This window comes from Abramis brama (genome assembly GCF_963993115.1).
Source record: "Abramis brama genome assembly, chromosome: 9".
In the NCBI taxonomy this organism is placed as follows: Eukaryota; Metazoa; Chordata; class Actinopteri; order Cypriniformes; family Leuciscidae; genus Abramis; species Abramis brama.
In genome coordinates, this window is record NC_139971.1 from 42,195,452 (window position 1) to 42,483,809 (window position 288,358).

General features: G+C 39.6%; 4 protein-coding genes across 5 annotated transcripts in view; all 4 read left to right on the top strand.

Moving 5' to 3' along the window:
- LOC311089879 (uncharacterized protein) overlaps positions 1-60,046 on the top strand; it is an 832,216-nt gene extending 772,170 nt beyond the window's left edge. The window contains exons 95-113 of the mRNA XM_084124910.1: positions 1-107; positions 389-562; positions 1,739-1,912; positions 2,077-2,247; positions 2,335-2,502; positions 8,246-8,419; positions 22,406-22,579; positions 33,391-33,561; positions 34,863-35,036; positions 35,965-36,138; positions 38,249-38,422; positions 39,525-39,698; positions 39,847-40,020; positions 44,361-44,534; positions 44,624-44,797; positions 51,246-51,422; positions 53,407-53,568; positions 55,288-55,439; positions 55,780-60,046. The exon at positions 1-107 is cut by the window's left edge and continues 67 nt beyond it. Coding sequence (XP_083981036.1) covers positions 1-107; positions 389-562; positions 1,739-1,912; positions 2,077-2,247; positions 2,335-2,502; positions 8,246-8,419; positions 22,406-22,579; positions 33,391-33,561; positions 34,863-35,036; positions 35,965-36,138; positions 38,249-38,422; positions 39,525-39,698; positions 39,847-40,020; positions 44,361-44,534; positions 44,624-44,797; positions 51,246-51,422; positions 53,407-53,568; positions 55,288-55,439; positions 55,780-59,342 — 6,585 coding nt within the window. The 3' untranslated portion in view covers positions 59,343-60,046. The remainder of the gene's footprint in view (positions 108-388; positions 563-1,738; positions 1,913-2,076; positions 2,248-2,334; positions 2,503-8,245; positions 8,420-22,405; positions 22,580-33,390; positions 33,562-34,862; positions 35,037-35,964; positions 36,139-38,248; positions 38,423-39,524; positions 39,699-39,846; positions 40,021-44,360; positions 44,535-44,623; positions 44,798-51,245; positions 51,423-53,406; positions 53,569-55,287; positions 55,440-55,779) is intronic.
- Positions 60,047-69,435: 9,389 nt separating this feature from the next.
- Positions 69,436-93,401, top strand: LOC311089882 (protein NLRC3-like; the record flags this gene model as incomplete). 2 transcript variants are annotated; one of them, XM_084124913.1, is made up of 8 exons in its annotated part: positions 69,436-69,575; positions 78,105-78,230; positions 82,779-82,892; positions 88,979-89,080; positions 89,261-89,377; positions 90,581-90,659; positions 91,283-91,478; positions 91,570-93,401. In XM_084124913.1, exons 2-8 carry the CDS (start codon positions 78,172-78,174, stop codon positions 93,399-93,401), a joined length of 2,499 nt encoding a protein of 832 aa, XP_083981039.1. In that variant the 5' UTR covers positions 69,436-69,575; positions 78,105-78,171. The 2 variants fall into 2 exon arrangements, with proteins under 2 accessions (XP_083981039.1, XP_083981040.1); XM_084124914.1 differs by having other exon boundaries at positions 69,453-69,575; positions 78,105-78,293.
- A 4,925-nt stretch (positions 93,402-98,326) lies between these two features.
- Positions 98,327-187,335, top strand: LOC311089541 (uncharacterized protein; the record flags this gene model as incomplete). Its single annotated transcript, XM_084124264.1, has 29 exons — positions 98,327-98,418; positions 98,518-98,688; positions 100,436-100,609; positions 100,759-100,929; positions 105,892-106,065; positions 106,233-106,403; positions 107,480-107,650; positions 119,093-119,266; positions 119,349-119,519; positions 122,043-122,216; positions 122,829-122,999; positions 153,536-153,706; positions 155,005-155,178; positions 155,329-155,499; positions 155,972-156,145; positions 156,308-156,481; positions 159,700-159,870; positions 161,946-161,974; positions 162,062-162,119; positions 163,237-163,388; positions 165,074-165,455; positions 175,192-175,362; positions 177,315-177,488; positions 179,676-179,849; positions 179,936-180,109; positions 182,160-182,333; positions 183,061-183,222; positions 186,171-186,304; positions 186,639-187,335. The coding sequence occupies 28 exons, from the start codon at positions 98,327-98,329 to the stop codon at positions 186,271-186,273; spliced, it is 4,602 nt and encodes a 1,533-aa protein (XP_083980390.1). The 3' UTR covers positions 186,274-186,304; positions 186,639-187,335.
- Positions 187,336-207,050: 19,715 nt separating this feature from the next.
- Positions 207,051-214,038, top strand: LOC311089889 (uncharacterized protein). The gene is made up of 2 exons (XM_084124924.1): positions 207,051-207,252; positions 211,696-214,038. Exon 2 carries the CDS (start codon positions 213,056-213,058, stop codon positions 213,566-213,568), a length of 513 nt encoding a protein of 170 aa, XP_083981050.1. The 5' UTR covers positions 207,051-207,252; positions 211,696-213,055; the 3' UTR covers positions 213,569-214,038.
- The last annotated feature ends 74,320 nt before the right edge of the window (positions 214,039-288,358 follow it).

A 288,358-nucleotide genomic window follows, 5' to 3' on the forward strand; every position in this document is an offset into this window, starting at 1 on the left:
TCAAACCTGATAGAGCTGGATCTGAGTGAGAATAAACTAGGAAACTCTGGAATAAAGAAGATCTGTCCTCTGTTGGAAAATCCTGAATGCAGATTGGAGAAACTGAAGTGTGTATATTTAAATCTACATTTTTTTATTTTAATATACATTTGTTAATATCCTATTTGATTAGATGAACTTAAAAAAGACTATATAGGCTGAAATTTCAATTTCAGTACATGCATCAATATTTAGTTTACTATATACTGTAACTGACTGTAAAGTATTATGTAAATGAGAATTAAATCATGTTGATTTGAGTGGTTTATCAGATGTTATTATAAAGCCTAGGACTAGTATGATAATCTGTGTTCTAACAAATAATAAACAAACTTTTTTTTTTAAATAGACTTTCAGACTGCAGTATCACAGAAGAAGGTTATAAAGCTCTGGCTTCAGCTCTGAGATCAAACTTTTCACACCTGATAGAGCTGGATCTCAGAGGAAATGATCCTGGACAATCAGGAGTGAAGGAGCTCGATGATTTACTACAGGATGAACGCTGTACATTAAAGACCATGAGGTGATTTAGAAACTTTACTTTGTAAAATTAACAGCTCTCCAACAATGCTGCAATGTCAATAATCAATAAAACATCATATATATGGCCCTATCTTGCACCCAGCGCAATTGGCTTTGTACACCGACGCATGTATCATTCCTATTTTGCACCCTCGCAAAGCGCGCTTTTCCCACCACAGAAGCATGTCGCTAAACCAGGGAATGAACTTGCGCTCCCCGGGGCGGTTCAGCGCAAAAAAGGAGGCGTGTTCCGGCGCAAACATTCCTTCATGCTATTTTGCAGGTTTAGAAAACAATTGCGCCACTAACCAGGAAAAAATAGTTTAAAGTCAGTGGCGCGTTGCGCATGTTATTCATATGCTATTTTAAGGGCGCATGCTTGGCCATAATCAATGTAGCGTGTGCACAACGCGCATACACTTTGATTCTCTCATCTTCACAGAAGCAGCAGTTTTCATTTTTGCAAATCATACATTATTACGATAGATAGATAGATAGATAGATAGATAGATAGATAGATAGATAGATAGATAGATAGACAATTTATTATAAAAGCATACATCTAGCTTACACATTTATACAAATTATCATACGCCTTTTTAACCGAAGTTAATTTGGGTGTGTTTCTCTATCCCCAACGTCCCTGACGAGAGCGTTACTCTCCTTGGCTGTGAACCGCTCCTGGCGCGCGCCTGGCAAATCCGCCGTTATAATAGGAATCCGCTTTAGAACAAAACACGCCTGCTCTTAAAGGGAATGTGAGATGACGCTCTGATTGGTTTATTTCACGTTACGCCCAAACCACACCTATGAATAATGAAGCTACTTCAGACCAACCCCTTTTCATATTTGCGCCTGGCGCAAGAGTCATTTATCCCGCTGGGAAAATAGCAACAGCGCCAAGACCCACCCACAAAGTTACTTGCGCTTTGCGCTTTGACACTTGCATTTCAGATCGTTAAAATAGGGCCCATAATGTGCTAGATCAACACATAAATGTATTGTATTAACAGCATTTCAAACAATTGGGAATACATGTACCGCACAAAACCTTTAAATTGTTTTTTTTTCTTTAAACAGTAACACTATCTGTTCCAAAAAAAATATGTGTGTGGATCAACAGCATATTCACAATTGTAAAATTAATCAATCTAAAATTCTCTTTTACTTCCTGTAGGTTTTTGAAAAGTGCTGCTGCACAGGAAGCGTGTGTGTATCTCACTAAAGTTCTGCGTAAAAGTCCATTAATACTGACAGAACTGGATCTGAGTAAAGTTAAATTAGGAGATCTGGATGGAGAGAAGCTCTCTGCTCTTTTGATGGACACTCATAGCAAAGTGGAGAAAATCAAGTGAGTCAATGTGATTTATACATTATAACTTCTGTTTGTTCTGTATTATAAAAGACTGTCAGGCACTTGTGTGAGCAGATATGAAGAGCTGTTGATCTGATGTGTGTTGAATATGTGCTGAATAATAATAATAATAATAATAATTATGGTGTTTCTGTGTTCAGGCTGAATAATTGTGATCTGAGAGAGAAAAGCTGTTCAGTTCTAGCTACTGTTCTCTCCTCTAAAACCATCCTAAAAGAGCTGAACCTGAACAACAGCCGTCTGCTGGACTCTGGAGTCAAAGAGATCTGTGAGGGACTGAATAATCCTGTGTGTGAGCTGAAGATACTTGAGTGAGTTAATTTCACCATCAGCTACTTTCAACACCACAGAAATCACAGGAATATGATGCATTTGATAACATTTTGTATTATTTGTAGGCTCAGTAAGTGTGATCTAACAGAGGAAAGCTGTTCAGCTCTGGCTTCAGTTATTTCTTCAGATAGCAACCTGAAGGATCTTGACCTGAGCAATAATAATCTGCAGGATTCAGGAGTGAAGCTGCTCTCTGATGGACTGAAAGAGAATTGTAAACTGGAGAGACTCAGGTTACTAATATGTTAAAAGTCTTTGTGCCTGTTGTTTGCTTCCATATTTAGCTATCCTTTTTTAATGGATTAATATTGTTCAGGACATTTGAGGAGTAACTGATTATTCTGTTGTAGACTTTCAGACTGCAGTATCACAGAAGAAGGTTATAAAGCTCTGGCTTCAGCTCTGAGATCAAACCCTTCACACCTGATAGAGCTGGATCTCAGAGGAAATGATCCTGGACAATCAGGAGTGAAGGAGCTCAGTGATTTACTTCAGGATCAGAAGTGTCAACTCAAGACACTGAGGTGAGACGTGATGGAATAACACAAAAAAATTATATGCAGGCGATTTATTTTTATAAACATTATTTATAATTTTCACTAATACAAAATTAACCATTTCACACACATATTCATATGTTATTTTTTCTTAGATCAAGTTTAAGAATGTATTTGAATTCTTCATCTTCTTGTCTGCAGGTTTTTGGGTCCTGCTGCAGATGAAGCCTGTCAGTATGTGAGAGGAATTGTGGGTAAAAACCCGTTACTCCTGAGAGAACTGAATCTGAATGAACGTGAACTAGGAGACACAGGAGTGAATCAGATCGCTGCTCTACTGAAGGATAAACACTGTAAACTCAACACACTGATGTAAGTATTGTTTTATACTTTACAAAAGGATAATTACATTACATTTTTAAAGTCTAATAAAATACCGTCATTGCTCTTTAAACTTTTTGAGGATTGAGATTAGCTGATCTATCAAATAAATGTATCCTTCTGTTACTGTATTGTGAATTGTGGCTGAAATAAACTGAAGAATGTTTCCTGTCTTTCTTTTCTCTTCTCTTCAGTCTGAATAATAACAGTATTACAGCAGAAGGTTGTGCTGCTCTGACTTCAGCGTTTAATTCAAACCCTTCAAACCTGATAGAGCTGGATCTGAGTGAGAATAAACTCGGAAACTCTGGAATAAAGAAGATCTGTCCTCTGTTGGAAAATACACAATGCAGATTAGAGAAATTTAAGTGTGTATTAACATTCATCTACATTTCTGCATGTTTATGTACATTTATTAAGGTTTATTTAATTAGATGAACTGAAAAAAAAGGTTTACTACTTTTTAAATGTACACTATGACTGAGGCTAAAATTCTGTTTAAACATCTCTTTTTGTGTTTAGTGAAGAAAATAAATGTTTAAACAACATGTGGACAAAATCCCAAAATTATGGAATTTCATTTTTTGGTGAACTATTAATTTAATAATATTAGGTTATTAAAGTTATTTAATTTAATAAGGTTTTGGTTAATGCATATATTGTATTTATATCTAAGGGAGATTTTGCCAATATTAAAATAAAAATCATATTGGCATATGTTTTTGCACACTCTATATGGCAATCATTTGTTCATAATTTGTCTAATTTGTCAGAAGCCATTCATAAATCCCATTAGTGATGTGATAATCTGTGTCTCCAAAAAGAATAACAACAACTGTTTGTTTTTTCTTCTGTTTTTCTGTAGACTTTCAGACTGCAGTATCACAGAAGAAGGTTATAAAGCTCTGGCTTCAGCTCTGAGATCAAACCCTTCACACCTGATAGAGCTGGATCTCAGAGGAAATGATCCTGGACAATCAGGAGTGAAGGAGCTCAGTGATTTACTACAGGATGAACAATGTAAATTAAAGACGAGGTGAATAAAACCTTGAAATATTTAATAAAATTGTACTTTTAAAATTACCTGGAACCATGCTGCAACAAAACAATAATCAGTTGATTTTCATGTCTTTTATTGATCCATTGTTTATTAATCACATCACATAATATGGAGGATTAAAATTAGCAAGATCATGAATTTGTTTTCATAAGCAATAAACTTCTGGTATAAACAGAATATTAACAGCACTATCAGTTACTACACTTCTGTTGAGTTGATGAAAACGGTGCAGATTTTATATTTCTTTAAACAGTAAAACTTGCATATTTTGTGAATAAACTAAGCTATTTATTTCCACAATTGCAATAAACATTAAAACATCACAAAATATCCAGTAAACATTACAATTTTGTAGTGATTGCTGCTTATCTCCAATTTTAGAATTTCTAGTTCATTTATCACACACCAAAAAAATTATTACATTTAATAATATCAAGTTCTCTTTCACCAACACAAACTGAAAAAAAATATTTGACATCTATAAACAATTATTCATTGAAGAAAACATTCTATACAAGTCCTTATTTGGTTGTCACACACACACACACACACACACACACACACACACACACACACATACACAAAAATTATTTGCAGCCTTATGTAAGCGTTAGTTTATGGTTATAAAGCTAAAACTTAAAAGGAATGCTTTAGAAACACATTCCAAACTCTAGGAACAACCAAAAACCAAATGAAACATCACACTAGAGTTGGTAATTAGAATTTTTAGATGATGAAGATCAGGTTCAAAAAGGCTTTAATAATCCATACGAGCAAACAATCCAAAAGGCAGGCAGGCGAGCAAACACAACTTTGACCAGACAAATTAGAACTGAAAACACAGGAACTTAAATACACAGGTAAAAACGAGGTAATCAACGACGACACATTTGAAAATGATGGCAAATCATATTAGTTACCATGAAAACAAAGGAGAAGCGGGAAAACTGAACAAAGGAAAACAGGAACTGAAGAATGCAAATTAAAAGTCCATGAAAACGAAACTAAACATATATAACAGAATAACTGTTACAATATCATTCACAGTCTTTTTTCCAAAATGTTCCATTAACTTGTACAAGGAACTTTTGCCTATGGTTTTAACAAAAATACCACAGCAAAAACAGCTATTCTAACTAATATAAATTTCAGCCATTATTAAATACAATAAATACTCAGCTATTAAATAAGAACAAATAAACACATAAGAAATAACACAAATAAATACAACTAAAATATACAAATGTTTAAGATTTTCAGATGTTCAGGTACAGAAACTGAAATCAAATGTAAGATATGCATTACAAATTCAGTTACAAAAGTACTTCAGTCAGCTTAAATGGTTTAAAATCACATAAAAATCCACAGAAAGGAATTGATAAGAAGAATTTAAATTCTTACAATTATCCGATTCCTAACCTGAATTGGAATTGATTTTCCCACATCACACTCATACACTAACTATGATGAAACATGCTATTGGGAATGATCTATATTTTTTTCTGTATTTGATTCAGAACTCCACTCATAAGCAGGATGGGAGCAGCAAAAGTTATAAAATTATAACAAATTATCTCATCTAAAATTCTCTTCTACTTCCTGTAGGTTTTTGAAAAGTGTTGCTGCACAGGAAGCGTGTGAGTGTCTCACTAAAGTTCTGGGTAAAAGTCCATTAATAATGAAAGAGTTGGATCTGAGTGAAGATAAATTAGGAGATCTGGATTGGGAGAAGCTCTCTGCTCTTTTGATGGACTCTCATAGCAAAGTGGAGAAAATCAAGTGAGTCAACATGATTTATACATTATAACTTCTCTGTTAATTGATTGTAAAAGACTGTCAGGCACTTGTGTCAGTAGATATGAAGAGCTGTTGGTATGGTGTGTGTTGAATATGTGCGGAATAATAAATAATGTTGTTTCTGTGTTCAGGCTGAATAATTGTGATCAGACAGAGAAAAGCTGTTCAGTTCTAGCTACTGTTCTCTCCTCTAAAACCATCCTGAAAGAGCTGAACCTGAACAACAGCCGTCTGCTGGACTCTGGAGTCAAAGAGATCTGTGAGGGACTGAAGAATCCTGTGTGTGAACTAGAGATACTCAAGTGAGTACATTTCACCATAAACTGCTGTTCATTCAGACTGACGTGATTTTTTTTTCTTTTACGGAGAGCTGTTATTTTTTTTCCATTGCACTATAAAGAAAACTGATCAACCAATAAGATTCACACTTTGTCAATATGCCCAGAGCTATTGCCGTTATAAATAACACACTGCCTTGGTGGCTCACTGACTCTTTTGCTAATGACATTGAATACCAGGGGAATAATCTGGAACAGGGTTTGGAGATTGATATTGAGCAGCTCTGGTTTTGTTTGCTAAATTTAATTCAATGAGAAAAAAAATTCTGAATAGTATTGGTTAAATAGGATGAACAGCTCATGTGCTTATTGAGCGTTTGAAAAGAGGTCCACTAGTGGGCACACTTTAAATGCGTCTTTTTGTGCTCACGGACAAAGGAGTTTACTTTGAAAGGGAGCAGATTGCGGAAAGTATTGGAGGGTTGGACTTAAGCTTTGAATGTTTAAATATAGCCTAAGTGGAGCAAATTCTGACACTTCAAATACACAATTACTATCTTTCATTATTCCATTTATTTTGTCTTTTATATCACAAAATTCAATTTTGTAGCAGATTGTAACCAAATACCTGTTGTTTTTGTTTTTATCATCCCTGCTAGAATATGACTAATGAAAGAGTGCATTCTATTTACTGCTTAGTTTGTAATACACTATAGGAGGACTGTACCAACTAACTCAGGGGGACTAAATGCTGCCAGGCAGAACAAACGTCTCTGTTACGCATGTAACCCTAGTTCACTGAAGAGAAGAAAGCAAGATAATGGCTTTATTGCATTTCGTCTGCATGCTCTGAGGCGCAAGTAATTTATTATAGGCTTATTTGAAAATTATTATATACAGTAGCTTTTCCTGCTTTTCTTAGAGAATATTTAGCGCCAGTTTATCAGAAAGTGACAATTTTGTTCTCTTAGACTCACTGGATGGAAACGCTGCTCTATTCACAAATGTTTTATGTGATATTGCAGTTTTGCACACAAGTTTAATTGACAACTTTGGATGGAAACATGGCTAATAACACGCTTCATAACATATAATGGTATAATCACACTATTTATTATTTTGTTTATTATTTTATTTAAAAAAGTAACTAAATAAAGTGCAATAATAATATTGGTAATTGTTTTATTTTTATAGTTATATTTAATGGGTCACACTATGTGCAGTGTGAGCTCCAGACCGAATCTCCAGGTGCTCTCATGAGAACCAGACTGAAAAACTTATGTGCACCCCTGTTTATAAAGCACATATTATTATTCTACATCCCTTAATCCTCCCACATATCTAAACTTAACAATTACCTAACTAATTATTAATAAGCAGTAATTAGGGGTTTATTGAGGCAAAGTTGTAGTGAATAGTGAGAATTGGATCCTAAACTAAAGTGTGACCATTTTTCCTATTGTACCAAACTCGTATCGAACCGTGACCCCAAAACCGAGGTACTAACCGAACTGTGACTTCTGTGTACTGTTACACCCCTAAAAATTAGTTATTTTAATTTGGGGTTGGGCTTTTTCCATTTATTTTATTTTTTCATTGGTGCAGACTACTTTTTCTTTTCTTTTTTTGAGGAATATTTGTCTTTGCGTGAGCAGGCCTTTATAATAACTTTACAGCGTCATCTGTATCCCTAAGTAAATACAATATTAATGAAAACTAATTAATACATGTATAGGCTAACTATAATAACCTACATTTAAGATAAAATTTAGAACAAACTCACCCAAATGTAACAATAACAGATTCCTGGTGATCATTAAATAATTAATCTTGCACATTAATAGCAGAATAAAACGGTGGCATATCTGATTCAGTTAAGAAGTTAAGATGTAGTGTGATTTAGTCATATTTATTGATATTACAGTGCAATGTTAATTAAAATTTGTGTTTGTATTTTCTGTAGACTTTCAGACTGCAGTATCACAGAAGGAGGTTATAAAGCTCTGGCTTCAGCTCTGAGATCAAACCCTTCACACCTGATAGAGCTGGATCTCAGAGGAAATGATCCTGGACAATCAGGAGTGGAACACCTCATTAACGTACAAAATAATTGTTGCCGTTCACTGAAAACACTGAGGTAAGTGCTATTAGAATAATAATGTTCAATAGTCCTAAAAGCATTTTAGGTGGAGGAGAATTTTATTGTCAAAAAACAATTATAAAAGCTTTGAAATGACTGAAGTCTTTTTCACAACATTGTGAGCATATATCACCATAGCAGGTTAGTTAGGGATGTGCGCTTCGACTAATTTGACAGTCATTTAAATGGAAGTTTTTTAACCGACTCGACTAGTCTAAAGTAAGACTTGTGCGTACATCCATTTTTTGAAACAATGAATCAAACAGTCGAATCCCATAATTAATGCTGCTAAAAAAGGTCATAAATATGCAGTACGCTTGCCTTGCGTTATGACTTTTCGGAAGCCTTCTCCCTCAGCAAAACTGAGTGGGAACATGTCTGTTGCTGTCGTCACAGAGATAAGAAATTTTTTCAGAGTTGAAGTGAATGACACGATGGGCATTTGATTGCTTTGGCTATCACACCTACGTGCATGTGTTGAATATGTTTACGCATGGCTCCAGTGGAATTATGCCAGTTTGACGTGTCACAGCTTTCATAAATCTTTTTTTTTCCCCGTAAAACTTTTTTTTTTTATTCAAAATTCTCCCGCACCTTGCTTGTCTTTCAAGCGGCCATTTCTGAGCTCGCTGCGACTGACAGGAAGAAAATGCATGGGAGATCTGAGGTAAAATTAAAAGGGTCTATCTAATCTTAAGGTATTATTTTCCCCAGTGTTTTATTTTAATGTGTTATTTAAAATGCCTTTAAATATAAATGTAACAAAGTTCAGGGTTCAGGGAAGAAGGGGGACCCGGCGAACTTTAAACATAAGTTTTATTGATCAAATAAACAAAACGAAAGTAAACTTCAGGTGCATCATGGCCGACTGCTGCACATATATGAACAACATGCAACTTAAATGTCCCAGGCCTGGTCCTCTCTCGCCCTACACTGTCGTTACTCCTTTTATCCTTCCAGAGCTCCTGGGATGCGAGCTCAGTTTTCACTGCTCGTCACAGAAACATTAAAACAACAGTAATTTGAACGATAAAATCTTGTTTATTTTCTTTTTCTTTGTGTAATCGACTATTGTTTTCAGTGTCGACTAGTAGCAGCTGTACCGTTTAGTCGACTAGTCTTGCACATCATTAGTAGAAGGTAATGTCAGCATACTTCTCCTTTGTCCAGGTTGTTACAGAGCCCTGATGCAGATGAAGCCTGTAAATATCTGACTAAAATTCTTCACAATAAAAACCCGTTACTCCAGAGAGAACTGAATCTGAGTGAACGTGACCTAGGAGACACACGAGTGAATCAGATCGCTTCTCTACTGCAGGATAAACACTGTAAACTCAACACACTGATGTGAGTATTGTGTTCATATGTTATTGTAGATTTAAAGCATTTTAAAGACATTTGGTGACAAAAACATGTTGGCATCAAGTACTTTGTGTTTGTAAATTCTCCCTCTTCTGTTCATCATTTTAGGCTGCGTAAGTGTGGTCTAACAGAGGAAAGCTGTTCAGCTCTCGCTACAGTCCTGAGATCAAACTCCAGTCTGAAAGAGCTTGACATCAGCAACAATAATCTACAGGATTCAGGAGTGAAGAAACTCCAGAACGGATTAGAAAAAACAAACTGTACGCTGAAGAAACTCAGGTGAGATTGTTTGTTTAAATAACATTTCTTTTGTTCAAAGTTAAAGGGGCTGTGAACTGAGAATATTTTTTTTCTTGATCTATTGAGAGTAATGTCGCAACATACAAGTGTGAATAACAATGTTTGTGTCACTATTGCTTTGCCTGTTTCAGAAGGTTTGATATGTTCTGGGTATTTTTGTAGCACTGCAGTCAACCTGCGCAGTCAAACATTATACAATTAAAAAATGCTGTAAAATAATACTGTAGTGGAGTCTTTTTTGCAGTGATATTAATTGTAAAATAAATCCTATTATAATTAAATGTCCTTTCTGTAGACTTTCAGACTGCAGTATCACAGAAGAAGGTTATAAAGCTCTGGCTTCAGCTCTGAGATCAAACCCTTCACACCTGATAGAGCTGGATCTCAGAGGAAATGATCCTGGACAATCAGGAGTGAAGGAGCTCAGTGATTTACTACAGGATCAGAAGTGTTCACTGAAAACACTGAGGTGAGACGTGATGAAATAATATAACAAATTATATGCGTGTGAATTATTCATAGAAACATTATTTCACTAACTTTTATCTAACAACAAATTGTGCAGGTTATTATATTAAAATTATTTAAAGGTAAATGAAACAAACTGATTACACTAAGTTTAGTTGATTTTAAACCTGCTTCATCTTCCCTTCTGCAGGTTTTTGGGTCATGATGCAGATGAAGCCTTTCAGTATGTGAGAAGAATAGTGGATGATAACCCGTTACTCTTGAGAGAACTGAATCTGAGTGAACGTAAACTAGGAGACACACGAGTGAATCAGATTGCTGCTCTACTGCAGGATAAACACTGTAAACTCAACACACTGATGTGAGTAATTTACACAAGTTTCAAAGTTATACTTTGCATTGAAGTATCCCACATTATATTAAGTGTCATCAGCAAATATGTACTGAAATTTAAATTCATCATCTGATACAGTGCTCTTATTGCAGGAGTGGAGCTTGGCCACCCCGCTCACAGTTGATGTTTCTGTCTCATTTTTCTTGACAAGAATATTGTTTATTTAGAAGTAGATCTGTCTCTACTGGTCTCAAACTCAGTTCCTAGAGGGCCACAGCTCTGCACAGTTTTACTCCAACCCTAATCAAACACACCTGATCCAGCTAATCAAGCTCTTCAGCATTACTAGAAGCTTCCAAGCAGATAACAGTTGGAGCTGGTTGTAGCTTAACTGTGCAAGGCTGTGGCCCTCCAGGAACTGAGTTTGAGACCATGACAACAACACATGGAAGACATTTCAGAAGTGCCTCAGGAAAGTTCGGTTAGGACAGAAGTGTTAAGTGATCATCGGTTCGGTTAGGACAGAAGTGTTAACTGCCAGGAGAACTCCGGTCATTTTTTTGTAAATTTGGAGATCTGCTGCAGTCAGATTTACCCGTGTTCACTCTGAAGGAATCACTCACATTAGCTGTGCACTTGTAATAACACATCAAGGATGTTAAGAGGCTAAAAGCTGGTTTAAAACTTGCCCCATTGAAGTCAACAGGGTGCAAATTTTAAAAAGAGGATAACATGGTGTAGGCAACACCGATTTTTGTCGTTGTTCTCTGTACTGACAGCACTCCAAATTTACAAAAAAATGAGCTCAATGTTAAAATTGACCGGAGTTCTCCTTTAAGTGATCATCGGTTCGGTTAGGACAGAAGTGTTAAATGCGGTTCGGTTAGGACAGAAGTGTTAAATGCGGTTCGGTTAGGACAGAAGTGTTAAATGCGGTTCGGTTAGGACAGAAGTGTTAAATAGGGTTCGGTTAGGACAGAAGTGTTAAATAGGGTTCGGTTAGGACAGAAGTGTTAAGTGCGGTTCGGTTAGGACAGAAGTGTTAAATAGGGTTCGGTTAGGACAGAAGTGTTAAATAGGGTTCGGTTAGGACAGAAGTGTTAAGTGCGGTTCGGTTAGTACAGAAGTGTTAAGTGCGGTTCGGTTAGGTTAGGACAGAAGTGTTAAATGCGGTTCGGTTAGTGCAGAAGTGTTAAGTGATCATCGGTTCGGTTTGGACAGAAGTGTTAAGTGATCATCGGTTCAGTTAGGACAGAAGTGTTTAGTGCGGTTCGGTTAGTACAGAAGTGTTAAATGCGGTTCGGTTAGGACAGAAGGGGTTACATCAGCAGTTCATTGATGGTGAAGTTGCAATTCTATGAATCAAACGGAGAGAAGTGCTTTTTATGGGCTTTATCTATATTTCCTTCCTACACCTGAATAGTCTCTGAAGTCCATTAGACTGGCTAATGTCAGCAGGAGAAGAAAAGTAGATATCGGTGCTAGAGCAGACATCTTGGAGCCTGCTTGGACCTTTGTTGGTGTCACAGTGTCTGGTTGTTTTCCACGTGTATCCACTAGATGTCCTCCTTTTCCCCACGGTGTCATGCACATGAACTTCATCTCCCACAATTCCTGTCTGTGTATCACACCCAGGTGTTTGTAATTGTAATCACCAGCTGTCTCTCGTTTTCCCCTCGTCATGCATGTATTTAATGCCCTGTTTGTCTTGTGTTCTTTGTGGATCAATGTTGTATGTCACGCCGCTTCTGTTCTCGTGTTTTCCTGCCTTGCCTGTTTATTGTTTTGTATTGATTTCCTGGATATTGAACCCTGCCTGTCTTGACTTCGTTTTTGGATTACCCTATTAAAACTCATCTTGCTGCATTTTGGATCCCGTCTGCTTTCATCCTTGTGCGGTTCGTGACAGATTGATCCACCAAGAAGATCCAAGCAGTATGAGTTCCCGTCGCCATTTCCCCACTGCAAGAGGTGAGCGGAGACAACCACCACCAGAACCGTCTTTCAGTGAGTCCCAACCCAGGATGAACATTTTTGAGGGTTTTGCTCTGTGGGCTCGGAAAACAGACGAAAGGTTCATCGTCAAACCCCCTGAGCCTCAGCCCACAGAGAGTTTTGTGTAGGACCACGCCCCCCGCCATGAAGAGTCCTTCAAGGGGACCCGCTTGGCCAAGTTCCGTGGAACTCGGGGAGGTCGTAGAGGAGGCGGGGAGGTTCGGGAGGAGGTCCAGTCCCATCACTCGGTCTGGCCACCTTTCGATGCCGAAATTCCTCCGCCATGGGCTCCACCCAGTCAAGAGTCGTCCACTCGCCATCAGAGACGGCAGAGGAGGAGGAAGTTTCCCGGTCCTGACCTCGATCCCGAGACAGTGTCCGTGATCCTGAAGCCCGTGCAACCAGACAAGGTCCCAAAGCCCGTGCACGTGCAGCCGGCTGTCATCCCGAAGCCCGTGCAGCCGGCTGTCATCCCAAAGCCCGTGCACGTGCAGCCGGCTGTCATCCCGAAGCCCATTCAGCCGGCGGTCATCCCAAAGCCCGTGCAACCAGCCAAGGTTCCGAAGCCCGTGCACGTGCAGCCGGCTGTCATCCCAAAGCCCGTGCACGTGCAGCCGGCTGTCATCCCAAAGCCCGTGCAGCCAGCTGTCCCTAAAGACATCCTGGAACGGCCCGTCATCTCTGCAGTTATGGTGAGGAAGGCTGTATGTCTTTATTATGGGATAAAGGTAGTGCAGGCATGGAGGAGGCACGCTAGTTCAGAGAAAGCTTCATCGCTGCCCAGTTCAGAGAAAGCTTCATCGCTGCCCAGTTCAGAGAAAGCTTCATCGCTGCCCAGTTCAAAGAAAACCTCATCGCTGCCCAGCCCAGAGCGTGCACCGCCGAGCCCAGAGCGTGCACCGCCGCTGCCCAGCCCAATGCGTGCACCGCCGCTGCCCAGCCCAGAGCGTGCACCGCCGCTGCCCAGCCCAGAGCGTGCACCGCCCAGCCCAGAGCGTGCACCGCCGCTGCCCAGCCCAAAGCGTGCACCGCCGCTGCCCAGCCCAGAGCGTACACCGCCGCTGCCCAGACCAGACACCGCTCAAGCTCCAGAACCCAGCTCAGAGCCTGCACCTCACCGTCGTAGGCGACAGAGGAGGAGGAGTAATGTCCCCGATTTCCCCAATGTCCCTGAAGTCGCCGCTGCTGCGGAGGAGGAGTCTGTTCTTGAGACCGCTGCTGCTGCTGCGGAGGAAGCTGTCCCTAAGGCCGCTACGGAGGAGGAAGCTGTCCCTGGGACTGCTGCCTGGGAGGAAGCTGTCCCTGAGGTCTGCCCAGCTGATCCTGAGCCGGAGCCAGAGACCTGCCCAGCTGATCCAGAGTCGGAGCCAGAGACCTGCCCAGCTGATCCAGAGCCGGAATCAGAGACCTGCCCAGCTGATCCAGAGCCGGAGCCAGAGACCTGCCCAGCTGATCCAGAGCCGGAATCAGAGACCTGCCCAGCTGATCCAGAGCCGGAGCCAGAGACCTGCCCAGCTGATCCAGAGTCGGAGCCAGAGACCTGCCCAGCTGATCCAGAGCCGGAATCAGAGACCTGCCCAGCTGATCCAGAGCCGGAGCCAGAGACCTGCCCAGCTGATCCAGAGCCGGAATCAGAGACCTGCCCAGCTGATCCAGAGCCGGAGCCAGTCGCCTGCCCAGCTGATCCAGAGCTGGAGCCAGAGACCTGCCCAGCTGATCCAGAGCTGGAGCCAGAGACCTGCCCAGCTGATCCAGAGCTGGAGCCAGAGACCTGCCCAGCTGATCCAGTTCCAGTTCCAGTACCTGAGCCGGTGGTGCCAGTTCCAGTGCCAGTTCCAGTGCCTGAGCCGTTGGTGCCAGTTCCAGTGCCGGAGCCGTTGGTGCCAGTTCCTGTGCCTGAGCCGGTGGTGCCAGTTCCTGTGCCTGAGCCGGTGGTGCCAGTTCCTGTGCCTGAGCCGGTGGTGTCTGTTCCAGTTCCTGAGCCGGTGTCTGTTTCTGTGCCCTGGCCGCCCGAGGGGTCGTCTCCGCCTTGGCCGCCCGAGGGAAAGTCTCCGCCCTGGTCGCCCGAGGGAGAGTCTCTGCCCTGGCCGCCCGAGGGAAAGTCTCCGCCCTGGCCGACGAGGGAAAGTCTCCGCCCTGGCCGCCCGAGGGAAAGTCTCCGCCCTGGCCGCCCGAGGGGTCCGTCCTGGCCGCCCGAGGGAAAGTCTCCGCCCTGGCCGCCAGATGAACTTTTCGCGTTGCCCCGGCCACCCGATGGTCCGTTCCCCTTGCCCCGACCGCCTGATGAACTGTTCCCCTTGCCTCGACCGCCTGATGAACTGTTCCCCTTGCCTCGACCGCCTGATGAACTATTTGTTTTCCCCTGTTTCCCCGTTCTACTGTCCATGTTTCCCTGGTCCTCATGGAGTCTGTTGCCCCTTGTGTCTGTTTCCCCGCACGGACCTGGCCCCCCATCCCTCCCCCTGGTCCTCCACCGGGCCACCTCCCTCCTGAGCTTTTGTTTTGTTCCTTGTCCTGTCTTGTAGTGTCTGGGAGCCACTCCGTTGAAGGGGGGTAATGTCACAGTGTCTGGTTGTGTTCCACGTGTATCCACTAGATGTCCTCCTTTTCCCCACGGTGTCATGCACATGAACTTCATCTCCCACAATTCCTGTCTGTGTATCACACCCAGGTGTTAGTAATTGTAATCACCAGCTGTCTCTCGTTTTCCCCTCGTCATGCATGTATTTAATGCCCTGTTTGTCTTGTGTTCTTTGTGGATCAATGTTGTATGTCACGCCGCTTCTGTTCTCGTGTTTTCCTGCCTTGCCTGTTTATTGTTTTGTATTGATTTCCTGGATATTGAACCCTGCCTGTCTTGACTTCGTTTTTGGATTACCCTATTAAAACTCATCTTGCTGCATTTTGGATCCCGTCTGCTTTCATCCTTGTGCGGTTCGTGACAGTTGGTTTTGTAAAGTTGTATAGTAGTTTGCCAAGTTGTCTTAGGTAAATGGTAACATTTCTTAAAGGAGAACTCCGGTCAATTTTAACATTGAGCTCATTTTTTTGTACATTTGGAGTGCTGTCAATACAGAGAACAACGACAAAAATCGTTGTTGCCTACACCGAGTTATTCTATTTTTAAAATTTGCACCCTATTGACTTCAATGGGGCAAGTAGTAAGCCTGCTTTTTAGCCTCTTAACATCCTTTAAGTGTCATTACAAGTGCACAAAAAATTTGAGTGATTCCTTCCGAGTGAACACGGGTGAATCTGACTGCAGTAGATGTTAGAGATATTAATAAAAATGAAGTTAATTCAGCCAGCGCTCATACCTGTGTTTACATCCTGTTTTCGGTGGAAGGCCATAGTAATCGATTCTCGAGTTCACGCGCATAGGTTTAGTGCCTATGATCACGCGCGTGAACTCGACAATCGATTACTATGGCCTTCCACCGAAAACAGGATGTAAACACAGGTATGAGCGCTGGCTGAATTAACTTCATTTTTATTAATATCTCTAACATCTACTGCAGTCAGATTCACCCGTGTTCACTCGGAAGGAATCACTCACATTTTTTGTGCACTTGTAATGACACTTAAAGGATGTTAAGAGGCTAAAAAGCAGGCTTACTACTTGCCCCATTGAAGTCAATAGGGTGCAAATTTTAAAAATAGAATAACTCGGTGTAGGCAACACCGATTTTTGTCGTTGTTCTCTATATTGACAGCACTCCAAATGTACAAAAAAATGAGCTCAATGTTAAAATTGACCGGAGTTCTCCTTTAAAGAGGTTGTTCCACATTATTAAGCAGTCCTCATGCAATATGCAGAGGAAGAAAGATGTTTCTGAAGATGAAAAGCATGAAATAATGCATTGTCTTACAAAAGGCATGAAAACTATAATTTGGTGAAAACTAAATAGAGATTGTCAAACTGTCAAAAGATTTGAGAATTTGTGAGCACAGAAGAACTCGGTCAGACAAAGGCTTATTAAGGAATACTTCTGTAAAACAAATTAATTGTATTAAAAGGCCAGCTATAAAAAAATCCACTGTTGAGCAGCAAACAGGTGTTTGAAGCTACTGGAGTCTCTGGAGTCTACTCACCCTGCAGGCAGTGTTGCCAGATTGGGACAGTGATTTCCAGCCCAAAAGCTCACCAAAACCCGCCCACTACAAGAAAAAAACGCCCAAAATTTTACTGCTAAAATAATATGATATAATTTCATTACCATGTCATTCAAGGTTGATAAGCACAATTTGTATCTCCTTAAAACAAAATAACAATGATAAAATAAAAAATAAAAAAAAATTCCAGGAAAACAGATCAAAACAGGGCAATAATTAAGGAGAATTAGCCAATATGACTAAAATGTCCAGATGGACACTGTCAAAACGGCAATCAAGAAATGAACCGATGACTTTAACCCTCGGAAGTACACACTGCAGAACATAACGCAGAATTTAGCAGTAAAAACGGATTCATCGATTCAAACCTTTTTCAGCAGCTGTCAGGGTATAGTGCAGTCTGGACGGTGTAAAAGTTGCCGATGTCTGGTAAGGTTAGGTTAGTGTGCACATGACCATGGACAGGAGTCGTCCCATATTTGATTTAATTTCAAGTCATTCAACTGTGCTCTCTCCTCTCAGAGTTATAGTCACCATCGATATCTCCCACCACATGTACGTTTTTAGAGTTGCTCACTATCTCACTCTTTACTGTGCACTGCAGATACAACTTACTGTTTAGTAGGCTATAACACTTTGGCATTAGCGATCACTTGAATATACGGAATATACAGCTACAACTTATCGCGCTCATTCGCATCTGCCTGCTGATCGCTGATTGGCTAAAAGTGCGTGCTCGTCGGTGATGTCAACACCAACGCCAGCTGACTCTGCATGGGCGTGTGTACAGTAATGTCATGATCAGGCGCGTCGTTAGACATGGGCATCCGGGGCTTCAGCCCCGAATGTTTTTTTTATAGCCCCGGATCTCAAAAAATTGAATTTATTGATAATTATTATTAGGCAAAGTGGCAAGCAGCACGAGTCCACGAGCCGTGAGAGCAGGGCGTGGCCAGTACCGCGAGTGTCACCTGAATTCAAGTTCAAGCACCGGTTTCAAGTTTCTCACGGATGAACTTCGGGGGCGCGCGCGCCGCACCGGTTTAAAAAAAATAACGCAGTCAGCACCGCCGCACAGTCTTCAGTATATGTCAGTAAACTCAGAAAAACTAACTTACTTACGTTGTGCCAGCCGTTTGCTCGCGGCGCGCACTCTTCAATCACGCACACGCGGCGTGCCCTGTACATAAACTAGCATGTAACGTTGTGTTCTGTCGTCAATTAAGTATTGAAATAACCAAAAGGGAGATTAAAGCTGCGTCAAAACTCTATGTCGGGGCTTTTGTATTCCTTTGTAGGCTACATAAATGTTACACATTTGGCGTAGCCCTACTCAATTTTCATTATTAGGCTAATATTCTAACATTTGATCAATATTGCAAAGTCTGACTAAAACTGACTAAATATTTTGTGACCAAAAATTTGAAAAATAGGCCTACATGATCGTTCATGCCATTCTTTTAACTATAAGCAACCCAATTTGTCTAGATCTGTATTAGCATATTTCCTTTGTATTAAATATTGCTGCGCAGTCGTGTGATTTAGTCTGCTTGATTAACATTATTACAATGTATTACTATTTAACTCTGGTATGTAGCATATATATAAGGTCCTCGAATGTGTTCGAATATTTCACCAGCATCAGCCTTTTCACCGTTTCTATCACTCCACTTGTCTGTGTTTGCACAACTTCCATCATTAGGCCAGTAATGGTGACAAGTGACTTTATGAGTGAACAATTGAAATTTAATTGAACTGATTTAATAGTGCCAAAAACATTGATTGACTCAAGAAAGAAACAAGTTGCTGAAACCAATCTTTAATGCTAAAAAGTTTACATCTATGCAAAATAATCCTTGAAAGATTTCTCATTTAAGGCCATTCCTGTTTGGAATATGTGATTGTGTATTGTCAACAATAAGCAGAAACATTTTGCATTTCCATTTTCTAGTGTGGATCGTTCATTTGAACATTTATCCTCATTCTCATTTTTAAGAATCTGTTATCTTGACAAATAATTTATGCTACTGCCCACTGACATGCTTATAAAGCTATTGTTATCAAAAAATGTTGGCCTTCAAACACCTTAAAATGCACATATGTAAGTCTGAGAAATCAAAATTTTCTCGGGGGAGCATGCCCCCGAACCCCCCTAACTACCTCACATTTAAATGTGTGTCTGTGTGGTAATGTGTGCTGCTGTGGCTACAGTGACAGGACTGAATTTAACCAGTCTGTCCCCTGCATATAGGCCTAAAATATACATTTTTCTCTGTATCGAATCATGTTATCTTGTTACCCAGCCCCTGATGTTTTGGGCTCAGCCCCTGATGTTTTTAAAACCTAGAAACGCCCCTGGTCATGATGACTGGTTTTATGGACTACATGCACACTTTAGTTTTTTAACCAATTAGACTTTAAAATGTAGATGTTTGAAAACCGCCGAACTGACCCCAAACCATCCCAAATTTTGTCCACCCGCCCAAACCCGTTTTTACCCGCACAATCAAATTCAAAACCCGCCCAATCTGGCAACACTGCCTGCAGGCTGGCCTTTTAGTCTATAGTGTTTCATCGCCATCTAGTGGCCTGGCAGCAGAATACAGCGTTTTCTGTCAGTTTCGCGGATCTGTGGGAAAGGGGATCGTTTTGATAATGGTGTCGTCTGGACGCGGAAAACTTGATGGAAACACTCGTTTTAAGCATATTGGTGTAAGCGTACCCTAAGACTGTCATTGCTGTTCATTAAAAAAAGGTTTTGAAATGGAAATAAACTGAAGAATGTTTCCTGTCTTTGTTTTGTTTCTCTTCAGGCTGAATAATAACAGTATTACAGCAGAAGGTTGTGCTGCTCTGACTTCAGCGTTTAATTCAAACCCTTCAAACCTGATAGAGCTGGATCTGAGTGAGAATAAACTAGGAAACTCAGGAATAAAGAAGATCTGTCCTCTGTTGGAAAATCCTGAATGCATATTGGAGAAAATTAAGTGTGTATTTTCATTTATCTACATTTCTGCATGATAATGTACTTTTTGTGTGTGTAAATGTCCATTTAATTGAAATTACCATTTTTGTACATTGCTATAATTTGATGAAATTGAAATATTCAAATTAGGCAGATGTTATATTAAGACATCTGTGGCTTATCTGTGGGGTCAGATTTTTGCTAATATTAAAAAAAAGTTTTGGTAAATTTTAACACCAAATTTTCTAATTGCCAAGCATTTGGCAATGCTTTTTGTAATAATTATTAAAATGATTAGGTTTTTTTTATGATTTAAATAATCATCTCTATTTATACACGTGTTTTGCTTAGTGTAGATCATTAAGTGCTTAACAGCTTCTTTCATACACAGACTTTCAGACTGCAGTATCACAGAAGAAGGTTATAAAGCTCTGGCTTCAGCTCTGAGATCAAACCCTTCACACCTGATAGAGCTGGATCTCAGAGGAAATGATCCTGGACAATCAGGAGTGAAGGAGCTCAGTGATTTACTAAAGGATGAACGCTATACATTAAAGACCATCAGGTGATAAACGAGACAATTATCATAACTATGATTTTAACCAGATATTACACAACACTATACATTAATACTACACCGGACTAGAGGTGCAAAATATATCAGTGCCCGAGATATAATTGGCTGATCACTGGGACAATAGAATTTCCACTATTATTTCCATTAATAAGTAGTTTTGTTATATTTGTGTTCAACATATAATTTCTGATAATGATTCAGTGTATTTGTCTGGCAGTGTCATGTGTGTTTGGACAAATTATCATATCACATTATCATTTTCTGTTAGTATTAGTTTTGGGCATTTTTTAGTTTTGATCAGCTACTTTAATTATAGATATTCTGTTTAATGTGTTCTGTTTAATGTGTAAAGAAGTGAAAACAATGAAAATACATTTCTGTATTTTCTCTTACTGGTGTTTGCTTATACATGAAAATGGCATATTGTTTGTTTGCGTTCTGTATGTTTATGTATACTTTATGGTTATTACATCCTGTAAATTTCATTTTGGTTTAATTCATTGATACAAATGCTTGTAGTAAATCATTCTACTCTGTTTAGTGATTTATTCAGGATGAAGCTGCAAAAGGCATAAAATAGGAATATTATCTGATTTGAAATTCTACTTCCTGTAGGTTTTTGAAAAGTGCTGCTGCACGGGAAGCGTGTGAGTGTCTCACTAAAGTTCTGGGTAAAAGTCCATTATTACTGACAGAACTGGATCTGAGTGAAGATAAATTAGGAGATCTGGATGGAGAGAAGCTCTCTGCTCTTTTGATGGACTCTCATAGCAAAGTGGAGAAAATCAAGTGAGTCAACATGATTTATACATTATAATTTCTCTGTTAATTGATTATAAAAGACTGTCAGTCACAGTGTGAGCAGATACTAAGAGTTGTTAATCTGATGTGTGTTAAATATGTACTGAATAATAAATTATGGTGTTTCTGTGTTCAGGCTGAATAATTGTGAGCTGAGAGAGAAAAGCTGTTCAGTTCTAGCTACTGTTCTCTCCTCTAAAACCATCCTGAAAGAGCTGAACCTGAACAACAGCCGTCTGCTGGACTCTGGAGTCAAAGAGATCTGTGAGGGACTGAAGAATCCTGTGTGTGAACTGAAGATACTCAAGTGAGTACATTTCACCATCAGCTACATTTAACAACACTTGCTTATCATTTATATCTGAGTCCACTCACCTTCAGAAGTGAGGAAAATTTTTGTTTTGTAGTAATAAAATAGGAACAAATAGCAAACGGTGGCACAATACAATAGAATGAAAAGACAAGTGAAACAAAAACGGCTTTATGTTTTTCAGGTGCTAATGCTTACAACTAAAGTTACAAAAGTTATTGAGTCGAGCAGTGAGGGGTTTTTCTCTTTGTCTTTTGTTCTTTGATTAAAATGATGGCAGCAGGTTTATTAGGCTGGTGTCACTTAAGACTGAATACTAATCCAATATACTGTTACACAACATGCCTTATCTCAACTATTTACAGTTCAAAACTGACTGTATTTACAGCAGTGTTCATTTTAGTTCTAGTGTTCATTCTAAGTTTTCATGTTTTCTAGACTTTCAGACTGCAGTATCAGAGAAGAAGGTTATAAAGCTCTGGCTTCAGCTCTGAGATCAAACCCTTCACACCTGATAGAGCTGGATCTCAGAGGAAATGATCCTGGACAGTCAGGAGTGGAACACCTCATTAATGTACAAAAGAATAGTTGCCATTCACTGAAAACACTGAGGTGAGTGTTTTCTACAAATTAAGATTTTATCTGAAAGTGAATTAAACCATCAAACTATATTTCTGCACTTACTTGTATCAATATTCTTTTACCACATCTGTGCCGTGCACATTTGTGAAATATCAATGTTCTGTCTTTGTTTCTAGGATATTACAAAGTCCTGCTGCAGATGAAGCCTGTCAGTTTGTGAGAGACATTTTGGGTAAAAATCCGTTACTCCTGAGAGAACTGAATCTGAGTGGACATGAACTAGGAGACACACGAGTGAATCAGATCGCTGCTCTACTGCAGGATAAACACTGTGAAATCAACACACTGATGTGAGTATTGTGTTCACTTGTTATTGTACATTTAAAGTGTCTAAAACATCAGGTGACCAAAACACTGTAAGGCAGGGGTGTCAAACATACGGCCGTGGGCTGAATACGGCCTACAGGTTTGTCTAATCCGGCCAGCGGGATGATTTGAACAATGATAAAAATAGAGATGCACTGCTCCACTGACCATAAATCTAAACTTTTTTTATTTATTTTTATTTTGTCCGATCTCTATTCCGGATCTGCAAAAAACAGCTTGTGTAAAACACACACAATTTGTATGCGTTAACACAGGCAGACGCTGAATACAGACGGATAGAAATTGTAGTTTGTATGGTTAATATTAACCCTCTGAGGTCGACAAACGCGCTGACGCGTTTTGCTGGATTTTTTTCACATAGCAGCAACATAAACTTAAAAAAAATCCGTAATTTGTGGTCATAAAAATAAAATAAATACATGATTATAAACTATAGAGTGTCTTCTTTTTTTTGTGTACACTCACATTAACATCAAAATCTTGTTTTTATTTTTAAATAAATAAAATAAACAGGGTGCGCTTTCAGCTCACTCTGTCTCCGCAAAAATCTTTCTGAAACAAGTCTGGAAAATGAACTGAAACTCAGCTAATACTTATCACACAACCATAAAACATGCGTCTAAAGAAAGCTTTAAATTTCTACTTTTAAATAAAACAATTCACATTCAAAACAAATATTCTCCTGCAATGTAATCTGTATGAAACTAAATAGAAGTACAGTTTCTCCCGTCTCATCTAATTATCGATAATGAGTTCACACCCACTCGCAGAGCGCGCTATTCATAAGATAATGTACTGAGGTGATCTATGCAAAAATAAGGTAAACGCCCCCTGAAATGCCTTCAAACCTCTATGCTTCAAACCAGCAAGTTTCATTCATTCACATTCCTGCGCTGTTGGAATATGACACGAGTTAAAATTTTGCTCAGAAGAAGAGCAGGACTCTGACGAGTCGACGAACATTTGTATTTTGAGCAACGAACATTGAGCGACTTGATCCAGCCGTGGATAATATTTCGGGTGAGTAAGTCTTTTAAATTTACTTGCATTAGTTGACACGTGTTCGCATTTATGAGGAAAAAACAATATTACGTGACAGTTCTCCATTATGGACGCGAGCGCTTTGAAAGCAGCAGACTTTCAAACTTTCACAGAGACCTCAAAACAGAAAGCACAAATCCTTTCTTTAAAACGAATTTAGTTTTGTATTAATTGTATCTTAATTTTAATATTATTTTCATTAACAAATTTAATACATAAAAAGCAATCATTCAGTCTTGCAATATTTTACATATTCATAATCATTACTTTTGATGGATCTTTGAGGCAGCTTTTTAGGTTTATGGCGTTTTGGAAAAGAGCTTCACGTACAAACAACGTTTCACCAAGGCACAGCGGCCCTTCAGCACATAAGAAAAAAAAGAGAGAAAAAGCACGGACTTACTCTTTACGAAACTTTGATGTGGTTGAACAGGTGAAACAGTCACAAATTCCTCTGCAACTCAAACTTTCTCAGTACAAGTTATGAAGAAAGAGAACAGCATTACAGTTTTCAGTGCGTCCTCCTCTGATTGCTGTGTTCTGACTGAAAAAGTGCGTGAAGGAGCACATGCGCAAAACGTAGGTTTGTAAAATGTGCTTTTTAAAAAAATGGGGAATAGTATTAAAAATCGTATTAAAAGAACATTATGTTCCTCCACATATAGGAATTACAATGCACTGAAAAACAAAACCTCCTCTACTTCTTTTTTCAGGCTGTGATGGGCCATTTAGTCATTGGGGGGGTGTCTCTCTTCTGACAAAAAAACTGTTTTACAACGTTTAAATCAATGTATTGTTTTATGAAAACGATTAGGCAGGATGATTTTCACATCATTTTGAAGAAAAAACACTAGGGAACAAGATCCATTAGTCAAAAGTCTTGTGGACACATATTTACTATATGTTTTGTGGTGTTATTTCAGCAACTTTCATTTTTATTTTTTCAAATAACCACGCATAAACATTATTTTCTTAAAAACACAAAGATTTACAAGCATGTTGATCAGATATGATGGTAGCCCTGTTGGTGCTTTATAGAGTGAATTTACACCTTTGCCATTAACATGTTTATGAATAACTGAAAAAAGCACAAATGTCCGAGCATGTCAGAACACCTCCAGGGCCCAGAAAACAGCTCAGACTCCAGAGGGTTAATGTAATTGTCAGCGCACTAAGGTTTAAAAAAAAAGTAATTCTGCCCTTCTGGCCCTTAACCTAAAATTAGTTTGAAACCCTTCTTTAAGGGCTTTTGCACCGGGTAGTTATAGGAACTCAGTTATAGGAACTAGTCACCAGGGCGGTCCCCTGAGAATAAATATTCCCCTGAGGTAATTTTCCTGTTGGCATGCACACCGCCAGTTGGAACTCAGTGATTTAAGCTTGCCGTAAGTATATGTAAACTGTATATGTGTTTACACATCTTTTCAAAATATTGAGTGTCTGTGTTTCTCATGTATTCAGCCAGTCAGTGTACACTTACGTCACTATAGTACCAATAGTGCTGGTTTAGACCCTACTCTGAAGTAGAGCTAATTTAGTTCCCCTTAAAAGGGGTTCCTATAACTAAAATCATTCCTAGTTCCTGCAATGCAAACACATCAAAAAGCAAGTACTTCTGCCAATCCACCTTTTTCCTGAATTGTAACTTTCTTAAAAAATTTTCTAGTCAAATTAGCGTACTTTCCGAGCTGATAATGTAACATTAAACCCTATTAAATTTGTTTTAAAAAAGCACATGGCTCCATGGCGCCATCATTTTACAGTGTCGCAATGACCCTCTTTTGTCAGCACCTCACCCGTCAAAGTTTAATGAGTGTATAAATGACACCAAGCTGCCGAAGTTAGCTTCATTGAAAACAGATGGCCACTCATAGAATGGGTTCCTATTGTAAGACTTGAGAAATTAGAAAATGCCGGGCAGTCTGTGTGAGGAACAACCACTCCCTGAGAAGACAAAGGACCTTTCTGGAAATTAACATTTGAACTCTCTCTTGTGAAATTAGCATCACCATTCGAGACGCAAGTCTCAACTAGGCATCATCCTAATCTACATCTCTTTCCCTTGACCCCCCATTCCCCCATTCCTTTTCTCTCTCATGCTGACATCACCTGAAATTCACCCAAAAATCTATATGGTTTAATGTGAACAATTATCATTAATTGTTCATAACAGTCTTGGACATAACAGTCATCATTTACTCCCGTTGTTACTCGAGGATGGATCATTACCAACTGTTCATGATCCATCTTACAGTCTCCGGAGTGATAGGCCTAATGTACTGATCACGGCAGTAATGGAAGGGAGAGCGTGCACTTTATGTTTTCACTTTATGTTATAAAGTTTACCAGTTTATTAAGCACCCACTGAAAAGGTGTATATATTTGTTTACTGTTAGCTGGAACAAGTGTTTTGTGTACTTTGCTGTGTTTCTTGATGATAATGAAACGTCTCTGGTTACTTACGTAACCTATGTTCTCTGAATAGGGAACGAGACGCTGCGGATAGCGCAGTGGGATATTCTCTGAATGTGCCGATTGTCTGAAGCCCTATAGAATCACGCCAATTCATTGGCTGATGGCGCCCGCGCAATCTGGCTCCGCCCCGACGCTCTTACGTCGCATCATTACATATTCGCGCGCGCCATCTGCTCCTCAGATTTCTCTGCCGAAAAGAAAAACTGTCAGCAGCGCGAGGAGCTTGGCAGCTAACGCAGCGTCTCGTTCCCTATTCAGAGAACATAGGTTACGTAAGTAACCAGAGACGTTCTCTTTCATAGGTTCACTCAACGCTGCGGATAGCGCAGTGGGAACGGACTACCAAACTCGCCAAGCTAGAGCGCTTTCAATGACTGGTACATAAAGAGACAACGACCAAGATGAGTTCAAACAGAAAGAACCTGGGAACCCGGGGTCATGTCAAGATCCAAATTATAGAACCTTACAAAAGTGTGCGGAGAGGACCAGCCTGCCGCAACACAAATGTCCTCCAAAAGTGCTCCTCTAAAAAGAGCTTGAGAAGATGCCACACTTCTGGTGGAATGTGCTCTAATGCTAAGAGGTGAAGGCAAGCCACGCACCTCGTAAGCCAACGAGATAGCTTCTGTGACCCAGTGAGAAATCCTCTGCTTTGATGCAGCAAGCCCACGGCGGTCAGCACCGAAACAAACCAGAAGCTGGTTAGATTTCCTCCAACCGCCTGAGCGGTCTACATATATCTTAAGAGAACGAACTGGGCAGAGCAAGTTAAGCTTCCTATCTTCCTCAGAAGAAAATGGAGGAGGGTGGAAAGCGTTAAGGTTAACCACCTGCGAGCGGAAAGTTGTGGAAAGAACTTTAGGGACATACCCTGGTCTCGGCCTCAAGGAAACCTTGACCAAGCCAGGAGCAAAGTCCAAGCAAGACTCGCTAACAGAAAGAGCTTGTAAGTCTCCTACCCGCTTTAATGAGGACAAAGCCAACAAAAGAGAAACCTTGAGAGTCAGAATCCGCTCCGGAGCTGACTCCAAGGGCTCAAATGGGGCCTTCGTCAAACCCTCTAGGACAATAGAAAGGTCCCATGAGGGAACTCTAGGGGAGCGAGCCGGTTTCAGGCGCTTAACCCCACGCATGAAGGCCGAAACTAACCTTAGTTTCCCCAGGGGAATCTCGTCCGATTCCCTATGTGCTGCAATAGCTGCGACATAAACTCTGAGAGTGGTAGCAGCTGCTCCAGAAGCAAACTTCTCCTGCAGGAATTCCAGTACTGAACCAACAGGGCAGTTAACTGGACTCCAATCATGTGCTAAGCACCATGCCTCAAAAACCTTCCATTTGGAAGAATATAGCCTCCTTGTAGAAGGGGCTCTAGCACTCGCAATGGTCTCCTGAACGTCAGTTGGGAGATCAGAACTTAATGCTAATGGCCTCTGATTGGCCAAACATACAGCTTCCACATGTCTGGGCGAGGATGCCATATCCTGCCCTGCAGCTGGGACAGCAGGTCCTCCCAGACCGGGATCTTCCAGGGGGAAGATTCCAGCAGAGGAATTAGCTCCGAAAACCATGGCTGAGACGGCCAGAACGGAGCTACCAGGAGGAGGCTGACTCCGCTCTCTCTCACTCTGGCCAAGACCGCCTGGATCAGTTTGATGGGCGGGAAGGCATAGAGTTTCTGCATTGGCCAAGGGTGAGCGAACGCATCTATCCCTAATGGAGCCGGGGGACTCAGGGAGAACCACAGCGGGCATTGGGACGACTCTTGAGATGCAAAGAGGTCCACTTCCGCCTCTCCGAAAACCTCCCAGATCAGGGCCACTGTCTGGCGGTTCAACATCCATTCTCCCGATCTGAGTTTCTGCCTCGACAGAAAGTCTGCTGCGAGGTTCAGAACCCCTGGGACATGGACTGCTCTCAGAGATAGGAATCTGCTCTGAGACCACAGGAGAAGGTGACGCGCATGCCTGTCCAGGGTGCGCGACCGAGAACCCCCCTGCCGGTTCACATGAGACACCACTGCCATGTTGTCTGTTCTGACAATTACATGGTGTCCCTCCAGAAGAGGGAGAAAATGATGCAGAGCCAGAAAAACGGCTCTTAACTCCAGGCAGTTTATGTGCCAAGAGAGAGTCTCGCCAGTCCAGACCCCACACGCTGGTCTGCCCTCGAAAACTGCTCCCCAGCCGGTGAGAGAGGCATCCGTCGTAATCATCTGGCGACGAAATACCGCACCCATGCTGACCCCTTTCCGAAGAAAAAGAGGGTCCCGCCAAACTGACAGGGCTCGAAAGCAACTGCGTGATACCTTCAGTAGGCGAAAGGTTGGCCCGGAGGGCCGAACCCCTGAGAGCTTCATCCACCACATGAAGGGTCTCATGTGGAGGAGGCCCAGCGGCAGCACGGAGGAGGCCGCGGCCATCAGGCCCAGCATCCTGCGGCAAGTGCCCACAGACACATGATGGCCTAGCGAAAAACGGGCCAAGCATGACGTCAGACTGGAAATCCGTGCAGGAGCCAAGCGGGCCTGCATGAGAACGGAATCCATGTTCACCCCCAAGAAAACGGTGCTTTGAGCCGGAGCAAGAACACTGTTCTCCGAGTTCAACCTCAAACCGAGAGACTGGATATGACTCAGGACGATGTCTCTGTGGTGGGTCACTAGCTCCCTGGACTGGGCTAAAATGAGCCAATCGTCCAGGTAATTTAGAATACGGATGCCCTGGAGCCGCAAAGGGGCCAGAGCTGCATCCATACACTTCGTGAATGTCCTCGGGGCCAGAGCGAGGCCGAAGGGAAGGACCCTGTACTGGAACGCTCTTTCTCCAAAGGCGAACCTGAGGAACTGCCTGTGTCGCCGTACAACCTGGATGTGAAAGTAAGCATCCTTTAGGTCTACTGTCACGAACCAATCCCCTGGCCGAATCTGAGATATGATAGCTTTCAGCGTCAACATCTTGAATTTCCCTTTGTAAAGGGCGAAGTTCAGTCGGCGGAGGTCCAGTATGGGACGCAAACTGCCGCCCTTCTTCGGGACCAGGAAATAACGGCTGTAAAAGCCCCGTTCGGTTTCCCCTGAAGGAACCTCTTCTATTGCTCCTTTGAGAAGGAGGGATGAAATTTCCTGCTGAAGTACAGAAGCCTGAGTGGCGCTGTCTACTACGGTAGGAAAGACTCCGTTGAAACAAGGGGGATTGCGGCAAAACTGAAGAGTGTAGCCGAACCGAACTGTGCGAAGAACCCAAGACGATACCCCTGGTAAGCGCTCCCATTCTTGAAAGAAATGTGAAAGAGGAAGAGGGATGTTGTAATGCAGACGACATACCTGAGTGAGGGTGCCGTGTTGACGTGTGTGAGGTAGAGAAGTTGACTGAGCAGGAGAGTCCTTGGCGTCCTGACACGTGATAGGAGGCATCGATGCTGGGGTCATGGTGACCAGGTCCGCCCGCTCCGGAGGAAAGCGAAAAGTGCCTCCGAGGATGCAACCGGCAGTTATAGAGAGTGTCGGGGGTGAGGGGAGAAAGCAAAAAGCGTCTCCTTCCTCCCGCGCCGGGCTGAGTAGAGATGGTGAAAAATGGCCTGCACTTCGAGACACTCTGAGTGGCGAAGGTGACAGGGCAAGGAAAGGAGAGCTGGGAGGTGGGCAGAAACGCTTGCACGGTCTGTCCCAACCTTGAGGAAGCAGAGGAGCTCTCTTTTTTCCGACCGGAGGGTCAGGAACGGCTCTGGGCCGCCGGAGCGGTCGGTTTGTCGGACCGCTTCATCTGGAGGCGCTTGTGAGGCCGTTGACGGGGAAACGGGCGACCGCGTGCTCCCCAAACCGTGGAAGGTGGGGGATGCACCGGTTCGCTCCTCCTAGAAGAGAACTCCGGTCTAAAAGAGGGACGTTCTCTGGGTCGAACAGGGGAGGGAGCAGAAGGTTCCCTAGCCCTCCTGGGCATGAACTGTCTGAACGCGGCCGATTGTGATTTGGAGGAGCGGAATTTCTCAACCACCGTGTTGACCGCCTCACCAAATAACCCTGTTTGAGAAATGGGGGCGTCCAGGAGGAAAACCTTCTCCTTGTCACGGATCTCCGTGAGATTAAGCCACAAGTGGCGTTCCACCGCAACGGAACCAGCCATAGAGCGACCTATAGCGCGTGCAGTATGCTTGGTGGCTCTTAAGGCTAAATCCGTAGCCTTACGAAGCTCCTTGACCGCTTCAGGGGTCACGCCGTCGCCCTCGTCCATTTCCTTCAGGACGTCCGCTTGGTAGGCCTGAAGAATGGCCATAGTGTGCAGGGTCATGCCTGCCTGCCCAGCCGCCATGTAGGATTTTCCAATGAGAGAGGAAGTAGTCCTACATGCTTTAGAGGGGAGGAGAGGACGCGACTTCCAGGACGGTGCAGACGACGGAGCAAGATGGTCGGCTAAAGTTTCCTCAATCGCCGGAATGGCGGAGTAGCCCTGTTCCACAGAACCTACTAGGTTGGTGAAATCAGCAGCTGCCGCATTAGTGAGGCGCGCAGAGAAAGGCTGCTTCCAGGATCTGGAAATCTCGTGATGCAGATCACTGAAAAATGGCAGCTTTCTCCGTTGAGGCCTAGAATTAGGGCCACTGAGAAGTCTCTCGTCGAGTTTCGACGACTGAGATTCGCGGGGCTCGTCGGGCCAATCAATAGCAAGCTTCTCCGTAGCGCGTGAAAGTACGTCAACGAGCTCCGCGTAGGCCGCAGTAGGCCGCGCTTCCTGGCCGCTCGGCGGGATAACCTCGTCGGCGAGAGTAGGCCCGAAATCCTCGGAGTCGGAAGCCTCGGTAAAAAGTACATCCTCCAGCCCGAAAGAAACCGCGTTGCGTGCTCCCGGGCTGGGGCGCAAATAATCGTGTGAAAATTCGACTGGCATGCCTCGCGCGTGCCGAGGGGAGGGAGGGAGAGAAAGAGCGGGGCTCGTCTGCTCGAACTCCACATCCTCAAGCTCTACATCCGAACCCCAAGTCGCGGATCCTCGAGAGGCCTCGGGAGCGCGACAGGGGGAGACGAATGATTCCCTCTCAAAAACCGCGAGCCGCGATTTGAGGGTCTTGAGCAACAAATTTTCACAGAATTTGCATTTAGACGATCCTATGACTGCCTCGCGCGCATGTGAAAAACCCAAACATTTAACACACTTACTGTGTGGGTCGTCGTTAGCGATGTAACGAGCACATGGCGGAGTACAGCATCGGTATTCCATGGCAACTTCACCGTAAGGAGAAACAGAGTTCCGCTTGAACAGTCGCAGAAGCGCCGAGAATAATCCAGAAGTCGTTTGAGCTCAGAAAAATCACGAGCGAAGGGCAACGTGACCGCTTCGTTCTGAAGGCAGAGAAATCTGAGGAGCAGATGGCGCGCGCGAATATGTAATGATGCGACGTAAGAGCGTCGGGGCGGAGCCAGATTGCGCGGGCGCCATCAGCCAATGAATTGGCGTGATTCTATAGGGCTTCAGACAATCGGCACATTCAGAGAATATCCCACTGCGCTATCCGCAGCGTTGAGTGAACCTATGAAAGAGAACGGAGAGAGAGAGAGTTTAAGACTTTAACGCACACTTCTTATACTGTGTTCATTCAGCTCTTACAGTGATTTTCTGGAGTAAAACTGTGGTCCGCTACAACAGGCTTGTATTAATAGCGAATAAAAGCAGATGACAAATACATTATAACCGTAATTAAAGGGGGGGTGAAACACTAATTTTCAGTCAATCTCATGTTAATCTTGAGTACCTATAGAGTAGTATTGCATCCTTCATATCTCCAAAAAGTCTTTATTATATTTTATATAGTCTTTATTATAAATTATAAGTCTTTATTATTATAAGTCTTTATTATATTTTTTTATAGTTTTTATTATAGTTTTATTACATTTATAAAAGAAAGATAGGCTGTACCGAGTATTTCCGGAAAAAAACGAGCGGCTGGAGGCGTGCCGTGTGGGCGGTGCTAATGCGCCTATAGCTAACAACACACAGACATTTGAAGCAGTTTTACTCACCGCATGCAGTTCCAACGCACGACCGTAAACCTTTATCGTTGGGACTGTTAAATCCGGCGTTGAACTGGGCCTTGTTTATAAAACAATCATCGTCGAAATGCAGGGAACAAAGAAAGTCCTGTGACTGCAGCGAGCGCAGCGCTTAGATGAGCGTACTGCTTTCGCTCTCTCGCTCTGGTCTACGGGTGAGCCCGCGCCCTTCCGGGAGAAGTGCCCTTAGGACCGTGTAAGGAAATTCCGCCCCATCTGATGTCACACATGCCCATACTCGAAAAAAACTTTCCGAAACTTGTGACAAATCAGAAGGAGTATTATTGGTACAGAAATACTCCATCAAACGTACAACTTAATTTTTTAAACTTTGTCCATGTTTAGCATGGGAATCCAACTCTTTAACAGTGTAAAAAACTCAGTATGCATGAAATAGAATTTCACCCCCCCTTTAAACTAAACTATACCTGTTCTATATCCATTCAGCATATATTTTCTGGCTGTGTGGGCATGATTGTCCGACTCCGGGTCGAAATGAACAGCGTTACTGAGTTTCTGTTTTGATATTATATCATGATATTGTCCTGACTGAACGTGAGCTCTTGAAGCTCCGCCCTCTTTGCCGGCAACAGCAGGTCATTTGCATTTAAAGGGACACACACAAAAACAACGTGTATTTCTGAGCCCCAAATGTGACAATTTAAAATGCTGTAAAAAATGATCTGTTGGGTATTTTGAGCTAAAACTTCTCATACACACTCTGGGGAAATCAGAGACTTATTTTTTTCATCTTGTGATAAGGGGAATAATAGGTGCCCTTTGAGATGTTTTGTGAATACGGCCCCAGATCTCTCTTATTGAAAATGTATGGCTCATCATGAAAATAAGAATCAGAGAATATCAAAAAAGTCTTGTATCAAAAAAGATTAGGCAAAAATTCCACTTGCAAAACTGTAATTCCCAAACAGTTAAAAAGTTTATTTAAAAGGAAAGATGATGTTACACAGTGGTAAACATGCCTCAGTCCCAACTCTTTTAGAGTGAGATGCAGCCGTCACATTTTTTATTTCAAAACACAATTAAGTTGGTCAGTGAAAACATTGGAAATCTTTTCTGTGTACTGAAAGGTCAGTTAAATAAAGGTTAAAGAAAAGTAACAAATCACAGACTGTTGATTTTATTGCATTTTACAAAATGTACCAACTTCTCTGGAAATGTGTTTGTAAAGTCTCCCTCTTCTGTTCATCATTTTAGGCTGCGTAAGTGTGGTCTAACAGAGGAAAGCTGTTCAGCTCTCGCTACAGTCCTGAGATCAAACTCCAGTCTGAAAGAGCTTGACATCAGCAACAATAATCTGCAGGATTCAGGAGTGAAGAAACTCCAGAACGGATTAGAAAATACAAACTGCACACTGGAGAAACTCAGGTGAGTTCAATGAACTATTGTTTGATTCCACTTAACTTGAATGTTTTTTTTTTTACATAGTACAGTTTATGTTTTAACATCAGTGTTGGGGAAGCTACTCTGAATCTGTAGTTTGACAAGCTACAAGCTGCTCAAAAGTTAAAGTAAAGTTACATTCAAGCTTGTAGCTACTCTACAAGTTTATATTAAAAAGTAGCTACATTGAACCTTTTTTTACAATGACATTGTTACAAATAACTGAATATTTGTTAATGAAGAATGTTATAAGTAAAATATTTGGGGGGTTTAAAACAACATGTTGTAATACAATTATGGTTTCAAGGATTGGTGTGAATTCAGGTTGACTGGGACAAATTTTTGAATTTTTTTTTAAATCCCACCGCAACCATCCTTGGCCAAGTAATAAGCACACTACTATATTGCAATTTTATTTCAGTTCGATTAGTGATCTTTCAGGTTCATTTTAAAGTCTGCGTGAATCGGAAGTTGCAAACGACTTTTCTCCAGTGTTGTGACGTATTTCCCAGTGAAAAGGAATATTGAACAGAGGGCAGGATTTTACTCCAACACTCCTCCTCTCCATTTCCGCTTATAGCAGACTAGCGGTTTGAGGAGTGGTTAAGCATTTCCCAAACCAAGCAGTCAAACCTAAGTCATCGGAGAAGGAACACCATTCCAGACCGGAAGTAACTTTTCAGACTTTGATTAAAGATTACGACGGCAAATTTTTTTTTCTGTGTATGAAATTGCACGGATTAATTGTTCACCACAAGACTAGTAATATGCGCTAACAAAGTAAATAGGGTCAATTTTAATTTTTAGTTGGACTTTAATCTTTGGTTTGCATAAATTACAGTCGATTCACATGAAATATCCATTCCTGTTCATCCTTTTTATAATCATCAGACAATCTCTTGTTTGACTGTAAAGTCGCAAAATGCATGACGTAACAACAGATGGTGGTAATGAACAAATGTAGTTTGTTATCTAATAAGAATAAGACTCTGTTGCTTCAATGCATTACAGGCTCATGATTCATCAGAATGCAAAATGGAGTGTAGTTTTCAGTCGTGCTACACGGCTACTTGGAAAAATAGCTAGCTACTGGAAAAGCAACAATGTTTTAAAAGTAGCTGAGCTACTGTCCAGATACTAAAAAATATAGTTATGTTAGTGGTGTCGTTACTTGTACTGTAGCTAGCTACTCCCCAACACTGTTTAACAATATGGAATATGTTTAATTATATTAATCATAAAATAACAACAACTTGATGAATTTTAAAAATTCCCTTTTTTTCTAGACTTTCAGACTGCAGTATCACAGAAGAAGGTTATAAAGCTCTGGCTTCAGCTCTGAGATCAAACCCTTCACACCTGATAGAGCTGGATCTCAGAGGAAATGATCCTGGACAATCAGGAGTGAAGGAGCTCGATGATCTACTACAGGATCAGAAGTGTAAACTCAAGACACTGAGGTGAGACATGATGAAATAACACAAAATAAATATGCATGCTAAATATTCATACAAAATATTCTTTCAGTAATACAATAAGCTCCACAAGTTTTGTAGTGGGGGTTACTGAGTTTTGTTTAGATACAATTGCAACCGTCTACGCACACCTTGGCAATAGAATCGCCATTGGCTTGTACATTTTTTAGTTTACTCACCAGACTGATATAATAAAAAATATAAATATATATATATATATGATACCATCAAATCTACTTGTCTTTATAAAATGCCACAGCTTTTTAAATATCTGAACGGACACTCTTAACATCAGTCAATCAAGCTTTATATTATGATAATCAAGCACTATTTAATGATAGAACTTTAGTAATTATAACTAAAACTTGGTAACCATGTATGAATGCATATTTGTCATTTTAACTGAAATTAGGGCTGGTGGTGCTCATGTGGACAATCCTTATGCTGGCTGCGCATCCATTGAGCTGAATTGAAATAGCACAGATGGAGAGCGAAACTCTGAAGCGCTCAGATATATTTTCAAACACTCTGACTATTCCAAACTCATACTTTGCCTCTAACACACACACTGGCGAGTAAAATCTAAGAGTTGATTAGCCAATGGCTTGTGATAGACATTATTTAGTGCCCAGAGTGGAAATTTAGTCGCAGATGCGAGTGATTTACTCGCATTGTAGAGGGTTGAATTGTACTGATGGTATTCAGTAGTATGGTATTAAATGTTTCTGAAACTGTAGTTTAATGCCATCAAGCCCAGGTTCACTGTATCACTGTATCTCTCTACAGCAGTTCTTTGAGTCTCCAGATGTTCACAAACATGCAGTTTCACAAGCCAGTTTTCTCTGTGTGCTGATGTTTCTCACATATTGCTTAAAGCCATAAAGACATTTAAATTTCATCTTCCCTTCTGCAGGATTTTGAGAAGTCCTGCTGCAGAGGAAGCCTGTACATATTTGACAGAACTTGTGGGTAAAAACCCGTTACTCCAGAGCGAACTGAACCTGAGTGGACACAAACTAGGAGACCCAGGAGTGAATCAGATATCTGCTCTACTGCAGGATAAACACTGTAAACTCAACACACTGATGTGAGTAATTTGTTTTAGTGACATAAATGTTACATTACATTTAATATTATTTTTACTGTAGTGGATAATACCATTTCCTCATTTGTTTGAGTCAGAGCAGTTTTTCTCTTGGCAGACAATAATGTTATATATTAAAATGAAGTAAAAAATTAAAAACATACACATTTAGATAAAAATTACTTTCACAGATTGTATTTAATTTAAATTGAGTACACATACTGTATATGCTTTAATTCCAAAAGCTTATATTTTATATCTACAGAGTTTTTACTTTAAAGTATGTTGATGTGTGCAAATATTTGGTTGGGGATAGAGACCTGCAATCCCGTGGGATCTCACCCAACGCAACAGAGTGCGGCACGGGACAAGATTTGATGATCAAGTGCAGGTTGCGGGAGAATAAAATGATTGGTGGGACATAAAATACTGTATCTAAAAACAAAGAAATTATTATTCATCTATTGCACAAAAGCAACAAGAATATCTAAAATAAAATAAACATTTATTTGCAAATGCAAGATTATGCAGAGTTTTTGATTCAGAGTTTTCAGACTGTTGATTTATTTTACGCAGTGACCAATCAGATGTATTTAAGTTAATCCACTCACTGCTCAAAACGCCATATAGTTTTTGTTCAGTGCTGGATTTTGTTCACAATCTCATGAGTCCTCTCAAAATCACAAACATAGTGTAGACATTCTAAAATATTTTTTGTGCAGTCAACTTTACTGATTATAACTTTATATAAGTTTTGTGAGATGTCAGCTTTTTAGTGATTATAAAGGGAGCGCTTTTTGCATACATTCTGCCATGCCAAACCATGCACACCGTAGCCTATGACTGCTTTTCTGTTCAATTAACAGTGGTTTGTGAATGTTGATGTTTTAATAACAAATATTTTATTCAGAGCGTGGCAGTGTTGTGGCAAGGCGACACGTAACTTGAAATTATTTAATGGAAATTTTATGAACGTTGTGATCTATGTATGCTTTTATGCGTGAATGTTGTTTTTTTTTCTGTTTTTTTTAAAGCTGAAAAAAAATTAAGTGCCTGTTCCAGAACAAGGCAAATTCAATTGTGATGTACCAATTGTTCAGCCACCGAACTTTATCATCTGATATTTATCTTAATCCCACCCTCTTTTGATTGACAGGATATAATCAGCCCTGATTGTCAGCTCTTTTTAAACAATCAGCTGATGGCCGATAGCATTGAAAATTGCTTTTATCTGCCAATACCAATTACAAAAAACTAAAAAAAAAAAAATATTTTTTTCCCATGCCTGGAGAAGTATAAAAATTTAAGCTGCATTTGATTTGACAGAAAATATGAATGGAAACTTAAATGCAGATGTCATCAACATTATTGATCCGATTTGGTGGTAGAGAGAGAGTAAAAATGTAGCACCCAAATGATGACATTGACACGGAAGAACCCCTTTCGAAGTTGATCTGAAATTGTGTAAACTTTTTTGCATTTTGAAAAAACATATTTCTTTAACTCTGTGTTTTTTTTGGTCACGCCCCCCTTTAAACTGTTTAAAAAATCTTGTGCCTAACCCCCCCAAAAAACTTTTTTAAAATTAAAATAAAAATGGAAAGATTTTTTACATTCAAAACCTGCAATGAAAAACACCTGCAATAGTTTCACTTTGTAATGTCATATAACAGTAAGAGAGAAAAATAGATCAGAACATAACTTTTAATTTAAATAAACAAAAACATTAAAATATTTCAGTGATGCTTTGGATGAACGATATACAATATTTTGGGCCCATTCAAATCCCCAATATTTAACAGCTTTTGACAGCACCTCTCAAGCTCAGCTATTCGTCTCACCAGAACACGCACAGCAGCGGAGTGGCGCGTTCACAATCGCAGCCTGTGATTCGGTCCGCTGAAGAGGTGCTTTTCTGTGGCGAGCAACTTCTATGTTAGGCTTGTTCCAACGTTGATAAGTCAACGGTCTGAAGAAGAACGATTCAGTGTAGTTGCCATTCGATTGACATTTCTGAAATGGAAAATGCTGATAGAGAGAATTACAAATATTTACAGATCTTAGTTTGATCATCATAGCTCTGATTCATTGTCTTTTCTCTTTGTGTCTTCAGTCTGCGTGGATGCAGTATTACAGAGAATCAGTTTCACACCCTGACTTCGGCTCTACTTCCAAACCTTTCACACTGGAGAGAGCTGGACCTCAGTGGGAATCAACTAAAAAAGTCAGGAGCAAAGCACTTATCTGGTGTACTGAGAGATTCACGCTGTGAGCTGGAGAGATTGAGGTGAGGAACATTCACATTCAAGAATCAAACTGCTTAAAATTGCTTGAACGCTAAGCTATATACTTGTAAAAAATATTCTCTTTAGTATTTAGTGATCTGGTGAAATAAATGACAGGGATGTACATAAACCTTATTTTAGCATACAAAAATTGCTTATAATCAAATAAATAAAATAATGAATTTGATTATCGATTAGTCATGTCTGCGCACGGTGCACAAAAATGTATGTTACAGTAGGGAATAACCCATTTATTTTGATAAAACGCATATGGAAAACTGCAGCTGCTGTGCGAAAGCTGCATGAGTCACAACCCAACTGAAACATGAGAATGCTTTATGTCAAGCGCTCTTGGATGAGGATTTACTGGATCTTGTCTTGTGCAGGGGGATGCTTGGAAGAACATGGCACTGATGAAGGGTTGAACTCGAAAACATTTTGCTGCACATTGTACTTTTAGTTTTCTGACTAAATAAAAGCTCTAGAGTAATGCAAGTGAAGAAATTAAAAAAGTTTGGTAATTTCCCTAGTGTAAAGTAGAAAATATATATTTACTTAAGAAATATACATTTTCATTTATTTTACAATGCATTTGATTGACTTTATATTAGCTATTAGCCTACTGTCATATGAATAATTATTATTATTAAATAAATACATAATAAATAATAATAATGATGATACAACCCCTTGTCCAGAAAAGTTGTCATATTTTGTAAAATGTGATAAAATCAAGAATCTGTGATTCAACTCTCTTTAACCTTTATTTAACTAACAAAAGAACAAAGGATTTTTTATATTTTATTCAAACTTAATTAAACTTAATTTTTATTATTGTATTTAATTGTATTTTGTATATATATACAAATTTTGATTTTGATGGCTGCAACACACTCAAAAAAAGCAGGGACAGAGGAGGATATTAGGAAGGTAGTTATAATCTTTTTTTCAGTGTACATGTTGCAGTGTACAGCCCTGAATGATGATCTCTCTTCCTCTGAATGTCTGTTTTGTTTTGTTTGTTTACGAAGAGGATGTGACTTTACAGAATAAGTTATCTTCTTTTCTTCTGTCTTATTTTCTTGCTACATTCTCATAATGTAGGTTAAGAGGCTGTGATATGACAGATCAAGGCTGTTCTGCAGTGACTTCAGCTCTGAACTCAAACCCATCACACCTGAGAGAGCTGGACCTCAGTGAGAATAAACTAGGAGACTCAGGAGTGAAAAACCTCAGTGATCTACTGAAGAACCCACAATGCAAACTGGAAAATCTACAGTTAGTATCATTATACTTTACAGCAGTTACAGTGTGATTAAAGTTTACTGTTTAGTTAAAGACAACAGGGGACAAATAGTGGGGAAAGAGAATAAGATGACATCATAGATCATTGTTCTTTGTGTGTTTTTCCCCCCTTTATCTTCAGATTGTGTAAATGCAGTATTAAAGAGAAGCAGTGTAAAATCCTGACTTCAGCTCTGAACTCAAACCCATCACACCTGAGAGAGCTGGACCTCAGTGAGAATGAACCTGGAGACTCTGGATTTAAAAACCTAGGAGATCTACTGAAGAACCCACAATGCAAACTGGAAAATCTACAGTTAGTATCATTATACTTTACAACAGATACAGTGTGATTAAAGTGTGGAACTATACTGTTACATTTCCAGTTTGTTTATAGTTTTCATGTCCTGTTTTCTGTTTTAGTCTTCTGGTCAGTTTTCTAGTTTGGTAATTTGCTCTGCATTTTTTCATTCCCTGCCTATAGTGTCCTAGGTTACAGATTAAGTTCAGGTGTGTTCCCTTGTTAGGGGCCGTTCACATGTCACGTCTTTTGCGATCTCAAGTTAGTTATTTCAAGTGTAGACGCGCCACAAGAATAATAGAAGCGCACTCGTTTTTTCCAGGCGCATCGAGTTGAAAAATTCTCAACTTTTCAGAATAACTCAAGCGCACTGCAGGTCATGTGACAAGAACCAAACGATCAGCCTCGGCCTTTCCGTAACAACATCGAAAGCTCAGCCGAACAGCTGATCATAGCTGTACAGGGCGGGTTTTTATTTCTCATCATGAATACATCTAGTAGTAGAGCTAATGCAAGGGCTAAAAATCTATTTATCCTGACCTTTGGAAAGAAGGATGTAAACTCTAAATGGCACTGGGGGGCAAAAGTCCACTGAAGATCACTTTAATCCACAAATAGAGAAGCGAAATAACACAAGGAAACGCAGTAGCAAAAGAACTGTACACAACTAACACCAGACAACCAGGGATTACCAAACTGAAAGTATAATTAGGGAGACAATTAAAGGAGCTGTATGTAAGAAATCTATTTCAATTAATCATAAAATGGCCCTGATGTGTCACTAGACATTAAGAAATCATGTTAATTTCAAATACTTATATCACTGACAACAGTAGTATGGCTAGGATATTGTCATTTAAAAAGTGGACTTGCAGCCCTCAACTGATGTTGATGTTGTCATTTTGTGTTTTGGCCTGACGCGCCTCCCTCCCCCTATCTACCAATCACGAAGTCAGTAGTGTTTCGGGATCCGGGTTGCCAGCTTTGCTCTAACCTACCCTAGCTCTAGTCGGATAAAAATGTCTAACGTTACTAAATCAAAAAGACCTCGTTATAATTCAGAAATTCGTTGTGACAAAGTCCGAAATAAAACCAGAATTTGTATTGGAGATGCTTTTGAAAGATGGAGACAGCTGAAAACGGAGAAGATTTTGAACACAGACGCCAACGTAGCTAATTTTCTCCTGGACAGGTAAGATCCATCTATGCTTGGCTAACTTGTACTTGATGTCAATGCACATATCATATATTCATGACAGTCGAACAAAGTTATGCAAAGTAACGTAACGTTAGCTCACATGGACGTATGCTAACATTAGCAATGCATAGGAGCCCGTTTCTCTGTCATTGAGACGCTGAGGAAAACAACATTAGCACGCCCATTATGGCAATTTGAAACGTAATTGAGACAGAAGCCTAACTTTACCTCAGAAAAAATGATTCGACATTCGTTCTTCACGTATATCGTGGACTAAGTTACACATGCTGCAAGTTGACCTGTATTTCACATCACATATTTTAGCGTGTTATGGACGCGTGCTGCAGGGTAAGTAAAAAAATACAGCTGGTCACTTTCACTTATAGCATCAGCTAAATGAATAGCTGTATTACACATAGTGAGGCTTGTGCTTGTACTTACATTAATGACAGATACATAACGTTACAAGTTAGACTTGCAGCTACCGTTCTGTCTGTCACATACGAGCATAACGTTACATCTTTACGATTATACTGTCACATACGAGCATAAATCTTTACGATTATATTTAACTAATGACAATTAGTACATTTTTTAAATACATAATTACTTATCAAAATATCTCTCATGATGCATAAACATAATTAACAGAAAAAAACTTACTGTGTACGTCTCGTCGGAAGCTCATTGAAGCAGCCTACGTTTCTGCTGAATTCAGCTTATCTGGCAACCTCGAATCAGGGGGGAGGGGGAGGGGATACACCGCTCTATAGTATTTTTAAAGTGATTGCAGTACCAGTTTTGGCCACAATCCTACATACAGTTCCTTTAAATCATACTTTCAGTTTGGTAATCTCTGGTGTTAAAGTGATCTTCTGTGAACTTTTGCCCCCTGTGCCATTTTTGACTGAGTTTTGACCAAGAACTGTGACATAAACTGCTTTTCCACCATCCGGCCGAACAATTCTAAGAACAGTAATCAATCAACTTTATTCAAGACAAAGAGGTCCATAGAGACAACACAGTACAGATATATATAAATATAAATATAAAACAATACAAAACATTTAAGAATGATGCAGATGAGGCATCATTAAAACATATACAGGCTTCGGGTCCAATGTTTCCAAAAGCAAGATGTGTACCTTGTGTCACTCTTAGAAACATCAGCTATGGACACAATGATCATATTGTTAGACCCTGTCAGTCTGCACATGAATCTATACATAAAATTTCTTAAAACAGCATTAAAAATTGTAAGTAAGAACAGTTACAGTTGTATTTCCACTTGAGCCTGGTAAAGCACCTGGTAAACCGTTCTCGGCCCGGAATTATCAGCTCGGTTAGCTTTACCGTGCTGGTAGAATGTGTGTAGTGACGTCGCCACTCTATGGGGTTAGAATTGTTGCATTATTCCAAATAAATAGATTGAGATTCACAAACAAATGTAAAGAGATTCACAAAAATGTATCAAATTCACAAATAAATAGATTAAGATCCACAAATAAATGTAAAGAGTTTCACAGAAATGTCTTAAACTCACAAATAAATAAAATGAGATTTACCACAAAAAATGTATGTGATGTGCAGACAAATCCACAAATAAGTGGACTCCACCCACCGTTTCCTCAAGCCAATCAGATAACGGCCACATTTAGCTGACCAATCGTAGCACGTTCTCTCTACAACCAATCACTATGACTTTACACTTGGGGCGGGAACTGAATCTGATTCATTTTGAAGATATTTTTCAAAATCCACAAATGCCTGAGGGGATTTACAAATGCACAAGAAGCAATTCACAAATGCGTGCAGCGATTTACAAATGCACAGAAACCGGTTCACAAATAAATGCCAGGCAGAGTTGTGTTTGTGACAAATCTCATTTTATTTATTTGTGAGTTTTATAATTTTTTGTGAAACTCTTTACATTTGTTTGTGAATCTCAATCAATTTATTTGGAATAATGCAACAATTCTAACCCCATATCACTCAGGATCAGTCACTTGTCTGCTGCTTTGCCTGGCTGCCAGTTTCTCCGTAGCTTGCTAAGTGCGCTATTTTGAGCGATGTAAACAAAAACTAATAAAAAATTAAAAGAAATATCAGATCATCCTCCATAACGCACCCGCTATTTTTATCTCATTATCATCTGTAAACTCTTGTGTTACCGAGGCAACGAATTGTGATCCCCGCAGTGGAAAACAAACCATATCCGTACTAGCTGGCCCGGGTCGGCACAGAATGGAATGGTTAAGCAAAGAGAACCGTTCGGCCCAATGGTGGAAAAGGTGGAAAACCATTCAGCCCAACGGCTACACAATCTATGACAGACTAAACGCCTGCTGTATCTATTTAGCTCTTTACTGTCAGCATTTTTGATCTTTTTCACAAAAGTTTCATAGCCCCCAGAATATTTTGTTGGATGAATATCTGATCATACCAGTGTTTTTCCTAGCTCAAAACGAAGTAGCGGTGGTAAAATCCTGATCATGTGCACAGATGCAAGTGTACTGCGTCTTGAACTGGCTGAAGAAAATTATTTTTATTTTGAGAACACTATCATACAGTGTTTCCCATTGGATATTATGAGACTGTGGGGGGGGACCTCGGTCCGTCTAGGGTGGTCCAGGCCGGGGTCATTAATGTGTGATTTTAATAGTCCACCCACGACCCACGCGCAGTTATTAAAATTGGAATGTTAATTTTATTTATTTATCGCCCGACCCGCACTCTCAGAATGACTCGAGCCCCAGCTGAATTTTGTCGACAGTTGGAGGTGGGGAGAAATTTCATGGAGGCGTCCGCTTTGTAATTCTCTATGCAGGAAAACCCCTGCATACAATAGGCTATATCAAAATAAAGAACAGACCCTCTGCTTTTAAGGGGAAAAAATCATTTCATATAGCTTCATGCATTCTTATTTTAAATGCTGATTAATGTTTGATGATCATGTTAGTTTGTTTATATATGTGGTAAAAACATCAATCACTTGTTTCTGCTGCTTGTTTTGTACTAGAGATTCTGTGCTCTTCCTTTCTGTAAACTGTGAAGACATGGATTGCTGGAAAATTCTGGGGAACAATAGTGGGGAAAGAGAATATAAGATGACATCATAAATCTAAGTCATTGTCTTTGTGTTTTTTTTAATCTTCAGATTGTGTAAATGCAGTATTCAAGAGAAGCAGTGTGGCTTCCTCACTTCAGCTCTGAAATCAAACCCATCACACCTGAGAGAGCTGGACCTCAGTGGAAATCAACTAAAACACAAAAGAGTGAAGCATTTTGTTGAGCTACTGAAGGATTCGCGCTGTAAACTGAAGAGTTTGAGGTCAGTATATTCACTTACAGCAAAGAAAATAGTGCTTTGGTGTTTAAATAAAACAGAATGAAAAGTTGTTCTCATTTCTCCCATTGCAGGTTAAGAGGCTGTGATATAAAAGCTGAAAATTGTTCTGCTGTGACTTCAGCTCTGAACTCAAACCCATCGCACCTGAGAGAGCTGGACCTTAGTGGGAATGAACTAGGAAACTCTGGAGTTGATAATCTTGGTGCTCTGCTGGGCAGTAAACAGTGCAAGCTGGAAAGTCTACAGTTAGTATCATTATACTTTACAGCAGTTACAGTGTGATTTAAAGTTCACTATTTAGTTATTTTAGGACAACAGGACCAGTCACATTGTTTATAGCAACTTTTGGTGTTTTTCTTTAAAGAAAATAAGAACTGAGCTAATGGACTGATGTTCAACATGTCTATCAGTAGAAAGTTTTAAATACTGTAATCTGACAAACTTCAAAGTGAGAACAGACTAAAAACTGATAATAGATTATTCTGACGGAGTTAAATGTTTTTTACAGCCCTTATGGTACTTTTTACTATTCTACTTTTATAAAAGTGGTCATGAAATGTATTTTATGAAATGTTTTAAGAGATCTTATGTTTCTGGATGTTAGCAGTTTTTTTATACAAAAAAAAAAAATCAAATATTAGTAGTTAGAATAAAAAATTACATAAAAATACATTTCAAGTGGCTTTATCTCTTCCAGACATCACGTAAATGTTCACTGTTGTGACTGGAGGAAAGCGTGGATACGGTGTGAAGCTTGCCACACACACTATGCATGCAATTAATGAAGACATTTAAGACTAATCAACTGGAAAAGCAACAAAAACATAAACACAAATCTACATATGGATTGCTTACTTAAAAGACAGTGATAGTACAACACTGGCGGCTATTTATTGTATCAAAAATGTATAACACAGGGTGAGGGTTTGTATGGTCATGAAAAACCTATAAAGGTTTTGGAAAATAAATAAGCCAAGAAAGCTCAAAATATTGATATAATAGAATATATGTTTAAGTGATAATATTGGTTAAACAAATTAGATAAAACTTAACGTTGATTCGTTTAGCAGCGTTGAGCATTATAACCAATCGCACACGTGTCCGTTGAGCTTATGAGTGTGATGGCCAATCAGAGGCATTCAGATCATCGCTGAAACGAAGAGTTCTGTTCAGTGTGCGTGCTCTCTGACTAAATTCTGACTGAAACTTGCGAATTATCCCATAATAAGAAACAAAGTTCAGAATCGATGTAAGAGATTCATGTCGCAGTGTCGTCAGCTTCCCTGATTTAATGGTAGTGATGGTGAGAGTGCTTAAACTCGGGCTAGACCCAATACAGCCTCACGATCGCTCCTGGCACTGCGAAGCCTATCTGTGGCGTGTTCTTTCTACGCAAAAGGTTTCTTTTACATGTATCTGGTACGCAAAATATACCCATTATATATTTAAATATATTATATGATAAAATATATTTCGTAACATATACACGCAAAAAGTAATTATCATATGCACGCTAAAAAGTATTGGATGAATGTAAAAGGTAATTTATGCGTATAAAGAGTATGCAAAATTAAAGCATGAGCTCATGCTATAGATACGCAGTACCAGGAGACTGGGCTCGATTTATATGTAGTCTTCATTTTCTAATGCGTGAAAAGCATTAAAATAATTTATAAGTAGTTCTTATAGTGTTGTATCTGTGTAGCCAGAATATGACATGCACTTTCCTTAAATATATAATCTCATATAATGGTGTCAATGCAGACAGATCAATAATATTGTTGAATATTAAATTAAATGTCCCCAGCTAAGCAAGCCAAAAGCCAAAGGCGAGTTATTAGGGTGTAGAGTTACATTCAACTGATTTTAAGGCTTAAATAAATAATTTTCATAGGACAAAAAATGTTTCAGTATGTCATGTTGATTATCAAAGATGGGATTTAAGGCATAAAATTATTGGCTACAAGGGGACTTAATATGCTGACTTGATGTTTATTACAAACATATGGGGCGCCGTTTGTAAAGCGGTTCACGCTGAAAATAACAGCAACATTTTGTCACATTTAACTTCAAACAATATTTAAAAAACTGGTATGAATTTTTGATGGTCACTTTTTAGCACATTTACAACAATATTTGTCAACTTAGAGATATTTTAAATAGTTAAATCTAAATATTAAATGTTACACCTAAATGTTAAATCTAAATGCTAAATCTAAATCTAAATGTTAAATCTAAATATAAATGTTAAATATTAAATGTTACACCTAAATGTTAAATGTTAAATCTAAATCTAAATCTTAATGTTAAATCTAAATATTAATGTTAAATCTAAATCTAAATCTTAATGTTAAATCTAAATGTTAAATCTAAATCTAATTGTTAAATCTAAATCTAAATATAAATGTTAAATATAAATGTTAAATCTAAATCTAAATGTTAAATCTAAATATTAAATCTAAATCTAAATGTTAAATCTAAATCTAAATGTTGAATCTAAATGTTAATTCTAAATCTAAATCTAAATGTTGAATCTAAATGTTTTGGGTGAAACTAAATATTTAACTAATATGCAAATTTAAAATGCCGGTAACCGGATTTAGATTCAACATTTAGATTTAGATTTAGATTTAACATTTAGATTTAGATTTAGATTTAACATTTAGATTTAACATTTAGATTTAGATTTAACATTTAGATTTAACATTTAGATTTAGATTTAACATTTAGATTTAACATTTAGATTTAGATTTAACATTTAGATTTAGATTTAATATTTAGATTTAACATTTAGATTTATATTTAGATTTAACATTTAGATTTAATATTTAGATTTAACATTTAGATTTAGATTTAACATTTAGATTTTAGATTTAGATTTAACATTTAGATTTAGATTTAACATTTAGATTTAACATTTAGATTTAGATTTAACATTTAGATTTAGATTTAATATTTAGATTTAACATTTATATTTATATTTAGATTTAACATTTAGATTTAATATTTAGATTTAACATTTAGATTTAGATTTAACATTTAGATTTAACATTTAGATTTAGATTTAACATTTAGATTTAACATTTAGATTTAACATTTAGATTTAGATTTAATATTTAGATTTAACATTTAGATTTAGATTTAACATTTAGATTTAAGATTTAGATTTAACATTTAGATTTAGATTTAGCATTTAGATTTAACATTTAACATTTAGATTTAACTAAGTTGACAAATATTGTTGTAAATGTGCTAAAAAGTGACCGTCAAAAATTCATACCAGTGTTTTAAACATTGTTTGAAGCTAAATATGACAAAATGTTGCTGTTATTTTCAGTGTGAGCTGCTTTACAAACGGCGCCCCATACAAACACACTTAAAGATTGTAAATAAATGTAGATTAAATGTCAACATTTAATGTCAGAAGTCAGAAACAGCTTTACTGCTAAGTATGTTTGCTTTGGTGACAGAGGAAGCTTCCAGTTCACAGAGGCAACAGCAGTGCACAAATAGTAAAATACAAGATAAATAATTAAGATATGTGAAAGACACAGACACACACACACACACACACACACACACACACACACACACATATATATATATATATATATATATATATATATATATATATATAGGGGAGAGCGGGGCACAACCTAACGCTTTTTGACTTTCTCAGTTTGTGTAAATCTACTTATGGTTCAGAGTATTTTTTTTTTCCCACATTAATTTCCCACATGTCTAGTACAATTATGTGTTTTTGTTTTATTAATACAGTATATACTTTTTTCTTGATATACCCCGAAAGAATGGAAGTGAAATGTGACAACATGCCCCATAGGTGGGGTACATTGTAACATGTCGTGGGGTACATTGTAACATAACATATGGCAGCTTAAAATGTTATCTGATCTAATAAAAAAAATATACAAAACAAACTAAAATATTTTCTAAATAAAATACAATTAAAACATTTTCCATCATATAAAATAATGGCAATTTTTAATAATTAAATATAAACTCATTTTTGAGTTTTGACTATGAACACATGAAAACACAGCTAAACAACATAGTTCAAAACAAATAAATAATTAGTAATTTCTGAACATTGACACTCAGTCTTTATTCACCTTTTTCTCACGTTTTCTCAATAAAATTAATAAATGTATAGAATATGATAGCATATTTCTAATAGGGGCACATTGTAACGCAGTGTTACAACATGCCCCCGCCTGCACAACTGGGATTTAAACCCGGATAGGGTCTTCTGCTAGTTAGCAGAAGTTACAGAACTATCTCAACTGTTAAATAACATCTTGGAGATTAAAATAATATCAGATTTGTCTTATTTCAAATAAACACAAAAAATAGAGATGAAACATTAACTTAAGTAAGAAATTTACTTTTGCTATGGTTTAATAAATGTCTATGGATATCTTCCAAAAAAAAGTAATTTTGGCGGATTTTTTTTTTCTATATAGTGTTGATATGGCAACTAGGAAATAAACAAAGTTTCGTCATCCAAGCATGTGCGGAAGTATTTAAAACAAGCGTGTTACAACCAACCCCGCGTTAGGTTGTGCCCCGCGCTCCCCTATATATATATATATATATATATATATATATATATATATATATATATATATATATATATATATATATATATACACATATACCAGGGAACGACAACTGGCGGCCAGCAATATTTTCTGGCCCGCCGGATTATTTTGGAAGTCCTAAATGCTGCACAAAACTCTTCCAATACTTGAGAAAAGCCGTAGTCGCGCGGCGATTTCACCGCCATGCGGCGCGGGATTACATTTTAAAGTAGGCTATAACTGTGCGTTCACACCGGCCGCGAATAGCGCGTCAAATTCGCGCCTGCCGCGTCTAGTTATATGCTTGACCACTTTGTGTGCATTCGCGCGTCAAAAGACGGTAGCGGTCAGAAGTCTGGTGTACTTTGGACGGAGCGGGCGGTCTGACTGACAATAGCCCACTTCCAACATCTTTTGACAGTGTATCCGCGCTTAATTCTTGACCACCTGTAGGCTACACCTCTGAGGAGCTGTCAGTCAACAACATTCATTTTTTGCAAGGATGTTTGAAATAGTTCGGCAGAAAATAGCCTACTTCATTTCTCAGTAGGGCAATATGATTTTCGTTTATGTTGCTTTGAAATTTGAGTGGGCTTTGTCCTATTCAATTTATGTTATTTATATTTCATACATTTTTCCTGTGGCATTTTTTTTCTCTGCTGACAGTAGGCTACAATGTTAAAATAATATTTTATGTTGACACGAACACAATTTTTGTATAGCCATTTATAATTGTTATAGGCTACTTAATCTCTCTCTTTCCGTTAGAGACATTTGAATGTGAGATTATGGAAACGAGATCTAAATTTTGCGGACCGTCAGGTCGGGAAATAAAGCGGGTGAACACCGAGTGTATTTTAAGCGGTTGCTGAATAGAACCTTGTGGGAGCGGGACGGAAAAAACAGTCCTCCTCTCCTTAATACAGTGCAGTCACCCTGTTCCATGTGCAGAAAAACACCCCCAAAGCATGATGCTACCACCCCCATGCTTCACAGTAGGGATGGTGTTCTTGGGATGGTACTCATCATTCTTCTTCCTCCAAACACGGTTAGTGGAATTATGACCCAAAAGTTCTATTTTGGTCTCATCTGACCACATGACTTTCTCCCATGACTCCTCTGGATCATCCAAATGGTCATTGGCAAACTTAAGACGGGCCTTGACATGTGCTGGTTTAAGCAGGGGAACCTTCCGTGCCATGCATGATTTCAAACCATGACGTCTTAGTGTATTACCAACAGTAACCTTGGAAACGGTGGTCCCAGCTCTTTTCAGGTATTTGACCAGCTCCTCCCGTGTAGTTCTGGGCTGATTTCTCACCTTTCTTTGGATCATTGAGACCCCACGAGGTGAGAATTTGCATGGAGCCCCAGTCCGAGGGAGATTGACAGTCATGTTTAGCTTCTTCCATTTTCTAATGATTGCTCCAACAGTGGACCTTTTTTCACCAAGCTGCTTGGCAATTTCCCCGTAGCCCTTTCCAGCCTTGTGGAGGTGTACAATTTTATCTCTAGTGTCTTTGGACAGCTCTTTGGTCTTGGCCATGTTAGTAGTTGGATTCTTACTGATTGTATGGGGTGGACAGGTGTCTTTATGCAGCTAACGACCTCAAACAGGTGCATCTAATTTAGGATAATAAATGGAGTGGAGGTGGACATTTTAAAGGCAGACTAACAGGTCTTTGAGGGTCAGAATTCTAGCTGATAGACAGGTGTTCAAAAACTTATTTTGCAGCTGTATCATACAAATAAATAGTTAAAAAATCATATATTGTGATTTCTTCATTTTTCTCACATTAAAAATCAGAAATAGTCTATTTATTATATTTATATTAAATGTGTTGATTCAATTTTATGTTTTATGTTGAACCTGTCTTAATGTACATTTATAACTCACAGACATTTTAAAGATGTTTTAATCATTACCTGAGTTATATAGTTTTCTTCTTGTTATACTCCTAATGGTTTATGGTTTTATAATTAAGTTTACATGTTGTTGTTGTATTATATTGTATGACACCTATTATATTTTTCTCCACTTACTCATGGTGAATATGCATGTATTTGAGCCATTGTTGTTTCTCTTTGTCCTCAGTCTGTGTGGATGCAGTATTACAGCGAAACAGTGCTATCTCCTGACTCAAGCAATGTGTACTTCAAATCTTTCACATCTGAGAGAGCTGGACTTCAGTGGGAATCAAATAGAAAACAAAGGACTGGAGAACTTGTGTGACGTACTGAAGCATTCACAGTGTAAACTGGAGATATTGAGGTCAGTAATGTTTACATACATTAATCGATATGCTTAAAATCATTTCTACATAAAACAATTTAACCAAATCACTTTCACTCAATATCTCATGAAGAGCCTGAGTTTACATTATTTTTTAATAAAATGTATTATTTGTATTTTATTATTTTGTGATCTGATGAAAGCAGGGTCTTAAATTGACACCCACCAAGTGCCAAGCGCAGGTCAGTTTTGGCCATAGTGAAAGGCCGGTGATGATATCATAATCCATTAGCTTTATACTGTATGTGCACTGTGGCACAAGGACCCTCTGTCAGTCAGTAACTTCACAGTCTTGAAAAATGCACAAGTATGATGAGATGATTTCAGCCACAGAGTAAACAGCAGTGGGATAATTGCATGGCTAAGTTGCCTAGATCACATGCATCAAACAGTCTCAACAGCTACAAAGCATAAAGGTGCTGTATGTAACTTTTCTTCTAAAATGAATCCTTTGTTGATTGCCTGTGTGTGAAGGGGTTGTAATCTCACAATAAAATGATCCACTTTGCGGGTTTTGCTATTACCTCGGAAAAGAAGTATTCTTATTTTTATGTGAAGGTGCCGGGTCAGATTTACCGCAAAATCCAGTGACTGAGACCTGCACGCGCGCTCCCGAGCCTCTCGCCTCGTCTACTGACTTTGCACTCAACAGCGACGACACTGCAACTTATGACATGGAATTATGACTTATGCAACTTATGACATGTCTGATAACACTAAGAAATGACCTGCTCCCAGCACAACACAGACTCCAACACTTTTTCTGCTGAAGCTCGTAAGGCCAGACGTGAATCGCATGAACTTCGGGTGAAAAAACACGGCTCAACATCGGCAGGGCATTTGAATCATGGAGAAACCTTATCTACAAACCTAGAATGTAGCCTAAGTGCTTGCAAGTGGTGCTTGCAGTGGCAAAATTCGGCACGGTTGCTAGGGTTTCATACTTATGGTAACGTTACGAGCATGGAGCATTAGTTCAACGTCAGGCTGATAAAAGTAGCCTATTATTGTAACGTTGCAGTGGGAGTTTACCTCAGTTTTCAGCATGTTGTGTGATCCTTTCTCTGGTGTGTTTCGTGACGCGTCTCAGTCTGGCCGGTACCCACAGTGCTCGCTCAGAAATTCTTTTTCCATCACAAGATGGAACGTGCTTGTAAACTTATTGGTTGCAATCTGAAACATCACCACTAGAGGTCGCTGAAAACTACATACAGCACCTTTAAAGCCACACCGCGGACTTTGTGACCTAAAGAGTTGACGCATACGAGTTATTTTAAATGATTCCTCAGGCCAATATACAGCGTTTGACACTATTAATGCTCCGAGCGGGGCTGCCCTCTTGAAATACCGCCTATGTAAGTTTGGAGAAGACGGACCGTCGTTGGCCAGGTCATGTGACCTGGAGAACGTATCGCTTTATGGCCATCACGTGACCATAGGCTCTGATATACTCATGGAGCAGACTTTTGCGACAGTGCTGCGGTGCTTGTGGCCTCTAGGGGCGCTAGACGTGAAAGTTACAGGTCTAGCGCCCCTAGCGCCCGCAAAAGTTATGCGGTGTGGCTTTAAGTAAGGAGTGCAATGTGTTGTTTTGTTTGTTTTTTCAATAATGTGTAATTTAATTAGCTGATATTAGTAATTAAATATTAGTAGACCAGATGTGAAGCAGGTGTGAAACATTTTCCAATCAGCTTCTTTATTCTGGGCTGAGTAGACAGTAAATGATAGTAGGCCAATTAAATGATAGCCTTGAATAGTTAGTGTAGCTTTGATGAGCAAATCAAGCAATTGTGAATTTTCCTGTCAGATTTGTTATTGATGTAAAATTCATGTAGGTGAATTTCTCTGCCACTGGAAGTCTCTCATCACATGGATTCTATTGAGATGAATGATGTTTCCTGCAAAATTGTTTAAAAAAAGTTTTAAAAAAGTTTAATTCTTCTGTCTGTTTGTCTCTTTCTAGTCTAAACTACTGTGGCATTACAGATGTTTCTTCTTTAACTCGGTCTTTGACAAACACAAAAGCACTCCAGTTTTTAAAAGAGCTTGATCTGAGTAAAAATACCATCAAATCCTCCAAGCAGAAGCTCATTGACATGATGCAAGACTCAAGCTGTAACCTGAGGTGAGTAAACATCCTTTAGTTGCAGTAACACTAACAAACGTAGGAATGCACATTTAGATGTATTATATTTAAAATACAAATACAGGGTTTTGTCTGAACTAAAAATAGATGGGCTTCCACCTAAATAAATGTTTGTCCCACCAAGGCTTTATTTGGTCATCTAATGTGATATCTGAAATAACTGATGCACTTGTGACAATGACATGGAGCATTTTATTTATAAGCTTAAGATGATTAAAACAGTGTGAATAAAAATGCCTGATTTCTTTGATCAAATATCTAACTTCACATTCTTTCCATTTGTATCAAATGCTCTTTCAAAGAAACACTCCAGTGATCTTAGTTGGATTATCAGTTGCATAAGGGCTAGCATGTTATCTTAGCATACCGTCACATTAATATCTTTAATAACTAATAACATTAATATCATGTTTCTTTCAATATCCCTTCTGTGATCTGATGTGACATCTTATTACAGAATGATGGGGAAAATACATTCATTTAGAGTATTTTATAAAGTAATAAAGTCTATACTGTCTTTTCCTGTGTCCTCATAAATCAAATGGCTAAAACTAAATATACTAAACTGTTTGTTTTTTAGGAGCAATTTTGGAGTATCTAACTGTATTCCTCTAGCGCCACCACCTGTCCAATGGACTCACGTTTATGCTAATAACAAACAATTTTTTTTTTTGTCATGAAAATGTTTCCGCCATTTTGATTTTCCTAAAAAAACTACTTTTTCGAACTCCTCCTAGGCCGTTGCTCCGATTTTCACAAAAATTAAACCAGATCATCTGCAGATGGCGACAAAAAGATAACTCGCAAAGAATTTTACGGAGCACGTGTGAAAATAGACATAAGGCTGCATCTCCACAAGCTTTATCGTATTCAGACCCAACTTGGTACATGTCATCACAAGCATGACCTGAGGTTACATGCTGCGTTTTGGCACAGCGCCACCTACTGGTGCAGAGATACGAAAAATGGCTATTTTAGCTTATAACTTCTGAACGGTTTTGGTCTCAAATTGGTCTCGTTAGATTCGGGACGGCATGCTGAGTCAAATGATATCCACTTTTCCCATATCGGCCATTTTGGGCATCGGCCATTTTGAATTTTGTACTAAGGGTTTGTGTAGGGGGGATGGAATACAGTAAGAAAAAAAGAAAGAAAAAAAAAAAGTTTTATGCTTAAGGAGAATCCTTGTGTGTGTGTTTGTTCAGGTAAACCCCACGATATTGGGAAAACAAATTACCCATAGATAGAAATAATTTTTGTTCCCCATGAGGAAACATAAATAAAGGTCATAAATCATATTTGAAAACCAAAAATGCTAAATAAATTGTGTGATGGTAGGGTTAGTGTAAGGGGAGAGAATATACAGTTGTTGTTTTTTTACAGAATAAAAACAATTATGCCAATAGAATGTTCCCATAAAACATGGAATCCCAATGTGTGTGTGTGTGTGTGTGGAATGTCCGTGTTCATTAGCCACCACAGAAGACCATTGAAATATTGTTTAGAAATGTTTGTATTAAGTTTTGCTTAGGTGAAAGTGTGTATGCCAAATAATATAAAATCAGTAACTAATCTTCTTTCAGGAATTTAATGTTAGTTTCAGTCTATTACACTTTGTACTTAATTGAAATATAATAATTAATTTGCAACTTGTTCCACTCAACACTGATTATTTTCTCTTCTAATTCCTCCTCACAGCCTAGAGAAAGAAGGCTGGACTGTCTGGAAAACTGGTGTAAACATCAACAGTAGCATCAGTGGCATTGGTGGATGGTTTGCTTCATCCCCGGATGAACCTGAGAAATCAACAGCACAAGAAAAGCCACCATCGGATGAAGGATCCTCAGAAGGTTCTTGCTATAATACTGTAATAAATGAATACTGTGTGTATGATGGTGATTTTAGCGAGATGCAGCTAAAAAGCAAATCATAAATAGTATCACTGCAAAACCCACAGCTATTACGAATTCAAGCTTTTCATACCTGTATTGTATAGCACAATTAAACCGCTTTAAATAGCATTGCTTTAACAAATGTACAGTTTATTATACTAGCTCTGTATTTTAAAAAGGATCAGGCTTAGAAATTAAATAATGCAGCATTAATAGAAACATACATACACATTGTGAGTTATGTTGACTGGTTATTTGATGATTTAGTGTTCATACAAGATGTTTTGCTTTTTTACAGGTAAAATGGAGGGAGAAAAGCCTGACCTCAGCTCAGAGGGAGAAAAGCCTGACCTCAGCTCAGAGGGAGAAAAGCCTGACCTCGGCTCAGAGGGACAAAAGCCTGACCTCGGCTCAGAGGGACAAAAGCCTGACCTCGGCTCAGAGGGAGAAAAGCCTGACCTCAGCTCAGAGGGACAAAAGCCTGACCTCAGCTCAGAGGGACAAAAGCCTGACCTCAGCTCAGAGGAACAAAAGCCTGACCTCGGCTCAGAGGGACAAAAGCCTGACCTCGGCTCAGAGGGACAAAAGTCTGACCTCAGCTCAGAGGGACAAAAGCCTGACCTCAGCTCAGAGGGACAAAAGCCTGATCTCAGCTCAGAGGGACAAAAGCCTGACCTCAGCTCAGAGGGACAAAAGCCTGACCTCAGCTCAGAGGGACAAAAGCCTGACCTCAGCTCAGAGGGACAAAAACCTGACCTCAGCTCAGAGGGACAAAAGCCTGACCTCAGCTCAGAGGTGGTTAAGCCTGATCTCAGCTCAGAGGGACAAAAGCCTGACCTCGGCTCAGAGGGACAAAAGCCTGACCTCGGCTCAGGGGGACAAAAGCCTGACCTCGGCTCAGAGGGACAAAAGCCTGACCTCGGCTCAGAGGGACAAAAGCCTGACCTCAGCTCAGAGGTGGTTAAGCCTGATCTCAGCTCAGAGGGACAAAAGCCTGACCTCGGCTCAGAGGGACAAAAGCCTGACCTCGGCTCAGAGGGACAAAAGCCTGACCTCGGCTCAGAGGGACAAAAGCCTGACCTCGGCTCAGAGGGACAAAAGCCTGACCTCGGCTCAGAGGTGGTTAAGCCTGACCTCGGCTCAGAGGGACAAAAGCCTGACCTCGGCTCAGAGGGACAAAAGCCTGACCTCGGCTCAGAGGGACAAAAGCCTGACCTCGGCTCAGAGGGACAAAAGCCTGACCTCGGCTCAGAGGGACAAAAGCCTGACCTCGGCTCAGAGGGACAAAAGCCTGACCTCGGCTCAGAGGGACAAAAGCCTGACCTCAGCTCAGAGGGACAAAAGCCTGACCTCAGCTCAGAGGGACAAAAGCCTGACCTCAGCTCAGAGGTGGTTAAGCCTGATCTCAGCTCAGAGGGACAAAAGCCTGACCTCAGCTCAGAGGGACAAAAGCCTGACTTCAGCTCAGAGGGACAAAAGCCTGACCTCAGCTCAGAGGGACAAAAGCCTGACCTCGGCTCAGAGGGACAAAAGCCTGACCTCGGCTCAGAGGGACAAAAGCCTGACCTCAGCTCAGAGGTGGTTAAGCCTGATCTCAGCTCAGAGGGACAAAAGCCTGACCTCAGCTCAGAGGGACAAAAGCCTGACCTCAGCTCAGATGTGGTTAAGCCTGATCTCAGCTCAGAGGGACAAAAGCCTGATCTCAGCTCAGAGGGACAAAAGCCTGACCTCAGCTCAGAGGGACAAAAGCCTGACCTCAGCTCAGAGGGACAAAAGCCTGACCTCAGCTCAGAGGGACAAAAGCCTGACCTCAGCTCAGAGGGACAAAAACCTGACCTCAGCTCAGAGGGACAAAAGCCTGACCTCAGCTCAGAGGGACAAAAGCCTGACCTCAGCTCAGAGGGACAAAAGCCTGACCTCAGCTCAGAGGGACAAAAACCTGACCTCAGCTCAGAGGGACAAAAGCCTGACCTCAGCTCAGAGGGACAAAAGCCTGACCTCAGCTCAGAGGTGGTTAAGCCTGACCTCGGCTCAGAGGTGGTTAAGCCTGACCTCGGCTCAGAGGGACAAAAGCCTGACCTCGGCTCAGAGGGACAAAAGCCTGACCTCGGCTCAGAGGGACAAAAGCCTGACCTCGGCTCAGAGGGACAAAAGCCTGACCTCAGCTCAGAGGTGGTTAAGCCTGACCTCGGCTCAGAGGGACAAAAGCCTGACCTCGGCTCAGAGGGACAAAAGCCTGACCTCGGCTCAGAGGGACAAAAGCCTGACCTCGGCTCAGAGGGACAAAAGCCTGACCTCAGCTCAGAGGTGGTTAAGCCTGATCTCAGCTCAGAGGGACAAAAGCCTGACCTCGGCTCAGAGGGACAAAAGCCTGACCTCAGCTCAGAGGTGGTTAAGCCTGACCTCGGCTCAGAGGGACAAAAGCATGACCTCGGCTCAGAGGGACAAAAGCCTGACCTCGGCTCAGAGGGACAAAAGCCTGACCTCGGCTCAGAGGGACAAAAGCCTGACCTCAGCTCAGAGGTGGTTAAGCCTGATCTCAGCTCAGAGGGACAAAAGCCTGACCTCGGCTCAGAGGGACAAAAGCCTGACCTCGGCTCAGAGGGACAAAAGCCTGACCTCGGCTCAGAGGGACAAAAGCCTGACCTCGGCTCAGAGGTGGTTAAGCCTGATCTCGGCTCAGAGGGACAAAAGCCTGACCTCGGCTCAGAGGGACAAAAGCCTGACCTCGGCTCAGAGGAACAAAAGCCTGACCTCGGCTCAGAGGGACAAAAGCCTGACCTCGGCTCAGAGGGACAAAAGCCTGACCTCGGCTCAGAGGTGGTTAAGCCTGACCTCAGCTCAGAGGAACAAAAGCCTGACCTCGGCTCAGAGGGACAAAAGCCTGACCTCGGCTCAGAGGGACAAAAGCCTGACCTCGGCTCAGAGGGACAAAAGCCTGACCTCGGCTCAGAGGGACAAAAGCCTGACCTCGGCTCAGAGGGACAAAAGCCTGACCTCGGCTCAGAGGGACAAAAGCCTGACCTCAGCTCAGAGGGACAAAAACCTGACCTCAGCTCAGAGGGACAAAAGCCTGACCTCAGCTCAGAGGGACAAAAGCCTGACCTCAGCTCAGAGGTGGTTAAGCCTGATCTCAGCTCAGAGGGACAAAAGCCTGACCTCAGCTCAGAGGGACAAAAGCCTGACCTCAGCTCAGAGGTGGTTATGCTTGATCTCAGCTCAGAGGGACAAAAGCCTGATCTCAGCTCAGAGGGACAAAAGCCTGACCTCAGCTCAGAGGGACAAAAGCCTGACCTCAGCTCAGAGGGACAAAAGCCTGACCTCAGCTCAGAGGGACAAAAGCCTGACCTCGGCTCAGAGGTGGTTAAGCTTGACCTCAGCTCAGAGGGACAAAAGCCTGACCTCAGCTCAGAGGAACAAAAGCCTGACCTCAGCTCAGAGGGACAAAAACCTGACCTCAGCTCAGAGGGACAAAAGCCTGACCTCAGCTCAGAGGTGGTTAAGCCTGACCTCGGCTCAGAGGTGGTTAAGCCTGACCTCGGCTCAGAGGGACAAAAGCCTGACCTCGGCTCAGAGGGACAAAAGCCTGACCTCGGCTCAGAGGGACAAAAGCCTGACCTCGGCTCAAAGGGACAAAAGCCTGACCTCGGCTCAGAGGGACAAAAGCCTGACCTCGGCTCAGAGGGACAAAAGCCTGACCTCGGCTCAGAGGGACAAAAGCCTGACCTCGGCTCAGAGGGACAAAAGCCTGACCTCGGCTCAGAGGGACAAGAGGGACAAAAGCCTGACCTCAGCTCTGAGGGACAAAAGCATGACCTCAGCTCAGAGTTGGATTATCATAAATATGGGTCTTCAGTATAAGACCTTCATCATAATGTTGGGATTAAACTCCTCAATAATGAAGCAATTAAAACATTGCTTATTGTAATTGTCAAATTTAGCAATTAAATATATTAAATGATATAAACAAAGTATACAATTAAAATGACATTGTGTGGTACATATGCAAAGATTTTAATCTGTCAAATCTGTCATATGTATCTTTATATTATTTACTTAACTTTGATCAGTTTTACAATTATATGTCGCTTAAATTTTATAAACAGAATATTTATTTTTATTGATACATTTTTATTTTGTATTGTATGAAACTCTCTCTGCTTTGACTGACATAAGGATAATGCCTGTTATTTTATAATTTTCTCATTTGCCATTGTATTGTATAATTACACAATATGTTAGCATAATAAAATGCAATTTGTTATAGAATATGCAATTATTCTATTATAATTATGCCTTTTTGTGTATGAAGCACTTATGTATTGTAGTCAACCATAATTATAACCTTATATACGGTAATTGAAGTGTTATATCAAGAAAGACACTTGTAATACCGGTAATCATTGTAACCATATATGAAGAAAAACACTGTAAATTGTTGTTGTAAAGTGATTTATTAAGAAAATGGTTTATAAAGAAAAACACTGCAATTGTTTTTGTAAAATGGTTTATTGAGAAAGTGGTTTATAAAGACAAACTTACCAGACTTAATGTTTTCAGCATTTATTAAGAAGCATAGTGAGAAACAAAACCTGCATTAGAAAGTACATTAAAATGTATTATTTTGAAAAGTGAATTAGTTCAGTTCCCTTAATTGGAGTGTAACTGGTATTAAGATGCAACAGCAGATGCAGAGAGGTTATGCCATGTCTCGAGCTCACCACTAGAGGTCAACACTATATCATGTGAAGAATAAGTTTTATATAATAAAACATCAAAATTTGCCTACAAATAGAAATAGCACCAATCTTTTTTGTAGTTTTTGGTAGTGAACATTCATCAACAAGTATTGGAGAAATGTTCTACTCCTTTATGAAAGACATAAATTAACTAATTGTGATATATTTTGTATAGGGAAAGTACAGTTAAGACTTATAGACTAAGGATTTCAATCAATCGAAGAAATTTGTTCAAGAGCAGAAGTCAGCTCAACTCTTTATGGCAAAAGAGATTAGCCTACATTTGCAAACACACACTCAAGTTTCTTTCAGCAAGTCTGCCTTTTCCCAAAACAGTAGAGAGACAAAAAAGAATTTAACACAAGTAGAAGTTTGATTTTTTTATCATTCTTGGTAAATATCAATTAAAGCTACACTGTGTGTTTTTTACCCCCATCTAGCGGTGAAATTGTATATGACTACCCAGTGAATATTAGTTTCTGTTCCTCTCAATTCTGAGGGCGTTTTAACTCCTATGGTGGCCGTATTATTTCAAGATTAACATGGCTTCCAGTTATCGACTTCGTCCATGACAATAATAAACAATACGTCTAAAATGAATAAAACTACAGGACAGATGTCAGGAGGTAAACGTCACCCTTGGAATCGGCTATCCCAGCATAATCAGATTAGTACGTTACAATGTGTACAAAGTAAAAGCAATTAAAAATAACTAAAATTTACAATGTCCTTTTTTTATATAGCTTAAAAAATTATGCCTTTAAAACTATTCATTACCTGTGTCCCATCGCAGCACAGATTTATGTTACAAGGTAAACAATACTTTTTCACCATTGACGCGAGGATGAAGTTATACTAGAGGTCGTTCTGGCGTTATGCACAACCATGCTATGGTTAGACAAGCAACTATAAAACTTTGAATTTACACAAATGAATTACAACAGGCTGAATTACCTGTCGATAAGAAAGCAGGCAACCTCGGCGTCCGTTTTAAAATCTTTTCTCCTCATGAGCTCTTTCCATCTGGGAAAAGTTACTCCAATATTGACTATGGTCTTGCTGATTTGTCTGTCGCGTTGACGCTTTATTTCTCTCTTTCAAATGTGAGTACACACACACACACCACACTATCTTTCAAATCTGCCGGCACTCGCGAGCTCGCAAGTAATCTCCCCCTCACATTCGTCACGGTGTCACTGAGTGAAAAACGCAAAAGGCAAAGCTTGAATTTACAGGTATGTCCCTCTTTGGCTAATGTAGTTTCAAGATGGAGGGGCAACATGGTGACCGGTGTGGTATAGTATTCAGTCACTATAGTAATGGGTCCGGGCTGAGGACCCTTACTATAGAGTGACCGAATACTATAGAGTGATTGGCTGAGGACCCAATTAGTATGCCAGTAGTATGCCTGATCTAAATCTGTTCTCGCGATACGGTAAGGCAGTATCAGTGCAGTAATATCAGGTAAAGCTCATAGCACGATCATCGGATAACGTTAGCTGTATGCTATGCTACTATCTAAGCTAACTAAAAAACACACTAACAACGAGAAATGTTTAATTTCACAATCTATAGCTTTGGTTAAATACTAGTATATGAAACGTATAATGTAAAATACATTAAATACATTGATGACTCGTTATAACGTAGTACAAACATCTTCTATAATAAAGTGATTTTGTATGATTTATAACCAGGCACTAAAGCGATTACCCATAAAACGTGCTTTGAACCAATCGGATTGCTTGGGTCCTCAGCCCGGACCCATTACTATACGGTTACAGAATACTATACCACACCGGCACTGCAATCAGTGGCGGATTTAGCAAATGGGGGGCCCAAGGCGAAGGTAGGTAGGCAATGGGCCCCTCCCCATCCAATCTTTAAAAGAGAACGAAAAAAATATGTACCGACTGAATGGTGGATATACAGGTCCTTCTCAATAAATTAGCATATTGTGATAAAGTTCATTATTTTCCATAATGTAATGATAAAAATTAAACTTTCATATATTTTAGATTCATTGCACACCAACTGAAATATTTCAGGTCTTTTATTGTTTTAATACTGATGATTTTGGCATACAGCTCATGAAAACCCAAAATTCCTATCTCAATAAATTAGCATATTTCATCCGACCAATAAAAGAAAAGTGTTTTTAATACAAAAAAAGTCAACCTTCAAAAAATTATGTTCAGTTTTGCACTCAATACTTGGTCGGGAATCCTTTTGCAGAAATGACTGCTTCAATGCGGCGTGGCATGGAGGCAATCAGCCTGTGGCACTGCTGAGGTGTTATGGAGGCCCAGGATGCTTCGATAGCGGCCTTAAGCTCATCCAGAGTGTTGGGTCTTGCGTCTCTCAACTTTCTCTTCACAATATCCCACAGATTCTCTATGGGGTTCAGGTCAGGAGAGTTGGCAGGCCAATTGAGCACAGTAATACCATGGTCAGTAAACCATTTACCAGTGGTTTTGGCACTGTGAGCAGGTGCCAGGTCGTGCTGAAAAATGAAATCTTCATCTCCATAAAGCTTTTCAGCAGATGGAAGCATGAAGTGCTCCAAAATCTCCTGATAGCTAGCTGCATTGACCCTGCCCTTGATAAAACACAGTGGACCAACACCAGCAGCTGACATGGCACCCCAGACCATCACTGACTGTGGGTACTTGACACTGGACTTCAGGCATTTTGGCATTTCCTTCTCCCCAGTCTTCCTCCAGACTCTGGCACCTTGATTTCCGAATGACATGCAAAATTTGTCCAAAAGTCCAGTGCTGCTTCTCTGTAGCCCAGGTCAGGCGCTTCTGCCGCTGTTTCTGGTTCAAAAGTGGCTTGACCTGGGGAATGCGGCACCTGTAGCCCATTTCCTGCACACGCCTGTGCACGGTGGCTCTGGATGTTTCTACTCCAGACTCAGTCCACTGCTTCCGCAGGTCCCCCAAGGTCTGGAATCGGTCCTTCTCCACAATCTTCCTCAGGGTCCGGTCACCTCTTCTCGTTGTGCAGCGTTTTTTGCCACACTTTTTCCTTCCCACAGACTTCCCACTGAGGTGCCTTGATACAGCACTCTGGGAACAGCCTATTCGTTCAGAAATTTCTTTCTGTGTCTTACCCTCTTGCTTGAGGGTGTCAATGATGGCCTTCTGGTCAGCAGTCTTACCCATGATTGCGGTTTTGAGATATGAACCAGGCTGGAAGTTTTTAAAAGCCTCAGGAATCTTTTGCAGGTGTTTAGAGTTAATTAGTTGATTCAGATGATTAGGTTAATAGCTCGTTTAGAGAACTTTTTCATGATATGCTAATTTATTGAGATAGGAATTTTGGGTTTTCATGAGCTGTATGCCAAAATCATCAGTATTAAAACAATAAAAGACCTGAAATATTTCAGTTGGTGTGCAATGAATCTAAAATATATGAAAGTTTAATTTTTATCATTACATTATGGAAAATAATGAACTTTATCACAATATGCTAATTTATTGAGAAGGACCTGTATAGGCAGGTAAAGCTAATCTACGGGGAAGTAAAAGTTAGAGAGGAGAAAAAACGTCCCCTTTAAACCCTGCATACACTTCTTTACTCCTAAACAGAAACTTGTTACAATGTTTACATGGTACAATTTCTGGTAAGCTATGTTTTTTTTTTTTTTTTTTTTGCTTGACAAATTTCACCATTTCGATTCAATTCTTGTGATTTGATTCAATATTGACTCATTTGGATAGATATTAGGTAACGTTTCACAATTTAGGCACTTTGTCCTCAAGAAAAAAAAGCCCTATCAGCTGGTATAATTTAAGGTTAAAATAAATAATATAGTAGCCTACACATATTTAGCCAAATACTCTATAGTTCTTTTTTTAGCCATGGCTTTCACGAGGTAAATGTTATGTGATGATTGTTCTCCAGCTGTTTTACCTCTTTCCACGGTTGAAAAACACTTATTGATCGATATTATGAATGAGGAATATACATTTCGGTAAGTTATACTGGATCTTTCAACATAGTTAATTCGTGTTTATTTAGATGATCAGTTCACGTGCCGCTATAGGAATCTGTCACGTCACATTAAAATGGTAAAACGGACTTTATTGTTTAAATTTCGTAATAGAATTAACAGAATCTGAGAGCTGAGATTTTTTTAAATATCATGATTCATAAGTAAACTGCTCAGTTTTGTCTGTCGATCTCCGTGTCCTCTGCTTCACGATTTTTCTGTGCGTTGGACGTTGTTGTTCCTGATCTGTATCCCCAACAGTAGCCGTAAAAATTTTGTCATCTTTGGCAGCGTTCCCAAATACTTATCAGAGTCTTTTCACTTTTTCTTTTATTTGAGCCGCTTGGGTAACTTCGAAACTTTACATTTTCGCGTTTAGACTCGTCGTGCTCTGTTTGTGTATTTCCCAGTCCTCCTGTTACTGTGTGTTGTTTATCTTTCGCGCTGCGCACCTTTACGGACTTTCCTCCCGCTTCTTCCTTTTTTAAGCACCGCTTGGGTAGCTAGCTTCGCTTCATTTTTACTCTGTCTACTACTCTGTACACTCTGTCTGTCAATCATTTATTTTTCTCCGTCAGTTTTTTGGCACATTCTTGTCATTTTCGCAGATGCGCAGTTAGTGAGATAATGGAATAGTCCAATGTAGTGAGGCGGGGGCCCCCTCCTGTCTGCGACACTAATGATTTGATGCCATTTTTCGCAAATGGAGTTTTAGAAATATATAATAAAAAAAACTTAAGCATAAGTTAATAGGGCATTTTGGGGGCCCCAAGGTAGCTTGTGCAGCGATTGGTGGAAACAAATATACCTCTAATAGTATTTAGCCATAAGCTGAAGTGCCATCCAATAATTTCCTCAGTGCATAACTTACATTTCACGGACATATTCTCCATCTGTAAATGTTAGAAAGTCCAGTTTTCTGTCATGAGTGAACGCGCTTTCTGCAAGCTAAACTTCCGTGAACGAGCGCCGCCGCGTGCATGCGCGCCGAACAGACGGAGCGCAATAGAGAGCCTAAGTCCCGCCCCTACGCTTCCGGCTCATGGGACCTTATTTCTGAAAAAATATGTATGGAAGTCAATGACGAGAGATAACTTATCTTTTTATTCCGTCTGAACTGTGCCCTGAACTACACATATGATGTTTGTCAATTTAAAAGGTAATTATGAAAGTCAAGAAAGTCGCAGTTTGTCATAAAACAGAAGAGTAACGTTTAGTTTTATGTGAAAATCGCTCAATGAACTACATCTCTCGTCTCGCACTATGTACGTCACAAGATCCGTTGCTGGTATGTGTGTATTCTGGCTCAAAACACTCAGGCATGACGGCTTTACGTTACGATTATAATGTAAGACTATAGAAAAAACGACAGACGTTAGCTTCAGTAAAGTTAGCTTCATTCATTGAGAGAAAAGGTATGACGTCGCATGTGCGTCTTTTGGGTTTGTAGTCTTTGTAATTACCTATTTTCACAGTCTTTAAAGGCCCTTTCACACCGGATGCGTAACGAAAAAGCGAATAGTTCGTGTGCGAATAGTTCGCGTCAAAACCCATCACATGAGCCGCGTAAACACGTCTATCTCTATCTTTGACGATTAGCTTTCTATCCCAAATGTAGTTTAGCCTGCTAGCCTACACAGCACAGGACTATACAACAACTAAAACTATCACACAACATACTCACAGTCGTGATGACTGAGTTGGTTGGCAATGTTACGCCACACAATCATTGTCCTTGTAGTATGCAATTGGCTGAAGCCTTTTCTGTCGTGTCACGTTACGCTAAATAGAACCCAAGCGCAGACAGTAACTTGCACAAAACACGGTTTATTTACAACCAGAAACAAAAGACCCACGATGGGGCAAACAAACAATAACTAGACTTGACAATAAAACAGAACTGGAACTTTCACAGACAGACCACAATACTCACAGAACCGAATGTTAACAAGACGAACCAGCACTGAGGAACAAACACCGGGAGCTTACATAGAACACATAATTACAAAGGTACAGGTGACACTGATGAACATCAATACTAACGAGGGAACAAGGGACGTGGTAAGAACACATGATCACAATCACAGGTGACACTAATACAACATTAACAATATGGAAACAAGGCAAAACACAAGACAATGCAAACACCTAGTCAAACAACCGACCATGTGTTTGCACACAAAACAAGAGACAAATACATGACATGTCGCCGCAAAAGAAAAAAAAAATCGACATCGAAACGAAAAAAATAAAAGTCGTTTTTTCGCCGCAGCACATTCGCGTTCGGTGTGAAAGCACTCATTACACAAACAGCTGATCAAAAAATAAAACCATCGCGCGAATTATTCGTGCGTCCAAATCGCGTCCAGTGTGAAAGGGCCTTTATACCTCAGCAGTTTTACATCAAGCTGCGACTTTCTTGACTTTAAAATGTATCTTTTAAATTGACAAACATCATATGTGTAAATCAGGGCACAATTCAAACGAGATCAAAATATTTGTTGTCTCTCGCCATTGACTACCATACAATATTTTTCCGAAATAAGGTCCCATGGTGGTTGACCTGAAGGGGAGAGACTTAGGCTCTCTATAGAATAGGAGCGCAATTATTCTGACTAAAATATACATTAGCACTAAATTATAAATATATTTAGCTAAAACATTTGTTGTTGAATATTTGTTGTTGTTGGTGAACATAAATGTGCTAGAGAATTTCAAACCTGCATGTGTATTTTTTATGATATTAGCTTTTTTATAATTTATTTTTTTTTAGTAAATTTAACTACTTCTTTAAAAAGCATTATTTTGTTTTTAGATTGTAATGTTGCAATGTTAGAATGTAATGTGATTTGACCCCTTTTTTGGATAGACTGCAGATAGACAACAAGGTTACACTATGTTTGTTTTTATAACCTTCAATATGAACATTGTTTGTAGGACAATATTGATCAGGATATTAAACTTTAAATTTTAAAATACAGTTTTTTTTTTATTCAAATAGAAAAATAATAATTAAATACTCAGATTATACCATACATCGCCATTTAGCCCAAAAATTCAGATTTATTTGGCAATTGGCTATTTCCTAACCATACCGGCTGAAGTTTTAGCTAAACTTTAGGCTAATGATAGCACATTATTATCACTGTTAAATTGTTATTTAACAATAAGCCTACATTCAGTCCTGAATTAAAAATTCAGTTTGTTTTATTATAAAAATAATAAAAATAATTATTTTTCATCTCCATGAATATATCTAGTAGTAAAGCTAATGCAAGGGCTAGAAATCAATTAATCTTTTGCTGATACTTCCTTGTCATCATGGAGAGCGCAGTTCATGGTTGCATAGCAACGACAGACGCCACGGGACAGCAAGCGCGAAAGGAGACAGCGGCGTGCCCGCGCTTTCCACTTGTTTTTACACATCTAAGGTGCGTTCCATTCGACAGGGTCCATACGCAGTGTTCACTGCTCCCCTACTCCCTGAGCACGGTATATCAGTTGAAGTGGACTTCACTGACAATAACCGCTCATTTGAAACGCCCTGCAAACGTCATCAAAGAAAGTCAACGACGGGGTCACGCAGATTATGATATAACATAAATATATATAGGCAGGGCCGGTTCTAGACATTAGGAGGCCCTAGGCAAAATTCATGTTGGAGGCCCCCCACCCACAATAAAAAACACTTGAAACAAATATGATTACTAACCTTTTTATTTATACAAAATTTAATTTTAAATTTAGTATATTTTTACTTACACAGTATACATAAGTTTGGACACATTATTATTTTTAATGTTTTTGAAAGAAGTCTCATATGCTCATAAAGCCTGGATTTATTTGATCAAAAATACAGAAAAATAATATAGTGAAATATTATTAAAATTTAAAATTGACTATTTTCTAAGGTTTTCTATTTTACTATACTTTAAAATTGATTTCTGTGATGCAAAGCTGAATTTAGTATCACGTGATCCTTCAGAAAACTTTATAATATTCTGATTTATTATCAATTGTTAGAAATGGTGCTTAATATTTATTTTATAACCTTTTTTCAGGATTTTTTAATTATTAAAAAGTTGTTTTAAAAAAGTCTTCACTATCCCTTTATATATATTTAACACATCCTTGCTGAATATTCCTGTTATTTTCTGTATTTTTGATCAAATAAATGCAGGCTTGTGGAGCATAATAAGAAACTTCTTTCAAAAAACATTACAAATAGTAATGGGTCCAGACTTTTTACAGGCACTGTATGTACATATTAATCAAACTTTATCTAAAGTAATCTCTTTTTTGTTTAATTAAGATGTTATTGTTGTTGTTGTTATTTTGCTGTTTTATTTAATTCATTCACAGTTCCAGAATACCACTTCAGTAGATGAACATAAGTGCTTTTATCATTTTTTTCATAGCTGCAGTATGGGCAGGATTTTTACCTCCCATTTAATCAATATTGACTGCAGATATTGTCATATTATTAATATCAGTAATATGATATGATGTATTGCATTGTTACCTTAAATATGCTATACACAAATCAAGTGGAAGAGAAAGAAACGATCGCTACTGAGCAGAAAAAACTAATTCTAAACTGATATTATTGGCGTAAAGCTGTGATGTCAGGGCATAATCTAATCATCAGCAGAATTTAGAAGATAAACCCATAGATATGAGATCCTTTATTTGAAACATTTCAAAATGTTGTAGGCTAGTGTGTTGGCTTTTTAACTTTGAATACAAACGTCTTGTCTTTTACTTTTGTAGCTTTGTCTGGGCACGTTAATGACGCTCACGCTCTTTTAAACTCGCAATAAAGCGGTGAATGATTTTTCCAGAAATGACACTGATCTACAGTACAAGTTTATATTTAGAAAACATTGCAATCACTCCAAAATAGATGACGACAACTCACACACCTGGATTACGAGCTGTGCTTCTTTGGGTGCCTATTTAGGCTTTTGCTTTGCAGCACCTGATGGATGCGATCGTTACACAAACTTTCAGAAGCCGGCACCCGCTTTGAAACGGAAACATTAATTGGTTTAACTACGGTACTGATGAGTGACAATTCAACAATATCCAATGAACAATGAGGCTAGTATTTCTGCCCGTCTTGACTGGTATATATATAGTGGATGTTACGGTTATGGAGGCCCCTCCTCAAAGCCCGAGGCCCTAGGCAATCGCCTGCTCTGCCTATAGCAGTTAATCGTTAACAAAGTTTATAAACAGGCGAGAAATCTCTTCCACCAGACACTGGACTTTGCTTTGGACTCGTAGCCTACCATGTGACAAGCGAACACTGTGAAGGACAGAGAAGAAATCTAAGTCTAAATTCTCTTCAGACTTCAAGTAAGTTTTAGCTTTCTTATTATATTATTTAGTTATTTGGGGAAATATAGTATTGATTTTATACTGTTTATCACCATAATTTAAATTTCGAAGTTAAAGTAGGCCTGTTTTATTCCGGAAGTATTATAAGCCTGTTACTCCAAACAGACGTAGATGCTGCTAGAAATGAACGAATAAATATTTTGAAGATGATGAAAGTTAACACATGAAGTTTATTCGGAAAGGGTTATTGTAAACGAATAATACGTTTTAGAAGGGTTTTCCTTTTTCTTTTCGGGCGGTTGTTTTGTGATAATGCGACATCGAAAGTATTTTAAAATAGACCTTCAGAGATAAGACAGATAAACCTCAAAGTGAATGTGGGTTTATGTCAAATATATTTAATAGTAATAATAATCTGCTGAATGTAATATTTTGGTTCACACAGATATTAATTATGTTCGATGTATATACATTTTTTCTCAATGTGCACATTAATTTAGGAGCATTTTAAAAATAATAAAATAGATTGTGAACTTGGGGCAATAATCAAATAAAAAATGAAAAGAAAAAATATAATTTGGTAAAGAAATAAACAGTTTTGGAAATAAATGAGTGTATAAAAAAAATTGCTCATCTGCAATATGTCTCTAAGACGTTTCCTGTCAGATGTGAAAATAGACATTTAATAATAATTTTTAAGATTAAGCAGTTTACGATTTAGAATGTGTAAAAATTGTATTTATCTGATGTTTCCACATTAAGCGTTCTTTAACAGGCATCTTAGACATACCTGTGCAATCTGGGTTAGACGTGTTGTGAGAAGTTTTAAGCCAGCAATGATAGCAACGCTTCCCTCTGACTTATTAATAAAGATGCTTTGCTACTGAATGGCTACATTATTACTCTCTAATGCTTATAATATATATATATATATATATATATATATATATATAGTGCAATGCATAAGTGAATACACCCATGCTAAAGTTGACTAAAAAGAGGAATAAAAAAAATCATATTTTGGAAATTGAACATAATGCCTTAATTTAAAAAATTAGGAAAAATCCAACCTTTAAGGACACCAATTTTCTTTGTGAATGAATAATGTATCGTAAATAAATAAATGTTCTTCCTTAAAATACATGGTGCATAAGTGAGTACACCCCTATGTTAAATTCCCATAGAGGCAGGCAGATTTTTATTTTTAAGTATTTTTTTAAAAAAAAATTTAGGATACTATGCATCCTGATAAAGTTCCCTTGGCCTTTGGAATTAAAATAGCCCCACATCATCACATAGCCTTCACCATACCTAGAGATTGGCATGGTTTTATTTCAGTTAGCCTAAAAGCTAGTTTGATTTTGTCACGGGACACTGAACGAGAGACGAGGATTCAAGTGCAGAGAAGATTTAATAAACAAACATGGACAAAATACAAAAACTCAGAACTCAGATACCAACAGCACAGGAACATCAAATACAGGTAACACGGACAACGAACCAGCACAGGACTACAAACACCAGGAAGCTAAATAGGGGAACAAACAAAGGAGGGTAATGAGACTAACAGGTGGGATAAATTAACCAATAATCAAATAACAAGCTGGGAGGGGCTAGACAATAGACACGAGCACATGGCCCAACATAACAAACACCCATGTGCAGCACAGGACAGGACAGGCATGTGACATTACCCCCTCCCTACGGAGCGGCTACCAGACGCTCCAAGACCAGGGCGGGACGGGAGGGACAGACCAGGGCGGGACGGACAGACCAGGGCGGGACAGGGGAAACAAAATGTCTGGGACACCAGAGTGAGTGGTCCACAGGGTTCAGGAGACCAGGACGGGGCAGGCTGTGCAAACGGCCAGGGTGGAGACTTTCCTTCAGGCGGCCAGGGCGGAGCGGGAAATTCATCAGGCGGCCAGGGCGGAGACTTTCCCTCGGGCGGCCAGGGCGGAGACTTTCCCTCGGGCGGCCAGGGCGGAGACTCTCCCTCGGGCGGCCAGGGCGGAGACGGCAGTTCATCGGGCGGCCAGGGCGGAGGCGGCAGTTCATCGGGCGGCCAGGGCGGAGACTTTCCCTCGGGCGGCCAGGGCGGAGACTCTCCCTCGGGCGGCCAGGGCGGAGACTGTCCCTCGGGCGGCCAGGGAGGAGACTGTCCCTCGGGCGGCCACGGCGGTGAAGACCTCTCGGGCGGCCACGGCGGTGAAGACCTCTCGGGCGGCCACGGCGGTGAAGATCCCTCGGGCGGCCACGGCGGTGAAGACCCCTCGGGCGGCCACGGTGCAGGAACTGGAACAGACACCAACGGCTCAGGCACTGGAACTGGCACCACCGGAACTGGCACTGGAACTGGCACCACCGGCTCAGGCACTGGAACTGGCACCACTGGAACTGGCACTGGAACTGGTACCACCGGCTCAGGCACTGGAACTGGAACCACCGGCTCAGGCACTGGAACTGCCACTACTGGAACTGGCACTGGAACTGGCACCACCGGCTCAGGAACTGGAACTGGCACCACCGGCTCGGGCACTGGAACTGGCCCCTCCGGCTCGGGAACTGGAACCACTGGAACTGGCACTGGAACTGGTACCACCGGCTCAGGCACTGGAACTGGAACCACCGGCTCAGGCACTGGAACTGCCACTACTGGAACTGGCACTGGAACTGGCACCACCGGCTCGGGAACTGGAACTGGCACCACCGGCTCGGGCACTGGAACTGGCCCCTCCGGCTCGGGAACTGGAACTGGCACTGGAACTGGTACCACCGGCTCGGGCACTGGAACTGGAACCACCGGCTCGGGAACTGGAACTGGCACCACCGGCTCGGGCACTGGAACTGGCCCCTCCGGCTCAGGAACAGACACTGGCTCCGGCTCAGGAACAGACACAGACACAGGCTCAGGAACAGACACAGGCTCAGGAACAGACACAGGCTCAGGAACAGACACAGGCTCAGGAACAGACACAGGCTCAGGAACAGACACAGGCTCAGGAACAGACACAGGCTCAGGAACAGACACAGGCTCCGGCTCAGGAACAGACACTGGCTCCGGCTCAGGAACAGACACTGGCTCCGGCTCAGGAACAGACACTGGCTCCGGCTCAGGAACAGACACTGGCTCCGGCTCAGGAACAGACACTGGCTCCGGCTCAGGAACAGACACTGGCTCCGGCTCAGGAACAGACACTGGCTCCGGCTCAGGAACAGACACTGGCTCCGGCTCAGGAACAGACACTGGCTCCGGCTCAGGAACAGACACTGGCTCCGGCTCAGGAACAGACACTGGCTCCGGCTCAGGAACAGACACTGGCTCCGGCTCAGGAACAGACACTGGCTCCGGCTCAGGAACAGACACTGGCTCCGGCTCAGGAACAGACACTGGCTCCGGCTCAGGAACAGACACTGGCTCCGGCTCAGGAACAGACACTGGCTCCGGCTCAGGAACAGACACTGGCTCCGGCTCAGGAACAGACACTGGCTCCGGCTCAGGAACAGACACTGGCTCCGGCTCAGGAACAGACACTGGCTCCGGCTCAGGAACAGACACTGGCTCCGGCTCAGGAACAGACACTGGCTCCGGCTCAGGAACAGACACTGGCTCCGGCTCAGGAACAGACACTGGCTCCGGCTCAGGAACAGACACTGGCTCCGGCTCAGGAACAGACACTGGCTCCGGCTCAGGAACAGACACTGGCTCCGGCTCAGGAACAGACACTGGCTCCGGCTCAGGAACAGACACTGGCTCCGGCTCAGGAACAGACACTGGCTCCGGCTCAGGAACAGACACTGGCTCCGGCTCAGGAACAGACACTGGCTCCGGCTCAGGAACAGACACTGGCTCCGGCTCAGGAACAGACACTGGCTCCGGCTCAGGAACAGACACTGGCTCCGGCTCAGGAACAGACACTGGCTCCGGCTCAGGAACAGACACTGGCTCCGGCTCAGGAACAGACACTGGCTCCGGCTCAGGAACAGACACTGGCTCCGGCTCAGGAACAGACACTGGCTCCGGCTCAGGAACAGACACTGGCTCCGGCTCAGGAACAGACACTGGCTCCGGCTCAGGAACAGACACTGGCTCCGGCTCAGGAACAGACACTGGCTCCGGCTCAGGAACAGACACTGGCTCCGGCTCAGGAACAGACACTGGCTCCGGCTCAGGAACAGACACTGGCTCCGGCTCAGGAACAGACACTGGCTCCGGCTCAGGAACAGACACTGGCTCCGGCTCAGGAACAGACACTGGCTCCGGCTCAGGAACAGACACTGGCTCCGGCTCAGGAACAGACACTGGCTCCGGCTCAGGAACAGACACGGGCTCCGGCTCAGGAACAGACACGGGCTCCGGCTCAGGAACAGACACGGGCTCCGGCTCAGGAACAGACACGGGCTCCGGCTCAGGGACAGACACGGGCTCCGGCTCAGGGACAGACACTGGCTCCGGCTCAGGAACAGGAACAGACATCACCGGCTCAGGAACAGACCCTACCGGCTCAGGAACAGACACCACCGGCTCAAGTGTGTGTGTAGCCCACACACACCACATGGCTGTGGCCATAATGGCCAGTGTCGCGGTCACTGAGGGCTCAGGCTCAGGAACAGACACCACCGGCCCAGACACAGGCTCGACGGCGGCCATCTTGTCCGAAGACCCAGTCTTGGTAGTGACCTTCTTGTCCGAAGACACAGGCTTGACAGGCGTAACGTGAACAGGTTCAGCGGTGGCCATCTTGTCCGAAGACACAGGCTCAGCAGATGTGATGGGAACACCCTCGGCGGCGGCCATCCTGTCCGAAGACACCGGCTCGGCAGACTTGACATGAACAGTCTCTGACTGGGCAGACGTGACGTGAACAGTCTCTGGCTGGGCAGACGTGACGTGAACAGTCTCTGGCTGGGCAGACGTGACGTGAACGGTTTCTGGATGGGCAGATGTGACGTGACGTTGAAGTGGCGCCTTTCTCCTCCTCCTCCGTCTCCTGACCACCGGCTCCGAAACCACCGAACCACCTCCTCCGATCTGATCACCGTCAGACATGGTGCTCTCCTCCTCCAAAGTTCTCTGAGCACACCTGGAAAAATATTCAAACAGGGAAATGGAGTTTCCCTTGTTCTCCCCCGGAGGAAAAATCTCGCTCTGCTGAATCCACATATTTGGCTGGTTCGTTCTGTCACGGGACACTGAACGAGAGACGAGGATTCAAGTGCAGAGAAGATTTAATAAACAAACATGGACAAAATACAAAAACTCAGAACTCAGATACCAACAGCACAGGAACATCAAATACAGGTAACACGGACAACGAACCAGCACAGGACTACAAACACCAGGAAGCTAAATAGGGGAACAAACAAAGGAGGGTAATGAGACTAACAGGTGGGATAAATTAACCAATAATCAAATAACAAGCTGGGAGGGGCTAGACAATAGACACGAGCACATGGCCCAACATAACAAACACCCATGTGCAGCACAGGGGTCCGTTCTTCGTACGTCGCTAACTCACTTAGCTGGATTTGATTGTTGGCGATTTGGCATGATCTTGGATTGTTTCGTTCTTCAACGCTCATCCTGGACTTGCTGTCATAGCAACAGGTGCGCAATCTTAAACCTGCTCGGGAGCAGGCTTATTTCATGTTAACAGGATTAGATCCCGGCTTCATAAGCGGAGCTGATACGGGAAGTCCAGCGCAGCGCGATAGTGCACTTTCTGAGATATATATTTTTTCTCGTGACTCGTGAGATTGTCGTTTTTTGTCGCTTTTAGGTTTAAAAAACAGTTTTAGTTTTTTTTGTGGCATTTCCAAGCCACGTAAGACCCAATGTTGTAAAGCAATTTTTTTTTTTTTTAGGCTATCATAATTTTTTATGAAGATCATACAATCATGACCATGCCGATTACAGATATGTCACTCAGGCTTCACTAACGTGATTGGTACCATAGACTGCCATCAAGGCCTCAATGAAGGGAATTATGTGAACAGAAAGGGGGATTATGTGAACAGAAAGGGGGTTCACAATGTAATGTGCAGCCCAGTTACTATTGTGATTCTTAATATTCCAGATTAGTAATATTATATCAAATAAAAAAAAAGGCAGTTGACTAACATCTTCCATATCACAAATGTGAAAGCAAAATGGCCAGGATCTGTGCATGACTTAAGAATGTTCAGAGATTCACATTTATGCACATTATTTGAAAGTGGTAAGAAAAGTTCCACAATTAAATATCAAGCTCACTGTATTACATACACTTATGCTGATCCTAACAGAACTGCATTTTTTCATAGGTGATTATGACATGTTCCTGCCTGCAGACAGGTGTTTTATGACCCCATTCCCTGACCCAAACCAGTTACAATGCAGCTCTAGCCAGGACAAGGGCACACAATGAAATGAACTTTGGCTAAAGGGAAGATTTCAGTGTCTGAAAAGTCTGAGGGTTGCACACCTGACAGGGCCTGTGACATTGTTGCATGTGCCATATTACACAACATCGCCAAAAAAACAAACACTTTTCATTAAATGTTTAATAAAAGACAAATATGCTTAGTTCCTTGAGTTTTATTTCAATTGTTCTTTGTAAAGAAAAGCCAGTGGTCAAGTGCCTGCAACAAGAGATATTAGACACATGCCTCATGCAACAAATAAAAAGGAAAAGTTGGCTATACACTGCCCACCTGTAGGCCTATGTCTCCTCTGTCTGTGCAGACTCTTCTGTAGGACTTTGTAGATGTGGAATCCTGCAACTTATATTGCAGCCATAAAGCATACAAGTATAAATTAAGTAAAGTTATTTATGCACTTGCAGGTAGGCTAGTTCCTCCATATGACAGTTATCTGAGAGGGTTTATTCACTGTACAGTGCAATGGAAACAAATGGACATTACAAAGTCTTATACTTTCTTTCCTTTGGAAAGTTAGAAAATGTCCACTTACTGCACATATTTCAGCCACTACTTTCTTGTGAACAGATACAAGTGTTGGTGTATTATGTAAAAGTGCACAAAAGAGGAAAACACAATGTCATTACAATGAACTACACTCGGGAAAAATGTGATCAATAACTCATGGCAAAATATTTTTACATTAACATAAGTTTATCAGTTTTCACTTTCACAAGTCAAAGCAATTCATCATTACTCAAGATTTAACAGTTGAAATGACTATACGGCCTTAATTTAATGCAGCAAAAATTATTTTACAGTGTAGGCTACTAAGATCTTTTCTATTTTTTTCTCAGCCTTTTTCTTGGTTGCTTTTATAAACAGAACACCATTTATTTAACAGTGCCTTTTATAAAAGAGACTATAATATAACTAAAAATTACCATTATGTAGAATATTTTTGTACTTCACTTTTATTTGTTCCCATGTTCTAGTGTGGTGACTGACATTACAATGCACAAAGTAATATGCAATTATTAAAATACAAATATATAGGCTAATAAGTGATAAAAACATCTAACATGGCCACTTCTAACGGATTTAAATTGTCTGCTACTTTTTGCCAGCCCTCTCTCCTGGCTTTTGCAGACTTTGAGGTGTTCCCTGGCGTTTTGATTCAACATTAAAATTCCGAATAAACTTCGACTATTAGTTCTTGCTCTGCTGAGGAGAAAAACTGAGCGCGCTCTTTGGCCACGCTGAACAGCCAATAGCAGCGTTGCTGATCAATGTTTCTACTATCGATACATATCCCCTTTTAACCAGCGCATGAACGCGCAATTATCTCAGATAACTCAATCCAGCGATACTAATCATATCCAGCAAGTGTGTTCGAAGAACCGAGGTAGCCGGATCATGATTCGCACGATGATATCATCTTGGATGTGTCATTTGATCTCGGATGTAATAAGCAACGTACGAAGAACGGGCCCCAGGACAGGACAGGCATGTGACAGATTTGCATTGAGAGATGATCTTATGGAAAGTACCCCATGCCAATCTCTAGGTATGGTGAAGGCTATGTGATGATGTGGGACTATTTTAATTCCAAAGGCCAAGGGAACTTTATCAGGATGCATAGTATCCTAATTTTTTTTTTTTTTAAATACTTAAAAATAAAAATCTGCCTGCCTCTATGGGAATTTAACATAGGGGTGTACTAACTTATGCACCATGTATTTTAAGGAAGAACATTTATTTATTTACGATACATTATTCATTCACAAAGAAAATTGGTGTCCTTAAAGGTTGGATTTTTCCTAATTTTTTAAATTAAGGCATTACGTTCAATTTCCAAAATATGATTTTTTATTCCTCTTTTTAGTCAACTTTAGCATGGGTGTATTCACTTATGCATTGCACTGTATATATATATAATAGAGCTAGCTGTGCATGGAACAATTTGAATGCACTCTGCTTTATGTCATGTGGTTCTTTGCCTCCATGTTGTGCTTTAAACTTGTTTAATTTACAGCTGGTCATGGATTATCCCTTAATTAATGATCTGAAGTATTAAAACGCCATTTTGTTGCACTACAAGGCAGTATATTTGTTTGTAACATCTCATTAACATATTGTCATCTCCAGGTCATGTTGAGCTGACTGTTTTACAAACCAGTGCTGATCTGTTTGCACTGGTTGATTAGCTGCAGTAATGTCAGAGGAGCGAGGAAAGGACTCTCTCTCTAAGATAAGTCTTTCAAAGAAACAGAGGTAATACTGCAGCTGTTTTCACACTATTGTTGTGCGCAAAACTTTAGTTTAGAACTTCCTAATGTTTTACACAATTTACACTAATTCTAGAACAACCAGCTTGTTTGCATCCAATCGAATCTCTGTGGAGTGAAAAAAAAACTTTTGGCAAATCAAATGTTAAACACAGCAAAAGATTACTAGTGTGTTTAAAGTTAATGTCTGCGGTTAAGATAGAAATAATAATTCATATAGTTTTCGTTAAACTGTACCTAAAACTGTTAAACTGTATAATTACCATTTGGAACATCAAATGTCTTGTTCTGCTCTTTGTCATTAGTGAAAGATCAGACTCTGTGACTGTTCAAAAGGTGGTGATAACTCTCTTAATCTTAATTATTAGCAAGCAAGTAAAGATTTTTATCTGAAGCCGGGCTGAACGAATAAACACTGTTATTGCACTCCTGATATTAAATCAGACCCTCAGTCAACATAGTAAAAACAAGAAATAGTATAGATGTTCAGAATGGAAAAAACGTATCTTAACTCAATAAGTTTTGCTGTAACTTCCGCTGGTCGTGTCATCATCAAATTTCTTTGGTTTTGGATATGCATCATTAAATTGATCCTCATAATTACACATTTGAAGCATTTGGTATGAAACTGTACTTTTCACCATTATCTCCACTAAAGCTGAAATACATAGTATTACACATGGCAGGTACACTAACACCAAAACTATCACTATACTAAAATTGTTATAATTTAAACAAGAACTTTCACATTTTCATAATCCCGTTATAACTTCATAAAACTCCCGGTTTGATGTCGTGCAGTGGGGTATCAGCTGCCTTTCCGTGAGCTGCTTTTATCTAAACATAAATGTTAGATAGAAAAGAAGACAATTCTTTACAACATGTGATTTTCACACAACTCATTTGATGGCACTCGTAGTTTAACCCCTTCCATTCCCATAAATGGGGTCTTCCAAACAATATCAAAAGCAAACATCTTTTTTTTTTCCTTTTTTTTTCAAAACAACCCCCCCCCCCCCCCTTCTGATGCATGTTCCAACCCGTGCATCAATTTGAATTGAATTTGAATTTGAATTTATTTCAGGATAACCCCTTGAGATGTATCATCTCATTTTCAAGGGGGTCCTGCACCAATGTACAGACACAATAGTTAATCACACACTAAAAAAGACACAGATACAAACATATAAACAAAACAAAACCTCGCTCACCTGCCCTTACCCACAACTAACATAGCACACATATTAATGGATATTTAACAAGTAATCAGCCTACACTAATCGGTCAATTATCAATATGCCTTATAACAAAATGTAACATACAGGATAAGTCACATCTCACATAGAAAAGTAAAAGAGAATCAAGTTAAAGAAAAAATGACAAAGAAAGTCATAATTGTACACAAATTAATAAAAATTATTTTACATGAATCATTTATATGTAATAACATTGGTGTCCCTAATTACAAGAACATGTAGTAATTTAGCATATTGGTTGAAGAAATGTTCTGGGAAACAAAGTTTACCATCAACACTAAACCAAACTCCGTCTTTAAAGGGGAACTGAAATGAAATGGGAAGTAAAGGTAAAATAACAGATGTGTTATTATTGTTATTTGTGGTAGGACACTTAAAACTGCTGAAGTAGTTACAAGGGGGGAAAACAGAGATGTTAGTTTGTTGTTTTGTTACTAGGGCACAGCCATCTTGAGCTTCAATGGTCTGTGATGTCCCTGGCATGATAGGCTACCTTGACAGCTCCAGCAAAATGGCATCTCAAGAGCATAACAGATCGAGAGGGGGGTCTTATTGCATTGCAAAAATTCTAATTGTGATCTGTCCAACAAGCGAATATAACACCTCCGATGCCATCAAGGACTGAATAACCTGTTTGCAAAATGACTGTGGCATAAATGTGACCATGGCGGGTCCTGTAAACAAGTTCCACTCACCCCTTAGTTGTTATCGTGATGTTCACCTTCACCATAGATCACCTTGCTAAATTAATCCGACATCGAGGATGCTATCCAATATAAGCAATATCCATCGATGACACACACAAGATACTTGTTACTGTGATTTCAGATGCTTTCAAACTGTGTATAAGAGACGCGGTGTGCCTTGCCAGTTTAAATTTGATGAGCGCACACGTCTAAACGCAATGCACAGACAGCAGCTGTCACAGCGCGTGCACTAAACAAAATTCTCTTCATCGTCTTATTGCATTTAAAGTGTCAAAAACACAAGGTTCTTTGTGTATCAGTATTCTAGATCCCTGCATTGCTGTAGTTCTTAAAGGGGTGATAGAATGCAAAAGTTTACCTTGGCATAGTTGAATAACAGCAGCTCGGTGGGTAAAATGGCCATACACAGAATCTCAAAATCTTATGTCACCTCCTTAAAGGGATGGTTCTGAGTAAAATCAACCTAGGGTCCTTTACACCATGACCTCGAGCCAAACACCAGAAGCCTGCCTTCATTAATAATTCGTTACACAGAACTTTATCATATTAAATATTAACTGATTCACACCTTCACAAAATCCAAACATTCAGTGTAAGAGTAAAAAAATGTCATAACATTATTTATAATATATTTATTTGATTCACAGCTTATTTAGTGTTTTGACCTCGACAACCCAACTGCATTTACCACAAACAGTCAGAGGTGGGTAAAGTATCCAAAAACTGTACTCAAGTAAAAGTACAAGTACTTAAAGAAATATTTACTCAAAGTAAAAGTAATAATTTTAATAGTTACTTGAGTAAGAGTAAAAAGTATCCAATGAAAAAACTACTCAAGTAGCTAGTTACTTCGGATCACATATATACATATATATGTATAACATGATATTATTTTGATATTTTTAATTTAAATGACTATTATTATCATAATTAGATAGGCTATCTTTGCAACAAAAACAGAAGAGACAAGCATTATTTCTGCCATCTGTAGCCCGAAAATCATTGCCTGTCCTTTGGTTTGTATAATAGTAACTTACACAATTAAATTTGGATTATTAGACAATGTCGAAATAAAGTGACTCTGCAGAGTTTTGCATTCACATTACTGCACACACATTACCACGGGATGGCGGGTGTTCATTTCATAAACTGTGGACAATGGTTGCTTAGTTAATGTATAAATTGATGTATATGTCCAAAAAATATGTCATACTTTGTAGTAGTGCTATCATGGCGTAATAATCTGTTTGGTTGTAAAATGTATTACCTGAATGAAATTAAATCGAATGTATCGTCCTGTGGAGTCATTCATTCACAGACAGCTTATGAAGATGTTCTACTAATAAAGTATTTTTAGATCTTCTCTAGATCTTCATCGCTGGCAAAAATATGATGCATTTGCAGATTTGCTTTCACTGACTAAACTGTAGGTCCACGGCCATTTCATCCAACGTGCTTGATGTCCTTAAATCTTCCTGTTACGACTCCGAGTCGAGTGTGAATTGAAAGCGCTTCAGACGATTCAGTGCAGGAAACTGATCAGATCATTCAAACTGATTCGTGAACCATTTTAGACAGATCTGCCAACTTGTTTGATGAAATCTGAAGGTCTGAGTGTCGCTTCCGGAAAAAGGGGCTTCGAAACTCGCGCCCCCGGGTTTTTCCCTTTTCCTGGTAATGGAGCCAGCAAGAAAGAGGAAATCCTCCCCTGTCTGGGCTCAACAGAAGCATCAGTATCCTCATGTATACCAGCTGGCACTGACATTTTTATGTTCCTCTGCATCCTCTGTTCCTTGTGAAAGGATCTTTTCCAAGGCAGGAGAGATTTTGTCCGAGATGAGGAATCATCTAAAACCCCAACACACTTGAAATAATTCTGTTTCTCAATAAAAATCTATTGTAATCCTTCCTTCACCCACCCCAAACTGCAGTGTTGCTCCTCTATATCCCCAGTCCAATAAGCACAACACTGCACTAAAACTAGTAACAGTTCACTGCACAATAACCCCCAGAAACAATTTTTACCACCCCAGACTATTCTGTTGCAGTTTACTTTACACTGGTTCAGAATTAATTTGTCTGCTGTTTCTTTGCACAGTAGCTAGGTGTCACTAGTGAGCAATGCTGAATGAAGCTTCAAGTAATGAACTTTTGGCTGAAGCAATGAGCTGCGAGGTCTCAGTGGTTCAGGAAGCCTCATTTTGCCATCACTAGTTTTAACCATTCATTAAATGGAATTGGTTCAAAGGAGTCATTAGTTCGCGAATAGGACGTGTCATTAGCGGACTTGTACCCGTCGTGTGATTATCCTGGCAGATTATGACATCACACAAGATTTGTGTCAACACAGAAAACATTTCTTCACTGGATTGTTTTTTAGTTTTTTTTTTGTTTATTGAAAGTGTTTGGGTCATGGTGCATTGGACCCTAGGTTGATTTTACTCCAAACCATCCCTTTAGCTTAAAAAAGCAGTAGCAACGTAAGCTAACAGAACTGTATAGCAGATGTAGATATCAGTTACAGTGGGACCTCCTGCAATAAATCGATTCTGTTTGCTCTTTGTGTATTAGGGAAAGATCCGGCTCACCTGAGTCCAGCTCAGTGTCTATGAGGAGTGACCGTTCAAAAGATGGTCGACCGCCAAGCTTCAGTGAGAAAACAACTACCACACAATCTACCAAAAGGTATTTCTTGTTTCTTTTTGGTCACATATTTACTGTGTTAGAAAGTATTTCAGTGAGTATCATGAAACTTTATTTACATTAAAACCTTTTTCTGAAATGATCAGTGTTGGATAGAGGTAATCTGCTGGTTTGATAATTGTTTGACCAAATTATAAAGACATCTGTGAATCTTTTAGTTTACATGTGATTTGTTGTTTTGTGTGATTTAGTTACAAAGGACAAAAGACCACAGTAAATATTGGTGCACGGTGGGAAAGTGTAAAGGTTCAAAAGGGAATGAAAAGTGATATTTTGGAAGATATTTCGTTCTTGCAGTTAATGTTGTCGCAAAGGCAAATTTAGGCAAAGGACACAGCGGACTGATGAAACTATTCACACGATTTCTAAAGAGGGATTACATCCAGACCCTGATAATGTAGTTGCTGTCGTGCACGCACCTGCTCCTCATGACACAGCCTCACTGCGCTCATTCCTGGCCCTTACGTCTTGGTATAGTAAATTTCTACCTGACTACGCAACAGTGGTTGAACCCCTGCGTGAAGTTTTGAGAACCTCCACTGACATGAACTTTCTCTGGACTGATAAGGCTGATCAAAGTTTTACCACCCTGAAGACACTCTTATCAAAGAGCCCCATTCTAGCTCTATTCGATCCCCGACTGCCAACTTGCGTGAGTACTGATGCTTCTGATTACGGTGTGGGAGGAGTCCTTTCTCAGCTACACGCTGATGGTACTGAGCGCATAGTGGCATTTGCCTCCCGAACTCTTTCGTCAGCTCAAAGAAAGTACTCGACTGTGGAGAGGGAAGCACTGGCTTGTGTGTGGAGTATTGAAAAATGGAGACAAGTGAACCAACAGATGAACCAGAAATGGTCGCCACTGTTTCTCACTTACTTGCTTTGTTAGTCTCTGAGTTCTCTTCTGCATCGGAGAACTGCCTACAGTTAGCCTAACTTTGTGCACAGATCAAGAATGGCTTGCCTAAAAACAAGAAGTCAGTGAATCAAGAACTAGATCCTTACTTTCACAACAGACATGAGTTTTCTGTGGAAGGTCCGCTAATTATGCGAGGGGATCACTGCCTATTAGTTCCATTGTCTCTGCGTACAAGACTAGTGAATTTAGCTCACGAAGGACACCAAGGCAATGAACGGACAAAACAAATGCTTCGCGAGCTCTACTGGTGGCCGAAAATGGGCAGAAGTGTAGAAACTCTGATTGCCTCATGTTTGACATGTCAGCTGAACGACAAAACAGCCTGCACCTGCACCGGCTCCTCTCATACCTGTGGAACTACCAAACGGTCCATGGCAAAAGGTTGTAGCAACATTGGCTATGAATCATGGCTCATTGAATCAGAACACAAACGCACATTCCTTCTTGCTGTCCCACTCTGAACCCCCGAAGGTAAATCAGTTGTGTTGGCTCCAGCTAGTCGGCAACAAATGGTCTTTCGCGACACTTTATTGCACCTTGGAGGATAAGTTCTGCATTCCAAACCCCCTTCCCCTCTCTGGACCACAGAGAGATAACAAAACTTTCTATGTGACACACACACACACACACACACACACACATACACACACACACACACACACACACACACACACACACAAACATCCTCTGTGTGTTATTCAGGATAGAAATATAGTTTTAATGTATGTAACTCAGATTTTGGTTTGACCTTCCTGTATGCATGTTTTATTAATTTGTTTGATCATATAATTATGATTTTCTAATGTTGAGCTCTGAAATGTATTTGTGAAGAATGTTTCTCCAGGGGAATTGCCTTCCCCCCACCCACTTTGTTTTATTGCCTAACGGAATGTCAAGCAACGGAGCTTTTAGGAGTGGAGCAGAATTAAAGTGTTAATCTTTCCTCCTACTTAAATCCTACATTTTCTATATGTATAACCACTAAAGAAATGTAAACATGGATGTAATTTCCCATCTCATAATTTTTCTTTTACGTGGTGTAGTTTGTGTATCCTGGTAAACTTTGGTAATAAGGTTAGACAAATCAGGTGTGTACCGTGTTTAGTTCCTTAAGTTTCATTTCCCTTTGTAGCCTAGTTTACAACACATTTTGGGTAAACCTTATTTCTAGCCATGTAACTTTAAAATGTTTGTAATTACGCATATCTTATGTAACTTGGTGTTCCTACAATCTTCCTATGACAAGTTTCATATCTCTGAAATTCTCTCAATCTAACGGAGTCGAATTCCGATAGCAGAATGAAGCAATACGCATTATTTTACACTTTTTCATATTTTGGGAGCCGAACAGCTCAAAGCCCATCTCCTCATGACTCATTCGAGTGGGCGTTGCCCCAGAGACAAAGAACCTTTTCCCGCTACTGATCTTTGGACGTTCATTGGTTGTTCGCGCGAACAGAGGCGTCAACCCATATTTTCCATAAAGACCGACTCAGGAAATCTCCGATGAGCACTTCTTACGAACCGTCTTCATCAGGAAGATCATCCACATGGCTCCCTTTTAAGGGAGCATTCACCATTCTCTCGTTTATCTTTTCTTTACGTCTTTTCTTTATTTTCGTCTTCGGACTCAACGAAGCAAACGCAGCAGACAACTTCAACTCAAAGAGAAAGACTCTTTTGAAAATCCCGCTACCGCGCTCACCAGAAGACACGAGAGCGCGAGCCCTGCTTTCTTAAAGAAACACACGCACGCTGGTCTTAGGACACACGCATAAACTCGGCGTTCTTCAGCAACAAAGAGAACCATTTTGCAAGATAAGTTTATTGAACTTTTAATGTGATTTGATTCCTTGCTGTCTCTCAAAAGGTTACATTGCCTGTGATTTTGCCATGCAGAGATCATCTCGGTGATCTCTCTCATCCTGAACTTTAGTTTCACTTTCTCCCTTTCATCCTCTCCCTCTCTCATCTGTTATCCGTTTTGTCTTGTAATGTTTTCATCCGTATGTTTCTGTTGTAAATATGTATTTACTCTGTGTATACTCGTAGTTTCGATGTAGTATTAGTCTAATTATTAAATTCCATATGTCCTTGACTGACTCTGTTTTAATTGCCCATGTTACTTAGTCCCTGAAATGTTCGATCTTAGCTATATGCTTTATCTTGTACGATTTAAGTAAGCTAATTTTACAAACATAGAAAGTTGTCTTTTCAAGGCCTGGAAAAGATACTCTTTCTCGTGTTTGTAAGAAGGATAATTTTCCTTGAGAATTAAGTTAATCTTACGTTCAATGTTTGCTGGACAAACAGATTGTTTGATAACTAAATTAATTCCATTAAAGTTATCCCATTACTTCGAGCTGAAATAAGACTATTTGATGTATTAATGACGAACCATAACCCGTTATGGTAATCATTCATATATCAATCTAGTTCAGCTGCGATAAATTAATTTAACTGTAACATACAAAATATTAATCATATTCATGATTAATTATTAAAATTCCCTATAGATCATTTGAGCTAATATTAATATTAATGTACAACCCATTGTTGCTACAAGGTAGCCATCGATTTGTGGGACCATTTGAGTCTGCTACATGGGATTGCCGCTACTCCATAACACTGGTAGACTACTACAGTAAATGGCCAGAAGTAGCTTTTGTATCGCAAGTGACAACAGATGTCACAATACAATAATCTTCCTAGACACCATCTTCAGTAGAGAAAGTAATCCACACTGCTTAAGTGTCTGATAATGGTCCACAACTAACATTGTCTGCTTTTGCTGACTTTCTGAAGGAGGGTAACATTCAACATATGTACTCCATACATGTATATTATCCACAGGTCAATGGGGCAGTAGAATCGATTTAAAAGAGTGTTGAAACAATGAATTCAATTTGCAATTCAGGAAAAGAAGCCCTGGAAAAGAAACACCTTTTGAACTCCTGCGTGGCCGCAGTATGCTTACAAAATTGGACATCCTGTCTGTCAGCATGGAAGTGAAGACATATTCTGAGATCGAACACACTGTGACACATAAACAGCAGAAATGTAAAGACTATACTGACAAAAAGAGAGGAGCTAAGGTGCCCAAATTCAAGGAAAACGACTGGGTGCGTATTAAGAAGCCAGGGCATGTTCACAAAGGCTCAACAAGGTACACTGCTCCATGTTTGGTGAGAAGGAGAGTTGGTCCAAATTCCTTCCTGTATGAAGATGGGAAGAAATGGAATACGTCTCGTTTCACTGGAGCTCCAAATGAGGTGCTGATAAGTTTGTGAAAAACACCAGAAGGGAAACCAAGCTTACAGCCTCATGCTCATGTAAAGGAACAGCAAACAAGTCCTAGAAGAAGTGTGAGATTTCTTAAACAACCAGCTTGGTTGAAGGACTTTGTGTTAGAGAAATAAATAGATGCAATGGTACTGAAATAGTCCATGATTCAAATCCAGTCAATTGTTGCTTTGGTTGTTTACTTGGATTAGTTTTAACATTATTAAGGCACTCCTTAAAGCTGCAGTCTGTAGCTTTTTGGGTAAAAAATTATCCAAAATTTTTTTTGGAGCAAGTACATAACCAGCCAGTGTTCAAAACTCTCTGCTTGCCTTAGCTCGATTTAAAACGGTAAGCTTGTAATAATGATTTTAGTGGTACTGGTGGATTTCCGCAGGAAATTCGAGCATGTCTTTGCGTCATTACGTCACATCTGTCCACATAAAGAAGAGTCTCGGCTAGTCGGCTATGAGTGTGAGGATGTTGGAGGTGGAGATTTATAGCCTTTTCTCACAGCACTTGATATGATTAAACATCAATTTGATGGCGGATCCAGAAAGGTTCAAACGACAATCACCAGTGACAACTGGAGAATCACCCGTTGTAAAATGCAAAAGTTTTTGGACTTCGGATCAGCTACAGAAAAAAAGAGACTACAACCGGCCCATGCGAAAACAAGGATAAGCATCGGAAGGGCATTAAATGTAGACGTGCAATGCTGATGTTGTTAACATTAACAATTTGAGAACAATAATTTGCATGGTTTGACGTGATATGATAAGCGATTGTTAGATTTTTTCGACGCGATTTACTGCAATGCTTTTTTCCCCTTAGTTGGTCAGAACAAAAGTGGATGTTACTTCTGTTCAGATTACATTTTCTGGTGAAAATTCTTATGTTGGTCATACTTCCAAAAAGTAGAATCTTTGATTGCGAATGCCAGTATCCACACCGGCGCGGCGACTGACACATTCTCCTCAAAACATGAATTCATCCGCGCTGTGCAGTGCCGAGGCACAACCCACGTAAAGCTGATAATTCCGCAAATAACTGCAGTTGCAGATTTCGAACAGAGATGGCGACAAAGAGGAAAAACTGCGGACTGCAGCTTTAAAGAAAGTGCTAGGAGTTAATACACCATTTGTTTTGCTAATATAACTTTTTTTATATAAAGTGGTCAATTGTTTCTTAAAGTAATTCTTTAATTCTATATTACTCACAGTGTTTGGAATAGAGTATGGTATCATGTTGTAAAGTTCCAAGACAGTACCCTAACCAAAATGCTTCAAAGAAAATTGAAAATGTTGTGTCTGCAGAGTTATTGTGTAGACACTAGATGACAGTGGAAGGAAAGAAAAGAAAAGAGTAGCAAAGAAAAGAAAGAAATACACACTTGTGTCTGTGCTTGCTTCTTTATTTTATTACAAGATGTATAAACCTCACAATATATACATATTTTATATGGTTCCATTAAACAGTACATAATTTACAAATCTGTACAGAAGTCTTCTGTTCCGTTTCAGATGTATACATTATTATTTATTTCTTCACTCGGTCTTATTTAAATATTCTTCTGTTCGCATGTCATATATGTGTTTATTTATATGTATACCAAGAGCTCCTGTAAAACCACAACAAATTCCTTGTGTGTTTGCACACACTTGGCAAATAAAAGCTCATTCTGATTCTGATTCATACACTGAAAATGACTCTGAAGTTTATTATCAATGTTGTGGATTTATTTTTGTTTATAAAAACTTAACTTAAAAAAGCAGTAGCTGTGTAAGCTAACAGAACTGTATAGCAGATGCAGATATCAGTTACAGTGGGACCTCCTGCAATAAATCGATTCTTCTTTGTGTATTAGGGAAAGATCCGGCTCACCTGAGTCCAGCTCAGTGTCTATGAGGAGTGACCGTTCAAAAGATGGTCGACCGCCAAGCTTCAGTGAGAAAACATCTACCCAAAGGTATTTCTTGTGTTTCTTGTTGGTCACATATTTACTGTGTTAGAAAGTATTTCAGTGAGTATCATGAAACTTTATTTACATTAAAACCTTTTTCTGAAATGATCAGTGTTGGATAGAGGTATCTGTGACATTTGTGGATCTTTTAGTTTCCATGTGATTTGTTGTTTTTTTGTGATTTAGTAACAAAGGACAAAAGACCACAGTAAATATCGGTGCAGAAATTACACGGTGGGAAAGTCTAAAGGTTCAAAAGGGAATGAACAGTGATGTGGAACTGGCAACTTTTCTTCTCAACAGGTGGGGACACAAACACAGCTTTTAAATAACACAGTTCACATTTTAGTTTAATTTACAACACAAACAATTCACCATGCTAGAATTCATAATTATTGTTATTTTTTTGAAAGTGAACTGGCTTTTAAAATGTTGTACATTGTGCCTTTTGAATAAAATTCAGCAACTTGCATGTGTGTTAAAATACATGAAGGGATAGTTCACCCAGAAATGAAAGTTGTGTCATCATTTACTCACCCTCAAGTTGCTGAACAAAAAAAAGTTTCTATCCTGAGCAAAAAAGATGATATTTTGAATAATGATGAAAACAGTTGTTGAGCCCCACTGACTTCCATAGTAGGGAAAAATATTATGGGAATCAATTAGGACCATGCACTTTTTTAGTTATGAACACTCTTCAAAATATCTTATGTTGAGGACAACAAAGAAATTTATACATGTTTAGAACAACTTAAGGGTGAGTAAATGACAGGATTTTAATTTTTGGGTGAATTATCCCTTTAAAAAGACAATATTTATTTGCTTTGTCACGGGAGTTGTGTGATAATACTCTCTTTGGCTATTGGACTGTGACATTGATGTCTTCAGTCAGTTTTTACAGAGATTAATCACTAAGGATGCTTGCATATACCTTCAGGAAATAAAAAAATACCCCATAAGAAATAAAAACAGAAAACACTGGTCATACTGATCTTGAGAATGATCTTATATTGTATACATTTGAAGCTCCTTATCAACATACTGTAGATTTGTTGTAATGAATCCAGGCAAGTTTGAAGATAGAACCCATGTGCAGCTTTGATTATAATAACATAAGAAAACAAAACAAAAACATGACATTAATCAAGATCATGGCATGACGCTTACCGACAGCAGTTACAGTGGAACAAAACTAGACCAAGACACACGGCAAACATGAGGGCTTAAATACACACAAGACTAATGACTAGACAAGGGACACCTGTTAACAATGAAACGATGAACCAATGACAACATGAAACAACAGACAAGGGAACACATGGCTGGATCACATGACTTGAACAGGGGATCACATGACAGACATGAAACAAGAACATGAAACATAACCAAATGTTGACATTTGTTTGCAAAAAAATGCTGTTTCCAGTTCTAGTTTTGTCTAATATTGCACATGCTGTGTTTTATTAGATATACTATAAAAAATGACCACATTTATTTTGCTAACAGGATTCAGTATGAGAAAAAAACAGACTTTCAGAGTAGCCGCTTCAAGAAGTTCAGAGAAAATCTCATCTGGGTCTTTCAGGTATGGAAAAATATTGTTTTGTATTTATTGTTCACAATTATATTATAATAAACAAATGGGTTTTTCAACAAATGTAAAATAGTGTATTTTTATTTAAAAAAAGACAACTAATTAATGTATTTAGCATTTCCCCTAGCATTTCAGTTATGTACACATCCACATGTCAACAATGCTATACTCATATATTTTCATGTTGGTAGACAAGCAGCTTCATTAAACTTGCAATTATATGTAAACAATATTTAGCAACTCTACAATTCTGTATGATTTGTAATTTATGTATGATTTGGGGCACAGTCGTATTGACGTTCTGTAATGTTAATATTTGCCAACCTTAATTCTGGTATGTGTGTTACATTTACTGCCTTTGTCTAAGAAGTTAACAGCATAATCCAGCAGCAGCAATGCACCTGTAAAAACTGCATATAGGCAAACACTTGTTTCTCATTTAACTAGGTACTTTCAATAATTGTACCTAAAATTATTGCATAAATAGTTTGCTCAAGCTAACTGGTGTTCTGCAGTTTTTTTTATTTGTAATTTGTTTAACCATATGTTTCATATATGGATGTGAATTTGGTTACATTTTGTTGTTGTACCCATCTTTGTTTTTATGCTTTTAGGACCTTGAGGACAAAATAATTGTATTCCTAAAGAATGAGCTGGAAAAGTTTAAGAAAATACTAAAAAAGGAGAACACCCAATACTTTGTGCAGGACTATAAAGATGACATGCGTAGCATCAAAGAAGCAGCTCTTGATATCACACTGCACTTCCTAAAAAGTATGAAGCAAGATGAACTTGCAGATACTCTTAAAGGTAAGAGGCTCATGACCATCTGTCATGTTGTCACTTAAAGTCAGGAGAGAAAAGTGGAATCAAGTATTTTTATTTCTGTTTGTGTGTTTAGATGAGCTTGTCTTGATTCATCAACAACAACAACTTAAATCGAACCTGAAGAAGAAGTATCGATGTGTGTTTGAAGGAATTGCAAAGCAAGGTGACTCCACAGATCTGAATGACATCTACACAGATCTCTATATCACTCAGGGTGGCAGTGAACAGGTCAATACAGAACATGAGGTGAGACAGATTGAGATTTCCAGGCGTGCTGAATCACAAGAGATACAGATTGAATGCACAAATTTGTTTGAATCACCTGTACAAGGCAAGCCGATCAGAACTGTACTGACAAAAGGAGTTGCTGGCATCGGTAAATCCATCTCGGTGCAAAAGTTTATTCTGGATTGGGCTGAAGGAAAAGAAAATAAAGATATCAGCTTCATATTTCCTCTTCCATTCAGAGAGATGAATTTAAAGGAGAAAGAAAAACAAAGCTTGATGAACCTTGTTAGTCAGTTTTTCCCAGAGATAAAAGGACTGAACCTTACAAGAGATGATAAATTCAAAGTCCTGTTCATTCTTGATGGATTGGATGAATGTCGCCTTCCTTTAAACTTTAAGGACAATGAGACGTGTTGTGATGTATCGTCACCAGCCTCTCTGGATGTTCTCCTAACGAACCTCATCAAGGGAAATCTTCTTCCTTCTGCTCTCATCTGGATCACCACCAGACCCGCGGCTGCCACTAAGATTCCTCCTGACTGTATCGACCGCGTGACAGAGGTCAGAGGGTTCAATGATGCACAAAAGGAAAAGTACTTCAGAAAAAGATTCACTGATGAGGAAATGGCCAACAAAATCATTGATCACGTTAAACAATCAAAGAGTCTCTTCATCATGTGCCACATCCCAGTCTTCTGCTGGATTGCAGCCACTGTTCTCCAGAACATTCTGGAGGAGAAAATAAATAATACAAAAAATCAGACTGAGGACGCCTCTATAACACTGCAGGAATCAAATACTGAAGACCTTCCCAAGACTCTGACACAAATGTACACACACTTTCTCCGCTTTCAGATCCAGCAGAGCAGACAAAAGTATGATGGAGAATACAGACCAGATGTTTCCTGGGATAAAGATGCCATCCTTTCACTGGGGAAACTGGCATTTCATCAGCTGGAAAAAAACAACCTGATCTTCTATGAGACAGACCTGAAGGACTGCGGTATTGATGCCTCTAAAGCATCAGTGTTTTCAGGCATGTGTACACAGATCTTTAAGGAGGAAACGGGAATCATTGTTGGTACCATGTACTGCTTTGTTCACTTGAGCATTCAAGAGTTTATTGCAGCCCTTTATGCACATCTTTTTCTAGACATCAGCAAGAAAAGTGTGTTTGTTCAAGAGTCTACAGAGCAGGAAAACAAAAATGAAGCCATGATTGATTTGCTGAAAACTGCAGTGGACAAGGCGCTCGCAAGTGACAATGGACATCTGGATCTTTTCCTTCGATTCCTTCTTGGTCTATCACTTCAGTCTAATTATCCACTCTTACGAGGTCTGTTGACACAGCAAGACAGCAATGACCAGATCAACAAGGACATAGTTCAGTACATCAAGAAAAAGTTAGGAGAAAATTTATCTCCAGAAAGGTCCATCAATCTGTTCTACTGTCTGAATGAACTGAATGACCAAACTCTGGTTAAAGACATTCAAACACAACTTAGAGAAGGAAGTCTCTCATCTGACCTTTCACCTGCCCAGTGGTCTGCTCTGGTCTTTGTGTTGATGACATCAGAGGAGGAGCTGGGGGACTTTGAGCTTGAGAAATTTAAGAAATCAGACGAGTGTCTAATTAGACTATCAGCGGTCATCAAAGCCTCCAAAAGAGCCCTGTAAGTCTTTTACTTTTTGTTTTTATCTGAATTAATTCTTAATTGTATACCATCTATGAATGTATACCATCTATATATTTAATTTATATGTGTAGTTTTTTTTTATTTATATTTTTCCTCTAATGAATACAGTGGAAATAGTCTAATTTGACTATTTTATTATAATTTTAGTATATAAGTATTATGTAGAAAACTCTGTAATCTGTAATTCTTTTGTAGACTAAATGACTGTAACTTGACATACAAAAGCTGTTCAGCTCTGGCTGCAGTTCTTGGATCAGATTCCACTCTGAAAGAGTTGCACATGAACAATAATAATCTGCAGGATTCAGGAGTGAAGCTGCTCTGCACTGGACTGGAGAGTGTAAAGTGTAAATTGGAGACACTTTGGTAAGTTATTTGATGTAACAATTAGAACAAAGGGAAATATTGTTAATTAATTGTGGAAAATTTTAAATACTATTAAGAATGAACTGATATATAGCAAAGGTAATATCTGAGTTGACTAATCTGTTCATCCAATGAACATTCAGTATAATCAAGGTCAAGGTGTCTTTTTTAGTACCCTAGGGTAAATTTGTTGTGCAGACAGGAGATTGAGCAATACATATAAAAAAAAAAAAAAAAAATCCATAAAACTTTAAAACATGAAACACTACCCTGATAACGACGAAGTTTGTTGACTAACGTTGCTTTTGGGAAACGCAATTGATGTCCGAATTCCTGATATCATACTTTGCTATATACCTACTATAGTTTTCATACCAGACTAAGCTGATGCAAGATTTTTTTTCAGTCAGTTTACTCTCTACTTCACATTAATACCTGTCTAGCTTTTAAAATTTTAATTTTAACTTCCCTTTTTGCTGCTTCTCTTTGGGCCTCATTTATCAGTCTTAACGTAGAAACGAGCGCAGATCCGAGCACAGAAATCATCTTGCAACAGGGTTCACGTGTGATTCATAATTCATGTGACATTCGTATGCTCCCAATCCCATCCTATGACTGATCATACATTGATAAATGTGGCAGCTGAAAACAATCATCATTTAAATATCACGCCCCAAATTTTAGAAGCCTTGCCCTTATAGTTTATGACATATAGAAATTGGCAGACTCATACTCAATGGATGGACGAACTGACAGGAGTGGCCTGACATCTACACTTACATAAAAGAAAAACCGAGTGTGTATAGTAAAAAGAAACTGAGGGCATATAAATCTTTATATGACTATAACTATGTACTAACACAGGCAAACGTTGCAAATGCAACCACTTGCCTTCACTGTTCCCTCTCTCTACAATTGCACTTATGGCAATTTTAGAAAGAGAGACGACACAAAAGGTTTCCTTTATGTTGAGTCTCTGGTCGTTAGTAAACTGCTACTGTAGTTGTACGACTAACAAAGTTAGCTATTGCGCGTAAAAAGTTAGCGTTATGTGAGAAATCACTTAGTTCCCCAATTTCTGATTAGGTGGGCATGAATGAGAAATCTTTAGACATGTAATCAAACCATAATCCATACCAACAAAAGACAATAGTTTATTCAACCTTAACTGATATGAAGTGTGCGCTGCAAACGCAAGCATTTTTCATGATCGTTTCTGTCCAGTCCGCTCGTTTTATTGTGTTGTTTAACCACAGCTGAATTAGCTTGATAGCATACTGCACGGTTAACATGGTTGAAGTTACACACTGTTTGAGAGACTTAATAAGAATGAAGATGCATTTATGAATTATACAGACAATGAGCATTTTGGGGTAAAAAATAAAATAACGGCATGGCTTTGGTCTCTGTGAATACAGTAAGAAACAACAGACAATGTGCTAACGAAACACATTCACAAAGGCAATTTACAAACATCACAAAATCATGAACAGTTGGTTTCGATCCATCTCCATCACCTTCTGTGGAAATCCTGTGTTTTACTCACCCTCATGTGCAAAGCAGTCTGGTGTAAAATTAGCTATACATTTATATTAAATTATAAATAAAAACAAATGGGACCTATTATGCAAAAATTACTTTAATAATACTTTTATAAGGTGTTTGAACACATGTGTCCCCACAGTGTGTGTAAACAACCAGCCTATAATAGTTAAAATCCACCCAATCCTTTTTTTTAAATCCCCATAAATCATAAACATTTTCTCAAAACAAGCAATTCCAGATTTCTCCCTACAATGATGTCAATGAAATCTGGATTCGAAATCTGGATTTTGAGAAAATATTTTATGTTTGTTTTTGAGAGACCCGGCCACTGGTGATGATCTCCTATTAGCATAGACACAGCCCTGAGTGAGAAGCACAGAGTCTGCCATTGTTATGTTGTTGCTAGAGCAGCTATTGCAGGGATAGACAACATCGGTCCTGGAGTGCAGCTGTTCTGCATAGTTTAGCTTCAACCCTAATCAAACACACCTGAATGTCTTCAAGATTACTAAAGCTACTTGAAGGGAAGATGAGTTGGGTCGGAGCAAAACTCTGCAGGGCAGCAGCAATCAGGACTGACCATCCGTGAGCCTGTGATATGTTTCAGCTACGTAAACATTATAACTGATCTGTTGATGGCTGTAATAATTAACATAAGAGTCTCCATAAACTCTCATTTCATATATGAACGGAATGTGTCCAAGTAAATTCATATACCAGTATGTGAAAGTCATTTGACACCAGACTACTTTGCACATGAGGGTGAGTAAAACACAGGATTTACAAAAGTTGATTCTGAAAGATGGATCGATACCAACTTTTCATGATCCAATTTTACATGTATATTGTGATGTTTACAAGTTGCCTTTCTGAATGTGTTTCGTTAGCAAATCTCCAATGTAAAATCAACATCATAGTGTAATGTTGATTCAACAAAATTACCATCGATTATTTTTGTTAATTTCAATATTGATTCAGCATCAGTGATGTAGAATCATAGAATAATGTTGATTCAATAGCATTACCATTGATTTGTGGTTGAAATCTTAACATTGCTTCACCTGTAACTGAAGGTGCAACAGTGATACTAAAGCAACATCACTTTGTAACGTTAATTCAATGCAATTACTTCAGTAAAAACTTCAGGTTTCCAATTGGTACTAATAAAGACACCTTCACCGTTGGACACAGAAAAAGGAACTTTTAACAGTCTAAATTGTCTCAAAGAAGGTTTGAATACTTCTCACTGATTAGACAACTCATTTTAATTCAAATGGCTCTCAGGATTCTCCTCCTGATTCTCATTATGATTCTCAAATGGCTCTTTTCTTCAGTGCAAACATCCGAGGATATCTAGGGCATATTCTCGGGCTTGTGCGTAACGGCTCTAGGGAGCAACATACTCTGCAAAATTACTCTTTAGAACGAGAGGAGTAACGGTAGCTCGACCTGAACATGTCAGTGTCAGCAAGCATGTCGTTCTTTGTGAGCGCTCTCTCAAGAGTGAACCTGATGATGAACCTGATTAGACAACTCATTTTTATACAAATGGCTCATTCAGGTCAAACTTACACAGCAATTATATGAGATACATTTTGTTATACACTTTTAAACAGCAGTATTAATAATAGCTGGAGAGTAATATTCATAACGATCAAATAATCTTTTCAGGTTGTAGTCTTCTGATCTTTTCTCTACTTCCTACAGTTAATGGTACAGTTGTGTGTCTTCATCATGTTTTGTAATATTTTATTTAGGCTCAGTAAGTGTGATCTAACAGAGGAAAGCTGTTCAGCTCTGGCTTCAGTTCTCAGTTCAGACTCCAGCATTCTGAAGGATCTTGACCTGAGCAACAATAATCTGCAGGATTCAGGAGTGAAGCTGCTCTCTGATGGACTAAAAAATAACTGTAAACTGGAGAAACTCAGGTCAGATGATTTCTAACATATTAAAGGTCTATTTTGTTTGCATCTATATCTTATTTTTTCTATTCTCTAATTTGTACAAGAAAGAAACGATAATTCACGAACCATTTCCTTTAGGGCTTAAAATTGTTATGGTAATTTTAAGAATAACTAGTTAATAAGCTGAATCTTATATTTTCATTTCTGTTGTAGACTTTCAGACTGCAGTATCACAGAAGAAGGTTATAAAGCTCTGGCTTCAGCTCTGAGATCAAACCCTTCACACTTGATAGAGCTGGATCTCAGAGGAAATGATCCTGGACAATCAGGAGTGAAGGAGCTCGATGATCTACTACAGGATCAGAAGTATCAACTCAAGACACTGAGGTGAGTTTTTTTTTTCTTCAATAAATGTGCAGTAGTTTTAATGCCCCCATGCTGAGAGGATGTTTGCCAATCATGAATGTGACAAGCACAAATACATTTACTACTGATACGCACCAGGCTGTCAGTAGCACTACCTCCTACGGCCACTGCCCAAGTTTCATGCTTTAATGAGGGAGCACCTTTGTGATTTCACACAAAGGACTTAGAGAGGGGTTCCTTAATGGCCCAGACCCAAATGGCTCTAGCCTGCTACTTTTCAGGGGGACCAACGTCAACCCCCATACCAGGGAGGCTATCATGCTCTATCAGCTGAAGCCAACAACCTGCTTTCTTTGAAGAATGAACCTGACCACAATCTCTCAATAGAGACAGATACCGCCTCCACAGGGCTATGGGGAGTGGAGGCCTCAGCAGGATGACTCTCGAAGAAGAGGAGGCCTGCCACACTCACTCCAGTGTGGTCTCTAGTGTTTTCTCTTACAACGTGGGAAACAGCTCTTCACCCAGACAGCAGAGGACATGAGTGTCACCAGATATCTGAAATCTTTTACACGGGCCGGCACACTTCCTGAAGTGCTTGTAGGAAGCCATGATATTCTCTTCACAGTACCAGCAACACAGTCCCTGAAAAGGGAAACGAAAAGAGGATGACACTTTCTCTAGGCGCCCTTTTATACTTCCTGGTCGCACTAGTAGTGACGTCATGGCTGTCACCGGCCAATACGATTACCGTGATAACACAGTACTTCAGTCATCAGTCACACTGAGGCGTTATCCAAAGCGTCTCAGGGCACAGTGAGAGTTCCCTTTCAAAAGGGATCTAAAGGCTCTTTGAAAAACTTGTGAAAATTCATTATATGGCACGTAATGTCAATGTACTTCCTCTATCTCCAGGTTTTTGAGTCCTCCTGCAGATGAAGCCTGTCAGTATGTGAGAGGAATTGTGGGTGATAACCCTTTACTCCTGAGAGAACTGAATCTGAGTGAACGTGAACTAGGAGACACACGAGTGAATCAGATCGCTGCTCTTCTGCAGGATAAACACTGTAAACTCAACAGACTGAAGTGAGTATTTTACTTGGTCTAATACTTGACATGTAAAATATCTATAAAAATAACATTGTCATTTTTCATAAAGAAAGTTTTAAGATTAACTGAAGAGTGTTTCCTTTTTCTCTCTCTTCAGGCTGAATAATAACAGTATTACAGCAGAAGGTTGTGCTGCTCTGACTTCAGCGTTTAATTTAAACCCTTCAAACCTGATAGAGCTGGATCTGAGTGAGAATAAACTAGGAAACTCTGGAATTGAGAAGATCTGTCCTCTGTTGGAAAATACACAATGCAGATTGACGAAACTGAAGTGTGTATTTTTATTTATCCACATTTAAATATGATAATATATATTATAGTCTTGAAAACTATGAAGATTATTAAGGCTAAAATATTAGTTGCAGTATTATTAAATATTGTACTAAGCACTGTAAGTATGAATTAATATGTAAATCTGTATTAATGAGAAATTCAGTTTAATAAGTTTATTTTAAGTTATTATTGGTTCCATTTCATGATTTTAATATGAAAATTTGAAATTTAGTTTGCTTGTTTTTTTTTCATGAAGAACATGCACAATTTTTGTTCTGTTCTGATAAATTGTAGAATAACTGAATAATCGTCTGAATGTTACATTTTCCTTTCTGTTCTAGACTCTCAGACTGCAGTATCACAGAAGAAGGTTATAAAGCTCTGGCTTCAGCTCTGAGATCAAATCCTTCACACCTGATAGAGCTGGATCTCAGAGGAAATGATCCTGGACAATCAGGAGTGAAGGAGCTCAGTGATTTACTACAGGATGAACAATGTAAATTAAAGACCAGGTGATTAATGTCTTAAAATATTTCAAATAAGCCACAAATGTGATATCTGCTATATGAAACTAAGAGGATTGGGAATTGGAGAGGAATTGCAATTAAAGGTAGAGGAATTTACAGCATACCTATTACTGTAATTCAACAGTCACACAACTATATTTTGTGACACGAACCTTGTGACAAAACATAAGTACATAATTTTGAATTTCTGATTAGACTTCTCCCAAACTAATTTTAAAATCAGTTAACACCATTTCTGTAATCTTATAACAATCTTCTAATTCTTAAATTTAAAATTTTAGATAAATTATAGCATTCTGGGAAATAAGCTTCCAGAAAGCTCCATGAAAATTTTATAAAATAATGTCATTATGTTTTAAATAATGTTGTGTATATGACTTGAAAATTCTTAATTTGATTCTTGATACAATTCAATTAATCATTTTTACTAGCCCCCAACAAAACTAAAATAAATAAATAAAATAGTTATTTTTGACCCATAAGGTTGTAAGGTTGAAACTAACATTTTAGATACCAGTGAAATTTCACAATTTCGATACCACAACTAACAGTACTAGAAAAACAATGGAAAAGCACAGTCAAGTGAAAATGATCTGCTTGAAAGGATTTGATACACAGCCTTCGGTATAGATATCTGTTTAAGGTGGAGACTGGTTCCTACATTCGTTACATTGCTGTACCTAACTAAGTGACTGACTCAAATCATTAGAAATAATTAACTGAATACAGTTAGAAATAATCAAGGTTCCTCACTTCACTATAATTATATATTAATTTTGATATATTTGAACATACAGTACTTTTTTATTGATTTCGCATTGTTTTCGCATTGTGCATCATGTATTTGCTTAGCTTGAAAGAATGGAAGGTGCAAAAAAAACATTTTGACAGAATTATCTAAAATACTCTTCTGTGTTCTGTAGGTTTTTGAAAAGTGCTGCTGCACAGGAAGCGTGTGAGTATCTCACTAAAGTTCTGGGTAAAAGTCCATTATTGCTGACAGAACTGGATCTGAGTGCAGATATATTAGGAGATCTGGATGGAGAGAAGCTCTCTGCTCTTTTGATGGACTCTCATAGCAAAGTGGAGAAAATCAAGTGAGTCATCATGATTTATACATTATAACTTCTCTGTTAATTCATTATATGAGACTATCAGTTACATATGTGATCAAAATTGAAGACCTGCTGATCTGATGTGTGTTGAATATGTTCTGAATAATAAATAATGCTGTTTCTGTGTATAGGCTGAATAATTGTGAGCTGACAGAGAAAAGCTGTTCAGTTCTAGCTACTGTTCTCTCCTCTAAAACCATCCTGAAAGAGTTGAGCCTGAACAACAGCCGTCTGCTGGACTCAGGAGTCAAAGAGATCTGTGAGGGACTGAAGAAGCCTGAGTGTGAGCTGAAGATACTCAAGTGAGTACATTTCACCACATTTTAAGGATGTTTGATAACTTTTTTGTGCTGATCTAATACTAATATTTTCTTAGTGCTATGTGCACATTTTAACTACATTAAAGATATTAAAATCAACCCAATGTTTACAGGTTTATTGTAATTAATTATACAAGTGGTCTGTCTGAATATTCAAATCTGATTGGCTGGAAGTTGTGCAATAAAACAGTTTAATTCACACGTTCAGGTCAGGTTCGTTCTATATTAGTTCACTGTTTTCATTTAAGCACACAAACATACATCACTCGCACACAGAGGGCCCTATCATACACCGGCGCAATGTGGCACCAGGCGCAACGCAAGTGTTTTTTGTTAGTTTCAGCCCGACACAGTTATCATTTGCGCGGCCTGGGCCACATTGTTTAAAAATCAAATGCATTTGCGCCCATTTGTGCACCCATGGGCTGCTGGTCTGAAAACAAGGTGTGTTCAGGCGCGCTGGGCGCATTTGCAACAACTGAACGACCATCTGACTTCTCAAAGTCTCACTGCCATAGTGATGTGATTGATCTGCAGGCAAATTTTCCATAGCTCCTGACGTTAATGGAGTAGCTTTAAAAATTAATAAAAATGGAGGTAGCTACTAGGGGTGTAAATCGGAGCCTACATGACGATTCGATACGATACCGATTTCTTAAGCCAACGATTCGATTATTTTCGATACTTCAGAATTCCCTGCGATACGATTCGATTCAATACTAGATTTTTACATGATATCTATTAAGTTTCAAATAAATCAACAAAAATAATAAATAATTTGCCTTTAATTGATAATACAGAATACAATTGCATGTCACAAAGAAATTGTTTTTCCACCTCCACGAATGAGACGAGTGTTGTTCATTATGTCGCCTTGTTGAGGTAAATTGTAGTTTTCCTTGCTTTACCCTGGTCTTAAAGTAAAAAAGATGACTGTGAAAAATAGTAGAATTAAATTAAATACATTTATGGTGAGATTACTACAATTTATTTAATTAAACGCATTTATGGTGAAATTACTACATTTTCATGTCAATCTGTGTTCATTTTGACCACGAAACATGCGCTGTCACTTTAATTCAGCGCGTGCAGCACAGCAGAAATAGACTCGGTGCGGAAACGATCTCTGCACTGCTGTATACACACCGCAACTGGAACGGATCGACGGACCGCAACCGCGTGCAGTGTGAAAGCGCTGACCTGTTAACATGGGTACTGAAAAAAATACGCACCGCATACGCACTGCAAACGGCGTATGTGTGAAACGGGCGCAATCAGACAAACGCTCCATCTGTTTTCCTGAAGCCAAAATACATCCACACCCATGACTTGACGCCGACTGGAGTGTGTAACATTTCACTGTCATTGCCAGCTCGCTCTGACGGATCCATGTCAGACTCAACAATGTGTGTGAACATAGATAGACTGTGAAACGTAAGTAACGCGTGTGAAGCGGTGTGAAGAAGACAATAATGAGGTTAGCGCCACCCGCAGCTTAGTAGGTTGTACGCAAATGTCGGAGCAGATGCTGAAAATAGACAGGCGGCAAAATAAACACATTAATCGATACTCTCGCGGACGCATCGATGCATCGAATCGTCGGCTGTATAATCGATGCATCGATACGAATCGATTAATATTTACACCCCTAGTAGCTACTAACATCACATCTTTTATGCATCGCCGGAGACTGTGATGCAAGATTAAAGTTAACTTAACTTTGCATGCTAAATAAGAAAATATAGGCCTGGTTTCAAAAAACAGGGCTTATATTAAGACAGGATTAGGCCTTAGTTCAATTAGGGCATTGTAGTTTTTATAAACATAAATTAGAAAAAAACATTACTGGTGTACATATTGAGACAAAACAATGGCACTGACATATTTTAAGATATCAGTTAAAACAGCTCAAACATGCATTTTAGTCTGAGACTAGGTTTAAGCCTTGTCTGAGAAACCGGGGTATAGTGTTCTTGGTTTTTGTTTCCATTCTGAAATATTTTAATTAATAAGTAAGTAACAAACATTCTGATCCCAAATTCTAGACCTGCCAGAAGCGCTTGATGCACAGCGAGTGGCATTATGGAGGATTCTGCTTTATACAACTCTATTTTGGCAACAAAATCAGAAACCTAAAGATGAAATAGAATTTCATTTTGTGTGCGATAATAACACCAAACAAAAATTTAAATCAACAAAGAATGCTTCAAGAAGAAGAAAAAGTTGAACAACATTTTGGTCCAGTCAGGGCCCAGACCTATATCAGATCAATAACTTGTGAAATGACTTGAGGAGACCTATAGACAGGAGATCCCTCTGAAATTTGATTAGCTCTTAACAAACTACCTGGAGCTAACCTATGAAATGCTAATCTGATCTATATGATTTAAAAAGTCCAGTGAAGGGGAGATTCTCAGCTTTTCAGTGGTATCACATTTGTCTTGTTGGACATTCAGGGGCTCGGTAGTGAGCGTGGTTGCATCATCAAGTTCTGCAGCATTGATTCATCAAGGAAACACATTAACTTAGTTCCTCTGAGTCAAACAGCAAGGTTTTGGTCTTTTGAACTACCAAATTAGCCCAAAGTAAAAGTAGTTGCGTGCGTGCATATTTGTGTGCATGAAAACAAACTACAGTATTAACTGATTTGCATAAGAGCACTCTCTGACAAAGCACAGCAAAACATATGACACTTTGGCATGACACAAACCAAAACTAAGGATAAATTTAAGTCAGAGGGCTAAAATCAGGGTATAATATGGCCATTTATTTCTAAATTATTACAGTTTTCGATGTAAAAAACAAACTAATGTTATAAGTGCACCACAGGAAACATTCTCTGAGACATATTTTAGCGATCTGCATGGTCTAAAGCGCACGGCGCAAGTGCACTTAGTGCGTGTCCGAATCCACTGTTGCTAGTTTAACGACGGGAAAAATGGTCGGCGCACATGGTCTAAAAGGGTTGTCCCTATTCTCTTAAAAGACACTTAGTATGCCCATTTTTATAAGATGTAAAATAAGTCTCTGATGTCCCCAGAGTGTGTATGTGAAGTTTTATTCAATGTGGCACCAGTCGCAACACAAGTGTTTTTGTTAGTCTCTGCCCGACGCAGTTATCATTTTCGCTTCCGGCGCCGCGTTGTTTAATAAGAAAATGCATTTGCGCCGCATTTGCGCCCAATGCGTTAGTGCCATTATTTACGCCTGTATTGGTGACAACATTACGAAAACTCATCGAAGACAACATGCCTGGATCAGTTGGCTCACACACTGGCTGTGATGCAGGACCCTGAAATAGTGGGACTTGGTAGCACCATCTATAAAATCTAGTGTGGCAGCACTCATTGTGTCTCCTAATGAGGCACTTTGGGATAACGTGCGATGCCCCAATGTCAAGTACAGATGCACTGATGAGCTTCTGTCCCGTGTGTACAATTTTACAGCAATGCTTTGGCCATGTTTCTAATTCTTTAGCCCACATGCTTGTGGCTTTACACTCCTCTCAGAGCGAAGCTTCGTCTTACCCGTTAGTGATGGAACTAATTCTTGCATTCTTGCCAACCTCTATGTCATAGCTTTAGGCTTGTGCAAGCTTGATGGCAGGTTTAGTTGGCTCAGCCGCCTTTGCCAGAGGTATGTCAGAAAAATTTGCGACGGCTACCATTGGTACCTGGTTGAATTTTTTTACCAGCTGCACAGTAAGACTACCTTAAAGGAACACTCCACCATTTTTTCATATTAAACTATGTTATTCCCTTAACTAAGACGAGTTGATACATACCTCTCTCATCTCAGTGCGTGCACTCAATCGCTCTGGCACGCGGCGACACTTTGATAGCACTTAGCTTAGCCCAGTTCATTCATTAGGATCCAAACAGAGATGAAGTTAGAAGCGACCAAACACCTCAACGTTTTCCCTATTTAAATACAGCTACACGAGTAGTTATACGACCAAGTATGGTGACACAAAATAAAACGTGGCGCTTTTCTAAGCGGGTAAAAAGGATAACTATAATGTATGGCGGAATAGCACTTGGGAGCACTTCGACTCGGCGCAGTAAAAAGTCACGTTGGTTCTAATGACAGAAGTGAGAGGGAGAGGGGGAGAGGATTTTTCAGGAGTGATGATATTACTTGTAATTACTTGGGATTCCTTGTAACTGCTTAGGTATTTATCTTCCAGCTAAATAGAAAAATAGAAATAGTAAATAGAACACTAGTTACAGACAAAACCATGGTTAAATGGTTAAGTAGAAGACTGCATGCCCTCCTCCCCAACCCAAATATAATGTTGTACATTTTAATGCATTAATGTGGTTCACATTCAGAGAGAAAAATTAAGAGCTCCAACCCTTTTTCAGTTACCAAATTGAAAAGAGTAAAATATGTCTTTACATTGATGTATACCTGGAGTTTAAAGCTGATCTTCTTTTTAGTTGTGATAGTATTTAATAGTGTATTAATATTTGTCTCATTAATTACACACTGGTGTTTTTAGTTAGCCAAACCATTTAAATATAATAATAATAATAATAAAGACAGAAGTATGCTACTATTGTAATACATTTGCACTGTAAAATAAAACATTATATAAATGGAGCTTCACAGTACAGTGGTAAAATTGATCTTGAAAATTGATTTCTTCACTTGCAAGAGCTAAACTGTCAAGCTTTTCATTTTAGTGTGTAGATCTTTATATTCCTTTTAAAGTTTACAAACATGTTACAAATACTTCCTTCTTCAAATATAGTGAAATACTGTAGACTTTTACAGTTACATTTTTACTTATTGCTGCAAACAATTACTCATATCTGGTAAGGTATTCAGATCTAGTGTGATTTTTGTCATATTTTGCGATTTCAGACTATTGTCCCGTAATTAATTAATCATAACTACTGTACAAAGAAAAATTTAATATGAAATTTTATTTTTTTTCTGTAGACTTTCAGACTGCAGTATCACAGAAGAAGGTTATAAAGCTCTGGCTTCAGCTCTGAGATCAAACCCTTCACACCTGATAGAGCTGGATCTCAGAGGAAATGATCCTGGACAATCAGGAGTGAAGGAGCTCGATGATCTACTACAGGATCAGAAGTGTCAACTCAAGACACTGAGGTGAGTACTATTAAACCAACAATCAATAGTCTTAATCCCGTTTTTTCCAAAAGAGAAAACACAAAAACACATTTATAAATTCAATTTTGAAAAGACTAAAGGCCCTTTCACACGATTATGAAAATACCCAAGTGAAATGGCATGTAATGTACTTACTCTGTTTCCAGGCTTTTGGGTCGTATTGCGGATGAAGCCTGTCAGTATGTGAGAGGAATTGTGGGTAAAAAAACGTTACTCCTGAGAGAGCTGAATCTGAGTGAACGTGAACTAGGAGACACACGAGTGAATCAGATCACTGCTCTACTGAAGGATAAACACTGTAAACTCAACACACTGATGTGAGTTGAACTTTTCTAACATTTTTATTGGACATTTAAATGATCTTAAGGCGAGACACTACAGGTGAATAGGGTAAAATTTTAAAATATTAGATATCACCATGAAACTTCCTTAGTTGATTACTTACACAAGTATATAAAAAAATGTATTACAAGTTTTAGAAATGTGTATGTTTAATTATGCAAATTAGGCATTATCTCATTAAATATGCACGATTTTGCATATATTTTCGGTAGATAGATCTGAACATATGATAAAGCCAGGTGCAAAATTCTTTTTTCATTTTGTTTACTCACAAGATGAAAAAAAAACTCAGAGGGATTTCAGGATATATGCTTTCATTACCTAGGAAATCAAAATATACTGTCCATAGCCTTAAAAAATCGATTTCCGCCATATTTTTTCGATTAAAATGTCACATAAATCAGGCCAGGAATTTTTTAACAAATCCATCTGAAAATATCATCAGAATCTTGCTAAGTGTATAACTGGAAAGTTTGGTGTACATAGGTGCTACATAGGCTGAGATGTTTATACTGGAGAATGACAAAAAAACTCATTTTGAGAAAACGGCAGTTAAAGATTTAAATAGCTCTAAATGAGAATCCCCCTTTGGACATTCACGATTGGTTACTGATAGAAAGGAAATGCCCATATTTGGGTTACATAGCGTTGTGCAGGAGACTCAGAGCTTTAAAGCGATACCAGCCATGACAGACTTAAGTAAACAGACGGAGGTTCACGGAGCTCGGCATGTGGCGTTGGAATACTAACTTCCTGGTAAATTCGGGAGAAACTTACTGGCGCAAGTAAACAAAATGTAATAAAATAAACATCTTAATGTATATTTTCAGCGTTTTCTTTATAGCAGCTTGAAAGAACACATATTAAAGGAGTAAACTAGCCCAAAATCTCAAAACTGACCACTGCATGAAAAATCTATGTTTTTGCCTGCCGTGTCTCGCCTTAAATCGGGTGAACCCTACAGAACTCACAAGCACCTTCAGTGATCACTAAATGTTGGCATCAAGTACTTTGTGTTTGTAAATTCTCCCTCTTCTGTTCATCATTTTAGGCTGCGTAAGTGTGGTCTAACAGAGGAAAGCTGTTCAGCTCTCGCTACAGTCCTGAGATCAAACTCCAGTCTGAAAGAGCTTGACATCAGCAACAATAATCTGCAGGATTCAGGAGTGAAGAAACTCCAGAACGGATTAGAAAATACAAACTGCACACTGGAGAAACTCAGGTAAGTTTAATGAAACATTGTTTGTTTTAAATATTAAAGTTAACCCTCTGGGGTCTAAGGTGTTTTTGGGTCCTCGAGATGTTCTGACATGCTCTTACATTTGTGCTTTTTTCAGTTGCTTATAAACATATCAATGGCAAAGGTATAATTACACTCTATTTAGCACAAACAGGGCTACCATAATATATGTGCAAAATGTATGTACATGTTTGTATTTTTGAGAAAATAATGTTTATGCATGGTTATTGAAAAAACTAAAAATGAAAATGTCTGAAATAAGGTCACAAAACACATACTAAATATGTGTCCATAAGACTTTTGACTAATGGATGCTGTCGCCTAGAGTTTTTGCTTCAAAATGATGTGAAAATCATCCTTCCTAATCATTCACATGAAACAATACATTGATTTAAATTTTTTAAGACACTTTTTGCTTGGAAAGGCAGTATGCGCAAGGGGCGTCAACGATCCAACACCATCATGCATATTTAGTGATTCACACCTGAAGAGACAATGCCCCCGCATAATGAGGCTGCATACGTAATGAGCCTTTCATTCAGGTGTGTGACTGAGCCACAAGAAAGAATGCAAGGACAGTATATATATATATAATTGGTTCACAGTTGTTGTTTCCACAAATTGTGCTTGCAAATTGTATAATATCCAAGGTAAACATTTCTAGTAATTGTGCAGTTAATTGTTCTCATACTGTATTTTCAGATTTGGAAAATATTCTCTACCCAAATGTGTCACTAATAAAGCATAATAAAATTATTTAAAGAGAAGGCTAATATATATATATTTATTAGGGGTGTAACGGTACGTGTATTCGTACCGGACCATTTCGGTACAGGGCTTTCGGTTCGGTGCACGTGTGTACCGAATGACCGAATGCAATATTTTGTGTGCGGAACATAGGTACATTTTCGTGTTTCCACACGAACATATTAAGTGGCGGAAGTCTCCGCGTTCAGCGCAAATCCCGCCCTGCAGCTGATTCTAAAGTTTTACCCGTCGTCACTGTAACCTAAACCAATGAGATCGACTGCAGGGCGAAAAAAAGCTTTTCCGCTCCGTGTGCGCCGCCGCACTCTCCGTGTGTGTGTGTGTGTGTGTGTGTGTGTGTGTGTGTGTGTGTGTGTGTGTGTGTGTGTGTGTGTGTCTGCGCGTTCTGCTCTGTCGTTCACGGCCCAAACACTCAAATCATGTACCGATCACGCACTGGAAAAGCAAAGTCCGCTCAAATAAGGTGACATTTCTCAGTAGTAGACTTCTGTTTGCTGAGCTGGTATAGTCATGCTGGCAACAATGGTAAAATGACCTGCTCTGATCACATGCTCTGGTAATAATAGCTTTGTAGGACTATATTTTATTTTGATAATTAGAAAAAAATATATATAAAAAAAATCTTAAATTGATTATGTTGATTGATTACTGAAAAATAATAATACATTGATATATTTATGTTTAATATTATTTTAATATATTTTCTGTTCCTTTTTTTCCCCCTGTGTTTCATTTAATTAGGTGATTCTAAGTTTAATTATTGATGATTACAAGCTTGGAGGAATTGCAATTAATTACAGCAAATTGTGCAATTTTTTTTAATCGATTCCCAGACTTAATTTTTAAATATGAGCAGGCCTACAAGCTGGGATTGGTAATGCTGCACTGTAATCATAGTTATTTATTTATATGTTTCATTAAATTTATTATGTGATATTGGTTTGAGACTGAGAGTATTTTATTTAGTGGAGAACTTTGCAGCAGTATTTTATTTCTTTTTTTTTTTTTATATATATATTTTATTATATTTTATTAAAAAGTGTTTAAAAAAGTGTAAACAAATTGTTAAAAAAAGTTTATAGTAATAAACAACCTGCAGTTTAATGTTTGCATTTCTTTCCCTTACTGTACCGAAAATAAACCGAACCGTGACTTTAAAACCGAGGTACGTACCGAACCGTGATTTTTGCGTACTGTTACACCCCTAATATATATATATATATATATATATATATATATATATATATATATATATATATATACACAGGTGCTGGTCATATAATTAGAATATCATCAAAAAGTTGATTTATTTCAGTAATTCCATTAAAAAAGTGAAACTTGTATATTATATAGACTCATTACATGCAAAGTGAGATATCTCAAGCCTTTATTTGTTATAATTTTGATGATTATGGCTTACAGCTTGTGAAAACCACAAAATCAAAATCTCAGAAAATTAGAATATTACATGAAATCACACAGTAATAATTACACAGTAATCCCATGGTCATTGAACCAGGTTTTGGTTATTTTGGCAGTGTGGGCAGGTGCAAATCCTGCTGGAAAATGAAGGAAGCATCTCCATAAAGCTTGTCTGCTGAAGGAAGCATGAAGTGCTCTGGAAATGTCCTGGTAGACGGCTGCGTTGAGTGGATAGCACAGTGGACCAACACCAGCCGATGACATGGCTCCCAAACCAACACAGACTATGGAAACTTCACACTGGACTTCAAGCATCTTGGATTGTGTGCCTCTCCATTCTTCCTCCAGACTCTGGGACCTTGATTTCCAAATGAGATGCAAAATTTGCTCTCATCAGAAAAGAGGACTTTGGTCCACTGTGCTTTATTAAATCCAGAGTCAACGCAGCCGTCTACCAGGACATTTTCAGAGCACTTCATGCTTCCTTCATTTTCCAGCAGGATTTGCACCTGCCCACACTGCCAAAAGAACCAAAACCTGGTTCAATGACCATGGTATCACTGTGTAATTACTGTGTGATTTCATGTAATATTCTAATTTTCTGATATTTTGATTTTGTGGTTTTCACAAGCTGTAAGCCATAATCATCAAAATTATAACAAATAAAGGCTTGAGATATCTCACTTTGCATGTAATGAGTCTATATAATATACAAGTTTCACTTTTTTAACAGAATTACTGAAATAAATTAACTTTTTGATGATATTCTAATTATATGACCAGCACCTGTATATATATATATATATATATATATACAGTTGAAACCAGATATTTACATACACTTCAGAAAAAAAAACACAAAAACTTTTATTTCTTTACTGTCATACATTAAATCAGAGTAAACTTTTTCTATTTTAGATCAATAAATATTAACATATTTTTTGCATTTGTTAAGTGTCAGAATCGAGCGAGGGATAATTTTTATGTATTTTGTAAGATTAATAAGGGAATTAGGATCAATATAACTCAAAGGGGATTGAATTACAGGGAATAAGAACCGAATTAATATGCAAATTATTCAGAATTAATATTTAACACTTTATCAACTATTCGTCCACCGATAAATTAAGATTAGGGTATTTTATCAATTCTGGACAGAATATTATCCCGTGGCCTACGGTAATAATATCATAAAGTTATGATAACTGATTAATATGAGCAAGGTAACAAAATCTACAGTTTAAGGCAGTAACTTGTAAGCACACAGCACAAGACGCTTGTATGTAAAATCAACCAAGACTTTATTGAACTACTCTAATACACACAAACTAAACTAACGAAAACACACAAACATTCATTCAAACAGTGACAGAGAGTGATGTTATTAACGGAGGGTGAATGGAGTCACAAATGTCTAGCGTTAGACACTATTTCTTGACTGCAACCCGAGAGAATCAATCTACTAGCACTTTAATCTTAGTTCGTTTTCTTAATAAGATTTGCACCAGTTCAGCCAGAATTAGGAGATTGTGTACTTGCGTTTGAATGCTCCTGTGAGCGCGTGTTCCCTTCTGTGGCGAAGTTGCTGGAGAGGGAATCTCTTCGGCGCTGATTGGCTGGCAGTCGGTCGATGATGCGTTCTGAGGGACAGCACTCGATGGTGAGTGGTTGGTTGGCTTTGCCGGTGTGGTGATTAATATGGTTACTCCAGAGCCCGTCTACAGAGAGCCTGCCCACTCCCTATTAAGTCCTATTGTACCAAATTTTGGTTGTAGTTCCACCAGAGTTCCACTGGGGGCGATCGCCCATGAGTGCAGAATGAATGGGAGTCTATGGGGCTAGACGGCTAAATTTGTCTCTTTCACCCGATTGCCGTTGAGAAATCTCAGATTTGATTGTAGATTTTGCAAGTTCAACATGGGTTATAGGTCGAAAGTTGAATGAACGAGTACTTAAGTCCTTTTGATTTCATACAGGTTGAGTTGTTGTTGCCCATAACACGCTAGCATTCTGCTAATGAACGCTGATTGGTCAGTGAAGGACTGATTACGACCAGAGATACCGCTTGATGGCATCGTGGCATCCGAAACGGGACCAGAAACAAACAAAACAAAAACTCTTCTAGCACGTGTATTTACCTGTGTCAGCTGTGTTGTCGAAGCCTCGAGAGAAAAGAAAGTGCAGAGCGCGAAAGCACCAAAGTGACTGAAGGATTGCCGTAAAGCAGTATCTCTGGTCGTATGATGTGTATGACGTCATTGACACTTTAAAAGACTTTTTAAAGCAAATAAGTGACTCTAAAAAATCTAACACCCAGCAATGTGTAATTTCTTTGCATCTCCTTTCGAATACAACATTCAAATTACTAGACAAAAAATTATATCCTGAGAAAAGTGGATTTTGATGTGTATAGCGCCATAGACCTCCATTCATTCCGCACTCGTCCTGTGAGCGCCCTCATATGGAATCAGAGTGGAACTGCAACCAGTTCAGAAGCCGGAAGTGTACTGAGAGTGAAACTTCTCGCCTTATTAGACATTCTCTGGTTACTCGGTGTATTGGGTCCGGGCGAAGGACCCAAGCAATCCGATTGGCTCAAAGCCCGTTTTATGGGTAATCACTTTAGTGCCTGGTTACAAATCATACAAAATCATTTTATCATAGAAGACGTTTGTATTACGTTATAACGAGTCATTAATGTATTTAATGTATTTTAAATTATACGTTTTATATACTAGTATTTAACCGAAGCTATAGATTGTGAAATTAAACATTTCTCGTTGTTCGTGTGTTTTTTAGTTAGCTTAGATAATAGCATAGCATACAGCTAACGTTATCCGATGATCGTGCTATGAGCTTTAACCAGAGCATGTGAGCGGAGTGGAGCGGGAGCGAGCGGGGAGCGCGAGCGGGCGGATCTTGGACAGAGCGCAGAGCGGCAATTTCAAAAGGACGGAGCGTCGCATTTCCCGCTCCAATTTCGCTCCGCTCACACCACGAGTCTGAAGCATGCTCAGTCAAGCCTGACCCTGAATCCATTTGTCTTGCACAGTCATCAACAGTAGACTATTTTCAGGCAAAACTCGACTCAATAATGGAGTTCAAAAAGTAAAATGAGAATTCATACAGGTGTAGCCTATCAAGTCGCTCCGGAGTATAAGGCGCATCAGTCAAAAAAATGCGCCATGAAGAAGAAAAAAACATATATAGGCCTAGCCTCGCACTGGACTATAAGTCGCATTTAGGCTATTTAGAAATTTATATAAAAAAAAAAAAAAACAATGTTATGGACGGGACAGTTCTCCGTTACGGACGTGAACGCTCTGAAAGCGGCACTAAGACTGCTTTAAAACTTTCACTGTGACCTCAAACAGAAAGCACAAAGCCTGTCTTTAAATTTAATTTCGTTTTGTATTAATTGTATCTTAATTTTAATCAAGGTTTCATCAACCAATTGTCTGGATTTAATAAGAAGTAAATAGCCTATATATTAGAAAATAGATAACCACGATACGAAGGCGCCGGCGTGAACCTGGAGTTTGTCTCATGAATGAACCGAAACTCAGCGTATCTACTTGCCTCACAGACCCGACACATATATATAAAGCTTGAAATGTCTACTTTTAAACAGAACAATTCAAAACGAAAGAAAACAGACTGCTCTCCCGTATGAAATGTGCATTTCTCTCAGGCGCGTTCACTACTGCGAAGATCACGAGTCAGCATCTTTCCAGCCGACAGACATAAAAAAATTTAAATGTCTTCTGCTATATTTTACATATTCATAATCATTAATTTTGCCGGTTCGTTGTGACAGCTTTTAGGTGCTTTATTGGCAGCGCCACCCTTACATGTTACATGAAAGCATCAGCACTGAAAACATAGAGATTTTTTTTTCTTTTGGGGGCATTTTGTTTGTGTTCAGACTTTCTCATTTGCCTGCGCGATGTTAGAGGACGCTGTTAATAAAGTTGCGAGTAGGCCTACACATTGGATTTACGTTAATTATTATAGGCTATTTAAAAAAAATACCCCAGTTTTTATGCCAGTCGTATCATTTTATTTTTGTTGTATTTATCCGCCACACACCTTGAAGGCCGGTCCATGAAAATATTGTCTGATTTTAAACCGGTCCGTGGCGCAAAAAAGGTTGGGGACCGCTACAAGTGATATACATGTAGATTTTTTTTCCTTTTTTGGAGCGAGCGGGGGCGGTTTGAGTGGAGCGCGAAGCAAACTGCGTTGAGCGCTGAGCGAAAATGAGCGGAGCGGCCTGATGTAGCTTTGAGCGGGGGAGCGGAGGGGTGAACAGTTCAGTGAGCGATGAGCGGAGATTCTCACCGCTCCACTCCGCTCATATGCTCTGGCTTTAACTGCACTGATACTGCCTTACCGTATTCACAGCCATTCGTAATGCAATTATAATTATGTAATTATTTTTTATCCTCAATAATCAGCGCAATATGTTACAAGTACACTTTTATTTATTAAAAGAGCCATAAAATAATATTTATTTGTGTATATTACTATTTTTACTATTACATTTAAATTAATTTAAAATGACAGAATGCTAGCTATGTTTTGTGGGCATAAATATTAATTGGTTGTCTAGCCTTGACTAAAGAACACTATAATATAATTATGGAATCACAATCTTAATGTAATTAATCAAACTCCTTAATTCATATAATAATCTTTATTTTAAAGAAATAACATTTTAAAGTATGTTTTGTGACGAAGTTATTTGTTATTAAGCAATAGGGCATAATATGCTTTTTTTATTACAAGCATGTCATTTGTGTACTAATGCATATGATTTATGTCATAATAATTCTTAATACAGAACATCATACAACACAATAACATTTAATGTAATAAAATTAGAGAACCAAAACTTATATAAAAATTTAATTAAATTACACAATACAATACATAATGAATTCTGAAACTGAATTATGAGATGTAATATATTACATTTTTATTAACACAAAACTACAAGCAAAATGCACTACAAGCAAGTCTGGAGCGACTCTGAGAGGGGTTTCTTTGACGAAGTTCAACGAAGGATCTTACGGAAGAGTTGATGAGTTTTGAGTGAGCTCTTGGTGGTTTGAAGAGTATGTAAGCATACGCGCTGGATGATGGAAAGGTCAGCAAGAGCAACAGTCACTGCCAAAGCGAGGCACAAGGCAGGCAAAAAGCAACGCATAGGTGCTTGTCATTGGGTTATAAGCGTGTCCATCTGACCCGTCCTTCCTAGTGCGACAGCCAATCAGATATTGTCTTGGGCGGGACCTACGCCCAGTTCTCCGGTTCTTGCATGTAATTAGCGTAAAGTCCATGTGATCACGTGTGCCCAAACTCCTGAGAGTTTAGTTAAACGTTTTAATAAGCAAACTTAATAGTTTAAATATGGTGCATCCTACACACATCTACTTTATATCAAAATTCTAGAAATCATTTACCCATCAAGTAGGTACCAAAATACATATAATTCCCATAGTTGAGCTGGAAGTAAATAAGGATTTCGCTGTGATAAGTGTTTAACACACAAAATTAACTTAAGTAATATAAAGCATACATAATACAGAGAATACACATGTATGAGGCAACTTCTGGTGATTAGTTCCTATAACTGAGGTAGAAATTAAAACCTTACAAATAGGCTGTAATGAAAGTTAAACACACAGAAAGAACTCCACAGGTTACATAAAATATACATGATACTTAAGATATATGTGAGGTAAATACTGGTGATCAATTCATGCTTATTGGAAGCAATTTTGAGACCGTTGTTTGTATTAAACCACAAGTGGGTTAATTTCAGTCTATTGATTTGGAGACAAAAGTCTCTGGAATTTACAACTGCAGAAAGGAGGTGTCCCCTGGTTTAGGGTTTGTGGTGATTCTGGGCCATAGGAATGCTTTAGCATCCTTCGTTTCCTGATAAGGCTGTGGATTTATGCATTGGGGTCACCACAGGGTTTCTTGGCCATTTGGTCTTAAGTTTGTGGAACAAAGAGGAATCTTTTCCTGCTGTCCTGGCATCGCTGGTATGAGATTAGACACGCACAACAAGGGGAAGGGGGGTGACATCTCCTTTAGCCATCTCGGCACCATGACTGTGTTTTATGACTTACTAATGGTTCACTGTTCCGAACTGTGGAATGTGGTGTTGGGTTCATATGAAATGGACTGTTCAAGGATAATCCTACAATTTTTTTGATAACTTTCATCAAAGTCAGAAGTATATACACTTCCTTAGTATTTGGTAGAATTGCCCCGAAACTGTTTCACTTGGGCCAAACGTTTTGGGTATCCTTCCACAAGCTTTCTACAATAGTTTGCTGGAATTTTGGCCCACTCCTCTTGACAGAACTGGTGTAACTGGGTCAGGTTTGTAGGCCTTCTTGCTCGCACTCGCCTTTTCAGTGCCGCCCACAAATTTTCTATGGGATTGAGATCAGGGCTTTGTAATGGCCACTCCAATACCTTGACTTTGTTGTCCTTAAGCCACTTTGTAACTAATTTGGAGGTATGCGTCATTGTCCATTTGGAAGACCCATTTGTGCCCAAGCTTTAACTTCCTGACTGATGTCTTCAGATGTTGCTTCAATATATCCACAAAATTTTCTTTTCTCATGATGCCATCTATTTTGTGAAGTGCACCAGTCCCTTCTGCAGCAAAGCAGCCCCACAACATTTTACTACCACCCCCATACTTCACAGTTGGGATGGTGTTCTGAGGCTTCAAAGCTTCGCCCTTTTTCCTCCAAATATACCGTTTATCATTATGGCCGAACAGTTCAATTTTTGTTTCGTCAGACCACAGGACATGTCTCCAGAAATTAAGATTTTTGTCCCCATGTGCAGTTGCAAACTGTAGTCTGGCTTTTTTATGGTGGTTTTGAAGTAATGGCTTTCTTCTCCCAGAGTAACTTTTTAGCTCATGGTGGTACAGGACTCGTTTTACTATGGATAATGACACTGTCTTACCAGTTTCAGCTAGCATCTTCACAAGGTCTTTTGCTGTTGTCCTGGGATTGATTCGCACATTTCCCACCAAAAAACGTTCCTCTCTGGGACTCAGAATCCGTCTCCTTCCTGAGCGGTATGATGGTTGTACATTCCCATGTTTTTTATACTTGCGTATTATTGTCTGAACAGATGAACGTGGGACCTTCAGGCATCTGGAAATTGCACCTAAGGATGAGCCACACTTGTGGAGGTCCACAATTCTTTTCCTGATGTCTTGGTTGATTTCTCTTGATTTTCCCATGATGTCAAAGAAAGAGGCTCTGTGTTTGAGGTGTGCCTTTATATGCATCCACAGGTGTGCCACCAATTAACTCAAATGGAATCAATTAACCTATCAGAAGCTTCTTAAGCTCAGAATGGAATCATCTGGAGTTTTCTTTGTTTAAAGACACAATAAACTTAGTGTATGTATACTTCTGACTTTGATGAAAGTTATAAAAAAAATACATAAAAATTATCCCTCGCTCGATTCTGACATTTAACAAATGCAAAAATATGTTAATATTTATTGATCTAAAATAGAAAAAGTTTACTCTGATTTAATGCATGACAGTAAAGAAATACAAGTTTTTGTGTTTTTTCTGAAGTGTATGTAAATATCTGGTTTCAACTGTGTATATATATATATATATATATATATATATATATATATATATATATATATATATATATATATATATAATTTTTTTATGTAACAATATTTTCAGTGCTATCTTTCTTTGTAAAAACTAAAGTATACATTTTAGCATACGTATTTCAATTCATATGAGCAGAAATTGGCAACATTATAAGCTTATTTGATGTGGCAGTATTTTACAGTAATAATAATCTATAATCTATCCGATTTTTAGCGCAATTTTCCACCGGACAAAATTGCGATTTTTAACTCATGATTTCTGTTCTGTCTGTGCGCACCAATCTTGCACTTCTATCTACTCCTCAACCAGACCACCTAGAGACTTCGGGTTTTCGGCATTATGTTAAGGAAGGTCTAATCTCGGGAACGCACAAGAAAAAATCCAGGAAAAGATTTACTATCTCTTAGTGTTGTGATCCCATGACGTGAGAAAATTGCGCTAAAACACTCACTGAGTTTTTATTACTTGTTTTACTCATCTCAGTATAGCAATAGAGTTTGGTAAAAGCTGTTCATTCATTCACACATAGAAACACGATTCATATTTAAACCAGTCTTTTTTCCAGCTGTAGCTACATAACAGCGCGCATATGTGCGTTCATTCATTCATACATAGAAACGCGATTCATATTTAAACAGTCTTTTTTCCAGCTGTAGCTACATAACAGCGCACATCTGTGCGTTCATTCATTCAGCGTGTACAGACACTTGCGATTAGAACAAAGCATCTAACTGACCTATTCCTCAGCCGGATCCCTTTGCTCCTCGAAATGATACTTCCAGCACTTCTGAGGTAAATTTTCCAGGATTATTATCAAGAAGTACATGAGTCTGAAAGTGAACTCGTGGTGTGTGTGTGTGTTATCCAGCTGATGTGGGTGTTTCACAGGATTGCAGGATCGCCTCACATTTGCGTTTGAATAGCGCACGCTCTCCGTGGGCGGAGTCAAATTAAAACATAATGAGCTGAGAAGAGAACGACTGACATTCTCTCTCTTTTCATACAGATTACATAAACAGAGAATATTTGTTTTTTTATCAAAATGACTTCATTTAAAAGAAGAGAATTCAAGCTTCATGCCTGTGTGTCTGTGTGACTGTTTGACTAAGTATTCGCTGAGTTATGGTTCATTTTCGGACGCGTTTCAGAACTGACTTCACTGACAGAGAGAAAGCAGAAATCGCATCATGTTTATTTTTCTTTATTTGGCAAAAAGCACAACACTTTGCTTTTATTGTGAGTATACAGAAAAATAATACACACTTAACAGGATCGATTGATGATTGAAACTTGTTTGTAAAATCAAAGTCAACAGAGAATTTGGAGTCTCATTTCAACTGATAAGGAAAAAAGCGAGCAAATCACGCCGGCGTGATTGCCGACCTCAGAGGGTTAAGTTACTGTAGTGAATTAAAGAAACAGGAAAAAACATGCCTCTGTCAAATTATTTTCTTTACTTATAAGAGAAAAGACATTTTATGATTTTTATGTTATAATTTTATTATTAAAGTGATATTGATTGTATAACTTTTTTATTTTTTAAATCTCTTTTCTGTAGATTCTCAGACTGCAGTATCACAGAAGAAGGTTATAAAGCTCTGGCTTCAGCTCTGAGATCAAACCCTTCACACCTGATAGAGCTGGATCTCAGAGGAAATGATCCTGGACAATCAGGAGTGAAGGAGCTCGATGATTTACTACAGGATCAGAACTGTCAACTCAAGACACTGAGGTGAGACGTGATGAAATAATCCAAAAAAATTATATGCATATGATTAATTAACAGAAATGCTTTTTTACTAATGGCTTTATAGGTTTTTGAGTCCTGCTGCAGAGGAAGCCTGTCATTATGTAAGAAGAATTGTGGGTAAAAACCTGTTACTCCTGAGAGAACTGAATCTGAGTGAACGTGACCTAAAAGACACAGGAGTGAATCAGATCGCTGCTCTACTGAAGGACAAACACTGTAAACTCAACACACTGATGTGAGTATTTCCCTTGGTTTAATACTTAACATGTAAAATATATTTAACTGGTATGGACAAATTATCTGTCACAGGTGCTGCTAGTAGGAAGCGCACGTGGATGAAGATTCAAACAAAATAGCCTTTAATCCAAATAGCCTTTAAACCACAGGAGAACGTCTCTGTTACATATGGTAACCCTCGTTCCCTGAAGGAGGGAACAGAATCGTACGTTGTGACAGACGAATAGGAATCTCACTACAGAGGCCAATCTACTTTGAGTGTAACTAAATGAGCTAATGAACATTGGCATGCAATGATTTGAAGCAGCTGCTCTGCCTCGTATAAGGTGACCATATGTAACCGAGACATTCCCTGTCAGTCGGTCACTCTCGGCGTACATCGTGACGATGAATAGAAATCCCTTTCAAAGCGCCACAGCTGCTGCCCCCTTCCAGTGCCTTGTGCAAGCCTCCAGCCCCTTCTTGCCTGGAAGGACGATAGGAGAGGGCTTACACTGAGAGTGTCTGTCACTGTTGTTCCGTGGTAACCCATACAGTGAGATTTTTGGATAACATTGGGAAAGCGTGCCCTTTCCATTAGGAAGAAGAACGCTGCGGAAGCCACATTCTTTCCTGAAGGAGTTTTGTGGAGATATACATATGGATTAACCCGAAGGATGTACTGGGTGACTTAGCCCAAAGGAAAGACATGGGCTTCCGTTTAGGAGCAGCCGTGGTAGAATCCACAAATGTGATCCCCAGCACATCCCCGGGGATGACACCCTTGGCGACGAGTAGACTGAGGGGTGGCCCACGAGGGACTCAGCTGGTACTTCGGGGGAAGCTCCTCAGTCTGCTACTGACTGCAGAAAACTGCCCAGTCCTCCAGAGTGTCGCCGAAAAGGCCACCTTGTGAGATGGGAGTGTCGAGAAAGCGTACTTTGGCACTTCTGGAGCACCGAAGTCGACATCGTCTGACCGAGGACCTGCGCAGTGACCTTGACCACGGTTAGTCAAAATGCGTAGCTCAACCCCGGCTCAGAACTACCCTTGTGCATTAAGAGTGCCATGGCCTCAAATACAGGGTGGAGGTTGTCTGCGCACAGCCACCCCACCATTGAGAGTAGTGAGAGAGGGGAAAACTTATGCAGATTTTGGCACTTTTGGCTTTTCATATTTTTGGCACCAATATAGCTCCATACTGCCCAGTTTTTCAATGCATATCCGGAAAAAGACCCGGGAAAGCATGGCTGTAAACTCTGAATCTGAGTCAGCATAAACAAACGCCATTACAGTGGAAAGCTCAGCATCACACTAATCTCCAGAGCATAACAGCCCTCTCTCCGATCAGCGATCAACATCTGATACTCAGCTGGAGCCCTGAATGAAACGCTAGGTTCCCCCATGAGAAGGACCAGCAATCCCATCCAGAAGTCGCACAGCTTGTGATGCACTAGAGGGGGAGGGGCTCTAGGGGGTTGTTTCCCAGAAGGAGAAGCCCTTTGTAACCCTCAGAGGCTGGTCAACAACAGAGGGGACTCAAGCTTCCCAGAGAAAGAAGAGTCATGACCGGCATGTCGACGTGGTCATGTTCCCATGCAAACCATAAACTACCCACAAACACAGTCTCAACATGTTTTGCCCAAGCGTGCAAGGCTGTGATTGTGGCCGTCAGTGAGGACAGGAAACAACCACAGCCAGAAACACACGGGTGTAATGTTATTCTATAGAAAGACGCAACTCACACCCATATAAGCTCTTTTAGGAGACTTGCTCTCTCTGTGCTGAAGCACACAGGGGAAAAGATCGTGGCAACACTGACAGGGAATTGCAGCCTGTAGTGTGCATTAACTCTCGTATATAATAATTATAATTAACTTAAAAATAAACTTATAATAATTTAAAAAAAAAGAGGAAATCGACCCCACTGCCGCGCCATGACACCAACACTGATGAAATTGAGAGGTTCTCCTTGAAGAGCTTGCTCGTTCAGAAGACACTGCTTGCAGACAAGAGCATACATGAAACGCTCGGCTCCAAAGCGAAAAGCTGAGGATGCAGTGCACCTGCTGCTCATTATATACTCGTGCTGTGAGGCAGAGCAGCTGCTGCAAATCATCGCATGCAAATGTTCATTGGCTCGTTTAGTTACACTTGAAGTAGATTGGACACTCTAGCGAGATTCCTATTCGTCTGTCACGACTTGCGTCGAGAGATACCGACTGATAGGGAACTCAGGGAAGCAGACATAACACACCTTAAAATTGACGAAAAGGGACAACCAACTGAAAAAAAACAAAAAACAGGGAGTATAAATACTAGAACAAATGAGGGAGCCGATGACATAATTAATAGGACACAGGTGAATGTATGACTAAATAAACAGACTGAGGAAAACTAGGTCACAGGACAGAACCAAATACACAATGAAGTAGGGAACACAGAACATGCATGTGACACTATCATTGTTGTTCATTAAAAATGTTTTGTGATAAACTGAAGAATGTTTTGTGCCTTTTTTTTCTTTCTCTTCTGAATACAGGCTGAATAATAACAGTATTACAACAGAAGGTTGTGCCGCTCTGACTACAGCATTTCATTCAAACCCTTCAAACCTGATAGAGCTGGATCTGAGTGAGAATAAACTAGGAAACTCTGGAATGAAGAAGATCTGTGTTCTGTTGGCAAATACACAATGCAGTCTGGAAAAGCTGAAGTGTGTTTTAACATTCATCTACATTTCTGCTATATATATATGCTATATATATATATATATATATATATATATATATATATATATATATATATATATATATATATATATATATTCTGTATATATATGCTATATATATATATATATGCTATATATATATATTCTGCTATATTATATATATATATATATATATATATATATATATATATATATATATATATATAGAGAGAGAGAGAGAGACAGAGAGAGAGTGAGTGTGTGTGTTTGCATGTGTTAAACAATTCAAAGAATTAAGAAGCATAAATTTAAATTTCAGCACCAATGTTTGGTCATTTTTCATGACAATCTACCGGTAATCAAATCTCCAACAACTTTTTCTTTTTTAGAATTGGTGATATTATTGTATTTCAATGCTGACATGACTTTCACTGTATACACATGTATCTTAGCTTAGAAAATGAAATAATTTTTCAGGTTTATTATGTATAAAAAAACTAATTTTATTTACTCTCTCAGCAGCTCTGTTTTCATAAAAGTACAAACACTGGGCAAAACACACATTCTTAGTGATCACTAAATATAAGTATTAATTCTCAGTCCTGTTCATCATTTTAGGCTGCGTAAGTGTGGTCTAACAGAGGAAAGCTGTTCAGCTCTCGCTACAGTCCTGAGATCAAACTCCAGTCTGAAAGAGCTTGACATCAGCAACAATAATCTGCAGGATTCAGGAGTGAAGAAACTCCAGAACGGATTAGAAAATACAAACTGTAAACTGGAGAAACTCAGGTAAAAGGTTAAATTTATCACATAGCCTAACTGTTTTTAAAGACCTCCTATAGTAAATAGTTGTATCCTTTAAAGGTCCCATGACATGCTACTTTTTGTAGGCTTTAATATAGGCCTTAGTGGTCCCTAGTACTGTATCTGAAATCTCTTTCCAAAAATTCAGCCTCGGTGCAGAATTATAGCCACTACAAGCCAGTCCCAGAATGAGCTTCCTTCAGACGGTCCGTTTCGGTGTCTGTAGCTTTAAACAGGGTTCCTGCAGGTTTCAGTAAGTCAAATTTAAGACCTTTTTAAGACATTTTAAGACCAAACAGATTGAAATTTAAGACCTACACGGCGCATAACCAAAAAAAAATAAAATAATTAAAAGAATTCTGAAAAAAATATTTTTATTTCAATGAATTCAGTAATTGAAAAAGCATTAATTTAAATTTACAGACAAAGCAATCACATTAGTAACCTTCCACACACAACAACATGCCAAATGCCCAAAACCTTAGGCCTAAAATGAAAATAGGCTAAAACAAACTTGCCCTCTAATAATATATTTCATCTCATATTTATTTACATTACGAAGCAGCATATTAATAGCCTAATAGAGATTGAACAGGCTCAGAGATTATTTTAGAAAATTGTAGTTTGCATATTATACTCTAAAAACACATAATTATAGCTGATTTTAGTTGATCATAACTAGAGATGAAATGGCATGAACATTTATTTTCACGATTATTATGAAATCAATTTACTGAGTTTGTCGAAACCCCGCAAATAACATATAAAATTATCAATATGCAAGTTTTGTTTACATAAACATCAAAATACTATTAAAAATGATGGCCAGATTTTAAAGGAGTGTCTTGCAACATGTTATCTACTAATATGTACAAGTTCAAATAAAGTTTTTACAAAAATGGTTTTATAAAAAGATAAACCTCACATATTTCAGCCTTTAAATATTTTTTTTATAAAAAGAATGAGTCAAAAAAGATTAATTACTGACATTTACAATGCACATCCGCTTATCTAATATTATTAAAGGGTAACTAAACCCTAAACCAACTTTTTTTATTTAATGATCTGTAAGAATGAGGCCTTATTAGTGCTGTTCATTGATTCGAGTAACTTTTTTGACATTTGGGTATAAAGTGTTTTAATTTTACAATATATGGTGTAAAAACGTCTGAGTGCTGCCCTCTTAAGGTTGAACGGTGGCTACTGCAGTTGAATTTTCCTATTGGATGTTGCGGTGGCAAGTGACGTAAAAGGTGGCAGGTGACGTAAGCAGGTTCCAGCTCTACCACGCCCCTGATACGAGCTCACCACGCCCTTGGTATGAGCTAGCGTAGATTTATCTGTGTACAGTGGTCAGGAGGGTACGTAGGTGTAGTGTTGCTGGTTGCAACAGCACTGCTGGACTGCATAACTTTCCAGCAGACTTGGAAAATAGGCGCCAGTGTTTGCATACACTTGGCCTGGAAGACCGTGAGTGTGAAACATGCATTTTCGCGGGATTTCTTCTCCAACGCAATAGAGGTGGAAATGGGCTTCTCCACACAGCTCGCGCTGAAAAGCGACGCAGTGCCAAACGCTGCTCCTCCTGCATGGACTCCACCACAGCAGCGGCGTCCTGATGTGAGTGATCATATTTAATCACACTTTATGGTTAGGCTAAAGTTATTCCTCTGGGGTCGACAAACGCGTCGGCGCATTTTGCTGGATTTTTTCACATAGCGGCAAAATATATGCCTATATAGAGAGCGCGCGCTATTGACATGATAAAACCAGAGAATGACGGGCTCTGATAAAACTCATCAGATGCATGTACTTTACGTCGTCTTGCGACCCTGTGAGCAAACTCCATTTTAGAGTCTGACAGCAGGTCTCAGGTGCACGCCCCCCCGCCCTCGGTTCGTCCCCTCTCTCTCCGCTGGGGTCTGCCCACTTTTCTAGCATTTTTCAAATATTGACAGTGGGTGGAGTCAGGCTCTGACCAGGGGTTTAGTTACCCTTTAATAACATTTGGTCTGATTTTCCTGTGGCGTCTGTCGTTGCTAAGCAACCATACACTCTCCACAGCAACAAGCGGGTGGAAAAAAATTGCGCGTTGTTTGAATAGCGCTTGCCGCATGCCCACATTTTAATAAACTTGAGCACGCAAAAAGACGCAGTATGTGAACTCAACTGCCTGTTGGCGAGCGACCTCATATCAAGCCCCGGGCTACTGGTAGCACGCGAGCGAGCTCCGCTTTGTAGGCTAACTTGTGTTGTGTTGAAGGCATCACGTGTTCACAGTACTGTGCACTGTGACCCGGGGCTGCGTTGCATTCTCAATTATTGGTTCCGCCACTCTTTATATATACTACGTTATTTAATAAAAATAATCGTGGTTTACAAATGAAACTTTTGAGGAAAAATACAATACGGAGAAGTTACATACAGCAAAATTTTTAAGACCCAGACATCAAAATTCAAGACTTTTTAAAGACTTTTTAAGGTATTATTTCCAAATTAATAAATTCAATGCTTTTAAGGCTTTTTAAGACCCCGCGGGAACCCTGTTTAAATACTAATGAGGAGGAGAAAGGCAGCGCAAGGTGGAGGGTGGGTGTGGCCTTGACCATCTTGCGGCAACGGTACCATGCACGTTTACGTTGGATATATTGCAATGGCACGAAGACAGTCGTTCAAGCATTTCAGTTTGACCCAGAATCTGATCCAGATGGAGAAGCAACGGATGAAGAAGTTGCAACTCAGTGGCTCCAGAAGGACGTTTCCGAATGGTTAGTTTAAAATATTATGTCTGGATACGGTACTTTATTCGGATGGTTTACAGTTATTATCATGTAGCTAACGCTAACCTACTGTTGCCTTTTCATGAGAGATCTGTAACGTCTGTAATTTATCTTATTACCATTACATCAAGCTCTGCGATCTTGAAATGCGGATATCGCTCGCCATATAACCAACAGGAAAACGGTTATCCAAATAACAAAGAAGTGTACAACACTCGCGTTACAGTGTGTGTATTCACACACATACTTGATGCTGTCTACCTTTACATTAGCGCAAGTAACTGCATAGCTAATGTTACAGCCACATTCTGCTGTAACAAGCTAGGTAACCATAAACAGTAAAGCAACACACTTATCATTAGTTGACTTACTTGTCCGAGGTGTAGCTGAGCCAAAGAGAGTTGGTACTGATCCAGAATTCGCTCCGTGCACGGCGACCGTTGACGTTCGAACTTGAGTGTGCGCGCCAGTACTTCCGGTGATCTGACAGCGAGAGCGGGAGACGGCGAGAGACAACAGCGACCGAGTTCCATAACCACAGAAATATTTTTTCACAATGAGTGTTTTTAGGATTCAAGAGAGGCGACTTGCCTTTCAGAGGGTGACAGCCTCAGCACTTCATCGCTGTGTGCCTTATGTACCGTTTCGTCACGTTACAACAGAGAAGTCAGCTTTCATGCATTCCCCGTTGACGCTGCGGTACGGGCATGAGTGGATACAGAAGATCCGGAGGGATGACTTCAACCCGACCAAATTTTTAAATGCATATCATTTTCAGTGTATTTCACCTGTGTGTTTCTATGCTTTCTATTACTGCATTTATTTTGTGCAAGTGAGATGAGTAAAGACCTGTTTCATAAATCATTACCTGTCTGGTGTTTATAAGCAGATGCCTACAGTATTTTATACGTGTAAAATATACACAAACTATATTCAATTGTTTGTGGTATCTACAGTTAAAAATGTAAAATATTTGATGATAATATTGATCGAGCAATTGATGTAAGTGAAAATATATGCACAGAATTGAGAAAATAGTATTTATGGAGATAAATTGTAGCCTATCTCAGGGCAAACGTGAATGTTCACACTGCATTTTATGCAAACAACTCTAATCGTAGTTGTAACTCTATTACAGTAGGCATAATTGTCATTGCGTATTCATTCATTCATTCAAACCTTTATTTAACCAGGATAAAAAACTCCTTGAGATTAAAAATCTCTTTTACAAGAGTGTCCTGGCAAGTGGCAGCAGCGCGGTTTCAAATAGACATAGAGACATTTACAGGTAAATACATAGACACACTTTCACTCCTAAATCAATTTAAAAACAGTGACAGACAAACTGCCTTTCCGCAAGGTCCTTTAAAAAGCCTTTAAAAGAAAAAAGTGAGACTAACTCCTTCAACTGTAGTTAATTTCGAAGCTGATTCCATGCAGATGGTGCTGCAAAATGAAAAGCCCTTTTGCCAAAGTCAGTGCGTGCTTTAGGGACTGTCAATAAGAACAGATCCTGTGAATGCAGGTGATATATCCTTCCGAGGTCAGCAGGGACATAAGTGTTCAGATAAGGAGGAAGAAGTCCTAATACTGCTTTATAAATAAAAAGATGCCAGTGCATCCAACGCCGAATGGAGAGGGAGAACCACTCGACCCGAGAATACAGCAAACAGTGATGAGTGAGAGATTTTAAGTTTGTGATGAATCTTAAGGCTCCATGAAACACTGTGTCCAAAGCATTGGGAGGTTGAATGCATATATAAAATATCACCATAGTCCAAGACAGACAAGAATGTTGCGTATGTGTACCATAGACAATGTGTACGCAGCATGAATCAAATACAATCTTCTGTTCGTGATCAGTTGTATTTCATTTATTAATCTGACTATGCATCCGTGCATTTAATTGCCATTGCCTTGTGTGATAGTAATATGGATCTTAGTAGTATTCTAAGTGATAATTGATTCTATTAACAACTATAAACGATAATTTTCGTCTTTCTCCGTTATTGAGCAATTATAATGCTTTGCTCACTCAAAAGCCATATCTCTCGTGGACAAACTAATATCGCGCGCGTTCCTACTTCCTAGCTCATTTTCTCATGGGCGGAAAATATTCTCTGGGCGGGCAAAGCAGAGAAAGGGGAGGTAACATTTCTCCTTATAACGTCATAGAACTGGTAAGTCCCGCCCATCCGTAAAACCCCAAGTGGACCTCAAGGTTGAAAAATCGTCAATGCAAGTGAATGGGAGAAAATAATTATTTTCTGGTCCCGTTTGAATTGTGCCATGAATGTGAACATATGTTGTCTGTGAATTTTTTGTATAATTTTTCATGTTACGAGTTTGACAGTATATGGTATGATTCTTCGGCTAGCAGTTGTGGAAAAGACATAACGAGAAAGACTATATGTCGCCTATATTTTCGCCAACCTCAACGATTTTGTCCTCTCCCTGAAAGAAGGCGGTGAAGTGCACCAAAGCCACAGCCATGTTTAGCGGGATCCGTGAGCTAGTGTCCGTGTGCTAGTGGTGTTGACGTTTCAAACGCGTCGAAAGCAGCGAAGAGTTGTAGTCCACAAAGTGCTCTCACACAAAGTCTAACCGTATCAAACTTCTACCCGCTAAATTGTAGCATTCTTTACACGAAAAATTATATTAAAAATTCACAGACAACATATGTTCACATTCATGGCAAAATTCAAACGGGACCAGAAAATAATTATTTTCTCCCATTCACTTGCATTGACGATTTTTCAACCTAGAGGTCCAGTGGGGTTAGCGGAAGGGGCGGGACTTACGAGCTCTATAAGGAGGAGATTCAAGATCAGCCCGGTTGAGCTTCCATTTTCTCAAAATCAGAGAAAGATAGCAAAAGCTCGATTTACACCGATTAAAATTTCTAGAAACTTGGGGACCATATACAGGCTAGGGGGAATCATATTAATGTTAAAAAACCTCAGAAAATGAAAATTTCATGTCATGGGACCTTTAAAACTCATCTTTCATTGTCAAAGGTATTTAAATGTTGTTTTTTCTTGTGAAATTAATTTCTTCATGCCTTAAAATAGCTTGAATGTAATTCTACACCCTTGCCTCATTTACTATGGATTCATGAATATGCAAATCAGTCCCGCTTCCACTCTGTGACAAGCTCAGACCTACCTGATTCACTTGGTCAACTTTACTGTAGTAAAAGTGACACAATGGCAAGTGGAAATACTGGTTTAATTAATCCATATACATTTTATCCAGAAACTGATTCAGAAGAAAAGGAAGACCAAATTACATAGGGTCATCTACTAGTTGATGTATCAGAATGGTAATGCGTTTTATGTATCGCTCTCTGCAATGTCGGTCACATAACAATAATTGCTATGATTTGGCTTTGGCTTGAATACGTTATCAAACAGCTAATAATGTGTTGTTAATGTTACATAAACCATGTTCCCGTTCACCATCTCAGAGTTAGACAGCTTGCTTCTTAAAATCAGCATCATAACAAACGCTTTGAATACCATAGAGAGTGGAGAAAGGCATGAATTTCATCATAACATCTTAATATACATAATTCACCCGCTATATTTTGCCGATGTTTCTTATCAACAGAAAAATACAGTGGGATAAACTGGATTCTCTTGAAACCTCCTGCCCCGCAGCATAGTTAATGATATGTTAAAGCTCCCCCGTACGCTGACAGGATTGGTTACAGCAGGTGTGTCAAACTCATTTTCACTGAGGGCCACTTCAGCATTGTGGCTGCCCTCAAAGGGCCGGTTGTAACTGTAAGACTTTTAAAATGTTAATATATTGTCTCTTTATTTGATTATTACTTATTTAAGTTACAAATATTATATGCATTTGCAGGGGTGTTTCTAGGTTTTAAAAACATCAGGGGATGAGCCCGAAACATCAGGGGCTGGGTAATAATGATTTGATACAAAGATTAATGTATTATTGTATATATGCAGGGGCAAACTGGCTAAAAAATTCAGCCCTGGCACTGTAGCCACACCAGCACACATTACCACACAGTCATGCATATTCAAATGTGAGGTAGTTAGGGTGGTTCGGGGACATGCTCCCCTGATAAAATTTGGATTTCTCGGACCTACATATGTGCATTTTAAGGTGTTTAAAGGCCAAAAAAATTGGATGCCAATAGCTTTAAAAGCATGTCAGTGGGCAGTAGCATAAATTATTTGTCAAGATAACAAATTCTTAAAAATGAGAATGAGGATAAATATTGCAATGAATGATCCACACTACAAAATGGAAATGCAAAATGTTTCTGCTTATTGTTGACAATACACAATCACATATTCCAAACAGGAATGGCCTTAAATGAGAAATCTTTCAAGGATTATTTTGCATAGATGTTACATTTCAATCAAAAAACAGTGCAATCTTTTTGTGTCCAGAGGCAAATGAGCAATTTATATTACCATTAAAGATTGGTTTCAGCAACTTGTTTCTTTCCTGAGTTAATCAATGTTTTTGGCACTAATCAGTTTAAAGTTCAATTGTTCACTCATAAAGACAGTCACTTGTCGCCACCTACTGGCTTAATGATGCAAGTGGCGCAAACACAGACAAGCGGAGTGATACAAAAGGTGAAAAGGATAATACTGGTACATATTATATTAAATATTATGTAATATATTTAAATAAATATATTATTATATTAAAATAATATAAAATATCAATATATTATTCTTCAATCAGTTCTATAGAGCAGAATCAGATTTAACAGATTTATTTTTTGACCAATTGTCAAAAAGTATTAGCCTGGCTAACGTCAGACCAAGTCTCATTTGAGACTTGGTCTGGGAACCGCGTGTTCATTTTCTCGTATTTGAGGCGTGGTTTACGAATGCCCAGAGCCGTTTATTGGGCGCTATGAATGTCTATCAAATGCGCCTGTACGTAGCTCATAACCAATCGCTTCAATTATACCAGATGACGTATGTAGAGTGACAGAAATTCGACGAGGAAAACGCAAAGTCATAAAACTACTCGGTTACTATCGTAACCTCAGTTCCCTGTGATAGGGAACGAGTATTGCGTAGCTATACGCAGAGGGAAACTCCTTTTCCTCGATTTACTGAAGCTTTTATTTAAAACGCATTTGCAGCTGCACAGCTAGCACATTGAGCGTCTGGTTCGCTCATAGGCTGTGCTGCAGCAACTGCACAAACCAATGGCATGGACGCCTCTGACCTGTAGCCAATGAGCATCATTACCCGTCAGAGCTCCCCAAGGGGGCGTGGCCTTAGCCTATATCAGAGCCCCGAATTCACCATTATAGCAGGTTTCACGACTGAAGCTACAACTCACCTGGTTACTATAGTGCGGCTGGCTACGCAATACTCATTCCCTATCTCAGGGAACTGAGGTTACGATAGTAACCGAGTAGTTTCCTTTCGAATGGTCACTTCGTATTGCGTAGCTATACGCAGTGGGGACGCCCTGCAAAACGCCGCACCAAAAGTAACTGGTTGCCACTGAACTCAGGATCCCTGAGCCCAAGACAAGCCGGAAACCATTTTTATATATATATATATATATATATATATATATATATATATATATATTAGACCAGACACCGTCGGGTCTTATAAAATATATGTGTTAATATAATATACCAAATGAACCCAGACACCGTCGGGGCTATCAGTATAATAAAAATATAACCAGCAAGTGGGTTTTATATATGTGTGTGTTTATGATCATGCACAGTACAATGTAGACGAGACCGGGCAAACCGCCGGGCCTTCATCATATCGCAAATACCTTCGCTTGCAGCGAAGGCACTTCCATATTATAAAATTTCATAAATGTGGAAGGTGAGGACCAGCCGGCCGCATCACAAATATCTTGAATGGGAAAACCAGATGACCAAGCCCACGACGAAGCCATGCCTCTAGTCGAATGGGCTTTAATACCTATGGGGCAAACCTGACCCAGCGAGGTATAAGCCATAGATATAGCATCCACAATCCATCTAGACAATCTTTGCTTAGTGACTGGATCGGCCACCAAAGCAGACAAAAAGCTGCTCTGACTGTCTGAAAGACGCAGAACGCTCCAGATAGATTCTCAGTGCTCTGACAGGGCAGAGAAGATTAACCTCCCCATCCTCCGCAGAAGGGGGAAGAGCTAATAATGTAATGACCTGTGCTCTGAACGGCGTTGAGAGCACCTTAGGAACATAACCATGCCTGGGTTTGAGGATGACCTTCGTGTCACCTGGACCAAACTCTAAACATGAAGGGCTCACTGAGAGCGCCTGCAGATCTCCTACTCACTTGATAGATGCCAGTGCCAACAGGAGAGCAGTCTTTAGCGAGAGAGGTTTCAGATCAACCGACTGAAGCGGTTCAAATGGCGGGCCCTTTAAGGCCCTCAGGACCATTGAGAGGTCCCAGAGGGGCACAGAAGGAGGTCTGGAGGGGTTCATCCTCCTCGCGCGCTTCAGAAAACTCACAACCAACTCATCTCTTCCTATCGACTGGCCAGCCACCAGAGCATGATGCGCTGCAATAGCTGCCACATAGACTCTGAGCGTGGACGGGGAGCGGCCCACGTCCAACAGCTCCTGCAGGAAGGAGAGTACCACAGCTACCTCACATGACTCCGGGTCCACACAGTTTTTCAAGCACCAGCTGGAAAAGACTGACCATTTCAAAGCATATAAGCGCCTAGTCGACGGGGCCCTGGCTTCTGAGATAGTGTTTAGAATTTTCCGGGTACCCGTTTAGGGGCCATACATGGAGGGCCCATAAATCGGGTCGCGGGTGCCATATTGTTCCCTTGGCCTGAGAGAAGAGGTCTTTCCTCATTGGAACAGGCCAAGGGGCTGTGTCTGACAGCTGAATCAGCTCCGGAAACCACGGTCTGGATCTCCAGAGAGGGGCCACCAGCAGGACTGGGCGCCCGCTCTCCCTGACCCTCTTTATGTCTTGTGGAATCATCGAGACAGGGGGAAAAGCATAAAGGGGGCGGTTGGGCCAATGATGGGTCAACGCATCCCTGCTTTTCGAGAAGAACATTTTGCAATGAGTGTTTGATCTCGAGGCAAAAAGGTCTATTTCGGCCTCTCCGAACACACTCCATATCAGACAAACCGTCTGTGAGTTCAGTGACCACTCGCCTGGGGGAGTGTTGCCCCGTGACAGCATATCCGCGCCCAGATTCTGAACACCCGGGATATGCATTGCTCTTAGAGAGCACAGATTGTTCTGTGCCCATATGAGGAGGTCTCTCGCTGATGCCGCCCTGGCGATTTATGTAAGCCACCACTGACATGTTGTCAGCGCGGACCAGGACATGATGACTTTTTAGGTTTGGGAGAAAAGCTTTCAGGGCCAAACCAACCGCTTTCATCTCCAGACAGTTGATATGTAAGCTCTGCTCCGTGCTCGACCAGAGGCCGGAGACAGGCTTCCCCTCGTGCAGAGCACCCCAACCCAGGTTGGATGCGTCTGTAAACACCACTTTTCTTCTGGAAACTACTCCCATAGTCACACCCTTGAGGTACCAGTCCTGAGCTCGCCAGGGAACCAGGGCTTTTAAACAACCATGATTCATCATGATGCGCAGGCTGCCAGACTGCCACGCATGGGTTGGCACACAACGCTTCAGCCAGTGCTGCAGCGGGCGCATGCGCAGTAGTCCCATACAGAGTAAAGTTTCTGAAATTTTCTCAGGGGCGCGCGCGCTCTGAACGAGGCTGCTAGCGTCTGCACTGAGAGCGCGCGCTCTCGTGTGAGCCGCGCTGTCATCGTCACAGAGTCTAAAACTGTGCCCAGAAAGACTACACTCTGGCTGGGTGTCAGTTTGCTCTTGGTAACATTGATTGTGAGACCCAGGCATTTCAAATGGCCGAGAATCAAATCCCTGTGAGCTATTAGCTCTGTTCTCGATTGCGCCAGCACCAGCCAGTCGTCGAGATAGTTCATCACGCGAACTCCCTGATGTCTCAGAGGAGAAAACGCTGCATCCATACATTTCGTGAATGTACGGGGTGCCAGGGCCAGGCCGAAAGGCAGAACCGTGTACTGATAAGCTTGCCCCTCGAAGGCGAATCTCAAGAATGGCCTGTGATGAGGGTCTATCTGAATATGAAAGTATGCGTCTTTCAGATCCATTGTTACAAACCAGTCCCCCGGGCGAATTTGCGCGAGGATGTGTTTGATAGTCAACGTCTTGAACGGCCGTCTCATGAGAGCTTTGTTCAAGTGTCTCAAATCTAGTATGGGTCTGAGACCGCCATCTTTTTTCGGAATTAGAACATAACGGCTGTAAAACCCCGAGTGTGTTTGCGCGGGAGGGATTAATTCTATCGCCCCTTTTGCTAACAAATTCTGTACTTCGGCGCAAAGCACGTGACCCATACTGCTTCTCACTGAAGACTCGACAACCGCCTGAAATTTTGAAAATTTTGGGAAATCTCGCTTTATAATGTTTATGACCCAACTCGACACTCCGGGGATGGCTTGCCAGGCCTGCACCCTTGCGGCTAGGGATCGAACCTCTGTTTGGGATGAGTCGCCTACCGTGAGGGTACTTACTACCCTTATATTGTGATTTGTGCACATATTGAGTGTTTGACTGACTGTACAAGCTTTTGCCTGTGGGGGAGACAGTGTTACAACTTGGAGGGGGCCACGTAGTGTAGGGGGACCGTGAAAACATGGGTTGTGATTGTGAAACATACTCTTTTTGTGCTTTATTTGGGTCACCGTGAAAACGGCGTTTGTTTGTAGAGGCGCGCTCACTGCTGCGGGCCTGTTTACAATAGTAAAATCACCAGCCGCCTGAGCTAAACAGGGAGCTGTGGGAAGTAGTGTGGGCTTTTTCGAGGACGGTCCGGCTAGCGCGAGACACGAACCCTCTCTCTTCATCCTTGCTAGGACGACTTCGGTGGCACCGGGTCGCTCACTCCGCTGGGCCGCGGGCCTTGGCACCGGGGCATCGGGTAGCGCTTAGCCGATCTCGGCTGGCGGAAGGTATCCGCCACGGGGCGGGGCTGAGATACCTGCTTCGCTGGCTTGGCTGGATGCGGCGAAGAAGCTGGCTTGGTCTTGCTGGACGCTGAGCTGGAGGTGCTGGTCTCTCTCGAAGAGAACCGGAGAGGGTGTCGTCTCCGGAGAAGGCGAAGCACGTGGGGACTCGGCCGGCGTGCGTTCGCTTACTTCCATGCTCTCGGGGGGCCTTTGGCTGCGCCGTTTCTTCTTCCGCGGCTGAAGTAGTGCCGGGAAGGGAAGCGCAGGTGAAGCGGCATCGCCGTCTCATAAGAGAGCTAGCCGCGCTCGCAGCACGGAGATCGGCATGCTTTCGCAGGCCTCACATCCGCAAGCAGAGAGTGCATTTTCCGCGTGGACCATTCCCAGGCAAGAAATGCAGCTCGCGTGTCCATCGGCCTCGTGCAGCTTGAGTCCGCACGTGGCGCAGGATGAACTAGACATAGTTAATTTGTCAATTGAAAGGATATAATCGTCGCCATCGCCGGATAGCCACAGGTGAGACCAGAGAGCTGCTCGGGTCCAATTTTGTAAATCCGCACCCGCCCGTACCCGCAGTGCTTAAAACCGCATCCGACCCGTTTTCCGACAGCAGCACTAATTAAAATCCGCAACCCGACCCGACCCACTTAAAATAGAACCGAGACCCGACCCGCACCCGAATTAAAATCAGTTTAGCCAATCACATTATAGACACACTTTTTCAAATTTTTATTGCCTTTGGCGGGGCTTGCCTTAACACAAGGACAACAGCCGAAGCTGTCAAAAAGCCGATAGCCTATAAAGAACATGGCTAACGTTACCACAAACCAATGCAATTTCGTCTAGCACATCAGACAATTTCACACCACACATAGGCCTACTTAACAGTGTTAAATTAGACAATAAAAACAGTGTAGGCTATGTGATACTTTTAAATGAAAGAAAAGTCCAGTTGTATGCCAAAAACGTTACACAGGCCTGTGCATTATGCTACTTAACTATACACAGTCTTACAATTAGGGCTGAGACGTGAAACTGTCCCTTTTATGAATCCAGTGCGAGGTGGTTAGATCCTATTTGTGGTGTTTTAAATTGCTGTGTAAAAAAAGCACATCGTCCACTGTTGACGGTTTCAGCTGACTCCTCCGCTCTTGGATAACGTACCCAGCACAAGAGAAGTCTCGCTCACTTGCAGCGCTGGATGCAGGGATGGCGAGGATAGACCTCGCAATCTGGGCAATATTAGGGAAAAGGTGAGCATGGTCTTGCCACCATGACAAAATGTCAAAATGGTCATCTTTTGGCGATTTGTGATCGATGTAAGCAGCCACTTCGTCCTGATACTGCGGGCCCTCATCACTGGAATCTTCCACATCAGATAAATTGTCCGCCGACACTCAAACTCGCTTCTCCGGTGGCTGGTGGTGGCACTGCTCCTCAGGACTTCCACGCTTATCCTTAAGGTCTATAATAAATGTAAACAAATATTGTAGCGCAAAAATTTTATGGACGTGACATTTGCAGTCAAAACTGCATTTTATGAATGCATTTAATACCAATATATGGAAACATTTGTTTATATATCCATACTCCCTTAATAAAGGAAAAATATCAGTCTACACATGCGTTTTATATTTAATATGAGGGAAATACACAATGTATGTGTGACACAAAAAATCTGAAACTTGTAGGTGGCAAATCATTTTTCTTTCGTTCAAATCCCGCTCCGACATAAACATTCTATGTAGGGTAGGCTACTGTAGGCTATTAGACCTACGTGTGGTAGGCTAGGCATTAAAGAAAACATTTAGTTTCACAATTTTATTTATATTTATATATTATTTCATCAATGTTGATTATATGAGAAGTGAAAAGCATAGTAGCCTAAGATCATAAGTTGTGCAATATGTCAGGAGACAGAGTGGGCAGACATTATTGACCACTTCATTAAGTTTCTTATTGTATAAAGCATTTCTTTAAAGTGAATTTCGTTTTGTATTAATTTTATCTTAATTTTAATCAATGTTTTATAACCAATTGTCTGAATTAAATAAATAAGAAGTAATAGCAGGCATCAGGACACGGAGCGGAGGCAGCGGCGCATGAACTGGAAATTAACGAAACTCAGCGTATAAGCTACATGCCTCACAGACCTGAGAAATATATAGAAATGTTAAACGTATTGCACCCTTATACATTGTATTACGGTATTGACTACCTGTATTGTTTTATTTGGAGGTATACGGTTATGTACGTGATGACGTTACGTTTTACGTCACATACTTCTAAGTTGAGAAAACAGTGAACTGATGTTATGTTCAAGTGAAGCTTGCTAAATAAAAATCCTGCCAAAAGGATAAACAGCATTGAACAGCGTTTCGTTTGTTTTTCCTGCACGCGAGTGAGGGTGAATTGCGCACTCGGATGCTCAACAGGTTATGGGCCCAGTTCTATGAAGTTAGCGATGAAGCTTAAACTGAAGTGACATAAGAAGAAAAGTCGGCGAAAATGACAAACAGAGTGGTAAACAGAGCGGTAAGAGTCCTAGCAACACAATCTTTGTTTGATGGATCCGAAGATAAATATGATCTTTGGGAAACGAGATTCTTAAGCTGTTTACACACTCTAAAGTTAAAAGAGACTATTTTGCATGAGCCCACTGATGCTAACGCAGAACAGCTAGCCGAAGACAGACGGAAGAATGCTGATTGTTATGCTGAACTTGTAAGACTGATAGATGATAAAAGCCTATCACTGATAAGACATGAAGCTGCTGACGATGGCAGGAAAGCCCTTAAAATACTGAAAGAGCATTATTCAGGGAAAAGCAAGCCACGGATAATAAATATGTACACATCCTTAACTCAGCTACGCATGGCAGACAACGAGAGTGTGACTGACTACTTGATAAGAGCAGAAAACATCATCACAGCACTGAGAGATGCAGGAGAGCCATGAGTGATGGATTAACCATAGCAATGATTCTCCGTGGATTACCAGATTTTTTCAAACCGCTAGCCATCCACATAACACAGAATGAGGACGACGTTACGTTCACAGATTTTAAGAGAAGACTGCGGATTTATGAAGAGGCGGAGAAAATGAAAGGAACTGAATCCACAGATAATGTGATGAAGACAGACGAGACAAGGAAAAGGTCCTGTCAGGTACCACACTAAAGAAAGAAAAGAGGAAGACACAAATGTGACATGTTACAAATGTGGAATAAAGGGACACAAAGCGAGAAAATGTTACAAGAGAGTGTGGTGCAATCATTGTAAAAATAGTACACACGCGGAGTTCCTGTGCAAGAAAAAGGGCGACCAAGATGGCGTCAGAAAGGTTACAGACGAACATGATAATGACCAAGACCATCTCTTCAAAGCTGAACACTCAGAAAAACCAAAGAACAAAGTGAAGATGAAAGGCATCACAGTAGACGCTGGAGCGACATCTCATATTGTGAGCAACATCACAAAATTCAGAAGTTTTGATAGCTCATTTCAACCAGAGAACCATTCAGTGGAATTAGCTGACGGAACGAAGTGCAGTGGAATGGCACATCAAAGAGGAACGGCAGTGATTTATCTCATAGATGACGCTGGAAAACAGCACACTGCACAGCTACGGGACGCACTATACATGCCTTCATACCCACATGACATATTCTTGGTAGCTAGAGCAACAAATGGAAGAGCAACAGTCATTTTCAAAAGAGGAGACAGCCACTTGATTACCAAAAACGGAAGCAGGTTTGATATCCATGAAAGTGGAAACTTGTACTATTTGCCAACACTAGAAGAGGGCGTTGACCAGTGCAAAGTGTGTCATGATTTACAAACCTGGCATGAAATTTTGGGACATTGTAACCATGAAGATGTACAGAAGCTACAAGGTGTAGTAAGAGGCATGGAGATAAGAGGAAACAAAATGAGACAGGAACAGTTATGTGAAGTGTGTACAAAAGGAAAATTCACGCAGACAAGAAACCGGGAGCCAGACAGAAAGGCAAAGAAACCTCTTGAACTGATTCACACGGATCTGGCCGGTCCCATGCCAACACAGAGCAAAGAAGGACACAGATATGCACAGTCGTTCACAGATGACTATTCAGGTACTATGTTTGTGTACTTCTTGAAAACTAAAGGTGACACAATACAAGCTACTGAAAAGTTTTTAGCTGACATTGCACCTTTTGGAGAAATCAAGTGCATTCGTTCAGATAACGGCACTGAATTCATGAGTCGAGATTTCCAAACGCTGTTGACAAGGAATAAGATTAGACATGAAACATCTGCACCTTATTCGCCACATCAGAATGGCACAGCGGAGAAAGGATGGAGAACACTCTTTGATATGAGCAGATGCTTGCTGATAGAGAGTGAATTACCAGATGAGTTGTGGAACTACGCAATGCAAACATCAGCCTACGTGAGAAATAGGTGTTACAGTAGACGTACAAAGAAAACACCATACGAGTTATTCACAGGCAAAAAGCCAGATGTTTCAAAAATGCAGAAATTCAGATCAATCTGTTTTGCTTACAAACAAGAGAAAAGCAAACTGGACTCAAGATGCGAACAAGGTGTTTTTATAGGCTACGACAAGAACAGCCCAGCCTATCTAGTGTACTATCCTAACACCGGAAAAGTCCAAAAACATAGATTGGTGAAGTTCACAGCACAGACAACCAGTGAAAGAGAAAAACAAACATCTGAGACACACACAAGATATGAAAACATGGATCCAAATATCTTCAGCAGTGAAGCCAGTGCTGCCGATAATGTGGAGGATGAACCAGATCATGGTGTTCAAAGTGATGTTTCAGAGACTTTGCCTTTGACAGGCTGCTCCCAATCAGTCTGGTAGAGCTACAGAATCCGAGACCAGAAAGAACCCCCCAAGAACCAGGAAGAAGCCAGCTTATCTACAGGATTTTGAAACTGAGGATGCTGAAGACAAACTGCAAACATGCATAGATTTTTGCTACAGAGCAGTATGTGATATACCTCAAACCTACCAGGATGCCATAACATCAACGAAATCCAAGCAATGGAAGGATGCTATGGACAAAGAAATGCGATCATTGGAGGAGAACAAGACCTTCACCCTCACTAAATTACCACCAGGAAAACAACCAGTCGGAGGAAGATGGGTTTACGCACTTAAAAGAGACATTGACGGATCTGAAAAATACAAGGCAAGATTTGTGGCGAAAGGATACAGTCAGAAACAAGGGACTGACTATGATGAGACATTCTCACCCACAGCTGACATGACAAGTGTGAGAGGAGTTTTGCAGAAAGCAGCACAAGAAAACCTGATCTTGCACCAAATGGACGTTGAGACAGCTTACTTGCATGCACCAATAGATCATGAAATCTATATGGAACAACCGGAGGGTTATGAGCAAAAATCTGAAAAAGATGGAAAATTAGTATGCATGCTAAAGAAATCTCTCTATGGCCTTAAGCAATCTGGCAGAAACTGGAATGCTGTGTTACATGTATGTTTGACAGAGAACGGTTCTCTTACGAGAGTTCTCTCGTACTGCGTTCGTCAGAACGCTGCGGGAAAAGTCTCTTTTCACGAAATACTGAAGCAAAATTATCCTTAATTTTCATATTTGTAAAACGCATTGCGGCAGTGCACAGCCATGGCGAGACGGCTCGCTCACTCATTGGCTGTTCTGCGGCAACTGCATGAGCCTATCGAGCGAGGGCTGATGCAACATCAGACCAATGAGAGCGCTTCGCGCGCTCCTCGTCACATCCCGCCGAAACGGGTGTGGCCATCCCCTATAAAAGGAGCTCGAGTAGGCTGATTCAACTGATTTTCATCTCTTCAGCGAAGCTCACGCATCGCTGGATCACGGAAGAAGCAAGCGTCGTCGAGGCAAGCTTTTCAGCGGGACGAGCCCTTGAAGCCGCTGGCCTTCGCCGCCTTCTACTGCCGTACCTGCTGCGCTTTCCGGCGCTTCATATCCTTTCCTGCTCTGTTTCTGTGTGTGTGTGTGCAGTGTTCTCCGAACACTCACCCCTAAAAGAGCCGCGTCTTTTTCAAGATGCCATCCTGTGGCTCGTGCCGAGCCCCGCTCACCGAGGGAGACCGTCATGTTATTTGCGTCTCCTGTCTGGGCGAAGATCATGCAGCGCTCGCGCTCGCTGACGGCGGCTGCCCTCACTGCGAGCTTTTGCCGATGGCGACTCTGCGGACTCGCCTGGCACAGTTCTCCGAGCCTGCGCCCCCCGCCGCGATGCCGCGCCGTAAGAAGCGCCGCTCGCAGCGGGCCCCGGAACCCACCTCTTCCCGACAAAGCTCGCCGGCTCGCCCGCCAGCTTCACCGGCTTCCCCCGATGCACTTCCCGATGCTCAGCGCCCGCAGTCTGCCGCCGCTTCATTCGAGGAAGTTGTTTCTGAAGTCGAGTCGGTCGAAAAGGATTCCTGCTCTCTGCTAGCTTCAGGCAGTGAGGACTGGGCGAGCTCTGCGGATCTCACGCCTCCTGCCCGAAAGCCGTCGGCTAGAGCTAGCATCGAGAGGGAGCTCATGCGAGTACTCGCGTTGGCCGCGGAGAGCCTCGGCCTCGAGTGGTCTGCACCGGAACTCCCCTCGCGCACCCGGCTTGATGGTAGCTTCCTCCCTGGTGAGCGCACTTCTCCTGTGGCTAAGCCCGCTCCGTTTCTTCCTGAGCTTCATGAAGAAGTGGCGAAGGCCTGGAACGCTCCCTTTTCAGCACGAACACGTTCGTCTGTATCCCCAGCATTTTCCTCCCTGGATAATGCTCAGGACCGAGGCTACCTCACTCTGCCGCCGGTGGAACAGGCGATAGCGGCCCACCTTTGCCCGCCCTCTGTTGGACGGCGGACTAAGCCAGCGCTGCCGTCAAAAGCCTGCCGCATGACGTCGTCGATGCTCGCGCGGATCTTCTCCGCCGCTGGGCAGGCGGCATCGGCTTTGCACACCATGGCCACGCTTCAGGTTTTCCAAGGCGATCTCCTCCGCAAACTGGACGAGATAGGACCTGAAGCTGTCTGCATCGCGGACCTGAGAAGCGCGTCGGATCTTTCGCTCCGCGCTACCAAGGCTGCAGCACAAGCCATGGGACGCTGTATGGCTTCCGCTACTGTAGCCGAGAGGCATTTGTGGCTGACGCTCACGGAGATGGCTGATGCAGAGCGCAACGCGTTCCTCGACGCCCCGCTATCCTCCGCTGGCCTTTTTGGATCTTCTCTCTCCGAGCTCGTGGAGAGATTTTCCGAAGCCCAAAAAGCGTCACAGGCGTTCAAGCACTTCCTGCCGAAGCGCCCCAGTTCTGCAGCGGGCCGTGAGAAACAGGCCCCTCGGAGCTCACAGCCTCAGCCCCCGCCTTCGGCCGCTTCCTCACAGCGACAGCAGCGCAGTTCACGCCCTCGCTCTCGCTCTACTAGCCGCCGCCCCACTCACCGCGGGCCGCGACCTAGAGTTGTGTTGAAGCCGGAAGCCCCAAAGAAATCCTAGCACGCCTAGGAAAGCGCAGGTGTGTAAGCCCCGTTGCGACCGGGCCCTCACCAAAGCGCACCGCTGTCTCAGTCCCAGGAATCGCGACTGCTTCAGCGCTCTCAGCAGAGCACAAGCCCGCACAGCTGCCCGCTTGCCTGCACACAAAAGCCGTTTTTACGGCTACCCAGATAAATCCCGAAAAGAGTGTATTTTCTGGTGTCCCGGCCACGGCCGATGGTGCTATAAATGTAGCGTTGATGCCCACTTCTCTGTGCCCATCCCTACACACAAGCACAGCCCTGCACACAGGGCCCGTACTCATAAGATCGATGCAGTTCGGTCGCGCCCCAAACATAGTCAAAGTGCCCACTTCCCAGTGCCCACAAACGCTATGTCTGGCAAGCCACAGGCTCCCTGTAAAAACGGGACCTGTGCGCGCCCGCTCTGTTCAAGCAGACAGCGCGGCCAAAGCAGTAAACGTGCCCGGTCCCCGCCCACGTTCACTTGTAGGCTGCATGAGTCCCATGAGACCTTCTCAGTCCTCCCCCGCTCAGATAAACACTGTAGCGCGGTCGAGGATGAGCGTTTTGCCCGCTGTATTAAGCGCGCTCCCCGCCTCAAATGTCTCAGGCGTAACGCCTATGCTAGCGCACCCCGAAGCGCCGCCGTCGCACAGCGAACAGAGCGCGCTTCGCATCCAGCCCTTAGCCGGCCATGCAGACGCATGGGCCGCGCTTCCAGGGGTTTCGGACTGGGTGCTAGACATTATAAAGAGAGGCTTCTCGCTACAGTTTTGTCGACGCCCTCCACGCTTCACAGCGCGCGTCGAAACTACGGTGAATTCAGAAGTAGCACACCTACTTCGCACCGAAATATCAAAACTGTTGAGCAAAGGGGCGATACAACATGTATCCCAAGCTCAAAGCGAAGGGGGGCTATACAGCAGATACTTCCTAGTCCCCAAAAAGGACGGTGGTATCAGACCCATACTGGATCTAAGACGACTAAACAGAGCTTTAGTGAAACGCAGTTTCAAAATGCTCACGACCAGCAAAATCCTCGCGCACATTCGCCGAGAAGACTGGTTTATGTCGATAGATCTAAAAGACGCGTATTTTCAAATACAGATAGCGTCACGCCACAGGCGATTCTTGAGATTCGCCTTCGAGGGTCGGGCATACCAGTATACAGTCCTGCCATTCGGCTTGTCCCTGGCACCCCGTACATTTACGAAGTGCATGGACGCAGCGCTCGCTCCCCTCAGACTCAGGGGCATGCGAGTACTGAACTATTTGGACGACTGGCTGATCATAGCTCAATCACGATCTCAGCTCGTGGAGCACAGAACCATGCTACTCGATCACCTCGAGAATCTTGGTATCACGATCAATTGGACGAAGAGCTCCCTGAACCCCAGTCAAACTATATCGTTTCTGGGCATCGTTCTGGACTCTCGTTCTATGACGGCGCGGCTGTCGCAACAGCGCGCGCTGCGCATACAGCACGCAGCGAGGTCCTTCCGCTGCGGTGCGATTATCCCGCTCAAACGGTTTCAGAGGATGCTGGGCCTCATGGCTTCAGCATCATCAGTTCTCCAGCTGGGCCTGCTTCGCATGCGCCCTCTGCAGTTCTGGTTGAAAGCGCGAGTGCCACGCGGAGCGTGGGCACTCAGCCGATTGCGCCTCAAAGTCGATCAAGACTGCGCAGCAGCCCTGAGACCATGGGCGGCGGGCGATTGGTACCGTTCAGGTGTAAGCCTGGGGACTTCCTCGAGAGTGAAAGTGGTGTCTACGGACGCATCCACCTCGGGATGGGGAGCGCTGCTCGAGGGCAGGCCGTTCTTTTGCCTTTGGTCAGAACGAGAAAAGCTCCATCATATCAACTGCCTGGAAATGCTGGCAGTTCACAACGCGCTGACGCGCTTTTGTCCCCACATCAAGGACCAACACGTCGTAGTCCGCTCGGACAACACGGCCGTGGTGTCCTACATAAATCGCCAGGGCGGTCTCGGATCCAGATCCCTTTGCAGGCTGGCCGAGCGCCTCCTAATATGGGCTCAGCGCAACCTGAGCTCGCTGAGAGCGGTGCATGTGCCCGGGACACTCAACCTGGGTCCAGACAGGCTGTCCAGGAACAATGTTCCCACGGGCGAATGGTCTCTACACCCACAAACAGTCCGGCTGTTGTGGCAGAGATTCGGCAGGGCGGAGGTGGACCTATTCGCGTCCCCAGAAAACGCTCATTGCCCCGTGTTCTTTTCAAAGAAAGACAGCGCGCTGTCCCACAAGTGGCCGCACTGCCCGCTATACGCGTTTCCCCCAGTCTCCCTCCTACCTCAGGTGCTGGAGCGAGTCAGGGAAGTGAAATGCCCAGTACTGCTTATAGCTCCGTTCTGGGACAACCAAGCCTGGTTTCCAGTCCTGATGCAGTTAGCAGACTCCGCTCCATGGCCAGTGCCATTGAGGAGAGATCTCCTCTCGCAGGCCAGGGGCTCGATTTGGCACCCACGCCCAGAGCTGTGGTCCCTTCATGCGTGGACGCTCAACGGTTACCCGTTAGTCTCACGGATGGAGTGCTGAACACCATCACTCAGGCTAGAGCGCCTTCCACCAGGCGGCTTTACGCCTCGAAGTGGTCGGTTTTCTCCAGCTGGTGTACAGCTCGGGGCCTGTCACCCCTCGATTGTGAGGTGACGGAGGTTCTCTCCTTCCTACAAGAGCTGTTGGACAAGGGCAGATCCCCTTCCACGCTCAAAGTCTATGTGGCGGCTATCGCAGCGTGCTCGACAGCAACGCCAGGCCAGTCACTGGGAAGGAACGATTTAGTCATCCGCTTCCTCAGGGGAGCTAGGAGGCTGAATCCCCCCAGACCTCCCTCAGTCCCGGTGTGGGACCTTTCTACGGTCTTGGCAGCCATGAAAGGTCCTCCCTTTGAGCCTATCCAATCTGTCAGCCTCAAACATCTGTCTTTCAAAACGGTGTTTTTGATGGCCCTCGCTTCGGTGAAGCGCATAGGCGATCTGCACGCGCTCTCTGTGAGTCCAACGTGCTTGGAGTTTGGGCCCAATGACTCCAAAGTCATACTCAAACCTAAGCACGGCTACGTGCCAAAATCCCTCAACACTCCGTTTAGGGCTCAGGTTATTTCCCTGTCTGCCCTGCCGGGATCAAACGAGGAAGGGGACTCGAGCTGTCTTTGCCCCGTTAGGGCTTTAAGAGCTTATGTGTCCCGCTCCGCTGCCTTCAGACAGACGGAGCAGCTCTTTGTCTCGTTCAGTGGACGTTCCAAGGGAACGGCTGTTTCGAAACAGAGCCTGTCCAGGTGGGTGGTTGACGCCATAACAATGGCTTATACTACCAAGGGCCTTCAGTGCCCATTGGGCATTAGAGCGCATTCCACGAGAGGCGTTGCCTCATCGTGGGCCTGGTCTAGCGGGATTTCCTTACAGGAAATATGTACGGCGGCGGGCTGGGCCTCGCCGTCTACATTCATAAGGTTCTACAACCTAGAAGTTCCCGCCTTGCAGGCCAGGTTGTTTTCGGTTTAGCCGAATCAGCTGTCTACCACGACACTGATTTCGCAGGCGCACAACGCCACCGAAGACTTCACCGCACTTGCAAGCCAAGTTTTTCGGTGTATTCGAGTCAGCTGTCTGAGCACGGCACTGATATCGCAGACGCACAGCGCCGCCGAAGTTTTTCTGGGCAGAATTGTGTAAGACCCATGTTCTTTTTCCCACATGAGCCAGGCTCCCTCCTGCCTATGTGATGTTATATCGCGTCTAGAACGCAGCTATTTGGGCGAAAGTGTGTAAGTCCCACATTTCCCACATCAGCCAGGCTCTCCCTGCCTATGTGACGTTGTATCGCGCTTAAGGGCGCATCCATTTGGGCGAAATTGCGTAAGACCCACATTTCCCACATTAGCCAGGCCTCCCCCTGCCTATGTGATGTTATATCGCGTCTTAGGACGCAGCTATCTGAGGGTGGTTCCCCCCCCCCCCCTCCAGACTCTCTGAGTCTACCGGGTGATTATGCACTGTATACCTGGACTAGCTTCCAGTGGTCGGTGTTTTCTCATCCCAGCACGCACGGCGTCTTACAAGTGGTTCCCGCAGCGTTCTGACGAACGCAGTACGAGAGAACTCTCGTAAGAGAACGTACTCGGTTACTAACGTAACCTCGGTTCTCTCTAGAAGAGGGAACGAGTACTGCGTTCCCTGCCGTGCGCGCGGTTCGCTCTGGTTCGCTTCGGCGATGAAAACCAGTTGAATCAGCCTACTCGAGCTCCTTTTATAGGGGATGGCCACACCCGTTTCGGCGGGATGTGACGAGGAGCGCGCGAAGCGCTCTCATTGGTCTGATGTTGCATCAGCCCTCGCTCGATAGGCTCATGCAGTTGCCGCAGAACAGCCAATGAGTGAGCGAGCCGTCTCGCCATGGCTGTGCACTGCCGCAATGCGTTTTACAAATATGAAAATTAAGGATAATTTTGCTTCAGTATTTCGTGAAAAGAGACTTTTCCCGCAGCGTTCTGACGAACGCAGTACTCGTTCCCTCTTCTAGAGAGAACCGAGGTTACGTTAGTAACCGAGTACGTTTTACACAGAACCCAGCTGACAATTGCGTGTACACTAAAGAAAAGCCAGATGAGAAAGTAATCCTGATAGTATGGGTTGATGATTTAATCCTAGCTGCTAACAGTGAAAGTGTTCTGGAAAGTGTAAAAGAAATGCTCACACAAAGGTTCAAAATGAAAGACATGGGAAGGTTGAAACATTTCCTGGGCATAGATTTTGAACAAGCAGAGGGTCTAGTCAAAATGTCACAGGAAAGATATGTGAGAAGAATACTAGATCGTTTCGACATGCAGAACTGTAAATCTAGGGAAACTCCATGTGAACCAAAGCTTGATTTTACAGAAAATGCTGAAAAAATGAAAGAGCCAAAGAAGTTCAGGGAGGCAGTAGGAAGTTTAATATATTTGTCCACTTGCACAAGACCAGATTTAAGTTTTGTCGTCAGTAAACTATCTCAGTATTTTGCTGAACCAACAGAACAGCACTGGAACACAGTAAAACATGTGTTCAGGTACCTTAAAGGTACAACAGAACAGCAATTATACTTCAGGAGAAATGAGACAGAGAGGCTAGGTCTGAGAGTGTATAGTGACGCTGACTGGGCATCTGATACGAAAGACAGACGTAGTACTTCAGGGTACTGTGTTAACCTGAGTGAAGAAAGTACTTTGATCTCATGGAAAACCAGAAAACAACCGACAGTAGCATTATCTACTTGTGAAGCAGAATACATGTCTTTAGCATCAGCCATGCAGGAATGTATCTACCTAGAGCAGTTGCTTAAGGGTATGGACACATACAAATATGCACAAACAAAGGTGTACGAAGACAACCAAGGTACCATTGCACTAGCCAGAAACCCAATTTGTAGGCAAAGGTGCAAGCACATTGATATTAAATACCATTTCATAAGAGAAATTGTAAATGATGGCAAGGTTATCTTGGAATATTGTCCAACGGAGACAATGGTTGCTGACATAATGACAAAGCCAGCCACCAAGCAGAAGTTAAAGAGGTTTAGTCGGGACATGTTTGGAACATAAAAGTGTAAAAAATGTTTGTATATACACTAAATTTATGTAAAGGAGAAAATTTTATTTGATGTCTAATTTGTTGTTCTGAAAATACAATGGGCTAAGAGTGAGTGGGGGTGTTAAACGTATTGCACCCTTATACATTGTATTACGGTATTGACTACCTGTATTGTTTTATTTGGAGGTATACGGTTATGTACGTGATGACGTTACGTTTTACGTCACATTCTTCTAAGTTGAGAAAACAGTGAACTGATGTTATGTTCAAGTGAAGCTTGCTAAATAAAAATCCTGCCAAGAGGATAAACAGCATTGAACAGCGTTTCGTTTGTTTTTCCTGCACGCGAGTGAGGGTGAATTGCGCACTCGGATGCTCAACAAGAAAGCTTGAAATGTGTACTTTTAAACAAAACAATTCAAAACGAAAGAAAACAGACTGCTCTGTCTCCTGGCTATATTTGACATAGGCCTATTCAATAATCATAAGGTTACTTTTGCCGTTTCTTTGTGACATTTTTCATGAACGCGTCATCACCTCTCAATAGTTAATATTGTTATTTGGTGTTCAGTTTATACAGGTTTTCAAATGTTATTTAATAAAAAAAAATGTTTTTTTTCCCTGTGGCTGTGTTTGCATTAATACTGACCTTTCACAAGGCGCCGCATCTCACTGTGCACGCTTGCCACTTCACTACTGTCAGCAAGTAGCTTCATACTTTTCAGTTTAGGATGCAGGAACATTGCAAGTCTGTGTAAACGATGAATTTTTCGAACTTGTCCTGGAGAATACTGAGGCATTTCTCCTTCAGTGAGGAAATGGTCATGCTATCATTTGAAGAAGCTCGCAAGTGGCGTCTGATGCGCTCATACCAAACAATGGTTAGATGGAGGGTTGGGGTTTTCGATGCCTCTAACGCTTTAGTGGCTTCCTTAAATCGCTCCAGGAATGCAACAAAGTCAGAGAGGACCTCTTCATCCAAATTTGTGAGGCGGTCAACTTCCCCTCTCTCTTCAAGAAGTGTGCGGATGTCTTCATATTGACTGCTGATAGACTCTAGCATTGTATGCAGGGAATTCCAACGTGTCTCTACAGAGTTTTTAAGAGTCTTTTTCAGGCGAGCCTGGAGGTTGGTCTGCTTGAAATATGTCACCAGTGACTTGGCCGAGTCAATCATTGCAGTTACTTCTTCCCCATACATATTCTCCTGGGACGGTTTGAATGTAGTGTACAGGACAGTATTAAAAATATGGGCAGCGCAGCTCAATCTGGTCACTGTACGCAGGGCTGCAACAATATTTGCGCTAGAAAAATTGCGCTATCTGTCACATACACGAGTTTGGAGTAGAATTCATCAATGCCAAATTTACGCAATGCGCTGATGATGGCTGGTTTTAATGTTGTCAGCCGTTTTACGCAGTGAACTGTCCCACTCAGAGGTACACAGCACTCGTTCGATAAGCTCCCACTCATTGTTAATGTAGTGCAGAGTAACACAAAGGTAGCCGGCCTTTCTGTAATCGTCAGTCCACATGTCCAATGTAACAGCTGCATTACTCCCCTCCAACTGCATTTTAAGTTCTGGGATTAGTTTTTTGCTAATCTCCTCTGCATATTTGTTAACACCACGAGAAACCGTCGTAGGGTCAGGCAGTAGTTGTTTAACATCCACACGACCAGCCCGAGCACCAACATCTATCAACCCTTGTGCTAATGCAAAAAATCCCTCGCCGTGTACTGCATCAAAGGGTCTAATATCATTGCATACAAAGTTCACAGACAGCCTGGTTATGGTGTCCTTATCATCTTTACGAGGCACCTTTAGTTCTGTCCCCTTTGAAAGATACTGTTCGATAGAACTGGTGCTCGGTTTGTTACTGCAGGTATCTGCGTGCTTCCTCAGCGACGAAGTTCCATGTTTTCGGCTATCGAACACGAAAACTTTAAGGCAGGTTTTGCATGCAGCAAAGCCTTTCACAATGTTGCTTTCTTCATCAGAGATGACTCCAAATTTCTCCCACACATTGGACTTGAGTTTCGATGAAGTATTGTCGACAACTTTATAATCTCCTCTAGCTATTTTTTTTTTCAAATCCTCACTATCCATCTCGACGACTCATGCAGTTCGAGTGGTTGTGATTTTTTAAAAGTGAATGTAATGTTAGGCCTGGAGACTCATGGGAGGGCGCGGGCTCAAATAAACTAAAAACAAATATTTTATCAACTTGAAATACAGGCATAGTTTTGTAGATGTGTTCCTAAAAATATGCATTAATTTTTACATTTGCACGTGACTGTTTTGAACCCGTGTTTAGACCCGCGTTTCCCCCATGTCCGACCCGACCCGCACCCGTATCCGACACAGTTGGATATTTTTCACCCGTTTGAGCAAAATTTGCGGGTCACCGAACCCGTGCAGGACTCTGGGTGAGACGGCGTCAGGGGAAAAACGGCAGAAGGGCGTAGTCCGCTGAAGGAATGCTCGCTAAAACTGAAGGGCTTGTTCTACGATGAAGCTTACAGTATTCAGTCAGGGACATGCAGTTGTCGCTGAAGGAGTGATATCTGCTATAATGGCGAATTCGGGGCTCTGATATAGGCTAAGGCCACGCCCCCTTGGGGAGCTCTGACGGGTAATGATGCTCATTGGCTACAGGTCAGAGGCGCCCACGCCATTGGTTTGTGCAGTTGCTGCAGCACAGCCTATGAGCGAACCAGACGCTCAATGTGCTAGCTGTGCAGCTGCAAATGCGTTTTAAATAAAAGCTTCAGTAAATCGAGGAAAAGGAGTTTCCCTCTGCGTATAGCTACGCAATACGAAGTGACCGTTCGAAAGGGAACACGCTGAGCCAGAGTCAAATCATCGCCAAACACGGAGGGGCGCGGCGGCTTTTTAGTATCTTTCGGCCAAAAAACGAAAATGTTATTTTTGGGCGAAAATTTTTGGCAGCCTAAATTTCATTGCATCCCTAATTTTAAGACACCCAAATGCTCTCGCGGGCCATATAAAATAATGTGGCGGGCCGGATTAGGCCCACGGGCCTTGAGTTTAACACATGTGGGTTACAGCATGTTTCAAACCACGTTTTCGGTAAACTAGTTTTAAAGGGAAAACACTCAGCAGTGTTTTCAAAGCATATTAAAAACACCACACTGAAATATAAACATTAAAAACTTGATTTTCACCACAAGGGGTCATTAGGTTACTTTTTGAAGTTTTTGTGTAAATTTGGAGTGCTGTCAATACAGAGAACAACGACAAAAATCGGTGTTGCCTACACCGAGTTATCCTCTTTTTAAAATTTGCACCCTGTTGACTTCAATGGGGCAAGTTTTAAACCTGCTTTTAGCCTCTTAACATCCTTGATGTGTCATTACAAGTGCACAGGTCATGTGAGTGATTCCTTCAGAGTGATCACGGGTGAATCTGACTGCAGTAGATGTGAAAGATATTAATAAAAATGATGTTATTTCAGCCAGCGCTCATACCTGTATTTTCTTCCTGTTTTCGGTCGAAACCCATAGTAATCGATTGTCGAGTTCACACGCATCTTTTGCAGCGATTTTTGTGTGAGCATATCAGTGAACACCCCTGACTACTCTGTGAGTTTCACGTCTTTGTAAACGAAAGTTTAATGCATTTTATGAAGGATTGTTCCAGTGCACCTATACACCCATTCTAGAGGTTAGGAAGGATTGTTCCAGTGCCCATAGGCTGCCATTGTGTAGGTGGGGGGGAAAGCGAAATAAACCTAAAATTCTCGGGACAGCAGCATGTGTCCTAATTTTAATCTTAACCGTTCTATTTCATCAGAAACGATCTGTAAACAGGGCTTTAAGTGTAAAATACCGAACTTGTCCTTTAACCGCCATAGAGTTTGTCATTATAGAGTTAGAACTGATGAATGCGGTTTACAGGTTCCATAGAAAAAGAATGATGTGGTTGTGTGTGAGCGGCAGAGATCCGATCATCCGAATCAGTCTCTTTAGGCATACTTTCATGTTTTCAGACCAAGTAGCTCAATATGAGAGGCAACGTACAATGCAAAGACGTGTGAAATAAAACGTCATCATGTTTTAAAGAAGAGTGGCTTGATTGCTGGGAATAACATGTGATGAGCAGAGCAAAGTAACAAAACTTAGAGAATTTTCAATTACACATGCAGTAGTGTGCAAACTCAAAATACATCAGGTACATACCTCAGAATTTTTAGTGGGTTTCAAAGAAGTGCTGTCAATCGATTAAAAAAATGAACTAGTTTAATCACACATTTTTTCTGTGATTAAACGCGATTAATCACAATTAAAAACAGGGTTTATACGTTTTTAATATATTTTATAATGTAATAATTTCATAGTTAATCTCCAAATTAATGTAAAAGCAACATAAAGACACTATATTTTAAATACTTGTTTAATGGCATATTTTTATGTATGAAGGCCAGTATTACTGATACTAAAACTGCTACTGATGTCTTGATGATGTCTCCCCCAATTTAAAACATTAATTATAGCCATTCTGTTACATTCGGGAGCGTGACAACAAAATTGTGGACTCCACTTGCAGGCTTTATTTACAAGAAGAGCATGGTCGAACAGGCAGTAGGTCAATCACCAGTAACAGGAAGGTAACCAGAACAGTAACAGGAAGGACACGGTAAAAGAGTAATCCAAAGACACAGGCAATGGTCAAGGCAGGCAGCGAACGATCATAAAACAAGGAATCTGACTAGGGTCAAAAACAGCAAGGAAACAAGAATAACACAGAATGTGAACATAATTATAAAGAGTCACTGATGAGAAACAGGTGTGAGTGTGTGATTAGCACCTAGATGGGGAATAGTGGGAAATTGTGGGAGTCCATAAGACGACATTGATGAACACAGACCCAGGACACATGTTACACATTCAACATTACAGGGTATTGAAAGCTCTCTATTTTTTAAAACATTTATTAGGCTTCAAAAAATATAACAACTTTTAATTTAAGTGAACTTAAAACAATCATAAATTACCCATAAACCCATAATAAATATTATATTTACCTGTGCCCTGTGAAATATACAGAAATTGAATAAAGTTATCTAACAGTCTGCACTGCATAAATTAAATAGATTAATCCTTATTAAAGCTACAAAAGTTCTTTAATCAAGAGCAGTGAGTAATTTTCATTTAATTATTTTTCTTTAATGACACACAACATTAGTGGCTGCTGTCATTTTAAGATCTGCAGATGCGCCTCATTCTCTTACAACCTTTGTTTATTTAACTCATTTAAGACTGCTCTTATATAAATTAATTAGAGTTAATTAAAATAAATTAAAGGGAACATTGGTTCAGACTTAAGTTTTGTTTGATGATTACTACATTCAGAAAGTGTACTTCCTTGGAGTAGATAAACTAAAAAAGGAGTTCATATATCTGACTGCTTGTATTCATTGCCAAAAATGTAGCCATGTGCAGTAATATTGAAAATTGAGGATGCAGAGCATCGTGATATTGAATCGAATTGTTGACATGGTAATCATAATCAATTTGAATCATGAGACCAATGAAGATTCACACCCCTATTTATAATACACTTGTTTATATTGTGTTTATATTGTGTAATAACTGTATTCATATTTATGTATTTTCTGTAGACTTTCAGACTGCAGTATCACAGAAGAAGGTTATAAAGCTCTGGCTTCAGCTCTGAAATCAAACCCTTCACACCTGATAGAGCTGGATCTCAGAGGAAATGATCCTGGACAATCAGGAGTGAAGGAGCTCAGTGATTTACTACAGGATGAACAATGTAAATTAAAGACCAGGTGAATACAACCTTGAAATATTTAATAAAATTGTACTTTTAAAATAACCTGAAACCATGCTGCAACAAAACAATAATCAGTTGATTTTCATGTCTTGTATTGATCCATTGTTTATTAATCACATAAAATATGGAGGATTAAAATGAGCAAATCTGTCACGTTTGGGTTGTAGAAAGAACAGGATGATGAAGATCAGGTTCAAAAAGGCTTTAATAATCGAGCAAACAATCCAAAAGGCAGGCAGGCGAGCAGACACAACTTAACGTTAATGTGACCAGACTAATTAGAACTGAAAACACAGGAACTTAAATACACAGGCAAAAACGAGGTAATCAACGACGACACATTTGAACATGGCAAATCATATTAGTAACCATAACAACAAAGGAGAAGCGGGAAAACTGAACAAAGGAAAACAGGAACTGAAGAATGCAAATTAAAAGTCCATGAAAACTAAACTAAACACACATAACAGAATAACTGTTACAATATCATTCACATAGTCTTTTTTCCGAAATGTTCCGTTGCAGCTGAATACCATGAACAAAAATCTAAAAGCTAAAGAACTTATACAAGGAACTTTTGCCTATGGTTTTAACAAAAATACCACTGCAAAAACAGCTATTCTAACTAATATAAATTTCAAGCATTATTAAATACAAAAATACTCAGCAATTAAATAAGAACAAATAAATACATAAGCAATAACACAAATAAATACAACTAAAAGGTACAAATGTTTAAGATTTTCAGATGTTCAGGTACAGAAACTGAAATCAAATGTAAGATTAAAAAACGAGACAGGCATTAATCAGGCACATAACACAAGGGAAACATAGACAACGAACCATCCTAGGACTGCAAACACAGGGAGACTAAATAGGAAGCAAACAAAAGAGGATAACTATAAAGGCAGGTGGGGCAAATTAATCAATAATCAGGTAACAAGATGGGAGGGGCTAGACAATTGACAGGAGAGCACATGGCACAAGGAAAAACATGACAAGCCATGTGCTCTCAACAAACCAGACTATACACAAACATGACAACCCGGGAATGCCAGAGCTCTGTCACCAACCCAACATGTCACCTAAACAGAAGTGACAGAACTCTAACAGAATTGGAATTGATTTTCCAACATCACACTCATACACTAACTATGAAACATACTATTGGGAATGATCTATATTTTTTTCTGTATTTGATTTATAACTCCACTCATAAGTAGGATGGGAGCAGCAAAAGTTATACAATTATAACAAATTATCTCATCTAAAATTCTCTTCTACGTTCTGTAGGTTTTTGAAAAGTGCTGCTGCACAGGAAGCATGTGACTATCTCACTAAAGTTCTGGGTAAAAGTCTATTATTACTGACAGAACTGGATCTGAGTGAAGATAAATTAGGAGATCTGGATGGAGATAATCTCTCTGCTCTTTTGATGGACTCTCATAGTAAAGTGGACAAAATCAAGTGAGTCATCATGATTTAAACATTATAACTTCTCTGTTAATTGATTGTAAAAGACTGTCAGTCACTTGTGTGAGCAGATATGAAGATCCGTTGATCTGATGTGTGTTGAATATGTGCTGAATAATAAATTATGGTGTTTTCTGTGTTCAGGCTGAATAATTGTGAGCAGACAGAGAAAAGCTGTTCAGTTCTAGCTACTGTTCTCTCCTCTAAAACCATCCTGAAAGAGCTGAACCTGAACAACAGCCGTCTGCTGGACTCTGGAGTCAAAGAGATCTGTGAGGGACTGAAGAAGCCTGTGTGTGAACTAGAGATACTCAAGTGAGTATATTTCACCATCAGCTACACTCAACACCACAACACTTGCTTATCAGTTATATATATTTGAGTCCACTCAACTTCAGAAGTGAGGAAAAATCTAAGAATAGTTTTTTAATTTTGTTTTGTAGTAATAAAATAGGAACAAATAAATAGCAAACGGTGGCACAATACAATAGAATGAAAAGACAGATTAAACAAACACAGCTTTATGTTTTTCAGGTGCTAAAGCTTACAGCTAAAGTTACAAAAGCTATTGAGTCGAGCAGTGAGGGGTTTTTCTCTTTTTCTTTGTTCTTTGATTAAAATGATAGTAGGTTTATTAGGGTGCTGTCACTTAAGACTGAATACTAATCCAATATACTGTTACACAACATGCCTTCTTATCTCAACTATTTGCAGTTCAAAACTGACTGTATTTACAGCAGTGTTCATTTTAGTTCTAGTGTTCATTGTAAGTTTTCATGTTTTCTAGACTCTCAGACTGCAGTATCACAGAAGAAGGTTATAAAGCTCTGGCTTCAGCTCTGAGATCAAACCCTTCACACCTGATAGAGCTGGATCTCAGAGGAAATGATCCTGGACAGTCAGGAGTGGAACACCTCATTAATGTACAAAAGAATAGTTCCCATTCACTGAAAACACTGAGGTGAGCGTTTTCTACAAATTAAACTGCAATAGTTTTAAGATTTTATCTGAAAGTGAATTAAACCATGAAACTATATTTCTGCACTTACTTGTATCAATAATCTTTTACCACATCTGTGTCGTGCACAGTTGTGAAATATCAATGTACTGTCTTTGTTTCTAGGATATTACAAAGTCCTGCTGCAGATGAAGCTTATCTGTTTGTGAGAGACATTAAGGGTAAAAATCCGTTACTCCAGAGTGAGCTGAATCTGAATGATCGTAAACTAGGAGACACACGAGTGAATCAGATCGCTGCTTTACTGCAGGATAAACTCTGTGAAATCAACACACTGATGTGAGTATTGTGTTCACTTGTTATTGTACATTTAAAGTGTCTTAAAAAACATCAGGTGACCAAAACACTGTAAGGCAGGGGTGTCAAACATACGGCCGTGGGCTGAATGGGCCTACAGGTTTGTCTAATCTGGCCAGCGGGAAGATTTGAACAATGATAAAAATAGAGATGCACTGCTCCACTGACCATAAATCTAAACTTTTTTTTTTTTATCTCTATTCTGGACCTGCAAAAAACAGCTTGTGTAAAACATCCACAATTTGTATACGTTAACACAGGCAGACGCTGAATACAGACGGATAGAAAGTAGTTTGTATGGTCAATATTAATGTAATTGTCAGCGCACTAAGGTTTAAAAAAAAAGTAATTCTAACCATCTGGCCCTTAACCTAAAATTAGTTTGAAACCCTTATTTAAGGGCTTTTGCGCTAGGTAGTTATAGGTACTAAGTTATAGGAACTAGTCACCAGGGCGGTCCCCTGAGAATAAATATTCCCCTGGGGTAATTTTCCTGTTTGCATGCACCAGTTGGAACTCAGTGATTTAAGCTTGCCGTAAGTATATGTAAACTGTGTTTACACATCTTTTAAAAATATTGAGTATCTGTGTTTCTCATGTATTCAGCCAGTCAGCATACACTTACGTCACTATAGTACCCATAGTGCTGGTTTAGACCCTACTCTGAAGTAGAGCTAATTTAGTTCCCCTTAAAAGGAGTTCCTATAACTAAAATCATTCCTAGTTCCTGCAATGCAAACACACCAAAAAGCAAGTACTTCTGCCAATCCACCTTTTTCCTGAATTGTAACTTTCGTAAAAAAAATTCTAGTCAAATTAGTGTACTTTCCGAGCTGATAATGTAACATTAAACCCTATTAAATTTGTTTAAAAAAGCACATGGTTCCATGGTGCCATCATTTTACAGTGTTGCAATGACCATCTTTTGTCAGCACCTCACCCGTCAAAGTTTAATGAGTGCTGAAGTTAGCTTCATCGAAAACAGATGGGCACTCATAGAATGGGTTCCTATTGTAAGACTTGAGAAATTAGAAAATGCTGGGCAGTCTGTTTGAGGAACAACCACTCCCTGAGAAGACAAAGGACCTTTCTGGAAATTAACATTTGAACTCTCTCTTGTGAAATTAACATCACCATTCGAGACGCAAGTCTCAACTAGGCATCATCCTAATCTACATTTCTTTCCCTTTACCCCCCCATCCCCCGTTCTTTTTCTCTTGTTCCTGCTCATCGAGTCGTCTTACGGTTATAAAGTTTACCAGTTTATTAAGCACCCACTAAAAAGGTGTATATATTTTTTTACTGTTAGTTGTAACAAGTGTTTGGTGTACTTTGCTGTGTTTCTTGATGATAATGAAACGGAGAGAGAGAGAGTTTATGGATAAGACTTTAATGCGCACTTCTTATACTGTGTTCATTCAGCTCTTACTGTGATTTTCTGGAGTAAAACTGTGGTCCGCTACAACAGGCTTAAATTAATAGTGGATAAAAGCAGATGACAAATACATTATAACTGTTATTAAACTAAACTATACCTGTTCTATATCCATACAGTATATACTCCGACACACAAAAACGGCGTGTATTTCTGAGCCCCAAAATGTTTTAAAAACATGCTGGAAAAATGATCTGTTGGGTATTTTCAGCTATCACCTTGACATACACACTCTGGGGACATCAGAGACTTATTTTACATCTTGTGAAAAGGGGCATAATAGGTGCCCTTTAAGATGTTTTGTGAATACGGCCCCAGATCTCTCTTATTGAAAATGTATGGCTCATCATGAAAAGGAGAATCAGAGAACAACAGCCATGGACTGTTGAGTAGCTGAAGTCTTGTAACAAGCGAGATTAGGCAAAAATTCCACTTGCAAAACTGTAATTCCCAAACAGCTGAAATGTTGGTAACACTTTATAATAACTGCACACTATTAATCATTAGTTAAGCATTACTAAACAGTTAATTCATCATTTATAAAGCATTAATAGACATTAATAAGAAGTTTATAAATACAGTTATAAATGCTTTATTCTTGATTTATAAGCATATCTATAATGTGTTTAATAATTGTATTTTCATACTTTATTAATGATCAATTTATCATTTCTAAATGAAGTATAGCATTATTTACAAACCGGTTACATTATCATTATTTACAAACTAGGTTTTGTCATTGATTAATAAGATCACTTAGGAAGTGTAAGTAAATGTAGTAAATTCAGGTAGTTATAAAGCATTTAGTAGTGGTCAGTTAACTATTTTTTTTTTGAGCTCATCTAAAGTGAGGACTAGTTATGCCTTGTAAAGCATTTATAAAGGAGATTTAAAGACTCAGTTTTCTTCTAAACAGAAAAAAGAAACAAACACAACACAGGGATACAGAACATAAAAATATTTAACAGCCTTTAAATCTCCTTTGTAAATGCTTTAAGAGGCATAACTAGTCCTCACTTTAGATGAGCTCACAAAAATAGTTAACCGACCACTGCTAAATGCTTTATAACTACCTGAATTAACCCTGAATTACAGTTGAAATGCATGATAATATACCATTTATTAACACACTAAGTAAATATTACTATATGTCTGAATAATAAAATGTATTTAAACAGTTTATTAATCATTTACTTACATTTTCTAAGTGATCTTATGAACCACTGACAACTCCTAAATAACCGGTTTGTAAATAATGTAATACTTAATTTAGAAATTATAAATTGTTCATTAATAAAGTATGAAAATACAATTATTAAACACATTATAGATATGATTATAAATCAAGAACAAAGCATATATAACTGTATTTATAAGCTGCTTATTAATGTCTATTAATGCTTTATAAATGATGAATTAACTGTTTACTAATGCTTAACTAATGATTAATAGCGTGCAGTTATTATAAAGTGTTACCGAAAAGTTTATTTAAAAGAAAAGATGATGTTACACAGTGGGAAACATGCCTCAGTCCCAACTCTTTTAGCGTGTGATGCAGCCGTCACATTTTTTATTTATTTCAAAACACAATTAAGTTGGTCAGTGAAAACATTGGAAATCTTTTCTTTGTACTTAAAGGTCAGTTAAATAAAGATTAAAGAAAAGTAACAAATCACAGACTGTTGATTTTATTGGATTTTACAAAATGTACCAACTTCTCTGGAAATGTGTTTGTAAAGTCTCCCTCTTCTGTTCATCATTTTAGGCTGCGTAAGTGTGGTCTAACAGAGGAAAGCTGTTCAGCTCTCGCTACAGTCCTGAGATCAAACTCCAGTCTGAAAGAGCTTGACATCAGCAACAATAATCTGCAGGATTCAGGAGTGAAGAAACTCCAGAACGGATTAGAAAATACAATCTGTACACTGGAGAAACTCAGGTGAGTTCAATAAACTATTGTTTGATTCCACTTAACTTGAATGTTTTTTATAGTAGTTTGTTTTAACAGCAGTGTTGGGGAAGCTACTCTGAATCTGTAGTTTGACAAGCTACAAGCTGCTCAAAAGTTAAAGTAAAGTTACATTCAAGCTTGTAGCTACTCTACAAGTTTCTATTAAAAAGTAGCTAGCTACATTGAACCTTTTTTACAATGACATTGTTACAAATAACTGAATATTTGTTAAAGGAACACACCGACATTTTCCCCTATTTACATGTTGTGATTTGTATAGTCACAGCGTGTACGAATAACAAGGTCACATTAGACACAGCCATCTTCTAACCATATACATACTGGGAACTATATTCTCAGAAGGCGAAGCACTGCTACTTGGGCAGAGTGAATTGCTCGCAGCGCCTGAGAAGCTCGCGGTGAGGAGCAGAGAGTTCGCTCAGTGTTGGAGTAAATCACTCCGCAGAAGTAGCAGTGCTTCGCCTTCTGAGAATATAGTTCCCAGTGTGTATACGGTTAGAAGATGGCTGTGTCTCATGTGACCTTGTTATTTGTACACACTGTGACTATACAAATCACAAAATGTAAATAGGAAAGTGTTGGCGTTATTTTGTCACTTATTGGGAGCAGTATGCTAGCTGGAGCCGTTTACCTCCAGTCTTTGTGCTAAGCTAGGCTAGCGGTGGTTGCGTCAGACAGAGTTACGGCACGCACGGAGATGAGAAGGGTGTGTTTGGACTTATCTAACTCTGGGGGATACGGTGAATAAGCTAAAGTCCCAAAAAGTCGCCGTGTTCCTTTGAATGAATGAATGAATGAATGAATGCTTTATTTCGAACATAAACATAAAACAAGTAACAAAAGAAAGTAAACTGAAAAAAAAAACAAAAAAAAAAACAAACAAACAAACCAAACAATTAATGATAATAATATGAAACCAACATGTCCGAAAAGAATGTCTTTATTCTTTAATAAAGAATGTTTTAAGTAAAATATTTGGGGGGTTTAAAACAACATGTTGTAATACAATTATGGTTTCAATGAGTGGGGTGAATTCAGGTTGACTGGGAAAATTTTTCCCAGTCATTTCAATGGCAAAAAGTGTCCCAATCGTTTGATTTTGTAAACTATCCAAAACACACAAAAAATATAGCCTATATCTCAAACTTACTGTCAAAGTGCAAAATTGCTACAAATGTAACATCAATACAAGAACAAAATGTATGCAAACTCAAACTGGATACACAGGAGTAATCAAAAATGCAGGTTAAACTCACAGCACAAGCGATAGACTATTTACTGAAAAGAGCCGCTCTGAGACGCAGATCATGAGCTGCTCGCGCTTTGCTTGAAATCCCACCGCAACCATCCTTTGCCATGTAATAAGCGCACTACTATATTGCAATTTTATTTCAGTTCGATTATCTTTTAGGTTAATTACAAAACTAACGGGACAGATAATTCTATGGTGGTTTATTATTGTAATTAAAATATAAATACACATTTGATATAGAGTGCAATAAAGCAGGATAAGTAGTTCATTTAAAAAACTTTCATTCACCTTCCATATGCGCTTTAAGTCTGTAATGTAGACTGCATTTTAATCTTTGGTTTGCATAAATTACAGTCGATTCACATGAAATATCCATTCCTGTTCATCCTTTTCATAATCATCAGACAATCTCTTGTTTGACTGTAAAGTCGCAAAATGCATGATGTAACAACAGATGGTGGTAATGAACAAATGTAGTTTATCTAGTAAGAAGACGACGCTGCGTTACTTCAATGCATTACAGGCTCATGATTCATCAGAATGCAAAATGGAGTGTAGCTTTCAGTCGCGCTACACGGCTACTGGAAAAAGCAGCTAGCTACTGGAAAAGCTACAATGTTTTGAAAGTATCTGAGCTACTGTCCAGATACTAAAAATGTAGTTAATGTTAGTGGTATCGTGACTTGTACTGTAGCTAGCTACTTCCCAACACTGTTTAACAGTATGAAATATGTTTAAATATATTAATCATAAAATAACAATGAATTTTATGAATTCCCTTTTTTTCTAGACTTTCAGACTGCCGTATCACAGAAGAAGGTTATAAAGCTCTGGCTTCAGCTCTGAGATCAAACCCTTCACACCTGATAGAGCTGGATCTCAGAGGAAATGATCCTGGACAATCAGGAGTGAAGGAGCTCAGTGATTTACTACAGGATCAGAAGTGTCAACTCAAGACACTGAGGTGAGACGTGATGAAATAACACAAAATAAATATGCATGCTAAATATTCATACAAAATATTATTTCAGTAATACAATAAGCTCCACAAGTTTTGTAGTGGGGGTACTGAGTTTTGTTTAGATACAATTGCAACCCTTTACGCACACCTTGGCAATAGAATCGCCATTGGCTAGTACATTTTCACCAGACTGATATACTGTATGTGTATATATATATATATGATTCCATCAAATCTGCTTGTCTTTGTAAAATGTCTTTTTAAATATCTAAAAGTACACTCATCACACATCAGTCAATCAAGCATTATATAATGATAATCAAACACTATTTAATGATAGAACTTTAGTAATTAAAACTTGGTAACCATGTATGCATGCATATTTGTCATTTTAACTGAAATTAGGGCTGGTGGTGCTTATGTGGACAATCCTTATGCTGGCTGCGCATCCATTGAGCTGAATTGAAATACAGGGTTGGCCATTTATATGGATACACCGTAATAACATGGGAATGGTTGGTGATATTAAAGTCCTGTTTGTGGCACATTAGTATATGTGAGGGGGCAAACTCCTCAAGATGGGTGGTGACCATGACATATACTAATGTGCCACAAACAGGACTTTAATATCACCAACCATTCCCATGTTATTACGGTGTATCCATATAAATGGCCCACCCTGTAGTACAGACAGAGAGCGAAACTCTCAAACGGTCAGATATATTTTCAATTGCTGAACTATTCCAAACTCATACTCTGCCTCTAACACACACACTGGCGAGTAAAATCTAAGAGTTGATTAGCCAATGGCTCGTGATAGACATTATTTAGTGCCCAGAGTGAAAATTTAGTCGCAGATGCGAGTGATTTACTCCCATTGTAGAGGGTTGAATTGTACTGATGGTATTCAGTAGTATGGTACCGTATTAAATGTTTCTGAAACTGTAGTTTAATGCCATCAAGCCCAGGTTCACAGTATCACTGTATCTCTCTACAGCAGTTCTGAGTCTCCAGATGTTCACAAACATGCAGTTTCACAAGACAGTTTTCTCTGCGCTGATGTTTCTCACATATTGCTTAAAGCCATAAAGACATTTAAATTTCATCTTCCCTTCTGCAGGTTTTTGAGTCCTACTGCAGAGGAAGCCTGTAAATATTTGACAGAACTTGTGGGTAAAAACCCGTTACTCCAGAGCGAACTGAATCTGAGTGGACACAAACTAGAGGACACACGAGTGAATCAGATCGCCTCTCTACTACTGGATAAACACTGTAAACTCAACACACTGATGTAAGTATTTTGTTTTAGTGACATAAAATGTTACATTACATTTAATATTATTTTTACAGTAGTGGATAATACAATTTCCTCATTTGTTTGAGTCAGAGCAGTTTTTCTCTTAGCAGACAATAATGTTATATACTAAAATTAAGTAAACCATTAAAAACATACACATTTAGATAATTACTTTCACAGATTGTATATAATTTAAATTAAGTACACATACTGTATATGCTTTAATTCCAAAAGCTTATATTTTATATCTACTGAGTTTTTACTTTAAAGTATGTTGATGTGTGCAAATATTTGGTTGTGGATAGAGACCTGCAATCCCGTGGGATCTCATCCATAAAATATCTAAAAACAAAGAAATTATTATTCATCTATTGCACAAAAGCAACAAGAACAACTAAAATTTTAAGAAAAATGTATTTACAAATGCAAGATTATGCAGAGTTTGTATTTTTAAAGCATTGAGCAATGTAGCCTATCACAGACTGTTGATTTCTTTTACGCAATGATCAGATGTATTTAAGTTAATCCACTCACTGCTCAAAACACCATTTGTTCAGTGCTGGATTTTGTTCACACTCCTCTCACAGTCCTCTCAATATCACAAACAATTGTAGACATTATTAAATATTTTTGTGCAGTCAACTTTACAGATTATAACTAGTTTTGTGAGATGTCAGCTTTTTAGTGATTATAAAGGGAGCGCTTTTTGCATGCACTCTGCCATGCCAAACCTGTCACAGTGTCTGGGTGATGTCCCCTGGGTAGCCACTAGAGGTCCTCTTCCCCCACAGGTGTCAGTCACTATTGGACTACAATCCCCATCACCCTTGTCGGACTCATTATTCATTATCACACTCAGCTGTTCCCACTCACCTTGTTAGTGTCTGTCTATTTATACCCTGTCTGTTTAATCACTGGTTCTGGAATCCTTGTATTTTGTCACCCGCTTCCCAGAGTCTGTCTTGGTTTGGTTAAGTGTTTATTTCTTGTTTTTGGACTGCTTACATGGATCTTGACCTTTTGCCTGTTTCTGGATATATGATTACGGATTACCCAATAAAACTGCACTTGGACTATCACCCTTTCGTGTGCGTGTCGTGACAGAAGGATTCCAGCAATATGCATAGATCCAGCAGTACGGGTTTTCGTATCAGTCCCCCAACCACTGAGAAGGAGAGGAGGGGATGATTTAGTAATTTAACGGCCCTACGTCAGCAGGGCCAGACGGTGGGTTGCCTGTCTCAGGCATTTTGGACGCTCTCGAGAGGTATGGGTTATGATGACACAGCACTGAAGGATTTTTTAAATAACTGCCTGGATGACCCTTTGCCTCGGTGGGAGATGAAGGGGCTTGAAAGCCTGGACTTTTGGGGTTTCACTAGTTACCTACATCATCGTAGCCAGTGGGCTACACCAGCTACGCCCATCTCTCCGGACAAGATGGCCGCCACCGAGCCAGTGTCTCCGGACAAGATGGCCGCCGCCAAGCCAGTGTCTCCGGACAAGATGGCCACCACCGAGCCAGCGTCTCCGGACAAGATGGCCGCCGCCGAGCCAGCGTCTCCGGACAAGATGGCCGCCGCCGAGCCAGCGTCTCCGGACAAGATGGCCGCCGCCGAGCCTGTGTCTGTTCCTGTTCCTGAGCCTGTGTCTGTTCCAGTGTCTCCAGACAAGGAGATCGTTATGCCACCGTCTCACCCTCATAAACGGAGGAGGAAGAGGAAGGCATCTCTCGCTCCTCACTCTATGCCTGTGGTCCCCGTACAGCCCGCTGTCATCCCAGAGGCCGTGCCCAAGCAGCCCGCTGTTGTCCCGGAGGCCGTCTCCGAGCAGTTCGCCCTGCCAGCCCCGCCCGAGCTGCTTGCCCTGCCAGCTCCGCCAAGGCTGCTCGCCCTGCCGGCGCCACCTCAGCGCACTGTCAAGTCTGCCGATCCAGAAAGCGTTCGGGTCACGTCTGCCGATCCAGAGAGCGTTCGCGTCACGTCTGCCGATCCAGAGAGCGTTCGCATCACGTCTGCCGATCCAGAGACTGTTCGCGTCAAGTCTGCCGATGCGGTTTCTGTTCCTGAGCCGGTGGTGTCTGTTCCTGAGCCGGTGGTGTCTGTTCCTGAGCCGGTGGTGTCTGTTCCTGAGCCGGTGGTGTCAGTTCCAGTTCCTGAGCCGGTGGTGTCAGTTCCAGTTCCTGAGCCGGTGCCTGTTCCGTGGCCGCCCGAGGGGTCGTCTCCGCCGTGGCCGCCCGATGAACAGTCCGCTCCGCCGTGGCCGCCCGAGGGGTCGTCTCCGCCGTGGCCGCCCGATGAACAGTCCGCTCCGCCCTGGCCGCCCGAGGGGTCGTCTCCGCCCTGGCCGCCCGAGGGAAGGTCTCCGCCCTGGCCGCCCAAAGGAAGGGGGCCGCCTTGGCCGCCCGAGGGAAAGTCTCCGCCCTGGCCGCCCAAAGGAAGGGGGCCGCATTGGCCGCCCGAGGGAAGGTCTCCGCCCTGGCCGCCCAAAGGAAGGGGGCCGCCTTGGCCGCCCGAGGGAAGGTCTCCGCCCTGGCCGCCCAAAGGAAGGGGGCCGCCTTGGCCGCCCGAGGGAAAGTCTCCGCCCTGGCCGACCGATGAACTGGCGTTTCCACCCTGGACATCTGCACAGCCTGCTCCGCCCTGGCCACACGATCGACTGACATTTCCGCCCTGGCCGTCTGCACCGCCTGCTTCGCCCTGGACGCCCGATGGACTGTCTGCTTCGCCCTGGCCGCCCGATGGACTGTCTGTTTCGCCCTGGCTGCCGGCTAAGCCATCACTCCCTGTTCCTGTTCCCCTCCATGGACCTGGCCCCCCATCCCTCCCCCTGATCCTCCACCGTTCCACCTCCCTCCTGGACTCTTGTTTTGTTTTTTTGTGTGTCTTGGAGCGTCTGGTAGCCGCTCCGTAGAGGGAGGGTTATGTCACAGTGTCTGGGTGATGTCCCCTGGGTAGCCACTAGAGGTCCTCTTCCCCCACAGGTGTCAGTCACTATTGGACTGCAATCCCCATCACCCTTGTCGGACTCATTATTCATTATCACACTCAGCTGTTCCCACTCACCTTGTTAGTGTCTGTCTATTTATACCCTGTCTGTTTAATCACTGGTTCTGGAATCCTTGTATTTTGTCACCCGCTTCCCAGAGTCTGTCTTGGTTTGGTTAAGTGTTTATTTCTTGTTTTTGGACTGCTTACATGGATCTTGACCTTTTGCCTGTTTCTGGATATATGATTACGGATTACCCAATAAAACTGCACTTGGACTATCACCCTTTCGTGTGCGTGTCGTGACAAAACCATGCACACCGTAGCCTATGATTGCTTTTCTGTTCAATTAACAGTGGTTTGTTAATGTTGATGCTCTCAATAAAATATTTGTTATTAAAGCGTTTATGCTATGATGTTGTGGCAAGGCACAACATTTCATGGACGTAGGGATCTAAGTATGCTTTTATGCGTGAAAGTTACAGGTGGGACCCGGAGAAGGTTACATATGTTTTTGTAGGAGCAGGACAGAATCTAGCGGGAGGGGCTGGGAGCGGGACTGAAAAAACTGTACCAAGGACTGGAGGTGTTTAATTGGGAGTTGTGAAACATGACTTTAAAAAAAAAAAAAAAAAAAAAGCTGCAAAACAAATTAGTTCCAGAACAAAGCAAATTAAATTGTGATGTACCAATTGTTCGGCCACCGATCTTTATCAGCTGATATTTATCTTAATTCCACCCTCTTTTGATTGACAGGATATAATCAGCTCTGATCGTCAGCTGTTATCGTCAGCTGTTGTTAAACAATCAGCCGATGGCCGAAAGCTTGGAAAATCGCTTTTATCTGCCAATACCAATTACAAAAAAAAAAAAAAAAACTTATTTTTTCCCATGCCTGGAGAAGTATAAAAATGTAGGGAGCATTTGATTTGACAGAAAATATGAATGGAAACTTAAATGCAGAATGATGTCATCAACATTATTGATCCGATTAAATGGTAGAGAGAGACTGTAAAAATGTAGCACCCAAATGATGACATTGACACGGAAGAACCCCCTTCGAAGTTGATCTGAAATGGTGTCAACTTTTTTGCATTTGAAAAACGTGCAATGAAAAACACCTGCAATTTTTTTTCTTTGTAATGTCATATAACAGTAAGAGAGAATTATAGATCAGAACTTTACTTTTAATTTTAATAAACAAAAACATTAAAATATTTCAGTGATGCTTTGGATGAACGATATACAATATATTGGCCCATTCAAAAAGCTAATATATAACAGCTTTTGACAGCGCCTCACGAGCTCAGCTTCTTGTTTGTCTCACCAGAACACGCACAGCAGCGGAGTGGCGCGTTCACAATCGCAGCCTGTGATTCGGTCCGCTGAAGAGGTGCTTTTCTGTGGCGAGCAACTTCTATGTTGCCCTTGTTCCAACAGTGACAAGTCAACGGTCTGAAGAAGAACAATTCAGTGTAGTTGCCGTTCGATTGACATTTCTGAACAGGGGTTAAAGTGGGCCGGAACGGACCGGAACTGCGTTCCGGCACCTCAGATAAATAAATAAATAAATTCAAATCAAATCATTCTCATCAAATTCAATGATTCTCATCATTCATCAAATCAAAACGTAATATCACCCCCGGCACCGCCTTCATAAACATGCTTCCCGACGTTATGTTCACACTCCTGTCTGATTTAAATGCATACACCGGTTCACGCATGCAGACAAAGTCATTCCTCCCTCCCCGCTGAACGCCAGCGATTACTAATGCGTGAAATGCACTCACGGTGGTTTAGCGCGGTAAAGTTAGTTTTAGATTCAGTATTCGCCGGACATTTGTTTTCTCTTGTATTATATTTTATTATTATATTATTATATATTATATTTATACCTGAGAGAATGCTTTGACGCGTTTTCATAGCGCATGATGCCTGAGGCGTCTGCCAATTTCACCAACTGCGTTAAACGTAGACTATAATTTGTCTTATTTAAAATTACTTTTAACATTTAAAAACAGACGTTTTCAAATTCCAAAGCTTGTATAAAGTTCCTATTGGCAATACTGACTTAGGCTACAGCTTTCCTGGTAACCTTGAGTAGGCTAAATTAACTTGTCTAAGAAAATGATTCATAAAACATATCAGTTGAGCCTGTTTACCAGAGGTGGGACAAAGTCATTGTTATGCAAGTCACAAGTAAGTCTCAAGTCTTTGCCCTCGAGTCCCAAGTCAAGTCGAGTCAAAAATGAGGCAAGTCCCGAGTCGAGTCAAAAGTCAAAGCCAACAAGTCTCAAGTCGAGTCCAAAGTCCTACCATTTTAGTTTCGAGTCATTTCAAGTCCTCTTACCACAGAAATAAAATGTATACAAATCATGTATGTCTGTAAGATTTGTATTTATTTAAACCTCTTTTTATACAATGACATTAATCAAATACAGTAAAAAACAGAAAATTAAAATTTTCACAAAAAATTTCACATGAATTTATTTCTTCTGCTGAACAGAAAGGAAGATATTTAGAAGAATGTCAGTAACCAGGCAGTTTCTGGGTCCCATTGACTTCAATGGGGGATGCAATTGTGATGCAATTATTAATAATTGTGATGTAATTTTTGCATCACAATAAGTGTATTGTGATTGTCAAAACATTTTAGTAACTAAACTGAATTTTATTAGGTTTAGTGACAACATGTTACAATGTTTACATGGTTCAATTTCTGGTAAGCTACGCTTTTTTATTATTTCAGTTCAATTCAATTATTGTGATTTGATTTAATATTGACTCATTTGGATAAATATTAGGTAGGCTACACAAGATAGGCATTAATTTTTCTCAAGAAAAAAACAACTCACCTAATGCTGTAAACATACAGAGAGCCCTATCAGCTGGCAGTATTATTTAAGGTTAAAAATAACACAAATTAAATATAATGCGTTTTTTATTATAATAACAACTTTATTTAATGATATAAGTAAAAATATAATAAACATGCAATATAGCACACATATTTAGCAAAATACTCTCTATAGCTCTTTTTTTCTAGCCAACTAACGTGCCTATATTATGGTCATTAAATGGCTTTCCTGAGGTAAATGTTATGTGATATAATTGTTCTCCAACTGTTTTATTGACCCCTTTGATTGATGGGTCGATATTATGTATGAGGAATATGCATTTCGGTATGTTGTACTTTATCTTTCAACAGTGTTCATTCGTGTTTAACGTTATTTACTATCAGCTAGAGATGATCGGTTCACGTGCCGCTAGGGATCTGTCGTGTCACATTTACAAGCGCCAAAACGGTATTTATTGTCTGAATTTCGTAATAAAAGTGACAGAATCTGAGAGCAGATATTGTTTTATATAAGTAACCTGCTCGTGCTCTGTCTAGTCTGTCGGTCTCCGTGTCCTCTTTGCTTCGCGATTTTTCTGTGCGTGAGAAAATGGATGTGTGGCGTGAGAGCGTGTGAAAAGAATGCGTGAGAGTTGGCAGCTATAGCAGTTAGTAAGTTACGGTACATCCAATAAGGTGCTTAGCATTCGTTCAAATTCGTAGCATGCGTTGTTGCTTGTTGCGCTTCATTGGTTGTCTTGCAATGTGCCTGCTTAGATGCTGTCGAATCAAAACAACGTGGGACTACAGTGATTGGATGTCGTGCAGGCAGCGCGCGTGCTCTCTGCATGCATACAGGTGGTGCACATTTTTTCACAGATGCAGATAAACTGAGAGCGGCGCGGCCGTGTGAACATTTTTTCCCCAGTTTTCATGGGAAGTAGCAAGTCTTCTCGAGTCAAAAGGCGCAAGTCCAAGTGAAGTCACGAGTCATTGATGTTAAAGTCCAAGTCGAGTTGCAAGTCTTTGTACATTTTGTCGAGTCGAGTCTGAAGTCATCAAACTCATGACTCGAGTCTGACTCGAGTCCAAGTCACATGACTCGAGTCCACACCTCTGCTGTTTACTTTCTTCACTGACACAGACGAAAATGAAAGTTCAGACTAAAGTTCAGCTTTAGAAGGGGAAGAATTAGGGCAGAATAAGGAGACAGAGAAAAAGAAAGATGAAGATGAGGACCAAGCAGATATTGACAAATAATCTAATGACAAGGTTTTAAAGAAAAGAAAAGAAAAAAAATGGCCTTCAAAAACCCTAAATTGCACATAATTATGTCAGAGAAATCCAAATATTCTCGGGGGAGCATGCCCCCGAACCCCCCTAACTACCTCACATTTCACTCAGTTTTGAACTTCCTATTTTTTGGGTTAAATTTACATTGTGAAAACAAGGTTGTGTTACTGTAACGATCACCAGCTGGAGCTGCCCTTGTGAGCCACCAGAGGGCAGTCCACATCAGACTATCATATTCACTCACTAACTACATTTCCCATAACTCACTGCCCGGACTCATCACTTATCACTGATCACATTCACCTGTACCTCATTCACTGATTGCATTCACCTGTCTCATCCTGTTAGTCTGTCTATATATACCTTGTTCATTCATTCACTCACTGCGAAGTCTTGTTAAGTGTTACACTGCTATTCTGAGCGTTTCCCTGGTTGTCTTGTTTCTTGTTTTTGGATATCTTGCCCTGTTTCCTGGATTACTCTCTTGCCTCTGGTCCCTGGATTACTCTCTTGCCTCTGGTCCCTGCCTGTTTTGTTTGTTTGTTTGTTTCTTTGTTTTGGACTGCTTTCCTGTGTATGACCCTAGCCTGTATGTTGGATTACGCCTCTGGATTGCCCCACAAAATAAAGCTGCATTTGGATCTCCTACTTCGTGTCTCTGAGCAGTACGTGACAGTTACGTATTGTGGTGGTCACACTGTAAAAAAGAATACATTGATTTTATTGATATCTAATTAATAAAAATGAGGCAACAGATTACAAGCAATATTATTAATTAAATTTAACAAAGTAGAATTGAGTAATAATTAATCAAATGAATTCCTTTAAAGGTAACCATTTAAAAATGTACAAAATATCTTTTATTGCCAACATTGAAGACACCTGGTGTTAACAAGCAGAATCACTGAAGGAGAAAACCATAATTAAAGTCACCATTGTGGAGATCAGTGTGTGTTTTAGTTGGGCTCTTGGCCTTAAATTATTAACTTTAAGTTTTGTTTGGCTGCTGTACATGAGTTATAACAGCCAGATGAACAAAGAGAAAAGGTGATGTAATGGCGTTGGTTGTGTTTTAACATAATCATTATTTCACAATCAGTTGACCTGAATCACTGAACTCATAGAGTCCAATTTATGAGTTAGGTGAACTATATTAATTATAGCAGCACTGGCCTTGTACGGCATAATATTTTGTAACTTTTACAATGTAAGGCAAATAATTTCTAAAAAGTTTCTCTTACATAAAAAGGAGACACACAGACATCAATAATCAGCCTGTGAATCTCAACAATGGTGACATTTATAAAGCATGTTGCAGTGCATTCTGGGTTCCACCAATCAAAACTCATTCATGGCTCCCATCATGCATTGCTGCATGAATAAATAATGAGCTTATGTTCAGAGGTGATCTGTTCGTCACCATTGCTGAGATTCATAAGCAAAATCTTGATGTGTGTTTGTGCCTAAAAAAAAAAAAAAAAATTATATATATATATATATATATATATATATATATATATATATATATATATATAGAGAGAGAGAGAGAGAGAGAGAGAGAGAGAGAGAGAGAGAGAGAGAGAGAGAGAGAGAGAGAGAGAGAGAGAGAGAGAGAGAGAGAGAGAGAGAGAGAGAGATATATATATATATATATATATATATATATATATATATATATATATATATATATATATATATATATATATATATGGAGGGTAAGTGTACCTATTAAGCCCACCAAAATCTAAATCTAGGTTTTTTTCATAGATATTGACATAGTTTATAAGAAAAATAATTTGTTAAAATGCAAGATCAATCTCTCATTTGAAAATGTATTAATTAGTTGATGTACATTTTAGAATATAAAATTAAGATAATTTAGGAATAAAGTCAGAAGTCTGGCATGGGCTTAATTGGTATTTTGGCACCATTTAAGCCCGCATGTGTTCCAAATAAGCCCACATCATCTTTGATTCACAAAATATATTTTTTTTTATTGATTTTAAAGAAGTAAAACATCAATATATTTATTCAGTGACAGGGAAGAATTAAAAAAAATCCTTTTGCTAATGTTTGATTAAAGCCCTGGGTGGGATGGGTAGGTGTTAGTGGCCGGTGGTCTGGAGCTTTAAGTTGGCTTGACTGGAGTTGTAGCTGGAGTCAAGCTGGAAGTTAGACCGGGTGTATCTCGGGAGCCAAGCCGAGTTGGGGCTCCAAATTCTGGGCTTAGGAGGGGCTCCTAGTGGGCCCCCCACACCAGGAGTCTGGAGCCTTAAGCCGGCTTAGCTCCCAAGTTATGCCTGGTCAAAGGTGGAAGTTTAACCGGGTGTATCTCGGGAAGGAAGCCGAGTTGGGGCTCCAGACTCTGGGGTTTCTGGAGACTCTCAGGTCACACCGGGAGTATGCAGCCTTAGGTCAGCTTGATTCTGGAGTTATACCCAATCAAAGTTCCACTGGAAGTGACCATACCTCGGGAAGAAAGCCGAGTTAGGGCTCAATACTCCCGGCATAGCGGCCCACTGGGTGACCCCTCCATGCCCTTAGTCCAGAGTCCCATCTCGGCTTGGGCCCCAAGTTTTGCCCGGTCAAAGCTGGACAGGAAGTGGCGGTCTCTCGGAGCCGGATGGTCCCAGAGGCTCAAGACTGTGGGGAATATAGGGTCCCTCTGGGACCTCTCCATGCCCAGAATCTCAAGCCTTAACTCAGCTTGGCTCCCGAATTATGCCCGGTTATACATACAGGACTTTAGGACAAAGGCTCTATCTCATTTGAATGAATGTGTGTAATTTGTGTGTAAGTAAGGTAAGGTTAAAAGGTTAGTAAGGTAAAAGCACACAAAGACATGTTATCTTTAAACACTTTCAAAAAATGTATCAAAGTTTGCAATTAGAGGGAATCCTCATTGAAATACATAAGGTGGGCTTAAATGGTACATAGTGAGTAATGGTGAAAAAAGACAATGTTTTCCTTTAAAAATGTAAGATATGTTTACAAATACATGCATGGAGCTTAAATATACTGTGGACTAGTATCATAGTAATTTTCATTGTGCCCACATTGAGAAATGTTAAGTTTTTTTCATTCAAGGTTAGCTTGTGTTGGCTCTAGTTTGCATGCGTTTTGTGGCGCTGTACCATTTAAGCCCATCTTAAAAAAAAGTTAATTTATAAAAATAATCTTCTCTACAAAACAATTTATGATGCATTTATTTGTAAATGAATGTAAAATGAATCACAAAACATTTATTGTTTGCAGTTCACATGCTTAATTCTTTGGCAGTCTATCTTTCTGAAAGGCTAATGGCTTGACCTAGAGATTAGCTTTGAACACAAGCTAATAAAACTCATCTTTCCATTTAAAGGAAAATGATATAAAATGATAAAGTACTATTTGTTCATACACAAAAAACAATACATTTATCTCTTATTTGACATAATATCAATGTAGTTACCAAAGAAATGGCTGAAAATTGCTTAAATGTGTTGATTTCTGAAGGGTCCCGAAACACCAAAGTTTTGGGGTGACTTTGTGTGAGGTCCCCAGAGACAGCGTGCACATGGGTGCGGCTAACTCAACATTGCCAAATGTGATTGGTATGCAATTAAAAATGCCAGGGAAGTAACAAATCACTGGATTGGTTAAAATAATAAGCAGCATAAAATATTATTTTCTCTTTTTTTAATTTGACTTAAGAGTTGAAAGTGGGCTTAAAGGGTACATGGGCTTAATGGGTACACTTACCCTATATATATATATATATATATATATATATATATATATATATATATATATATATATTTATTTATTATTGATTTGATCATTTGGATTTCATTGAAAAGGCTAAAAACATTATACTGCTGTAATTAATAAAGTTAACTTAACTCATAAATTGGACTCTATATGAGGTTCAGTGATTCAGGTCTAATGAAATAATGATTATGTTAAATCACAACCAACACCATCAGATCATCTTTTCTATTTGTTCATCTGGCTGTTATAACTCATGTACCGCAACCGAACAATACTTAAAGTTAATAATTTAAGGTCAAGAGCCCAACTAAAACACACACTGATCTCCACAATGGTGACTTTAATTATGGTTTTCTCCTTCAGTGATTCTGCTTGTTAACACCAGGTGTCTTCAATGTTGGCAATAAAAGATATTTTGTACATTTTACTTATTTTAAATGGTTAACTTTTAAGGAATTCATTTGATTAATTATTACTCAATTCTAATTTGTTAAATTTAATTAATAATATTGCTTGTAATCTGTTGCCTCATTTTTATTAATTAGATACTAATAAAATCAATGTATTCTTTTTTACAGTGCAGCTATTTTAACATAGTACCATCATCATTATCAGTGTAGAATGTAGATGGACCAAAATAATACCATTAAAATATCAAGTAAATAAGTATTGTGATACACACTCTTACAGTGTGCAGTGACACTCTTGTCCCAAAAAGTATTGCTATAGCACGATATGTACCACTCAATATGTTGTCCCACGGTAAGTTATTTTTCCCTGTTGCACCTACAAAAAATTTGAGGGTTCCCCCACCTGCCAAATCCCACTTTAACTATCGAATTACAAATATTTACAAATCTTAGTTTGATCATCATAGATCTGATTCATTGTCTTTTGTCTTTGTGTCTTCAGTCTGCGTGGATGCAGTATTACAGAGAAACAGTCTTACACCCTGACTTTGGCTCTACTTCCAAACCTTTCACAACTGAGAGAGCTGGACCTCAGTGGGAATCAACTAAAGTCAGGAGCAAAGCTTTTATCTGGTGTACTGAGAGATTCACGCTGTAAGATGGAGAGATTGAGGTGAGGAACATTCACATTCAAGTTTAAACTTGAACACTGCTCAGTGTTTCAAATTCACACTGCTTAAAATAGCTTGAACGCTAAGCTATATACTTGTAAAAAATATTCTCTTAAGTATTTAGTGATCTGGTGAAATAAATGACAGGGCTGTACATAAACTTTATTTTAACATACAAAAATTGCTTTTAATCAAATAAATAAAATAATGAATTTGATTATCGATTAGTCATGTCTGCGCACTGTGCACAAAAATCATCCGCCTGTCACAGTAGGGAATAACACGTTTATTTGGATAAAACGCATATGGAAAACTGCAGCTGCTGTGCGAAAGTTGCACGAGTCACAACCCAACTGAAACATGAGAATGCTTTATGTCAAGCGCTCTTGCATGAGGATTTACTGGATCTTGCCTTGTGCAGGGGGATGGAAACACATGTATGAAGGTATGAAAGTAGCAAACTCGAGAGCACATAGATGTGAATATGAGAACTTGTACAACAAATATTCGTGAACATTTACACTCACAGCTCCAATGTGAAAACCTGTAAAATAAAAATCTGAAGTTGAATGTTGAAATTTGCACTCGCAGACAATAGTCACAAACCTGTATTCTGAATTTGAAGCTGCAGAGTAGTAGTCACAAATGTGTAAAATGCCATTCACAGAAATACAATGACAGTCGGAAACTTGTAATATATATTTTATATATTTGTAATATATATTTTTCTTACATTCACATTCGCAGTACAACCTCAATTAGGCACTTGCAACTGTTCAAAGGAGCCATTCTATCATCGCGTACAATAGAAGTCCCATTTCATTGGTTAGGCGCCAACCAATAGAACAGCTCCTTTGAACATCCCCGCTCCCGTCCCCCTTTCTCTCGCGCCGTCACTGAGTTTCAAGTGCCCAAGTTAGTTTTGCACCTAATATATCGCGAAAAGAGTAGCAAAAGTCAAGGCGCGAAATTTTAAATTGCAGTGACAGATTTGAGAAGTTGCAAGTGCCTAATTGAGGTTGTACTGCGAATGTGAATGTAAGATCAAATGCAAATATATATTACAAGTTTGTGACTGTCATTGTATTTCTGTGAATGGCATTTTACACATTTGTGACTACTCTGCAGCTTCAAATTCAGAATACAGGTTTGTGACTATTGTCTGCGAGTGCAAATTTCAACATTCAACTTCAGATTTTTATTTTACAGGTTTTCACATTGGAGCTGTGAGTGTAAATGTTCACGTACAAGTACGAATATTTATTTTACAAGTTCTCAAATTCACATCTATGTGCTCTCGAGTTTTGCTACTCTTTTACCTTCATACACATGGCACTGATGAAGGGTTGAACCCGAAAACGTTTTGCTGCACATTGCACTTTAAGTTTTCTGACTAAATAAAAACTCAAGAGTAATGCAAGTGAAGAAATTAAAAAAGTTTGGTAATTTCCCTAGTGTAAAGTAAAAAATATATATTTACTTAAGAAATATACATTTTCATTTATTTCAGTGCATTTGATTTACATTATATTAGCTATTACTGTCATATGAATAATAATTATTATTAAATAAATGCATAATAAATAATAATAATGATACAACCCCATGTCCAGAAAAGTTGTCATATTTTGTAAAATGTGATAAAATCAAGAATCTGTGATTCTTAATAGGATTTTTAATATTTTCACTCACTAGCTTAATTGCATTTTGTAAATATAAACTAATTTTGATTTTGATGGCTGCAATACACTCCAAAAAAGCTGGACAGAGGATATTAGGAAGGTAGTTATAATCTTTTTTTCAGTGTACATGTTGCAGTGTACAGCCCTGAATGATGATCTCTCTTCCTCTGAATGTCTGTTTTGTTTGTTTACGAAGAGGATGTGACTTTACAGAATAAGTTATCATCTTATTTTCTGTCTTAGTTTCTTGCTCTTTCTTTCTCATAATGTAGGTTAAGAGGCTGTGATATGACAGATGAAGCTTGTTCTGCTGTGACTTCAGCTCTGAACTCAAACCCATCACACCTGAGAGAGCTGGACCTCAGTGGGAATGAACCTGGAGACTCTGGATTTAAAAACCTAGGAGATCTACTGAAGAACCCACAATGCAAACTGGAAAATCTACAGTTAGTATCATTATACTTTACAGCAGTTACAGTGTGATTGAAGTTTACTGTTTAGTGAAAGACAACAGAGCTTAGGTTACATTGTTTATACTGCAGCATTTCACCTGAACTGCAACTACATTTTCCTATTGGTCCCTTAATTTTAGGTGCCTAACTAATGAGTACTTGCATTCAATTTAATTTGATTCAATTCAAATTTCAGTGTACTAATTGTGTACGTGTTGTTCTGAAGAAATTTTATGCTATTAAAATCTGCTGTTATAACAGTTTCCAGCACACAGAACTAGTGTGACAGTGTTAAAAATAATCAATGGGAACTATACTGTCACATTTTCAGTTTGTTTATAGTTTTCATGTCCAGTTTTCTGTTTTAGTCTTTTGGTCAGTTTTCTAGTTTGGTAATTGGCTCTGCTTTCTTTCATTCCCTGCCTGTTAGTGTCCTAGGTTACAGGTTAATTAGTCTTCATTTCAGGTGTTCATTCGTTAGGGGCCGTTCACATGTCGTGTCTTTTGCAAGTTCAAGTTAGTTATTTCAAATGTAGACGCGTGACAAGAATAATAGAAGCGCACTCGTTTTTCCAGGCGCATCGAGATGAAAAATTCTCAACTTTTCAGAATGCCTCAAGCGCACCGCAGGTCATGTGACACCAACCGGTCAGCCTCGGCCTTTCCGTAACAACATTGTAAGCTCAGCCGAACAGCTGATCATAGCTGTACAGGGCGGGGTTTTATTTCTCAACTCCATGAATACATCTAGTAGTAGAGCTAATGCAAGGGCTAAAAATCAATTTATCCTGACCTTTGCTGAAACTTCTTCGTCATCATGGAGAGTGCAGTTCATGACACCATGACAGACGCACGGGAGCGCAAGCGCTTTGGAAAGAAGGATGTAAACTCAAAATGGCACTGGGGGCAAAAGTCCACAGAAGATCACTTCAATCTCAAATAGAGAAGTGAAATAACAAGGAAATGCAGTAGCAAAAGAACTGTACACAACTAACACCAGACAACCAGGGATTACCAAACTGAAAGTATAATTAAGAAGATTATCTAATTATAGTTTCAGTTTGGTAATCTCTGGTGTTAAAGTGATCTTCTGTGGACTTTTGCCCCCTGTGCCATTTTGACTGAGTTTTCCCTGAAGAACTGCGACATAAACTGCTTTTCCACCGTCGGGCCAAACAATTAAAAGAACAGTAAGGACAGTTCCAGTTGTATCTCCACTTGAGCCTGGTAAAGCACGGTGCGATTACAAACCGTTCTCAGTTTTTACAATGTTGCGAGCACGTAGACAGCGACTTTGCCATAGCAGAAATGCAACGTGCCACCGACGTTGCCACAACGTAAATGTATTTGCTGGGTATCTATGGGAGGAAAATGCTTACCGTGTAATTAAACGCGTTGCGTTCATACTCTGGGTTCTTAAATTTTTCTGTACATAGTATACTATGTCTTTTAATATCACTGTCTTAGTACATTAAGCGTTTGTTTTTTTACACGTTAAGCGTTTTAGAATGTCCCAGTCACTGGTCTTTTGCCTTGCCTGGCTGCCAGTTTCAACGCAGCTTGCTAAGTGCCGTAATTTCATCGATATAAATAAAAACTAATACAAATTAAAAGAAATATCAGATCATCCTCCATAACGCAGCCGCTATTTACATCTCATATAATCTGTAAACTCTCGCGTTACAGAGGCAACGACTGACATTTGTATTACATTCCAAAGAGCTCGTTATCATCCCCGCAGTGGAAAACAAAACCATATCTGTACCAGCTGGCCCGGGTCGGCACAGAATGTCAGCGTTTTTGATAATTTTCACAAAAGTTTCATAGCCCCCAGAATATTTTGTTGGATGAATATCTGATCATACAATATATCAAAATAAAGAACAGCCCCTCTGCTTCTGAAAAACAACAAAATAATGTGATTCTAGCTTCATGTATTCTTATTTTATATGCTTATTAATGTTTGATGATCAGTTTTTGTTTGTTTATGTGGTAAAAACATCAATAATTTTGTTTCTGCTGCTTCTTTTGTACTAGAGATTATGTACTCTTCCTTTCTGTAAACTGTGAAGACATGGATTGCTGGAAAATTCTGGGGAACAATAGTGGGGAAAGAGAATATAAGATGACATCATAGATCTAAGTCATTGTTCTTTGTGTTGTTGTTTTTTTAATCTTCAGATTGTGTAAATGTAGTATTAAAAAGAAGCAGTGTGGCTTCCTGACTTCAGCTCTGAAATCAAACCCATCACACCTGAGAGAGCTGGACCTCAGTGGGAATTATCTAAATCACACAAGAGTGGAGCATTTTCTTGAGCTTCTGAAGGATTCACACTGTAAACTGGAGAAACTGAGGTCAGCATATTCACTTACAGCAAAGAAAATAGTGCTTTGGTGTTTAAATGAAACCGAATGAAAAGTTTTTTTCATTTTAATTGCAGGTTAAGATCCTGTGATATAACAGCAGAAGATTGTTCTGCAGTGATTACAGCTCTGAACTCAAACCCATCACACCTGAGAGAGCTGGACCTCAGTGGGAATGAACTAGGAGACTCTGGAGCTCAACATCTTGGTGTTCTGCTGGGCGGGAAACAGTGCAAGCTGGAAAATCTACAGTTAGTATCATTATACTTTACAGCAGTTACAGTATGATTTAAAGTTCACTATTTAGTTATTTTAAGACAACAGGACCAGTCACATTGTTTATAGCACTGTGTCTTTTGGTGTTTCCTTGTCTAATGAAAATAAGACCTGAGCTAATGCACTGATGTTCAGTGTGTCTATCAGTAGAAAGTTTCATATGCTGAAATCTGACAAACTGCAAAATGAGACCAAAGTGAGAACAGACTAAACACTGATAATAGATTATTCTGATGGAGTTAAATGGTTTTTACAGCCCTTATGGTACTTTTTAAAAAATCTACTTTTATAAAAGGTGTCATGAAATGTATTTTATGAAATGTTTTTAAGAGATCTTATGTTTCTGGATGTTAGCAGTTTTTTATACCAAAAAAATGAATATTAGTAGTTAGAATATAAATAAAAAAACTCAATATCAAGTGGCTTTATCTCTTCCAGAAAGCAAGTAAATGTTCACTGTTGTGACTGGAGGAAAGCGTGGATACGGTGTGAAGCTTGCCAAACACACAATGCACACAATTAATGAAGACATTTAAGACTAATCAACTGGAAAAGCAACAAAAACATAAACACAAATCTACATATGGATTGCTTACTTAAAAGACAGTGATAGTACAACACTGGCTAGTGGCTACACATTGTATCATTACATACATTGTAAAAATGTTTAACACAGGGTTGGGGGTTTGTACAGTCATGAAAAACCTGGAAAGTTTTTGGAAAATAAATAAAAATATTTATATAATAGAATATATGTTTAAGTGATAATATTGGTTAAACAAATTAGACAATACTTGACGTTCATTCGATCCATCCAATTACAACTGCGGCATTTCCATCAGATTTCGTTTAGCGTTGAGCATTATAACCAATTGCACACGTTTCCGTTGAGCTTATGAGTGTGATGGCCAATCAGAGACATTCAGATTAGTCATCGCTGAAACAAAGAGTTCTGTTCAGTGCGCATCCTCACTCATTTAGAGACAGGTTGGTTCACACGACCATGAGCTCTCCACCAAAACCTACGTGGTTGCCGGCTCCTCCTTTGGGTTTTTACAGATGTGGGCATTGCACCCATTGCTCTAACTCAAATGACACAAAGCAATTTTTCCATCCCCAGTCAGGTAAAAAATACAAGATCAATTATTTTATTAATTGTAACACCACCCACATGATTTATATGTTGAAATGTCCATGTGGTGTATGTAGGTCAGACTAAACGCCCCCTTAAACTACGCATTGCAGAACACAAAGCAGCAATTCGGAACCGTAATATGGACTATACAGTTGCGAGGCATTATGTACAAGCTAATCATGGCTCTAATGCGTCCTTAAAATTTTAGGGTATTGAAAAAATTCTACCCTCCCAACAAGAAGGCGATATAGTGAAGTCCCTATTACAAAGAGAGGCTTTCTGGATTTTAACTCTTAACACAGTGGAACCTAATGGTCTTAATGAGGAACTGGGCCTCTCATGCTTTTTATAGTTCACATTTTGAGGCACTTATATACATGTTGCTAGCGGGTCTGTATGTATACCTTTATATTTGTATGTGTACCTCTTCTCTTTTGAAGATGTTTAAGCTATATGTTTATATCTATTTTTTTTATTTATTTATTTATTTTTTTTTTTTTTTATTATTATTATTTTTTATTATTATTATTTTTTTTATTTTTTTTTGTTTACACCTGAGTGTTTGTATAGGATTGGTTAACTGATGTACCACACCCACTTAGGCCAGTGGCCAATGTCTTGAATTTTGATTCTTTAAAATCTGTACATCGTTGCCATTGACTGTTTGACTCTGAAGAAGACGCATGGGCGTCGAAACGTTAGTCGTTTTGTACCAATAGAAAATATTTAAAACGTTGTGTGCTCCGGTCCTGCTCCTTCGTCCTAGCCAGACCTTGGATTTCCTTTTTTGATTTTTGTGTCCTGTTCCGTGAGCACCAACCAGGCTGAAGCACAAGTGACTCCTTTCTATTACATGTATTTGAGCCATTGTTGTTTCTCTTTGTCCTCAGTCTGTGTGGATGCAGTATTACAGAGAAACAGTGCCAACTCCTGACTGAAGCAATGTGTTACAATCTCTCACACCTGAGAGAGCTGGACTTCAGTGGGAATCAAATAGAAAACAAAGGACTGGAGATCTTGTGTGATGTACTGAAGCATCCACAATGTAAACTGGAGATATTGAGGTCAGTAATGTTCACATACAAGAATCAAAATGCTTAAAATCACTTCTACTTAAAACAATTTAACCAAATCACTTTCACTCAATATCTCACGAAGAGCCTGAGTTTACTTTTTTTAATCAAAAATAATTTTCCTTAGTGATATGTTTTGTGATCTGATGTAAGCAGGGTCTGCTTTCCAAGCGCAGGTTTTTCATAGTGGCAGGCCGGTGGCCGGTGATGATTTCATAATCCATTAGCTTTATACTGTATGTGCACTGTGGCACAATGACCCTCTGTCAGTCAGTAACTTCACAGTCTTGATGAGATGATTTCAGCCACAGAGTAAACAGCAGAGGGATAATTGCATGACTAAGTTGCCTAGATCACATGCATCAAACCAAACAGAGCTTAAAGTATAATAATGTGTCATTTAATTAGCTGATATTAGTAATTAAATATTAGTAGACCAGATGTGAAGCAGGTGTGCAACATTTTCCAATCAGCTTCTTTATTCTGGGCTGAGTAGACACCAATTAAATTATAGCCGTGAATAGTTAGTGTAGCTTTGAGCAAATCAGGCAACTGTGAATTCTCCTGTCAGATTTGATATTGATGTAAAATTCATGTTGGTGAATTTCTCTGCCACTGGAAGTCTCTCATCACATGGTTTCTATTGGGATGACTGATGTTTCCTGAAAAATTTTGAGTTGAAAGTTAAAAAAATAATAATTCTTCTGTTTCTTTCTAGTCTAAACGACTGTGGCATTACAGATGTTTCTTCTTTAACTCAGTCTTTGACAAACACAAAAGCACTCCAGTTTTTAAAAGAGCTTGATCTGAGTAAAAATACCATCGGATCCTCCAAGCAGAAGCTCATCGATGTGATGCGAAACTCAAGCTGTAACCTGAGGTGAGTAAACATCCTTTAGTTGCAGTAACACTAACAAACATAGGAATGCAAATTTAAGTGTATTATATCTAAAATACAAATACAGGGTTTTGCCCACACTGAAAATATTTTGGCTTCCACCTAAATTAATTTGTGTCCCACCAAAGCTTTATTTGGTCATCTAATGTGATATCTGAAATAACTGACTTGTGACAATGTTTGGAGCATTTTATTTATAAGCTTAAGGTGCTTAAAACAGTGTGAATAAAAATACCTTTCCGTTTGTATCTAATGCCCTTTCAAAGAAACATTCCAGTGATCTTAGTTGGATTATCGCTCCTCTGGCAGCAGGTGCATAAGGGCTAGCATGTTATCTTAGCATACCGTAAATATACAATTTATCACATTAAAGGTATAGTGGAGGATTTTCTTTTTCCGGGTGGATCATCAAGACTATTGGTCCTCCTAGTTGTCAATCATTCTGGTGATATGTTTACGTAAGGCCGTCGTACGTGCTCGTCCCTAGGTAGTTTTCGCTTTCTGCGCATGCGCACTTTCAGGTGTATATGTGTGGTGAGCTACGGTTTCAGCCATTCATTGAAGCTCGCCGTTCTCACGGGTTTTTTCAAAATGTCTGAGGGTCGCAAGAGAAAAAGTGTCTACGAATTGTATGACAAGAGAAAGGCCTCTGAAGAAAGAAACAAGACCAGAGTGTTTTTGGGAGAATATTTCACACGCTGGCGTGCGCTAAAAGCACAGGTTGGGCTTCCCGCTGATGCCTCAGTCGCGACGTTTCTACTCGACAGGTAAAGTTTGGCATGCTATTTGGAGAAATCCATTTAAAATCACTGCTAGTAAAAGTTAATGTAAGCTATGATTAGTGATGCTAGCCCTGGCACAAGTCACGCACCGCGCAGACACGGTAAACATCTCAATTTGTCTAAAGTAGCCTTATGACCAAATGGTAAAAGGTATCACACTGAAATGTTCTAAAACCTTGTGTGTTCATTTTTGATAATTCCAATGTGTTCACCATAGTATTTATTACACAAATGCAACAAGCTACTTCTCCATTGCAGATCATGTCTTGAGTCCTCACTCAATCGATCAGTATAATAAATAAATAAAACACGGAAGGGCATTTGACATTTTGTCTTGCATGAATGTTTCTGAGTCTGACATAGTGGAAAAAGTGCAAATCTTCTTTTGGAAAGTAGGCTTGTATGAGCCATGCCAACAGCAACTTGTAAACAGAGCGTGCACGAGGAGAACTAGGCTCGTGCATGCTCTCTCGTGCACACGTTTAATGGGCGTTACCTCTTGGGAGCAGGTAGAGTGTTGCGCATGTGTATTTTTTCAAAAAGTGGAGAGGGCGGTGTTTTCTAAAATTCGGGAAAATCCTCCGCTATACCTTTAATATCATGTTTTACTTCAATATAACGTCAGTTGAATGTTTAAAATAACTCCCTTCTGTGATCTGATGTGGCATCTTATTACAGAATGATGGGAAAAATACATTCATTTATAGTATTCTATAAAGTAATAAAGTCTATAGTGTCTTTTCCTGTGTCCTCATAAACCAAATGGCTTTAAAAAAACATACTAAACTGTTTGTTTTTTAGGAGCAAATTTTTTAACATTTTAAAATTGTATTACATTTTTTTTTTTTTCATGAAAATGTTCCCGCCATTTTGAATTTTCCTAAAAAACGACTTTTTTTAACTCTTCCTTGGCCGTTGCTCCGATTTTCCCGAAAATTAAACCAGATCATCTGCAGACCATGCCGACAAAAACTCGCAAACTCATTTTACGGAGCGCTTGTGAAAATAGACATAAGGCTGTATCTCCACAAGCTTTATCGTATTCAGAACTTGGTATATGTCATCACAATCATGACCTGAGGTTACATGCTGTGTTTCGGCACAGTGCCACCTACTGGTGCAGAGATACGTGCAGATTATACACTTATGAACTGTTTGCCCAAAAATCATATTCACATCAAACTGGTCTTGTTAGATTCGGGACGGCATGCCGAGTCGAATGATATCCACTTTTCTCATATCTTGTCATTTTGGGCGTCGGCCATTTTGAATTTTGTACTAAAATGCTGTATTTCATGAACGCATTAGCCTTATAATTTGTGCAACTTTGTGATTTAGCACTTAAACAACTTTCACAAATATCTTCGAAACCGTTAGTCCAATCAAGACGAAACCACCTTAGGAACTTTTGTGCTTGGACCCAATAATTGCTGCTTGCAGCTATATTTGTTTTTTGAAATCCAAAAAATGCAGTAAGTTTTGTGTGATGGGTAGGGTTAGTGTAGGGGGGTAGAATATTACCAAATACCAAAATAAACCAAATATTCAAGTGTGTGTGTGTTCAGGTAAATCCTACGGTATTCGGAAAAATGTACCCATAAAGATACAAATATCTGAAATCCTTGTCCTAGTGGGGAAATTTTTTGGGGTCCCCATGAGGAAACATAAATCAAAATAATATTTTCTGAAAACCAAAAATGCACAAATAATTGTGTGATGGGTAGGTTTAGGGAAGGGTTAGTGAAAGGGGAGAGAATATAGTTTTTTTACAGAATAAAAACAATTATGCCAATAGAATGTTCCCATAAAACATGGAATCCGTGTGTGTGTGTGTGTGTGTGTGTGTGTGTGTGTGTGTGTGTGTGTGTGTGTGTGTGTGTGTGTGTGTATGACCGTGTTCATCAGCCTCCACAGAAGACCATTTTTGACAGGAAAAACCCTGAAATATTGTTTAGAAATGTTTGTACTAAGTTTTGCTTAGGTGAAAGTGTGTATGCCAAATGATGTAAAATCAGTAACTAATCTGTTTACAGGAATCTAATGTTAGTTTCAGTCTATTACACTTTGTACTTAATTGAAATATAATAATTAATTTGCACCTTGATCCACTCAACACTGATTATTTTCTCTTCTAATTCCTCCTCACAGCCTCGTAGAGGAAGAAGGCATGGTTACAAAAATCTTCAAAGGCTTTGGTGGATGGTTAGCTTCGTCTAAACCCGCGGATGAACCTGTGAAATCAACAGCATAAAAGACACCATCGGATGAAGGATCCTCAGAAGGTTCTTGCTATAATACTGTAATAAATGAATACTGTGTGTGTATTATGGTAATTTTAGTGAGATGCGGCTAAAAAGCAATTAATAAATAGTATCACTGCAAAACCCACAGCTATTACGAATTCAAGCTTTTTATACCTGTAGTGTATAGTACAATTAAACAGCTTTAAATAGCATTGATTTAACAAATGTACAGTTTATTATACTAGCTCTGTATTTTAAAAAATATCAGGCTTAGAAATTAAATAATGCAGCATTAATAGAAACACATTGTGAGTTATGTTGACTGGTTATTTGATGATTTAGTGTTCATACAAGATGTTTTGCTTTTTTACAGGTAAAATGGAGGAGGAAGATGAGCCTGATCTCAGATCAGAGGTGGATAAGCATGAATATGAGTAATTCAGTATAAGACCTTCATCATAATGATGTTGGGAAACTCCTCAATAATGAAGCAATTAAAACATTGCTTATTGTAATTGTCAAATTTAGCAATTAAATATGTTAAATGATATAAACAGTCTAAAATTAAAATTGCATCATTGTGTGATACATATGCAAAGATTTTAATCTGTCAAATCTATCATAATTATGTATCTTTTATATTATTTATTTAACTTTGATCTGTTTTACAATTATATTTCGCTTACATTTTATATACAAAATATTTTTTGATACATTATTTGTTTGTATGAAACTCTGTCTCTCTAGATATTTTATTCAATGCTTTTTGATCAGTAATTATAATTTTATCATTTGCCATTGTATTGTATATTTACACTATGTTAGCATATTAAAATACAAGTTGTTATAGAATATGCAATTATTCTATTATAATGATGCCTTTTTGTGTATGAAGCACTTATGTAGTCATCCATAATTGTAACCTTATATAATGGAAGTGTTATATCAAGAAAGACACTTGTAATAATCATTGTAACCATATATGAAGAAATTGATTTATGAAGAAAAACACTGTAAATTGTTGTAAAGCGATTTATTAAGAAAATGGTTTATAAAGAAAAACACTGCAATTATTTTTGTAAAATGGTTTATTGAGAAAATGGTTTGTAAAGAAAAACATAACACACTTAATGTTTTAAGCATTTATTAAAAAGCATAGTGAAGAACAAAACATGTATAAGAAAGAGCTTTGCTATTTTTGTTTTGTTTAAAATGTATTATTTTGAAAAGTTAATTAGTTCAGTTCCCTTAATTGGAGTGTAACTGGTATTAAGATGCAACAGCAGATGCAGAGATTATGCAATGTCTCGAGCTCACCACTAGAGGTCTACACAATATCATGTGAAGAATAAGTTTTATATAATAAAACATCAATAGTAGCCAACAAATAGAAATAGCACCAATCTTTTTTGTAGTTTTTGGTAGTGAACATTTACCAACAAGTATTGGAGAAATGATCTACTTTCCTTTATGAAAGACATAAATTAATTAATTGTGATATATTTTGTATAGGGAAAGTACAGTTAAGACTTATAGACTAAAGATTTCAATCAATCGAAGAAATTTGTTCAAGAGCAGAAGTCAGCTCAACTCTTTATGGCAAAAGAGATTAGCCTACATTTGCAAACACACAACTCAAAGGTTTCTTTCCGCAAGTCTGTCTTTTCCCAAAACAGTAGAGAGACAAAAAGACTTTAACACAAGTAGAAGTTTGAAAAATATTTGTATTTCTTCTTTTTCATCATTCTTGGTAAATATCAATTAACTTTTGTTATAAGATCACATGTGCACGGCTTCTCTCCAGTGTTAATGCAGGGATTCACTCGTTATACATAAATCAGGTAACAGTTCATGTTTTACTTACGATTCAGTTTTAATCCAAATAATCCAAACACGTGCTGAGTGAACGATCAGCAATCAAGAGCATTCAACAGAAGTGCGCTCTCTCTCTCTCTCTCTCTCTCTCTCTAATAATAATAATAATAATAAGCAGCTACATGCCTCGTTTTACTTTCTTTGCCATTGACACCCGACTGAACTACAAACTTTCCACTGACGTCTGTGAAAAAGGGATGCGCTCGACCAGCTCGCGCGTCTGTGCCGCGGCGCGCTCAATCCACTGCGCGTTTTTTTTTTTCAACAAATTTTGAGACTTCTTGCGTTGTTTTTGCCTCTTCACGGTGACCGGCTTAATTTAGTCCTCATTTAAGTCACTTTGGACAAAGGCGTCTGCTAAAAAAAAAAAAAAAAAATGCAAATATATAGCTATGTGAACCAACATATTTCTAGTTTGAGCCCTCAGCAACTGTTTTTGAATCAGGGTATTTAATTTAAATATATTTTTAAAAGAACATTAACCCTTGTGCATCCTTATGGAAATTTTTGTCTTTTTCAGTTTTGTTTTTTTGAACATTTTGCCTGTGTTAATTCCAATTTCATAAATTTTCGCACAGGTGTGTATTTGTATTGGATTTTTACTATTTCACCCCCATTTCCTTAAAGCACTAGCTACACAAAATAGTTCCTCTCAGGACCTTTAAATGTCCCAATTGAAACCCATTAAAACTGCGATTTTTAATCCTAGGGCCATTTAACTATAAAATGATGCAATCTTTGTTCAGAGGCTTTCATTCTGTTGGCAAGGCTTCAGAATTAGAATATTTACTAATTTTAACCAGATGCTGCCAATTTTTCAGGTTTGGCCTATAAATCAAATACTCGCTTTATTGCTGTTTTCTGCTCCTGCATATCGTGAGCTTAGAATTATAAGGTTCTATCTCCGTTTAGGGTAGTTCTGAGATATTGAGCATCAAAGTTTTTACATCCCAGCTGGCAATGGAGAGATGGAACCTTTTTATTTTATTAATAACTACTAACAAAATATTTTTTTACAAAAATAACAACACAGGCATTAATAAACACCTAATGGATCAGATTATGTCTCAAACTCAATTTCGACCAAAAGTGGAGATAGAACCTTATAATTCTAAGCACACGATATTATAGAGCCAATTGGATAAAGTATGCAGCTATAATTGTGTGGGTGTGTTGGTAAAGGGTTGTCAGAGTGTGGTTTGTGTGTGTGTGTAATAAAATACACAGTGTGTGTGCTTCTGTTGGAGAGAGAAAACCTATACTACTGCAAATCACAAATCCAACCACTGTACAACAGTGGAGCTTTGCTGGCATCTAATGGAGAAAATTTGGCACTGCGCCAAATGACATATCAACCTCAAATTTGGATCACAAGTTGTTTAGATTTATGGCTTTGATTTTTATAGCAGTTTATAGCAGTTTTTTAGAGTTAAACATGTTTCATAAAATATATGTTTTATATAAAATACTGATCATAAACCTCTATAACTTTTAAAAAGTTTAACTTTTTTTGTTTTACTTCAACAATAATCTGCCAAGGGTCTTTAAAATGAGACCAAACTTAAGTTTGTGCTCCTAAGCTTCACATTTTTATGACAGTTTTTTGACAGACATTTCTGTCCACTATCGACCTATTATTACAGGGTGTAATGTTCATCCCGGCCACTAGAGGTCACGGTGAGAATGCTGGAGAGAAGAAGGTGTTGGGGAAAGTCACAGGTGTTAAAGGGAGATGGTGATTTAACTGTTTTGGGCCTCCATTACTGACCTGTATACAATGTTAAGTGAATTTATTTTATGATTGACTTGTGATGTTTTGACATATTGCTAAACTTTGAATGAGTATTAATATGCTCTTTGTAAGAGAGAATGTAGAAAACGCCTGCAGGAATGAGTAAGGTGGATACATGGAAAAATGACTGAAAGGACTGTGGGTGAAAGTACTGTTTTTTCCCCCATGGATCATTGTGGATTGATGCTGTTACTGGACTCAGACTTCTCTCACGATTTCCCTCAGAGACTTGGCCCATGTCTCTCATGCACCTTTGGTAAGTTCACATTAAAGCAGAACAGATAAGTTCTGCTTTAATGTGATTGTCTAAGTGATGTTATCCATGGAATTAAGTGGTATTTAAACGAATGGGTAATATTTGAATACTGCTATTGTGTCTGGAGATTGAAACAAGCTGCTTATCATTGTCAAAGTATAGTTTATTGTGTTTCCTTTTTAGGTTTTCAATGTTTTGTTAATTCATATGGCTATTTTTGATGGGGGTTTTCATTTTCACTGTGCAATTAAGCAATATAAAATAAGTCAGATGGTTCCCTCATATTGAAGATTCTGGCGTGATTTATAACAGACAATTTTCAATAGTAAAACCTTTCTTTTGTGTAGCCCTTGTATAGAGTGGAGGTGGTTACACCATGTGTAACTTATTTTTAATTGATGCACAAGTGTTAAAATAATCTAACAATAAAAATGCTATTATAGCACATGCGACTAATTGTTATCGTTTGCAGAAATGTTTATTGATAAAAAAAACAAGGACACACACACACACACACACACACGGACAGGATACTGAACAACTATTTCTTTATTTCTCTTGATTAAAAACCTTAGTTTGCCCCCGTCTGAAGCCCTCTACGAGCACACCATGAACAACTGCTTTAATTCAGAAAAACAGAAACAAAATCATAAACTTGCCAATCAAATTCCTCCAGAGGACTGACCACAATAATCACATCAAGCTTCTGCACGGCTGTCCAGTTTAAACTCTCGACTTCATGGCGATATCAGGCCTGAGGATTCGTTTCAAATCTCAGCACCAATATCTGTGGTTCGCTCAGAGGTTTCCCATCATGCCCTGGTCTGAGCGATGGGTCAGACTGCGTATCTCTAGCTGCCTGCGGGACATCTCTGCAGTTCGTAGTGCTTTTTAAAGGGAGCGGTTTATAGCTAACACAAGTAGAGACGGCAAACTCTGGGGACAGACATGAGAAAAATAATGCAGAACCAGCTGAGAGAGAGCACTTCTCCTCCAAATGTTATCCGTAATTCGGTCTTTGGATCTCTGAAACACAAATTAAAAATATGAAGCACACCAAAAACAACAATGACCTCCCATCTAACAGTGCAGGAACTAGTGCTTCAGTGACATTCAGAGGAGATCGCCGGGTAAACAAACTTCACTCCATTAACAGAGCAATAAACAGCTGGTACCTGAAATAACACATTAACATACACGTGTATCAAACAGAACTATTCACAATAGAGGGGTTTATGGACTTATTATGGACACTTATTTCAGGTGAAACTCGCCGCCTGTTCAGACTGAGCATGGAAACATGTCGTAAAGGTTTCTACACGATGCTTCATTCGTTTTATCCTGTTTATAAGTTGCTGGAATACTGCAAAGTGGGAACGTCCCCGATTGACGAACATCTGTTTTAAACTAAACTAAAATAATCCCTCCACAATTCATCCAAACAATCACGTTTACGTTCCGAGACGAGATTCATCTGGTATAAGAGCATTATGAAATGACATCGAATTTAGCCTTCGCATCATGTGTGCCGTGTGCGACTCTATGGCGGCGTTGTCTTTAAAGAGCACATGAACGCAATTTCAAAACATCCAATCGGATTCTTAAAGGGTTTCAGGATCTTTCCAGAAGATCTCGGCATTAAACGGTGATGGGGCTCGTCGTTAAAGAGGTTTGAGTTGAGTTTATATCAAAAAGCCCTCTTGGAAATGTACATAATTGACATCAAAAGGCAAGAATAACTGGCACTCAAATATTAAAAATACATTTTGAAGACAGGAACAGCAGTCTGATCCAGCAGGGAGAACGTGACCGCCTGCATAGAGAGGACTTCAGGACAAAATCGTTTAAAAGAAAGAGTTGAATTCATCGATACATTCAATCATAAACCAGTTTTTGTGAGTTGACCTACAGCTAGACAATGGCTGACGTTAACGGTAGAATGCAGCAAAAAAAAAAAAAAACGGCTTGACCAGATTATCCACATAGTGAACTAAAAAAGTGATTACAAAACCTAGTACTACAAACCATGTCAATCTATGAACTGAAGCAAAGCACCTGCGTTTAACAGACGGATGAGCGAGTCGAACTGAAAGTGTGTTTTGTTTAGGTGGCGGAGCTCGGACACGAACTCCACAGCCTCGACACTGGGTGTCAGTGCTTCGAGAGACAGAGAACAGATCCAAAAAATAAATAAAAAAGGAAATCATAACATAATAAAGCTATTTGACTGAGGAGCGCTCACAGTATCAGCGGGGTTCTGTACACCTAACAGAATAATATCAAATACCATCCTCTGTTTATTACCAAAGGAACTAAAGGTTGATGCAAAAATACCAGATAATAATAATAATCATCATCATTCAATGGAAGTTACGGCATTTTGTACACAAACTCTCCCCTCCGAACATATGGAACGCAGATCAGAAGATCATCAAATGTTTTTTTTTTTTTTTTTTTTCTAAAAAAGGAAGAAAGGAGAGAAACTCAAAGCTGCGTGTCCAGCTGAAGGCAGGCGTCCCTGCGCTGGTGTTAGACAGAGGCGGTCCTGTTAGTCAGGAGTCAAAGCGGTAATCTAGACGTGATGATCGGAGATTCTTGGCTGTTCGGATGATCTGGTCGTCATGTTGGATACGCCGACACTTTGTTCTCCTTCTGAAACAAACGTGGAAAAAAAACAGAACAAAGACAAACATTAGAAAAGCACAAGCATTTTATTTTACAGTCCTTAAAGTCTACTTATAGCAATAACAATAACTGAGTTATTCTCAACCTAATCGTAACCCGTGACTTGTATTACCAGTACTTTCTTGGATAAGTACATTAAGTTCACGTACTGTAAAATAAAATGTAGCCGCACAATATATATAGATTGGGGCCCTATGAAATTAGTTTTACTTTTTCCCAAATTCAGTCTTATTTATATTCTGTGATATTATACAGTAAATTCCATTTTTACGACTGGATTCCAGGATTCTGTCAATGAAATCTGTAGGGCGCTAATAGATGAACTGGTATTAGTAATATTTATGAGACATATTTAATAAATTTTGCTCTTATTTAATTGGTGTAGAAAAAGAGCAAACTTTTTAATTTTGTGGGAAAATCTCAATAGTCCAATATCAGACAAATAAGACAAAATGCCAAACTCTAAATGGCTGATGCTAGAGATCGACCGATGATCAGTTTTACCGATATTTAAGATTTTTTCATAATCAGATATTGGTTTTGTAATATCGGATTCAATAAAATAACTTGCCTTCCTAATTAATAAACTATTAGTGCACAGCCATTAATGCACAAATTAGATGTTACATAAAAGAAACTTTAGTGACATTTGGACTCTTTCAAATGATGTATCTCTACATCAATAAATTAATGATTTTTTTTTTATTTAAATAGTTACTATAGTTATTAAATAGTCTGAAAGAGTACAACTGTCACCGTTTTGTTTTGTATGCAAGAAAATAGTGATATTACAGAAATTACAGTATTGACTAAAGTGTTAAACCATCGTTAATTTCTGTTCTGTTGTTATTATAGTGTCAAAAAAATAAATAAAATAAAGAAATAAAAAACAATTTAGTATTATGTATATGCCATTACAATATTTATTGAGACTTTAAATTAGCTTTCATTTTTATATTATTAGTTTTTTAACTTTGTTGTATTATTTTATTATACTGTGAAGCTGCTTTGATACAATCTGTATTGTGAAAAGCGCTATACAAATATACTTGATTTGATTTGATTTGATTTGATTTAAATGTACTTTAAATTTTAGTAAATTTGTTATCTGCTTTGGTAAATTATTGTCTTCAATTCATTTGATCATCTTAGTTTTAGTACTTCAACTTATTTCAGTTAGTTGCCAAGGCACATTTTTTTTTCATGTAATATTTACATTTTATTTTACCTTTATTTCAATTGCCAACAGTGTTGTTTGTTGTAGTTGTTTTTTGTTGTTAAAAATAACACTGGCCAACGCATCGTGCATCTCTAATATTTATGTTTGGTCCATTACTGGGGTAATGAACCACGGAAAAACCAGCGCGCCCGCGGTTGTGACGCAGTGAAATACCGAACGTCTCCGCGTTCATCCTCCTCTCCTCCGCCCAGGTCTGCCTCCGTTCCCTGAAGAGAAGGAATAAAAAACACATCAAAACGCAATTCAACACAGTGGGCCCTATCATACACCCGGTGCAAAGCAGCGCCAGGCGCCACGCAAGTGTTTTTTGCTAGTTTCAGCCTGACGCAGTTATCATTTTTATGTCCTGCGCCACATTATTTAAATAGCAAATGGATTTGCGCCCATCTGTGTGCCCATGGGTTCTGGCGCATTTTTGGTGCGTTGCTATTTTGAGGAACTGAAATAGACTGAGGCATTGACCAACTGAAACCTGGTTTAAAGTCAATGGCCCAGTATTTTTTTTTGTTATTTACAAAGCGCGTTAGTAATATGCACCTACAGGCGGGTCCCGAACGCGCGTACACTATGTCCAGTAGATGGTCTGCTTGCACGCTTTAACCTCACGCACGAGCAGAACCGTTTCCGCGAGCGCATCTGGCTTTTAAAGGGAATGGGAGATGAGACTCTGATTGGTTTATAGCACATTGTGCCCAAAACACACCTATTACTCATTAAGAGAATAGGGACAACCCTTTTAGACCATGCGCCGGGAGCGCCGACCATTTGTCCCGTCGTTAAACTAGCAAAAGTGGATTCAGACACGCACTAAGTGAACTTGCGGCGTGTGCTTTAGACCATGCGCTTAGATCCTTAAAATAGGGCCCAGTGTGAAAAAAAATCCACCTTTGGCAGGCGGCCTGTCTAATCTGCAACATGTTTACACGACATTCATCTCAACGCTGGAATACACTACACAACTTCACATATGGACAGATTTAAAACACTAACCCTCGGTTTCACAAACAAGGCTTAAGATAGCCTGACTAAAATGTATGTTTCAGCTGTTTTAACTGAAAGCAACTTGCTTCTCAAGATGCACACAAGTAATGTTTTTTTCTAAGGCATATTTATAAAAGCTACTTGAATGTCCTTATTGAACTAAGGCTTAATCCTGGCTTAATCTAAGCCCTGTCTGTGAAATCGGACCTTAGCATCATACACTAAACAAATGAGGATTATAAGGGGCTTTCACACCAGAGAAACATTTTTATAGTTCTTATAGCTATAATCATTTTCGCACCGTAAGATTTGGGAAGGATTTTAGTTATAGGAGCGCCTTTTGGAGGGACAAAATGAACTCCTACGTTGATTGGCTGAACGTATGCCATCCAAAACACTGGCACAAGCCATTTTTAAAAAGTCGTGTAAACACACAGTTTACATATACTTACTCCATTAATATGTAAAACACGAATAAGACATAAACGTATAGAAAGCTAATGTTAACGGCATTTACCTTTGTCTGCAGCATTGTTCTTTTCTCAGCCTCGATGAAATGAAGCACTGCAAGTTGTCATAGATTTCGTCTCTTGGCCCTGCTTTTTGCTCTTTCAATCGCATAACTATATGTTTATATTCCATCTCCATTATTATGACAAAAACACAGCTCTGCTCACAGTGTCCTCCATCCTCTAGATGTTGAATGCCATGCTTAAATTACATAGTTGTCACTTCAGAGTTCACACTGGCGGTGCGAATGCAACCAGGAAAATGGAATTATGGTAAATTAATGGTTCCTATAACTGAGTTCCTATAACCACCTGATGCGAAAGCCCCTATACACTACCTGACTTTCAACTGGTTCTGAACACAACAAACTCACACAGAAACACACAAGACATTTCTAGGAGACGCGTGAGAAACGAGACAAACATGGATCTGCAGAACATGACCACCGTAGTTGTTGTATTAACTTATTAAAGTAAAAATGACGCGGTCACTATAGACTCACAGTATAGATTACAATGGGAGTTACGCAAAGGTGAGTGGCGCAGTCAGTTGTTTTATCTGTGCTGATGACTCAAATATTGAGGCTAATTTGTTCAGCGTGTTCTGTCCATTTACTTTTCTATTGTTATTGTATTTTATCACAACACTAAAGGACAGATAAAGATAAAGGAAATAAAGGACAGCTTCGGTTTCAAAAGCGACGCATCATTCACTTTGATATACAGGTTCTGGTCATATAATTAGAATATCATGAAAAAGTTGATTTATTTCAGTAATTCAATTCAATAAGTGAAATTTGTATATTATATTCATTCATTACACACAGACAGATATATTTCAAATGTTTATTTCTTTTAATTTTGATGATTATAACTGACAACTCCTAAAAATCCCAAATTCAGTATCTCAGAAAATTAGAATATTACTTAAGACCAATACAAAAAAAAGGATTTTTAGAAATGCTGGCCAACTGAAAAGTATGAACATGAAAAGTATGAGCATGTACAGCACTCAATACTTAGTTGGGGCTTCTTTTGCCTGAATTACTGCAGCAATGCGGCGTGGCATGGAGTCGATCAGTCTGTGGCACTGCTCAGGTGTTATGAGAGCCCAGGTTGCTCTGATAGTGGCCTTCAGCTCTTCTGCATTGTTGGGTCTGGCGTATCGCATCTTCCTCTTCACAATACCCCATAGATTTTCTATAGGGTTAAGGTCAGGCGAGTTTGCTGGCCAATTAAGAACAGGGATACCATGGTCCTTAAACCAGGTACTGGTAGCTTTGGCACTGTGTGCAGGTGCCAAGTCCTGTTGGAAAATGAAATCTGCATCTCCATAAAGTTGGTCAGCAGCAGGAAGCATGAAGTGCACTAAAACTTCCTGGTAGACGGCTGCGTTGACCTTGGACCTCAGAAAACACAGTGGACCAACACCAGCCGATGACATGGCTCCCCAAACCATCACTGACTGTGGAAACTTCACTCTGGACTTCAAGCATCTTGGATTGTGTGCCTCTCCATTCTTCCTCCAGACTCTGGGACCTTGGTTTCCAAATGAGATGCAAAATTTGCTCTCATCAGAAAAGAGGACTTTGGTCCACTGTGCTTTATTAAATCCAGAGTCAACGCAGCCGTCTACCAGGACATTTCCAGAGCACTTCATGCTGACTTCATTTTCCAGCAGGATTTGCACCTGGCCACACTGCCAAAAGAACCAAAACCTGGTTCAATGACCATAGTATTACTGTGTAATTACTGTGTGATTTCATGTAATATTGTAATTTTCTGGGATTTTGATTTAGTGGGTTTCATAAGTTGTAAGCCATTATCATCAAAATTATAACAAACAAAGGCTTGAAATATCTCACTTTGCATGTAATGAGTCTATATAATATATTAGTTTCACCTGTTAAGTTGAATTCTTGAAATAAATCAACTTTTTGATGATATTCTAATTATATGACCAGCACCTGTATATGACTGACGGCACCAGTGCTACTGCTGCCTTCGTGTTTCATCTGCACGGTGTTTACAACGCTTGTATCATGTTCATGACAGCACCAGCGCCATCATCGCTGCAGTGGACATCAGTACTAGGCTTTGGCATGACCTACACCATTAACCATAAACACGGTGACGGTGCGGTGCTTAGCCTCACGCTATGGATGTCTCATGTCCCGGGATGAACGTTGCTAGGCTATAGTGCCGTGACGGTAGGCACTGCCGTCGCCTATCCATGTGCCTGGGGTACTGAATGGCAGCTGTTAATGCAGTCTGGAGACATTCACGACATGACTGAGTTTATGGCGGAATTTTAGATCCCAATAGCGCCATCTTCGGTGACACAATGTCGAGAGACCGACTCAAAAGGGAACGTCACCGGTTACCTAACGTAACCTCAGTTCCCTGAGAAGAGGGGTTCATATGGAAACAATTTCCATCAGGACCAATTTCCAAAGTCCATTTCTAAACGTAATGGTACATGTCCACTACAGCCAATAGAATCTGTCTGCAGCCTGCAAGACTTCAAGTTATGCCCCTTCAAGTTATGCCCCTTCAAGTTACGCCCACTTCGGGTTGATCACAGTTTTTTTCGACTGCTCTAAGCGATGTTGGGTGACTTCACTTCTTGTTGACGTTCGAAGTATTGTCAAACAAAATGGAGGCTAGCTCGACCCTCCCTCCTCCTCATCCCGTCCCCTCCCCCTCCCTTCCATGCTTCCTGAAACAGGCTTGTCCTATGTAAATTCGGGACTTCGCACATTCCTTCTCCATTTCTCTCTTCTTTGCCATTTGTTCATCGGAACGTCGTCTCTTTAGTCGTGTGTCGGCCATATCAAAATTCAAGAGAATATAATTCTAATGTTAGTCGTTGTCTAGGACATCTCTCCTCTAGCTAACTTCCCTGTTCATGCTTCTCTTTCCTCCACTCCCCACACTTCATGTGCACACACACTAACCCCCCAACCCCCAACCTCCACCCCCAAATCATTCTTGTCGGTTATTGGCTGGAACACTGTTTGTTATGCTGGTCCAGGCTGGGCCAGTTTGTTTTTGTTTTTGGAGCCTGGGCTGTCTACAGAGACCGCGTTTTTTTTACAGTGTGTTCAGGGGACAGGCAGCTAACGGATAGTGTGCTGGATGTTTGCTGTATGTGACAAAAAATGTTTCAGCCTAGAAAACGCATGACATCGCTTAGAGCAGTGGTTCTCAACTCCAGTCCTCGGGACCCACTGCTCTGCACATTTTGTATGTCTCTCTTATCTGAAAAACTCAGTTCAGTTCATGGAGTCTATCCTAACGAGCTGATGATCTGAATCAGGTGTGTTAAATAAGGGAGACATGCACAATATGCAGAGCAGTGGGTCCCGAGGACTGGAGTTGAGAATCACTGGCTTAGAGCACCTTTAAAGCAGCGCCGCACAGACCGGTTGTAACAAGGTTCAACGTTGTATTGCAAGGAAGGAATAAGACAGGGGTCGGCGTGACTGAAACACTCACTTTTATTCACAAAAGAAATAAACAAACAAAAAGGGCGCACGTAGCGCATTCACCGTGCCACGCACAGCAATATAAAACAGGACAAATAACAAGGACAGCTTCCATTCAAACACAGCGTACAGGTGAGGTTCCAGTCCAACTCTCTCTCTCATCTCCTCCCGCATGCTGGCTTATATCCGGTCTCTCCACACCAATCACTGCAATCAGACACAGGTGTTCATCATTTTGCACTTGACCTACTTACTCACCGATCGGCCCCCTCCTTTCTCTCCTGCTACAGACTTCGCAAAACCACGCCCCCCTCGCCACACCGGTCGATGCATGACATCAAAGTAAAGTACAGCGAGAGCGATTAGAGAACAGACAGTTCCGTACGCTTTTGAATTGCTCTAGCCCGATGTGAAAGGCAACACAATGAGGGTTTATGCAAACCCAATCTAATGTGTTCTGGGACTAATATTGTCTGTTCTGGGCTATACTGCGGCAGCATTACATCCAAGAAAAAAGTGCTCAGATAGTGCCCCCAGCCACATAAAAATAGTAGAATCTAATTCTTGTAGTTTTCCCCTCTGTCCCCATAGAGTGTTTGCACCTACGTCACGGTTTGGTCAGTTACTCGGATGCGCTGCCATATTGGAGATACTCGGATGTAAACGACAGCATGGATTTTACTGTTTGTGTACTACTGAACACTTTGTTACACTAATTTATGATGTCTAAATCATGGAAAAAAACATGTGGAAGCTGCTAAATCATATAGAGAAGGACTTAGTAAGCAGGAAAGAGCGCGAAATTTTGAAAGTTAATATGTGGTAAAGATCTGAATGAGCTAGCTTCTTAGTCGTGGACTGACAACCCGAAAATTCTTCCTTCTATTTCTTATCCCGACATAGGATAAGTTCAGATTGTCAGTCCAAATTAGCTAATGTGGACAGCAAAAAAAATCACATGAAATCCATTTCAAGCTACATTCATTTGTGGTTTGAAATCCTATCAAATCAGGAAATCCGCTTCAGTCTGATCAGTTTATGTGGTTTATGTGACTTTCTCACACCACGTAAAATGTAATCGTCAGACGTTGTTATAGGAAACATGCTGAAAGTCGCTGCCGAAACAAGGCTGTGTTGCTGCAAAGTACCGGATGAGCAGAAAGTGATTATTTTTGACACAGATTTTGAAACTGGCGGAGACAAGAGCGCGGAAAAAAAGCTGTGCATACTTCTTCTGGGAGTTAAAGATTACATCTCTATTGCAAATGCAAACCCCTCCATCAACGCAACGTCATTGCCATAGAAACCAATGCAGATATTCCGGAAATCGAAAGAGCTACATGGACACACAGATCGATCTCGGATAACATCTCCAAAATGTTAAATACCATTAAATGACTAGTAACCAAAAGTCCAAATCATAGTCTCTCCTGCACCAATTTAAATGATATAAATACTAGTTTAGTACATTGCATAGAAACTGTGTCTATTCCTCATTTAGTGAGATCAAATAATAATTCTACTGCAGGATCTAGGAAAAATCTAATTGTTATTAAAACAGAAAATGTTGCTATTAGTAAACAAAAACAATTTTTAAAGCTAGGTCTTCTAAACATTAGATCACTCACACCTAAGGCAGTTATTGTAAATGAAATAGTCACGGATAATAGCTTCGATGTACTTTGCCTTACTGAAACTTGGCTTAAACCAAATGATTATTTCGGTCTAAATGAGTCTACTCCATCTGGATACTCCTATAAGCACGAACCCCGTCTGATTGGTCGTGGCGGCGGTGTTGCAGCGGTCTATAGAGATATTCTCAATGTTACTCAGACAACGGGTTATAATTTTATTTCGTTTGAAGTACTTGTACTAAATGTTACGCTCTTAGATGTTAGAAAAAAATCCATATTATCTCTAGCCTTGGCTACCGTATATAGACCGCCTGGGCCTTACGCTGATTTCCTAAAAGAGTTTGCAGATTTTCTCTCAGATCTATTGGTCAATGTAGATAAAGCATTAATTGTTGGAGATTTTAACATACACGTAGATAATCCAAATGATGCGTTAGGGGCTGCGTTTATAGATTTATTAAATTCCTTTGGGGTCAAGCAAAACGTCACCGGACCAACTCATCGTCTTAATCACACACTCGATTTAATTATATCATATGGAACCGATCCAACCGATATAGATATCATTCCACAAATGTCGATGTCACTGACCATTACTTGGTAACTTGCATATTACGTACTGCTGTAATATGTCATGCGGCGCCGCGTTATCGACCAGGCAGAACAATCCTTCCATCCACCATAGATAATTTCTCAAATTGCTTATCTAATCTGTCTCAGCTGCTGCCTGAACCCAAACAAACAGATGAAGTAGAAGAACTAACTAGCACTATGAGCACCATTCTCTCTAGAACATTGGATGTTGTTGCACCCGTTAAATTAAAAAAGGTCAGAGAGAAAATTAAAGCACCATGGTACAACAATACTACGCATGTTCTAAAGAGAAAAACCCGTAATTTATAGCGTAAATGGAAACAAACTAGTTTAGAGGTCTTTAGAATCGCGTGGAAAGACAGTATGTCACGTTATAAAAAGGCCCTAAAAGCGGCCAGGGCTGAGCACCTCCGCAAACTTAAATAAATAGGTTTTTAAATAAAAGGTTTTTATTTAACACCGTGGCTAGACTAACAAATAAACAGACATCACCCGAACAAAATATCCCGTTACAGTTTAGTAGTAATGATTTCATGAACTTCTTCACTGAGAAAATAGAAAACATCAGAACCACAATTGTAAACGTTCAATCCTCAATCGCGCCTTATAATTCAGCCTCAATTATCCCCCCGCAAGAACAATTACAGTGCTTTACAACTATAGAACAAAAAGAGTTAAATAAACTTATCACTTCATCTAAAACAACTACATGTTTATTAGATCCTATACCAACTAAACTACTGAAGGAAGTGTTACCTGTAGTGGAAGAGCCTCTCCTCAATATTATTAACTCGTCTTTATCTTTAGGTCATGTTCCAAGAACATTTAAACTGGCAGTTATAAAACCTCTCATTAAGAAACCACAATTAGATCATCATAATCTAGCAAATTATAGACCCATTTCAAATCTACCTTTTATGTCTAAAATACTAGAAAAAGTTGTGTCCACTCAACTGGGCTCTTTCTTGCAAGAAAATGATATCTATAAAAAGTTTCAGTCAGGATTCAGGCCGCATCATAGCACTGAAACTGCGTTCGTTAAAATCACAAATGATTTACTCTTAGCTTCTGACCAAGGCTGTATCTCAATACTAGTTTTACTTGATCTAAGTGCTGCGTTCGATACTATAGTTCACACAATACTCTTAGATCGACTACAAAATTATACTGGTGTTCAAGGACAAGCATTAAGCTGGTTTAGATCATACTTATCTGACCGCTACCATTTTGTCTATTTAAATGGAGAAAAATCTATCATAATTCCAGTAAACTATGGAGTGCCGCAGGGATATGTGTTAGGCCCTCTATTATTCTTACACTTGGAAATATTATAAGGAAACATGGAATTAGTTTCCATTGTTATGCTGATGACACTCAAATATATATTTCATCACGGCCGGATGAAAACGCTAAATTATCCAAATTGACAGAGTGTGTTAAAGATATAAAAGATTGGATGACGCGTAATTTTCTTTTATTAAATCCAGACAAGACAGAGGTAATACTTATCGGTTCAAAAAACCGCCCACAGAACCTCTCACAATACAACTTTGACATCGTAGGATGTCCTGTTACTTTATCCTCTACAGTAAAAGACCTGGGTGTTATACTCGATTGTAACCTGTCTTTTGAAAAGCATATTTCGTATGTTACAAAAACAGCCTTTTTCCACCTTAGAAACATTGCTAAGCTACGTAATATGCTATCAGTTTCTGATGCAGAAAAGTTACTTCATGCATTCATGACCTCGAGACTAGATTACTGTAATGCTTTATTAGCCGGTTGTCCTGCAACATCAATAAACAAGCTACAGTTAGTCCAAAATGCAGCTGCTAGAGTTCTTACTAGATCAAGAAAATATGATCATATAACACCGATTTTATCATCACTACATTGGCTACCTATAAAGTTCCGTATTAATTATAAGGTATTGCTACTGACTTATAAAGCCCTAAACGGCTTAGCTCCAGTCTATTTAACGGATCTTCTATCGCCCTATAATCCATCGCGCTCTTTAAGATCAATAAATTCGAGGCTTTTGGTCATACCTAGGATATCCAGATCCACCAAAGGAGGGAGAGCATTTTCACATTTGGCTCCGAAACTCTGGAATAGCCTTCCTGATACTGTTCGTTGCTCGGACTCGCTCTCCCAGTTTAAAACTAGATTAAAGACGCATCTTTTCAGCCAGGCATTCATATAATATTGTTAATCTCACAGTTCAAACTACAATCCGGCCTCTAGTTCATAAATGCCAGAGGAGAACTGGCCCCCGACTGAGCCTGGGTTCTCCCAAGGTTTTTTTTTTTCTCCATTAGGTCACCTGATGGAGTTTTAGGACACCATTAGGTCACTTGATGGAGTTTTTTCGGTTCCTTGCCACTGTTGCCTTTGGCTTGCTCAGTTGGGGATATTTTGGGGATATTTAATTTTATTCTATCAATCAATAAATTCCACTAGAAACAAACTTTGTTGTATTATTTTATTTTAATTTAATACTGTGATGCTGCTTTGATACAATCTGTATTGTGAAAAGCGCTATACAAATATACTTGATTTGATTTGATTTGATCTGAAGTTGCGATACAGTGTGGACATCATTTTATATCAGATTCCAATCAGATTTGGACTGACAGTGTGAACGTAGCCATAGTGAACTACTTTACGTCAACAACGCTTCGTTTATGCTGTGCCTCTCTCAACCACAGATGTCTTCTTTCATCAGTTTTTTGCACTCTTCTCTTTAACTTTTGGCAGTCTATAGAACTCCAAATGTTTTTCCCCGGTGTGACCGATTAGTACAGACCAAAACACGTACATTTTCAGCAGCAATAATCAGTTCACATTTGAGTTCAGTTCAGTGGCATTGTTTACGTTCAGGGTCGCCAATATGGCCAACTTCCGGATTGATGACGTGTTGTGAAAACCCTCTATATGGGGAGGCTGCAGACCTGGAGCCGGTAGATACGGCCCAGGCAGTTTTACGCCCCTGTTGTTGCTGATGCGTCCAGTAGGGGGATATACTGTGAAATAACATAATTTAATCAACGCTCGAAACTTACACATTAACCATATTTAGCCCATTAGACATACAGTACCATGTAATCATGGATCCTTGATGAAATATCTGCTGTACTATTCTCGTCATACAGCTACAAAACAGTGTCCTACATAGCATTTTATGAAGACACACACAATTTAAAATTCACAAAAAAATTATTTATTAACCCCATTTATGAATTATGATGACTCCCGTAGATTACTCTCCTATGGCTTGCCACTCTTCTTTAACTGTTTTTCTATCCTCCTGTCAAAGTGCTTTTGCTCACTGATTTAAAAAAAATATATAAAAAAATGAAAAAGGACACCCATGGTTAATTTGATCTTGTCACTGTGTGTGTGTGTGTGTGTGTGTGTGTGTGTGTGTGTGTGTGTGTGCGCTGCCCAGAATTGATGTCAGGTGAGTGGATTGCATCAATTTGCTCCTGATCTTCAAAGTACAACGGCACAGGCACTTGTTGGTGGAACACTTTTGGAAAGTGTCAAGCCACTTCGATTTCTTTTGGCCACTGATGATGATGGACTGTGCAGAGAAAATTGAAAATGACATTAAAACATGTCCATGTATGTCTCTGTAAGTCGTTTACTAACCTGGCAAGCTATTGGTTTGGAATGCAGTTAAAAGATATGGGTGTTTATATTTTATATATAAGTTTAGAGAGAGAGAGATATTTTCATTTCCTTAAGTAGCTAAAGCAAACACACACCTTTAAGAGATGCAAGTTAAAGAGAACTTGGTAAAGACAGAGTATGATAAATCCCACATTAAGTCCCACATAAATCCCACATACCTACATTTTAGTCCAGATCAGTAAGCTATTTTAAGAAAAATGTATTTTATAAATTAGATAATTAGATCATCTCATTTATAAGAAACAACTCAAAACAGAATCTACATTCAAACCATATGGGAAAAGTTTTTAATGTGTGTTTTATCATGTATGACGTTGGAAATTATCAAAATATTTGAGTGAGTGTGCAGTTTAACTCTTTACTTAGAGGGAGAGATTTACATACATATATACACACATATGCCCATTATAAATGTGTCTTTTGTGTGTTCACACCATAGACTGTGAAAAAACTAAAAACAAGTTCACATATTTCCAATATCTACTGTAATGTTGCCCCAAGCCCCCAACATGTATGTTTTAATGCAAGGAGTAAACAGGGTCTTCCCAGAAAAGGCCATCTCATGCAAGCTAAAGACAGGCAACAAAAAAAAAAGATTTTATAAATTAATTTATATTAAATCAGATCAATATCCTATTTGGTGTGATCATCCCTTGCCTTGTTTTCTCCTAATGCAATTACAGTACCAGTAGATTTTGAGACTTCAGGATAAAAAAATAAAAATAAAATAAAAAAGGTCACGTGACAGGCAGAATGAGGAGCAAATGCGCACTGAGTTTTTAGAAACGAAACCGAAAGTGTTAAACAAAAGAAAACAACTTTTGGATAAGAAACAATAGTAAGACTATAAAAATCAAAACTAGAATTAACAAGCGTATCAGTGAGAAGTGAACACTAGTTTAAACAGCTCACACATCTGAACAATACTGCTTTTAATGGTAATGCAATGGACCGGTTAACGGGACATAAATTAAGCCTTTAAATAAAATGGTTATTGAGGTGTTTACGCTCATATTACACTGAGCGTATGTTTAAAAAAAAAAGATAATTTAACATATAAATAAACCTTTTTAAATAGCCCACTAAAGTGTTTATTACAAATGAATGACTAAATGTTAAAAATGAATAAATGTAATGAACAAAAATTTGCGTTGCTTTTACAATCCTTTGAAAACAGGGGGTGCCCCCTCTTCCCATGCTCGTGCTCCTGTCCTGGCGCCATTCTCCATCACCACATTTCTTGAGACACCCCTCGCTGCAGCCTGTAGCACGATGACGTAGCTGGATGATCCAATACGTAGCCTACTGGATGGAGCTGTGTTTGAGTTATAATTCTCATGCGCTGGTCTTAAGTGACGTGCTCAATATTGTATTGAGATGATGTTCTAACCTGTGTAGTAGTAGTAGCCTACTGATAAATAGTAGTAAATAATTATTGATGAATAAGTATGTGATGCTTTCCTAGTTTCTCTCTACATACATGCAAAATAGTTAATTTTACAACATTTTAAATCACATGATTTTAAACCTAATTGTGATGGATTTAATGCGTGTATACAGAACATTTTAAAATAAAGCAATTTTATTTTATTCAGGTCATATTTGCTGTTGAGTGGAAGCAAAAATGAGTCAAGTAATTGTCTCTGTAATTTTAATCCTAGAGGTAGGCCTACAATACAATACGGTCTGTAAACAACTTAAAATACCAGTACACATTCAAGGGAAAATTAAAAAATAATAACAGCATCAAGAAAATAAATCTTTTTTTTTTTTTTTTTTTTTTTTTTTGAAAAAATGAGTCAAGTTTTTTTTTTTTTTTTTTTTTTTTTTTTTTAAAAAAAAGAAACTAAATCTTGTCAAAAAAAAGTGCTTAATGATATTTTGCCTGGTAAGAGTTCCTCGACAGAGTCGATGGAGTTTTATGTACTTACATCATGCCATGATGTACATACATAAAATAAAAAATAATAAAAAAAAACCCCTGAATAACAGGGCCACCGCGCATGCGCGTGCGCGGATCCAGCTACGTCATCGTGCTACAGGCTGAGGCTGCAGCGAGAGAAAAGCTCAAAAGGAGGATGTCATATTGACCAGTTAATCGTTAACGTTACCAAAGTTTATGAACAGTCGACAAATCTCTTCCACCAGATACTGGATTTTGCTTTGGACTCGTACCATGTGGCAAGCGAACATTGAAGGACAGAAAATAAATCTAAGTCTAAATTCTCTTCAGACTTCAAGTAAGTTTTAGCTTTATTGAATACAGTTATTTTGGGAAATATAGTAACGTATTGATTTTATACTGTTTATCATCGTAATTTAAAATTCGAAGTTACAGTAGACCTGTTTTATTACGTAAATAGGCCTATTATACTATAGGCCCGTTACTCCAAACAGACGTAGATGCTGCTAGAAATGAACAACGAATAAATATTTTGAAAGCGATAAATATTTTGAAAGTTAACACATGAAGTTTATTCGAAAGGGTTATTTTAAACGAATAATATGTTTCAGAAGGGTTTTCCTTTTTCATTTCGGGCGGTTGCTTTGTGATAATGCGACATCGAAAGTAGGCTATTTTAAAATAGACCTTCAGAGATACAACAGATAGCCTAGTACTTCATAGTGAATGTTCGTTTATGTCAAATATAATTAATAATACTAACTTAACTGCTTTCATTTATGAAGGACTAAAAATGACAGAACGAAAAATAAATAAATAAATAAATAAATAAATAAATAAAAGTAGAAATAAATAAATAAATGCAGAAATAATAGTGAAAATAAATACATTTTGGTAATATAAATGGCTATTTCTGTATTTTTACATGTATTTATTTATTTATTTGTTTATTTATTTATGCATTTCTATATGTATTTATTTTTGTATTTATACATTTATTTATATATTTATGTATTTATATATGTATTTATTTATTTATTTATATATTTATATATGTATTTATTCATACATTTATTTATTCCTACATTTATTTATTTCTGTATTTTCACATTTCTACATTTATTTATTTCTGTATTTCCACATTTCTACATTTATTTTTCCCTGCGCATGTAAATTGACCTATGCTAAACCTGAGCGCAGAATAATGAACAGCCTGCGATGTCAAGATTGCAATTCTGGAATGTGTGTGTGTGCGTGTGTCTGTGTGTGTGTGTGTGTGTGTCAGAGAGCGGGCTCGATCGAACAGTGGAAACATAAAAACATACTCCATTTTGTTCATACAGGACATCATTAAAACGGCAAAGTGTTTAGCCGACTTATATTTGTGTAAAACACAACATTGTGCTTTTGTCAAACTGTAAACTCTTGTCAAACTGTAAACTACAACAGTCACCCAACCAAAATCACACACACACGCTGTTTAAAAGCCAAAATGACAAGAAAAACCATAAAAACGAATGAAAACTGATAACTGCAATGCATTTATCGAGGAAGCAGAGAATGTCCGAGTGTATTGGGTTAGCTATGCGTACTGTGATTGGCTCATCGCGTTTGGGGGCGTGGCTTAGCCATAGGTCAATTAGCATACATGCGCAGGGAAAAATAAATGTAGAAATGTGGAAATACAGAAATAAATAAATGTAGAAATGTGGAAATACAGAAATAAATAAATGTAGAAATGTGGAAATACAGAAATAAATAAATGTAGAAATATGGAAATACAGAAATAAATAAATGTAGGAATAAATAAATGTATAAATAAATACATATATAAATATATAAATAAATAAATATATAAATACATAAATATATAAATAAATGTATAAATACATACATATAGAAATGCATAAATAAATAAATACATGTAAAAATACAGAAATAGCCATTTATATTACCAAAATGTATTTATTTTCATATCATATAGGGATTGTCAAAGTTTTTTTTTTTTTTTTTTTTCCGTCAATCTACTGAATTTTCCGTCAACGATACCAGGGACACCGAAACACCGGGGAACATGAAATTTGGTGAGCATGTAGCACCACTAGACTTTTACGGAAAAATTTCGTTTGGTCCCCGGGGGCCACTCCCCCCCCCCCGCGCTGGGCCCCCCCAAACCCAAAAAATGCAGTTTTTCCTAAATAACTACTTGAACCGTGGAACCGAGGATGAAGAAATTTTTATGGTATGTTGGTCTTAAGGGCCCACATCAACCTAGCCCATAATCACTCATTTGTGATTTGCGCCCCTCCCATAAAAAATTAAAATGCAATATTATTCTGCTTTAATCGCCCCTATCTTCAGTGGAGATGTTCAGAACTGCACCATATTTCATGTGTATGATTAACTTGACATCCTCTGGGGGTATGCTAAGTTTCGTAGAATTTCATCCATGGGGGGGGTATAAAATAAATTCATTTATGTGCACATTTAGTGACTGTACACTCATCGGCCTGTAGATGGTGCTGTTGAGCGAAGGGTTGCTGGTTTAGGATGATACTGTCACACTCACACACATGCAGGAATACAAACAAACGCAAGCATGCACACACACTGACATCCACAGGCACAGACACACACCCATACACACACATACAAATCCACATGCACAGACACACACACACAAACAAACACACACGCGCACACACATGTACGCACGCACACATACACGCACAGACACACACAGACACACACATACACAAACACACACACACACAGACAGACATGCACATACTACTACTTTTTTTAGGTATCAGCCATATACCCGATTTACCAATACCCAATGTGTTATGCTTGGGCAGTATACTAATGACGTGGGTGGGACATGTTTCATGCCATGTTAGATCACATCCTGAGAGTCTACGCTTTCAGAAAATATATAGTTTATATAGTTGAATCAGTTTTCTCTTCATGGTACAGACCAAAATGTATTATGTGTACACTTTCTTCACCTAAATCCATAAAATCCCATTAATTTCAATGGGACATTTACTTAAGTGTTCTACTAGGTACAGTGGGAATGAGTTTAATTTTGTTAACATTGTTTTTTTAAAACTCTGGGACCAGGGCTACAAGATAAAACCACTTTTTTGGGGAAAAAATGTTTTTTATTTCAGTAAAACACAACAAACCCATGCCAAAGTCAGATAACTGACTTTTACCATCAACAGGCACCTCAACCGTTTGGTAGAGGTTTGTATAAATTGAATGGGAGGGTCCTTTGAAAAAAAAAAAACACAGATTTTTCATACTTAGTATGTATAAGTATAAGTATACTATTTTGATCCTGTGAGGGAAATTTGGTCTCTGCATTTATCCCAATCCGTGAATTAGTGAAACACACTCAGCACACAGTGAACACACAGTGAGGTGAAGCACACACTAATCTCGGTGCAGTGAGCTGCCTGCAACAACAGCGGTGCTCGGGGAGCAGTGAGGGGTTAGGTGCCTTGCTCAAGGGCACTTCAGTCGCTTTTTACTGTTAACCACTGTTATGGATGTGACGTTTTCACATTATGGATGTTAAGTGTCTAAACTAATGACTTTTGATATAAAACTTAAATAGTAATGGCAAATAATTACAAAACTCTAAATTATCCATGATCCACAGGAATACTCCAGACAGTCTTTTAAAATATACAACTTATATACATAAACACGCAATACAGCCAAATTGCTCCACGTCATTTATTTTTGTGGAAAGCCAGTGCAGGCCTGAGCGGCGGTCATATTTTGTACCGCCATGCGGTACATCTAGTTTTCACTATTATTTCTGCATTTATTTATTTATTTCTACTTTTATTTATTTATTTATTTTTCGTTCTGTCATCTTTAGTCCTTCATATTCATTAAGACGTTTATCAGATGTTTCTACATTAAGCGTTCTTTAACAGGCATCTTATGAGACATAGGCCCTACCTGTGCAATCTGGGTTAGACGTGTTGTGAAGTTTTAAGCCAGCAATGTTAGCAACGCTTCCCTGCGACGTATTAATAAAGATGCTTAGCTACTGAATGAATACATTAGCCAAATTAATTATCTCTACATGGCAGTATATTTGTTTGTAACATCTCATTAATATATTGTCATCTCCTGGTCCTCCATAATATGGAGGACCAGGAGTGCCACTTAAAAATAAAAAGAAGAATCAATTTATCAATTTAATAATTCAAACATAAAAATGTATAGACATAAATCGCTTTTAAATGGACAAATTAATAGACATTTTTAAAGTTGTTTATTTGATTCATGTTTTTAAATTTATTTTCATAAAACCATAAATAAAATAAAAACATTTTAAATGTATTAATAATGTAACGATCACCAGCTGGAGTTGCCCTTGAGAGCCACCAGAGGGCACTCCACAATAGACCATTATCACTCTCAAACTACACTTCCCAGAACTCACTGCCTGGACTCATTATCACTGATCACATTCACCTGTACCTCATTCACTGATTGCATTCACCTTTGTCTTATCATCCTGTTAGTCTCAGTCTATATATACCTTGTTCATTCATTCACTCACGGCGAAGTCTTGTTAAGTGTTACACTGCATTTCTGAGCGTTTCCCTGGTTTTCTTGTTTCTTGGTTTTTGATATCTTGCCCTGTTCCCTGGATTACTCTCTTGCCTCTGGTCCCTGCCTGCCTGTTTGTTTGTTTTGTTTGTTTGTTTGTTTCTTTGTTTCTTTGTTTTGACTGCCTGCCTGTGTATGACCCTAGCCTGTACATTGAATTACGCCTCTGGATTGCCCCAGCCAATAAAGCTGCATTTGGATCTAACCTTTGTGTCTCGGAGCGGTTCGTGACAGAAGACTTCGCCATACCCAGATCCAGCAGCAATGACAACATGGACCCAGTAACTAGACTCTGCTCCATCTTCCAGGATGTTCGCCCCATAGAGGAGGACTATGTGGGTGAGTTTGTGGCTTGTTGCCACCTGGCCCCGCTGGACGACGGGGAACTCAAGGATTGCTTTTGGATGGGACTGGATCAGGACGTTATTTGCCTGAGGCTGACCCCAGATGGACTCTGGTTCAATACATAGATTTTGTTTTGCTATTTTGTGGGTCTCCCTTCATAGTGGGCGAGGTTGAGCCCGCACTTCACGTCGCTTCTGCTGATCCAGAGACCGTTCACGTCGCTTCTGCTGATCCAGAGACCGTTCACGTCGCTTCTGCTGATCCAGAGACTGTTCACGTCGCTTCTGCTGATCCAGAGACTGTTCACGTCGCTTCTGCTGATCCAGAGACTGTTCACGTCACTTCTGCTGATCCAGAGCTTCACACCAGTCCAGCCGAGCCTGCACTTCACGCCAGCCCAGAGTCTCCTTCGCCACTGGTCCTGCCCAGCTCAGAGCCCTCTTCACCGCTGGTCCCGTCCAGCTCAGTGTCCTCTTCACTGCTGGTTCCGTCCAGCACAGAGCCTTCACCGCTGGTCCCGCCCAGCTCAGAGTCTTTCTTCGCCGCTGGTTCCGTCCAGTTCAGAGCTCTCATTGCTGCCCAGCACAGAGCTCTCATCGCTGCCCAGCTCCAAGCCCTCTTTGCCGCTGGTCCTGCCCAGCTCAAAGCCCTCTTCGCCGCTGGTCCTGCCCAGCTCAAGGCCCTCACCGCCGCTGGTCCTGCCCAGCTCAAGGCCCTCACCGCCGCTGGTCCTGCCCAGCTCAAAGCCCTCTTCGCCGCTGGTCCTGCCCAGCTCAAGGCCCTCACCGCCGCTGGTCCTGTCAAGCTCAGAGCGCGCTGATTCCGATCCAGAGCCAGAGCTTCCCGTCACTTCTGCCGAGCCAGAGCTTCACGTCAGTCCTGCCGAGCCAGAGCTTCACGTCAGTCCTGCCGAGCCAGAGCTTCAGGTCACGTCTGCCCGTCCAGAGTCTCGTCCCGCCGAGACTGATACTGATCCTGAGCCTGAATCTGTTCCTCTTCCTCTTTCTGCGCCTGTGTCCTCGGACAAGAGGGCCGACTCCACGCCTGTGTCCTCGGACAAGAGGGCCGACTCCACGCCTGTGTCTTCGGACAAGAGGGCCGACTCCACGCCTGTGTCTTCGGACAAGAGGGCTGACTCCACGCCTGTGTCTTCGGACAAGATGGCCGACTCCACGCCTGTGTCTTCGGACAAGAGGGCCGACTCCACGCCTGTGTCTTCGGACAAGAGGGCTGACTCCACGCCTGTGTCTTCGGACAAGATGGCCGACTCCACGCCTGTGTCTTCGGACAAGATGGCCACCGCATCCCCTGAGCCCGTTCCTGTTCCTGTTATTGAGCCCGTTAATGTTCCTGAACCGTTGGATCCGCCTGAAGGGTCGTCTCCGCCCCGGCCGCCTGCACTGCCTGCTCCGCCCCGGCCGCCTGCACTGCCTGCTCCGCCCCGGCCGCCTGCACTGCCTGCTCCGCCCCGGCCACCTGAACAGCCTGCTCCGCCCTGGCCGCCTGAACAGCCTGCTCCGCCCTGGCCTGCCGCCCTGCCAGAGTCTTCAGGTCCCCTTCCGCTGCACGGGCCTGGCCCTCCGTCCCGCCCCCGGGTCCGCCTCCGCTCCACCTCCCTCCTGGACAGTTTTAGGAGCGTCTGGAATCCGCTCCTTAAAGGGGGGGCTATGTAACGATCACCAGCTGGAGTTGCCCTTGAGAGCCACCAGAGGGCACTCCACAATAGACCATTATCACTCTCAAACTACACTTCCCAGAACTCACTGCCTGGACTCATTATCACTGATCACATTCATCTGTACCTCATTCACTGATTGCATTCACCTTTGTCTTATCATCCTGTTAGTCTCAGTCTATATATACCTTGTTCATTCATTCACTCACGGCGAAGTCTTGTTAAGTGTTACACTGCATTTCTGAGCGTTTCCCTGGTTTTCTTGTTTCTTGGTTTTTGATATCTTGCCCTGTTCCCTGGATTACTCTCTTGCCTCTGGTCCCTGGATTACTCTCTTGCCTCTGGTCCCTGCCTGTTTGTTTGTTTTGTTTGTTTCTTTGTTTTGACTGCCTGCCTGTGTATGACCTTAGCCTGTACATTGGATTACGCCTCTGGATTGCCCCAGCCAATAAAGCTGCATTTGGATCTAACCTTTGTGTCTCGGAGCGGTTCGTGACAAATAAATAGACACATTTAAAATGGTTTATTTAATTCATGTTTTTAAACGTAGATTAATAAAACAATCAAAAGTACATTAAATCATTTTAAATGCATGTTAAATCGCTTTAAAAAAAAAAGCATTTGGCAAACCTTTTCTCTCTCTATTTGCCAGATGCTTTTCTTTGTGTTGTGCCAAATGCTTTTCTTTATCCATTTGTCAATCGAGTTAAAAAATGCCATTGGACAGTACACACGTGGGAGCAACCAATCAACTTTCGCCTCAATTTGAAGCGCCAAACCCGTCTCCCACTTGTAAATGTAACACGCAGTGTCATTGGACAGTTTGAGATCAAGGCTTTATCCTGCTTTAATTTACTTCTGTGGGCTTCTGTGGTGCCATTTTAACGTCTTGAACGTGATAATTGTTGTGCATAAAACATGCAAGTACCATGGTAGACATTGCAAATATTCTAAGAAAACTCGCCAATGATGTGGATAGTGGTTCAAATTCTCACTCCAATGTCCCAGACCGAACAACTCAAGGACATAATGCAGTGGACGGTAAGAAAAGTTGCTTATCTCTTTTCTTAAATTTTGTAGTTTGTCTGTATGCGAATGTGTTTGTTCACATATGACTTATGCCAATATTATTACATGACGTGATAAATAACATTACCCATTTAAAACGAGGCATTTGTTGCGTCGCGTATGGTGTAACTTAGGTAAGTTATTGTTTAAGTCAGACATCTGCCCCATCCTGGCCTAGTCTCTCACACACAGGCGCGCACAAAACCAATGTTGCTAACGAAGCAACTTTGTCACTTTATTTTTTGCGCTTTTTGCGTAAGCCTTAGCTTATATCCAGTTGAAAAAATATCGCCAATACGCCCCCGCGACCGCGAGGTCTTGCTCTCCCAGCACAGGATCGTCTTGTCTGTGTTTTGGCCGAGAGAAGCAGTACATTGACCGCAGCTGATTCGTTCGTCGTTTGTTTCGATGCTGCGCTCTGTGTTAATATGTCCAAAATCACTGCATATAGCTTTAACCTAGGTGTATGGTGATTTTTGTCTGATCATGTCACAGTTATAAATCAGGATTTTAGCAGGTCAGTGAAAGTGATTGCTGTTATAATGGGTCGCTTTTATTCACTATTTATATTGTTCTGTTAAAACAGAAAATTAAAAATGCCTTTATTCGGGATTCATGGTGCCTTTACGTGCTGTGGAAAAGATGATATTTTCCACTTGTGAAATGGTATTTACCAGAGTGTTGTGTTCAAGTGCTTTTGTTGTCGTAATGTAGGAAAAAGATGGACTCACAGATCCAGACCTGTTATTTGGCTAAAACTGTTTTAGATTGCTTAAGTCATCTGCTACAGCAAGAAGATGATTTATCAAAACTCAAACGGTAAATATGCTGTATATTTTATATGAATAGTAGAGTTTTTTTAAGGACAAGGGAGCTAATATTTCTGTTTTAGCTGCAAACGCTAGGTCTACCCTTATGTGAAGCATAGCTACTAGCCTAATCTTTCCTACCAGCTCAAAAACAGTGTTGTTGTAATAAGGCCTACAATACATACACGCATACATAAAGTGAATAACTGACCCCAGGTTTTTGTTTTCTAAAGACTTGTCATACTACACTGCCTGGAGCAAGACAATCCGGTGGTCTTAAAAACCGGAACTGCCTGGATGACTCTTCTAGACATGCAGGACAGCACATTTAAGAGTCATCTGAGGCTCACCAGAGAGCAGTTCCACCTATTCTGCAATCAATTAAGGCAACATGGGATGACTGATGACTACTCACCAGGAGGTCCTGCAAGAATTCCTGTAGAGAAAAAGGTGGTGATGCTGCTTTGGTATCTCGCGAATCAGAACTCATTTCGTGAGATTTCTGATAAATTTGATGTGTAAGTCAAGGAGCAGCACATAACGTCTTACTTAAACAGAGAATATTTGTTTTCAGTTTGAATCCGATCATTTAAAAGTACACACTTAAATGTTTATAAAGATATATGGCTCATAAATGTGTGACAAGTATTCGCTGAGTTTTGTTTCAGTTTATAGACATGCTCAAGAAAAAAAAGTTCACCGCGACGGAGAGGCAGAAAGCACACCCTGTTTATTTTCTTTATTTTACAAAAGCACAATGTTTTGATTTGATTGTAAGTGGACACATACAAAAGTAGAAATATCACAGATTCTTTTTTCATATTTCTTTTTTCTGTATGACCACAAATGACGGAGTAATTTAAGTTTATTGTGCTACAATGTGAAGAAAATCCAGCAAAACGCGCCGGCGCGTTTGCCGACCTCAGAGGGTTAAAGGTTTTCATGGCAAAATTCCACTAATTTCTATTGAAAGCCATGAATTACAGACAAAATATGCTTTATGTCCAAGTAAAATCCATGTATCACACTGTTTAACATCCAAAACGCATTATTGCTTCATCCATCACTGATCATAACATCCAAAACAGGCCCGGAGTGGGTAATCGGGAGAATCGGGAGAATTCCCGGTGGGCCGCTTCACTTTTGGGCCGGTCGAGGAATTTTTTTTTTTTTTTTTGTCACATTTCAATGTCACGTTAGTTACATGGGCTACACACGTTCCGCATTCTGACACCGCAGCTTGCAGCCTCTGCATGGGTTGTACCATGTGAAGGGAGTTCTCCCCTCCCCTCCGATAGAGTTGGTTGGGTTAGTCCGTCTTTTCCAAAACGTTTTCTCAGGTAGGCTACCACGGCACCGCCGGCGCCTACCGAAAGCTGGGCCGGCCCTACCGTAACGGTACACGTCAGGGAGGATGGATGGGAGGAAGAGCCCAGGAGGTATGGAAACTTTGTTTCCGCCACAGAATAAAACATTTTAAAAGATAATTGCGACTTTTTATTCACAATTGCGAGTTTACATCTCGCAATACTGACTTTATTTCTCAGAATTGCGAGATATAAAGTCAAAATTGCGTGAAATAAAGTCGCAATTGCGTGTTATAAAGTCAAAATTGCGAGATATAAATTCAGAATTGTGTGAAATAAAGTCGCAATTGCTTCTTATAAAGTCAGAATTGCAAGATATAAAGTCAGAACTGCGTGAAATAAAGTCGCAATTGCTTATAAAATCAGAACTGCAAGATATATAGTCAGAATTGTGTGATATATAGTCGCAATTGTGTGTTATAAAGTCAGAATTGCGAGATATAAAGTCAGAATTGTGTGAAATAATGTCGCAATTGCTTATAAAGTCAGAATTGCAAGATATAAAGAACTGCGTGAAATAAAGTTGCAGTTGCTTATAAAGTCAGTACTGCAAGATAGCCTATAGTCAGAATTGTGTGAAATAAAGTCGCAATTGCTTCTTATAAAGTCTAAGTGAATTATTATTTAACCTTTACATTATTTGTTAACCCATGGTATTAATACAAACTACACAATAGTAAGAGCTGAACTGTTGCTTCATTTATACAATTTAGAAAAAGTGCTAATTTGGAATTCCACCATGGAAAAAGTGGGCCAGTCTTGGGCCTGAAACTCCCGGGCTGAAAAGTGGCCCCACTCCGGCCCTGATCCAAAACAACACATCAACAGTCCATCACACAGGTGGAATGGAAAAACTAAATACCGGTATATCACAGTCCCTCAGGCAGATCATATTTAGCTGTCAGTGGAGCTGCTGTACCCTCTCCTAGGAGAACTTCCAGCTTCTTTTCTGGTGCTAACTTTGGGAAGTTTTATTCTTTTGGCTATTTGTCCAAGGTGTAAATCACTTAGTGAAGATACTTTTTCCCAGTGGAGGAGGAAGTGCATCTCTGTCTGACCCCGTTGGTGGTCACTGAGCCTGTATTTAGTCAGGATCCGTCTCTTCTTCTCTGACAGTGTGCAGATACTCTGTCAAATAACAATTTAGTCTACTTTGTTTGCTTTCTCTAATGTTCTAAATATTGATATTGTCAACTGTTTTTGGCTTCTCTGAGAGAATTTTACACGCATATCTTTCGACATTTTGAACTACCTCGGAAATGTCAGAGCACGTAACGTGACGATTCTGAACGAATCACGTTGTCAGAAATTGGCATCAGCCAATGAGATTGCGCATTTCGAGTTAAATCACCTGTTTTACTTGCATGATTGGTTGCTGATAGACAGGAAATGACCATATTTGGATCTGACAGCACTGCAAAGGAGAGAGAGAGAGCTTTTTTTTTTTTTTTTATTGCAACAAAAAAAAATATACAAAGATTTGTACAAAAATATACATCTCACCACCAGTAGAAAATAACATTCATTAGAATATGTAAAAAAAAAAAAAAAAAAAAAAAAAATTAGAACACACCAGGGGTAAAATTACAATAATTTAAAGTAACAAAAAGCTTCATATGTCTTTCTTGCTTTTTTGTTCTTAATTAGATCTAATCTATTACCATATTGTTTAATCTCTTTTATAAAGTGTTCAAAGCTTGACCATTTTTTCACATGAATGTGATATTTTCCAAGTAAAATAAAAAGTTGTATTAGAAAGCACATCGTACTTTTGGAATCAACATTGTCCTGCACAAAAAAAAATACAACATCATACAGATCGATTTGTAGACATGTTTCAAATAATCTAGATATGAAATTTGAAACATCCAACCAAAACATTTTTGAGTATATACAATCAAAAAAGAGGTGAGTCAAAGATTCTTTGGCATTACCACAAAATTCACACAGGTTTTCAATATTCAAATGGAAGCGTTCAAGAAGTAACTCTTTGACAGGGTAAATTCTGTGTACAATTTTATAAGATACCTCTCTAATTTTATTATTAATAAAAAACTTATTTGTTATAGACCATACTCTTTTCCAATTAATATTTTCATACTTAGTAGACCAAAATCCTATTGAACAAGGCAAATAATTTGTTTTTAAAGTATTTCTAATATATTTGTTACTGCATTTATCTATTAATATATTAATATCCCCAATAAATATCGCATCACTACAAAAAAATTGTTTGACGATCAACATTTATAGGATAGAATCCAGGATTTCGTAATAGTGATACAGCACTATTAGGGATTGCATCAAAAATAATAGCATACTCGTTTGGCCTCACAGGAATCAAAAATTTATTAAGAAATTCAGAGTATGTTAAAAGTAGACCTTGTTCATTAAGTAGCTGATTAACTGTAAGAATTCCATTGTCGTACCATGTCTTATTGAATATTGACTTTTTTTTGTACAAGATATCTTTGTTATTCCATATTAAGTAACGGTGCGGAGAAAAGTTGTGTTTATAGATCAATTGCCAAGCCAGCAGTGCCTGCTTATGAAAGTTTGCCAGTTTAACAGGGATTTTTTCAACTGAGAAATTACATTTAATAAAAAAATTAATGCCACCCAAAGAGTTAAATATGTAATTAGGGAAAACATTCCATACACTATCTTTATTTTTAATAAATTCGATTATCCATTTTATCTTAAACACATTATTGAGATCTGTAAAATTTAAAACTTCAAGGCCACCAAATTCTCTATTATTATTTAGAATATCTATCCGTAAATAGTGTGCTTTCTTCCTCCAAATAAAATCATAAAGATTCTTGTCCAACTCCTTGAGCACATTATTTGGAACATCTGTTGACATAGATATATAAACAGACCTTGAGATCCCTTCTGCTTTTGACAGTAGAATACGACTATTTAGGGACAGATCTCTCATAAGCCACATATTAAATCTATTTTTAATTTTTTCAATAATAGGCTCAAAATTTAATCGGTTTCTCTGATTCAAGTCTTTACACACCACTATCCCAAGGTATGTAATATTATCTTTGATTGGAATCCCACAAATTTCTTTCAACATACATTCTTTAAGGGAGAATAAAGTGGACTTATTCTTATTCATCTTTAATCCAGAGATTTCAGAAAAAGTTTCAATACCTTTAATGACTTCATCCAATTCGTCGCTGTTTTTGATAAAAATTGTGGTATCATCCGCTAATTGGCACAGTTTAATCTCTCTTGAAATTCCTTGAAAACTTGCTTTTTTGATATGAGCAGCCATGACCTGAGTAACCAATGTAAAGAGAAAAGGTGATATAGGACATCCTTGTCTTATCCCACGGCCCATATCAAATCTCTGACAGGTACCGTGAGATAACTGGACTGAACTATTCAAACCCTTATAAAGCGTACAAATTGCTTTTTGAAAATAATTACCAAAACCAAAGAAATCAATAACTTTGAACATAAAAGAATGTTCAACAGTGTCAAACGCTTTATAGAAATCAATAAATAATATAAAAGAATCATCTGGAATAAGGTGTCTATAATCAATTAAGTCTAAAATAAGTCTAATATTATTTCCAATGTACCGGCCTTTCAAAAAACCTGACTGCTCTTCATCAATTATTGTGTTAAGATTTTTCTTAAGTCTTTTTGCAAAAATTGAAGAAAATATTTTAGTATCATTATTTAATAAACTAATTGGTCTCCAATTCTCTAAGAATAACCTATCTTTATTTGGCTTCGGTATAAGTGTAATTACCCCTTGTTTCAATGATGCGGGCATTTCTCCCATATCAATTGCTTCCTTAAAAACTGCAAGTAAAAAGGGTGCAAGGTCATTATAAAATTGTTTATAAAACTCCCCTGTCAAGCCATCATTCCCTGGAGATTTATTTTCTTTAAGACTATTTATACAAGTTGTAATTTCCTCAATATTTAATTCTTTATCACATGAATTTCTATAGTCTGACGTAATCTTATTAATATTGGTAGATAAATTACTAAGAAAACAATCTGCATTATTTAATTGACTATTTGAACTATATAATTTACTATAAAATTTATTAACAAAACAAGAAATATCCCTGGGATTATCATTAGTAAGTCCATTTATTATTAATTTGTTTACAGAAGTTATTTCTCTATTTCTTTTTTCTAAACCAAAGAAGTATTTAGTATTTTTTTCTCCTGCTTCCATCCATTTTTTTCTAGACCTAACAAAGGCACCCCTAGCTTTCTCTTCATAAATATTATCCAGCTCATTCTGCAATGTGGCAAGTTTTGATACTTCAGTGCTTGACATATTAGTGTTGTTTTTACAAGTCAGTGATATTATTTCATTAATGACTTTGTTTTCATTTTCATTTTTCTTTTTTTTAATGGATTTTCCATATATTATTGCGAATTTCTTTATTTCAAATTTGGTTTGTTCCCATAATTTCCCATAATTTTGAATCAAAGAAGCTTGTTGCCAATATTTCATAATTAAAGTCTTAATTTGGTCACAAAAATCATTATGTTTCAATAGACTATTATTTAATTTCCAATATCCTCGTTTAACTCTATTTGATTGACAGATTACCACATTAATTTTAATAGTTATGCCTTTGTGATCTGTTAAAACTGATGGTTCAATAGTAACAAATTCAACAACACTCTCTTTTAAATGTTCTGAAATTAGCCAAAAATCAATACGTGATTGTTGAGATCTGTCCCTATTACTCCATGTATACACAAATGACTGTGGATTTTTATACCTCCATATATCAATTATGTTTAGTCGTAAACAGACATTACTTAATTCACTTGCCGTATTGTCAATTCTAGGTGGCAAATGATCTCGTCTTCCATCAAACACTGTATTAAAGTCCCCACCCCAGATTACTTCAGCTACGGGGAATTTTGAATGTAAACTATTAATATGGCCTTCAATATTTTGAAATATTAATTCATTTGTTTTTTTATTATTGGTGGCATATATATTTATAATAATAATTTTAGCTTGGTTTATATCAACAAGCAGAGCAATCCAATGACCTTGATCATCTGTTTTGTGACTTATAACCTTCCCTGAAAACCTGTCCTTTAAAATAGCGACACCTGCTGTCCTATTTGATGCTCCAAAAGAAAACCAAATGTCACAACCCCACTGGTTCTTCCAAAAAAACACATCATCCTGGCAGGCATGAGTTTCTTGAATGAAACAAAAATCTGCTTCTTTACTTTTACAAAACAAAAACAGAGCTTTCCTTTTTAGCATATCTCGTATACCCCTAGCATTAACAGAAAATATTGTTATTGACATTAACTCGAACAAGAAAACAAAAACCCTAATAAAACAATTAGGTGAACAATTAGCAAATTACGGTTGAAAGTGTTGAGAGTGTATAAAGGGTAATCTTACTCCCAACTTTTCGAGAAACAGTCACATTTCAGTAACCAGCCTTGAGATCCTGTTTGCTTCAAATTCAGGAACATAAAGAACAGCCTACTGTTGTAGTAAAAATTTCCACAAAAAAAAAAAACTTAGGCACCAAGTTTTTCAATTTTTTAAAGTATAATTAGACTACCAACAAACAGACTTTTCGTTTCACAGTAATTTAAGATTCAGTATCCAGAATAACACGAGCATAAGTTTACATTTTAATCTCTTTACCATCAACAATTGCCTTGATTCCCACAAAAAAGGCTCGTTTGCCCTCTTTCCGTGCTTTGTGGATCGAAGGCCAAAGGAGATTCCGCGTAGCCCTGTCTTTGAACGTGAGATCCTCTTTGAAGTACATCTTATTCTTCTTTAGAAAGTCATTTCCCTTTGCTCCTTTCAATGTGAGGTCCCTCGCTGTTCTGGAAGTGAATCTTATTATCACCGACCTTGTTTTTTTATCCTTGCCGCCGTCTGCGATGGGTCTTCCAACTCGGTGAGCAATATCCACATTGTTTGCAACGAAATTGCGATCTTCTTCGGCAACCACCGCTTGGCAGATTTCCTTTACCCGAGTCTTGACGTTTTCCTCTGTACGTTCGGTCAGCCCCTCCAATCGAAGATTCCATCTCCGACAGAATCGATCCTGATCATTTATTCGATCCTCCATTTCAGCGATGCGCTTCAGGTTCGTCTCGTTTTTGTTTTTCAAATCTTCGTTCTCCTTCCGAATATCGAAAATTTCAGAGTGCACCACTTCTAACGCTTCTTTCAACAGATTGATGCTGTTCGAATTTTCTTTTACCATGTCTTTTATTTCCTCTGATGACTGTCTAATTATTTGAATGATGCTTTGCTGTACCTGACATAACGTTAGTTCCTCCGTTGCATCACCTTTTGCATGTTTTTTTGACGGAGGTGCTTTGGATGGCGTATTTGGAGTCGAATCACAATCTCCATCCTTTTTCAGTTGACAAGCGTAAGAATAAGTTTCACTAATGAGTCTTTTTTCCGTCGTTCTTTGGAGTCCAACGTCCATCTTTTCAGGGGCTGACAAGTCCATGATAACTTCTAGACTTTCTATTCGAGTAAGAAGTCTTGTAGCTAGTATTAGTGAACTATAATTATTTCTAAGAATCTCAATAACATTAAAAACAAAGTGTGACTTGTTTCTTACATCAGCAAATGTAAGATATACCCTATATTGTTGTGAGCACTATTACATGTGCGTCTAGTCAAGCCGCCATCTTGGCCCCGCTCAGAGAGAGAGAGCTTCCTAACGGTATAGCCTATGTGATGACAGGGTGCAGACAACGATCGCGGAGCAGCGGGATGATTTAGAACGCCAACTTTTGATGAATTTAGGCGAAATCTGCACACTCAAACAGACAAAGTGTAGTAAAATAAAGACCTAAATGTGTATTTTGGACTTTTTTCAGCACAAGTCTGAAAGAATACATGTTATTGAAGACAAATAACCCAAAATCTCAAAATTGACCAGTGAAAAAAAACCTATGTTTTTGCCTGCTGTGTCTCGCCTTAAGTAGCATGACACAAAGTGTTGCACCAATAAAGTTTGAAAGGGAGGAACTGGAAGCTGCAAGACTTGGAGAGAAAAAAGTTACATTTTTTGGTGGGTATTGTGTAAATTTTTGTTTATAAACAAAAGTTGTTAAACAAAAGTTTTGCTTCTAAAAATGTTGCTTTATCTTTTCTTTTTTACAGGTGATGAAAATAATGCAGAAGATTTCAAAAACTACATTCTAACAACATATCCAAAACTTGGTAACTGTGGGGGATTTGAGATTTTAAAAACATCAGGCATGCTGCTCTGGGGTAAGCGACATTTTACTCTCAATTGAAAATAAACTTTCCGGACTTGACACCAGGATTGCATTAATTGAAGTCATACACAAGGAACTCCAGGAACTACAGCACAGCTTGGGATTCAGTCAGGAACAAATAGACACTCTCACTAAAGAAAATAACTTTTGTAAAGGACTCTGTTAACACACTTACCATTCAACTCACTTCTGTTGTCGCAGAAAACATAACCATGCAAGGAAACATTTTGGACTTGCAAACACACAGCATGAGAGACAATTTAGTTTTTCGCAGGCATCCCGGAACAAACTCCAGACGATTCCAAAAAATCAGTCAAGGACTTTATGATAAAACAACTCAAATTGCCAGCCGAAACTGTACAGACCATCACTTTTCACCGTGTGCACCGTATCAGATCTCAAAACAATAACAATCGACCACGTTTGATCGCGAATTTCGAACACTACAAACACAAAGAACTGGTTCAAAAGCAAGGCAGGCAACTTAAAGGCACAAACTATCAATGAACAATACCCAAAGGTCATTCTTGAACGACGAAAAAAACTTTTCCCAATCCGAAAACAGAAAATGAACAAAGGAAAAAAGGCAATCATTACAGTGGATAAACTATATATAGATGGACAGTGATATCGCGATAAGGACATTACTCCATGGCTTTTCTGAACTCTTTTCATCCCAGAGTCAATAACTGACATAATCACAAATGCAACTAAATTCTCTCTCTCTTTCATTCTCTCTTTTATTTTTGTATCTGAGATGTTCTTATTTTAGCACCCTCATCCCCATGTTCCACCCTATGTATGTATTTAAGTTTTTTATTGTTGTTGTTATTGATTTTCTTATCTATACATTGAGTCACTTTAGTATTTGTATTTATGATAATCTCCCAACAACATTGCCGTATGCACACACACATATTCACTGCCATACCAGCTCAAACTCATGCACTCACACTTACACATACAGTACTAACATGCATATCAATATACGTTTATGTTTAGTTTTCACTAAAACATGTCAACTGTTACTTTTTTAACCTGGAATGTTCACGGATTTGGTTCTCAGACAAAGAAGATCAAAGTTTTGAATCATCTAAATAAATTACAAGCCGACATTTGCCTTCTACAAGAAACACATCTATCAGAATCATAACAAAATTAAATCATCGAAGTACAACCACTTATTCTCGGCTCACTACAACACAAAACAAAGAGGTGTATGCATTTTAATAAGTAAAAGAATCTCATTTGTTCATAACACCACTGTTATAGACCCCGAAGGACGATTTATTATCATTAACATTTCTATTAATAATAGTTACTTTTACAATTACAAATACAATTACTTTTTCCTCCTCCATTTCAAACCTTTCTAATTGTCCAGTCATAATAGCAGGTGATTTCAACACAGTTCTAGACCCAACAATAGATAGATCTAAAAGTTCAGGCAATAAACGCATTTTGCAATCTACAGAAACCATAAAACAGTTCATGAGTGACTTTGGTCTTGGCGATAGCTGGCGTCTACAGCATCCAAATGTTAAAGAATACAAATTTTTCTCTCCAGTCCACCACTCATATTCCCGCATTGATTTCTTTCTCACCAGTAATTCTATCATAGCAAATATTTCTGAATCAAAGGTCCGTCCAATAGTCATTAGTGATCATGCCCCGGTAACATTGAAATGGAATAGATCCAGTCCACATAAACCCATTACCAGATGGCGATTTAACACATCTCTTCTTAAAGACCCTGAATTTGACAGCTATTTTAAAAGAGAGTGGGCATGCTATCTAGAGATGAATGACACCCCAGAATCATCCCCATCTCTTCTGTGGGAAGCAGGAAAAGCTGTATTAAGAGGAAAAATGATTTCATTCTCCGTTTACAAAAAAGAAAAGAAAGAAAAGGACCAAGAAATAGATCTGGAACAAAACATAAAACAACTAGAAAACATTAACATAAATAACCCAACAGAAGAAACACAGGATCAATTAAGAAAATATAAATTTAAATTAAACAAATTAATCAATAAACACACCCAATTCCTGATACACAGGCTAAGGCAAGAAGACTTCCACCACTGTAACAAATCTGGTAAATATTTGGCAAATCAAATTAAACAAAATAAGGAAAAAACAACAATACCAGTGATTACGGACACAGCAGGGAAGTCCACCAACTCATCGGAAGAAATAAACCAAATCTTTCAAAAATTTTACAGTAAATTATATTCCTCAGAAAAAGACCCAAATCAGAAAGGCATCAATTCATTTCTCAACAGTATTAATCTGCCTCAACTCAGTAAACTTCAAATAAATACCCTTGAATCTCCCATAACAGAACAAGAACTTTTTAATGCCCTAAAACTCATGCCGAACAATAAAGCACCAGATGGAATCCTGATGGATTCCCTACAGAGTTCTACAGACAGTTTTGTTTTTATCACCACTCTTCATCCGAATGATAAATGAATCAAAACAAAAATCAAAACTACCGGATAACATGAACACTGCCACAATTTCACTCCTTCTCAAACCCAATAAAGACCCAAAGTTACCATCAAGCTATGGTCTGATCTCCCTAATCAATGTAGACCTTAAAATCATCACCAAAGCACTAGCCCATAGAATAGAAAAAGTCACACATCTTTAATCCATCCAGATCAAACCGGTTTCATTAAAGGTAGACTTGCTTCTACTAACACACAGAGACTTTTTAACTTAATGGATTACTCATCAACTCAAAAAAACAAAACCATCATAGCTACTCTAGATGCAGAAAAAGCATTTGATAGTCAACTGGAAATTCCTGTTTTCCACATTGGAGAGATTTGGTTTTGGGGAGTCATTCATTAACTGGATCAAAATTTCGGTATACTTCACCTTCAGCCACTGTCATCACAAATGGACTAACATCACGATGCTGACTTCACCGGGGAACTAGACAAGGATGCCCACTCTCCCCTTCACTATTCACCATTTTCGTTGAACCATTAGCAGCAGCTATTTGTTAAAACAGCCGCATTAAAGGAATTCAAACACCAAATATACACCATAAAATTAGTCTTTACGCTGATGATCTATTACTGTATTTGCAAGACCTCTCATCATCATTACAAGAAACAATCAAACTCATTGATTCATTTTCAAATATTTCTGAATACTCAATCAACTGGAATAAGTCTGTTATCCTTCCATTATATTCCAACAGCTTGGATGTGACATCCCATACACCTATCCCTCTGTGCACCAATTACATCACATATTTAGGTATAAACATTTCCCCCTGGCTGTCAGAGCTGTTTGGACTCAACTATACTCCACTACTTAAAACAATAAATTATGATCTTCAACGTTGGATGAACTTACCACCAGCAATTATGGGCAGAATATCAATAATTAAAATGACTATACTCCCTAAATTAAACTATTTACTATTAACTATTTATGATACCTTCAATACACACCCTCACCTGGTTTAAATCGCTAGATTCAATCACTATCAAATTCTACTGGAAAAATAAAACCCCAAGAATTAAATTGACTACACTACAGAAACAAAAAACACTAGGAGGACTGCAAGCACCACATTTCTACCACTACTTTCTGGCCAATCAGCTCCAAAATGTATACAAATGGATTCACCCTAACCCATCAGATAACACTTGGCTAGATGTTGAACAAACAATTTGTAAGGACATTATCATTTCAGAATTACCTTTTTATAGTCAGGCGATCAAAAAACACCACTGTTTTAAAACGCTAACAATAGCAACAGCTCTGACAGCCTGATGGAAATTCCATCCAATCACAAATACTCCTCTTGCACCATCTAACACACACCCATCTGGAACAACCCAGATTTCATAGTTAACAAGGAGCCACTCAACTTGCGCACATGGGCAGAAAAAGGTATCACACAACTTCAACATCTCTTTCATAATAATATCATAGCGCCATTTCCCCACTTGGTCCAGAAATATGGCATTGGGAGCAATTGTATTTGGAATACTTACAAATCAATTATTAAAATCAGATAACACATTAAGCCTACCAACTGCTAAATGGGAATCAGACCTAACCATTACTACCAATGCCGCTTTCTGGACACAAATCTGTAAAAATATCTACTTTATGACGAAAAATGCCAACCTGCAACTTATACAATATAAAGTACTTCATAGATTTCACCTAACTAGACAAAAAATGTTTAAAATGGGATTCACTTCTGAAACCTGCTCACATTGTACACAAAATGTAAAAAATAAGGGTAAGCATGGCATGTGTGTGGCGGCCGGAGGTTGGGAGTGTTCTTGGCTTATGCCGTGGCCAAGGAGGGATCAGAGGCAGCCTTTTTAATACCATATTAGTAATAGCCTTACTATTGTTAGTGTTATTGTTACTATTATTATTATTATTATTATTATTACTATCATTATTCCTCTTCCTTGTCATCCGGCCTCCCCCTCATTCCTGATGAAAAGTCTAATTGCTGTTATTATTGCTACTACTATTAGTATTATTAAATTATTATATAAGACTATATTGTCATTTATTCCTCATCGTCAAGTTATTATTTTTACTAATATTACCTTCATCAATATTACTGTCATAAATATGTATTTTATGTGTTTATTAATTTTTATTACGTCTGTTGTACATCTGTAAAGTTACTTCCACTCATACACCCAATTACACTTGCAAACGCACACACTCACACAAACCATGTTGGTTGTTATGTATGTTTTTTATTGTATCTGTCACCTGCTGTTATGTATGTTTTGTTTTTGTTGCATATAATTTTTTTTTTTTTTTTAAGACAGTGATTCACTCATCAACCAGTTAATGTTCATTGATTTAGCAGATGAAAAAACAGACATGGTAAATTTCAAGTTTGCATTGCTAAGAGCTTGTGTTACCATCAAACATTTTCTTCTGCCATAATTTCAGTTTGTAGGTTCACAATATTAGCATTTCAAAACACTTCTTATTTTTCTAAAAAAATTCTTTTTGCTACTTTTTGTATATAATGTTCATCAAACTGAAGAAGAGCGTGGTCTTGTGGATCATCCACATTTATTTGGTACAGGTTTTATGGTAGATGCTCTTAGGAGTGTCTTTAATATTTCTTAATTTCCTATCTCAAAATATTGTCAGGAATCTTTAAGTGAATGGCGGAGGATGCGTGAGGAGCAGGATGAGGAATATAATCAGTCTTTGATAGCAGATCAAGCCAAAGTATGTAGGGTAAACTTTATAACAGACATCCTCTGATGACATTTTGTAATCTTTCTGTCTGCATTACAATGCACTGTCTGAATTTGTAATTTGTTTCAGGAACTTCAGAAGATGAATAGTGAAGAATCTAAGAATAGACGCAGAAAGGTAAGTCTAAGTAAAGGAAAACAGGATGTTGCTGCCTTTTTAAGACATATTATATATTTACTAATGTAATGACTTGCGTGTATTTACATAGCAGATGCTTAACAGATAACCTAAAGCAAATTACAAGCTGAAGAATTCTACAAAAGTATCATCATAGAGAAAATAGTACTAGGGCTTTAATTCAGAGTTTATAAGTTAGTCAGAAAAAATGTAGATTAAACTTGGACAGACATGCACGTGTGCAAAACATTGTTGCTGTGTTTCCTTATTCCATGTTTTTGAGCTCTTTGGATAGTTATTAAAAGATAATTTAGGCATTGAGGGAAAGGGAGTGATTAAAAGTCCTAGTAACTGATTTTATTACGTGTTGTGACAGTGCTACAAGGCACCGCACACCGAGACCACAGAATTTGGGAGAGAGTATAAATTCATAGAATGTAGGCCTAGACAGGATGGTGAAGATCCTGTAGCGCCTCTGTAAATTGATATCTGTTCTTTCAAAGTTATATGTGAGCAGTTTGTGACTATAAAAAATACTGTTGTATTTTGTTTTGTTTACTATTACAGTTTAATTTTGAAACTTACCTATATTATTTTAGGCTATAGATGAGAGACGAGCACGAATGGCAAGTTTACCTGAACTTGCTCATGGTGTGCCACTAAAAGTAAAACATTGTGCCTTAATGAGGACCATGACATTTATTTTAAGTGAATCAATTAAGGTTGGTAAGGTTTATTTTATTTTATAGTTGTTGTTTTTTGGCGTGCAAAGTCTTCTGTGTTTAAATGTGAAATAATCAAAATGTCTAGGCACTGTTTGACTTTGTTGGAGAGGTGGAGGACGCTACAGAATGGTTCCATATTCAGGAAGCCTTATCACCACCACTTAGAAATGACCTATGTGTAACCATTTTTGAAAGAAATATCAGAGGGCCAACCACACTTTTTGTCCAGTGGATTTCCTCCGAAGATGCAGAGGTAGATTTACAAAATGTTATACTTTTTTTTCCAAATATTTCTTAGCTTGTCATTTACTGTTTTATGTAATTCATCAGTTTATGCAGACCATTCTTACACCTGATGGCAATGACAACCATGATAAAGATGATTATAATTCTGGGACTGTCAGCCCATTGGATCAACCTAGCACCTAGCACCATCTGGCATCGTTCTCCCCTCAATCAGAGCAGGAAAAGACTGTCCAGAAGTATGAATTAAAATGTTATAGTACCAGTTAACCCCATAGTCACCTCTATACCTGTTTCCCATTTGATAAACAATGTCATCATTTTTCATTTGCATTCATAATAATATTCTTTTCCAGGGCCGACCTCCAAACAATACTGAGTCGCCTTTCAGCCAATATAGATGATGATAGTCCCACTAGTAATCAGATAAACGTTGTAAGGGATTACAAAGGCAATACCCACAACATACTGAGAAGCACTTTTCAGGCTTTTAGTAGGCGACGATTTAACCTCAGAGCAAGACTGGATGTGATTTTTGTTGATGATACAAAAGCGGCAGAGGGGGCTGTGGACGGTGGTGGTCCAACTAGAGAGTACCTCAGATTGCTCCTTAAGGCTGTCCAACAGTCTAGCATATTTGCGGGCCCTGAAAATAGTAAGAGGTTGCGGCTTGACAGTGAAGATAAGCATTTGAACTAAAGGTCTTATTTAAAATGATTTCATAATAACATTAAGTGGTTACACTTTATTTTAAGCAACTACATGTACTTACTATAGGGTTAGGGTAGGATTAGGGTTTGGTTCAGGGTTAGTTGCATGTAATTATGCATAGTTAATGCATAATTTACTGTTATTACTATGGTAAGTACATGTAGCATATGTAACAATGACACTGTAAAAGAAAGTGTTACCCATTAAGTCATTGTAGTTGTCACGTTTTGGGTTTGTTCATGTCATGTTTCCATGTCTGTCATGTGATTCCCTGTTTGTCATGTGATCCTGCCATGTGTCTTGTCATTGGTTAATTGTCTGATCATTGTTCACAGGTGTCCCTTGTCTTGTCATTAGTCTGTGTATTTAAGCCCTCATATTTGCCATATGTCTTTGTCTAGTATTGTTTCCTGTAACCACTGTTGTGAGTCCTTTTCATGTTCATGCTTTGGTTTTTGTTTTCATGCCACGCCATGTTTTTGTTTCATCTTTTGTTTTAGTTATAATAAACTGCACTTGGGTTCAGTTCTAATTCAATCAATTCATAATCAATTCTAAAGGTAGCGCAGCTTTTGCATCTTCATGTCACGCCCATAGTTACCCATAAATAGTCTGTGAAACGCTCACAAGTTAATATTCATCGATTGTGAAATCATGTCAAACACAGAAAGGAAAACCAAGAAACGTAACTTCACTCAATGTGAAGTAGAAATTATCGTTGGCGAGGTGGAAAAGAGGAGTAAAATGTTGTTTGGAGGGCTCAGTGTGGGCATTACTAATGCCAAAAAGGCACTTGAGTGGCAAAAGGTTGCAGACGCCATTAATGCTGCAGCCTCACAACCTCGGACCGTGGCCGAAATAAAAAGAAATGGTCGGACATCAAAGTCGATGCAAAAAAAGTGTCTAGCGCTCCATCGCCAGAGTGTGTCTGCCACGGGTGGGAGAAAGGAGACACTGGAGCTGACCCGTCTTGATGAGAGACTGGCGGCAATTATTGGGGAATCCCTATTAAGTGGAGTGGTGACTTGGTTGGGGCCAACACAGCCATCGGCGTTGGGGTAGAGGCACGTTTTGAAGCTGTGCCACATGGTGAAACACAGCACATGCCCGCACGATTTGGCACACCTTTTCAGGAGTGTACAATAACCTCCCTCCAGTGCAGTCGAGGCAGCGCCATCTGCCCTTAAACAGGCCGATGGTGCGCTCCACTATAACGTGAGCTCGGCTGTGGCACATGTTGTAGTGCCTTTCCTCTGCACTATGTGGGTTGAGGAAAGGCGTAAGCAACCACTGCTTGAGGGGATATCCACTGTCCCCTGCAAGGATAGTGAAAGGGTTAAAACATTGAAGTACAGTAAAATGTGAAATGTCTATTAATCAAACGTACCTAGAAGCCAGCCATCACGCCAGCACCAGCCTCGAGTCTGCGCCCAACACTGCTGTGTGTTTAAATGAATGAGTCATGGGTTGACCCAGGCCACCGAGCTACTACATTAGTGAGCAACATGTCTGCATCACAAATAATTTGGACATTGATCGAATGGAAGTGCTTTCGATTAATGAAAGCATTTTCATTAACATTCGGTGCCCTTATGGCAACATGAGTGCAGTCAATAGCACTGATTACATTTGGGAAACCGTACATAGCTGCAAATTGAGCTTTCTTGTTTGCCTGTTCACCCGCCGTGTATGGAAACTTTATGCAATCATGGGACAAAGCTATTATGCCTTTTAACACGTCTGGCATTACCCGGCTAAGGGTCGGCTGAGATATACCTGACCTGTCAGCCAATTCCCTCTGAAAAGTGCCAGTCGCCAGGAATCCTAGTGTTGTCAGGACTTGAAGTGGGACTGGCATGGCGTGGTTCCTTCGAGTGCTCCTCTGTAGCGCTGGGCCCAAAAGACCGCAGAGGTCCAACAGGACGGCTCGAGAAGGTCGGAACCAGCTCATAAGCCACTCGTCCTCGTTTGCCAGCAAGTCTTCTTGCTGTCTGAAGATGCGTTCACTCCGAATCCTTCCATCTGCCACATCTTCTAAGAGCGCAAGATCAGCCATTGTGTGTCATTACGCATTGTGATGGCAGCATGGCATTTTATTACCATCCTTTTGATTGCATCTGACAAGCTACAGATGTGTTATGAGGATGAATTGCATAACATGCCGATATTATTGCAGAACATATTTCACATTTCTTTTTGCAAATATGTGTTAATTTGTATTTCTGTTGTAATCTTCATTTGATTTTGTTTGTTTTACACTGCAGATCGATCAAACAGGTGTTTGTGTAGGCTGTTAATTGTAAGACTTGCTTTGTGAAGTCTTCATGTTATTTATGAGAGGCAGTATTGCCTTTTCTTTTACACATAGGTCTACAGTTTCACACACTCTCACGTGTTTCTTCCATCTGCCGACGGTGTCGCTATTTCTCATTTCACCCGTTTTTGTGCGTACGCCTGGGTCAGAGTTTGCGTGAAGGACCACACATTTTCCCGTCAAGTTTGCTTTTTAGAAATACCAATTATTGCGTAGAGAGCGGCGTACGTCTTCTTTTGTGCGTACGCAACGTTTATAAATGAGGCCCCAGGACCTTGTGCTTCTGGAGAGACTGGATCATTGATGTTGAAGGCATTTACAATTATATATTTTTTTACATATTTTGTCCTATAAAGTTTTATACACAGCTTCTGTATTCACAATCTATTTACATATGATTAAAAGTGTGATATTGCTTTTATAAAGTGGTTCATCCAGCAGGTTACTGTAAGTGACATTTCACACAAATATTGATAGATCTTACCTCTATCTCGGTTCCAAAAGAAGAGAGCAGTTTGCAATGTCATTGCTTGTCTTAAATAACAGTATTAATTTCAGACACTATTGCAAATTTTGCATTTGTGCTCTGTCAATACTGAACTATTGCATTTCTCAAAACATTGCACAGTAGCATGGTTTCTCTCCTGAATGAATCACATTTTTAACGAGTTACATGGACAATGATTGCATAATTTATTTAGTTATTTGTATATATACAATTATTTACTGAAAAGGTGAAAAATACCCACCACCAATACACTGTCAGCTTGTTTGGAATGGCACAAACAGTACAGTTGTTAGACTGAATTTCTACATGTGTTACAGATGAAGAATGTACACCACTGATGTTGGAGAATGTGCTGGAGTTTACTTCAGGGTCTTCAGCCATTCCACCCTATGTCTTTCTGCAGTAGCCCAAAATCGAATTTCTCCATGACGCACCAGAGAAAATATTCCCAGAGGCAAACACTTGCAACATTGTGTTAAAATTGCCCATCCATTACAATTACGAGTCATTCAAAACACACATGAGCAATGGCATACTGTGGGCACCAACATTTGGCGTAGCGTAATTCAACATGTGCATTAAAGGAATAGTTTAACCATAAATTAAATTTACCCCATAATTTACTCACCCTCATGCCATGCTAGGTGTACAACATCTTCCTTTCTTCAGCCAAACACAAGTGGAGTAACATTTAACAAAATGCAGTTCATATTGAACTGTTATCACAACAGTGGCATTACAAAGCTATGAAATGCCAGAATTTTATTTATTATTACTCCAATTGTGTTTGGCTGAAGAAAGGAAGACGTCATACACCTAGCATGGCATGAGGGTGAGTAAATTATGGGGTAAATTTCATTAGGGTGGAGTTTAAATACATTGTTGTTGTAAAATACTATGTTTTTTTTTGTTTTTTTTTTGACAACATGAAATGTTACAGTTGTTCAGCTGTTTTATTGTTCAGTAATGTTTTATTGCTCAGTGACAATGCACTATAGGCCTAACCAGTCAAGTTCATACTACAAGATTTGTTCATTGCTAAAAGCAGTAGCAAAAAAGAAAACTCATGTAAACATTAACATTTATTAATAATTGATGCATGACAGTTAATCTTGTCATACTGACATTGTTAATTCCAACTTTTAATGAGGAGTTTAAAATGTTGTTTACAGTGTGTTAACGCAAAAAAAAATAAAAAATAAAATGAAATTTTTTTTCAGATATTACTGTGATTCCTGATCAACAAATACAATATGTCTGTCTGATATGCACGTATACAATATCTCTGCCTAAAGTATTTTAAACCTTTAAAAGAGAAGACTATGATTCACCAATCATTTGTTTTACAGCAAGAACGGTTTCCATGTAGACAGATAATGCATCTGAGAAAGGTACATCCAGGTTTGGTAGTGTTGCCAGCAGTGATGCGCGGGTCAATGTATAAACAACCCGCACCCGACCGACGTTTTTAACTAACCCGGGGTGCGTTTCCCGAAAGCATCGTTGGCCAACTATGGTCGTAAGTTCATCGCAATGTCCATTGAACTCTATTGGTAACGACGGAACTTGCGACTATAGTTGGCCAACGATGCTTTCGGGAAACGCACCCCCGCCCGGCAACTAGGCCCGCAAAAAAAGAAAAAGAAAATATTGTACCCGACCCGCTTCCTGACCCACATTTTTTAAAAGTAGTAAATGCTCATCGTAGCGTCATTGGAAAAAAAAAACAACAACACACCTTTAACATTCATCTTAACCTATTTTCAGTATTATTTCAAGTCATTTTTCACCATTTCATGTATGACTGCAATCTCTAGAAAAAGCTAATAAATTATATTAGCTAAGCTAATAAAACAATTTCAATTCAAATTAATGTTTCATTATGTTTAATTGTAGTGTGATATAATAATAACACATTTTTAGCATCTAAGCACATCTAGGCACTTTTTATGGCAATAATATCATATCACGATTTTTTTTTTTCAGGAAAATCTCGATTTTATCACGATTCTTTTTTCATGTTGGTTTTACTATTTTGCAAGTGACTGAGCATTACAGCCAAACTAATTTCCCTATTTTAAAAACAAAGCCTTATAGGTACAAAATATAAAATAAAAAAGAATGGCAGACATTTAGGCCAAAGTGGCGAAGATAAAAATCTTTGTCATTATTTTCTTTGTTATTAAAAATTAAGAACAGAGATACATATTACACATACACAACTTAATATACAAATGAAATAAACTGCTTTATGTTTTCAGCTAAAGGTGTATTTAACAGTATGAGAAAGTAATTAAATGAACAAATATGAAAATAAATCACAACAGACTTAAAGTTCTCAGTCAAGAGCAGTGAATGATTTCCTCTGTGTGTTTTGTTTTATTAACATTAAAGGGATAGTTCTCCCCCAAAAAAGTCATAATTTACTCTCTTAAGTTGTTTTAAACCCGAATAAGTTTCTTTCTTCTGTTGAAAATAAACGTTATTTGAAAGAATGTGAGTAACCACAACAGTTGATGTAGCCTACCCCTGTGACTTCCATAGTATATTTTTTTCCTACTATGTATGGAAGTCAATGGGGACCAGCAACTGTTTGGTTTTGGGTGAACTATCTCTTTAAGGACAAGCGGCAGAGCATGTTTATTATTAGGGCTACTGTCTCTCAAAAGAACTGCACACGACACGTCTAATATACACGCATATGACAAGCAGATTTTAATTAATTTTCTCTGTTTGCTTTCACTTTAGACATAACCAACTTTGTTTATGTAAACAATGTCTGTATTTGACAGTATTAGCGCAATATAAGACTCAAAAGATAACTTAGTCCAGTAACAGGCTTTTAGTGCATGTGCGCGTCGAGTGAACGCGCTCAGTAAAGCGCATGTTTGAACAGCGCATCAGCAGCGAATGACATGTTTAACAGGTGTCGTGCCGAATTTTGACTCCTGCCAAATTATTACCCCCCTAGTATTGGTAGGTTTAGGATTAGTTGTGGGGGTGGGGTTAGGATTAGGGGTGGGGTTAGGATTAGGCAATCAGGTACTGACTTCAACATGAGGGGTAATAATTTGGCAGGGGGTCGAAATTCGGCACAACACCGGCAAGGCTTTAAAGCACATGCAAATAATGAACTTTTGTGAACTGCAGTGTCCCGTTCCTCTGCGTTAACATTTGATGTGAATATACGTCGTGCTGCAGTGTAGCAGATGAAGGCGCCGCAACTGAATAAATGCGCAGTTGTTTGGTGTGATTTTACGATTCCAAATTTACGATTCCCCGGCCCCCCGCTTTGCATTGTTAGTTTTTGTGCAGCATCAGATTTTAACTTTTTCTCCCTCATTTACTGTTCGTGGCTGTTTTTGCCCCATTGACTTCCATTATAACCACATTTTTTGATTGCAAAGCCATGACACCATATAATCATGCATTTTTGATTGTTGGTCAAAAAAAAAAATCCAGTCCACAATCACATTTTATATTGAAAATGAGTCATTTTGTGTGTGTTTTTTCCCAAATCAGTGACATCATTTACGAATTTGGCAATTAAAGAGTTAAAATCCTGAAATTTTTTTAAACATTTAGTATTTTTGAGCAGGACTGAGGTTGATTAATAGATTTATGCAAAAAAAATTGAAAAAAATATTTATCTGATACATTTTTACAGCAGTTTAAAGTAGTGGCTGTTTTCAGCCACGAACATAACGAAAGGGTAGTAAATTTGCCCACAGTGTACTGTTGAGTTTTTGAAAAATTTCAATATTTCAATAATCCAAAATATAGCCCTATTCGGACGGGACTAGTTTTCCAAACGACGTTTGAGTTACAATTCTTATCAACCTACGTCTGTGATTTCATGTACGGATTCGGACGGGACTAACATCTCCGTGTTTATTACCGAGGTAGGAGTGTCTGTTTTACATGTGGGCATTGCAGAAGATCACGTGTTCAGAATGTGTGGATTGCGTATGGTCATTTGAAATTAAGTACTTTTAAAATTAAGCACTTTGAAATATAAAGTAAAACGTCCTAACGTATTTAGTGTTTTGTAAACCTTTTATAAAAAAAAAAAAAAAAAAAAAACTAAACATAGATTTATCATCATGATTTTATAGAGAAAGGTATAAAGGAAATCATACGTAATCCATGTGACTCAAGTGGTTTAACTTCAATTTTTTTTTTTTATGAAGCACAAATTTATTAATTTTATTAATTTTTTTTTTACAAATTATTCATCTTCGATACACGCTCACTTAACAACATCTGCTTTCACATCAATAACATGCACAACTCGTAATGTTCTCATGAATGCATGTTGGAAATTAATATTTTATATATTAAGTGGTAAATTTTGTTGCATCAAACACAGCACTTGCGTAGTTTAATAAAATGTAAGTTAAACCACTGGAGTCGCATGGAGTACTTTAATGATGTACCTTTACACCTTTCTGGGGCTTGAACGTGAAAGTTGCGTGGACTGTCAATGGAGGGACAGGAAGCTCTCAGATTTCATTAAAAATACCCTCATTTGTGTTGTGAAGATGAAAGGAAGTCTTACATGTTTGGAACGAGAAACAATTTCCATTTGTAGGTGAACTAACCCTAGGAATAAATTTAGACACGCACCTTAAGAAACCTCACTAAATAGTCAGCTGATGGAAGAATCTTTGTTCCCTTCTTGTGGCTTTGTGATGTTGGGGGCAGGTGATGGGCAGAGATTTCCCAATCAGTCTAAAATTAAAAAGCAAGAAAACATCTACCTGTCAAATCATGAAAACAATTGGTTTGAAAACTAATTTTAAGGAAAAGGAAAAGGGAAAAAAAAAAAATACTTTTGTAAAGTAAAAACTGGTCAAATTAAAAATGAGTGTTATGAAACAAAATCTAGTTATACCAAATAGCAACAAAGCTATGATTATTTTTTATGTTTATGCACATGATTATCTCATATGTTATCTGTAAAATCTGACCCTCACCAGGTTCTAGTCTGTACAGCCTTTAAAGACCAAGCCTGGTTAGCCTTAGCAGGTGCAGCATGGAAATGCTCCTAGCAAACACAAATAGAATCTGATAAATACATTTTCATAAACATTTAATCTTAAAGAATTACTTGCACATTCTAAGAAAATTTGTTTTTCAGTTAACGTTAGCTTTCAGTTAAGATAACTTAGGTGTGCTGGCAAACGACAGTAAAAGATAGTTTGAGGATAAATACATTATGATCAGGGACGTGCGGTCAGGGTAGGCAGGGTAGGCAGTGCCTCACCAAAGGAAATGTTGACATTACATTTATTAATTCCAAGAACTTTATTAATTCACTACATTATTAATTGCATTTATTTTATTCCAAATATTAATTTTTGTAACAAAAATGTTCAGGAATACACATATAATATACTCATTTTGCCATTGTTTGCTCCTAAAACCATTGTTTCATGCAGGAAATTCAAGGCCATGCCCATTGAGGCAGAGGTTAGCAGTGCCTCTTTGGTCCATAGAACGTAGTTTACGTAGGTTTGCGCATGCGCAGTCAGTTCTCATGCTGTCTTGAATTATCAACATTGAGGCAGAGACCGAGGCTGCTTCATGTCACGTGATCCACTCGCTCTCACTCAATCCGCGCTTCCCGATCTAGCGGCGCCTAGCGTTGGCTGTCAACAGGCCCGGGGTGGGTAATCGTGAGAATTCCCTTTTGGGCCGGTCGAGTATTTATTTATTTATTTTTTCACATTTGTCACGTTAGTTACATTAGGCTACACACGTTCGGACGTTCCGCATTCTGACACCGCAGCGCGCAGCCTCTGCATGGGTTGTACCATGTGAGGGAGTTCTCCCCTCTCCTCCTATAGAGTTGGTTGGGTCCATAGCCCGTCTTTTCCAAAACGTTTTCTCAGGTAGGCTACCGCGGCACCGCCGGCGCCTATACAGATAGCTGGGCCGGTCCTACCGTGACGGTACGCGTCAGGGATGGATGGGAGGAAGAGGCCAGGAGGTATGGAAGCTTTGTTTCCGCCACAGAATAAAACATAATTGCGACTTTTTATCTCACAATTGCGAGTGTACATCTCGCAATTCTGTCATTATTTCTCAGAATTGCGTGAAATAAAGTCGCAATTGCGTGTTATAAAGTCAGAATTGCGAGATATAAAGTCAAAATTGTGTGTTATAAAGTCAGAATTGCGAGATATAAAGTCAGAATTGTGTAAAATAAAGTCGCAATTGCTTCTAATAAAGTCTAAGTGAATTATTATTTAACCTTTACATTATTTGTTGAACCATGGCATTAATACAAACTAGTGACTAGGCTGCTTGTCGGTTCGCTGACACCGCGCCGCCTCCCTCTCTTAACGTTACTGTGTCCCGCACAAAACATTTGTTTGTTGTATAAGTCATAAGATAGATGTGTCCATTAATTTGATTATTAGATTTGATTGTGCATTAGCCTCACATATGACTGACTTTGCTGTATGCAGGCAGCGATGTGATGATGCCTGATATGAACTTGGGTTGCTACATTAACTGAATGAATATATGAACATATGCCACATTGATAGGTCACAGCCTACCCATGACAAGATTTCACCGCACGTTACTGATTATGATATTTGCACATCACAAATATTGTCATAAAAAAATAACATTATAAAACACGTATTGTAAATGAGTTAAAACACTTAACGTTATTCTGTGTTTTCACCGTTAAAAGCAAACTCTGCGTCTGCACTGCGTCACGAGTCAAAGAAGATGCAGGGCATAACGTTAGTCTGTGAGAAAGGTTTAGACGCGTATAAATATCGTTATGAAACAATATAATGCCATGAAGTACATGTTGTAAAATAGGTTAAAAACACTTACTTTCGGTGTTTTCCCTGTTAACGTTAACTTACAAGCAAATCTTCTCGTCGTCAGCTCGAGTCAAAGATGTCACCTTTGAGAAAGGTTTCGGCTCGTTTAAGCACGCAGAGCATTTACATTTCTCTATAAATCAATATGTTATAAAATACATATTGTAAATTAGATAAAACACTTACTTTCGTCATTTCTCTGTTTAAAAGCAACCTCATCCTGGTCTGCTCCGCATCGCGGAGAACAGTTTAGCCGTTCACAGCACATAAATATTGTAATAAAACAATATGATGTAATAAAATGCTATAAAATGCATATATAAATGCGATAAAACACTTAATATCTGCGTTTTCCCTCCTCGTATGCCTTGCATCGCGAGTCAAAGAAAATGGTGTCTGTGAAAAAAGTTTCAGATTGTTTCGTCGCGCCCAGTACGGAAATGTCCCGGATGTAACTAATAGGGGTTATGCGCAACATACTTCCGGGTTCTACAAAACAGGTTTAACTACTTCCGGTCGTCAGCTACTGAGGTAAACACAGCGTAGTCTGAATGGCGACCTTTTATAGCCGGTGTTTACAGGAGCTACCCATTCTATCCATTTCAGATGTACATCGTATTGCCAAACGGACTTCCAGAGCCCCGAGTACTCCGTTAGATAAAGGTAGGTATGTGGACAAAAAATTCAAACTTAACAAATAGACAAATGGATAGCATATATGGAAAGACCTGGGAACCCCCTTCAAAAAAAAAAAAAAAAAAAAGTAAATATGTCAAGTATTAAGAAAGTTACAACATTTTATAGTTCAGTAATCAGCGCCTATTATTGTCTTATTTCTAAGGTTAAAACAATAGAAATTAGTGTGACCGAAAACGAGTCGTTTTTCACAAAAATGCTCATAACTTTTTCAATATTCAAGATATCTTTATGAAATTTTCTGTGGAGATGGGTTTCATAGAGTGCTTTGGATCCAATGTGTTAAAACTTAATTTTAACACACATAATGACTGATTTGGCCTATCTTATGGTATTTTTCTGATGAGCAGTTGTTGAAAATACAAATAATTGAATGGAAAACAATGATCCAAGGAAAATTATATCTTTTGTTTTTCAAAACTAAAATCATGAACAATACTGTAGAAACACATTTTTTTATTTTTATATATACATAACTTTTTTATTTTATATATTGCACACAAATAACCAGGACTTTTGACTAAGTATACAAAAAACTATAGATCTCTTGTAAGAAGATTTGTTTTGTTTTGTTTGGATGATTCTAGAGACCTTCATGATTGTGTATATATATATATATATATATATATATATATATATATATATATATATATGTCAACAAAAAATACTTATTAGTAACATGAAAATGACCTTTCTTTGGGAGGGGTTGCCTTCGCCATGCTTCCTGGAATTAGGGGTAGGAAGTTAACAGCCTCATGTGACAGGGAGGAAGTGAATACCTTTTTTTTTTCTTGAAAACCTTTATTTGGTTGTTTGCTTACATTTCATTGAGAAATAAAACATGGACAACATCTAGAAAAATATTTACAAAAGGAAAAGGACAACTATGTACTGCGGCAACTATAGTTGCCAGTGGGCTTAAATGGGTTAACAGAGACTACATACAGTATATTCTGTTAGATGGTAAGATCATCAGCAATTAGATCGGCTGCCAGCGCAAACACAGACATGTCAAAATCAGTTGCATCTTCATAGGATTCGTCCTCCCCCCAGTACGCAACAACACACCTTTTTCCTTTCGCTTTCATTTTTACAATTCTTCCATTGTACACAATGCGTTTCCCTTCTTCACACCAAACATGGCACATGTTCCTTCCAACTGCTTTGCCAGACAACAGCTCTGTGATCTTTTCGAGTTTTGACTTTTCAAGCTCTGGAAATTTCTCTTCGAGATCTTTAATCTGGATATTCTTTAGTTTTCTTTCCAGCTTGTTTCTTGCGGTTATCTCCTTTGCTTGTTCTTTCATAGCTTGCCTTTTACTCAGCTCCTCCCTCAGATCATTCTGCTTTACTCTCCTCCTCTGCCTCTGGACCTGTCCCAGCTTCACAGCTTTTTTCAAAATTGCATCTCTCTTTTCTGTATCCATGTCTTCAAGGAATCCAACAGTTTTGTTCTTTTGAGCCCTCATCTTACATGAGAGAAAACAAAGGGTGGCATTTGGGGATCTTTTTTTAGATGCACTAAACATCCCCATGATTTCCTCTGCATCTATGTTGTGTGTTCTGGCAGACTTGGTTTCCTCTTTAAGTTTTTCGGTCAGGTCTATCTCAAAATATTTTTTATATTGTCTTTCTAAGACCTCGACAATGGCACCAAGACAAGCTTCCATCATGACCTTGAACAGGTCCTCATCTTTTGGAGGATCTCTCAACTTCTGTAGAGTTTCATCTGAGTCTTTAAGAGCATCTCCAAAAAAATCGTTGCTCTGTGTCAAGAGATCCAAGGGGCTCCTTTGCTCCTTCAGTCGGGTGACCACCTCCTTAACCACATATATTGCTTCCACATGGTCAATTTGGTTCACTGCTGCCCTGTAGAATTTCTTCATCCATGGACCGGTCAGCAGTTTTCCCAAAAGGCCCAAAACCTGCATCTGAACGTGACCTGTGGTTGACCTGAAGTCGGAGAGCAAGCTTGCTCGCAAACCGCCACATGATGTTCCTTTCTCCAAAAACTTCATGAAAACAGTGTAATGCTGAATGAAGACTCCACAGATGTGGAAAAGAATGTGAAGCCGATTTCCCCTATAACGAGGAAGTATGCCTCTGGGCAATTTCTGGTTGTCCAGGAATGTTACAAAGCCACGTGGATCTCCTTTTCCATCTTTGTATCTTAATTTATTCATTGCCATCACAATGTTTCCAGCAGAACAGTCATTTCCCCATAGTTTTTTCAATGCCAGTGCATCCTCACATTCTTTTAAAGCAGAGCGGGTTTTGATTGCTATCGAATCTAAGGGATGCAAATGGCAGTTGAGCTCATTTAAAGTTTTATCCCATGATTCATTTACAAGCAGTATTGCAGCGTGGTTGGCCGCGCACCTGTCAGTTAGTGTGTTTGATATGTTGTTAATAATTTTACTTCGTGTGTCCTGATAATCTCCGTTGTAGAAATAGGAATGTACACTGGCCAGATTATCAATTGTTTCTATTATATGGGTACTGTAATCCTCAGCAGTCCCCCCAGGAAGTTCGTCAACAGCTGCAGCATAACACTTTGTTTCTGTTGTTATGTGCACACTATTTACATGGACCCCTTCTTGTGTGGTTGCGTCAAATCCAAGGGTGATGTTTTTATTTTCGAGTATTTCCTCGGCTGTTTGAAGCTCAGCAATTGCACCAAGTTCACGGGTCATCGCTTCCACAGTGGACCTATGAGGCACATCAGTCAAGGCCACTCCAAAACGAGCAGAGAACTTTTTAATAAGCCTAGGGACATTGCTTGTGGGAACCTGGTCTGCTACAGCATCATACACCATCATACGCATATCTGCGGAATACGTTTTTTTGTCCAATTTGGTTTCTTTCTGTTCTGCTTCCAATTCCTTAATTTTCTCTTCAAGCATTAGCTTTTTGTTTTGAAGGTGTATGATTTCCTCTTCTTTCAGCTCCAACTTTGTCTCCAGCTCTTGGATTCTCACTTCACTAGATGACTCTCCCTGTGCATGTGTTTTCTTCTTATATTGTCTTTTCAGTCTTTTGTATTTATTCCTCAAACCTGAAAGGGCTTTCATGGTGTCACTTAAGTTTTGTGCATCGGCTGAAGTGTCTAGCTTTTCTTTTAGTGCAGTAATTTTAGTGTCCTTCCGTTTAATTTTTTGGTTAAGATTTTTCACAGCCTCCCTTTTTTTTGAAAATGAAAAACGTCTAATTGTTTGTAGCTTTTCCCTCTGCATGGCAAGCTGTCGCTGTCGCATGATTTGCAGACTTTTCTTGTATACTTTACAGGACTCGCATTTTGATGTCCTCCTCGTGTTTTTTACAGGAGAAATTACAGAAACCTTTGCAGGAGTAGGTGATGGCTCAGGCTCCATCTCACTTGCATGACTGAGTTGCTTGGTTTCAGATTGCTCCAGTAGGAAGGAAAACTTCTCACGACACATCGAGTCAAATTTTTCAAACACAATCGGCCTCGAAAGCCTTTGAAACTTTTCAATATTTCGCACTACCTTTATAACCGCAGCTTCCAGGAGTCTTACTGGTCCCTGCTCCTCAAATGAAGACAGGAACTTAACAGTCTTTGCCCGGTTACTCTCATATGAGCAAAGATAAAGGTAGACCACATGTCCATTCAAAAGGTCATTTAATGCACCAGGCAGGGAGGAAAAATTGTCCATAACATGTTGCTTGGCTTTTCCTGGTCTGGCGTTGAGATTTGCATTTTGGCCTTTTCTCTTCTGAGGCATCTTGACATCTAAAAGGTAATAGAAAATCATTAACATTTTGTATTAAATACAGGCAATGGATAAGCACGGAAGAACAAGCCAATTAATTGAAATAAGATGCAAATAAATGGCCCAGAACCTCATCATTATCTACAGGAAAAGACCATATTTTTAATAATTCAAATGATAAATTTATGATTTGTATTTTGGGCATTTTAGACAGAACATTTTCAGCTGGTCCTTTAGCTGTTCTAAAAAAATGTATTTGTGCTTTTGGAGTATTTTTAAGTGATAATTGGCTTATGCGTGTGATGTCATCACAAAATTGAGTGGCTACCCTGCAATGTTATTCTTGTGTTATTCTTTGATTTGTCCCTCAATTAGACTTTCTAACTTATGTTTGATTTTGATTTGTCCATTCATTTGAGGATTCATTTCTATTCAGATTTGAATAGAAATAAAAATAGAATCTGCAAGTTTGATATTATTAATAATATTCTAATTTATTATTTTAGCACATTGTAATTTTGTATTTACACTTACCCAGATTTTTAAAACATTAGGCAATGGCCCATTGACTTTTTTTTTTAGCTGAGTCACAAATCAAATCCAAGTCTCTCCTGTTTCTCTGCTGCCTCATTCATTCATATTTCATCAAAAAGGAGGTGGCCTTGTTTTACAGTCCATTGCTAAATCTTTTGTAAATTAGACACTCAGTTAATTAACCCCTATTTTTCACATCAATACATTTCTGGCCCGATTAATACATCTTAAAAACTGACAGTGAGCAAACGATTCCGGCCACCGGCACACATTCTCCGCTCCTGCCTGCAGTGCGACTCATCTTTTTTTTTTTTTTTTTCTTGTGCGCACAGAGCACAGAGAACAGGCTGCTAAGCTCCCATCCTTAATTTAAAAGATGGATTTTTGTTGATTCATGCCATTTCCAGTTGTGTAAGTATATAGAGAGTTAACAATTCTAACGCCAGTGGCGGAAAGAAAGTGGAGGAGACCACACAAAAAGTTGAGCGGACACGACGCGCGGCATTTTGACAGCTCTTCTACAGGTAACGTTCAGTGTCGGTAGTCATAAAAAAAGTGGGGGAGTTTAAATGGCCATGAAACTTTGTACAGCACACCACAAACATATGATCTTTATGTCCACCTACCTCTGAGAAGTGTCCAAAATGGGTGAAAATAATTTCTTGACAGTTGAATTCTTCCGTCTTGTTAAAAAAAGCCGTTCAGGAGGAAAATGCAGCCTGACTTGAGAAAATTGAAAACTAATGTTAAGCCGAAAACCCTAATGACATGATTGGCTAAAAATAATCAAGGATTCCCACAGCGAGCCAATGAAAACAACGCATTTGAGGAGACCCGCTCAGAGTGATGAGGGAAAATCCGGCACAGAGTTTTGGAACAAAATGGCGACCGCTATTTATTGATATGTCCACATACCTAATAAAGGATTTAAGTTTTTATGCCTCCTCATTTATTCATGATTATGAAGGTATGTAAGTTAGTATATGTAGCTTTTGCTAATGGCACCCGATGTAGAGTTAGCTAACTATCAGTAGGCTAAGTTAGTTTAGACTTGTATGCTATCATCGTAGTTTAACCTTTTATATTTGCTTGCAGACGATTAAAACAATCAAATGAAGACTGCATTTTATTTTTTTATAAAAATTTTTTTTCTGATACTTAAGCATTCGTGACATTTTAATTAAAACAGAAATAAGAATTGTATTCTAAAAAAAAGCGCAAAATAAGTTACCTCATAGATTACCTACTGCTGCAGATGCGTACGGTAGTGCAAACCGGAAATGTTTATACCTGTTTTCCGGTTCGAACGTTGGGCGTTCCGCATAACCCCTATTACACTCTCTCGGTGTAAATTTAATAACTCTACATATTTTCACCAGCCAGAGGGTGCGGTTTACACTAGCAGTGTTAATCCCTTGAAATTCAACACCAGAAAATTAACTCTTTACTCTAAGAGTCCTACTCCTTAACACCAGGATTTCAACACTGGAGATTTTGCTGTGTGTATGTGATCGGGGAATTTGGCTGTTAAAAGTATAACATTTAAAGCCACTTAAATTAACGAAATTACTCAAATAAAGATTCGTTCATTTTGATGAACGAGATCGAACAAGAGAGTCAGTAAAATGATCCGAACCTCCCATCACTCAGTCATGACTCGTGAGAGCAGGGGGCGGGGCGGGGCGGGGCGGGGCGGGGTGGGGGAGCGGCAGCTCAGCAAATCATAGCCTATTTTGTGAATTGTTCATTCCTGGTTGGCAGACATTTTGCCGCCCTTACAAAAGTGCCGCTCTAGGCAATTGCCTAGTTCGCCTATATGGACGCGCCGGCCCTGGTCTGGCCCATCCAAAACTGGAATCCTGGCGCCATGCCTGGTTGGTTGTGCCAGTTTTGTGGCTATCAAATGTGTAAATAGCATCGCAAGAAGTACACATGACAAAGCCAGCACTTTGGTCATCATCATTCATTATTTAGGCAAATGTCTCCCACACTTTACTCTTTATATTTGTGTATTTGCGGAGCTTCCACTCCCCAGTCTTCACCTTTTCTCTTGCCGCCTCCATCTCTACCTGCAGACTGAGCTTGTGCATCATCGTACTTCTTGCCAGTTATGAAGTGTAGGCCTATGCATTTTATAGACAATTGTGTCTAGTAGGCTACTATATAAATTACAAAGGTTTAATTGGCATCTTTATTTTAAACGACCCGACCGACCGCGACCCGAATATCATTAAAAATATTTTTGGATGACTCGTAACCGCGGGTGACCGCAGGCACCCGCTCATTTTGGATCAACCTGCGCATCAGACAATTGTATCAGACAATTTATCAGTAAAGAAATAATAAATAAAAAAATGGGCCATGCTTCTATAAAAGCAAAGTAATTAACTAAACCCACTGCATAATTACCTTATTTGAGCCTTCCTTCTCATGATTTGACCAAAGCTGCTGTGGAGTTCTGTTGCCTGCAGATCTTAGACTCTGACTATTCCAGGCACTCTGAAATTCTTGTAGATGCCTCTGAATTTGTGGCATGTAAGACCAGCACAAGGCAAACAAGTCCACATCCTGGTCCGGATTAAGCCATTCTTCATCTTCCAACTGACGAAAGGTTGTGTAGAAGAGGTCTGTTACTTGGTCAAAGACATCTCTCCACAACCACTCAAATCTTACATAAAAAACAAACGTCAATTTAAAACAGTTCAGCAAAGGAAAACGCATGTGGCTACAAGGTAACAAGCCTAACTCTGGTTGTGCACACTTCCTCCTGTGATGTGTGAATCTGTCTGTTCCTCTGGTTCTTATCATGAAGCGAGCAACCATTACATTTTCTCCCCCCTTGTCAGAACGCACTCTAGAGGGAACACCATATATTTGTACAGCAGACAGGAAGCTTTGCAGCACTGTTTGAGCCTTGTTGTTTGTGGCAACTTTTAAGTACACCACAAGCCGGGAATAGCCGTCAATTTCCCCATGGATAACAATTATCCATCTGCAAATTAAAGTATTTAAAGTTACTCATTTAAGAATACAACATGTATTAAAGAATAACTTGTCCCACACAAGCACACAAAAACTATATGCAATGGCTACAACATTGAACATGCTTTTGTGTCCAATAGTAGGCTACAGGAAAGCTTTTATGGAATGGCTTTTCTTCCTACACCACATATTCACTTATGTCAATAAAAGCATAACATGAAATCATTACATATAACAAGTAGGGCAAGATCAAGCATGCAGACTTTTTTGCATGTATTCTTTCAGATTATCAGAATATAAGACTATTACACTATAATTGGTAGCTGAAAACATAAAATATTTAATAAATAAAACTTTGTGACTGATGGGAATTTTATTTTGTAGACATGTGTAAAGGATTATATTTAGGTCTGTAAGTGCAGATTATGTGTGGCCCTAGACATTAGCAACATTATCCATTAACTTTACCAAAGAAATTAACACCAACCGAATAAGTTTATGATTCCCATCAATGTGCCACACACTGTTGGGAGCTGGTACACTGTAACGTTGGCGTCAGGCCGTCCTAAGACGTAACCTGCGCAGTTCCATTCCTTCAGGATACTCGTCTTAATGATGATAAAACCCTGTGTTCTGCAACAGATTATAACAATAATATTCATGTGTTAGATCTTGCATTTTTTTAAGAGAAACTGCACATTTTGGATGCCTTTTTAAGCAAGTTTTACATCATTTAAATCTGACTCAAAGAACCAGCGGCGCATTGTTATTTCTTGCGTAGTGATTGCTATCTATGTTCAAGTACATCAGATACATGCAGATACTGTGCAATTAGACTGTATTTAAAACATACAGTATATGACTCACACATTGAGTAATTGCCTCAATTTGTGCTGGTTTGATTTAATCTCCTCAGTGAAGTGAAACATAACTTGACTAGTGATTTGACAGTGTCACTCGCCACTGTGATTTTTTTACCCACATTTGCCTGCCCAAAACACAATAGAAAATTGAATGGTTTATAGGTTATAATGGAAACTATAATGGTGCCTACTGGTATGTGATGGATACTATTGGTGGGATGTTTTCTGGCAGATGGGGACCAATAAAACACCATTAAATCCTATTTATTTGATTATATAGGAATAATGCCCAAAACGTACAAAAAGGAATTTTGTAATGGTTTAAATGGAAAAAGCCAAAAAAAAATTCGGCCGAAAATGGCATTATTGGTTTTTAGCCAAAAGAAAAAAAGGCCGAAAATGTCTGTTAATTTCAAACTTGGATGAGACATTAGATTATTAAAATGTTAATATTTGCTACATTTCCTACTTTGTACATGAAGTTGCCTGGATCTTATGTGTCCCAAGATCATCTTGTAGCCAGCATTGGGGTATCTGTGGTGTATTTCCGCCACTATTCTATCCAACTCCTCATTCGTAATGGAGGTGTACAAGTCACGTTTCCTAAAAACAAAGCATGTTTTAATTATAGTGAGGTATTACACACAAGTTTTACATAATACAATTATATTATAATATTTGAACAAATTCTGACTTCACTGCCCTTTAAAGCACTCACATACATTCGAGAGTAACCCCCCCCCCCCCCCCTTCACGTAACCAACTTAACTGTAGTAAATATCCAGCCTAATGTTTCTACATGCTGTATATGTAAGGGATAATGTAGAGCGAGGCGGCTGTTATAGCGAAAGCAGAGGGGTCTTGAATCAGCCTGAAGGGGTTGTATTCGCTATAACAACCGCCTCGCTCTACATTATCCTGCTTATTACATGGCTACCTATACAAATAAATCAATAATTTGACACAAAATATTGATTTAAAAAGGAGTTTATTGATTTAAAAACGATTGTATTGCTTCCGCTAAATAATCTGTTCCATCTCTAACGTTACTGTTAGAATCCTGCGTCCATAGCAACGCTCTATTTTTCATGGCAACGGTGTGTTATCCTTAGCATTCTACATTATTATTCAACCAAGCCATGTAATAAAATACTATAAAGTCAGTCATGCGATTGACCGCTGTAGTTAAACGCGAGCAGGCATATTCTTTCTGGAAACATTGATACAACATTTTCTTTTACATGAAGCCATGTGCAAGTTTTCGTCGGACTGTCCTTAGCGACACATTGATACATCTTGCCGTCTCTTCTGCTGGTACATCCAACGACTGGTGTTGTTCAAGAATGCTTGGAACTGCAATAGCGTGACGGCTGCTACAGTCCGAGGGACTCAGTCGTTGAATGACACTCTGTGCCTCATCAAATGTGACCCAAATCCTTCCATTTATTGTACAGCCACAATTATCCGCTGCGTTTGCAACGTCTTCCCTCAACTGTAAAACTCTCCTATATACAAAATGATAATCGAGAGGAGAATTTATTTCGCAGAAATCAGCTAAAGCTAGCAAATCATCCACAATCCCTCTCCAAACACAATCAGATCCACCGGACATTTTTGCACAACAATTATCACGTTCAAGACGTTAAAATGGCGCCACAGAAGCCCACAGAAGTAAATTAAAGCGGGATAAAGCCTTGATCTCGAACTGTCCAATGACAGTTTGGCGTTTCAAATTGAGGCGAAAGTTGATTGGTTGCTCCCACGTGTGTACTGTCCAATGGCATTTTTTTTAACTCGATTGACAAATGGATAAAGAAAAGCATTTGGCAAAATGAGAAAAGCATCTGGCAAATAGAGAGAGAAAAGGTTTGCCAAATGCTTTAAAAAAAAAGCAATTTAACATGTGCATTTAAATGATTTATTAATGTACTTTTTATTGTTTTATTAATCTATGTTTAAAAACATGAATTAAATAAACAGTTTTAAATGTGTCTATTTATTCAAATGTTTTTTTTTAATTTATTTATTGTTTTATGGTTTTATTAAAATACATTTTAAAACACGATTCAAATAAACAATTTTAAAATTGTCTATTAATTTGTCCATTTAAAAGTGATTTATTTATATACATTTTTATGTTTGATTAAATTAATAAATTGATTCTTTATTTTATTTTTAAGTGGCACTCCTGGTCCTCCATACTCATTAACATATTGTCATCTCCAGGTCATGTTGGGCTGACTATTTTACAAACCCGTGCTGATCTGTTTGCACTGGTTGTTCAGCTGCAGTAATGTCGGAGGAGCGAGGAAAGGACTCTCTCTCTAAGATGAGTCTCTCAGAGAAACAGAGGTAAGACTGCAGCCGTTTTCACACTATCATTTTAAACACTTCTGGAGTTCCAGGTTTTTTACTGTGAGGAACAAAACCCTATCAAGGAGTGTTTCTCTCACTATTGTTGTGCGCAAAACTATAGTTTAGAAATTCCGAATGTTTTACACAATTTACACTAATTCTAGAACAAACGGATTGTTTCCATCCAATCGAATCTCTGTGGAGTGAAAAAAAAAACTTGGCAAATCAAATGTTAAACACCGCAAAAGATAACTAGTGTGTTCAAAGTTTATGTCTTCATTTAAGATAGAAATAATTATTCATATAGTTTTAGTTAAACTGTATATAATTACCATTCGTAACATCAAATGTCTTCATTGATGCAGAGGAACCTCTTGTATAAAGTGTTTTTTCCTTCTGCTCTGTCATTAGTAAAAGATCAGACTCTGTGTCTGTGAAGGGTGACCGATCAAAAGGTGGTGGACCAAACTTAAGTAAAGAAACACCATCAGATATTGAAAGGTATATTTCATGTGTTTCTCCAACTTTAGTAGTTATGTTGAGTTTTGCTGCACTTTATGTAATGATAGCTTGGCAAGCCTGCGATTCAGTTAGTTTAAAGGGCCCCTATTATGCTATTTTAAAGTTTCCTAATGTTGTTTTGGAGTCTCCTTCAACAGGTTTACATGCATCAAAGGTCAAAAAACACTTTCATTTTCTCATTATATTCATTTGCACATCACCAGATTTTCAATCATTCTCAAATGACTCATCACATGAATCACTCTCTCTAAATCCCTCCTTTCCAGTTGGCCAGACAGCTCAGTCCGTTGTGATTGGTTTACTGTGTAAAGCGCGCGGCGAAAACAAAAACTCCCATTGCCATAACAACTTTAGTTCTGCGTGTCCTGAGGCTTCCTACACCGTAAACTAAACGGTGACGACAGTAACAAACAATCACGTCTATTTGACCATATCAATGCGAGCGCGAGTCCGTATTCAACCCAAACCTCCATTGCAAGGACGACTCAAGCAGGACGTTTCTCAGTGATTACATTGCTGGCTTCTACCGGACACTGCAGCGCGATGTGACCGGTGTTTCCACAATATAACAATCTGGCATCCACTTGAACCGCCAAATCAATAAGTTTATCCACCCCGGCGGGTAATTCCAATGCATAAATTTAGACTTTTATGTACTCAGAAAGTCTGTATAAAAACATGTCCCATTGTGCCTCGGCATTCCAGCCACACTGCAGCCAGCGTACGAAATTCAATTTAATAGTCTGTTAACGTTCGTTCTCCTTGTCTCAATTCTGCAAGAAGACGCACCGCGTTTTTGCCTGAAGCAGCGCGATCAAAAACCTTTCTGAGCTCATTAGAAAAAGCTTGAAAGGCCACACAACACGGAAGTCTCTGCTCCCAGACAGTCGTTCCCCAGCTGCCCGCTCTTCCCGCAAGCAAAGTAATTAAAAAGGCAACCTTGGATTCCTCCATGGGAAATGCAGGTTAAAGTGAGATGTATAATGAACATTTGGCCAAAAAGGATGACACAACTGGGGCTCACCGGAGTAGAATGCAGGAGGCGGAAGGCGGAGTTCAGTGGAACGGATGGTGTGGATCACCAGAGCAGGTGGATTAGCCGCGGTCTGGTGTTGAGTAGCAGCAGCCTCAATTTGTAATTGTTGTACCTTTTTTGTCAGTTCAGACACTTGGATTACTAGCGCCTGAACAGCACGGCCCGTGGCCATACTGTACATCATGCAATTCCGCCGCACTTGCTGGATCCATCAATGGTCGGTTCGTTCTGTCAGAAAGGGAGTCGTAGAGCCAATTGCAAGAAGGCAGTATATTGACAGACAGGACAGCGGAAAAAATTCAGAACAGTCAATATACAGGTGGCTTCAATGCAGCGATCCAAAGGAGAAAGAGATGAAGAGACAGGAATAAAACACAGCATGGTAACTCAGATCGGACAGCTGGTTGAAGAAAACTCAAGGATGATCTCCAAGCTGCTTTGAAGCACAGATGAAATGCAGGAATGACTCAGCTTGGAACTCAGATACAGGACTACTAGGTGAGAGAACAAAACAAGAGTGATGAACCGACACCAAGCATATCTCACTCCAGCTAGATATAGGCAGCTACAACAAGCTACTACAAGCTACAACTCCCTATTTATGTTCCCCTCTTAATGAGACACTTGGGCCTGCTTCACAGACATTATCAGATCCAGCCTGGGTGGAATGGGGGAAAGGCTCACTCTCAGAGTAGCCTCCAGTGTTGCTTTGAGTCTGTTTCGGGCCTTGGTCTTAGTTGTGGCCACAATGGAGAATCCTGATTCACACAGGTATGTATTTGTGAATGCGAGGAGTAGTTTCACAGTCAGTGCTAGACATGGGTACTCTTTTGAGACAGCAATCCAGAAGGAGCCCAGATTCAGTTTGCCCCACTGCAACTGTAAAGTACTGTCAGTGGCTACTTCCAAGCTGGGATTCCTGATGTGAGGGCAAAACAACATAATTTTTAGTGGGATCCACAGAAAATGGGTCCACAATCCACATGTGTCCCTCTCTAGGATCCTCAGGAAAGTAGTCATTAAATTTCACTACCAGTTGTGAGAGGTGCTGTGAGACTAAGTCACGAATCTTCACCTGGGGGGAGTTTTCCAAAATGTCAGATAAAAGGGGAAACATGTCCATCCTTTTTTCCTGAGCCCTCTTAATCCACAAAGCAAGTTTCCTCTTAAAAGCTTGAACTTTATCTGCAACAAAAAATATGTTGCTATTTCTCCCTTGAAGTGAGATATTCAGCTGGTTCAGCAGTGAAAAAAAATGTCACAGAGGTAGGCAAGTTTAGCTGTGAACTGTGCATTGGCATAATAATGTGCAAAAGGAGAATTTCTCTCAGCGAGAAAAGATAGGACCTCATTCCTCAGTTCAAACAAACGCTTGAGGACCAGTCCTCTTGAGAGCCATCTCACCTCTGTGATAGAGCAGCTGGACATGATCTGCTTCCAAGCCTTCACAAAGATTGGCAAAACATCTGGAGTTCACAGCATTATTTTTAAGGAAGTTTATGGTTTTCACACTTACATCCATCACCTCATGTAACTCTGGTGACATTTTTATTTGCCGCAAGGCTGTCATTGACGCTGCACCATCGCTGCACACCCCAACACAGTTCTGCCAGTCTAGGCCGTTCTCTTTGAAGTAGTTATCCATGCAGTGGAAACATTCGTAGTCGTAGTCTGTGTGGGTAGCTCTCCACAAAACAGTATGTCTTCGTGCAAACTACTGTCCCAGCAATAGCGAACAAAAACCAGTAGTAGTGCAGCATTTGTGACATCAGTAGACTCGTCTAGTTGCAAAGAGCAAGTTTAGTCTAGTCTAGTTTCTAGCAACTGTGCTGTATGTCTGTGGCCATGTCCGCGATACGGTGACTAACAGTGTCGTTTGAGAGTGGGATAGTTAGCAGCTTTTTTGCAGCAGCCTCTCCAATCATCTCACGGCACATATCCACAGCGGCAGGTAAAACCAACTCCTCTGCTATCGTGAATGCTTTCTTAGTCTGTGCCACTTGTCTGACTATGAGGTAGCTGGCTTTCAAAGCGCATTTAGAATTTCCAGTCAGCGGCCCTATGGTTAAGAATAGGTGCAATAAATCATCTTATCGGTTGGTATCCATGGTAACTGGATTACTGATTTATGAATGAACTGCTTGTTTTAAAATTTTCCCGGTCTACTGACATTTACTGAAGCCATCTGCTTTAAACATTACAATGCTCATGATAGCTTTAATTAACATCACAATAAGTAAATCCACTTCACCAGCTTATTATTCTTTTAAAATGATGCCATATAAATAGCTACTTTGAGCTACCGCTGAGCTGTCACAGCTGGAGACATTTCACAGGAGGCAATTGATGATTTTTGGAGACAGAAAGATTATATATCATCTCAAAGTCACCAAAAGGGCCTTAACTATGCATTGGAGGGTTATATTAATCATTTTATTTTGAGAAGGTCGATGAAATGCTTCAGCTCCAGACAAAGATTTAACGTTACAGGTCAGTGTGTAAACGTTATAGTTTGGTGCTATTACGCTTCAAACGCTCGCTTTATACGCGCGAATTTGACGCTCTATTGGGGGGGTTTTGGGGGGGGCATAATCAGTGACGGACCCGCATCCATCCGGTTGTCTTCGTGCTATTTGAATGCGCTTTTGTTGTCTATGGCTTAAGGTCCTTTCACACTGGACGCAATTTTGACGCACGAATAATTTGCGCGATGGTTTTATTTTTTGATCAGCTGTTTGTGTAATGAGCACTTCCACACCGAACGCGAATGTGCTGCGGCGAAAAAATGACTTTTATTTTTTTCGCTTCGATGACGATTTTTTTTTTTACTTTTGCGGCGCCAGAAAAGGCTTCAGCCAATCGCATACAACAAGGACAATGATTGTGTGGTGTAGCATTGCCAACCAACTCGGTTATCACAACTGTGAGTATGTTGTGGGATAGTTTTCGTCGTTGTATAGTCCTGTGCTGTGTTGGCTAGAAGGCTAAACTACATTTGGGATAGAAAGCTAATCGTCAAAGATAGAGATAGAGACCGTGTTTACGCAGCTCATGTGATGGGTTTTGACGCGAACTATTCGCACACGAACTATTCGCTTTTTCATTACGTATCCGGTGTGAAAGGGCCTTAAGGCGGGCATACACGGTGCAATTTTTGCTGTTTTTATGAGCTCGCAGATTATTTTTTTCACTCGGGAGAAATCGAGTGGAATCGGTGATGCTCGCAGCATGTGAGAGGAATTACGAGCCGAGCACGTTACACCTCCCGACCTCCCTATAATTTTTAAACATGTTTAAAAAATTCGGGGAGTCGGCCCGATTTTCACCAGCTGTCCTCTATTGTCAAATCATACACAACAACCACGTAGATGGGGCTATAACGCAGTGGATAACACAGCAACCATACAGTGTGCGCATACACTGTCACACACACACACACACACAAGTTTTTATGTTGAAAGGAATGGCTACTGTTCTCTGCTTTTCAACAAATCATTTACACACACATTTCTGTCATTTTTCTGTCAAGCTTTGCCTGCATGCAACGTTGACGGTCTCTGTGTTTAGCGCAAAAGAACACGTGATTGCTGCCGGCTCCGGATAAAATTTGTGCACGACAGTCGTGCCGTGTACCAGCTGCTTTGATGCGATTACCAGTTAAACTGACTCGCAACGTGTGCAATATCTCACGACCTCCCGAGTGTCCGAACTCGCACCGTGTACGCCCGCCCTGACAGACTTGTCGATGTGCTCTGATACCGAAGTGGTTTGCAGCACAAAACGGACAGAACATTTAAATCTGAAAAATAAAAAAATAGTTTATATATATATAATATATAATATATATAATTTTCTTTTATTAAATCCAGACAAGACAGAGGTAATACTTATCGGTTAAAAAAACCGCCCACAGAACCTCTCACAATACAACTTTGACATCGTAGGATGTCCTTTTACTTTATCCTCTACAGTAAAAGACCTGGGTGTTATACTCGACTGTAACCTGTCTTTTGAAAAGCATATTTCGTATGTTACAAAAACAGCCTTTTTCCACCTTAGAAACATTGCTAAGCTACGTAATATGCTATCAGTTTCTGATGCAGAAAAGTTAGTTCATGCATTCATGACCTCGAGACTAGATTACTGTAATGCTTTATTAGCCGGTTGTCCTGCATCCTCAATAAACAAGCTACAGCTAGTCCAAACTGCAGCTGCTAGAGTTCTTACTAGATCAAGAAAATATGATCATATAACACCGATTTTATCATCACTACATTGGCTACCTATAAAGTTCCGTATTAATTATAAGGTATTGCTACTGACTTATAAAGCCCTAAACGGCTTAGCTCCAGTCTATTTAACGGATCTTCTATCGCCCTATAATCCATCGCGCTCTTTAAGATCAATAAATTCGAGGCTTTTGGTCATACCTAGGATATCCAGATCAACCAAAGGAGGGAGAGCATTTTCACATTTGGCTCCGAAACTCTGGAATAGTCTTCCTGATACTGTACGTTGCTCAGACTCGCTCTCCCAGTTTAAAACTAGATTAAAGACGCATCTTTTCGGCCAGGCATTCATATAATATTGTTAATCTCACAGTTCAAACTACAATCCGGCCTCTAGTTCATAAATGCCAGAGGAGAACTGGCCCCCGACTGAGCCTGGGTTCTCCCAAGGTTTTTTTTTTTCTCCATTAGGTCACCTGATGAGTTTTAGGACACCATTAGGTCACTTGATGGAGTTTTTTCGGTTCCTTGCCACTGTTGCCTTTGGCTTGCTCAGTTGGGGATATTTTGGGGATATTTAATTTTGTTCTATCAATCAATAAATTCCACTAGAAACAAACTTTGTTGTATTATTTTATTTTAATTTAATACTGTGAAGCTGCTTTGATACAATCTGTATTGTGAAAAGCGCTATACAAATATACTTGATTTGATTTGATTTGATATATCAGGACAACAATGTACAAACGCTATTTAGTGACCAGAAGCGAGCTAGCCAGCTAGTTTCCAGAAACGTTGGCAGAACGTTTAACAATTATCTGCGTGGACTAATACGTTATGGGGACAATAACTTAATATGTTGAAAACACACAAAACCACTTCGGTATCAGAGCACATCGACAAGTCTGTCATAATAAAAGAGAAACACTTACCTCTTGCTCCATCACTGATTATGACCCCCCTGGAAACATTTCCGTTGTGTCTTTGCAGTTTGCAGTTCGTTTGTCGTGATGTGAAATCGACGAAGTTGTTTTCTGAATATGTAGTTGTTGGGGGTTTGTATGTGTTTTCTGAATATGTAGTAGTTGTGGCGTTTGTATGTGTTTTCTGAATTTGGAGGTGTTTTCTGAATATGTAGTTGTTGTGGCGTTTGTATGTGTTTTCTGATGTAGTTGTTGTGGCGGCATTTGCATGTGCTTTCTGAATTTGGAGGTGTTTTCTGAATATGTAGTTGTTGTGGCGTTTGTATGTGTTGTGACCCTTCTCGGCCACCGTAAGATTGCAATGCTGGAATGTATGTGTCAGAGAGAGAGAGGCGCGGGCGCGATCGCGATCGAACAGTGGAAACATAAAAACATACTCCATTTTGTTCATACAGGACATCATTAAAACTGCAAAGTGTTTAGCCTACTTATATTTGTGTAAAACACAACAATGTGCTTTTGTCAAACTGTACTCTTGTCAAACTGCAACGCAGCTAGAAGCTAGGCTAACGTTACTTTAGAGATGTTAAAGATAACGTTCAAATAAGTTGTTGACTTACCTTAGAACAGATGTAGACATCCTTGTTTAATTTATCCACGTTTAGTTGGTGTTGTGGTCTAAGGTACCGCATAAATTAATCCAGAGCAGACACTTCTCAGTTGAGATGTGGTTTGGGAAAGGGTAAAAAATACTGGTACACACCGTTGCACAGCCTCTCAGGATACCTAGTGTTGGAGTTGAATGTACACCATGCACACCGTTTGACCATTTTAAACTTTAAATGACAAGAAAAAAACAGATAAAAACGAATGAAAACTGACTAACTGCAATGCATTTCAATGGACGTGGAAGCAGAGAATGTCCGAGTGTATTGGGTTAGCTATGTGCACTGTGATTGGCTCATCGCGTTTGGGGGCGTGACTTAGCCATAGGTCAATTATGACATTTTTAATGCAAATATGACATTGTTTGAGATGTCTTTGTTATGACAACCTGACATAAACAAATACATCATAACCTGTCACTGTCTTGGTAATGGCATTGGCAACTTGACATTACCAAGACAACGTAAATTGTCATAACTATGTCATAAACATGACATAGCAGATGAATTATCAAACTTAAGAAACCACATAGCTTTATGGGTTAACATTACATTAAACTGTCATGTAGTTGGTTTTGACATTGGCTGTCATGAGGCCATTATGGCACTAAAGTCCCTCCTTTAGTAAAATGCGCCGAATTCCGAAATTCGAATATAATTTGAATATTAAAAAAATCAATACTATTCGAATGATGAAGTTCCTATTCGAATATTGCTTTTTTCTGTATATAAAAAAAAAAAAAATGCAAACTTGCCTTTCTCGCCGCCTTGGCTTACACGCTTTTGTTTCGTCTGATGAACAATAAAGTTTTTGAATCGTAACACAATTGTGCACGTTATCCACGCTGTATCATAACAATACTGTCAAAAATCGCGGAGAGCAATGTCTCCACGGAAACGGAGATCACCACTCAACAATTTGATTCACAGTCCACACTACAACGTGAAAACAGCGTTTTCAAATGTATCCACTTTGGAGTGCGTTTTCATTAATAAAAACGCCGTCTCATTGTGGACGGAAGGCCAAAACGGAGAGAAAACTATACGTTATTTTTTATGACAACTTGCAACCTGACAAGCTAGGCGATCTGTCCGAGGAACCGCCGCTAAAACAGGCAAGAATTAGGCTACTTATTTTCTGCCTCTCTCCTCATCACGGGGCTTACCAGCTGTCCGCCAAAAGGCGATAACAGACAAACTGACGGTTTATCTGTGAAGATATGAGACCGATCAACATCACGCATTGGCGATCCATAAGACTGTGTAATGTCGTAAATATTAATAATAGGATGAATTTGAGCATTGAATATTCGAATATTATTCGAATATTAAATAAAATACGGAATGGAATTCGAATAGTATTATAGAGGAAGATTGACAGCCCTACTGTCTCCACCTCTCCCTGGTCACAGTACGGGCAGAGGCGTCTCTCTCTGGGCAGCCAGCTCTGCCTGTATCTGCCCGTCTCCACAGTCAGGCTGTGGTTGCTCAGTCTGTACCTCGTCATTCTTCTTCTGAGTGTGCAGTCCTTCACTGCACTCAGGTATTCTGCGGTTGTGTAGTCTCTGTTTAGGGCCAAATATTGGCCAAATATATAAATAAAATATACATTTTTTGGAACCGGAAATGGCGCCGCTGTGTTTGGCTTGCCACTTGTTACTCTGTTCTCTATTGTTTGTTTTAGCTGTCGTTTCACCGGCTATAGTTTATGATCGGACTACGCTGCTGGAATTGCGTTTTGCATCAATTGGGCTCCTAAACGCCCAGTCCTTCAAACTACCACCGCTACTGTTGACACCAATTCCTCCTCTTCTGAGACGCCCTGGCTGTCTGCTATCAGGCTATCTATCTGTCTGCTATCGTAGAAGACGCGGTCGGAGAGGCGGGTTACATGTCAGGCTGAGAGCTCACCTGGATTCTCCGCCGCTGAGGTGTGGAGATCGACTGGAGCTTGGCAGTGTAAGAAGATCGCGGGAATGTTACAGATGGCTTCGGCTGGTTACCCCCGACACCGGCGTCTCATCTGCGTGCCTCCGCCACGGGAAAACAGTCACCCGGTGCTGTGTCCAAGGTAATCTCCGTCAAATTCCTCGCGTGACATCGCCGCCTGTCAACTCGGCCACGTTCCGTATGGCACTTTGTAACACTAGATCGCTCAATAACAAAACATTTGTCCTCAATGATGCCATTTCCTCTCATAATCTGGATTTGTTTTTTCTCACTGAAACCTGGCTCTGTCCAGGTGACGTTAGTGCCTTTTTGGAACTTCTCCCCTCTGGCTATCTCTACCTCAACACCCCGCGACAAACGGGTAGGGGCGGGGGGATAGCTACCACATACAGACAGTCACTGAAGTGTCGCCAGCTGACCACTAGAGGGTTCTCTAGCTTTGAGTTGCAAGTATTTGTGCTCACATTGTCCTGTCCTATTTTATGTGCAATAATTTACCGGCCGCCTAAATTAAACAAGGACTTTTTTAATGATTTTTCAGAGTTTTTGTCAGAGTTCATGCCAAAGTTTGACAATATCTTAATTTGTGGTGACTTTAACATTCATGTTTGTTGCCCCTCTGATAAATTTGCTAATGATTTTAATGCACTTCTCCACTCACTGGATCTGACCCAGTCCATATCCTGCCCGACTCATAGGTTAGGTCATACCCTTGATCTCATCATCTCGCGTGGGGTGACAGTGTCAATCTGTGAGGTCCTGGATTTTCCTGTATCTGATCATTCTCTCATACGTTTTGACATCCGTGCTGCTCCACCTGCACCCACATCCACTGCCCCCCAACGTCGGCGAATCATTACCTCTTCTACAGTTAATGACTTTGTTGCTGCCTTTACTGCCTCTGATCTCTGCTCTGCTGCTGACTTGGCATTACCTATGTGTCCTGAACTTTTCCTCTCCTCCTTTCACACCATTTGCTCCCAGATTATGGACTCTGTTGCCCCCTACAAGGTAATGGGTACCAAAAGCCCATCAGACCCCTGGCTCAATGATACAACTCGGGCCCTTAGGCGTCGGTGTAGACAGGCTGAGTCTAAATGGAAGAAGGATGGGCTGCAGGTGTCACTAGAGATGTTTAGAGACAGCCTTTCCACCTATCAGAGAGCAGTGAAGGAGGCTAAAGGACAGTATCTCTCCAATCTCATCAACAGCAATAGTCAACGCCCTGGAATCTTGTTCAGCACTATTAACTCTCTGATAAATCCGGTGTTTGTCGGTTTAAATAATGTATCTGAACACTCCTGTAGTGCATTCAAACAGTACTTTTTAGACAAGGTTTCGTCTGTTAGGCAAGCCATCACACAAGCCCCTGCTGCTGTCATACCCTCACAAGCGGCACAATGTGTGCTGGAGAACTTTGAGGCAGTTACCCTCGTGGATCTCAAAAAAGCTGTCCATGAATTGAAGGTTACCACCTGCCCTCTAGACGCTGTTCCTGCAAGGATTATGAAGGAAGCCATTGACATCGTGGGCCCCTGCCTTGTCTCCTTTATAAACAGTTGTCTTAGTTTGGGCACTGTTCCAACTGCCCTCAAGCATGCCATTGTCCGACCACTGTTAAAGAAACCTAACCTCGATTCTTCCATACTGTCCAACTTCCGCCCAATATCTCATTTGCCATTCCTGGCTAAGCTGATGGAGAAGATCGTTGTCACCCAGCTTCAGTCTCATCTTCAACTGCACGCCATTGTCGATAAATTTCAATCTGGTTTCAGGTCTCGGCATAGCACGGAATCTGCTTTACTTAGGGTCCATAACGACATTCTTGGAGCCCTGGACAGTAAAAGCTCTGTGGTTTTGGTGTTATTAGACCTGACCGCTGCATTTGATACCATAGATCATGCCATTCTCATCTCCCGACTTCAAAACACTGTCGGACTGCAGGGCATGGTTCTTAAATGGTTTTCATCATACCTCACAAACAGAACCTTTTCAGTTATGCTTAATGACTTCTCCTCTTCAGCCGCTCCTCTGTCATCTGGTGTCCCTCAAGGATCCATTCTGGGTCCTATACTGTTTTCACTCTATATGCTGCCACTTGGTCAACTCATCTCCAATTACAATGTCCGTTTTCACTTTTATGCAGACGATCTTCAGATCTACCTTCCCGTGGTTCTGAGTAACCGTTCTGCACTGGATCCTCTTCATAACTGTATTCACAACGTCAGACAATGGCTTTCTCAGAATTTCCTTCATCTGAATGAAGAAAAGACTGAGTACATCTTGTTCACCCCGGACTCACCCAACAGTTCCCCCAGTTTTGGTCCTCCAACACCTCGGTTTGATATGACAGTGCGCAACCTGGGTGTTATTTTTGACAATGGTATGATTTTTGGAAAACAGATAAGTGCAGTTGTGAAAGCAAGCTTTTACCAGCTAAGGCTACTCAGTAAGGTCAAACCATTCCTGTCCCGAGCTGACCTTGAAAAAGCTGTCCATGCCTTCATCAGCTCGCGGATTGACTACTGTAATGCCCTCTATACTGGACTAAATCAATCCCTCCTCAATCGGCTTCAACTGGTACAAAACGCTGCAGCACGTCTCCTCTCCAATACCTCCAAACGCTCTCATATCAGCCCAGTCCTCCGCTCTCTCCACTGGCTCCCAGTGCGGTTCAGGGTGGAGTTTAAGATCCTGATGTTTGTGTTTAAGGCCATCAATGGTCTGGCCCCTGTTTACCTTACGGAATTGGTAATGGTCCACCAACCAGCCAGAACTCTGCGCTCCTCTGAACACATCAGGCTGGTCACACCCAAGTTCAAGTACAAAAAGTTTGGAGGCCGGTCATTTGCCGTTCAGGGCCCAAAGCTGTGGAACGCACTTCCAGGACAGCTGCGAAGCATCACCGAGTTGTGTGTTTTTAAATCGAAATTGAAGACACATCTTTTTAGACAAGCTTTCGGTATGTAGCCACTGACTCGATTGCTGTTTTTATGTATATTTGTGCTTTTATTTATTGCTGTCTGCTGTGTTTCTTGTTTTTATATTGGAAAGCGCCCTGGGCACCTTTCAGGTTGTTGTAAGGCGCTATATAAATAAAATTTGATTGATTGATTGAAATAACATTCTAGTTTGCTTTGTGTTTGTGTTGTTTGAGTCCAGTAGGTCAGGTAATGCTCTCGTTGAGCTTTTATGATGTGGTTGGGCCGGATTGTGTGGATGAGGGTGTCAGTGTCCTGAGGCTGGTTAGTGTTAGTGGAGTTAGTCTGTGTGTGGAGCCTCAGGACCAGCTGAATGAGCGGGCTCTTCTCAGGGTTCATCTCATGGTTCTTAAGGGCTTTATAATGATAAGAGTTGGGGTCACTCATTTTTAGATGTTTCCAAAATTTGATGGCTCGTTTCTCAACATGTATTAGGAGAGGATATTGGCCTAATTCTGCCCTGCATGCGTTGTTCGGCGTGTTCCTCTGTACTCTCAGGATACTCTTACAGAACTCGGCATGCAGGGTTTCAATCGGATTTTTGTCCCATTTGTCAAATTGGTGATTTAGGAGAGGACCCCAAACTTCACTGCCATATAATGCAATTGGTTCTATGACTGATTGGAATATTTTGAGCCAGATTCTGATCGGTATTTCAATTTGGATAGATTTTTTGATGGCATAGAAGGCCCTTCTTGCTTTCTCTTTCAGTTCATTCACGGCCAAATTTAGGTTTCCATTTGCACTTATCTTCAGCCCGAGGTATGTGTAGCTTGTGACATGATCAAGTTTGGTCATACCGAGGGTGAACTTGTGTCCCTTTTTCTGACATCTGTGTCTTTCCTGAAATGTTAGAACTTTAGTTTTGGTTGGGTTGACGGTCAGGGCCCAGGTCTGACAGAACTGATGCAGGGTGTCCTGGTTCTGCTGTAGACCCTCTTCTGTTGGAGACAGCAGGACCAGATCATCCGCACACAGCAGGAGCTTTATAGAGGAGTCGTGAAGTGTGAGGCCAGGAGCTGCCGATTCTTCTAGGAGTTTCGCCAATTCATTAATGTAGATGTTGAAGAGGGTCGGTGATAGTGGGCAGCCCTGTCTCACACCACGCCCTTGAGTGAAGAACTCAGTTTGTTTATTGCCTATTTTAATTGCACATTGATTGTTTGAGTACATCATTTTTATAATGCTATATGTTTTGCCCCCAATACCTGATTCTAGAAGTTTAGAAAGAAGGCCTTCATGCCAAATCGAATCAAAGGCCTTCTGGAAGTCTACAAAGCAAGCAAATATTTTGTTTTTGTTTTGGTTGATGTATTTATCGATCAGGGTATGTAGGGTGAATATATGGTCTGATGTTCTAAAATTTGGTAAGAATCCGATCTGGCTTTTGCTCAGGACACTGTGCTCTGAGAGGAAGTGGACGAGTCTCGTGTTGATGATGCTGCAGAACAGCTTCCCCAGATTGCTGCCCACACAGATGCCTCTGTAATTGTTGGGGTCTGATGTGTCTCCACTCTTGAATATGGGCGTTATGAGTCCTCTATTCCAGGTGTCAGGGAAATGGCCAACACTCAGAACCAAGTTGAACAGTTTCATGATAGCCAATTTGAATTTGGGGCTTATATTTTTAAGCATCTTGTTAAGGATGCCGTCTGGTCCTCTTGCCTTTTTTGTTGGCAGAGCCTGTATTTTATCCATCAGCTCTTCTTCTGTGATTGGGTAATCTAGTGGATTTTGGTGTTTGCCAATTATGTTTTCCATATGGTTTAATTTTTCATATATTTGTGTTTGTTTTATATTCATGTCTAATTTGCTATAAAGTTGTTCAAAGTGATTTTTCCAGGTGTCTCCGTCTTGTATTGTAATTTGTTCATGTTTCTTATTATTTAGGTGATTCCAGTTGTCCCAGAAACTGTTTGATTGGACAGAATCTTCAATAGTTTTGAGCTGATTTTGGATGTACTGTTCTTTCTTCTTTCTAAATGTGTTTTTATATGTTTTAAGCTCCTCACAATAATGAAAACGTAAATCTGAATCGTCTGGTTGTCTGTGTTTTTGGTTTGCAAGCTGTCTTAAATTTTTCTTTATTCTTTTACAATCCGAATCAAACCATTTTTCATTCTTTTGTTTTTGCTTATGGTTTTTCTTAGTGGTTTTAAGATTAGATATTGTTGCCAGATAATCAAATATGTAATTTATGTATTCTACAGCCAGATTTACGCCATCTTCATTATGAGGATAATCATAATCTATGAAGTTATCCATGAGAAAGCACACTTGGGGGTGGTCGAGTGCGGTCAGGTATTGCTCAGTGCTGTTTTGAACCCATCTGTAGATGTTTTGGATGTTGTACAGCTTACTGGGTTGTGGGTATATGTTAGTATTTTCTTCCCTTTTTAGATACAGAGTAATTTGGCTGTGATCCGATAGGGGTGTTAGTGGTTTGACCGTGAATGCTCTGAAAGAGAATATATCTAAGTCTGTGATCATGTAGTCAACTGTTGAGCAACCATGAGATGAGCTGTAGGTGTATCTCCCGAGAGAGTCCCCTCTCGCCCTGCCGTTGACGAGGTACAGACCGAGGCTTCGACAGAGCTCAAGTAGAAGCCTGCCGTTTTTATTCACCTGAGCATCAGAGTTAGTCCTTGAAAAGTTAACACTGTTTTGTTGAAAGCTCTGACCAAATATATAATTTTTCCCGCTGTCTGTGGTGTAGTCGGGTAGGGATCCTGTTCTAGCGTTGAGATCCCCACACATCAGCACACTTCCCTGGGCCTGGAAGTGGTTGATTTGGCTGTGGAGGGTCTCAAAGATGTTCTCGTTATAGTAAGGAGATTCAGAGGGAGGAATATACAGAGCACATAAGAATATATCTTTTGTAGTTTGACTGAGCTGTTTATTGATTTTGAGCCAGATATGAGATTCTTCTTTTTTGATTAGTTGGATGTATTTATTATGACCGCCGCTAGCGTAGCTAGCGAAAGCGGTCATATAGGGATTGTCAAAGGTTTTTTTTTTTTTTTTTTTCGTCACCTACTGAATTTTCCGTCAACGATACCAGGGACACCGAAGCACCGGGGAACATGAAATTTGGTGGGCATGTAGCCCCACTAGACTTTTACGGAAAAATTTTGTTTGGTCCCCGGGGGCCACTCCCCCCCCGAGCTGGGCCCCCCCAAACCCCAAAAATGCAGTTTTTCCTACATAACTACCTGAACCGTGGCACCGAGGATGAAGAAATTTTTATGGTATGTTGGTCTTAAGGGCCCACATCAACCTAGCCCATAATCACTCATTTGTGATTTACGCCACTCCCATAAAAAATTAAAATGCAATATAATTCTACTTTAATCGCCCCTATCTTCAGTTGAGATGTTCAGAACTGCACCATATTTCATGTGTATGATTAACTTGACATCCTCTGGGGGTATGCTAAGTTTCGTAGAATTTCATCCATGGGGGGGTATAAAATAAATTCATTTATGTGCACATTTAGTGACTGTACACTCATCGGCCTGTAGATGGTGGTGTTGAGCGAAGGGTTGCTGGTTTAGGATGATACTGTCACACACACACATGCAGGAATACAAACAAACGCAAGCATGCACACACACTGACATCCACACGCACAGACACACACCCATACACACACATACAAATCTACATGCACAGACACACACACACAAACACACACGCGCACACACATGTACGCAGGCACACATACACGCACAGACACACACACACACACACAGACACACACATACACAAACACACACACATACACACAGACATGCACATACTACTACTTTTTTTAGGTATATACATAAACACGCAATACAGCCAAATTGCTCCACGTCATTTATTTTTGTGGAAAGCCAGTGCAGGCCTGAGCGGCGGTCATATTTTGTACCGCCCTGCGGTACATCTAGTTAATTTCAAGTTTGTGCCAGATTATGATGCCCCCTGAATCTCTCCCGCGTGTGACTTTTTCGTGTTTTTGGGACGATATGATTATTTCCCGATATCCTGGGGGACAGAGAGTGACCTCATCAGTTCTCTCTCATCTATTAGTGTTAGATCAGGCTCACCTGTGTCCAGCTCTGTGTCTGTGAAGAGTGACTGTTCGAAAGGTATGGGACCACCAGACTTCAGGGAAGGAACACCATCAGCAACTGAAAGGTATTACACATGTTTTACATGACAGGGTTATTTTAGCTAATTTCTTACATGTGGTTTATGTGCAATAAACCATATTGATTTTATTGTTTATAATTACAGAAGACAATGTCTTATAAAATTTGAAGCTTCTTGCCAGCAAAACAGTTTTACACAGACAACCATAGGGGGCATAAAATGACCATGGAAAGACATTAGGCAACCGAACAAACATAAATACATCTATCCATCATAAGTCTTAAAGAAGGACAATCGTGGGGCTATTCTGTATTTAATTTCACTAAGTCATCCTCAAATGATACAACAGAACCTCTCTCTCTCTCTCTCTCTCTCTCTCTCTCTCTCTCACTTCCGGTGTGATTGTTGGGAGTGAACGGAGCGTGGTGAGGGTGAGTGTGTTTGTAGCTGTGTGCTAGGAACTTTTTTTCTATCTTCTATCTTTTTGTGTGTGTGTGTGTTTGTCTTGTATGTGTTGAATCGTTTGGCTGTTCGTATTTAGGGGAGGTTGCGTCTGCAACCAGCGTTGAGCTGGGAAGCATGACGAGTCGAGACGCAATGAGTTATGAAAATCTAACCCGTCGTCATGGAGTAAAAGTAGATTCTAAAATTAGTGTGGAACAGTGTTGTTTGGCTGTGGGAGAGATTGTAGGACATGATAATATCGTCTCGGCATCGCGGATGAACAGTGCAATCGTTATTTTTTTTAAGTCAATTGAAAAGGCAAACGAGGTTGTACAAAGTGGTGTGGTGTTGAATGGTTCGCTAGTACCCGTTCTGCCTTTGAGCAGTCCGTCTAAAAAAGTAACGCCCGTTTCACACATACTCCGTGTGCAGTGCGTGTGCGGTGCGTGTTGCAGTGCGTATGCAGTGCAGGAGCAGCACGCGCAATAGTGCTTTCACATATGCTGCGTTTGCAGTGCGTAACTGATCCGCTGCTGGCTATACCACAAATACATACTCTCAATTTGTATTTCAAATCAAGTTATCAGCAACTTTTATTTAAAAAAAATGTTTTTGTCAGCATTGCGATTCTCTTTGTACACATATAGCCTACACTCTTTAATAGATGTATTCACGTTTAAACACAATTTAAACGACATATTATTAAATGCATTACTTCTATATAATTATATATTAAGTTGCTCAAGCAAGTGGTAAAATATTTTACCATGTAGCTACTTAAAATCGCAAAGCTTACATTTTAAATTAAAACGTAAAATTGACAAAAACAGCAGACTCATACCCTTTCCTTGCATAATTTAAATCTTTATATAATAAATCTTGCATGTCACAAAGAACTTGTTTTTCCACCTCCACGAATGAGACGAGTGTTGTTCATTATGTCGCCTTGTTGAGGTAAATTGTATTTTCCATTGATTTACCCCGGTCTTAACGTCTCAGCATTGCGATTCTCTTTGTAGCCTTACATAGACTCTTTAATAGACGTATGCACGTTTAAACACAATTTAAACAACGGCAGCCTATTATTCAATGCATAGCCTACTTCTACTTATATTAAGTTGCTCAAGCAAGTGATACAATTTAACCATGTAGCCTACATATTAAATCGCAAACATTTTAAATTAAAACTTAAAATTGACAAAAACAGCCCACTCGCATGCCTTTTCTTTTTCATTTAAATTTTAATACAATAAATCTTGCATGTCACAAAGAACTTGTTTTTTTTTTACCTCCACGAATGAGACAAGTGTTGTATGTCGCCTTGTTGAGGTAAATTGTAGCTTTCCTTGCTTTACCCCGGTCTTGTGGAAAAAGTAGTATAATTAAATATATTTATGGTGAGATTACTACATTTTATTTCATTAATCGCATTTATGGTAAAATTTCTACATTTTCAGGTCAATATGTGTTCATTTTGACCACGAAACATGTGCTGTCACTTTAATTCAGCGTTTGCAGCACAGCAAAAATAGACTCGGTGCGGAAACGATCTCTGCACTGCTGTATACGCACCGCAACTGGAACGGATCGACGGACTGCAACCGCGTGCAGTGTGAAAGCTCTAACCTGTTAACATGGGTACGGAAAGAAATACGCACCGCATACGCACTGCAAACGGAGTATGTGTGAAACGGGCGTAACCTGTTAACATGGGTACGGAAAAAAATACGCACCGCATACGCACTGCAAACGGAGTATGTGTGAAACGGGCGTTACTGTCCAATGTACCTCCGTTTATCAAAGACGAAGTACTGATGCAAGAATTATCTCGTTATGGAAAGTTGGTCTCCCCTATTAGAAAAATCCCTTTAGGGTGTAAGTCACCGCTGGTCAAACATCTAGTCTCGTTTAGAAGACAAGTTTTCATGGTGCTGAAAAACGGCACTGACGAGATTGATTTGATTTTTAAGTTTAAAATTGATGGGTTCGATTATACAGTGTTTGCAACATCTGATATTACAATTAAGTGTTTTAGTTGTAATAAAATCGGACATCTTGTTCGAGAGTGCCCGAATAAAACCGAGAGTGCGGGTGCGAGCACAAGCTCGGAACAAGTAGTTTCTGCGGTTACTTCTGCGGAGAGCGCGGGTGACGCGGAGAGCGCCGGTACGACCGCAGAAGTCACTGAAGAGTCGGGTTTTGTTGTAGCTGATGGAATCGAGTCTAGCACAACAGAGAATGTTGCTAAACCGTGTAAAAGTGACACCTCTCAACTGTCTGATGAACAGTTTGAGCAATTTGAAAACATTTGTGTAGCAGACATTGAGGAAATGGATGTTGAAGGCAATGTGGTTGGTTTTGAGACAGAAGTGGGATCTGTCTTCAAAATCCCAGTTAAAAGAAAGAAAAAAAGCTGTGGAAAGGTTTTTAAACAAGTAAGGAGAGATGATGGTGGTAGTGAGAATGTGGGTTCTGACAGTGATGGGAATTCCTCTGATTCAAATTTGTCTCAGTGTTCTAACTTGTCTTTTACTTCTCAAAGCGAAAACTTGAGTTGTTTGTATAAAGCTGAAGACATTAGCAGATTTCTGCAAGAAACAAAGGGAATGAAAGGTGTACTAGTCGAAGATTTTTTTCCTGATTTTAAACAATTTACAAATGACGTGAGGTATTTAACAAAAGAAGGAGCTTTTCAAGATGTAGAGGTTTATCGTCTCAGAAAAATTGTGAACAAACTTAAAAAAAAAAATCAAGGATGATGAATTTGCCAACGGGTAAAAAATGACAAATTTTAAAATTGGCACTTTAAACTTAAATGGTGCCAGAGATAGTCATAAAAGAATGATGTTTTTTGAGTTTATCAGACAAAAACAGATTGATATTGTGTTCCTACAGGAGACGCATAGTGATTCTAAAAATGAGATAGATTGGAGAAAAGAATGGGATGGGCAGATTGTTTTAAGTCACAAATCCTCTATTAGTGGGGGGGTTGCTGTTCTATTCTCAAAAAACTTTTTACCTTTATCTTGTGAAGTAGATGAAATAATTGAAGGTCGGTTTTTAAAAATTAAAGCTAAATTTGAGAAAACGATTATGGTACTTATGAATTTATATTTACCTAATAAAGGATCAGAAAGAGTTCTTTTCCTTAAAAAAGTAGATGTTGTTTTGAAAGGGTTAAAGCCTGAAGAGTTGTTATTTATAGGCGGAGATTTTAATTGTACTGTCAATACACTTGATAGGAATCATATAGAACCAAGTATTGCTTCTCAGAAATCTTTAATACAACTTATAGAAACCCATGATTTATGTGATATATGGAGAAGTATGAATCAAGGTGTCAGACAGTATACTTGGGCTCATAGTACTGAACACTTAATCTCTTTAGCACGACTTGACAGAATTTACAGTACTCAGCACCAACGCAATTCTTTTAAATTTTGTAAAATTATTCCAGTGGGGTTTTCCGATCATAACTTAGTTCTGTGCAGTGTTTTTATTAAGTGTGTTAAGTGCAAAAGTGCATATTGGATTTTTAATAATTCATTGTTAAGTGATAACAATTTTATAGAAAGTTTTACTTTTTTTTGGGAAAGTATTAAACAGCAAAAACTTTGTTATGCTTCTTTGCAACAATGGTGGGATTGTAGTAAAATCCTTATAAAGGATTTCTGTCAAAAGTACACTCTTAATGTTACTCGGGACATAGTTCAGTCAATGAAAAATTTAGAAACGGAAATTGGGGCTTTACAGGATGTAATAACATCCAAAAATTATAGTAAAAATCATATTGATGACTTGAAAAAGAAAAAAGCAGTGTTGGCAGACCTGTTGGGAATAAGAGCACAAGGAGCTCTAGTTCGTTCGCGTTTTGAAACTGTGTCTCAAATGGATGCTCCTTCAAAATTCTTTTTTAATTTGGAAATGAAAAAAGGTCAGAGTAAAATAATACATTCTTTACGGTCAGCTACAGGACAAGAATTGATTGAGCCTGCTGATATAAGAAGCTGTGTGGTTAGTTTTTATTCTGACCTTTATAAATCTGAACTTGTGGAGTGGGATGCAGATGCTGATTATTTCTTGGATGGACTGCCAAAGGTGGATGAAGAGTCCAACAATGATCTACAGCAGACTTTGTCATTGCAAGAGATGCATTCTGACATGATGACCATGGAAAATGGTAAATCCCCAGGAATTGATGGGCTAACTGTTGAGTTTTATAAAGCTCTATGGCCCATCATGGGAGAGGATTTGCTGGCAGTTTTTAATGACAGTCTGAAAAGAGGAGTATTGCCTCTAAGCTGCAGAAGAGCAGTCATTACACTGTTGCCTAAGAAAGGCGATCTTCAGTGCATCAGCAATTGGCGCCCAGTTTCACTTTTATGTTCAGAGTACAAAATTTTGTCTAAAGTGTTGGCTTTAAGACTTAGTAAAGTTTTAAGCCAATTGATTCATTCTGACCAGTCTTATTGCATTCCTAACAGGTCCATCTTTGATAATATTGCTTTAATTAGAGATGTTTTGGATGGTTCTAAATTATTTGGAATTAATTGTGGCTTGATTTCTCTCGATCAAGAGAAAGCTTTTGACAGAGTTGAACATCTGTTTTTATGGAATACTTTGGAAGCTTTTGGTTTTAGTCCTTCTTTTATATCAATGATTAAGACTATGTATTGTAACGTTGAGAGTGTCCTTAAGATTAATGGTGGTTTGAGTGCTCCTTTTAAAGTTCAGAGAGGAGTTAGGCAAGGATGTGCAATGTCTGGTATGTTATATACCCTAGCTATTGAACCTTTACTTCAAAAGTTAAGAGATCATTTAGAAGGTCTAGTTTTTCCCAATTGTTATAATCCTTTATATTTGTCTGCTTATGCTGATGATGTTATTGTTTTTGTAAATGGAAAAGATGATGTAGATAAGATGGGGAAAATTGTTGATGATTTTAAATGTATTTCTTCTGCTAAGGTCAATTGGGGGAAAAGCGAAGCTCTATTAGTGGGGAATTGGAGTGGAGTTCCTCCCACTTTACCTGGAGGTTTACGTTGGAAAAGAGGAGGGTTAAAATATCTTGGTGTTTATCTGGGGAATGAGAGTTTTGTAAAGAAAAACTGGGAAGGGTTATTTGAGAAAATAAAAGGACGATTTGAAAAATGGAAATGGCTACTCCCCCAGATATCGTATAGGGGGCGTATTCTTGTTATTAATAATCTTGTAGCATCTTCATTGTGGCATAAATTTGCTTGTGTGGACCCTCCAAATACGCTTCTTGCGGACATTCAAAGAGAACTAGTGAACTTTTTTTGGGACAATTATCATTGGACTACTCAAAGCATTTTGTATTTGCCTAAGGAGGATGGAGGGCAAGGACTAGTAAACCTTGTAAGCAGAAGAGCCACTTACCGTCTCCAATTTATACAGAAGATTTTAATGGGACCTTATACACTTGCATGGAGACCACTGGCATTAAGCATCTTGAGGAGAGTGGGCAATATGGACATGGATTTAACATTGTTTTTAATGGATTATAGAAGATTGAATTTAACTGGAATTCCTGTTTTCTATCAAGGTTTGTTTAAAGTGTGGGGTCTTTTTCAAAATCGGTGGATGGAACCGGCAATTTCTCTTCATTGGTTGTTGGAAGAGCCGCTTATTTTTAGAGCTCGGTTTGATGTTTCTGGGCCTGATTTTCCTGGATTAACTGATTTGTTATGGAGTAAAAGGATCTTTAAGTTAAAATATATTGTTAATGAATCAGGATATGACCTGAAAAGATCTGAACAAATTGTTACCCTTTTAGGGATTCGATCAGAACGGTTTGCTAAGAAGTATCTTGATAAACTAAATATGGTTTTAACTGATGAAGAGAAGACTCTTTTAGAGGAGTTTGGTGCGGGGACTTTAGTTCCTGATAACAAAGATCTTTTTCCAGATATTGAAATTCTTCCCACTATTGATGGGGATGTTTTCAATTGCTCTCTGTTATGTACTAAAATGAATGAATATATTGATTTTTGTACAGTGGAAGGAAAAACTTTGTATAAATGTATTGTAAAAGTTATTAATCAACACAATTTAAGTTTGAAAACAGATACAGTATGGAGAAAAAAGTTAGGAATTAACAATGAAATTAAACCTGTATGGAGAGCAATTTACAAACCACCATTAACAAAAAAACTTGGTGACCTACAATGGCGAATTTTACATGGAGCTATAGCAGTGAATGCATTTGTATCCACTATAAACCCCACTGTAAGCGACAAATGTCCTTTTTGTTTGGAGAGGGAAACCATATTTCATTGTTTTATGGATTGTAATCGACTTGATTCTCTTTTTGAGCTGTTAAAAGTTCTTTTTGATTATTTTAATATTTGTTTTACAAAGAAAGATTTTATTCTTGGTTTTGGTTATAGTTCTAAACAAAAGTCAAAATGTCATGTTATTAATTTTATGGTGGGACAAGCCAAATATGCTATTTATATTACTAGAAGAAATAAGATAGAAGAAAAGTCAGGACAAGATGTTGTTTTTGTTTTTAGAAATATGGTAAAAGCAAGAATCCTTATTGATTTTAATTTTCATAGATTAATGAGTACGATAAGTGTTTTTGAAATTCAGTGGTGTTGTAGCATTTTATGCTCAGTTGTTGATGGAAAAATTGTTTTTGTAAGAGAATTGATGTAATTTATTTAATTGTTGAATGGTTAGAGGATAATTGTTTTTAATAAAGTGATTGTAAATTTCAAAATTTCTCTCTCCCTCTCTCCCTCTCTCTCTCATCTATTAGTGTAAGATCCAGCTCTGTGTCTGTAAAGAGTGACTGTTCGAAAGGTATGGGACCACCAGACTTCAGGGAAGGAACACCATCAGCAACTGAAAGGTATTACACATGTTTTACATGACAGGGTTATTTTAGCTAATTTCTTACATGTGGTTTATGTGCAATAAACCATATTGATTTTATTGTTTATAATTACAGAAGACAATGTCTTATAAAATTTGAAGCTTCTTGCCAGCAAAACAGTTTTACACAGACAACCATAGGGGGCATAAAATGACCATGGAAAGACATTAGGCAAACGAACAAACATAAATACATCTATCCATCATAAGTCTTAACCCTCAGGGGACCACAAACGCGCCCGCGCGTTTTGCTCGTTTTTTTTTTTTAGCAATGAAAATAAACACCAAATGCTCTGTTAATTTTGATCTTTCATTTTCGTGTAATACATCAATCGATCCTGTTCAGTTTCTATTTTTTTTCTGTATACTCACAATAAAAATAAAGTGTTTTGCTTTTTGACAAATAAAGAAAAATTAACATGATGCGATTTCTGCCTTCCCTCTGTCCGTGAACTCCCATTTGAAACGCGTTCGAAAATGATCAATAACTCCGCGAAAATTTAGTCAAACAGGCAAACAGACCCACGGGCATAAAGCTTGAGATCGCATCTGTTAAAAGAAGTAACTTATATAAAAAACAAATATTCTCAGTTTCTGTAATCTGTATAAAAAGAGAGCGACTCCTGTCGAGCTCATTAGGAGTTCATTCACAGTAATGTGACCACTCCCCGGAGAGCGCATGCTATTCAAACGCAAATTCTGAGGGGTGTGAAACGCCCATCAGCTGTAAACACAGCGCGTCGCGATCGAGTGAGGCATAATATAGCCTACCTTATGGAGAAACGATTCCTCAGAACAGTGCTGATGAGGAGCAATATCTCCTGATATGAGGAGCAGATCCCGCTGCGCTGAGGAGTGAGGTAGGCTGTTTTCTTTTCTCACGTGTGGAATAACGTTATGGAATAACGTTAGTGTAGGCCTATGCAAACCGCAAAAAGATGAATCGCATTTCTATAATATGACTCGCCTTTCTGTGAGATGAATGAAGGGTACATATTTGTAAAGACTGTTTAGCCTGAATATGAATCGCGTGTCTGTGTGTGAAAGAATAAACTGCTTTGCTATAGCCTACTGAGATGAGTAAAAATCCACTGGAATATGTTGAAAAAAATGTATTTGTATAAGCAACGTATTAAACTGCAAAAAAAAAAAAAAATACTATTTTTGTCAAAAATAAAGTCATAGACTAAGATGTTAGATGTTCCAATGTTGGCTATATTCAAACTAATGAATACATATGATAAAATTTAGGCCTATAATCTTTTTTCTTTTTTTTTTTTTACAAAGAAAGAGTACACTTGAAATATTGTTGAAATTGTAATTATTGTTGTAATTGTAACATTTTTAATAAAATAGCAAAACATATTTACAAGAGAAATGTAAGCGAAATCTTAAATGGTCAATATAAGTCTTCTTCTAAATACATCTTTTGTCGTTGCATTGTGGCTCAGTCAGTGTCACACCTGAATGAATGGCTCATTAGGCAGTCATTATGCAGAATGGGTGGGGAGATTATGCAGAGATTATGCAATCTAAGGTGTAAACTACTCCTCCCCCTTGCATATTGGCTTTCCAAGCAAAACCTGTTTTACACCATTTAAATCAATGTATTTTTTTTTTGTGAACGATAAAGCAAAACTATTTTCACATAATTTTGAAGCTAGAACACAAAGGGACAACATCCATTAGTCAAAAGTCTTGTGGACACATATTTAATATGTGTTTTGTGGTCTTAATTCAGCAACTTTCATTTTAATTTTTTCCAATAACCACGCATAAACATTATTCTCTTAAAAATACAAACATCTACATACACGTTGCTCGCATATTATGGTAGCCCTGTTTGTGCTATATAGAGTGAATTTACACCTTTGCCATTAACATGTTTATAAATAACTGAAAAAAGCACAAATGTCAAGGCATGTCAGAACATCTCAAAGGCCCCCAAAACACTGTGGTCCCCTGAGGGTTAAAGAAGGACAATCGTGGGGCTATTCTGTATTTAATTTCACTAAATCATCCTCAAATGATACAACAGAACCTCTCTCTCTCTCTCTCTCTCTCTCTCTCTCTCTCTCTCTCTCTCTCTCTCTCTCTCTCTCTCTCTCTCTCTCTCTCTCCCTCTCTCTCTCTCTCTCTCTCTCTCTCCCTCTCTCTCTCTCTCTCTCTCTCTCTCCCTCTCTCTCTCTCTCTCTCTCTCTCTCTCCCTCGCTCCCTCTCTCTCTCTCTCTCTCTCTCTCTCTCTCTCTCTCTCTCTCTCTCGCATGCTGGGAGTTTGTGGACGGAGCGTGAGTGTGTGTTGGAGTGAGCTCTACGGTGCGAGTGAGTTTTCTATCTTTTTATCTATCTCTTGTGATTTTGTTGCAGGGTAAATAGAGGAAAGTTTGTAGGTGTTTGTAAGGAGCGTCGTCGGTCAGTGTGCACTGATCACTATGTAAGCTCGAAAGATAACTCCACGTTGAGTTCAATCACATTTTTTATTCCATCACCGTCATGCACACACAGGAACAGCCATTGCACACACAGGAACAACCAAAACACAAGTAACTCTTCTTCGCTCCCTGAAGAGGAGAAAACACCCCACACTTCCCCCGCAACAGTGCCCCCTTATGGCAAGATATGCCGTTAACATAACACACAGGAGTAACAATCTCCCTCTCTCTAAAGAGAAAAAAAAACAACCAGCTAACCTGTCATAGTGTATTAAATAAGAACAACAATATAACATAAAAGGTTATTAGTAAGGGGAGGGGGAAACTCATGCTTGAGTTCATTTAACAGTCCAGCATCCTTCATAGAGAGCCCTAAGAAGTGAGGTTGAGGAAGCTCCCTTTTTTGTAAGACAGTCTGCAAGTTGATCTTTTGTTTCAGACCATAACACTTGATCAACCCTCTTAGTTTGGATCAGTTCTTTTATCGAACTGATTTCCAAACGCAGTCTTTTCTCAGCAACAAACTTAGTAGGCTTCAGTGCATCAACAAGAGAGAAATTATCGGTGACACAGATTATGGGTACAGGAGAAGCAGTACAACCAGCATTCAGTTCAGAAAACAGAGTTGACAAAAAAATTGCATTATCAATCCCCTCAGACATAGCAAGCGTTTCATTTGCAAGAGTGCTTCTGACAACTCTCTTAATTCTCTTAGATTGCCATGAAATAGGAGAGAACTGCCCATTTTCACCCATCAAAACGATGAGGTACCCACCTTGAGTACCCCCATCTGAAAGATTTGCAAACGATGCATCAGTGAATGTAACCATCTTTAAGTTACTGTCTTTCCCAAGCTGTTGAAAATTCAACTGAACTGACTTGGTCTTGAGTTTACAGACTACCCTGTTAGCTTCATTAATGTTCTGTACTGTAGCTTGTTTGAGACAAGATGCCAAATTACTTGCATCAAACATGACATCAGGCCTGCTCTGTCTCGCAACCCACAGAAGTTGACCTATCTTTGACCTAAGTTGTTCTCTCTCCTCTTCTGTGAGAGGTGAAGCGGACTCTGCTGCTCATGAAGGCGTGATATGTATGGGCTGCAGGTGCTGAATGTATGTCATTTGGTGTATTTGTACCTTCTTGCCCAAAGTCACAAAATCCACACCCACATAGGAAAAGTTATTGTGAGCTTCACGACCAACATTGAACTTTGACCTAAGGTAAGGTATGACACTCTCTGAAAACAGCTGTGAACCTCCCCATATGAAATCATCAACGTGACAAGCAAGTACACCAGTTACCTTCGCGTCCTCATCAAGCCAGTAGAAAACTGCAGGGTCAACCTTAGACACAATACCTCCTGCTTCAGTCATAATGCTTTTAACTCTGTTATACCAATACAATGAGGCATCAGCTAAACCATACACACATTTTCTTAGTTTCCAAAGTGTCCCTGTGCCATTGGCCTACACTTCATAATATACAGGGATTAAAGTTCTCAGTCGCTACGAGAGTAGGCTATACGACGGATTTCCGTCAATATCAGCATTCCCCCCTGTCCTTATATCTTAAATTCACTGTTCATAATTTTAATGCTGTAAATATGCTTACATTTCTCAAATAGTGTAATAAATGTCTTAATTTTAGTTTGAATGGGAAAGACGAGGTGATTCACCCTGCTTAGGGGGATGTGATCAAAGCCTGGAGTGGAGCAAAAGCATGTTCCTCTCTCCACTCTTAGCGTTGTGTTATCACTCCGCTCCTGATCCAGTCCGGGTTTTCCAGTCCCGCTCACGGAAAAACTGCTCCGTGTTCACTCATTTTTAAGAAAGTTACAGAAAACAACTTCTACAAACAATTTTAATTTGCCAACAGTTAATAATAATAAATAAAAGTGCATGACGTGGAAATCAGATAACAATCAAGTGCAATATAAACATGTTATGTCAGGGGGCATCACTCCCGAACCGGCATCAACACTCCATTTTCAACATCTGCTTACTCCTTCACACCACAGACATGTCTTTTTGTCGTCTGTGTCTGGCCTGATTTAACTTCTCCCCCAGTTGTTCCATGAAAACCTGCAAAGCACGGCCTGCGGTGTAAGATATCTACGACCGGACTCTCGTAGATTCGTAAGTTACACGGACTTCATCCTCCGTGAAGTGCTTAACACACAAAAAAGTGCCCCTCTTCTCTCGGTATAGCCCAAATCCAGGGTTTTTTTAACATTTCGTCAAAAGGAAAGCTGTGCAATAATAAATACGGTTGTTTCTTCTATGAGTGCAAACATAAAAAGGTACGCAACAGAACTGGCCGCTTTTAGTCTCCGCATTTGTCCTCCGACTGCTACTGCTAGTGCTTTCACCGGAAAAGAGTTTACCCTACTTCCGGTCTCGGCGGCCATTTTTGTGAAATAGGCCTATTGTCCAGACACGGAAAGTTTGTGTCAAAAATGAAGAAAATACCACTCGGTTGTAAATCGCCACAGTTGAAGCATGTTGTGTCATTTCGGAGGCAGGTGCACATGATCTTAAATAACCAAAATGAAGAGCTTAATTTAGCCATGAAGTTTAAGATTGAGGATTTTCATTATGTTATTTTTGCTACCTCAGATTCGATGAAGTGTTTTGGTTGTGGACAAGAGGGTCACGTGGTTCGCGTGGGCACTGAGAAAAGTGCAGACCAGAATCACATTACAGGCGAAACGCAAAATACAGATAATGCACAAGCAAGTGATACAGTATCTTGTGTTGACAAAAGCGGAAGTGACGATCGTGAAAGTAATAAAGATGAGAGTGTAGCCTCGAACGAAATTGTGCTTGAAGGTGGTGTTTCTGAGGTCAGTGAACAGGCCATATAACAGGCCATATTAGAGTACGCTGGGGATGTTGACATGACAGAAGATCAGAGTATTTTTAAAACACCGACTTTAAAAAGGAAGACTAAGACCAAAGAATACAAGGCTGGTAAAAAAGCCACTGGAGCAGCTGTTGTTGATGCAAGCGAGGTGGACTCAGAGTCGAGTAATGTTGAGGAGTCTGCTATGGATAGTGATTGTGAATCATCGGACTCTGTGAGCTCAGCTTCACAAAAGCGAACTGGCCGCAGTGCTTACGTATTGGACAAAATTAAAAAGTTTCTTCAGACCACGAAAGGCATGAAAGGTGTAAATGTAGAGGATTATTTCCCAGATCGTGAGCTGTTTATAGATTCTACCAGGGCTTTAATGAAGGAGGGTGGAGCTTTCACTGAACAAGAAGTCTTTAGGCTGAAGAAAATTGTCCAGAAGTTAAAACTAAATTTATTAAACGATGAATTTGAACCAGTCTAGCTTCCCTTCTTTTTTTTTGAGATGTTTGCTATTTGTGTGCTCATATTACCTTTTTATGAGTAGGATACGATTGGGCACACTTAACTTAAATGGTGCACGGGACAGCAAGAAAAGAGCAATGCTTTATGAACTGATTAAACAAAAGAAAATTGATGTAATGCTGGTTCAGGAAACGCATAGTGATGTTTTTAATGAGAATAAATGGTTAATGGAATGGGATGGGTCAATTATTTTGAGTCACAAAAATCACTGTAGTGGTGGCTTAGCTGTACTTTTTAAGAAAAACTTTAAACCAATTTCATATGAGACAGGACATGTTGTTGAGGGACATCTAATGAAAATAACAGCAAAATTTGAAAAAATGTTTTTAGTTTTTATAAATGTGTATGCTCCTGTTGTTGGTCCTGAAAGGGTTGTTTTTTTAATAAATTAAGTAATATTTTGTCAAGCTGTAAAGAGGAAGAGTTCATATTTGTTGGAGGAGACTTTAATTGTACGGCAAATGATGGAATGGATAGGAACCATAAAGAGCCACATCTAGCTTCTCAACATGCTATAAGAAAGCTTATAGAAGAGCATGATTTGTGTGATATATGGAGAAATTTATATAAAGAACAAAGGCAGTACACATGGGCGCAAACAAGAGAAAATTATATTTCAATGGCTAGACTGGATAGGTTCTATTGTTTTAAATACCATTTTAATGTTATTAAGAAATGTGAGATTTTGCCTAGTGGGTTTTCTGATCACAGCCTAGTAATCTGTAGTGTTTTCATTAATAATATAAGGTCTAAGAGTGCCTATTGGCACTTTAACACTTCTTTGTTACAAGATACTTTTTTTAAGGACGTTTTTAGTTATTTTTGGAAACAGTTCAGTTCTAGGAAAAAAGAGTTTTCTTCCCTGCAACAATGGTGGGATCATGGGAAAAAAGAGATACAGCAACTGTGTCGTCAGTACACTCTCAACGTATCCAAGGACATTTCCCAATCAATGAAAGCTTTAGAGATTGAAATAGTGGAACTTCAGAATTTGGTAGAGTCCACAGGAAATCGAGGACATATTGAGCTCCTCAAAGTTAAAAAAAGAACTCTGGATAACCTGTTAGGCATCAGAGCACAGGGAGCTTTGATCCGCTCGCGTTTTCAGAGTGCAGTAGAGATGGATGGCCTAACTAAGTATTTTTTCGGTTTGGAAAAAAAGAATGGTCAAAGCAGACTTATACATTCTTTATACTCTTTGGAGGGTGTAGAAATTGTGGAGCCTAAGGAGATTAGAAAAAGAGCTGTTTTATTTTATTCAGAGCTTTTTAAAAGTGAGCATACAGAGGAAGGTGAGCTGGACAGCTCTTTTTATATGGGCTTGCCTAAAGTTCCAGAGGAGACCAATTCTTGGCTTGAGAGGCCGCTTTCAGAATCTGAACTGCATGTTGCTCTGCGGAGCATGGATTGCGGTATGGCCCGGGAATTGATGGTCTACCAATTGAGTTTTATAAAACGTTTTGGTCAGTGCTGGGGGGTGATTTGCTGTCTGTGCGCAATGATAGTCTGGCCGGAGGGTTGCTACCGTTGAGCTGCAGGAGGGCGGTCATTACCCTGCTACCCAAAAAAGGTCCCATACACAAAAGAAATATATTTTCAGGATATATTTTGGAATATATGCAAATATTTGAAATTGGCCCAATAAATATATTTCATACTTATATTTCATATATTTTTGTTATATGTCAGAATATATTTCAATGTATTTTTTTCTGTATGGGTCCCCAAAAGTGTCAAAAATATATGTGGCATATATTCCAAATACATTGAAATATATTCTGAAATATAACAAAAATATATGAAATATAAGTATGAAATATATTTATCAAATATTTGCATATATTCCAAAATATATCCTGAAAATATATTTCAAATATATTTCTTTTGTGTATGGGGTGACTTAAAAGAAATGAAGAACTGGCGCCCTGTTTCACTTTTGTGCTCTGATTTGAAGCTCTTTTCTAAAACTTTGGCCATTAGGTTGAGGAAGGTAGTTGGGCATGTTATTCATCATGATCAAACTTACTGTATGCCTAACAGGTCTATTCATGATAATGTTTATCTAATTCGGGATATTTTGGACGTCTCTAGGCTATTGGACATAGACACTGGTCTCATTTCCCTAGACCAGGAAAAGGCATTTGACCGGGTTGAGCACAGCTATCTCTGGCGTACGCTAGAGGAGTTCGGGTTCAGCTCTGGTTTTATCGCCATGATTAGGGTTTTGTACCGGGATGTTGAGAGTGTACTGAAAATTAATGGTGGTCTTAGTGCTCCTTTTCAAATTAACAGGGGTATTAGACAAGGTTGTGCACTTTCAGGAATGCTGTATGCTCTTGCCATTGAACCTTTATTGGTTAAGATCAGAGAGAGCATTGAAGGTTGGACCATACCTTGTTCTGGAGCCAATTTTAAGGAATCTGCATATGCAGACGACATTATTGTTTTGGTTAAAGGGCAAAGTGATGTTGATCTTCTTAAAGACATTTTAAACAAGTTTGGTAAATTTTCCTCTGCCAAAGTTAATTGGTCCAAAAGTGAAGCCATAGTGAGTGGTAAATGGTCTCGTGGTCTTCCTAAATTGCCAGGTGGTTTGTCCTGGAAAAGAGATGGGTTAAAATTTGGGAGTATATGTTGGCAATGATTCAATGATAAGCAAAAATTGGGAAGGAGTTTTAGAAAAACTAAAGGGTCGGTTGGAAAAATGGAAATGGCTTTTGCCAAAAATGTCTTTTAGAGGGCGGGTTATAATAATTAATAACCTGGTGGCTTCAGTTTTGTGGCATCGTTTGGCCTGCATTGATGCTCCAAATGGACTCTTGAGCAAAATTCAAGCCAGTATGGTGGACTTTTTTTGGAGTACTTTTCACTGGATTCCGCAGAGCATACTTTTTCTACCCAGAGATGAAGGAGGACAAGGACTTATTCATTTGCCCAGCAGGGGGGCAGCTTTTCGACTTCTGTTTATTCAAAGGTATCTCACAGGACCTAAGGATCTAGTCTGGAGAAAAGTGGCTGATGTTATCTTTAATCAAGCTGGCAGACTGGGATTGAACTCTGTTTTGTTTTTAATGGACTCGAGTAAGCTGCAGTGCAATGGACTGACTCCTTTTTATAAGGGAAGTTTGGGACTTATTTGAAAAGAAGAGGTTGGAGCCGACTTCCTCGTTGTACTGGCTTCTGGAGGAACCTCTTGTACATGGTGCCCGGTTTGATGTTACTTGTGAAGTTACACCTGGACTGAATCATTGTTTAATTACCACCAAGACTTTAAAATTGCATCAGTTGTTGGATGTTGCTGGTTCTGGCTTGAATAATGCTCAGTTCATGGCCTCACATCTAGGTATGCATTCGGTATGGTATGTAGAAAAGAGTCTGGACATTTTAAAACAGAAATTCACAGAGGTAGAAAATAATCTGTTAATTGATTATTATAATGGGAAACTGGTTCCTAATTGTACAGATCCCTTTCCAAGCATTTCTCTTAGTCCCAATCTCAAAGGACTGTCTGGACCTTTTCTGAACCTAAGGGGGCTAGAAGGTTTAAGTTTGCAGGATGTTCAGAGTAAAGTTTTGTATAAATGTCTTGTAAAAGTTTTAAATAAAGCAAAACTAAAAGAGCGCAGTGATACAGAGTGGAGAGAGAAATTGGGAATAGATGATGGAGATAAACCTGTCTGGAGAGTTTTATATAAACCACCAATTGAAAAACGTACAGGTGATATTCAATGGAGAGTTTTACATGGCGCAGTTGCTGTAAATGCATTTGTGAGCTTAATTAATCCCAATGTATCAAGTGATTGTCCTTTTTGTAAAATGAGGGAGACAATTTTTCATTGTTTTTTAGAATGTTCAAGACTGCATGATATGTTTTGTTTTCTGGATGTTCTTTTTATGAATTTTGGGGAGATTTTTTCTTCTAAAATGTGGATTCTTGGACCCAAATATAGTGTGGCGTAAAGAGTAAAAAGTCAACTGTTGAATTTTTTAATTGGGCAAGCCAAGCTTGCTGTTTACTTAACTAGGAAACACAAAATAGAAGGTAGAGAAGGACAAAATGTTGTTACTGTATTTAAAAATATGGTAAAAGCAAGGGTTATGTTCGATTTCAAGTTCTATAAACTGATGAATGACTTGGAAAGTTTTTTGGCCAAATGGTGTTTTAATGGAGCTATTTGTGCAGTTGATGAAGAAATGTTGATCTTCACTACCATGTTACAATAAGTCTTGTTTTTTGCACCTCTGTTTTTGTGTCCTGGATAATGTGATGTTTTGCTGACGTTGTAATGATAAAGTGTGTTGAAAACTCAACTCAAAACTCTCTCTCTCTCTCTCTCTCTCTCTCTCTCTCTCTCTCTCTCTGTGCGCATGTGCGGAGTGAGTGTGGAAGGAGCCGTTTGTTGGGAGTGAAAGTGTCTCCTTGGTTGAGTGAGATTTCTTTATTTTTTTCTTTTCACTTATTTATAGTTATTAGGTTAAGGTTAGTTTTTTGTTTTGTTTGTTTTTTTCCCCTGACTTCGGTCAGAGAGGGAGGATTTGGGGGTCTGAGATGGCGGACCTCTCACAGTTAACCATCAAACATGGTTGTAAGTGTATGCCTGAGGCCGCGGTGTCAGTGGAGGATTGTCTGATAGCTGTGAGTGCGGCGATCGGTGGCGCAAATATCAAATCTGCCTCCCGTATGAACAAAGCAATTGTGTTTTTTCTCAGTGAAAGCCGCTTGGTGAACGAATTAATTGAAACAGGGTTGATAATCAAAGACATCTTTGTGCCTGTTTTGCCTTTGTCAAGCCCAGCCAAGAAAGTCATTTTATCAAACATACCGCCGTTTGTAAAAAAATGAACAACTAGAGCAAATACTCCAGAGGTATGGAAAAATAGTAAGTCCAATTAAAATGATTCCTCTTGGATGTAAAAGTCCGGAGATTAGACACGTAATGTCGTTTCGGCGTCAGGCTTTAATGATTCTGAATTCTCAGAGTGATCCATTAAATCTATCAGCGAAGTTGAGTATTGAGGGAAAGGATTACACTGTATTTATAAGTTCAGAGTCAATGAAGTGCTTTGTGTGCGGTGAGTTTGGACGTGTCAGACAAACTTGCCCGAGGCGAGATAAACCAGCTCCGGCTCTGGTACCGGCTGCCGGTGCGGAGAACATTGAGAGGGCGGCCGGCGCGGATGATGCTGCGACCGCTGGGGCGTCAGAACCGCAGCGGGACGGAGCGATCTCTGCGCCGGGTGATCTGCCCGAGGGGACTGGGGTGCTGGAGGCCTCTGGAGACGGCCTGGAGGAGGCTGTTGAGGAGGAAGCCGGCCCGAGTCATGCTCCCGCCGAAACGCAGCCGGAGACGAGCTTGAGACAGGTGGGTTTGCAGCCCATGCCCGAAACTGATTTGAGTTGCGATGGAGGACAGGCGCAGCCTGATAAAATGGAGACTACTACTGAGGAATTGTTTAAACAGGGTAAAGATGACATTTCATCTCAAGCCTCGTTGGATTTAATGGATGACTCTGAAAATGAGCATGTTGATACGGATTTAATGAGTAATTACGGGGAGGATGCATCGGTTTTGAAATCTTGGGAAGTGTTTAGGCTGTATAGGTCTGAAAATGATCATTATGTTTTGAATGAACCACTGTTTTTTAATCCTTTTTTAGGAAATGTTTGTGTGTCTAATAGTATAGTTAAGTTATGCATGAAGAAAGGCTTTACTAAAGTGGGGCACTTGATTAATGTAGACTCAAAAGAGTGGAGATCAGCAGAAGATATTGCCAGTCAGGTGGATTTGAGGTCTGTGAGGGTGGTAGAGCAGCTGATTTCAGGGTTGAAAGCTGCTCTTCCATTTCCTCTTTTGCAGTTTGTAGAGCTTTCTCTAGAGGGTGGGCCTACACATCTTGATTTTCCTGATTTAGGTGTGTACCCTGGAGTTTGTCCTGAAACCAGGCAGGTTGGAAAGCTGCTAAATTTTGAGAGATTAAAAGGGCTACTGTTCCATTCTGTGGGGAAAAAAGACATGTATCAGGCCTGTGTAAAAACTGCGTATTTTAAGGATCTTCATGACAGAATTGATACAAAATGGAGAGAAAAACTCACAGTTGCAGACGATATTTCTCCTTCTTGGAGGCTCTTTTATAAAAGTCCTCTTCCAAAACGTTCAGGTGATTTGCAATGGAGAATATTACATTGTGTGATAGCCACTAATGCTTTTGTGTCCAAACTCAACTTGAATGTTCTGCCCTTGTGTCATGCCTGTAATAGTCATGAAATGGTCTTTCATGTTTTTATTGAATGTCCAAGGTTAGTGCCACTTTTGGCATTGCTGGAAAGAATTATTGATGGGCTGGGTTTTGAGTTTAACAAAGTACTTTTTATTTATGGCTGTAGGTATTCTAAATTGAACAAGGATCGTTGTACTGTTGCTAATTTTATACTTGGGCAAGCAAAACTAGCTATGTGGAAGACTTGCAGACTTGCTCTGGAAGGAAGAATTGTTAAAGTTTTGACTCTGTTTACAGCACTTGTTGAATCAAGAATAAGGGCAGAATCAGGGGCGGAGCTAGACTCTCAGTACAGTGGGGGCGGAGCTTCATCATGGGTCCCTCTGCTACCAAGTCATTTTAAAATTAAAACGTTAAAGAAACGTAAAATATCTGATGAACAGGGCCGGATTAACAATTTCCTGTGCCCTGGGCAACAAGACTCAAGGTCCCCCCCGTAGTTAGGGGGGTTCGGGGGCATGCTCCCCCTAGAAATTTTTTATTTCTCTGACCTACATATGT

What these genes read in the sequence shown, in the direction of transcription:
- LOC311089889 (XM_084124924.1), top strand. Translation starts at nt 213,056, where the DNA reads ATGGCCGACTCCACGCCTGTGTCTTCGGACAAGAGGGCCGACTCCACG.